This window comes from Microcaecilia unicolor, chromosome 11 (genome assembly GCF_901765095.1).
Source record: "Microcaecilia unicolor chromosome 11, aMicUni1.1, whole genome shotgun sequence".
Classification (NCBI taxonomy): Eukaryota; Metazoa; Chordata; class Amphibia; order Gymnophiona; family Siphonopidae; genus Microcaecilia; species Microcaecilia unicolor.
In genome coordinates, this window is record NC_044041.1 from 37689015 (window position 1) to 37977372 (window position 288358).

Sequence of the window (288358 nt, forward strand, 5' to 3'; positions counted from 1 at the left end):
AGCACGGATTTAGTGAAGGGAAGTCTTGCCTCACCAATCTAATGCATTTTTTTGAGGGGGTAAGCAAACATGTGGACAATGGGGAGCCGGTTGATATTGTATATCTGGATTTTCAGAAGGCGTTTGACAAAGTGCCGCACGAAAGACTCCTGAAGAAATTGCAGAGTCATGGAATCGGAGGTAGGGTATTATTATGGATTAAGAACTGGTTGAAAGATAGGAAGCAGAGAGTAGGATTGCGTGGCCAGTATTCTCAGTGGAGGAGGGTAGTTAGTGGGGTCCCGCAGGGGTCTGTGCTGGGTCCGTTGCTTTTTAATGTATTTATAAATGACCTAGAGATGGGAATAACTAGTGAGGTAATTAAATTCGCCGATGACACAAAATTATTCAGGGTCGTCAAGTCGCAGGAGGAATGTGAACGATTACAGGAGGACCTTGCGAGACTGGGAGAATGGGCGTGCAAGTGGCAGATGAAGTTCAATGTTGACAAGTGCAAAGTGATGCATGTGGGTAAGAGGAACCCGAATTATAGCTACGTCTTGCAAGGTTCCGCGTTAGGAGTTACGGATCAAGAAAGGGATCTGGGTGTCGTCGTCGATGATACGCTGAAACCTTCTGCTCAGTGTGCTGCTGCGGCTAGGAAAGCGAATAGAATGTTGGGTGTTATTAGGAAGGGTATGGAGTCCAGGTGTGCGGATGTTATAATGCCGTTGTATCGCTCCATGGTGCGACCGCACCTGGAGTATTGTGTTCAGTACTGGTCTCCGTATCTCAAAAAAGATATAGTAGAATTGGAAAAGGTACAGCGAAGGGCGACGAAAATGATAGTGGGGATGGGACGACTTTCCTATGAAGAGAGGCTGAGAAGGCTAGGGCTTTTCAGCTTGGAGAAGAGACGGCTGAGGGGAGATATGATAGAAGTGTATAAAATAATGAGTGGAATGGAACGGGTGGATGTGAAGCGACTGTTCACGCTATCCAAAAATACTAGGACTAGAGGGCATGAGTTGAAGCTACAGTGTGGTAAATTTAAAACGAATCGGAGAAAATGTTTCTTCACCCAACGTGTAATTAGACTCTGGAATTCGTTGCCGGAGAACGTGGTACGGGCGGTTAGCTTGACGGAGTTTAAAAAGGGGTTAGATAGATTCCTAAAGGACAAGTCCATAGACCGCTATTAAATGGACTTGGAAAAATTCCGCATTTTTAGGTATAACTTGTCTGGAATGTTTTTACGTTTGGGGAGCGTGCCAGGTGCCCTTGACCTGGATTGGCCACTGTCGGTGACAGGATGCTGGGCTAGATGGACCTTTGGTCTTTCCCAGTATGGCACTACTTATGTACTTATGTACTTATGGTTCATATGCATTAAAAATGTTAATGTGCCTATAACATGGCTTAGTAAACAGGGCCCATAGTGGAATTAGAAAAGGTACAGAGAAGGGTGATGAAAATAACGGGGATAGAACAACTTCCCTATGAGGAAAGGCTAAAGCAGCTAAGGCTCTTCAGCTTTGAAAAAAAAAGAGAGCCGAGGGAAGATATGATAAGAGGTCTATAAAATAATGAGTGGAATGGAATGGGTAGACGTGAATCGCTTGTTTACTCTTTCCAAAAATACTAGAACTAGGGGGCATGCAATGAAGCTACAAAGTAGTATATTTAAAACGAATCGGAGAAAATTTATCATCACTCAACATGTAATTAAACTCTGGAATTCATTGCTGGAGAATGTAGCAAAAGAGTTTATTTTATTTATTTATTTATTTATTTGTTTATTTATTTGTGACATTTATATCGCACATTATCCCCAAAAAGTTTGAGTTCAATGTGGCTTACAATAAACAGTATAGGATACATAACAAAGAATAATGCATAAGAAAGCAATTTGTTTTAAGAATCCAATTTTACAATACAGTATCATAAACATACTGGGATAACTATGGAAGATTAACATTTAGAAAATCTATTATGAATGAGAAATTGTACATGAAGCAAAGAGAAGGTTAATGGTAAATAGAGTAATAACCAATTCAGGTTATTCAGGAGATATGGTTGTTCTTTGTGAGGGTTTGTTTGAATAGGAACGATTTGAGGATTTTTGCAAAATCCAGTGTGATATATATATATATATATATATATATATATATATAGTTAGCTTGGTAGGGAAAAGTCCATAGACTATTATTAAAATGGACTTGGGGAAAATCCACTTATTTCTATGATAAGCAGCATAAAATGTATTGTACTGTTATGGGATCTTGTCAGGTACTTCTGACTTCTGACCTGGATTGGCCACTGTTGGAAACAGGATGCTGGGCTTGATGGACTTTCAGTCTTTCCCAGTATGGCAATACTTATGTACTTAAATAAAGATGTGGGAGGGGAATAGCTAAGAGTATTAATGATGTATAGAGCTTTTTAAGTGAGCCAAATTTTTCAGCATTACTCACTGAGATTATACTCGGCCTATACTGAATTCTCCTTTGCCGTCCTGAAATATTATTCATATAAAATGTTTATTGATAATTAAGTGCTGGTCCCTTGGAACCTTTTGACATATCCTTTGTAGCAAGATAGATTCTTTTTTTTTTTGTGATTATGGACAGAGAATTGGCATTTCCACATTATCCAGCTAGCACATTAGGAATAGCACATGCCAACTGGATAATGCAGAATTAACACAGGAGCACTTACCACATCCTAATTGCTGACGCTCCCATGTTAATTTTATACAGGTGCTACACACTAATGGGAATAGTGCAACGTTAAATCTAGGCTTAGTATGACGGAAAGTCCCACATTATATTATGGCTTGAATAAACCATCTTCTTCATATAATGTCCAAAGCAAAGTCATCATTTAAGAGTGCAGCGAATAGTTCTAGGAACAGTACAAAAAATTTCAAATTTATCGAAAACTTTCTACCCCACCTACGGGGAAAAAACCTCAAGGCAGCTAACAATCTAATTTGAAAGGGGAAATTATACTAAGGACAAGACAGAATACAATAGGAAGAGAGATAGAACTACAATGTAGGTAGGAAAGAGGGGAAGGTTAACACAAAAAAAGGGATATTGCACTTTTCCTTGTATTCAGAGACATTGCAGAACCATAGGGATCCCAAAATGAGCGTATCAAAAATAAAACTATTAAGCTAAAGAAAAACCATCCTTGAAAAGGAAAGTTTTTTAAATTTATTTTGAAAATATCTAAAAAGAGTGAGATGCCTTAAGTAAACTGGTAACGAATTCCTGAGTTCTGGAGTTTGAACTGAAAAAAACGCTGTGTCTAGTATGTTCATGGTGTATTTCTCTGCAAGTGGGTACGTTGAGGCGATGTTGTGCTGATCTAAGGGAATGTGAGGGAACTTAGGGAACTAAATAACTTTCTAAATAAAGCAGTTAATTGAAAGTGCATGTTTTAAATACTAATAATAAAATAGTGTATGTATTGCAAAGTGTAATTGGTAACGAGTGGGCATTTATCAAGCACAGTGTAACGGTCAAATTTTTTAAATCTGTTAATGATCTTATAGCTCAATTTTGTACCATTTTTAATTGCTGACGATCCTTAACTTGGAGGTCCATATATAAAGAGTTACAATAATCTAACTGGCTTATGACTAAACAGTGTATGAGAATGTTCAATGTGGTGGGATAAATCAGGGACTGAACAGATCTGATTAGTTTAAGCCTGTCAAAGGAGCCTTGTACAACTTGTGAGATCTGAGAATAGAAGGAAAGGTTATAGTCCAGAAGTAGCCAAGCAGTTGAGCAGACTGTACTGAAGGGATGGTAAAATCTAACCATCAATCAGTATAGCTTGGAGCATCGCTGGAGAAATGCTTCAGCTGGCAGAGGTTGGGGACCCCTTGCTAGCCCAGTTATGTGGTGTTGAAGAGGGTGGGTGGGCGGGTGGGGGGAGCAGCAGGGAGGTGGGCCAAAATGTACCGCTTCATTTTGGGCTCTGGACCCCCCTCCCCCACTTCAAGGTCTGGCTACACCCCTGGTGCAAAGAGATGCACTTAATGAGTAAAAATCCAAGAGAGACATATGTACTAGGCAGTGAGAGGCTGACATGCAGTGATAGTATCTGAGGAAGTGAAGGCAACAAAACAGTGTGACAAGGCAGTGGCTGTAGACTGAAGAATGCTAGGCTGTATAGAGAGAGGTGTAACCATAGGCGCCCGGTATAAGAGGCTTGGAGAGGCTAAGCCTCCCCCCTGCTGCAGCAGAATGGATCAGCTGTGGAGTCCAGCTGCTCTGAGGGGATTAAATTGTTGATTTACCTCCTCACAGCAGGAGCTGCAGTGAAAGCCCTCTAGCAGTTGTAGAAATTGGTTTATGGTTTGTTTACCTTACTGCTGGGAAAGCAGGGGGGGGGGGGGTTGGCTGGAGATGTCCTGGGTTGCCAGGGAGATATTTAACGAGGATGACTTCCTGACCTGCACTGAGGACAGATAGCAGCAGAACGGATACTGGGCCAGCATGATCAGAAAAAGTCACCAGACAACAAAGGTAGAAAAGATCGTTTTATTTGCATTATAGTGTTTGGAATATGTCCACTTTGAGAATCAGGTGCTCAACATTAAAAGTTTATATTTATTTACTTATTTATGGCATTTTATCCCACATTAAACATGAATTAGGGTGTTTTGTGGCTCTACATGAGAATTGTGATGATATGATCCCTTGTTTCATATTGTTGACGGTCTGCATTTTCCGTATGGGTGGTATATTGGTGTATTAGGTTCTGCCCAGTGTAATATTTATGGTACAGTAAGGTTCTGAGTGTGTTTTTGCACAAAGTTGTGCATAGTGTTTTGCAGTTGAGCGATTGTGCTTAGAATGTGCTTTGAGCAACCACTTTATTTTTTGACATATGATACATATCTAATATCTAAATGTAATAAAAGGTATTGCGACTTTTATTTTTATTTATTTTTTCTGCGTGTTATCAGACAAGTATGGATTTAAGCTCCACCCCTGGCCCCACCCCTAACCCTGCCCTCTTTAGCCTCCCCAAACAGTTGGGCCACCGACCGCCTATGGGTGTAACCAGCAGAAGAAAGGAAGTGTTGATGCCTCTTTACAAGTCGTTGGTGAGGCCGCACCTGGAATATTGTGTTCAGTTTTGGAGGCCGTATCTTGCTAAAGGTGTAAGAAAACTTGAAGCAGTCTAGAGGAAGGCGACAAAAATGATATGGGGCTTGTGCTGAAAGACTTATGAGAAGAGACTGGAAGACCTGAATATATATACCCTAGAGGAGAAGAGGGACAGGGGAGATATGATACAGACGTTTAAATGATACAGACGTTTAAATACTTGAAAGGTATTAATATAGAAACAAATATTTTCCAGAGAAGGGAAAATGGTAAAACTAGAGGACATGAACTGAGGTTGTGGGGTGGTAGACTTAGGAGTAATGTCAGAAAATTCTTTTTCACAGAGAGGGTGGTGGATGCCTGGAATGCCCTCCCGAGGGAGGTGGTGGGGAAAAAGAACTGTGGCAGAATTCAAAAAGGCATGGGATGAACACAGAGGATCTCTAATTAGAAAATGAATGGTATAAAACGCAAAACTTAAAGGGTTGCACATGAGTTTGCATATGAAGTGGTGCTTAGATGACAATTCTGGCTGCATCAACTGGCTTGTAGGGTCTGAGTCCCGCATATAGCAATCCAGTTTAGGATGGTAATGGAATTCAAATATGCGTGGAATAAACACAAAGGAATCCTTATTAGAAGGAAGGGATCCACGGAATCTTAGATGACTGGGTGGCAACACCAGTACTTGGGAAGCAAAACCACTGCTGGGCAGACTTCTACGGTCTGTGCCCTGAGAATGACAAGGACAAATCAAACTCGGATATACATATAAAGTATCACATACCATATAAAATGAGTTTATCTTTTTGGACAGACTGGATGGACGTACAGATCTTTATCTGCTGTCATGTACTATGTTACTCTTTGGGGTTCTACATGGAATGAATGTTGCTACTAATTGGGATTCTAGAATCTTGTAACTCTTTAGGTTTCCAGAATCTTCAGAACTTTTAGTACAAGAACAGTGCTGGGCAGACTTCTATGGTCTGTGACCTGAAAATCAAATTCAGACATAGATATAAAGTATCACCGGCAGACCTAGGAGTGATGAGCGCAGGAAAATGGGTTTTTACAGCTGTGTTTAACCAGAAAAGGTTTGGGTTTCAAAGAGTCCAGATTCTCGGCCGGCCCGGATTTCTCAGTTTCAATGGGTCTGGATTCTCGGATGGTCCAGATTTCTGGCATCTGCATCTTTGGACTTGTACTGTAAAAGCTCTCTCTGCCCTGCAGAGAATCCTGTTTACTTCAGAAGCCACAAAGCCACTAGAACATTGCACTACACATTTCAATAAGTAAAAACTTTCAAATAATAAAATGCATCCAAGTGGATCATTTTTTTTCTTCATGGTCCCAGACTCTATTTTCTGCTGCTCTTTCCTCCAGCTACTCCTCTTCCCAGGCAAAAGATCACATCTTCAGAGGCCAATGCAGTAATGTGCGTCAGGCTTTGTGCACCAGTTACCTTGATTTTGGTATACAATTTTATGGGTGTGCAATGCAAAAATTAATTTTGCACACAAACTCCACACAAAACCTTGCAGCAGGCACCAGCACAGGGTATACTTAAATCCGTAGTAATGATTGCAGAGAAGGGTCCAGAAGACCAAAAGTCCGAGTTCAATGCCAAGGCTTTAAGGGAGTATTTTATTAAGGCGCACTGGTGTTTTTGGTGCACGCTAAAAATGGACGCATGCTAAACACTAGAGATGCCAACGTATTCCTATGGGTGTCTTTAGTGTTAAGCGTACACCTATTTTTATCACCCACTAAAAACATCAGCGAGCCTAAGTAAAAGACCCCTGGGGTCATCTTTGACTCCTCCCTCTCCTTCTCTGCACAGATCCAACAGACTGCTAAAACCTGTCGTTTCTTTCTCTATAATATCAGCAAAATTCGCCTTTTCCTTTCTGAGCACATTACCAGAACCCTCATCCACGCTCTTATCACCTCTCACTTAGACTATTGCAACTTGCTTCTCACAGGTCTCCCACTTAACCATCTCTCTCCTCTTCAATCTGTTCAAAATTCTGCTGCACGACTAACATTCCGCCAGGGTCGTTATGCTCATATTAGCCCTCTCCTCAAGTCACTTCACTGGCTTCCTATCCGTTTCCACATACAGTTCAAACTCCTCTTATTGACTTACAAGTGCATTCACTCTGCAGCTCCTCAGTACCTCTCCACTCTCATCTCTCTCTACAATCCTCCCCGGGAACTCTGTTCACTGGGTAAATCTCTCTTATCTGCACCCTTCTCCTCCACTGCTAACTCCAGACTCCGTTCCTTTTATCTTGCTGCACCTTATGCCTAGAATAGACTTCCTGAGCCGGAACGTCAAGCTCCATCTCTGGTCGTCTTCAAATCTAAGCTAAAAGCCCACCTTTTTGATGCTGCTTTTAACTCCTAACCCTTGTTCACCTGTTCAGAACCCTTATTTTATCATCCTCACTTTAATATTCCCTTATCTCTTGCTTGTCCTGTTTGTCTGTCCTAATTAGATTGTAAGCTCTGTGGAGCAAGGGCTGTCTCTTAATGTTCAAGTGTACAGCGCTGCGTACGTCTAGTAGCGCTTTAGAAATGATTAGTAGTAGTAGTAGTACTAAATGGAAAATCTTAGGAAGCGTAAAAAGCTACCTTATTCTTCTGCAGTCAGCATTAGCGAATATTTCATACCTGTTCCTTCTCTTTACTGCATGCATATATACACACACACACACACACATTTTTTTCTGGATTCCATAAAGAGCAGGGTTAAAAAAAAAAAAAAAAAAGCAAAGTGCTGGACTGTTGAGAATTGCATTCACACAGCAAGGGTGACTAACCTACACCAGATGACACAATGAGTATTACTAATCCAATCTAATCCAAGATTTGTACCCCACGCTAATCCCATCTTGAGGCTTAAAGCGGATCACAATATAAAGAGACTCAACATAACATGAGGAATTACATAAATTCAACAATAAAACATCCTAAAATGTATCAAAGAAAAAAGTTTGTAACTTCCTAAGTAATTGCATATAATTTACTTCTAGTCAGATACGTGAGGGAAGTGCATTCCAGATGGCAACAGCCCTGAAGGGAACGTAGCACCAAACTGTCACTTCAATCATATGTCATTAAATGTTGAGAATTTCAATAAAAGGCTATCTCACACCCGAGATGAAAAAGGAGTCTGAAAAAAGTTGAATAAGTAATTCCAAGGTACTGCCATACAAAACATGAAAAATTGTGCAGACAACTTTTAAAACAATTCACACCTTCAAGGGAAACCAATGATGTCTTCACGTACTGAGAGATGCTTTCATATTTCTTCAAGCGAAAAACTAATCGTACCGCCGTACCAATTGTAATTTATGCAAAAGTTTAGCATTCAATCCAACATAAAGGGAGTCGCAATAGTCCAAATGGAACACCAACATCTGGACCAGTAATGTAAAATGTGATTCATAAAAATAAGATCTAATCAAACGTAGATGTCGCATGCGATAAAATGTTTGTCTCCATACGTTATTAATCTGTGATTCAAAAGTAAGTGAGGAGTCTAAAATTACTCCAAAAACCCTGGATTCTCTGTCCACCTTGAAAGTTTTACCACTAACCAACAATGGTGGAAGGAACTGCCAACAAAGAATTACCAAACCAAAGTACTTTAGTTTTATTTGGATTTAATTTAAGCATCTGCAGCCCCTCCTTACCTCTCTTCCCTCATCTCCCCTTACGTTCCTACCCGTAACCTCCGCTCTCAAGACAAATCCCTCCTTTCAGTACCCTTCTCCACCACCGTCAACTCCAGGCTCCGCCCTTTCTGCCTCACCTCACCCCATGCTTGGAATAAACTCCCTGAGCCCATAGGCCAGGCCCCCTCCCTGCCCATCTTCAAATCCTTGCTCAAAGCTCACCTCTTCAATGTCGCCTTCAGCTCCTAACCACTTTACCTCTATTCCTAACCACTTTACCTCTATTCAGGAAATCTAGACTGCCCCAACTTGACATTTCGTCCTTTAGATTGTAAGCTCCTTTGAGCAGGGACTTTCCTTCGTTGTTAAACTGTACAGCGCTGTGTAACCCTAGTAGCGCTCTAGAAATGTAAAGTAGTAGTAGTAGTAAGCATGTTTTAAAAAACCCATAATTTTATCCATGCAGAAACTCGGAAGAAGGTATCTTCCAAAGTGGTGCACACTGGTACCAACATCAAAATATCATCCACACAGGAAGAAAATCCGTTAATTTTCTACACCCAAGATTCGACACAGGCCTTGTTTCGGCCACTAGGCCTGAGGCCTAGATGCACTAAACGTTTTTCATCGTTAAATGAGCCCTCAAGGAAGAATTTCCTATCCTTGCCATGCACTAAAGCCTATTTTCCGACGACAGTAGCAGCTAATGAAAACTGAATGCAGATGAGCAATTCTTCTACAAATCCCATTGAAATGACATGCACTAACCTTTTCCGATTCGTTTAACGCAGGAGAACACCGTGAAATCTAACGAGAGTCTGTACCTACGTCAGAGGAGGGCGGGCCCAGGAAGAAAGAAGGGACGTCTGAGGAGGCCTTCTGACTCGCCGATCAGCTGTTCTTGCCCGTGCAGCAGAGGTGACAGGCGCTGCACGGGCCGGTAAGGCAAAGGGGGGGGTCATTGGACGGGGGAGTGGCAGCCATGATCAAAGGGGGGCGGCGGGGGTGGGGCACGGGACCGGAGCATGGCAGGAGGCGGAGCTAGTGTGGGAGAATACAGGAAGAGAGGAGGGCCAGCCCGGGGCTGCTAAAATTGGAGATTTGTTGTGCGGGGGGGGGGGGGGGGGGGGGAGGAAGCGGGGAGCAGCGGGGGGGGGGGGGAGCAAGGCGTCCATACAGGACGCTCATGACGAGTGCCTTTGCCCCCTCCCGAAACACACGTGTTTGTGGGTTTTTTTTTTTTTTTTGGTTTGACAGCTGGGCCTTTGTGGCATGCGCAGAGCAGCCAGCATAACGCTTGGGCTGCTCTGCGCATGCTTTAGGCGCTGATTAACGACGGGTTTAACGATTCTGTGATACATCCTACTTTGCAATACCGATCCGAACATTTCTGGAGTGTTTTGGTAGTGCATGCCTCGTTTTTTAAAAATCGTTAAGCACTTTTTTAACGTTTGGTTGATGCATCTGGGCCTGAATCAGGAGTCTGAATCAGCTGTGTATTGAAACTGTTCTGTAATAAACAACAGTACACTTACTACGTTCTTCCAGCCAGAACAAGTAGGGAAACCCCTACCAATATGCTGTGACACGTTTTCATGCCACTGAGTGTACACGGAAATTTGTGTATTCCGCTAATTTTCAGCATATTGGTAGCGGTTTACCTACCTCTGGGTAGGACGGGTCCCAGAGCAGGCCCCAGGCAGCCTATAAGTGCCGCTGCTGGGTAAAGACGCTGAGAGGATTTTAAGGGAAAGGCTGGGTTTTACAGGGGGTGCATACACCACAAAGGACCTACCTTAAATACGCCACTACCTTGGATGAATTTTCATAAAGGCAATTAATAAATCCCAATAAATAAATAAAAATAATTACAGTAGGCCCTTGAACACCAGTATACTTAATACTGGGAAATTAGTAACAAGCTGTACTGTTCAGATTCCTACATAGACACTACATGCTAACAGAATCCTGACAGACCCTCACCTAAAACAAAATAGGGGGCTACAAAAAACATGCAAAAACTGAAATGGAGACCCCCTTCCCCTCCACGCTCTATAAGCAGTGTAATACTGGTAAAAGAGAAACAGAAGTGCGTTTTTGCTTGTGCTCTGCAAAACACAAAAATAGAAAAGATGCACAAGTCCCAAAGCAGACACATCCCAATCCTTAAAAATGACTAAATATTTTTCAATCTTTGTTGTCTGAGCATTTTATTTTTCTAATTGGGCTGGTCCCAGTCTCTTTTCCACTTTAATTGTGTCAATCTTCTCTTAAATTATTTTCCAGATTTGCTTTTCCATTTCTTCTCTCTCCTCTTGTCTTCTTTTCCTTTTCTGTATCTGTCTACTATTGCTTTCTTTTTATTTTATTTTTTTCACTTTTCTCTTCTCTGTGTTTATATCCACCTATTTTTTACCCTCATTCTCTCTCTCTCTCACCCTCTCCTTAGTGTCCTTTTTTCACCTCTCATCTACCACTTTCCCCATCTCCCTCTCATCCCCTCTCCAGTACTCCCCTTGCCCCTCTTCTTCCCCAGTCTCCTAACTACACCCCCATCTTTCACCCATTCTCTAGTCCCCCATTTCCATCCTCTGCCTCTCAGCCCTCACCTACCCACCATGGCCTCTCATCCCCTGACTAGCTCCATCTCTTTCCCTCCTTCCTTCCTTCCCTCTCACTCAGAACCTTCAGAGACCTATCCCCTTCCTCTCATATCCCTCTCCTTTTCAATGCCTCCCATCCTCTCTCTAGTCTTCCAGGTGATTCATACTTTCAAGTCTCAACCTTTCCCCATACCTCATTCTCTTTCTCTGATCCTCCATTTCACACCTTCACTCGTTCTCCCACCATCAACACACTCCCACTCATATGTACCAACTGCCAGCTCCCCACTATCCCTTTGGCATTCCCTCTCCATCCATAATTTCCTGCTCCACCAGGTCTGCCCCCCCCAAGTCCTATCCATCTTCTGCTCTGTTCCCCTACCCAAAGTCCCATCCATCCTGTGCTCTATCTTTTCCCTCTGCTCTCCCTCCTTCCTCTGTGGGTCCAGCTTCTCTCCCCCTCTCTTCTCTATTCTCTCATCCGATCCCTCTCTTCTTTCCACTCCTCCCCATTCCCAAGAAAAAGATCTAGGTGTTATTGTAGATAATATGCTGAAATCTGTCCAATGTATGGTGGCGGCCAAAAAAGAAAACAGGATTCTAGGAATTCTTCGGAAAGGGATGCAAAATAAACTTGAGAATGTTGTAATGCTCCATGGTTAGACCTCACCTAGAGTATTGCACTCAGTTCTGGTCACCGTATTTAAAAAAAGATATAGTGGAATTAAAAAAGGTTCAAAGAAAAGCAACCAAAATTATGAAGAGGATGGAACTCCTCTCATATGAGGAAAGACTAAAGAGATTAGGGCTTTTCAGCTTGGAAAAGAAAAGGCTGAAGGGAGATATGATTGAGGTCTACAAAATCCTGAGTAGAAGTGAATAGATTTTTTACTCTTTCAAAAAGTACAAAGACTAGGGGACACTCAATGAAGTTACATGAAAATACTTTTAAAACAAATAGCAGGAAATATATTTTCACTCAACAAAGAGTTAAGCTTTGGAACTCTTTGCTGGAAGATATAGTAACAGCAGTTAGCGTATCTGGGTTTAAAAAGGAGTTGGACAAGTTCCTGGAGGAAATGTCCACAGTCTGCTGTTGAGACAGACATGAGGAAGTCACTGCTTGCCCTGGGATTGGTAGCATGGAATGTTGCTACTCCTTGGGATTCCGGAATCTTGCTACTCTTTAGAATTCTGGAATGTTGCTACTATTTGGTTTTCTGCCAGGTATTTGTGACCTGGATTGGCCACCGTTGGAAACAGGATACTGGGCTAGATGGACCATTGGTCTGACCCAGTATGGCTATTCTTAGGTTCTTAACAGTATCATCATAGCATAGATGTCAAATGACAGAAGTGTCATTAACACAATAGTGGTGTAACCTACCATAATGCATGATTTCTAAAGCCAAATAAATCCACTAACATACTTTCAATACCTCAATGGTGCTAGTTATGAATAAGAAGCAAACTTTTTTTCAGTGGAATTAAAGTTTCAGAAGAACCAGAACATTAGGTCAAGACATAAGAATCCAATGAGCTAGACTCATTAGTAATGCTAGGAAATATTTCTTCACTGAAAGGTCAATGGAGGCCAAATAATAGGACAGTTGAAGGTGATGTAGGATGAGCAAAGAGGATCCATAGATAAGTATGTAATATCTGAGATCAGCTAGACTCTGCAGTACTGTATGAAGAATAGGCCAAAGAGATGTCTTTATCTTCCACCATATTCTATGTTGAGGAGGGAACGGTCAAAGGATGTAGAATATTATGCTTTACTAAAAACTCTTTTTGTAAATAAGAGATTCAGACCAGCAGTAGATCATGCATGCAAAAATACATTTGCCCCCCAGTAGACCAGTCCCTCTGTAAATGATAAAGACTTATTTATAGTACTTCTAAGGTAAGAGTAATTAATTATTTTTGGATCTGCATGTGCCTTGCCTACAAGTGTGGTGTTACTTTTGGTAAGGCTTAGGAGCTGCTGAGATGGACAGTACTATGAGTCATGTTCTTTGACTGCTGGAAACGGTGCCCTCAGCTGCTGTGGAAATTCCTGATGGCTGAGTGATATAAAGGGTATATCCTGGAGAAGGTGCTCATCCACATTTTTGGCCTGTGAAGGTCTGATAACAGCCACGACACACCATCTGAGACGGAGTGATTGAAAGTAGAAAGCATTAACAGAAAATGCAGTAAATTAAAAAAATATATTTACAGGATTTACTTTAACAAAAGTTATTCAAATCCTAGGTAAATGATTCATCTGAATATAAAAAGGATCAATACCACCATTTCTGTTATCCAGAAAGTTCTTATGATTCTCCAGTCATTAACTGGGATGCTTTTGAAGGACCACTAACTACAAGGTACTAGGAGTATTTATTTATTTGTTACATTTGTATCCCACATTTTCCCACCTATTTGCAGGCTCAATGTGGCTTACATAGTGCCGGAGATGCGTTTGCAGACTCCGGTGTGAACAAATACAAAGTGGTGTTGTGATAACAAAACTTCGTGTGGAGCAGTCAACGGAAGAGTTGTGTCATGTCCATCACATACTTTACTTTTGTTGTGTTGCAGAGATAAGGCTTTTAGGTTGGATCAGTAGGGTATGCCTTTTCAAACAGGTTGGTCTTTAGTGATTTCCAGAAATTTAGGTGGTTGTATGTTGTTTTCAAGGCTTTCGGTAGTGCTTTCCACAGTTGTGTAGTTATGTAGGAAAAGCTGGATGCGTACGTTGATTTGTATTTGAGGCCTTTGCAGCTTGGGTTAGTGCAGATTTAGATATGTTCGTGATGATTTAGATGTGTTTCTGGTTGGTAGGTCGATGAGGTCTGTCATGTATCCTGGGGCTTCTCCGTAGAGAATTTTGTGAACCATTCTTTGATTAGGAGCCAGTGTAGTTTTTCACGGAGGGGTTTTGTGCTTTCAAATCGTGTTTTACCAAATATCAGCCTGGCTGCCTTGTTTTGGTCTGAAGCTTCTTTAGGATTTGTTCTTTGCATCCTGCAATACCTAATTCATAGGAGCCAACTTTTTAAAATTATTGGGGGTGCTAAGCCCAATGGAAATAACCCCTCCCTGGACACATACAAGGCATTTTCTTAACATTGGGGGTGCTCAAGCACCGGCAGCACCCTCAGAGTCGGCTCCTATTTAGAGGTATTTAAAAGATTAAAAACAAACAAACAGGCTTCCACCTTTCCGTCAGCTGCAATGGAAAGAGGAAACAGATTATAAAAGGTTCCAGCTTTCCCACAAAAAAAAAAAAAGTCCTTAACAGAAAATTCCCACTGTTTCATTCTTGGGTGATTTACAAACAAATTCTGAGCTCATTCTAGCTCACAGTCCTCAGAGAGACACTTTGTTCTCACATAAGTTAGCTTGGGGTTCTCAGAACACCTCTGTTTTTTTGCACTGCCAAATGGTAAAGTATTAAATTACAGTGCAAAGTAAAAGGACCAACGTTAGTAAATGACATACGGCCAATACTGCACAGTCCACAAACCATCTCCATCCACAGGAGGGAGAATGAGAATCCCCTTTTCCTTTTACACAGAACGCATCAGCTCCTCGTGTCTACTTCCTGCAACTGTCTCCTCCCCCAAATTCTGCACGTAGAGCTTCCAAATATGGGTAGCGTGCAAAGGGCTGACGGGCGTGGGGCTCCCGGGACTTGAGCTTCCCGGCTATGCCTCGAGCTCTTACCATTTGCTTAAACCTCCTGGGTTCCCCCCATCCCCGTCTGACCTTCCCTCCAGCATTCCGGTCGTGGGCGTTGCCAGGGGTTCGTCCAATCCCCGCCAGGGAACTACCCCTCCTCCTCCTCCTTACTCCCCGCCCCCCTTAAACCTCTCTGGCAGCGACCCGCCGATTGGGCGCTCCGCGCGCGTGACGTCACAATGCTCCAGCTCTTCGGAGAACGAGGTAGAGAAGGGGCGCTGGGGCTGGCGGCGGCTATGATTATTCTGTTGGAGCCTCTGCTGCTGATCGTTGTTTCTTTCGCCGCGGAACCGGCAGGATGATGACCGCTCGAGCGGCACCGGCCTTCCGCTGTCGGGCGCCGGTGATCGTCAAGCAGGAGGCCGACGATGATTCGGACACGGACGAGCCGAACCTTCTGTTGAAGAAATCGGACAGCCCCGAACCGCAGATCATCCACAGCGGCCACTTCATGGTTTCGTCCCCGCACAGCGAGCATCCCCCGAAGAAGGGCTACGACTTCGACACGGTGAACAAACAGACGTGCCAGACGTACAGCTTCGGCAAAGCCAGCGCCTGTCACCTCTCCATAGACGCGTCCCTCACGAAACTTTTCGAATGCATGACTCTGGCTTACAGGTAAAAGCTGCAGCAATATCCGCACCCCCCCCCCCCCCGGGGTGATTCCCCTTGCCACCTCCTCCAGCAGTGGGGTCGTGGAAGTGCGGAATTGTGTGCCAGAAAGACTTTTTTGTTGCCATATTTTAGAGAATCGTGAAATAGGAAGAGAAACAAATTACATCTCTGCGAATAATTATCCGTCTTTCAGTTGTCATTTTGCAGTTTGCATCTGAACTTAAGACACTCGTGGCAGGAATCTAGCTTACGTTGTGGGGGTTGTGCCTGCCAGTTGAGCTTTTTTTGTGGTTTATTGGGTTTAGCGCCCCACCTATCTCTTCCAGGGCACTGTCACTCTGGACTGGTTTCAGTTGTTGACGCGAGTTATTCCCCCGCCGTCCCCAGCCCTTGGGTAACTCGATCAAGTTCTCCGGGGCTCTCTGACAGCTGTGTTTTGTTGATCGCATTTTGGACACTCCAAGCAGCATGCGCGCAATAACTGGCAAAGAGCAGCCCCGTGCAGGAGACTTAAAACAGCCGGGGGTGATCTGCTCTGTCCTATGTCTTGTAAGTGCGACACGTCCAGCCTGTATTGTTCAGGCACATGGTGATAGAGGGTGAGCTCGAGTGGAAGGACCGGGGGGGGAGGCTCTGTTTTACTGTCAGTTTCACGGATGTTTTGCAGAAATGCTGTTTCACGTGACCCTTTGCAGCTTGCCTGGTCTGTGCGCGTTTCTTTTGCTTTTTTTTTTTCTCTTGAGTACAGCACCAGGGTTGCAGGGCAGTACTGGAGAAACACCCCCCTTGGTTTTAGGTCGTTATCTGGTGAATAATGCCTGCACTGGACTCCTCGTCTTTTTACAGTTCTTCTAGCTGACGAGTGTTTAGGAAGTAAATGTCTAGCAATATTAAGAAAAAATGTGAAAGTTTATTTTAAAGCTACAAGAAAAATCCGTACTTGATTATGCTTAGGGTTTTTTCTGGAGCCATATGGTAACCCTAATTATGCTTAGTGAAAATAGTGGAGTTATACTTACTTTAACTTAGTGTTATACAGTTTCATGTTGTGTAGCAGCAGCTGGTGTGCACACAATGTTTCAGAGCAGGGGTTCTCAACCCAGTCCTTGCCACACCTAGCCAATCAGGTTTTCAGGATACCCACAATGAATATGCATGAGATGGATTTGCATGCCATAGAGGTAGTGCATGCAAATTGTTTCATTCATATTAATTATGGATAGGCTGAAAACCTGAGTGGCTGAGTGTCCCCCATTTGCTTCTTTAGAGTGTGAACCCATCAGGGACAGAAAGTACCTGTAAAAATAGTATATATGTAAAACGCTTTGACTGTATCTACAGAAAGGCGGTATATCAAGTGTGGAATAAACATATTCCCTCCTCCTTTTGTTTTTTCCTTTTTGCCAAAATTTCCTTTATTTCTTGTCAAGGCCTGAGCTTTCCTGGACTAGGGGCCATTTCATGTATCCAGACTCCTGACTTCCAACATTCGTGCCACAGTAAATCCTGTTAGTCTGCTCTATGTGGGGCCACTACCCTCTGTTTTTGGTAGCAGGAGGATCCCTCTCAAGTTCCTTAAGTGGGGAGGGAGAACTAAGTGGCCATTTTACTAAAGCTAAACCTTAGCACACACTTATCTTTAGTAAAAGGGCCGCTAAGTAAAAGGAATCGTCCAAAATGTTACATCTTAGGAGCCGTGGAAGAAAAGCCTTAGTCCTTGAGCCTCTAGTCAGCCTTGACAGTTAATAAGTAGAAAGAACATTACTGATATGGCTGGATCTTACTTCTTACTGAATTATTTACAAAATATCCTTATGGCCTAGAGAGCACAAGACAATAAATAGTTTTTTTTTTTACCTTAAGGGTAGATTAAAAAAAAATCCCAAACAGATGTGCATATATATAGCCTCTTCTCTGCAATTGATATAGCTGAGGTGAAGATTTAAGACCTACTGGGCAAATCTGAGAGAGGAGGGCACTCTAGTGAAACAGGGAGACTTCTTCCAGTGAAACAGTAGAAACTGAAACTAAAGATGCAGCCTGAGCTACCTAAGGAACCTGTATGCTCGCGGAGTTTTTAATAATATAACAAACCTATGAACATGACTTGGGCAAAAGTTCATCGAGCCCGGCATCCTATCTCTCACAGTGGCCTGTGCAGTTCCCAAGAAGTAGCAAACATTTCCAGACACAAGAAATGGCTCTCCCAAGTCTACCTTGCTAAAAGCCTTTTATCTACTCTACCTCCAGGAACTTGTCCAAATCTCTTGAATCCTAGCCTCGACCACACTCTCCAGCAACAGATTTCACTGCTTTATTATGTGTTACATGAAAAAAAAAAGTGCTTACTTTGATATGTTTTCACTCTGCTGGTTATTAGTTTCATGGAGTAGAGAAGCAGCCTAGTGGTTAGTGCAGCGGACTTTGATCCTGGGGAACTGGGTTTGATTCCCAATTTCAGCTCCTTTTGACTCAGGGCAACCCCCCCCCCCCCCCCCCCTGTTGCCCCAGGAACAAATAAAGTACCTGTATATACTATGTAAACTGCCTTGAATGTAGTTGCAAAAACCATAGAAAGGCAGTATATTAAGTCCCATTCTCTTTCCCTTCCTCTTGTTTTAGTGTTTGAAAGGTTACAACTGGCCCTATTTAACCATTCCTCCCAGCCATGATTTTTAAAGTTTCTATTATATCCTCTCATCTTTTCGCCAAATCCCAGCCTGTTTAGCCTTTCCTCATGAGAGGTGTTACATAGTAACATAGTAGATGACGGCAGAAAAAGACCTGCACGGTCCATCCAGTCTGCCCAACAAGATAACTCATATTTGCTGCTTTTTGTGTATACCCTACCTTGATTTGTACCTGTGTTCTTCAGGGCACAGACCGTATAAGTCTGCCCAGCACTATCCTCACCTCCCAACCACCAGCCCCGCCTCCCAACCACCGGCTCTGCCACAGACCGTATAAGTCTGCCCAGCACTATCCTCACCTCCCAACCACCAGCCCCGCCTCCCAACCACCGGCTCTGGCACAGACCGTATAAGTCTGCCCAGCACTATCCCCGCCTCCCAACCACCAGCCCCGCCTCCCACCACCGGCTCTGTCAAAACTGTCTTATAATATCTGCTTGTCATGCTATTATCTTGTTTTATCATAATCATATTGCCCAAGATTCCTCTGTAACTCTAAATGTCTATTTCCTAATGTCTTCCATTTTTCAAGATGTATTGTAAGCCACATTGAGCCTGCAAAAAGGTGGGAAAATGTGGGATACAAATTCAATAAAATAAATAAAATAATGCATGCTTATTAAGGTGTTTCGTTTGTATTATGCTCACACTGTGATGTTACATGAATATTCTTCCGTGCTGGCTACTATGATATCTTTTAGGTTCTAGGTCAGTTTCCAGCTGGACAGTTCTGTTCCTTTATCCTTTTTGTCACCTTTTTCTGAACCTTTTCTAGTTGCACTGTATCCTTTTTGAGAGGGAGAGACCAGAACTGCACACGGGTACTCAAGGGGCAGTCAGACTGGGATCCTATGTAGAACCATACGAGTAAGGTCACTGGATAATTTTTATGCTGGTCCAGTAAAAAGAAATTGCAGCCTGGAATGAAATCTTTCTCTTCCGATCCAGTCCAGATACCAGAATCTTTTGCACTTAAACTTTCAATGATAAATACTAACACAAAATAACTTGTGAAAGGGCATTGTTTTTGTGCAGTGGGCTGTTGTTTTATGCTTGAGCTTTGTTGCAATAAACACATTTAACAAAAACAAAAACCAACCCTACAGTGATGGTTGAAATTAACTTCTAAATTGATGTGAAAATAACTTTGGCTAGAATCTTAGGGGTCCTTTTACTAAGATGCGCTAATGGATTTAGTGAGCGTTAAATGCTGCGCAGGAAATCCATTAACTCACCGTAATAAAAGGACCCCTTAGTGATTCAGAGGTCACATGTTCTTGTCCATTCAAGGTTTATAGTTTATTAAAAGTGAACCTATTCCCAGCCTGCACTATAGAGTTAATGAGTCACTGAGGTCCAGATGCCCAAAGGTCCCCGTAAAGAATCGCTCTTTATTCTCACCTCGGTAGGATTTACCAATTTGGAAATACAGAGGAATTCCCAAAAAGAATAACACGCAAATGACCCACTCGCAAAAGCGGCGAGCAGTTCGATTGGGGGTGGGGTGGGGGGAGGAGCCAGTCAGTCAGCTGAGCATGCGCAGAACAGCCAATCGCTAAGTGTGGCTGCTCTGCACATGCTCAGAGAGGCGCTTGTGTATGGCTTTCATACATGCAAAGAAGTTGCGTGTATGAAAGCCTGTGTAGCCTTTTTTTTTTCTATTTTGGGGGGTGTGCTTCCAGGGCTGGAGCAGCGACTGACGGGCAGACCAGCGTTGAGGCTCCGGCGTCTTCCTTGCCTTCCCACTGCTGGGGAAAGAAACAGCTGTGTGCCGTTCTCATGTGGAAAAGTCTTTTACAATTTTGTTGAAGATGCTGCTGCTAGTCACAGAAAGGTCCGTTGGATGAAAAAAAACATGCCAGGGCTCAAATATGCAGAAGCCGTCCATGCCAACTGTGAGCATGTTCTACTAGTTCCACACAATGCGGTCAGTGATCTCCCTTGCTCTGGTGCGTCTTGTTTCTCTCCTCCTCCTACTTGCAACAGTAAAGAACAGTCAGGACCGACAGTTCCAGACTTCCCGTTAAATTTTCCACGGTAAAAGTAGGGGCAGCTGCTGTGCATTGCTTTGCATGCACATTTGTACAGTAATTAGCTCATTATAATAACTTTGCAGACAATTTTCATTAGCTGCTACTGTGACAGTAAAAGAACCCTCAAAACCCTTTTGTGCATGTCTCGCTGAACTCTGTGCTTGCTAAACCGACTAGAACCAGTGTAAAACCCAAGTTGCCAGCTTGTTAGGTTTTGTGCATCTGGCCCTGAATCTGGTTCTTCCTGTAGCTTATCCTGACCTGCTGACAGGTGTGATATTTACCATTTCTCATGTACATCCTTGGCTTTTCTTTACCCATGAAAGAATGCTGGTTGCACAGGTGATATTCAAGTGTTTGTTTCACTGGGCTTATTAGGAAAAGTTTTGGAAGCTACTACTATTACTACTACTTATCATTTCTCTAGCGCTACTAGATGTACGCAGCGCTGTACACTTGAACATGAAGAGACAGTCCCTGCTTGACAGAGCTTGCAATCTAATTAGGACAGACAAACAGGACAAACAACAGAAGGGAATATTAAAGTGAGGATGATAAAATAAGGGTTCTGAACAAGTGAACAAGGGTTAGGAGTTAAAAGTAGCATTAAAAAGGTGGGCTTTTAGCTTAGATTTGAAGACGGTCAGAGATGGAGCTTGACATACCTACTCATCTTATGTGGGAAGCTGGGAGGAATCTGCTAGTCCCTTGCTTGTTCATGCCTTCATTAGTTTGCTATTGCAAGGTATAAAGCTTATTTCCTCTCTGCTATCACAAAATTGTCATCAGGCTTTGATCAGGTCCCCAGGTGTGTGGTAGGACTGTGTCCTAATCATATTTACAAACACCGGGAACATGCATTTTTAGGATAGAAGGGAGTGTGTGTGTGGGGGGGTGGGTCCCAAACCTAGTCCTGAAGGTACTCCAGCCAGTCAGGTTTTCAGGATATGCACAATTAATATTCATGAGAGAGATTTGCATTCACTGCCTCAGAAAACAAAAGGCAGGTAAAGACCATATGGCCCGTTCAGTCTGCCCATCCATGCCATCTGCTATCCGTTCCTCTCCCCTAGAGATCCTGTGTACCTGTCCCAAGCTTCTTGAATTGAGATACAGTTTTCGTCTTCACCACGTCTACCGGGAGGCCATTCTATGAATTCACCACCCTTTCCATGAAGAAGTATTTCCTTAGGTTCCTGAATCTGTACCCTTTTACCTTAATCTTACACCCCCTCATTCCATAGCTTCCTTTAGTTGAAAGAGACTCACCTCCTGAGCAACTTATCAATTCCTGGCATGTAAAATACCTGTCTGCAGGGGATTTTATCTCCAGAAAAAAATGTATCCAGTGTTGTGTCCTGTTGGATATGGCCCGGAAGTAGTGTCTGATTAATGTGTGTCTTTGAAAACTCTTTATGTAAACATAGCAATGAATTGAATAAATACATTCATAAGCCGCATAAGATGAATGGGGGAGGAGGGTAGGAGTGTTTGTCCTCCCCAGGCGTTTACTTTCTGTGTCTGAATCAGAAAAAAATCGAAGGTGGGTGCTGGTGGATTAAAAGTCGTCCTGTGCCTCAGTTTACCCAGTTATTACTAAGCTGTAAGATAACATTTGTCTCAGCTCTGCAATTAGAGTGAATATTTATTTGTTCAGTTACATATTTACCCACTTTTCTGTAAGCACGTCACAGCAGGGGTGTCCAAGAGGCATATTTTCAAAGCACTTAGCCTTCCAAAGTTCCATAGGTTTCTATGGAACTTTGGAAGGCTAAGTGTTTTGAAAATGTGCCTCCAAACTGCAGCCTGTCCCACTGTCCCATCCACCATGGATCTGGCCTAGTAACATCATCGGCACACAGCATCAAAGGTGGATGTTTGGGGCTTTTGATGATGTCACCAGACTGGCTAAGATAATGAATCGCTCCCATGTGGCCAGTGGAGGAATTGGGACTTGTTTGGGGAAGCCTACTGTGGCAGGAGAATCTGGGTCTGTCTAGCCTGGGCTGAGGATGAGGGGGGTACTGGGGTCTAACTAGGGCAGGGGTGAGCAACCTCAGTCCTCAAGGGCCACAACCCATCTGGGCTTTCAGGATTTCCTCAATGAATATGCATGAGATCTATTTGCATACAATGGAGGCAGTGCATGCGAATAGATTTCATGCATAGTCATTGTGGAAATCCTGAAAATGCGACTCGAGTTGTGGCCCTCACTGAGTCTGAGCTAAGGGAAGTACATGGATCAGAAAAGGGGAAGGTGCAGCCGACCTCCCCCCAATTCCTCACTCCTCAGATCTTGAGCAGGTGTGCTGTAATTCCCACGCCCACCACCTCAGTCATGGTCCACCCCTGGCATGAACAATACTTGTACTTGTTCAACTAAACAGATATCCAACCACAACCGAAAAAACCCCCCAAACAAACCAAAAACCACGAGAATCATAACTAACAGGTATCAGTAGCAATCAAGTTAAAGCCTGTTCTGAAAGAGAGGTCTTAACCAGTTCCAAATACAGTGCCCCTGGAGTTTCCATTGTAAAGGAGGCATCTAAATAAAGGGGAAGGGAAATGGAACTTGATATACCGCCTTTCTGAGGTTTTTGCAACTACATTCAAAGCGGTTTACATATATTCAGGTACTTATTTTGTACCAGGGGCAATGGAGGGTTAAGTGACTTGCCCACAGTCACAAGGAGCTGCAGTGGGAATTGAACCCATTTCCCTAGGATCAAAGTCCACTGCACTAACCACTAGGCTACTCCTCCACTAGCAATATTCCATTTAGAAGCCTGCCCTTGCAGATCACCAATGTGGCCACGCAGGCTTCTGTTTCTGTGAGTCTGACGTCCTGCGCGGCCGCATTGCTAATCTGCAAGAGCAGGCTTCTACATGGAATGTTGCTAGTGGAATAGCAACATTCCATGTAGAATCTCAAATAGTAGCAACAGAATCTCCAATAGTAGCAACATACTACTACTTAACATTTCTAAAGCGCTACCAGGGTCACGTAGCGCTGTACAATCTAACAAAGAAGGACATTCCATGTAGAATCTCAAATAGGGAAAGAGGAAATGGGACTTGATATACCGCCTTTCTGTGGTTTTTGCAACTACATTCAAAGCGGTTTACATAGTATATACAGGTACTTATTTGTACCTGGGACATGGAGGGTTAAGTGACTTGCCCACAGTCACAAGGAGCTGCAGTGGGAATTGAACCCAGTTCCCCAGGATCAAAGTCCACTGCACTAACCACTAGGCTACTCCTCCAGGAGCAGGAGTCTGAATGGGCAATTGGTTCTATGCACTGAGGCCTGCACAATACAAAGCCCCCCTTCTGGCACAGGTTGAATGTACCTTGTGAAGGGCAGAAGACACCACAGGGCGATCTTCCAAATACTTAGTACTAATACCTCTCTGAAAGTTGTAAACAAGACAGACAGCTTTAAAATATACCCGAGACAGCGAGAAGCTTTTCCAACAATATCTGGAGCACCTCAGGTGGGAAGATTTATTTTTCTCTCATGTTAAGAACCCTGAGCTAAAGTAATGTTGTGTCTACTATAACGGTAAAGACCAATTTCCCCTTATAGCACCATATTAAAAATTAGCCTTGGTATATATAACATAACATAAAGGTCAGACCAAGGGCCCAGTCTAGCATCCTGTCTCCAACAGTGGCCAATTACAAACACAGGAGTCAGCTTTTGTGGGTGCTGAGCGACCTCCTTTATTTTGCGTAGGGAAACGTGATTTAGGTTGCGTTTAGCATCCCCAGTCATTTGAAAAATTGTCACCTGTGGTCACAAACACTTTTCAGGATCCTAAAAAGTCAATAGATCATATTCTGCTTGCTCTCATGGACAAGCAGTGGATGTCCCCAACCTGCTTATAATCGAACAAGAAAAACGCCCAAGTTCTGACCTAAATCGGGAGATGGACGTTTATCTCACAAAAACGAATAACACGGTATAATCGAAAGCCGAACTTGGACGTTTTCAACTGCACTCCATCGCGGAAGCGTACAAAGTTGACGGGGGCGTGTCGGAGGCGTGGTGAAGGCAGGACTGGGGCATGGTTATCACCCGAACAGAGATGGGTGCCTTTCGCCGATAATGGAAAAAAAGTATGCGTTTGTAGCTAGAATTTAAGGCACTTTTCCTGGACCCTGTTTTTTCACGAATAAGGCCCCAAAAAGTGCCCTAAATGACCAGATTACCACCAGAGGGAATCGGGGATGACCTCCCCTGACTCCCCCAGTGGTCACTAACCCCCTCCCACCACAAAAAATGATGTTTCACAACTTTGTATTTTCACCCTCAAATGTCATACCCACCTCCCTGGCAACAACAGTATGCAGGTCCCTGGAGCAGTTGTTAGGGGGTGCGGTGGACTTCAGGCAGGTGGACCCAGGCCCATCCCCCCTACCTGTTACAATTGTGCTGCTTAATGCTTAGTCGTCCAACCCCCCCCCCCCCAAACCCACTGTACCCACATGTAGGTGCCCCCCTTCACCCCTTAGGGCTATAGTAATGGTGTAGACTTGTGGGTAGTGGGTTTTGAGGGGGATTTGGGGGGCTCAACACACAAGGAAAGGGTGCTATGCACCTGGGAGCTCTTTTACCTTTTTTTGTTGTTTTTGTAAAAGTGCCCCCTAGGGTGCCCGGTTGGTGTCCTGGCATGTGAGGGGGACCAGTGCACTACGAATCCTGGCCCCTCCCACGAACAAATGCCTTGGATTTATTCGTTTTTGAGCCGGGCGCTTTCATTTTCCATTATCGCTGAAAAGCAAAAACGCCCAGCTCACAAATTGTCGAATAAAACACGGACGTCTATTTTTTTTTTCAAAAATACGGTTCGGTCTGCCCCTTCACGGACCCGTTCTCGGAGATAAACGCCCATGGAGATAGACGTTTTCGTTCGATTATACCCCTCCAAATCTACCTTAATAATGGACTTTTTCTGCAGGAATTTGTCCTTTTTTTTTTAAATCTAGCTACGCTAGCTGCTTTTATCATATCCTCCAGCAACGGATTCCAGAGCTTAATTGCAAGTTGAGTGCAAAAATATTTTCTTCTGAATGTGCTGCTGAGTAACTTTATGCTGTGTCCCCTCGGCTTTTGCAAACAACTGATTCACATTTGCCCCTTAGTACAGTGCCCAGTGATGAAGACATACTAGTCAGACTAAGATCTGTAAGCAATCAAAAAAGCTCCTTTTGTTACTTGTTTAGTTGGTCATTGTGATTGTAATTCAACTCTGCTGCCAAGAGGCTTCTTTATATGGTGTAATTTTGGAAATCACTGTCATACCCCCTTCCGCTTTCCATGATTCATATTAAATACAAATCCAGTGGTTGCTCTTTAGAGCTCATGATATTGTCATTAATATTAAAGTCTGAAGTTTTGGTTAGATATGCAGTGGGGCCTCTTCTAGGTTTTTTTTTTTTTAATGTTTAAGGAAATATTGCATAATAAACTTAATATTGTTTTTTTTTTTTTTTTTGGGGGCGTGTGGTGCACAGTGTACTCTGTTAATGGGAAGCAGCAGACAGCACAGTGCCGACTTGAGATTCTGCTTAGTAGTATTGGACTGATGTTTTTTCAGTCTGTCTTACAGTGAGATTCATGCCAGGTTTTTTTTTTTTTTTTGTTACATTTGTACCCCGCGCTTTCCCACTCATGGCAGGCTCAATGCGGCTTACATGGGGCAATGGAGGGTTAAGTGACTTGCCCAGAGTCACAAGGAGCTGCCTGTGCCTGAAGTGGGAATCAAACTCAGTTCCTCAGTTCCCCAGGACCAAAGTCCACCACCCTAACCACCACTCCTCCACTGTTGCTACTATGTGGCCGCGCAGGCTTCTACATGGAATGGTGCTAGTGGAATAGCAACATTCCATGTAGAATCTCCAATAGCAGCAACATTCCATGTAGAATCTCCAATAGTATCTATTTTATTTTTGTTACATTTGTACCCCGCGCTTTCCCACTCATGGCAGGCTCAATGCGGCTTACATGGGGCAATGGAGGGTTAGGTGAGTTGCCCAGAGTCACGAGGCGCTGCCTGTGCCTGAAGTGGGAATCGAACTCAGTTCCTCAGTTCCCCAGGACCAAAGTCCACCACCCTAACCACTAGGCCACTCCTCCACCCTGTTGGATTCATGCTTTCATAGGGAATATGGTGGCCAGGGAGTGGACAGTCCTGTAGTCCTTCTCATTTCTTTTTTGTTGAATTGAAAGAATAAACAACTGATTTGCATTTACCTGTTAATACAGTGGCCAGTAACAAGGGACAGAGATCTGGGGGTGGGGAGGAGGAGACATAGATGGAGACAGGATGGTAGAGACCGACTGTGGGACAGATAGGTGGAGATTGAGATTCTGGAGAAAGCTGGGGCAGTTAGTATCACATGTACAGTGTGGCCCTTGAGGGGATAATATAAAGGTTTTTCCCATATTTACAGCATGTTTTATACACAGAAAGGTCTCTTACAAAATTGCATGGCATTGCACAAGAAGTGAAAGAGTCTGTGTACTTTTACGTGCACTGTGCATGCATTGCCCCAGGTGTGGTTGGGGTGGGAGCTGAGGACAGACATAGGAAACATGCACACCTGTGAGATACTGCCAGGAAAAGGACAGCAGTCCACGGGTCATCCACAGTCCTGTGATGGCTTTTGGGTCACTGACTTCAGTGAGTTACATCATTCTCCAGGGTTGTTTTTCATGTGTCCCCTTCAGCACGTTGGCACCAGAGACGACCTCCTGTAACATCACTGGGTGACTTTAGCCCATGAGAGAAGCTGGCAGCGTGCTGGAGGTCTTTGGGGGTCACTTGGTTTTTGATACAGTTTGAAGTGATGCGGAGGACTGGTAGAATGTGTTTGAGTGAGTAGAGGGATTCAGGAATAAGATTTGAGTTTATGGGTGAGGGTGGGGATTGGAAGCATTGTCTTCATTCGAGTGCTTGCTCAGTGGTTAATAAGCTGCTTAATTATTCATGATGCTATTTTTGTCAGGATGCCCTGGAGACTGGAGGGTTTGCCTAGTAAAGTGTTGATGCGGGGCAGGTGTTGTTTTTTGTTAAGCAAGCGTTAGGTGCTGTTATATTAGGTTTTTTTTAACTTTTCTTTAGCAGTATATTGCCTGTTAGGATAGTATTTTCGGTGGTATATTTTTCTCCTGAGGCTGTGGTAGATAATTTGTTGGAAATGATGGCTAGCTTCTCGGTGAAAAATTAAAATCTGGTGATGGAAGATTTTAATCTTGTGGATGGCGTACTTGTGTGCAGGCCTGAGATCTATGCATTACATAAGAACATAAGAGTAGCCATACTGAGTCAGACCAGTGGTCCATCTAGCCCAAGTATCCTGTTTTCCAAACGGTGGCCAAGCCAAATCGTGGCAACGATTCCATACTACAAATCTCAGGACAAGCAGTTGCTTCCCATGTCTGTCTCAATAGCATACTATGGACTTTTCCTCCAGGAATTTGTCCAAAGCTTTTTTAAACCCAGATAACTGCTGTTACCGTATTCTCCGGCAAAGAGTTCCGGAGCTTAACTATTCATTGAGTGAAAAAATATTTCCTCCTATTTGTTTTAAAAATGTTTCCATGTAAATTCGAGTGACCCCTAGTCTTTGTACTTTTGGAATGAGCAAAAAATCGATTTGCTTCTACTCATTCTACATCACACAGGATTTTGTAGACCTCAATTGTATCTCCCCTCCTCCGTCTCTTTTCCAGGCTGAAGAGCCCTAGCCTCTTTAGCATTTCCTCATATAGGAGGAGTTCCAACCCCTTTATCATTTTGGTCACTCTTCTTTGAACCTTATCTAATTCCGCTAGATCTTTTTTGAGATATGGCGACCAGAACTGAACGCAATACTCGAGGTGCAGATGCACCATGGAACGATACAAAGGCATTATTTTCGGTCTTATTCACCATCCCTTTCCTAATAATTCCTAGCATCCTGAGCAAAAGATTTCAGCATATTATCTACAACGACACCTAGATTTTTTTCTCTAGCGTCAACCCCCAAGGTGGACCCTAACATCAGATTACTGTGATTTGGATTATTCTTTCCAAAGTGAATCACCTTGCATTTGTCCACATTAAATTTCATCTGCCATTTGGATTCCTAGCCTTCCGATTTCTTAAGGTCTTCCTGCAATATTTCACAGTCCACATGTGTTTTAACAACCTTGAATAGTTTTGTATCTGCAAATTTAATCACCTCGCTTGTCGTTCCGATTTCCATACCATTTATAAATACGTTAAATAGCACCGGTCCCAATACTGATCTCTGCGGCACTCCACTGTTCACCCTCCTCCATTGAGAGAAATGACCACTTAACCCTACCCTCTGTTTTCTGTCCAATAACCAATTCGTTATCCACACTAGAACCTTGCCTCCTATCCCATGACTCTTTAATTATTTCAGAATTCTTTCATGAGGAACTTTATCAAAAGCTTTATGAAAATCTACATACACTACATCAACTGACTCACCTTCGTTGACATGTTTATTCACGCCTTCAAAGAAATGAAGCAAATTGGTGAGGCAAGACTTCCCTTGGCTGATCCCATGCTGACTCTGTCCCATTAAACCATGTTTGTCTACGTGTTCTATAATTCTATTCTTTATACTAGTTTCCACTATTTTGCCCAGCAGTGACGTCAGGCTTACCGGCCCATAGTTTCTCAGATCACCCTTGGAACTCTTTTTAAAAATCAGTGTCACACTGGCCACCCTTTGGTAATATGGACAATTTTTTTTAAATTTTTTTTATTTATAACCATTTAAATTTTTACAAGCGATAAAACAACTTGCTGGAGATACAGAGAAAGTAATATGTAGGAATTATTTCAGGCAGGTAATTCTATTCTCTTCCTTAGACCACTAAATAGGGAGAGTGAAACAAGATAAGGAGATCAATTAAACAGTAAACAGACAAAAAAAAACCGTGGTATTAACCTGATTATCCCCAGATATTACTCGTCTAATTCATTATTCCACATTGATCATCTGGTTGGCTTCTTCAAGGCCAATACGGTGTATAGTCAAATCATTTCACTGAAAACATACTTATTGTCCAATATTAGTTTGAAATAATATATCTGATGACATTTTTTCTCTTTTAAAAACCAGAAGTTATTTAACAATACATATACTTAAGTCTCTAATTCAAATCCCACTGATTAAAATAATCCCTGTTTTCACAGGCTTCACTCCTTTTAAAGTAATATTTTGAGAAATATTTCTGAGGAAAACTTTAGGAGTCATACCTGGAACTCTGGGAAAAACAATAATCTCGATATTAATCATCTATAATATTATTCATTTTATTATTCAAAATTTCTGGTCTATTATCATTTTCAAAATCATAACCACTTCTTGTTCATGTAGAATCATTTGTTATATCAATTTTTTACTCTCAAAGGGTTCAGTTGAATTGTCCATGTAACTCTGTAATAAAATTATATCTGAAACAAAATTATTTACCTCCGCCGTTAGGTCCCGAAGCGCCTTCCAGATGGTAGTCAATGTTACCTCCATGGGAGCCAAAAACTCCAAGTTGATTTCTCTTAGGTGTTTAGGAGTGGTTCCGCCGATTCGGGTTCTGCTGTAAACGTCCTCCGTTTCAGCATATACCTCTAACTCACTCCTCCACTCCTTTGGACATGGTGGTTGAATAATTTGGGAGCGATGGAGTTGTTTTTTCCCAGGTCCAAGAGCATCGACGCTCCTTCGCCGGTGCTAATCAAAGGACTCGCCAACCCTTTCATCTGTGGGCAGTTCGTAGCGCAGCGGTCCCGCACTTGCTGCTCAGGGGATAAAACGCTGGCCATCGGCGGCTGACCACCGGTTGTCCCCTTCCTCTCAGTTAAGGTAATTGCAATTGCAGAGAGGAAATTTACATAAAGAAGACGAAACTTCAGAGGGCAGATGGGCCGTTGGGCATACGAACTTCAGGTCACCATCTTACCACTCTCCCAGTTTGGGACACTCTTTGTCTGGTTTCTCCTCAGAGGCCTGTCTGATATTTTTATTTTTATTTTTGTTACATTTGTACCCTGCGCTTTCCCACTCATGGCAGGCTCAATGCGGCTTACATATTATATACAGGTACTTATTTGTACCTGGGGCAATGGAGGGTTAAGTGACTTGCCCAGAGTCACAAGGAGCTGCCTGTGCCTGCAGTGGGAATTGAACCCAGTTCCCCAGGACCAAAGTCCACCACACTAACCACTAGGCCACTCCTCCACTCCACTGTTGTGGTTATGACTCAAAATGGCTTTTTGAGATGAATACAAATAAAGGATTTCAAGACACTGCTGCTTTCGTAGTATTCAGGCTGTAATAAGCCTGTTACACACATAAATGGTTTCTTTTTAAACAAGGTCAGTCCTAAAAGTACATGTGGTGCAAGCCAGCTTGTATTTGTACAGTAGGTATTATGCTCAGGGGCTGAATTTAGCCAGACCAATGGGCAGCTGCGATTTATATGAGTATCTTATAAAATACAAACACATTCATAAACACCAGCTCTTGAACAGATGTAACGCCCCTGTCTTCAGTCTAGGTACTATTTCTATTGGATTTGTGCTGGTATTTATGAAGACACATAGGGGCCAATGAGCCTTTTTAAAATAGGCATCTTCCTGTCTTTTAACCTAAGCGCCCTGTTCTAAAGTACCCTCTGAAGGCTGTAATGCATGCCCAGGTTTTATCATATTTAGATGAGTTGATCCAGAATGTAGCTGTTGAATGCCCCAAAGTTACAGCTGTTAGATAGCAGGGATAGGAGGCAATATTCTGTTGTGGATTAGGTATTGGTTATTGGACAGAAAACGAGGGTAGGGTTAAATGGCCATTTTTCTCAATGGAGGAGGGTGAATAGTGGAGTGCCACAGGGATTTATACTGGGAGCGCTGCTGGTTAACATATTTACGAATGATCTGGAAATTGGAATAACAAGAGGTGATTAAATTTGCAGATGACACAAAACTATTCAAAGTTGTCATATTTTAGAATTCTCTCTCGAGCAAAATGGAATCTGTCAGATTTCCTGTCAGATACTTGTGACCTGATTGGATACTGTTGGAAAGAGAATGCTTGAATTAGTGGACCTTTGGTTTGACCCAGTATGGCAGTTCTTATGATTTTATGAATTGAACCATATCCTATTATTCTTACACTAGTAAAAGAGGCCCATTTCTGAGCAAATGAAACGGGCGCTAGCAAGGTTTTCGTCGCCAACACCCCCCCTCTCTGCCCAACCCCTTTGTTGTTCTGCCATTGCCCCGCCCTCAACGTCATGACATTTGACGCGAGGGCGGGGCCCGGAGCAATTTCGCAACCCCCCCACCTCCCTCCCTGTGAACCCCTTCGTTGTTCTGCCATCAAGGTTTTCGTCGGCAACACCCCTCCCTCTCCCTGCCTGCCTGCCAACCCCTTCGTTGTTCTGGCATTGCTCCGCCCTCAATGTCATGACGTTTGATGCAAGGGCGGGGCCCGGAGCGATTTCCCCCCCCCCCCCCAGCCTCCCTGCCTCCCTCCCTGCCAACCCCTTCGTTGTTCTGCCATTGCTCCGCCCTCGAGGGCGGGGCCCGGAGCGATTTTGGTGGCTTCACCACCACGAACCTTCGAACCTTTTTGAAGGAAGTCGGGACTTGGCTTCACTGACGTCACTGTCTTCAGAACGTTAAGGGTGAGTTTTATATATATAGATGTTATCATTCACAATTGCAATCAGTTTGTTATAGGCGGCAATGACAAAATTATACAGTTCTTTAAAAAGATCTATGCTTCATATACGCCATCGCCCCACGAGCCCGCAGCACTGTTCTGAACCAGCTGGGGAGGGGGGGGGAACCTCTTACATAAGTAAATGAGTAATAGTTACTAAAGTAGAGTGAGACTAATTCCTTCCTGTAGAAGTTTTGAGCCTTATGGTGGGAGGTAATAAAAGAGGGGGGAGGGAAGGGGTGAGTAAAGGTTAAGGGAGGTAAGAGAGGGGGGGGAGGGGGTTATAAACACAGAGCGTGTTAAGGACACATACATGTTGTAAAACATACATGACCAGACAAAAGAATCCTCGCATGTTTATGACCGGCACCTAGAGTAAGATTTGCGAGGTTGGTATCCACTAATGACTGTTATCGTTATAAATGTTGGATTTAGATATTTGTAGGAGGAGTGGAGGTGACATAGGAGTTGATGTCAATACTGAGAGGTCTGTCTGGTTAATAGGGCCTAAGATCTGAACATTTAAGTTGATGTTTTATCATACATTATTGTTGCAAAATACCATAGAGAGGTGGGGAGAGCACTAATGTAAAACGTATGGTGACGAAAGGAACATTAAGACCTAATGAAAGTTGCTTGCACCTGAGTTTTGTACATTCAAGGCGAGATATGTGTACATTGTGAACAGTCATCAATAAAAATTGTTGAACCTAAAAAGATCTATGCTTGTAATTATACTAAGACACTGGAAAATTATAGCATGGCTTTATTTTTCTCTGTTTCTGCTTGATTATAACTGTACAGCAATCCCCATCAGAGCCGGTTTAGAGTTCCCATGAATTAGTAATCAGTTAAAAACCATTAAAACTAAAACTCTCTTAATCTCACTGGCAAAGCAAGAAAGCACACAAGACTCATTAAATCTAAGCCCCTCTTGTTTTGAGTTCATGTCGCACGCTGTCTCTCTCTGTGATGGAAGCAAGTCATCTCTGTGGCCTCGTGTCCTGATGCAGGTCTGACGGCTGAAACACGACATTGTGTTGAGTCTTCGAAACCCTTAATAAACTTTCATTTTAAAAACATCCTCCAGTTTCTGATATCCTTGGTCGCTCTCCCACTTTCTGTTCTCTCGTGTCAGTGTAGCATCCTGGTGTCCTCTGCAGGACTTCATGCTGCCAGTTTTCCAGTTTTTACATTCTGGGCTAATATAAAGCTACAGAACTTTGCTTGTGGTTTGCATTTGGCTGTCTGCAATGTAAAAATGATGGAAGATGTTGGCATCTTTGGTAGGTGGTAATGAGAATATGAAAATGTGCAAACAATTTGGTGTTCCTTAGGATTCATGCAAGTGTGCTTTGGCTCTAGGAACTGTTTTACAACAGAACTGAGTCTGATGGTGGAAGAGTATGTCTTTCTGGATCCTTGTCTTAAATTTTTGGCCTGGCTGTTTCTTCAATTGAAGCTTGTGGGTTGAGGTTCCATCAGCCTTTGTGCACAGCTATTGCTTTTGTGTTCCAATCGTATAAAACGACCAGATTCTCACGTTACTCCTGATACTCTTTTTTAACAATTTTAACAAACACAGTGTCAAAATATAAACATGATCATGACATTTTATGATGCTTTTGCTTTATGTTTAAATCTCTTTATTAACACACAATGTACAGTCATAACACTTCAGCCAATGAAACCAGTTATTGCTAATTTTCAAAATTGTTCGCAATTCTTTTCTCTTTTCTCAAATTATATCCCCTTCTCTCCCCCCCCCCCTCCCCCCCCAAACAACCCTCTTTCTTTACAGTTCCCATTGGTTTGAAAGTGAACATTGATATGAGATAAGCATCCTACTGTTTAAGTGATAGTAATAAACACATATAACAACTTAACATTTGTCCACTGCTAATTATCCCATCATCAAGTCACCTATTCCTTCCCGTTGCCCTCCCACCACCCTCCCCCCTTCCCTATATTCTTTCCTTTCCCTCCCCCAACTTCTCCCGTAAACCCTTCCCTCAATGTCCTTGTAGATTATCAGTTCGGGTAATTTTATAGGTTCAATAAGTGACTTCTGGCTGCGGGAGTCATAGTGTTCCAAAAAGGTGACCACACCAATTGCAGTTCTTCTCCTGCACTCGAGTCCATGTCTTTTATTCCAATGCGTTCCAAGCGTAACATCCTCATCATTTGTATCCGCCACTGCGACAATGTGGGGTATTTATATGTCAACCATTCCTGCAATATAACTTGTCATGCCACAATTATTGCTTTATTGATGAACATTTTATATCCTTTTGGGATTGGGTGTCCCAATTTTGGCTGTCCAAAGAGTAATGCCGGTTCACATTTCCATCTGTTCTTCCATAATTTGGAAATACATTGCACCAAATTTTTCCAAAACTTGAATATGCCTTCGCACGACCAAAACATGTGACCTAAAGTTGCCCCACCACCTCCACATTTCAGGCATGCTCCCCAAGGGGAGAGTCCCATATGAAAGGCCCGTCTTGGTGGAATATATAGCCGAAGTGCAAATTTATACTGCTGCTCCCAGTGTACTGGCCAAGCCGATCTACTTCTGATGGACAAAATGTATGATTTAATGGTATCCGTTGATATGGTTACTGTCAAGTCTTGTTGCCAGGAATTTACTAGTTTACCATAGTCCAGTTCTGGCATTGTGTCCCTTATGTGTCTGTGATGAAACGAAAGGGGTACTTTGTCCTGAGCCCCCAATGAAAAAGCTGTTGACAGTTCCTTCTGAACATCTTCTGCCAGATCTTCCCATGGCAAGGATGATACATAATGGTGTAGTTGTCCATAATAAAATGCATCTCTGTCTGGCAGGGCAAATTCTGCCTGCAAGTCTGAGAATGGTTTCATTCTGCCCTCCTCTGTAACTACCTGTAATATATATTTTATACCTTTCTCATCCCATCTGCGAAAGACTGAGTACATTTGCCCTGGAGGAAATGGTACGTTACCACAAATCGGTAAGTATGGGGTGGTTTTTATAGAGAATTTGTGCATTTTACATATCCACCTCCACGCTGCCCTGGCTACCTGTATTATCTGAGTTGGTTTCAATAACTTAGGTATTCTTGTCCCCGTAACATGCAAGTAGTTACTAAAGTGAACCCCTGGTGTCAATTCCTGTTCTAGCTCTGTGTTAGAGTATTCCTGTGTTTGCCTAAACCAATCGTTTACGTGTCTCATGCCACAGGCCACATTTAGACATCTAAGATTAAGAAGCCCCAGCCCCCCATATTCTACTGGGATCTGAAGTGTTTCTATGGGAAGCCTTGCTCTTTTCCCCCTCCATAGAAAACGCTGGAGCATAGCATTTAATTGTCTTTCGTCTGTCCTTTTCAAATACAATGGTAATGTTTGCAATACATATAACCATTGGGGTATTACCATCGTGTTATACAATGCAATTCTTCCCCCCAATGAGAGAGGCAAGGGGGCCCAAGCCCGCAATCTCCCCTCCGTTCCTTTAAGTAGCCGACGGATATTAGATTCATACAAATTTGTAAGATCCGAGGGAATATACACTCCTAAATATTTGAGTTCTCTATGTGCCAATTGTAATGGTAGTCTGTGTTCCATAAGAGTTCTAGTTTTCGGCCCTAAGGCGAGGACGTTCGATTTGCCCTTATTTAGTTTAAAACCTGACAGCTGGCCATATTGGCCTATGTTGTCTAATAATTTATCCAAGGAGTGATCTGGATTAGTCAGAGTTAATAATAAGTCATCAGCATATGCCAAGGCTTTTATTTCCTGGCCTGCTATTTTAACTCCTTCTATTTCTGTAGCATATTTTAGCGTCCGGAGCAATGGTTCCAGTGCAATGACAAATAAAAGGGGGGACAGGGGACATCCCTGTCTCGTCCCTCTCCCAATGGCAAACGCCGCCTCGCTTATCCCATTCACTATCACCTTCGCTTCTGGGCCACAATACAGGGTTTCTACTGCTTTCACGAACCATCCTTGAATTCCCATATGACCCAGTGTTTGGAACAGCCAATCCCAGCGCACCTGGTCAAAAGCTTTTTCAGCATCCAAGCTGATCACCATGGCCGAGTCTCTAGCCTCCAAACACGATGCCATTGCTACTAGAAGCTTTCTTACATTGTGGGTTGCTTGTCTACGTCTGACGAACCCGACCTGTTCAGGCCCTATAAGGACGGGAAGCCACTGGGCCAGTCTTTCTGCCAGCACTTTTGCGAGTATTTTCACATCTAAATTAAGTAGGGAAATGGGCCTATATGAGCTCACCTCCTCAGGTGGTTTTCCCGGCTTTGGTAGTAATGTAATATGTGCAGTATTCATAAATTTAGGGAAGGTTCCCTCCTGTATCACTTCCTCATAAAACTCCAACAAGGGTATCAACGCACCTGGGGGCAGCATTTTATAGTATTCCCCCGTGAAACCATCTGGCCCTGGGGCGGAATGTTGTTTTAGGGATTTCACAACTGCTTGGATTTCTATCAATGTGAGAGGGCTGTTCAATGCTTCTAAGCCTGCTGGGGGTATTTTATCCAACCCTGCCTTGTCTAAGTATTCTGAAAGTTGAGTACCCTGCGGCCCATGCTCGACAGAATAAAGATTTGAAAAATAATCGGTAAATAGCTTCCCTATCTCTTTCCTGCATGTTGTTATGTTACCGTTATTATCTTTTAAAGCTGCCACCGTTCTAGGACCTCCCCAGTTTTTTATTACCCGCGTCAGTAAGCGCCCTGAGCGATTACCAAATCTCTGTAATCTATATTTATAATAAAGCAAAGATTTGCTTTCTTGGTCATGCAGTAGCGTATTGAGCGCTATCTGAGCAGCCCTCAGTGTGTCTAGTGAATCTTGACTGGGGCGTTGTATGTGTGCGCGTTTGGCCTTCTTCATCTTCTCTTCGAGTAATAAAATACCTTGTGCTCTTTTCTTCCTTTTCAGGCTAATGTATGCAATTATCTCCCCCCGTAGCACTGCTTTGGAGGCGGACCAAAATAGCGTTGGTTGTATGTGTGCATGTATATCATTATTCAAAGCGTACTCTTCCCATTTAGCCTTTATGTGAGCTTTAAATTTGGGGTCTGTGTATAAATATGTTGGGAACCTCCAACTTCTGCCCCCCATGTCATCTACTGGTATAACCAAGTCCACCCAAACCAGAGCGTGATCCGATATCTCCTCCGGACCTATAATTGCAGCTCTTACCAGGTGGAACATTCCTTGGTCTATCAAGACATAATCTAGTCGCGATAAGGTACCATGTGCTCTAGACCTATGAGTATAATCTCTTTCCCCTGGGTGTAGTGTTCTCCAGGCATCGATTAGTCCCAAGGTTTGGGAGAGTTTATCAAATTCCTGCTTTCGCTGACCTGTATAGTGGCAAGATGAGGGATTAGTACTATCTTGTTCTGGGTCTGCGACCATGTTAAGGTCCCCCATTACCACGATCTGCTTTGGCTGGTACCCAAGACATTGGCCTATTATTGTGTTATAAAATTTTGGATCACAGAGGTTAGGCCCATAAATTCCCACCAAAATAAATTCAATGCCCTGTAACCATATTTGTATTATAATATAGTTCCCTTGTTCCCCTTTTGCCAACAATTTAGCCCTGTACTGTAAACCCTTGCGAAATAGGACTGCTACGCCCCCTCTCCGCCCCTGTGGGGAAGCCGCGTAACACTCTCCCACCCAGAGCCTTTGCAATTTGGCATGTTCTAGGTCTGTAAGCCTTGTTTCCTGTAGGCATGCTATGTCGGCTTTATGCCTCTTTAAAGCCGTCAATATTTTCGCCCTTTTTATGGGGGAGCTGATGCCTCCCACGTTCCATGTGATTAATCTGGCAGGCATAACATATTTTGTTTATGATTTCCTAACAAACATGTCCCATTTTTCTGTATTGACCTTCCACCCCTGTCTTCACCGAATATATTCATTGTGTAATTGTGTGAACCCTGCCTTGGTGTATTTTTAATCTGCTCCAACAGCCTCAGTCTTTCGCACCTAAGTTGCCTCCCTATTACTTCCTGTAATCTTCTTCTTGGATCCCTCTGATCTTCCCTAGCTTGAATCCCCGACATATCTTCTATCCCTCCCCCCCCTATCCCTTTCCCTTTCCCCCCTCTGTGCTCCCTTTGCTCCGTAGGCTTACCCACGGATTAAGACTCCCTTAGTCGGCGAGGGGCCCCCCGCTCCCTGTTATCTCAGATTAATACTTTACAGGCATAACGTTACATACATCACCAAATATTCTTGCCCTCCGGACAGTCCTTCTAGGTCCCGCTGCTTAGTTTATTTTCTGACATAAAAGCCCGAGACTCCACAACCGATTGGAAGTGATGCCACTTTTCCTGATGCATTATCTTCAAGTGCGCCGGGTACATGAGTGCAAATTTTATTTTGTTTTTGGCCAGTTCAGAGCAAACCGGATGGAATGCTCGTCTTTGCTCTTGAACCTTTTGTGAGTAATCTTGAAATATCATTATTTGTTGGCCTTCAAAACGCAAATTGTCTCTCTTTAAACGGAATCCTCTAAGGATCTCTACTTTATGTCGGAAATTTAAAATTTTTGCCACAACTATTCTCGGGCGCTGTGAGTTCTCCATTTTTCTTCCCACTCTATGTGCCCGTTCGATAGTCATGGTGCCCATGGAATCGGTCAGCGCCAGTTCTTTCGATAGCCATGTCTCTAACCAGTCAGTCAGGTTCCTCTCTGGCACTCTCTCTGGGATCCCTACGATCCTGATGTTATTGCGCCGAGAGCGGTTTTCTAGATCTTCTAGCTTTTCAGCTTGCTCTGCGAGTTGTTTTTGTAGTTGCGCAATGTCCGGGCCCCATGCGCGGGAATCGTCTTCCAGCGCGGAGACTCTCACCTCCAAGTCGCCAGTTCTCGTCTCTAAGCCGTCCAGCCCAACTTGTATGGATTCTAAGTTCTTAGACAAAGCGTCCCAACGGGGATTCAAGGCGCGGATTACCGCCGCCGTTATTTGTTCTAACTGCTGATCTGTAAATATTGAGGCCGGCTGCGGCGCCCCATCCGCCATTTTGTTTTCTCCGCTCGCTACTTTGCCCCGTGTCTTCGCGCTGGATTTCTGCGCCATCTCGGTAGGTGATTTACCTAAATATTTTTCCATGCGGTCTGGTATTCGAGTGGAGGGCCGTCCGGAGGGGTTCGTTCGCCGTTTTAGACAATTTTATATCGTTTTGGAGCGGGTAGACCCGGAGCCTCAAGCCGCTGCTGCTGCCTCGCTCACCGCATGACCGGAAGTCGATGCTTTTGCTTTATTAATGTGCTTTGATTGTGGCTGGACAGATTCAGCTAGAGAATCAAGGGCAGTGCTGGGGAAACTTTTATGGTCCATGTCCTGAAAATGACAAGGACAAATCAAGAGGAGAAAAGGAGTAGTGTAACCAACAGGACACTTCCACAAAAAATAATGGGACGAAGGCGTGTGTCCAGACAAAAGGTCTATATTTCAAAAAAGTCCTTTTCTCCTGCTGTTACAGTTGTAGTGTCTCATGTTCCTCCACCCCTGTGGACTCTTTCACAAGGACAAATCAAGACCAGGTATACATATTGTAACCAGGTACCTCTCTTGCGCAGCCAAGGATAGAACAATCTCCTCCAGCCACAGGCTCCCGGTACAATGAAGAAATAGATGTCCACCAGTAACTTCAATCTTAAGAACTTTTATTCCATGCAGGTTTCTAGTACACAGTTCCAACAGCAGGCATAGCACATACCAGGATTCAATACAGGCTTACAGGCTCCAGTCTGGGCTCTTTATCCAAGGCACAATAAACAGTAATTCAATTCCAAACAGCAGCAGTCCATTCAATTCATCATCATAGTTAACTCACAAAGCAGCAGTTATACTTCTATTCTCTTCACCCTCATCATGAGCTCCATATTTTAGAGACTTCTCACACCCAAGGGATTCCCCCTGCAACAGCTTCACTAGTAAGGTCAATACTTTAGGGACTTCTTCTTACCCAAGGATTTTCAGCCTGCAAATACTTCTAAGACTTCAGTACTTTAGGGACCTCCCTGCCCAAGGGTTTTCAGCCTGCAAATACTTCTCAGACTCCAGTACTTTAGGGACCTCCCTGCCCAAGGGTTTTCAGCCTGCAAATACTTCTCGCCTTCCTTGCTGCTCTCCCTGAACTGACCTCCTGAGACTCCTTCCCACCTGCCTAATCAATCCCTGGCTTCTGTCTTCACCACCAATCATTCTCCACTCATTAGCTTCCTCCACACCCATACCAGCTGAGTTGAGCATGAGCCTAATGAGGAGCTCCTGCACACAGGGTTTCCTAGCTCTCTTTCCCCCTAGGGGCAGCCAATCTACACATCCTGTCAGCTTATTCCCTTGTCTTCCCTTACTGCAGCTAGGAATCCAGTCCGGGTTTTCCATCTCACCCCCTGGCTCCTTGCCTGCAATGCCTTCTGGGACTTGTAGTTCAGTCTGAAGCTGCCTTAACCCAACTATCCTGGATGTGACTTTATCACAATATGAAGTATCACGTACTAGGAATTTGTCATATCTTACACATTCCCAGAAGAGTTAATTAAAAAAAAAAAATTCCACTTGGTAAACACTGAAGAAATAGAAAAACAATGCTTGCCTTTACTTAATGAATGCTGCATTCAACCAGTGCATTGTTTTTCTACTTCTTCAGTGTTTACCAAGTGGAGTTTTTTTTTTTTTTTTTAGTAACTTTTCTGGGAATGTGTAAGATATGACAAATTCCTAGACCCCTGATGCAGGCCAGTAGGGTCGAAACACGAGTCGGGTCTCCTTTATTGGTCTTGAAGTTTACTGGAATAAAGAAAGGTTTTTTGGACACCATCTGGGAGGAGTTTCTGATGGAATCTGTGCATCCAGGATCTTGCCACACAGCATCAGGGTGCCCTCGTTATGCCCAGGGAGACACTCTTTGGCTTGGGGCTCAGGGTGAAGGGATAACGAATCTTTGGGAGACGGGACAAATAAATACGCTCAAATAACAGATATGCTGAGGAGACCAGGGAAGAGGCGCAGGTGTAAAGATGAAAACTTCAGGATTCTGGTGGACGCAATTCCTTGTTTTGTGAATTTTGAGAACTGCAAACGTGGAGTGTTGGAGGTTCTCACTATGGGCAGTTTTCAGTTAGTGGCGGTAATGTAGCTAATGGCTCTTGTGCTTTTTCCCCTTCTTTGTGTACTGCTTGTCACCCAGCGAGGACTGCCAGATTGCACTGGGATGAGTTAATTCCAAATTCTGGGCTTAGATGAGTTCTAATTTGCTTCTGGTTTTGCTGGTTGGTGCTTGGGGTCCAAATGATGCTGCTGCAGGGGCGTAGCCAGACCTCGCTGGGAGGGGGGGCAGAGCCCGAGGTGGGGCACTGTTTAGCCACCCCCCAGCCGTCGCAGCCTCTGCCAAACCTCCCCCGCCGCCGTCGCCGCCCGCCCTGCCGCCGCATCAGATACCTTGTTTGCTGCAGCCGATGAGAGTCTTCTTTAGTTCAGCGCCGAAGTAGCGCCTTCGTTCAAGGAAGTTCCTGCTGTGATCAGCTGTTTCTGACGCCTTACGTCCTGCATGTAAGGCGTCAGAAACAGCTGATCACAGCAGGAACTTCCTTGAACGAAGGCGCTACTCCGGCGCTGAACTAAAGAAGACTCTCTTCGGCTGCAGCAAATGGAGTATCTGATGCGGGAGCGGGCGGCGGCGGGGGAGAGTTGGTGGCTTGAGGGGGGTTCAAGGGGATCGTCGCCAGGGGCCAGGGCCAAATCTACGGGGGCCCAGGCCCCCTCAGGCCCCACGTGACTACGCCACTGTGCTGCTGTGTTCTTTTTCACCATGTTTCTTGTAGTTTGTTCTGTTCTGGGGTACAGAAGGTCATTTGCTGCTACAGGTAACTTCAGTGGCTTTCCTTAGTTGGCTGCCACCTGGGGCAGATCTTTTTACTTGCTAGGGTGCTGGGAGCAGCCGCATGGCTGTTGGCTCCGCTGGTTCCTTGCTCCCTCTGCCCTGGAACAGGAAGCAACGGCAGAGGGAGCAGGGAACCAGCGGAGCCAACAGCCACGCGGCTGCTCCCTGCACCCCTCCTGCAGTGTGCACCCAGGGCGGACTGCCCCCACTGCCCCGCCCTCGGTATGCCACTGGGTAACTGCTACTTTTTTCATCTTGTACTAGATCAGAGCTTCCCAGACTCGCATTTGGGGTCACGACCTGGATGGGCCTTCCATAGATGCATCACTATTCTGCATGTCCGGGGGTCACACGTTTTTATTTGGCTGTGATCATGGGATCAAACCACAAAGATTGACTAGCAGTGTCTCTTTGGGACTAGCACTCCCCTTTCTGAAGGCCTGGTCAGATATAGTATTGAAACCCAGACTATTTGTTTTCTGGCTGTTCCTTGATTAGGTTTGTCCTTGCAGGCAGGGGGTGGATTATCAGTGTCTAATAACAAGATTCCCTGTCCGGTCACTCGGTCAAAGAGTCTGTAACTTCTGTTTAAACTGCTGTAAACTAATTCCTGCTCCACAGCACCTCATGTACTCTACATTGGTCCGATGTGGTCCACTAGCTGCTATTCAGCTCTGTCTGAGAGCAGCAACTCCTCCTGCAGACGTGCACAGATTCTGTCTGCATACGGAGACAGTTTTATCAATGTTGGCGGCTTTACCACTTTTTATGAGCACAGAAATGTAGCACTTCTCTTGTGCATGGCTCCCAAGAAGCCAGCACAGGGCTTCACCACACATCATAATAAACATTCCCTTCCCCTCCGGCACTTTTTAGAATTACAAAATAGGGGTGGTCAAAATTAGGCGGTGGATTTAGTAATTACTAAATTTAGTATTAATCCGCAAACGAACCTTTTCCGTAGATGGGAAGGCGGTAGAACTAGAGGACGTGAAATGAGATTGAAGGGGGGCAGACTCAAGAAAAATGTCAGGAAGTATTTTTTCACGGAGAGAGTGGTGGATACTTGGAATGCCCTCCCGCGAGAGGTGGCGGAGATGAAAACTGTAACGGAATTCAAAAATGCGTGGGATAAACATAAAGGAATCCTGTTCAGAAGGAATGGATCCTCAGAAGCTTAGCGGAGTTTGGGTGGCAGAGCCAGTGGTGGGAGGCGGGGCTAGTGCTGGGCAGACTTCTATGGTCTGTGCCCTGAAATGGCAGATACAAATCAAGGTGAGGTATACACTTAAGGTAGCACATATGAGTTTATCTTGTTGGGCAGACTGGATGGTTCATGCAGGTCTTTCTCTGCTGTCATCTACTATGTTACTGTGTAGTAATTAAGCAGTGGATTTAGTAGTTCTGAACAGCTGTCTTGTTCATGTGCCAAGAGAGCAGATGATAAAGGTAGTATTTCTGTGCTGGAAATATAACACTGCCTGTATTTTTGTAAATGGGGGAATTTCACTACTGTTTGTTTTTTGCTCCTGTGGATAAAATGGTGTGTTAGTCAATTTTAAAGGTAATAAATAGAAATAAAACAAAACGGAACAAAAAAGAATGTCACTTTTTTAAAATTATCATTTTCAATATACAACGGAAAAGCAAAAGACCAAAGAAATAGCAAGAAAAATCATACTTTAACCAACTACAACAAAATAAGCATCAAAGCATCAAGCCCACATTAATGGGGAACAAACCAAAAAAAAGAGAAAAGTAAATAAACTGTTACAAATTTAGGGCTCCTTTTACGAAGTGGCGCTGAATGCAAAGAAGCCTATTCTGTTCCTAGGGGCTTTTTCTAATTCAGCGCACGCTAATCATTATCACCACTTTGTAAAAGGAGCCCTGTAGCTGGCTGAAGTAAAAATGAATATTTAGAACTCAATTTACTTAAGTTGCTTAAACTATTAGTGGACTAGATACTTTTAATGGATGACAGACCCACAGGTTTCCATTCCCAACTTGCTGAAGGTGGGTGACTTTGGTGTAGTGTCTGATGTCAAAGTTAATATAGCAAAAACAGAAGCTTAGCTTTCAGTATTCCCCCAGAGGAACTGCGAGACTTTCCGTTTTCCATAGCCTCTAAAGGTTTTTGATATTTATGTGTTTATATCTCAAATCCTCAGTTGAATTATGAAAAGCTCACTAGTTCTGTCCAGTGAGATTAGGACAATTGGAATTCATTGTTCCTGTCCCTGGTGGGGCAGGATTGCCGTCATTCAGATGATCATTCACAAATTTCTTTTCTTTTTTGCTCATCTGCCAATCTGGATTCCTGTGGACCAATCTGAATGATGGGAGCGCATGCTGCAACACTGTATGTGGCAAGAGAAATGGGAGCCTTAGCAGATTATCTCAAATCGGGGAGGATGGGAGTTTGGGCTTCCCTGACTTACCTTTACATTATCAAGCAGCCATACTCAAAGCTCTAAAAGATCACTACGCTTGACCCAAGTCCGTTCACCAGGTGCGGAGTGCGACTGGAGAGGGCTGAAAGAGTCCCAACAGGGAGAAAATTTGTGGTTGGGAGGAAGGGAAGAATTGCCTCTGGTACGGGTGTGGGGTAATATAATATAAGCAACAACTGGAAGGTATCCTGTTCCGTTTCCACAAAGAAAGCTCTGTGATTATAGACCCAGGATCTTCTGGTTATTTTTACCTATTACAGGTTGCATTGAAGTGGTTGGATATGGGACACTATAGAGAGCTGTTGTACCAAGTTACACTCAATTAAAACAACGACCCGACACGAATCGTGTTTCGGCCGTATAGGCCTGCGTCAGGGGTCTATGAATAAATGAACATAAATACAAATCATTAAACAAACATTTAAATTTCATGTGTAACACACTGAAATAAAAACATATATATGTATAAACAACCATAAAAATAAGGTATGAAAATGCATACATAAAGGAACATACCTATTCGCTTCCAATCAAGAAAGAGAATATGTAGATAAAAATAATAACTGATCAACTTTCTGCAAATTGAAATACTCTATAATAAAGAGAATACAAAAGAGTATATTACATATGACGTTTGTCAGATAAATATAAAAATAAAACACAAAATGATATATCCCATTTATATTATTCTAACATTTAAACAGAGGAGGGATAAGTAATAAATGTTGATAATACAAGCACATGCTAATGTATATGCATCTCTACAATTTTTAGCAACATACAAAACAATTTAAAAAAATAATAATAATAACAATAATAGAGACCTAAAAAATCATAACATATAGATATGAATTGCCAATAAATGAATTAATAAATCATAATATAATGGGTATAAGGAAGACCAGCCGTATGAAAATGTTTTGAGGAAGACAAACCACAGATCCATATGCGGAACCAGAAAAACAATAAAATATGTAAAAATGTTTTGGTATCTGTATACATGATAAATGAGAATATATGGATTAAAAATATGTGAACGGAAACACATGAGATATGTGAAAATTATATAAAAAAATATATATTAAAGATTGTATATTTAGAAAAAGACACACAAGGGGAAACCGGGCATGTGACTTCAAAGACATTTCCAATAATGCAAGCCGCACAAATATAGAAGGAAAAAACATGGCGCATGATGATACCATAAAAATCTCAAGACTATAAGAATACAATAAAGAATGGCGCATTAGTGGACTTTGACGGAAAGTCCTACAACTAAAAATTAAAATAAATATGCTGATTTTAAAACGTGCCAAAGCGTCACTGTAATGTTAAAACAAATAAACGCTTCCATGGTTCATACAGACGAATACACGCTTACATGGTTCATATAGACGTCATTATATGTATACTCAAGTATAAACCTTCGCCCCTCTAACCGCAAAATAATATCTCTGAGGGTGCTCGTAGGGGCACTGTTAAAAAGGTCGCACCCATCCGATCTAACCGAAAAACAAGGTCTGATAAAACGCCACTTAAAACTAGGTCTCACCTATGGGGAAGACGCTATGTGCTTTTACAAAGGCTCAATCGCAAACTAAATATTACCACATACCGAATCCAGGATGCTGCTGCATAGACTTCCCTATCGAGCCAGTAATTCACAAATGGAAAACGAAAGCGGAAATGCGGGACTCAAAGAAGATTTAAAATAAAATAAAACAGCGGAAGTTGCGTCACGCCAATCCCGTGAGGATCTAAAAAAGATCATATCTAAATGAATGCTGATTGTGCGCTGCTAAAAAAGAAAAACGTATTATGAGCTAAAACCTGAGCAGTAGGCAAATGAAAAAGGTCCAACGAAAAAATAAACAAAAAAAGAAGAGAACAGCGAGAAAAAGTCATAACAGGAAATGACGTCAAGCCGGTTCCATCACGAATGAATATTTTGAAATACCCTATCCAGAGATATATGTGTTAAAAATTAAAAAATAAAAATGAAAACCTTGATATAAAAAAAGGGGGGGTATACAAAACTATTTACCCAAATACATAGGTAAAGCTCATGTGCAAAAAATTGAGAGCGCTGTTTTAAAACGCACAAGACGCTACATGGGAATGCTTATCTGCATAAGTGTGAAGGATGAAAAGATGTAAAAACGTAAAAACCAATTTGAAAAAAGATATCAAGTACCCTCTTGTGCACTTGTTGATATACTTTCTAAACAAGGATAGCATTAATTCGGCTGGTACTTAAAAAAGGGGGGGGGGGGCACCAATAACTCCATATTAGACTCTAAAAGGGTCAAGCAAAAAAAAAAAAAAAATATATATATAAATTAATTAATGGTAAAGGAATGGCTATATAATAGTTAAATCAAAAAAGTATGATTGAGTACTAGTCAAACTGTTAAAAAGTTGTTATATCAACATAAAACAGAATACCAAAAAAAATGTCTAAAAAACAGATGCACGTATATGGATCTGTGTTGTCATCTTAAAACCTATCTTACAAAAAAGAACTCAAATCCGTATCAGTGTTGAGACCATTTGGTATAACTGTGTTTAGAGTATATATTGTTCTTTGTTCTTCCCTTAACAACTTAACGTCAATATTGCCTCCCCGCCATGACATATATATCTTTTTATATACAAAAAACCTAAGATCTTCTATGGTATGATTCTTCTCAGCCCAGTGTGGCACCAAAGGGGCACTTTGCACCTGTCTTGTCAAACAACTCCTATGTTCTATTATTCTTGTTTTCACTGCCCTTTTAGTTTTCCCCACATATAATAGACCACAAGGACATTTGATGATATAAATTACACCTACAGTATTACAATCTGAAAATTGTTTAAGAAAATAGTTTTTTTGATTATTCTGACAGTAAAATGATGTTAAAGTCAAAGAATGTTTGCACACTGAACACCTACCACAAGGGATATGACCATTAACCACATCTATAGTCGAACTAGAACCTGGGAGGGTGGATGGTACCAGAAATTCTTTCAAGTTACGGTTGCGTGAATATGCTATCACTGGTACTAAATCAGTAAAGCACTCTTCTGTTTCTAAAATGTGCCAGTGTTTTTTGATAATTTTCTTAATACCTCCAGAGAATTGTGAAAATTTCAATGTACAAACTAAATCAGGGCTGCATTTGTCTGTCTTCTCATATAAAAGGTCTTGTCTATCCTTCCCAATGGCCTTTCTAAAACTCTTCCTTACACATTCTTGAGGATAGCCTCTATTGTTGAACCTATGAGCCATACTTTTAGATTTGTCCTGAAAGTCGGAAAAATCTGTACAAAGTCTCCGTAGTCTCAAAAATTGTGAATATGGTAGATTTTCTTTTAATGACCGGTTATGAAAGCTAGTAAAATGTAAGTAATTATTCTTATCTGTTGGCTTCCTGTAAACCGTTGTTGTTAGGGAATAAGGAGTTTTTTTAATCATAATGTCTAAAAAAGAGATCTCATGATGATGATAATGCATCTGGAAGTGTAAGTTTGGATCCCTAGTGTTCAGCCAATCAAAAAAGGTAAATAACCTTTCTATATCACCCTTCCATAAGATGAAAATATCATCTATGTACCGTTTGTACAATCTTATTTCCTTTTTATATTGATGTTCTTTCAGAAATTTCTGTTCAAACTCCGCAACATACAGGTTGGCAATATCGGGAGCCATGGCTGACCCCATGGCTGTCCCTTTTATTTGTTGGAAAAAACTCCCCTCAAACCCAAAATAATTCTTTGTTAGTGCAAGAGTGGCCAAAGTAATTATAAAGTGATTGGGGACGCGTCTATCTTTAGTTCTTCTCCCAAGAGTGTTTTCGATGACCAGTAGGGCCTCTAACTGTGGTATGTTGGTATAGAGAGCCTCTATATCTAAAGTGACCAAAATCAAGTCATCAAGTGCACCATCGAAATTCTCCAAGGTAGTGATCATATGTGAAGAATCTCTAACATAGGATTCTATTAGTGGAACAAATGGTCTTAAAAAGTGGTCAACAAATTTAGAGAGAGGTTCTAAAACAGATCCATTGCCAGATACGATTGGACGGCCTGGAGGGTTATCCAATCTTTTATGGATCTTAGGTAGCATGTAAATAGTTGGAACTGTAGGATATTTAATAGTAAGGAATTTTTTCTCTTTCGATGTTATATACCCTGCATCATAGGCAAAATTTACCAATCCTAGTATCTCTTCCTGGAGAACAGGAGTTGGATCCTCTTCTAATTCAACATAATATTGTCTGTCTAGAATCTGTCTTCTAACCTCCTTCACATAATCATCTCTATTTTGTATGACTATTGCTCCTCCCTTGTCAGCTGGTTTCAAAACAATCTCATGGTTTCGTGATAATGTTAGCATGGCTGTGTGCTCATCTTTTGTGAGATTATAATGTGCCTTATATTTGTTTTTCTCTAATCGATCAATGTCTGCTAGGACACATTTATAAAATGTAGACACAACCGGATCAGGAGGGCCAGGTGGCATCCATTTTGATTTGTCCTTTACTACTGAAATATCGTTACCTATTGCTGCATTTCCAGAAAAGAACTTCTTTATTAGTAATTTCCTATAAAACCGATACATATCTACCCTCGTTTGAAATGAATCATACCTAGCTGTAGGTACAAAAGAAAAGCCTTTCTTAAGGACTTGAATCTGATTTACTGTAAGGTTGACATCAGAGAGATTCACAATAGGGGTATCTTCATTAATATCTGTTTTATCTAGTATTGTTGATTGTAATGATTCTGATAGTTGAAGCTCTTGCCTCTGGGCCGGCCTCTTCCTCTTCCCCGATGATAATAATGGCCTCTCATGTAATGGCCCCTGTACGGGAACTGTGCATGGGCCCCTATTGGCTGTCTTTCTTCTAAATTCCTCATTGGTAATATTTTGTCTAAAAAAGATGAAGAATTCGATGGGCCTGCTACCGGGGCATGAGTGGGGCTGTTTGTCCCGTCTCCCAAAGATTCGTTATCCCTTCACCCTGAGCCCCAAGCCAAAGAGTGTCTCCCTGGGCATAACGAGGGCACCCTGATGCTGTGTGGCAAGATCCTGGATGCACAGATTCCATCAGAAACTCCTCCCAGATGGTGTCCAAAAAACCTTTCTTTATTCCAGTAAACTTCAAGACCAATAAAGGAGACCCGACTCGTGTTTCGACCCTACTGGCCTGCATCAGGGGTCTAGGAATTTGTCATATCTTACACATTCCCAGAAAAGTTACTAAAAAAAAAAAAAAAAACTCCACTTGGTAAACACTGAAGAAGTAGAAAAACAATGCACTGGTTGAATGCAGCATTCATTAAGTAAAGGCAAGCATTGTTTTTCTATTTCTTCAGTGTTTACCAAGTGGAATTTTTTTTTTTTAATTAACTCTTCTGGGAATGTGTAAGATATGACAAATTCCTAGTACGTGATACTTCATATTGTGATAAAGTCACATCCAGGATAGTTGGGTTAAGGCAGCTTCAGACTGAACTACAAGTCCCAGAAGGCATTGCAGGCAAGGAGCCAGGGGGTGAGATGGAAAACCCGGACTGGATTCCTAGCTGCAGTAAGGGAAGACAAGGGAATAAGCTGACAGGATGTGTAGATTGGCTGCCCCTAGGGGGAAAGAGAGCTAGGAAACCCTGTGTGCAGGAGCTCCTCATTAGGCTCATGCTCAACTCAGCTGGTATGGGTGTGGAGGAAGCTAATGAGTGGAGAATGATTGGTGGTGAAGACAGAAGCCAGGGATTGATTAGGCAGGTGGGAAGGAGTCTCAGGAGGTCAGTTCAGGGAGAGCAGCAAGGAAGGCGAGAAGTATTTGCAGGCTGAAAACCCTTGGGCAGGGAGGTCCCTAAAGTACTGGAGTCTTAGAAGTATTTGCAGGCTGAAAATCCTTGGGTAAGAAGAAGTCCCTAAAGTATTGACCTTACTAGTGAAGCTGTTGCAGGGGGAATCCCTTGGGTGTGAGAAGTCTCTAAAATATGGAGCTCATGATGAGGGTGAAGAGAATAGAAGTATAACTGCTGCTTTGTGAGTTAACTATGATGATGAATTGAATGGACTGCTGCTGTTTGGAATTGAATTACTGTTTATTGTGCCTTGGATAAAGAGCCCAGACTGGAGCCTGTAAGCCTGTATTGAATCCTGGTATGTGCTATGCCTGCTGTTGGAACTGTGTACTAGAAACCTGCATGGAATAAAAGTTCTTAAGATTGAAGTTACTGGTGGACATCTATTTCTTCATTGTACCGGGAGCCTGTGGCTGGAGGAGATTGTTCTATCCTTGGCTGCGCAAGAGAGGTACCTGGTTACAATATGTATACCTGGTCTTGATTTGTCCTTGTGAAAGAGTCCACAGGGGTGGAGGAACATGAGACACTACAACTGTAACAGCAGGAGAAAAGGACTTTTTTGAAATATAGACCTTTTGTCTGGACACACGCCTTCGTCCCATTATTTTTTGTGGAAGTGTCCTGTTGGTTACACTACTCCTTTTCTCCTCTTGATTTGTCCTTGTCATTTTCAGGACATGGACCATAAAAGTTTCCCCAGCACTGCCCTTGATTCTCTAGCTGAATCTGTCCAGCCACAATCAAAGCACATTAATAAAGCAAAAGCATCGACTTCCGGTCATGCGGTGAGCGAGGCAGCAGCAGCGGCTTGAGGCTCCGGGTCTACCCGCTCCAAAACGATATAAAAATTGTCTAAAACGGCGAACGAACCCCTCCGGACGGCCCTCCACTCGAATACCAGACCGCATGGAAAAATATTTAGGTAAATCACCTACCGAGATGGCGCAGAAATCCAGCGCGAAGACACGGGGCAAAGTAGCGAGCGGAGAAAACAAAATGGCGGATGGGGCGCCGCAGCCGGCCTCAATATTTACAGATCAGCAGTTAGAACAAATAACGGCGGCGGTAATCCGCGCCTTGAATCCCCGTTGGGACGCTTTGTCTAAGAACTTAGAATCCATACAAGTTGGGCTGGACGGCTTAGAGACGAGAACTGGCGACTTGGAGGTGAGAGTCTCCGCGCTGGAAGACGATTCCCGCGCATGGGGCCCGGACATTGCGCAACTACAAAAACAACTCGCAGAGCAAGCTGAAAAGCTAGAAGATCTAGAAAACCGCTCTCGGCGCAATAACATCAGGATCGTAGGGATCCCAGAGAGAGTGCCAGAGAGGAACCTGACTGACTGGTTAGAGACATGGCTATCGAAAGAACTGGCGCTGACCGATTCCATGGGCACCATGACTATCGAACGGGCACATAGAGTGGGAAGAAAAATGGAGAACTCACAGCGCCCGAGAATAGTTGTGGCAAAAATTTTAAATTTCCGACATAAAGTAGAGATCCTTAGAGGATTCCGTTTAAAGAGAGACAATTTGCGTTTTGAAGGCCAACAAATAATGATATTTCAAGATTACTCACAAAAGGTTCAAGAGCAAAGACGAGCATTCCATCCGGTTTGCTCTGAACTGGCCAAAAACAAAATAAAATTTGCACTCATGTACCCGGCGCACTTGAAGATAATGCATCAGGAAAAGTGGCATCACTTCCAATCGGTTGTGGAGTCTCGGGCTTTTATGTCAGAAAATAAACTAAGCAGCGGGACCTAGAAGGACTGTCCGGAGGGCAAGAATATTTGGTGATGTATGTAACGTTATGCCTGTAAAGTATTAATCTGAGATAACAGGGAGCGGGGGGCCCCTCGCCGACTAAGGGAGTCTTAATCCGTGGGTAAGCCTACGGAGCAAAGGGAGCACAGAGGGGGGAAAGGGAAAGGGATAGGGGGGGGAGGGATAGAAGATATGTCGGGGATTCAAGCTAGGGAAGATCAGAGGGATCCAAGAAGAAGATTACAGGAAGTAATAGGGAGGCAACTTAGGTGCGAAAGACTGAGGCTGTTGGAGCAGATTAAAATACACCAAGGCAGGGTTCACACAATTACACAATGAATATATTCGGTGAAGACAGGGGTGGAAGGTCAATACAGAAAAATGGGACATGTTTGTTAGGAAATCATAAACAAAATATGTTATGCCTGCCAGATTAATCACATGGAACGTGGGAGGCATCAGCTCCCCCATAAAAAGGGCGAAAATATTGACGGCTTTAAAGAGGCATAAAGCCGACATAGCATGCCTACAGGAAACAAGGCTTACAGACCTAGAACATGCCAAATTGCAAAGGCTCTGGGTGGGAGAGTGTTACGCGGCTTCCCCACAGGGGCGGAGAGGGGGCGTAGCAGTCCTATTTCGCAAGGGTTTACAGTACAGGGCTAAATTGTTGGCAAAAGGGAAACAAGGGAACTATATTATAATACAAATATGGTTACAGGGCATTGAATTTATTTTGGTGGGAATTTATGGGCCTAACCTCTGTGATCCAAAATTTTATAACACAATAATAGGCCAATGTCTTGGGTACCAGCCAAAGCAGATCGTGGTAATGGGGGACCTTAACATGGTCGCAGACCCAGAACAAGATAGTTTTCAAGTTTATTTCAAGGTTTGATATCCTGTTTTTGGGACATTCATCAGAGTGGCTTACAATAACGTAAGATAATAAAGGTTAAGTAGCTCAAAAAGAATTCCATTGGGACAGTAAAGTAGAAGGCAGTGTAGAATAGAGGAGCAGCATTAGGATAGGGAAATGACCCTGTTTAAATGCAACATTGTAAGATGTTGGCACTGCTATATAGAAAACTGAGGGGTCCTTTTACAAAGGTGCGCTGAAAAATGGGTTGCGGTAGTGTAGGTGCGGGTTTTGGGTGCACGCCGATCCATTTTTTAGTGCGCCTGTAAAAAAAGGCTTCTATAAAATTTTTGCCGAAAGTGGACGTGTGGCAAAATTAAAATTGCCGTGTGTCCGTTTTGGGCCTGAGACCTTCCCGCCAGCCATTGACCTAGTGGTAAAGACTCACGCGGTATCCGGGCAGTAATGACCTATGCGCGCCAAATGCCAGTAGGTGCGCGCCAAAAAATAAAAAATATTTTTCAGATGCGTGTATTGGATACGCACCCAAAATGAAATTTACTGCAAGAGCCACGTGGTAGTCGGGCAGCAACTCCATTTTGGTGCACGTTGGGCGCACGTAAACGCTTACGCGGCTTAGTAAAAGGGCCCCAGAGAGCTTTAGATGTTGTATCATGTTTATTCTGTTTCTATTTCTTTATTTATAGATTTAAATCAAAATTCAAGAGTATACACACTTGATCAGGAAAAGTGTTATAAAAATCAAATTAATAAAGGATGATAATATTTTTAAAGCATATATAGTAACACTGAAGTCCCCTTTATATTGGAATCCAAGATCGCTAAATTCGGAGGAATTTAAAGGAAAACAATTCAAAGATAAAGTATCACCTAGTAAAGAACAGAGAACTTAACAATTGAACTCCCTCAACTCTCTTAGAGGCCAAGAAAAATGTTAAATGGGAAGGTTCCATAAACACATATTTTACCATATTGTATTGTACTATACATTTGCAAGGAAATCGAAGATAGAATGTGCCTCGTAGCTGCAAAACGGCAGGTTTCAATAATAAAAATTGCCTACGCCTTTCTCTGTGTATCTCTCGAGACATCTGGGAACAAAAGTATTTTAAAGGCCAAGAATAATTTGTCTTTGTTCTGAAAAAGCATTTGAAAGAGCCATTCATTGCTTGTCGGGCAGTACACTGTCCAGCTTATTTTCGAAAGAGAAAAACGCCTATAGTGCGACCTAAATCGGGAGATAGACGTTTGTCTCGCAAAGGCGCCCAAATCGGTATAATCGAAAGCCGATTTTGGGCGTTTCCAACTGCACTCCATCGTGGAAACGAATAAAGTTGACAGGGGCGTGTCAGAGGCGTGGTGGAGGCGGAACTGGAGCGTGGTTATCAGCCGAGGAGAGATGGGCGTCTTTAGCTGATAATCGGGAAAAAAAAAAAGGCGTTTTTACCGCGATTTTGGGTCACTTTTTTTGGACCCTTTTTTTTCACGAACAAGTCCCAAAAAAGTGCTCCAACTGCCCAGATGCCCACTGGAGGGAATCGGGAATGACCTCCCCGGACTCCCCCAGTGGTCACTAACCCCCTCCCACCAAAAAAAAACCCACTTTAAAAACTTTTTTTCCAGCCTCTATGCCAGCCCCAAATGCCGTACCCACCTCCATGACAGCAGAATGTGTTCGATCCTCTCACAGCCTTTCCCTGGGTCAGATGTGGCTCTCGGGTGCAGTACAGGGTCACATCAGCATTGCATTGTGGTGGGTGTAGGGTATTGGGCTCCGTGATTTCATTAGCTTGTGTTACAGTCTCACGATGGTGGTAGTTGGTAGGCTCTTCTCCCATGGTGCTTTTCCCCCTGCCTACTGGGTCAGAGTGTGCCCTGTTGTGTTTCCTGTTGTAGTCCATGCGGTAGTGGCCATTTTTGTAAGCCAGTTTTAGTTCCCTTTCCTGTGTTAGCCACGTTAGAGAACTTAGTTCTTCCCTTGAATGTGGCTGAAAGAGGGCATTATACAGCATTCTGCCAGCTCTGACCTACTGCTCATCTCAGTACCAGGGAGACTTGTTGCCAGTGGGGCACAACCTCTGATCTGCAGTTAACTGTGAGTAAAGGTGGTTATTCCAATAAAGGACGTTTTCGGAGAGATTAGTCTTCAGGTGTCAACTGGTGTGCCAATGTTATATAGCAGCAACCAGTCCTAGAGGGCTGCATGTATGCAGGTCCCTGGAGCACTTTTAGTGGGTACCGCAGTGCACTTCAGCCAGATGGCCCCAGGCCCATCCCCCCCCCCCCCACCTGTAACACTTGTGCTGGTAAATGGGAGGCCTCCAAAACCCACTGTACCCACATGTAGGTGCCCCCTTCACCCCTAAGAGCTATGGTAGTGTTGTACATTTGTGGGTAGTGGGTTTTGGGGGAGGGTGGTTGGGAGCTCAGCACCCGTGGTAAGGGAGCTATGCATGTGGGAGCTTTTTCTGAAGTCCACCACACTGACCTAGGGTGCCCAGTTGGTGTCCTGGCATATCAGGGGGGCGAGTGTACTACGAATCGTGGCCCCTCCCATGACCAAATGGCTCGGATTAGGACGTTTTTGAGCTGAACGTTTTTAGTTTCCATTATTGCTAAAAAAAAACAAACACCCAGCTCAAAAACGTCCATTTTTTCGAAAATACGGTTCGGCCCGCCCCTTCACGGACCCGTTCTCGGAGATAAACGCCCATGGAGATAGGCGTTTCCATTCGATTATGCCCCTCTGTGGCTACCAAAGTTGCTGCCGTGGCCAATCAGTTTCAGATGTCTCCAGGAAAGCTGTAACATCTAGGGAATTCTGTTGCTGTTGTTGTCCCTGTTCTCTTTGAGGTATATAATACACCTGAGTGAAAGGAGGTAAACTTGTTTCCGAAATTTGTAATATTTCTTGAAGATATCTTTTTAACATATCCACTAGCTTCACCATTTTTAGTTTTGGGAAGTTTATAAATCTAAGATTACAATTTTGTATATGATTCTCATACGTTTCCGTTTTACTTCTCAGGTTTGAGATATCTTTTAACATTGCTGTTTGTAAATTTCCCATATTTGAGATTTTTTTTCCACAGTCTCAAATCGTTCATAGGAAGACTTTATATCACTTTTTCATTTTTTATCACTCTTTGTTCGATCTCAGCAACATTTGGAACACTAAACTAGTCTGCTGTGAGAAAGTTTGTGCCAATTGAGAAATTAAGTCCCACAGGGAATCCAAAGTTACCTCTGCCGGTTTTTTCCAATATCCCAGGAGGCAAATTCTTCAACGGTTCTGGGATCTTCCCATGTTCAGTTCCTCGATGACCTGCACCTGTTGTAACTGGGCTGCTCTCCTCGGGGGATTCCAACTCTCCACCCATTTCCCTCACAAGATGGTTCTCCTGAGCTTCACTCGATTCAGGGCCTATTCCTCTCAAAGGAGGGAGGGCGAGCTAGTTTGCTGTGGTTGCAGGGGCGGAGTTCTCAGGTCGGGGCTCAGTGTAACGTCATGCCCTGGAGACGCCGATATTTCCTCCAATTCACCGGCGTTTCCTAAGGGACCACTCCCGATCTCACTGCCCTGTTCTGGAATCCTCACAAAACGGTCCATAGGTCCAACAGGTAATGTGGTAGGCAGCAGGGAAGCCTGGGCTGCTGCCTTACCTCTTCTTTTTGGCATTTTTTGGATATCATAGGAAACGAGGTATGCAGCCATCTTGGATCCCTCTCTGTTTCTATTTATGTACTACCAAGTCTCCCAAAGGATCCAAAGCAGTTAACAAACAGAATAAGCCTTCACAAAAAAGGGAATTACATTTCATTAGCTATAAGTTACATCAAACAAGTACAATTATGTTATAACTCAAAAATGTTTTTAAGGCCTTTCTAAAAGGAAAAAATGATGGAATGCATCTAATGTGTTGAGGGAGATCATTCCAAATCTTGACTGCCTGGAAAGAAAACTAATTCTCATGAACCCTTTTTAAACCTATGTTTTTAGATGTGGGATAGCCCATTTGTAAAGTGTGAAAGAAACAGTGACTCCGCCCAACGGCTGGTAAAACCAAAAGATCTATGACACCTTCAGAATTCAAGCTACAAATTGCTTTAAAAACCAACCAAGCAAGCTAGCTTTAATCCATTGTTTAATAGGCAACCAGTGAAGATCTTTTATAAACCTAGACACAGAATCAAAGTGACCTCGACTAAATATCAGACTAACTGCTGTGTAGTTGTAACCGATGTAGCAATTTAACTGAGATGCCCCTTATAAGGAATTGCTTGGGAAACTTGGTTGGAGAGGTCTTTGGAAGATAAACACTGGCAGCAAATTCATACATACAATACATCGTTGCTTGCCCATTACCAATTCTAAGCAACTACAGTTTAACATCCCTTATAGGTTGTATTGGACATCAGAGAAGGGAGAAAAAGCAGAGACGGGGGTGGAGGTGGGTGGGAGGGTTGGGGCGTTGTTGCATTGGCGGAACTGTGGGCATAGGGGTACTTATGGACATTTACTGTGGGAATGTCTTCTCATTAAAGTTTTTTGGTCCTGAATTTGAATCCTGACCTGTAAGTGGTGAAGAGATGTCCCAAGGGAACTTTTTAAAAAATGTACTTAAAGGATGCCTTTTTTGATTGGACTAACTTAATACATTTTTTTTTACTAGCTTTCAAAGGCAATACCTTCTTCAGGTCCTTGGGAGAGATTAGCTTTTAATGACCGATTCCCTCCCTGTTTTATTCTTGTTCCTTTGGGAAATAAGTGTCTGCAGTTAAGGACTATTTGACCCTTCCAATCTGCCCACTTCTCCCTGTCCACACTGCTGTCAGGTCTTCTCATATCATCACTTCCTTACTGAGGTCTCCCAGCTTGATACCTTTTTTGCTCTTATGTGGGGAATATGGCCAAGCAGTCCCGCCAGAGCTAGCGATGCACCATTTCCCTGAAGCTCTACCTACAAGCACTTCTGCCATTTCTAGTTGACATTACCATCTTTTTCCTGAGCACACTGATGCAGCCCTAGCACCGTTTGGTTTTCATTTATTTTTGGGATTTAGTTCACATCTTTTCCCAGGAGTAGCTCAAGGTGAGTTTCATCCAGATACTCTTGGTCAGTGTTTCTCAACCCAGTTGGGATTTCAGGATATCCACAATGAATATGTATGACAGAGATTTGCATGCACTGCATCCTGGGTATGCCTTGGATTGGTTTGAGAATCACTACAGTAGGTATTTCTCTGTCTCCAGGGAGCTTACAATCTAAGTTTGTACATGAGGCAATGGAGGGTTAAATGAAGTGCCTGTTAAATATTAGATACCGGACTTTAAAAAAACAGATTACCAAGCTTTTCCTCTGGCTACATCCCAAGGTATGGTTAAGGTGCAAAGGCGACCAAGTAATTCTACTCCAATTCGATATGTCAGCAGCGTTCGATGCGGTTGACCACACATTGCTACTTGAACACCCGGATCGGATAGGAATAATGGGGACTGTGCTCAAATGGTTCAGTGAATTCCTTTCAAATCGAAGCTATTCTGTCAAGCAAAACAATCAACTTTCCAACTACTGGTCTACTACTACTCACTAATCCTGTTCCATCTCTTTATGTCATCCCTTGCCTCAATACACCTGGGACTTAATGAACTACTATTATCCTACGCGGATGACATCCTGCTTCTCTTACCAGTAACGGCATCAAACAAAGATCCAACTCAGTCTGTAACGAATGGTATGACTGCTGTTAGCACCTGGTCCCTGACCAATAAGCTGAAACTGCGCAAAAAGCCAAGGTCCTGTGGTTCCAAAATCAGGGCGTTGACGTCCCATCATCATTATCTTTGTCCAATGGTCAAAAATTTACAGTCAAATCTGAAACCAGAGTATTAGGGGTCTTGCTTAATTCTTCACTCACCTTCTCTTCCCATATTAATCAGCTATGGAAGAAAACACTATTCAGAACGAGACAGTCTAGTCAGACCATCCTTCGACCAAAAAGCCTTCGAACAACTAGTCCAAATGTTAATCCTACCTCATTTGGATTACTGTAACGTTCTATTTCTTGGCATTAAATGTCAATATCAGAAAAAACTGCAAATACAGCTGCAAAACTAACATACATATTGAACAGATATATATATATATTTGTGTTTCAACTCATCAAAACAAACTGCACTGGCTTCCCATAGCAGAAAGACTCAGGTTCAAAGCTGCTTGTTTAGTTTTTCAAATCTTACAGGGCTTCACCTCTGAACTGCTGCTGACTAAGACTTTTTTGCTATGTCTGGTCCAGTCTAACAGACTGAAACAACAACTAACGCTAGTACCACCATTTCAAAAGACTATTTGAAATCAAAAGATTTTCAGTTCTCTGTTCCCCGTACTTGGAGTTAAAATAGGAACAGAGAACAGCTACCTCAGCTTCAGGAAGAGGCTAAAAACCTTTCTCTACTGCTTCATAGTAATCCATCATGACTTCTACTTCCTAATATCATCCATTATCCTTTTAATGTTTTTAGTCTCATGCGTTACACCAATAGCATCTAATGTTTCTCAAACCTCACACTAACACTATCTGCTTTTGTCTCACCTAGAATGTAAACCGCACTGAACCCTAGAAAGGGGATATTAGCGGTATTCAAGAACTGAATGAATTGAATTAAACCCTGGCTTCCCTGGTTGTCAGCCCAGTGCTCTAACCACTAGGCTATTCCTCCACTCTTGTGTGTGCATGTACACATTTGTTTTTGTATTTTAATTCCAGCATATTTCTGAGAGGGTGGCTCTTCTGATGGGGGCATTTGGATTGGAAGGGGGGTGATTTCTTTTTTTTTTTGTGGGGAGGAGGGTGGCACCTTGTGATTTGGGGAGGTGTGAACTTCAGGGGTGTAAAACCAGTAAGGTGCAAAATGCCAGCAAGGGCACCTTTTACCGCACCTCGCTGGCATTTTGTTCATGGGAATGAGTAGATGCAAATCTTGACATTTACCTGTTGGGACTGTCACATGCATTCCCTAAATGAATGTTGTATGCCGTTTTTAGCCCTATTTTGGGTAGTGTGTCTTGTTGGTTGCTGTGAACAGCCTCTTCTGTCTTACTTGTTGAAAATAAACAGAACTGTGTGATAAAGCTGGGACACGATAAAGGTTAAGAGTACCAGCAGATTGTTTGGGAACAGCCTGTTAGCTTTGAAATAATCCAAATTCCCTTCCTACTCTTGGTCAGCTGGGTCTCACTTCACTTGTCTCAGGCCTGAACCTGTGTGAAGCAGGGGCGTAGCCAGACACCCAATTGTGGGTCGGCCCGAGAATCCTTCCCCCTTCAGGTGATCTGGGATCTCTTAACTCCACTTCCCCAACCCCCCAGTACCATTTTTAAGTCCTTCAGTTCTTTGCTGACAACGAGCAGTAAGTTGTACCTGTTGCTGGCACCGGCCTGAGTCTACCCTCTGATGCAACTTCCTGGTCCCGCGGACAGGAAGTTGAATCCGAGGGAAGACTCGGTGCCTGCACACGCAGAGGGTATGAGTCACTGCTCGCTGCCAGCGAAGAACTGAAAGACTTGGCACTGGGGAGGGGGGGGGGGGATGGAGTGAAAGAGACTCCTGATTGCCATGGTGGAGGGAGAGAGATGCTGGGAGTCTTCAGCTGGTGGTACTTGGGGATCCCTGCCAGCCACATCATAGCTGTGCTGCTGCTGGATGGGCCTGTGCCCACTCGGGCCCACTCATGACTACACCATGGGTGCAAAGGAGCAGAGAGTTCTGAATGAATAATTCTGTGATGAATCTGGAGTCTGAATAATGCTGACTGGAACCAGGGGCGTAGCTACGGGAGGGCCTGGGCCCAGGCCCACCCATATTTGGCTCAGGACCGCCCAGTCTCATTGATCACCAATCAGCAGCCAGCAATCCTGCACAGCTACAGGCAGTAAATGTGCAGAAAGCAGTGAAGAACCTCCTACTGCCTTGCTTTGTTTCCTGCTATTCAGGAGTCAAGCATCGGATTGGGGGGGGGGGGGAGAGGTTCGGCACCGCACCGTTCGCCACGTCCGCAGCTTGGGTACAGGGGAGACGAAGCCGCCATCCTAAGGTACAGACCCCCTCTTGCAGGACGGGCGAACCTGATCGAGGTGACAGAGGGAAGGAGCAAGGGAGAGTGTTACTTTCTGGCCCCAAACTCCATTCTACTGCAAGGAAGCCTGAAGCTGCAAGGGACACGCTGCCGATGCGCAGGTGAGTGAGCGAGCGAAGGAGGGAGATATTCGTCCTCAAAGAGAAGCCTTTTGTGTTTTTCTGTAGTTATCGGGTCAATACCCTTCCGCTCGCCTAAAAGCTTTCCTACCAGTTCTCTCGGTTTACAGATGCGAAGGTAACACGCTACAGTTATGTGTTGCGGTTTAACCACATTATAAAGGGGCGATCTTGAAACGTACAAAAATAAAAACCCTTCTATGTATCCATTAAAAAAAAATGAAAGTACGTTTGTGATCTGTGTTCTGCTGTGGTTTCTAAAGGTATTTATCAGCCATTAAATACATGGGAGCATTTGAAGTCTTATTTTTTTCCTGTGTCTGGGTCAAGTGAAGGGGATGGTTTGTGGGAACTTGCTCCTTTTGTTTTGTGGGGTGCGGTGATATATTATAAAGGTGCACTTAATATTGTTTATTGCTGCTATTTAAGAGAGAAATATTGGGTGATGGGGCAGAGCTACCATCCTACAGAAGTCAAGGATCAGTCCGAGTGTGTGCCAACATTTTCCAGTTCTGTAAAGTCTGTTTGGTTGTGAAAGGCATATATATATTTTTTTTTCGGGGGGGGGGGGGGGGGGGTTAATCTTTGTCTCCCAGCTCTGTGTTTGTATATAGATGAGTCCCAGGAATAATGATGGCTAAGGGAAAGCAGCAGTGAAACAGTTGGAGTTGAATGACACTTATGTTTTCCAAATGATGATAGCTTGATGGGATGTCCTTGTTGTAAGACCAGAGTAAATAATTTCTTAGCTTCTTGCCTAAAATTAACCAAGGAGGAACAACTCTATTATTCTGTCTCACTGCATTTCCAGTTTTAGCACAGTATAAGTCATCACAAGGACAAAATATAAGAAAACCAATGGACTGCATTAGGGGCTTATAGCCCATGTAGTTATGTTAAAACAAATGAGAGATCTGCGTGAAAGAAAATGTTTTTATTATTTTGACTTATGAAAACCACTTGTCCCTGAAACATGTTCAAAATGGAATAATCCATTTGTACAAAAGAGAAGAAGTGACGATGTGATTCCATATGCCCCAATGAAAGGAGAGTTTCATTTTAATTCAATTTAATTTCAGTATATTCCTTTATTTAAAGTTTTCTGTGTTCCATAAAATATGTATCTGGTTTATGTTGATGCAGGACATCTGTTGGGCAGATAATTTTGTCATCAAGTGCACGCTAAGGCATTATTTAGACTATCCCATGAAACACGACTTGTACCTATATACATAGTACCCATCCAAAATGTCAGGTCTGGCTACGCCACTGACTGGAACCCTGTCAGGAAAACAAAAATAATCTGCACAGATAATTTACCTGAGCTTTTGAGAGCATACAGATTGCCCATGGTCCCATTTTGGAGATGGAACCCAGGTAATCCAAAACACTCCTGCTTGCAAAACGTTTTGGTAAAACTTTATTGTACATTTTAAGTAATTTGAGGGATGTGTGGTGTTAATAAGTAACAAAATCTGGCCAAAGGAAAAATTACTTATTTTTCCATACACAGAGACACACACACTCTCTTTGTTTCTAGACTTCAAATAAAAAGAGATCTGCGTACTATAATTTCTAAATCAAGTACCAGCATGTTAATGGTGCATCTGCCTTCTGTTTTTGCACTCTGCATATTGAAACAGATGTACAAATTGTCTTGCCAATAAAGTTTCCTAGATCTGAATCCACTGGGTCATTTAAGGACAGTCTGGGAATCTCTCAACATATTAATAGTCTGGACAATTGTTGGTCTAATTAAAATTAGCAGAGTCTGCAAAGGATCCAGCATGGATATGCAGGGTCTATGTATGTGCTCTCCACGTTTCAAGTTTATTATCAGCTTACTTAAGCGGTGGGCAATAATCATAAAATACAATAAAACAAAGAGTAATAAAAAGATAGCATAAAATAAAGGGAGAGGAGGACATACAAAATATAACTAGGACAGTTAAGAGGAAAAGGACTAGAAGGTTGGTGCCATCCCTTTTTCCGTAAGGTTCCAAACACAGTGGCAGTGGCACCTTTTCAGAGAGACCAAAAGAATTAGTGTGGCTCAAAATTAAAAAAAAAAAAAAAAAAGTTTTCAGCAACTTTTGAGTGTAAAGGAGACAATTTTCAAAACATGTTAAAGAAAACTGAAATCTAAAACACGACTGCTAATGTACGATGCTTCAGTTTATTCGATTATCTGATTCTTCATGTAATTTGTGTTAAGTGTTACAAAAAAAGCCACCATATCAATTCAAAATGTAGGAGCCGATAGTCAGTAGAGTGGTTGCTGCAAAAAGATTCACGGATGATTTCTCTCTCCACTTATCCTTATGCCCAGTGTTCAGCCAGATATGTAGATATTTTTGTCCTACAGAATGGTAGGTTAAATATATCTAGGCAGCTTAACTGAACATCTTAGGCTTGTGCTGTCCAGTTAACAGCCAGAGCTGGCTGAAGGGACTGTGGCACCCCAAGCCAGCTTTTGCATAGACACCCACCCACAATCTCGTATCTCTCTCTATCAAGTCCCCCCCCCCCCCCTAAAAAAAAAAACTGTTGATAAAGGGTGCCAAAATCCTGCTGGGCATCTCTTTCCTCCACCCCTATCCTGTGGATACTGAACTGCAGGCCGAAGGGGAGCAGGGGAGGGAAGAGAGGGAGAGGTACAGGACCCAGATTCGGGCACCCTGAGCCAGTGCCTCACCTGGTCCATACTATGTTGAGCCAGTCCTGGTAACAACTGAATGTTGCTATCTGGATAATTTTTGGCAAGGCCCAGACCTTCCCTTGCTCCTGCTATGCTTATGTAGATAAGCTTTGGCTGGACACTCTGTTGTCCAGTGCAAAATTTAAAAAAAAGACTTGATTAGCACCTGGTGCTTGACAACATGTGTCCTTTTGAATCTTGAGCCCATACAGTGGGTGGCCTCTCTGGTTGGAATTGATCGTTGGCCATCAAGTTAAAGGCACTGAACACATGAAGCTGAGAAATGGATGCATTCAGGGCCGTGCCAACATGGTAAGCGCGGTAAGCGCCGCAGGGGACACCTGCCTTCAAGGGCGCTGCGCCGTAGTTGTATTAAAAAAAAAAAAAACCTTACTCCTCCGCTCCATCCCCGATTCCCCGGCGCTTTAAATTTACCTCACTCCGCCTCCGACGTCTGCGCAGCGTCAATGAAAGCGCTGCCTGCCTGACATCTCTCCACCAGCCTTCTCTTCGCTCGTTCGTTCCCTCTGTGTCCCGCCCTCAAGGAAATGACGTCAGAAGAAGGCGGAGCGCCAACTAATGGGCAGGGGGCGCCAGAGACCCAAGGCACGACCCTGTGGCCTGAATACATTTCTAAGGCGTGCCAAAAAATGGCCGGCACTAGTGTAGGCATGTGTTTTGGATGCGCCTAGGCCCATTTTTCAGCACGTCTTCAAAAAAGGCCTTTTTTTTGGGGGGGGGGGGGTGAAAATGGATGTGCGGCAAAATTAAAACCAGTGCACATCCATTTTCAGCCCGAGACCTTACCGACATCCATTGAGTTAGTGTTAAGGTCTCATGCGTTAACCGGGCGGTAATCGTCAGCACACCTACCGCCGGGTAAGCACCACACGGTTGAAATTTTCTACCGCATAATTTGGATGCGCATCAAAAATGGAATTACCACTCAGTGCACTCGGTAGCCGGGCAGTAGTTCCAATTTGATGCACGTAAAAGGGCCCCTTAAGATAATAGTCTACCTATCGATCTTGCTTAGAATTGTATCTAACGCTGTACCTTCTGGAGCAGGTTCATACCGACAAGGTTTGTATTCTCAGAATCTCTATTCTGTGACTTTTAGCAGTCCGTAGAATTTAAAACTGATTAAACGTTACCCAGACTAGCCTCTGCTTTAGGGTACAGGATGATGTATGAAGCAATCCAGATCACAGTAGACAAGAAATACCCTGACACTGGGCTTTTCTTGGTAATTGGATCCTCTGGGATGTTTTTTATCGGGAGGTTTATTTTTGTGAAAATAAAAAACTTATGCTGGGGAAAGTGGTTTACTAATGTTTGGTGTAAAATATATGTATAATAACAAGCAAATTTAGTTTCTGCTCTTTAGACTCCGAGTTCTTTTGGTGTGTTTGTACTGGAGTTTCCTGACTTTTGATCTTGAGAGTTTTATGTAATTATCTTGTTTGCCTTTCTAGTTAGTTTTCAATTTGTTTGATCTGTTAATAAATCATGCTTGGCTCATGCCATCTCAGGGTTTGGATTGAGGAGCTTATGCAGACCTTCCTTGCTTTTTTTTTTTTTATCGCTTTGTGTGTTGTTGATTCAAGGTAGGTTTTTCTTTTGTCTTCAAGCAGAATCATGCCCAGCTATTTGCTCACTCTGCTCTTTTAGTGGTTTTCAGCTGCTGTCTGGGGAAATGAGAAAACCGGACCTCGCCAATGAAATGTTTAGAATTTTAAGCTATACACTTGTGTTGGGGGGCAAATAGGACACACTCCCTTTTCAGAAGGGGGGAGGGACCAGCCCAGTGGCAATACTGCATACTGCCATGTGGAAGGTCTCTGGTTCGATCCCTGATTCTGGTCTGTTTCTTGGGTCAACTGAGACTGACTTTACCACACAAGTAGTGTTCATAATGCTGCAAGAAAACAGAGCAGTTGTTCCAGAAGTGATGAATGTTATGATACAGATGTTCAAATATTTGAAAGGTATTAATCCGCAAACGAACCTTTTCCGGAGATACGAAGACGGTAGAACGAGAGGATATGAAATGAGATTGAAGGGGGGCAGACTCAAGAAAAATGTCAGGAAGTATTTTTTCACAGAGCGAGTGGTGGATGCTTGGAATGCCCTCCTGCGGGAGGTGGTGGAGATGAAAACGGTAACGGAATTCAAACGTGTGGGATAAACATAAAGGAATCCTGCTCAGAAGAAATGGATCCTCAGGAGCTTAGCCGAGATTGGATAACAGAGCCGGTAGTGGGAGGCGGGGCTGGTGGTTGGGAGGCGGGGATAGTGCTGGGCAGACTTATACGGTCTGTGCCAGAGCCGATGGTGGGAGGCGGGGATAGTGCTGGGCAGACTTATACGGTCTGTGCCCTGAAAAAGACAGGTACAAATCAAGGTAAGGTATACACAAAAAAGTGGCACATTTCTTGGGCAGACTGGATGGACCGTGCAGGTCTTTCCTGCCGTCATCTACTATGTTACTATGTTATGTAGCAAGCCTCTGAAGGGGAATTAAGGGAGATAACAGACAACATGGAGGGGTCTGGGGACAGGATAAGAACGTGAGAACCTAAGAAAAGCTATGCCAAGTCAGACTGAGGTCCATTTGAGCCCAGCATCCTCTCTCCATCTGAGTTCAGTCTGGGTCACAAGTACCTGTCAGATCCCAAAAAGTATGTCTGTTTCCAGGGATGAACAATGGCTTTTCCAAGTCTTCTTGGCTAATATATATATATTTTTTATAGATTTTGTTCTCGCAACCCAGCCCTCTTTTGAATCCCGTTATGTTAGTCATCTTAACCACGTCCTCTGGCAACAGCTTCCATACCTTAACTACGCACTCGTTAAAAAAAATTGTATGATAGTTGTTCAGTCTGCTGTGTTTGTTCTTCACCTTAAAGATGATGGTAGTTTTGCCACGTGTGAGCGTGTCCCCTCAGTTTTCTTTTCTCCGCGTTGAGGTACTGTAGTTTTTTTCCTGCACTCCTCTCAGGCCCAGGAAAGAGTCTTCGAGTTTTTTCTCCTAATTTTTTCTTTATTTTACTATTGTTATTAAAAAAAAAAAAAAAGGGTACCTGTAGTGTATTTTAGTTTTATCCCCTTTCAAGTTTCCTTTGTTTTTTCGTTGCGGCCGGGTTATTCCCTTATTTTTTGTGCCCTTTTTCTTTTATCAGGCACAATCGCGTCTTTTGATTTCGCCGAAGCCGTTTTCCTTTCCATGTCATCGAAGACACCCAGCGGCTTCAAACGTTGTACCCAGTGCAACCGGACCATCTCAGGTACCGATACCCATGCCTGGTGTATCCAGTGCCTTGGGCCCGACCATAGCCCAGCCGCTTGTAATCTGTGTCTTTGTATGAAGAAACGGACCCAAGTGTCTCGAGAGGCCCAACGAGAAAAACTTTTTGGGGCTCGGTCCGGTCCTTCGACGTCAGCATCGACATCGGTACCGAGGTCGTCGACATCGAAAGGAGCATGGACATCGGGAGGAGAGGTAATGGCTGCTGAGAGACCAACTTGCGCTGGGAGCAGTGAGGCGTCAAGTGGGTCTCCACCTGTCTCGAGGCCTCCTGTTATGCAGGCCCCCCGGGACAGACCTTCGTCGGACCTGGCTCCTAGGAGACATGAGGATTCCACGTCCTCCTCATCGGTACCGAGGAGTCTCGATGGTGGGCGTCGAGCGAAGGCAAAGAAGCACAGTCATCGTTCTCCTTCGATACACGGTGCCGGGAGCTCCGGGGCGTTGAGAGAGTCAGCACCTGAGAAGCGTCAGCGCCGAGAGGATTGCTTTCCTTCAATATAGGAGGTGCCGATGCGTCAGTCTCCTAGCAGCCCGGTACCTGCTCCTGAGCCTCCACAGATTCTGACACCGCCTGTTCCACCGACCTGACAGCCTTCTCCGATGGCGGCTGTTGACGAGTGCATCCGGGCCTTGTTTCCAGAACTTCTGGAGGCACTGGTACGTCAGTCAGCTTCGGTGTCGGGGGTACCTTTGCCTTCTGTACTGTCTGCTGCAGCGGTGTCTGGCCCTTCTCCTGCGGTGAGGTCCCCGACCGCGATGCCGCCTATGGCATTGGCGTCGGCTGCCACCCAGGTCAACTCCCCTTTGATGTCGGTGGAGGGAGCTTTGCCGCAGTCCGAGCAGGCATTGGCCTCTCGACATCGCCATCGAGGACATCGTTCCTCAGCGTCAAGACAGGTCCAGTGTCGAAGTACCTTAGCAGAGGTCTTATCCGATACTGAGCAGGAGCGTTCATGGGAGTCAGAGGAAGATCCCAGGTACTTTTCTTCTGATGAGTCCTATGGGATTCCCTCTGAACCTTCCCCTCCACCAGAGAGGAGACTATCTCCACCGGAGAGTCTATCCTTTTCCTACTGCAATTCCCTGTGGAGATTGAGGATGAGCCCAGGACTGAGATGCTCGAGGTCCTGGACTATTCTTCTCCACCTAAAGAGGCTGTGACAGTCCCTCTGCATAAGGTACTGAAGAAAGTCCTTATGCAAAAACTGGTCAGCCTCTCTGTCTGGCCCTGTGGTCCTGAATAAAGCTGAATCCCAGTATCGGATCCACGGTGAACCTGGATTGATGAGGTCGGCGTAAACAACAGTCTGGCCAACAGGTTGAGCAGGATAATGCAACCTCACAAGTGGTCACTGGACATGGGTATCGCCCACAAGATCTTCCGAGCGTGGGGCACCCCCTCGGTGGATCTTTTTGCCACTCAGATCAATCACAAGGTCCCTCAGTTCTGTTCCAGTTCTTCAGGCCCACGACAGACTAGCGTCAGATGCCTTTCTCCTGCATTAGGCAACAGGCATCCTGTATGCGTATCCTCCCATACCTCTAGTAGGGAAGACTTTGCTGAAACAAGCAAGACTGTAGAACCATGATTCTGATTGCTCCCTTCTGGCTGTATCAGATTTGGTTCCCTCTTCTTCTGGAGTTGTCTTCCGAGGAACTGTGGAGATTGGAGTGTTTTCCAACCCTTATCACCCAGAATGAGGGGTCGCTTCTGCATCCCAACCTCCAGTCTCTGGCTCTCACGGCCTGGATGTTGAGAGCTTAGAATTTGCCTCCTTGGGTCTTTCAAAGGGTGTCTCCCGAGTCTTGCTTCCAGGAAAGATTCCACGAAGAGGTGTTACTTTTTCAAATGGAGGAGGTTTGCCGTCTGGTGTGACAGCAAGGCCATAGATCCTCTATCTTGTCCTACACAGAACCTGCTTGAATATCTTCTACACTTATCAGAGTCTGGTCTCAAGACCAACTCCGTAAGAGTTCACCGTAGTGCGATTAGTGCTTATCAGCGCCGTGTAGAGGGTAAGCCTGTCTCTTGGTAGCCTTTAGTTGTTCGCGTCATGAGAGGTTTGCTTTTGTCAAAGCCCCCGGTCAAACCTCCTCCAGTGTCATGGGATCTCAACGTCATTCTCACCCAGCTGATGAAAGCTCCTTTTCAGCCACTGAATTCCTGCCCTCTGAAGTACTTGACCTGGAAGGTCGTTTTCTTGGTGGCTGTTACTTCAACTCGTAGGGTCAGTGAGCTTCAGGCCTTGGTAGTGCATGTACCTTATATCAAGTTTCATCACAACAGAGTAGTCCTCCGCACGCACCCTAAGTTCCTGCCGATGGTGGTGTCGGAGTTCCATCTGAACCAGTCAATTGTCTTGCCAACATTCTTTCCCCGTCCTCATACCCACCCTGGCGAAAGCAGTTTGCATACCCTGGACTGCAAGAGAGCATTGGCCTTTTACGTGGAGCGAACAAAGCCCTTCAGACACTGAAGTCTGCCCAGTTGTTTGTTTCTTTCGATCCCAACAGGAGGGGAGTCTCCATCGGAAAACGCACAATCTCCAGTTGGCTTGCAGATTGCATTTCCTTCACTTATGCCCAAGCTGGGCTGACTCTGGAGGGCCATGTCGTGGCTCGTAATGTTAGAGCCATAGCTGCGTCAGTGGCTCACTTAAAGTCAGCCTCCATTGAAGAGATTTGCAAGGCTGCAATGTGGTCACCAGTCCACACATTCACATCTCACTACTGCCTTCAGCAGGATACCCGATGCGACAGTCGGTTTGGGCAGTCTGTGCTGCAGAATCTGTTCGGGGTTTAGAATCCAACTCCACCCCCCTAGACCCATTTTTGTTCTGTTCCAGGCTGCACTCTGTTAGTTCTTTATGGTTTCAGATCAATCTATGTTATGTCCTCGCCATTGCGAGGCCCAATTGACCAATGTTCATTATTTTGAGTGAGCCTGGTTGCTAGGGATACCCCACATGTGAGAACAAGCAGCCTGCTTGTCCTCGGAGAAAGCAAAGATACTTACCTGTAGCAGGTATTCTCCGAGGACAGCAGGGCTAATTGTTCTCACAAACCCGCCCACCTCCCCTTTGGAGTTGTTGTTAGTTTATTTATTTGCTTTTAGATTTAACTGAGGGGATACGCTTGCGCAACAGGCGGGAAGTTGTCCGTGCATGCGTGGTGGCAAAACTTTTATTTTTGCTTTGAAAAATTTGCCGTTTCCTGGGCCGATGCAGACATCGACCACATTTGAGAACAATTAGACTGCTGTCCTTGGAGAATACCTGCTACAGGTAAATATCTTCGCGTTATCAACAATGCATATGCATGAGAGAGATTGCATACAGCAGACCTGCCAAGTCTCCCGCTTTCCCGCAGGAGGTTTTGGTCTCTGTAAGCTAACTGAAAAAGGTATTAGGCTAGTAAAGTAAAACACTGAGCATATGCGGGAGGGCCAGCATTGGTGTCTGAAGCACGCTGCGGAGTGCTGCACTGCTCAAACAACACAGTAGGAGGCTTATATAGTGAACCTCTTCAACTAGTGGGGCTTGGGCATCACTGCCAGCGATTCAACCAGTGCCACAATTTTGGAGTGGGCTTAAGCTCAAAGTGGGGGAGCCAAGGCCCCCTCACGGTTATGTTCCTGGGGGGAACAGATGCTGGATAGGGGTTTAATAGAGTGAACAGAAACACTCCCTCTTACCCATCCCTGCTGTCACTAGTGTAAATAAATATTTTCTGGAATGGCAGTGGGATTCAGGTATGCCAGGGGGGCAGAGCCATGAGGTAGAGGGGGTGGAGCCAAGCCAGAGAGGGGCGAGGCTGGGGCATGTACTGAAATCTCCCTCTCAAAAATCGGGACCCCTTGGCAGCTCTGATACAGTGAAGGTAGGGCATTCATATTCTGAAAACTTGACTGACTGGGTGTGTCCTGAGGGCTGGGTTAAGGACCATTGAGTTCAAATGCTCTGCTGGGGCCCTGGAAAAACGGAACACTGATGCTCAGAAAATGGAAACTGTCAAACCTTGAACTGACCTAGGAAAGTTTCTTTCTGTTTCACGTTAGCAAGCTCTTTCCCAGTGAAGCCTTTGTATTTAACTTTTTTCATGGGAGACTGAAATTGCCTGGGCAGCCCATAACCACAGTATCACATGATTTCTTTTTGATTATCATGTGAGCAGGTGCTATCAGGAGCTGTGAGTTTGCTGTTTCTTTTGGAGCAGGCTCTGTTTTACATTCAGTGCACTGAGGAAACAAGTCTGCATGGAATAGAGAAAACAAACCACCAAGTTTTTGCTGACTGAGATTTCTGGTTATGTTAAGAAAACACTGATGGCTGTTTTAGCTAAAGTTCCAAACTACAGGCCACCCTGATTTTAGTCCTTGCTGCCCAACTTTTATTCCTCTTTAAAAAATAAAAAAAAAAGTCTTAAATCTGCTGAAGTTTTACAAAGTTTTGATAAAGTACATGAGAAGCAGTGATCTCGTTGATGGTTCATTGGCCAACCTTGTGATCACAGTACCCTGAGGTCTTTGTTTTCCCCAGGAGCACATTCCATTCTGTTGAGTTGCCTTTTGCACACCTGAGACCTTGCCAGAGTAAGGTCTGTATTTTGTCACACTTGGATAACCAACTGCTGTTGGGAGACTGGATAACATGTGAGTTCCGCACTCATGGTTTCTAGTATTGTAGAAGCTAGAGAGAAGACGGTTCTTGCACAAGCTGCATCTCGCGGCATGATTGCACTTAATTTTGCCTTCACATGTCCTTTCTTAATTTTAGCACAGCTATTAACAGTTGTCAGCAGCAAAGTCTTAAACAAAATCACACTGAACCCCACAGTATTCTTTAGCGAGATGGAGAAATAAAGCCTCAAATTAAAGTGACAGTTACACCCTGTAGGTCCCCAGTAACATCTACTGTCATAAATACTATCATTGGCGTAAAAAAACTTCTAACTCCTAGAAAACAAAATCATGTAGGAATCACAGTGAAAAATTTCCAAGACTTGACATGTACCTCAGAAGCACAGTACTTATCTGCAGTCACTCTTCAAGGGTACACTTTTTCTCAGTGTTATTCTTCTCAACAATCTTTCATCAAACTGGGAAACAGGTTCCCAAACTGCAGAAGAACTCCCGACAAAGATCCTTGTTTCGCCAGACCTACTCGGTGCTTCAGGGGAAATCACTCAATCTTCAACAAGTGCATATTTTACTAAGATGGCACCCGAGTTAAAAAAAGATTCCAATCCCACAAACCGGAAGTACGTACTATGTCATTTTGAAATGAGTCAAGGCTCAGCTGTAACTCTATATTTGATGTTCAAGGTCCTCAGACAAAATGGGCCAGAGTACTTAATAAGTTAGTCCTTTTTACACATCTTTGAGACCTCTAAGGTCTTCTCAAGGAGCATCACTGTCTGTACCCTCATTAAAAGAAATTGTACGATGTGATATCCGCCAGTGAGCATTCTCAGGAGCAGCCCCCATGCTCTGGAATGTACTCCTAGAGGGCTACGTATAACTCGAGACTTCCCCTACTTCAGGAAGCAGGTGAAAGCCTGGCTCTTCTCCCACGCCTTTAGTACGTAGGGTGACTGACTATACTCTCACTCTGCACCTGGACTAGCTTTCTACACACACTAACTTAGACCAGTTCCTTATATCTACTTGTAATAATATTGTATACTTCTCATTCTGGAAATGGCGATCGCCATTACGGTACAATGTAAGCCACATTGAGCCTGCAAAGAGGTGGGAAAATGTGGGATATAAATGCAGAAAATAAATAAATATCTTGTTTAACTGTACAAAAAACTTGCCTTGCATTTAGACACCCATCTGTTTATCCCAACGGACTGTATGGTGGATGCTTGGAATGCCCTCCCGCGGGAGGTGGTGGAGAGGAAAACGGTAACGGAATTCAAACATGTGTGGGATAAACATAAAGGAATCCTGTTCAGAAGGAAAGGATCCTCAGGAGCTTAACCGAGATTGGATAGCAGAGCCGGTAGTGGGAGGCGGGGCTGGAGGTTGGGAGGCGGGGATAGTGTGGGGCAGACTTATACGGTCTGTGCCAGAGCCAGTGGTGGGAGGCGGGACTGGAGGTTGGGAGGCAGGGATAGCGCTGGGCAGACTTATACGGTCTGTGCCAGAGCCGGTGGTTGGGAGGTGGGGCTAGTGCTGGGCAGACTTATACGGTCTGTGCCCTGAAGAGCACAGGTACAAATCAAAGTAGGGTATACACAAAAGTAGCACACATGAGTTGTCTTGTTGGGCAGACTGGATGGACCGTGCAGGTCTTTTTTCTGCCGTCATCTACTATGTTGCTATGTTACATCTATATATCGGCACGTGACCCTTGGCTATATGGTAAGCTGTATTGTAGAAATGCATTATCATCATATCAGTGTTATTTGCACTGCACCAGTACTAAACTACTCCAGGGACCTGCATGCTATTCTAATGGTCTAATGGACCCGAGTATAACATCTGAGGTTGGCATAAAGGCTGGCAAGTAATGTTTTTCATCACATTTTTTGGGGGTGGGAGGGGGTTAGTGACTACTAGGGGAATAAGGGGAGATCACCCCTGATTCCCTCCAGTTGTCATCTGGTTATTTAGGGCACCTTCTCGTTATAAAAACAGATCTAGCTCAAAACGTTGTAGTTTTAGTCCTGGACATTTTTTGTTTTGTTCCATTATGGCTGAAAAACGTCTAAATCTTAGGAACGCCCAAGTCCCACCCTCAACAGGCCCCTGACATGCCCGCTTGAGATTTGGATGCACTTCTGACTGACTTCATAGAAAAACGTCTAAAAATAGGTTTTGAAAATTCTGATGTAGACGTTTTTGTGAGAAAAACGTCCAAATGCTGCTTTATGCCACTTTTTAGACGTTTTTCTGTTTTGAAAATGAGCCTGAATGTAACATAGTTTATGATGGCAGGTAAAGACCTGTACGGTCCATCCAGTCTGCCCAACAAGATAAACTCATTTTACATGGTATGTGATACTTTATACCAGAGTTTGATTTGTCCTTGCCATTTTCAGGGCAAAGACCGTACAAGTCTGCCCAGCAGTGGCGTTCCAAGGGGGGGGCGGTGGGTGTGGTCCGCCCTGGGTGCATGCCGCTGGGGGGGTGCCACACGCCTGTCAGCGCCGCTTGTTGCGTGCTCCTTCTGCCCCGGAACAGGTTACTTCCTGTTCCGGGGCAGAGGGAGCATGGAACGAGCGAAGCCGACAGGCGCGTGGCACCCCCCCAGCAGGTAAAAATGCACCCGGGGGGGTGTCGTTTCGCCGGGGGGGGGGGGAAGGTGTTGCTTCACTGGGGGGGGGGGGGGGCGCATCGGCGATCCGCCCCGGGTGTCAGCCGCCCTAGGAACGCCACTGCTGCCCAGCACTATTCTTGTACTAAAATTTCTGAAGTTAACGTTGAAGCCTCTTAAAATTTACACTCCAGCCCATCCATATCTATTCAGTCACGATGACAAACTTTATTCAGACATTCAGAAAGAGGCTAAAATTGTAATGAGGGTTTGATAAGGTGGTGTGAAGCAGACAGTATGGCAGATTTCACATCTTCTATAGTATAATAATTTGGGACCTTTGACAAACCCAAGGGGAAAAGTAATTACCATTTTTAAAGGCAGGTAATTGTAAGGGTTTTTTTGTTTGTTTGTTTGTTTGTTTGTTTATTAGATTCTTGATATACTGATTTTCTGTAGTAGAGCTTTCTCTGTCCCTAGAGGGCTTACAGTCTTAACTTTTTGTACCTGGGGCATTGAAGGGTTAAGTGATGTGTCCAGGGTCACAAGGTGCTGCAGCAGGAATCAAACCTAGTTCCCCTGGTTCTTGGCCCACTGCACTTACTATTAGGCTACTCTTCTAGTCTAGTCTCTGGACCTCTGCAAGCCTTACTTTACTTCATACTTTTGGAAAGTGTATACATTTCACCGTTTGAGCTGTCTTTTCAGTTTTGTTTATCTTGAGATAATTGGAGGTTTAACTGCCTGGCAGAGACCGATAGGGAAGGTGAAGTGGAAACTCCTCTCTTATTTGAAAGGTTTATGGTTAGGTTTCAGGCCTAGAGTACTAAGGAGCCAAGCACCCTGTGTGCCAGTCGGCTGTGTGGCAAGCGCCTCATGTCTCCCATTTCAGGTTCATGAATCACCCCAGTGTGAGGTGCCAGTTGGCTCCATGTCATAAAGAACAAGCTAGTCCAGTCCTATTTTTACCCTGTGGCATGCATTATTAGCTTGTCATTCTGGTTTTATTCTTGATTTCCCCCGTTTGTTTCTGCGTTATCAGGAATGTTCTCCCATGTTGTCATTACTTTGGTTTTTCACTTTTGTGTCTGTCTTGAAAATTGCTGCACGAAAAACAGATCTTTTTATTTCCCATCAGAGACACCTACAATGCCCCTTTTCAGATTTTTTTTACTTGGAGGTTGATAAGATTTAGATTATTCTATTATTTTTGGACTTTCCTTTCCTAAATAAGGGGAGACTTACCTTATTTAGGCCAATCTGAGTTCACCAAAAGTGAGCTGGTCTGTACTATTAGCTGAAGTGCTGTGGGCTTGTGTTTCATATGCTTGAAGTTATTACAGCCTCATATTCGTGACTTACTAAGCTTTGCCACTCTTCTGATCCCTTCTGAAGTTAACAAGTCACACATATAAGACGTTTTCACATAACATTCTTCCTGTAGTGTTTGATGTGTGTTAAGAGTTTGTATTTTACCTACCTGAAATTTTCTCCCCATCTCTAAATTTACATAGCGTGCATATTTTTTGTTAAGCACATTTTTCCCTCGATGGCTGTGTTCATTAGTTCACATATTTGCCCTGGGATTTTCTGTCTGGTAGATGGAGCTTGTGTATGTGTGAAAGCAGCATGGAATCATGTTTTACCTTTTCAAGCAGTTATGCTACATAAAGTGGGTGGGAATTATCGCCGAAAGATCTGAATCTGGCTGAGTGATTCACTGAACTGAACCGGGCTGGTTTCTCGTGCTCAGTTAAGATGTGCTCTGTAAGCACAGAGAAATACTCCATCTTAGACCATAGACTGTAGACCAGTGATTCCCAAATCTGTCCTGGGGGAACTTCATCCAGTCATATTTTCAGGATATCCACAATGAATATTCATGAGATCTGCATACACTGCCTCCTCCTTGATAATACAAATGTATTTTATGCATATTCGTTGTGGGTATCCTGAAAACCTGCCTGGCTGGGGTTCCTCTGCTGCAGAGTAACATCTACAGAAAGGCTCTGATTTAGAATATATTTGAAATATATGAGAGGGAGCACCATTCCTTCCTCACATCACCCTCCATGGGCTCAGAATTAGGAAAAGTCCATTTTGAACATTGGTGTTTCCCAGTCCTTCCTGCCCGTTTCTAATTGTTGAGGGTTCAGTGATTGTGGTCACCAAAGTGGTACCTGTGACCTTTTCTTAGTAGAATCCGAGGTCCTAGCCAGGCCTGACCCTTGTTCAGCTTGCAAGATCTAACGAGTCTGGGCTCACCCAGGCCAGTGTGCGAATAAAGGTCTCAGTTTATTTTTAGTGTGATTTGCTGTCGGTTGAGTTGGCCAAGTTTCCCAGAGCACAGCCATGTGCCCACGTGGACCTTTGGTGCTGACATTTCACTCTACTGGGATCAAGCGGTATTTGATAAAGTTAATTGCTGTGAAGTACTGACAAGGCCAGGCTGCCTCTGAAACAGCTCATTCTGCACCTTTTGTATTCCCTAGACTTTTTTTTAGGCCCTTTTACTAAGCGGTGGCAATCACTGACGCATGCTTACCACACGCTAAAAGGCACGACCATGAGATGCACTCGGGTAGTTCCGGAATCGGTGCGCACCAGTTCTGCACTAAAAACATATGAAATATTTTTAAGCACGTGGGCATATTTAGGGGTGGAGAGTAGGTCTGCCCTACACTAATCAGCAAATTATGATGCGCTGCCATTTAGCGCGGGATCCCTTACTGCCTAGTAAATAAGTGACGGTAAGGGCTCCTGCGCTAGTGGCCATGCGCTAATTGAGAAATTAACGCATGGCCATTAAGGTGACAATTGAAATTGTGCCCACTTTACTGCTATGCTAAAAGTGACCTTAGTACGGGGGAAACCCAGGTGCTAAAAATAGCGCAGGCCCCTTTCTGTATAAAAGTGGCCTGTAATTCCTAAGTGGAAAACAGGTGGTGAAAGGAGCCAGTGAGCTCCTTGCTATGCATCAGCGACTCCATTCCCCATCCAATCATTTTGCTTTTTATGCTTCACCAGTAGAAATCAAACAAAATAAAACATGGAAAAGAAAATAAGATGATACCTTTTTCATTGGACATAACTTAATACATTTCTTGATTAGCTTTCGAAGGTCGCTCTTCTTCGTCAGATCGGAAATAAGCAAATGTGCTAGCTGACAGTGTATATAAGTGAAAACATTCAAGCATTACTATGACAGTAAAATAGATACCATTGGAGATTCTACATGGAATGTTGCTACTATTGGAGATTCTACATGGAATGTTGCTATTCCACTAGCAACATTCCATGTAGAAGGCTGCGCAGGCTTCTGTTTCTGTGAGTCAGACTCACAGAAGCAGAAGCCTGCGCGGCCACATTGGTGATCTGCAAGGGCTGACTTCTACATGGAATGTTGCTAGTGGAATAGCAACATTCCATGTAGAGTCTATAGAAATCAAACAAAATAAAACATGGAAAAGAAAATAAGATGATACCTTTTTTATTGGACATAACTTAATACATTTCTTGATTAGCTTTCGAAGGTCGCTCTTCTTCGTCAGATCGGAAATAAGCAAATGTGCTAGCTGACAGTGTATATAAGTGAAAACATTCAAGCATTACTATGACAGTCTGACAGGGTGGGAGGAGGGGGGTGGGTAGGAAGTATGCATGGGGACATCAAAGCATACCATTGATATTCTAACAGGATGGGTGTGGATAGGTGAGGGGTGGGGTGATCAACAGAGACATACAGCTTTATGGTTTATAATGGGCTAGGAACCCCAGATCCTTGTTAAGTCCTTTCTGTTGGGTGTTAAAATATTCAATCACCTATCCACACCCATCCTGTTAGAATATCAATGATATGCTTTGATGTCCCCATGCATACCTCCTACCCACCCCCATCCTCCCACCCTGTCAGACTGTCTTAGTAATGCTTGAATGTTTTCACTTATATACACTGTCAGCTAGCACATTTGCTTATTTCCGATCTGACGAAGAAGGGCAACCTTCGAAAGCTAATCAAGAAATGTATTAAGTTATGTCCAATAAAAAAGGTATCATCTTATTTTCTTTTCCATGTTTTATTTTGTTTGATTTCTATTGAAAACCTTAAGAGTGGACTAACACGGCTACCACACTCCTCTACTTATGCTTCACCAGAAATAATTAACCAGTGTCGCACGATTCTCCCTCAACCGCCGCTGTCCCATTCTTTACTGTGCTCCCAGGTCCAAGTCTGAACTGCCTCTGGCTCCCAGTACCCTTGCACCGGTCCTACCTTGCCAACCCTGGCTTGCTTGCTGCTCCCCGTTCCTCCTCCTCCTCAAGGCTGGCTCCACAAGCGTGTTCAAAATGTGTGGCAGCTGGTCCAGATGCACTTGGTGCTGATCTTGCAGTGCGTGGACTCATAGTGCTATCCTGGAGGTGGAGGAGTGGTGGGGAGTTGCCGTACAGGCTTCCACTGTGTCTCTCGGCCAACTCAATTCTCTCAGGCTGGCAGGGTGTGGGGATCCTCGCCAACCATACTGTGTTCACCTGGATGGCTCTAGTTGTTTTGCCACCTCAAATTCTGACACCTCTAGGTGACTGCCTGTTTCACCTAGTCAGGCCCTGTGTGCCTCCGTGCGTCTATTCCCCTCTACTACTACTACTACTTATCGTTTCTATAGCTCTACTAGACGTACGCAGCGGAGTACACTCGACAGAGCTTACAATCTAATTAGGACAGACAAACAGGACATATAAGAGATAAGGGAATTACTGAAGCTCTTAGGCTAAGGGCAGTATATCAAATGTGATTAAAGTAAACCAAATCTCTTTTGTCTTCTATGAAGATTTAATCTTCCTTGATTAAAACAGATTGAAAGTCTTGTATATGTGAAGCTGTACAATGTTTGAGTATTTCTCCTTGTCAGGAAGTATTTTTTCACAGAGAGTAGTGGATGCTTGGAATGCCCTCCCGCGGGAGGTGGTGGAGATGAAAAACGGCAACGGAATTCAAACATGCGTGGGATAAACATAAAGGAATCCTGCTCAGAAGGAATGGATCCTCAGGAGCTTAGCCGAGATTGGGTGGCAGAGCTGGTAGTGGGAGGCGGGGATAGTGCTGGGCAGACTTATACTGTCTGTGCCAAAGCCAGTGGTGGGAGGCGGGGCTGGTGGTTGGGGGGCGGGGATAGTGCTGGGCAAACTTATACAGTCTGTGCCCTGAAAAAGACAGGTACAAATCAAGGTAAGGTATATACAGTATGAGTTATCTTGTTGGGCAGACTGGATGGATCGTGCAGGTCTTTTTCTGCCGTCATCTACTATGTTACTATGTTACTAAGGTGGGAATGATAAAACATGGGTACTGAACAAGTGAGTAAGGGTTAGGAGTTAAAAGCAGCATCAAAAAGGTGGGCTTTTAGCCTAGATTTGAAGACGGTGCTCAGGAAGTCTATTCCAGGCATATGGTGCAGCATGTACAGCACAGCACATTTCTACATATCTGATGATTGAACGATGAAGTGTGACGTCAGCTAAGCGATAAGAAATTCATAGATTTTGTTGACTAAGATATGCTGCCCATTATTCAAAGCAATTTAAACAGCCCGGAGAGGTTCTTGACCATTTATATTGCGTGTTCATGGCTAACCATGAATAGATTGTGATACTTAACTGATTAGTGTCACTGAATATTCTTAGCACTGGAGCTGAAACTGGCTAACTTGTGGGCTTTTCAGGGATGGAGTGGGCACTTAGGCAATTAAGGGCTGAATATTGCACTTAACCGCATAAGGTTTAGCGGCCAACATGGATATCCAGTACAGGTGCTCAGACACAGCCCGGCATTGAATATCTGAGACTAAAACCAGTGAGGGACATAAACATGCTGGGTTTCTTTGTTTGTCTTTTTGTAATATTGAATCAGGGAAGCCCTGGGAATTCTAATATGAGAACTGGCTTGCACACCATAAGGTAGCAGAAAGCCAGGGTTATGCTCTGTAACCACTTTTAAATTCTCTCTCTTTTTCTCCCTTTCAAATTGTAAATAGAGTCTGCTGTCTCCATCCTTCCTCAGAGGGTGCAGACGACGCTTGTTGGTCCCAGGCTGGAAGGCGGCCTCAGGGTCAGATGCAGAAAGCACTCAGGGTTATTGTGGGGTGAACCGGGTTGTACGTGCCGAGCAATACAGAGAGGACTTGTTTCGCGAGTGTTAACTCACGCAGAAGACACAGCCCCAAGTTGTATTAAAATCTATGCTGATGAGCTAATTTGGGTATTCCATGCCATGCAGAGAGTGTGCGGCTCGCTTTAGACGCTGACACAGTGTGAGAACTTTTTCGCTAGGGTCCGGGATGGCACAGAAGGTTTTGTGGAGAGGATTTCTTGCCAGTCTTTCACATTTGTGCTATTTTTTCCTCTTGTTATGAAGCGGAAGGCAGCCCCTGCAAGTTTTAAAGGCAGATGGAAAGTAAGAAATGGTGCGTGTATCAGAACAGAAACAAAAGCGAGAGCACACGTCAGCACTTGTTCATCTGTGCCTAAATATGAGCATCACAAGAAATGTTAGGTATAAGCAATTTTTGCAAGGATCATATTTAGATGCAGAAGAACAAGCAAAGATGTGTGCTGACATTATGTTTTTTGTTTACACATGCACACAAGAAGCTGCACTCACCATGAAACCTTGTGCACAAGGACTTTGAGAAGAAATTAGCGTTGGAAGCAAAAATACATAGTAAAAATTTTTTTAGATACATTAAAAGCAGGAAACCGGCCAAAGAGTCGGTTGGGCCGCTGGACGAAAATGGTGTTAAAGGGGCGATCAAGGAGGACAAAGCCGTAGCGGAGAAATTAAATGAATTCTTTGCTTCGGTCTTCACCGAGGAGGATTTGGGGGGGACACCGGTGCCGGAAAGAATATTTGAAGCGGGGGAGTCGGAGAAACTAAACAAATTCTCTGTAACCTTGGAGGATGTAATGGGTCAGTTCAGCAAGCTGAAGAGTAGTAAATCACCGGGACCTGATGGTATTCATCCCAGAGTATTAATAGAACTAAAAAATGAACTTGCGGAGCTACTGTTAGAAATATGCAATCTGTCCCTAAAATCGAGTGTAGTACCGGAAGACTGGAGGGTAGCCAATGTTACTCCGATTTTTAAGAAGGGTTCCAGAGGAGATCCGGGAAATTATAGACCGGTGAGTCTGACGTCGGTGCCGGGCAAGATGGTGGAGGCTATTATTAAGAATAAAATTGCAGAGCATATACAAAAACATGGACTGATGAGACAAAGTCAGCACGGATTTAGTGAAGGGAAGTCTTGCCTCACCAATCTAATGCATTTTTTTGAGGGGGTAAGCAAACATGTGGACAATGGGGAGCCGGTTGATATTGTATATCTGGATTTTCAGAAGGCGTTTGACAAAGTGCCGCACGAAAGACTCCTGAAGAAATTGCAGAGTCATGGAATCAGAGGTAGGGTATTATTATGGATTAAGAACTGGTTGAAAGATAGGAAGCAGAGAGTAGGATTGCGTGGCCAGTATTCTCAGTGGAGGAGGGTAGTTAGTGGGGTCCCGCAGGGGTCTGTGCTGGGTCCGTTGCTTTTTAATGTATTTATAAATGACCTAGAGATGGGAATAACTAGTGAGGTAATTAAATTCGCCGATGACACAAAATTATTCAGGGTCGTCAAGTCGCAGGAGGAATGTGAACGATTACAGGAGGACCTTGCGAGACTGGGAGAATGGGCGTGCAAGTGGCAGATGAAGTTCAATGTTGACAAGTGCAAAGTGATGCATGTGGGTAAGAGGAACCCGAATTATAGCTACGTCTTGCAAGGTTCCGCGTTAGGAGTTACGGATCAAGAAAGGGATCTGGGTGTCGTCGTCGATGATACGCTGAAACCTTCTGCTCAGTGTGCTGCTGCGGCTAGGAAAGCGAATAGAATGTTGGGTGTTATTAGGAAGGGTATGGAGTCCAGGTGTGCGGATGTTATAATGCCGTTGTATCGCTCCATGGTGCGACCGCACCTGGAGTATTGTGTTCAGTACTGGTCTCCGTATCTCAAAAAAGATATAGTAGAATTGGAAAAGGTACAGCGAAGGGCGACGAAAATGATAGTGGGGATGGGACGACTTTCCTATGAAGAGAGGCTGAGAAGGCTAGGGCTTTTCAGCTTGGAGAAGAGACGGCTGAGGGGAGATATGATAGAAGTGTATAAAATAATGAGTGGAATGGATCGGGTGGATGTGAAGCGACTGTTCACGCTATCCAAAAATACTAGGACTAGAGGGCATGAGTTGAAGCTACAGTGTGGTAAATTTAAAACGAATCGGAGAAAATTTTTCTTCACCCAACGTGTAATTAGACTCTGGAATTCGTTGCCGGAGAACGTGGTACGGGCGGTTAGCTTGACGGAGTTTAAAAAGGGGTTAGATAGATTCCTAAAGGACAAGTCCATAGACCGCTATTAAATGGACTTGGAAAAATTCCGCATTTTTAGGTATAACTTGTCTGGAATGTTTTTACGTTTGGGGAGCATGCCAGGTGCCCTTGACCTGGATTGGCCACTGTCGGTGACAGGATGCTGGGCTAGATGGACCTTTGGTCTTTCCCAGTATGGCACTACTTATGTACTTATGTACTTATGAGAAGGGTAGATAGTGGGGTTCCCCAGGGGTCTGTGCTGGGACCACTGCTTTTCTACATATTTATAAATGATGTAGAGCTGGGAGTAACTAGTGAGGTAATTCAATTTGCTGACGACACAAAGTTATTCAAAGTTGTTAAATCGCATGAGGAATGTGAAAAATTAAGAGGACCTTATGAGACGGAGCATCCAAGTGGCAGATAATGTTTAATGTGAGCAAATGCAAAGTGATGCATTTGGGAACAGGAGCCCGAACTGTAGTTACGTGATGCAAGGTTGCACTGTAGGAGTTACCGACCAGGAAAGGGATCTAGGTGTCATCTTTGATGATACATTGAAAACCTCTGCTCAGTGTGCGGCGGTGGCTAAGAAAGCAAATAGAATGTTAGGTATTATTAGGAAAGGAATGGAAAACAAAAATTAGGGCGTTGCAATGCCTTTGTATCGCATCTTTAATACTGTGTGCAGTTCCGGTCACCACATCTCAAAAAAGATAACGTGGAATTAAAAGGTACAGAGAAGGGCGCCAAAAATGATAAAGGGGTTGGGACAGCTCTCTATGAGGAAAGTCTAAAGTGGCTAGGGCTCTTCAGCTTGGAGATGAGACGGCTGATGGGAGATATGATAGAAGTCTATAAAATAATGAGTGGAGTGGAACAGGTAGATGTGAATCACTTGTTTACTCTTTTCCAAAAATACTAGGACTAGGGGACACGCAATGAAGCTACAAAGTAGTATATTTGAAACAAATCGGAGAAAATGTTTCTTCTCTCAACGTGTAATTAAACTCAGGAATTCGTTACCAGAGAATGTGGTAAAAGCAGTTAGCTTAGCAGGGTTTAAAAAAAGTTTGGATAGCTTCCTAAAGGAAAAGTCCATAAGGCATTATTAAGATGGACTTGAGGAAAATCCACTGCTTATTTCTATAATAAGCAGCATAAAATGTATTGTACTGTTCTGAGATATTGCCAGGTACTCGTACTCTGGATTAGCCAATGTTGGGAAACAGAATGCTGGGCTTGATGGACCTTCAGTCTGTCCCAGTATGGCAACACTTATGTACTCCCCCCCCCCCCCCCCCCACACACACACACATTTGATGCAGGTTTTCCACACATAAACTTAGCTTTTTACATGCCGCGGTATTACGCTTGCAGATGAAGCCACGCGCCCAGACATCTGTGTGCGGCTCTACAGCGAGTCTTTCTACATCAAGGCCTCAGTGCTGCTAGCTGGCACCACTATAGCAACTATCTTCCCTCTCTCTTGGTCCCCCACACTACAACACAGAATGCTATGGTCTGATTCAGGGGGTCAAGTCAAATTATTTTTAAATAAAATATGTGGAGTTATGCAGTGCCAACAGAAAATGTGTTTTCTCATCATCTTGCATTCAAGCACATCAGAGTAGAACACATAAAAGAAAAGGTAAGCAACCCCATCACTCAAACTCTTCACCTTGCACGTTTCATAATTAAGTAGATATACTGCCTTAATCAATACCGGCCATGCCTATGTCTTAAGTTTTGTACATCATGTAGGATTCGTCAAGGGATGGAATTGACAGAAATGTGTTTAGACAATGTGAACTGCGATAGGGAAGCAGTATCACTGCAATTATGCAGTTTTTTTGGCATATGGTTGAAAATGTTAACCTTACTTTGAAATAATGTTTCAGGGTTTGGCCTTGAACATTCTGTCGCATGCTCCAAACTAGGCAGAAGATTAGTTGGGAATGTTGTCAGATGTGAGGACTGTTGACATTTGAATTTCAAACTTTACTTACTGTGGCCTTGGGTTTTTATTTTCAATTTTGGGGAGTATTCTGAAACTTTTTTTTTTTTCTTTTTCTTTTTTTTTTTTTTAATTTGTGGAAGAGCTTTATTAAAACATCCAGAAAAAAAACCCCCAAAGGTATAGCAAAACACCATAGCAAAAACAGATATTTGATAGCTCAGCAATATGGATAAATCATCTCCTGCTGTTTACAAGGTTTTATACTCCTCCCCCACCCACTCCTTATCAGTCCCCCCAGCCAGAACTAAACCACCATCCCTCACCCTATTTCTACCCCTTTGCTGTCAGAAACTGTTTTAAAGATCTTTGAGGCAGATGCATCAAGCAAACGTTAAAAAATCTAAATCGTTAAAGTCCCTAACGATTAAAAAAAAACGAAGAATGCACCAAAACAACAAGTCACACATGCTCGGATCGGTATTGAAAAGTACAATGTATCAAAGAATCACAATACACGTTGGTAATCGGCCCCTAAAGCATGCGCAGAGCAGCCAATCGTTATGTTAGCTGCTCTGCGCATGCCACAAACAGCCAAAACACAAGCACATGGCTCCCAAATCAAAACAAAAATAAAAAAAGGGGGGGGGGGCAAAGGCGCTCGTGAGGAGCGTCCTGTATGGCCGTCCTTGCCCCCCCCCGCCCGAGGTCGCTGTTCCCCCCCCCCCCCCGCACGAAAAAACACAAATTTTAGCAGCCCTGGGCCGGCCCTCCTCCCTTCCTGTGTCTTCTCCCACACTAGCTCCGCCTCCCGCCATGCTCCGGTCCCGTGCCCCGCCCCCGCCCGCCCCCCCCTTTGGTCGTGGCTGCCGCTCCCCCCCTCCAACGACACCCCCCCCCTTTGCCTTACCGGCCCGTGCAGCGCCTCTCACCTCTGCTGCACGGGCAAGAACAGCTGATCGGCGAGTCAGAAGGCCTCCTCAGACGTCCCTTCTTTCTTCCTGGGCCCGCCCTCCTCTGACGTAGGTAAACTACGTAGTTATTTTTTTAAATACATTTCACTTTTAAACTTGTAGCTGACAGCCCTAACGAGAGGTCCAGACCTCTCGTTAGATTTCCTGCCTTTTTCCTGCGTAAAGGCAATCGGAAAAGGTTAGTGCATCTCGTTTCAATGGGGTTTTTACACTAATTGCTCATCTCCATTCCGTTTTCGTTAGCTGCTACCTTCCTCGGTAAAAGCCCTTTGATGCATGCAACGGATCAAAATTTCCTCGTTGGAGGGTCATTAAAGGCTCATTAAGCTTTAGTGCATCTGCCTCTTTGTTTCCTTATGTTCTGTTTGTGTTTTTAATTTGATTACCTTTTGCTTTTCTGTTAAATTTCCATTCCCTCTTCTTTGCCATTTACATCTTTTTGTTTTCTCTTGCTTGCCCCATCTTCAGCACATTTATTTCCAGGTCTCCTGGAGCTTCCCACCTTTTCAGCCCTAGACAGTTTTGTCAAATGGGCCAATAAAATCAGCAAAGCTCCAACAAAGCATCCTTCTTTACCTTGTGTGCGGTAAACTGGAGCATTCAGGACTGCTCTGAACAAACCCAACCTCCAGGGAACATAGGCTGATGGACTTGTGATCTTGTTAGTTGTTCAGGTTGACTTGTAAGAAGAGGCAGGGAGCACCTTTTCCAAAGAGACAGTGGTTTACTCTGACATGCTCTGCAGATGGGTTTGATTATATTTTAGGAGAGTTTTTTGTTTGTTTTTGTTTTAACTGTACGATTATCTTTGTATTCTTATCTGTTCTTGGATCCTTTGCAGATTGCAGCATCTCTATTCAAGCAGTATCTATGCTACACAGGCATAGCTTTTGCAGTGTCCAAAAACACAAGATTAATGCTTCCACCAAAACATGTCCTATCCAAATAACTCTTCAAAATATCCAAAAGCTTATAACACAGAAATAAGAGGGTTAAAAATACATTCATCAATGGAATAATTTGTGAAAAAAAATATAGAGATAGATAGATAGATATAGATAGATAGATAGATAGATATATAGATAGATAGTGGATGAGTGGCCTAGTGGTTAGGGTGGTAGACTTTGGTCCTGAGGAACTGAGTTCGATTCCCTGCACAGGCAGCTACTTGTGACTCTGGGCAAGTCACTTAACCCTCCATTGCCTGCCGCATTGAGCCTGCCATGAGTGCAAAAGCGCGGGGTACAAATGTAACAAAAATAAAATATAGATATAGATATATATAGTGAGCACTCTGGAGTGCTGGTGCGGGAAAAGGGGGATAGTGGTTCTGTTAGCCGTCAGCATCCCCGGTCTTTCAGCCCAGCTAGGAGAGCAGTGCGCCCTCTAGAGGCCAAACTGCTGGAGAAAGCTTTACTTAAGGAGGAAAACTACTCTCCCCAGAAGCCAGTGCAGGGTCAGCTGGACTCCCAGGAGAGGGAGGGGGCAATAACTGATTGGGAGATGAGGTCTGTTCCTGGAAATGAGGAACAGCTGGGGGAGGAGGAGGATATGGTTTGTGATAAAGAGGAGGTGGGACAAGAAGGGGAGGAGGAGTGTATGGAGGTGGCTGGTTTTGCTCTAACCCGGGCAGACAAGGTGAAAGCTTTTGTGGCCTCAGCATTGCCCCAGCTGTGGAGTTGGGGAAAGCAGTGTAGAAGAGACTGGAGAGCACAACTTACAGTACTGCCTGCTCACAAAAGGTAGTGCTGGTGAAAGTTAGATTTGTTTCTGAGCAGGATTGTGCACTGGAAAACTCAGACTGTATTGTGTAAGAGATGATGTGGCATCACCTAATCACCAAAACTGTCTGCTGATAAGATAGTGCTGCTGAAGGTTTGGTGGGATTTGAAGCAGAAAACTGCGATTGTCAAGGGGAAAATGAGTCTGCAATATGTAAAGATGGGAGGACAACCGAGATAAAGTCTACTGATTGAAGGAGGTGTTTAAGCCAGATTAATCTGGTGTTAAGAGAGCTGGAACAATAAAGAACTTTGATTAAACCTTGGAGCAGGGGCCCGTTCTACCAGGCATGTCCCCACTTCCCCCCTGTACTCTTTCAGTCAATAACTCTTTTGCACACAATTGTGGGATAACCATAGGCCGCAGCTTGATTTATTAACATTTAAACTTCCAATTAACATCCGTATAGGATAACCCCACCCCGAGCTACAGTTGTCATAACAAAAACACCAACAGTTGCCCCCTCCGCCATGAAAGCAAAGCAGCAACTTCCACTTCCGGCTGTCACCGCAACTCTTCACCTTTCCGACTCCACCTTCACAGCAAGAGCCCTGGCCTGTGTGGACCTCCACACATTCTTCCGGGTCACCCGACCCATCTTAATGAGCTGGCTCAGCCCCCCCATGAGCCATTGCTCCTGTAGCTCGGGTTTTTTGCCGCTGCGACAAACTCCAACGCCATTCCTGAAAAACAACATCTACAACACCACACAGATAAGCCTCCTCACATCCAGTACATGTGAGGGTGGGAGGGAGGGAAAACTGCCTCCGAGGATCAGACAACGCCCTGAGCCTCCGAGGAAGCAGAGCCCTTATTCCCTTTCCACTGCCCCTGCCCCCCAGCAACCTATTCTCCAATCAGCTGCCTGTATCGTGTCTGGGCTGTCAGCTTCTATTGAGCTGACCAATCCCAGCTGCCCTCGTGCTCTCCATCCAAACACAACCCCCCACCCCCATAACTACACGCTCTTCTCCCCCCCCCCCCCCCCCCCCCCCGCCCTCAGAGCCTTCCCGAACGGGCCTAGCCCTCGTTTAACTGGGCCCGTCGAGACAAGCTCTCGGGCCTTTCATGTTTTCTAACAGCTGTGAGTGTGCAAGAGTTTCTTAAAATCTACAAGAAGGAGAGAGAGGAAAAGTGAGGTCTGGCTAGCAAAGCTCACGGAAGGCGGTGGAAGCTAAGCAGGGACGACCTTGGCCCCATCTGGAAGGGTGACCTGGTTACTATACAGTGGTGGAAATAAGTATTTGATCCCTTGCTGATTTTGTAAGTTTGCCCACTGACAAAGACATGAGCAGCCCATAATTGAAGGGTAGGTTATTGGTAACAGTGAGAGATAGCACATCACAAATTAAATCCGGAAAATCACATTGTGGAAAGTATATGAATTTATTTGCATTCTGCAGAGGGAAATAAGTATTTAATCCCTCTGGCAAACAAGACCTAATACTTGGTGGCAAAACCCTTGTTGGCAAGCACAGCGGTCAGACGTCTTCTGTAGTTGATGATGAGGTTTGCACACATGTCAGGAGGAATTTTGGTCCACTCCTCTTTGCAGATCATCTCTAAATCATTAAGAGTTCTGGGCTGTCGCTTGGCAACTCGCAGCTTCAGCTCCCTCCATAAGTTTTCAATGGGATTAAGGTCTGGTGACTGGCTAGGCCACTCCATGACCCTAATGTGCTTCTTCCTGAGCCACTCCTTTGTTGCCTTGGCTGTATGTTTTGGGTCATTGTCGTGCTGGAAGACCCAGCCACGACCCATTTTTAAGGCCCTGGCGGAGGGAAGGAGGTTGTCACTCAGAATTGTACGGTACATGGCCCCATCCATTCTCCCATTGATGCGGTGAAGTAGTCCTGTGCCCTTAGCAGAGAAACACCCCCAAAACATAACATTTCCACCTTCATGCTTGACAATGGGGACGGTGTTCTTTGGGTCATAGGCAGCATTTCTCTTCCTCCAAACACGGCGAGTTGAGTTCATGCCAAAGAGCTCAATTTTTGTCTCATCTGACCACAGCACCTTCTCCCAATCACTCTCGGCATCATCCAGGTGTTCACTGGCAAACTTCAGACGGGCCGTCACATGTGCCTTCCGGAGCAGGGGGACCTTGCGGGCACTGCAGGATTGCAATCCGTTATGTCGTAATGTGTTACCAATGGTTTTCGTGGTGACAGTGGTCCCAGCTGCCTTGAGATCATTGACAAGTTCCCCCCTTGTAGTTGTAGGCTGATTTCTAACCTTACTCATGATCAAGGATACCCCACGAGGTGAGATTTTGCGTGGAGCCCCAGATCTTTGTCGATTGACAGTCATTTTGTACTTCTTCCATTTTCTTACTATGGCACCAACAGTTGTCTCCTTCTCGCCCAGCGTCTTACTGATGGTTTTGTAGCCCATTCCAGCCTTGTGCAGGTGTATGATCTTGTCCCTGACATCCTTAGACAGCTCCTTGCTCTTGGCCATTTTGTAGAGGTTAGAGTCTGACTGATTCACTGAGTCTGTGGACAGGTGTCTTTCATACAGGTGACCATTGCCGACAGCTGTCTGTCATGCAGGTAACGAGTTGATTTGGAGCATCTACCTGGTCTGTAGGGGCCAGATCTCTTACTGGTTGGTGGGGGATCAAATACTTATTTCCCTCTGCAGAATGCAAATAAATTCATATACTTTCCACAATGTGATTTTCCGGATTTAATTTGTGATGTGCTATCTCTCACTGTTACCAATAACCTACCCTTCAATTATGGGCTGCTCATGTCTTTGTCAGTGGGCAAACTTACAAAATCAGCAAGGGATCAAATACTTATTTCCACCACTGTATATATATATATATATTTATTAACCACCTTTATAGCTTCCTGGGCCAACGCCTTCAAGATGAAATTGAACAAAGAAAAAACTCCGTGCCTAATCCTTTCATCACAACATTCTACTCTGCTCCCAACCACCCTGAACACCCCAGACGTTACAATCCCAATATCTGACAATCTAAAAATCCTAGGAGTAACAGTAGACAAACACCTCCTAACTTTAGAAACTCATGCAAAAGCCACGACAAAGAAGATGTTCAACATGATGTGGATTCTGGAAAGAGTTAAACCATTCCTCCCACAGAAAACTTTCCGCAATCTAGTACAATCCACAGTACTTACCCATGCCGACTACTGCAATAGCATCTTCATCGGTTGCAAAGCCCAAATCATGAAAAAACTCCAAACCGCCCAAAACACAGCAGCCAGACTCATTTTCGGCAAATCACGATTCGAAAGCGCAACACCGCTTCGTGAAAAACTTCACTGGCTCCCTATCAAGGAAAGAATAAACTTCAAAACCCACACAATGATCCTCAAGATCCTCAATGGTGAATCTCCAAGCTACATGTCCAATTTGATTGATCTTCCAGCCAGGAACTGGTCCAAATCTTCTCGAACGTATCTCAATCTTCATCTTCCCAACTGCAAAGGCCTCATATACAAAACCTACTACGCATCCAACTTCTCTGTTATAGGCAGCCAACTCTGGAATGCCTTACCTAGACATATCTGAAAAACCAATGAACACCTACCCTTCCGTAAGCTGCTGAAGACTTACCTCTTCAAACAAGCCTATCCAAACGACCCAACTTAATCCTCGAACCTAGACCACACTACCAGTACTACCCACACTCCAATCCTTTCGCCACATCTTTTACTATTGTTCCACTCAATATAACTATGTTTCTCTGTGATACATTGTACTATACTTTGTATTACCTCTGTTATACATTGTAACATACTTTGCACTGTCTGTGTGATACTTTGTAACATACTTTGTATTGTATCTGATACTTTGCACCATACTCTGTAAGCAGCACTGAACCTGCTATTGAGTAGGAAAGATTGGGGTATAAATGCTACAAATAAATAAATAAATGAAGAGATTCTCCCAAGGCAGTGTACAGTTTAACATGAAACCTACAATTTTGTTAAACCTACAATTTTGTTAAAGCATAACAGTAAAATAAACAAGTATAAACAGTGAAAGAGGAAAATATGTCAAATAGGATATACTGGAAAGCAGAGGATGGGTGGGGCTAGGGAAGGAACAGAAGATGGATGTAGCTAAAGGATGTGGGTGGAGGGGAAGGGAATAGAGCAGAAGGTTGATGGAGCTAGAGGGTGTGGGGGTGGGAGGAGGAGGAGCAGAAGGTTGATGGAGATAAGGGTGGGGGTCTGGGAAAGAGAAGGAGTAAAAGACGGATGGGGCTAGGGGATGTGGGTGTAAGGTGGGTGGGGAAAGAGGAGAACAGAGCAGAAGATAGGGCTAGGAGGTGGGAAGGGGAACAGAGCAGAAACTGGATGGGACTAGGAGTGAGGGGAAGGAGAAGGGGAATAGAGCAGATGATGACTAAGGAGAGGGGGATAGATCAGAAGATGGATATGACTGTGGGGTGGGGGAAAGGGGAATAGAGCAGAAGATGACAGGGACTTAGTGATTGAATGGGAGAGTGTTGAGGAGGAGAGCAGGGAATTATGGATAGGAGAAATGGAATGGGCATTTGAAGGGATAGTAAATACAGTGCACTCCATTTAAGTGCACGTCGGATAAGCGCATGCTCTGTTTAACTGCATGCCGTACTTCGGTCCCGTTTTTGGCGCCATCAATTTCTATGGGGACAAACTTCGGTTTAGCGCACCACTGATAAGTGCAAGATTCACTAATATGCATAGTTTAAGACCGCTCCTCTGCAGGAAAGATTCCGCATAAGCGCACGCATGGAATTTGGAAGCTGATTGGCACGTGACAAACGGGCGGTAAATTTGAAATCTCGTTGGTTAACTGCCACAGGCAAAATATGCGAAAGGATGTTGTTAGAGTGTACACTGGAGTCGTCGTCATCGTAGTCGCGCAACTGTAAGACTTTAAAACTGGCTGAATGAATAGAAGTTCTTAAAAAATTAGAAAACAAACAAAGAGGCTTATTTTTGAAAGAGAAAAACGCCCAAATTCCGACCTAAATCGGGAGATGGACGTCTTTCTCTTGTGGGTGCCCAAATCGGTATAATCGAAAGCCGATTTTGGGCGTTTCCAACTGCACTCCGTCGCGGGAACGCATAAAGTTGACGGGGGCGTGTCGGAGGCGTGGTGAAGGCGGGACTGAGGCGTGGTTATCGGCTGAGCAGAGATGTGCGTGCTCAGCCGATAATGGAAAAAAGAAAGGCGTTTTCAGAGAGAATTTAGGTCACTTTTGTTGGACCCGTTTTTTTTCACGAACAGGTCCCAAAAAAGTGCCCTAAATGACCAGATGACCACCGGAGGGAACCGGGGATGACCTCCCCTGACTCCCCCAGTGGTCACTAACCCCCTCCCACCAAAAAAAACGAATGTTAAACACTTTTTTTCCAACTTGTAAGCCAGCCTCAAATGTCATCCCCAGCTCCATGACAGCAGTATGCAGGTCCCCGAAGTAATTTTAGTTTAGTTAGTGCTGTGCGGGACCCATGCAGAGAGGAAAAATCGGAAGAAACAAAAAAAAAACAAGCAAGTGCAGTCAGGTACGTCTAAATTACCAGGATAGTAAAAGGGGGAATCGAACCAGCAACCTTCTGATTACAAGCTCAGTGCTCTAGCCAGTGAGCCACATTATTCAGGTTCATAGATATCCTTCCCTTTCCATTAAGTCCCTCCAAGTTTCTGTCAGCCAATCTCCGCTGTTTAGCTGACACAGATGTCAGCTAAATGAGCTGTGATTGGCTGACAGAAACTTGGAGAGACTTAATGGAAAGGGATGGACGTCTATTCAGTGGTGCACTGGCTAGAGCACTGCGCTTGTAATCAAAAGGTTACTGGTTCAATTCCCAATTTTACTATCTTTTAATTTGGACGTCTCTGACTGCACTTGCTTGCTTGTTTTTTTTTTTCTTCCAATTTTTCCTCTCTGCATGGGTCCCGCGCAGCACCAACTAAAGTAAAATTGCTCTGGGGACCTGCATACTACTGTCATGGAGCTAGGTATGATATTTGAGGCTGGCATAGAGGCATCTCAGGGGGACCAGTGCACTACGAATGCTGGCCCCTCCCATGACCAAATGCCTTGGATTTGGTCGTTTTTGAGCTGGGACGCTTCGGTTTCGATTATCGCTAAAAAACAAAAACGCCCAGCTCAAAAAACGCCCTAATCCAATGTATTTTCGAAAAAAAAGATGGACGTCCATTTTTTTCGAAAATACAGTTCGGCCCGCCCCTTCACGGACCCGTTCTCGGAGATGGACGTTTTTACAAATGGGCGTTCGCGTTCGATTATGCCCCTCAAAGTCAAGCATCTATTACTAAAGAATATGGTGTCAATCCGGGGGGCGTAGCCACGGGCAGGCCAGCAATTTGGGGTCAGGCCCACCGAGCAGCAGACAGCAGTGTTCCTGACAGCGATTCCGGTCGCAGGCTCGGCTCGCAGTCGCAGCCATTCCCACACGCTGCCTGCCGGCTGCCGCTCAAGTTCAGCAATCTCCTTGCAGCTACTAAAGCGCTAACCCGGAAGAGGAGAGACTTCCAGGTTAGCGCTTAGTAGCTGCAAGGAGATTGTTGAACTTGAGCGGCAGCCGGCAGGCAGCGTGTGGGAATCGCTGCGACTGTGAGCCTGCGACCAGAATCGCTGTCAGGAACACAGAGAAGAAGAAAGAATAAAACTGAGCCTCAGGAGGACTCAGGCCTCCAGGACAGATTCTTTCCACCTCTAAAGGGAAGAGAATGCAGAAAATGCTAAGTCAGCAAGGATTTTGGGAAACTGCCTGCTATACCCTGAAAGAAATGCAAGGCAAGTAATGATGTTGTAAACACTACAGTGCATCCGCTGAAGAAATCCTAACTACATCAAGGGTTCCTTTTGCTACCTTTCGCTTTGATCAATGTCTGTTCCTGTCTGACCCTGTTGGGTCACCAATAAATTGGAGTTCAGGTCTTGGGGAAAACCATTGCTTATCCCCAGGGTCAGTAGCATGGAATCTTGGTACTTTGTGGAATCCTGCCAGGTATTTGTGACCTGGATTTGGCACTGTTGAAAATAGGATACTGGGCTAGATGGACCTTTAGTCTAATGCAGTATGACAATTTTTATGTTCTTAAGTTCCCTGCCAGTGTATGGAATGCGCTGTTTTATACTAATATCCTTCGGTGGGAAATGTAGTAATCAAATACCAGGACATTTGTAAAGAGTGAAAGCCTTGAAGAAAATTCTTCCTTTCACCCCACAGGATCCGCCAACTTTTCTTGTTTGTGTGGCCTCAGAAACAGCTCTCGAGCAGATGCTCCTCCCAGGGGTTCTACATGTACATGAATACATTTAAAACTGCACTTAAGACATACTTGTTCACAGGGTTAGTGTTAGGGGGGAGCAGACAGCTGCCGTGGGCCCCATAGCTTCAGGGGGGCCCCGCAATCCAGACATCTTTTCCCCTTCTCCACACCACAGTCCGGCTCCTCCTCCTTTCCCGATCTTCTTTAAAAAAAAAAAGTATTTCCTTTCTCAGAGGGGCCCCAGCGTGGCAGCCATTTTCACAAGCTGCCACCGGCAGCCCCGAAGCTTTCCCTCACTGCCACAATCCACTCCCCTGTGACTCAATTTCCTGTTTCTGCCTTGGGGGGGGGGATCACAGCAGAGAGGGAAAGCGGGACAGTGGGAGGCAACTTGTGAGGATGGCTGCCGCACCGGGGCCCCTCTGAGAAGGGAAATACAAATTTTAAGAAGACAACATGGTCTGAGGAAGGGAGGGAGACAGACTGTAGTAGGCAGAAGGGGAAGAGATGCGGTAGGGAAGGGCAGAGAAAATATTGTGCCCACCCACTTTGGGCTCAGGCCCATCCAAAATTGGCTGTCCCAGTGAAATTTCACGTATCTTGAAGCAGAAAAATCAGCTTCTGGAAGACTGGCAAAACAATACAAATCCACACAGGAAATGAAAACGGGCGGGAAAAGCTGAGGATGTAGAAGATGCCCTTCTTCGGTGGTTTTCTCAAGTCAGGAGCAGACAGTTTCCTGTCAGTGGTCCACTGCTTATGGAGAAAGCTAATCAGCTAGCTGAAAGTCTTGGACTAACTGAATTCAAAGCCACTGTTGAATGGTTGGAAAGATGGAAGGAGAGGAACAACAAAATTCAAGAAACAGCATGGTGAAAAACAAGACGCTGATGACTTTGGTGCTGAAAATTGGGTTGTTTCAGTTCTTTCTACCATCTTGAACAAGTTTGCCTCGTGACATTTTCAATGCTGATGAAAACAGTCTCTACTGGCGAGCGATCCCTGATGGAACACTTGCATTCAAACAAGCCGAAACTACAAGAAGTAAAACGTTGAAGGACCGACTGACGATCCTCCTTTGCTACAATATGGATGGGAGTGAGAAGTTGGAACCACTCGTCATTGGAAAAAGTAAACAGCCCCATTGCTTCAAGAATGTTAAGCGACTTCCTGTGTCATACAAGGCTAACGCAAATTCATGGATGACTAAAGAAGTTAGACACTAGAATGCGGGCACAAAAGCGTCAGATTTTGTTGCTTTGTGATAATTGTGCTGCACATAGTGATGATGTCAGGCTCTCTAACGTCAATGTGGTCTTCCTGCCACCAAACACTACCTCTCTGATCCAACCTATGGATCAGGGCATAATAGCCAATTTCAAACAACATTATCGGGCTCTTGTGCTATGTCGTCTGATGAGCATTATGAATGATCAGAATGGCAAGGATAAATGTGCTGTTGAACTGGCTCGTAATCTGTCACTGTTGGATTTCTTACATATGCAGAAAGAAGCCTGGAATCATGTTACACAGGCAACCATTGTGAACTGCTACAAGCGGGTAAGCTTTGTTAAGGATGTGGAGAGGGATGAAACAGATGCAACTGTTGCAAACATGTCAGATGAACAGGCTGTTGACATCCCAGCCGGTGTTACGGAAGAGGAGTTTCATCACTACGTAGCTGTTGATTACAATCTACAAACAGCTGACGACAGCACTGATGTCAAGATATGCGCCTACACGCGGGCAACAGCTGATGATGAAACAGATGATGAAATGAGCAGCAAGGCACATGCTGACGAAATTCAACAACCTCCTGTCACTTTTGCAAGAGCGTTGGAGAGTCTCAACACCATGTGGGCCTATCTGGAGGCCACTGGATGTCAGTGCTATGACAGTTTTTACCGTCTGGCAGACATAGTCTATGGAACTCAGAGACACAAGAGTGTACAGAGGACTATGACTGATTACTTCAAGTAAGTCTAACGTCAGTTAATGGAGACTGTATACTGTACGTATAATAAACAGTACTGTACATATGTTTATCAGATATCGAGCTTCTTTGGGTCACAGTGGTTAAGTGCATGCTCCGGTTAACTGCATGTATTTCTGTGGTCCCAGACCCTTGCACTTAAGCGGATTGCACTGTACTTGGCAGTTTTAGGTGTGAGTGGGGGGTATATTGATGGGTTGGGAGAACAAGTGAGGGTGTAAAATGAGGGATAAGAGGGGCAAGAAAAAGGGATGATGTGGGGATAGATTGAGACCTAATGTGAATGACCTGGAAGATTGGAGAGATAATGAGAGATATTGAAAAGGGAAGTACTAGGGAGAGGTATAGGAAGAAAGGGATGAGTCTCTGAAGGGGTTGAGTGAGGGTTGAAAGGTAGGCGATCCTTTCTGTGCATCATTAGGAAAACGGCTACGCATCTCTCAGAATGTGCATTTGAATAGTAATTAGCTCATTAAAATAACTTTGCATACAATTTTCATTAGCTGCTCCCGTGACAGGAATAGAGCCTGGAAAACCCTTTTGTGCATGTCTCGCTAAACTCCGTGATCGCTAAACTGGCTAGAACCAGTATAGAAAGCATGTTACTGGCTTGTTAAGTTTTGTGCATTTGGGTCTAAGTGCCCACATCCTATTTCTCCTAGTATATGGACCATTTTAGACTCTCTTGCCCTTTCCCCCTTTTCTTCTTCCCTTGTTCCTTTTATCCTATCTCTTTTGATTGTAACTGTATAACAACTGATCTGGCAACCGCCTTATCATTACATTGTAAGCCACTTTGAGCCTGCACACCTGTGGGAAAAAGTGGGATATAAATGTACTAAATAAATAAATATAAATATATACAGTATATATAGCGGGAACTGTCCTTTGTGAGGTGTTCTTTCTCTCTCTTTGTTTTAAAATTTGAAAGGGAGACTGGTGGGTCTTTTTGTGGCTAAATGTGGCCTTTCTGTGACCATACTGTCTGTTCTCTGAATGTCAACGTGCTGTGCAGTATTTTTGTTAATGTAAGTGTGCCTTGGGCTTGAAAAGACTGGGAAGTGCCGTTCTAGAGCGCCTGTACTCCTCCGTCTTTAATTGCCTTGTTGGCCCAGTATAAAGGTCACAGCTTATGAGTAATTCAGTTTGCTCCAGGATCAATATTGCCACTTGAAAGTCCCACTACAGTTTTTATCTATATAAATTTATATGTTAGACCTAGAGTGGCTTGTTCTTTTCATCTACAATGCTTGTAAATCGTAAAGTACTGTATATAAGCAACTGGAAGCCTGTGATCGATCAAAATGGCTGTGTTCTTTAAACTTTTTAATAGTACTATTATAATTATTAAACAAAAATCCAACAATTTACTTTCTATTTTGGAACTATGAGGACAGGACAAGGGAAGTATAAAGCCCAAAGCCACTTGAAGCTGCTGGTTGCTTTAGTGTTTGGGTCTATTTATAATCACAACACGTTCTGTACTGAGCGCTATTTTATGCTCTCTGACAGGCAACCTGGTTTCAGGTTTCTATGTCTTTTTAAGGATGATAAACAGTTCCTGGCCATGGAACTGTTTCAGTGTACTTCAGCTCCTTTGTCTTGGAAGTAGACCAGGTGATGGGTGAAGTCAACATTTTTGTTCATTTATCTGGATGAGCTTGAGCTAAAATTGCAGAGGATGGCAACACAGCAGTGTTTGCCAGCTACTGAACTTGGGTAGATAATCTTTGATCTATTTATTCTGTCTGATATTCTGTGAGAAATGACTTAAATGGAACAGCTTGTGTCTGCTGTGTGTAACAGGATGGTATATTAACAATGTTAATAAGCAACTTTCGCTAGATTAGATGCCTGCAGATGAGGAGCCATCTTGCTTTAAAGATGGCTGCCAAGAGCCATCCATTTTGTTTTAACCATGGCAGCAGATTAGCTGGTGCCAACTTGTCCATGACTTCCCACAGTGAGGCCTTGACAGTTGGTGCTGTTCCCATCCGACTCTGCTGCTGTATCAGAAGGAGAGAAGAGAGCCTCTTTCCGCTGTGATTTAGCTTCAAATGCACTCAAGAGCACACACCATCTTGGTTGAGTGCTGATCAGGAGAAAGAAGGCACTTTTTTTTTCCCTTTTTGGCCCTGCAGTTCTGCTCCTCTATGATCTGGTACCACAAGCCTTTATATGTAAATACCAAGGTTTTTGTCCCTTATTTTATATTCCCATCTAGCTCACCCTGCCCTGTCACTACAGCAAAAATTATTGGCCAGGACCACAGATCAACGCTCCTCATCCCTGCAACCAGCGGTCCTAAAGCTGTCCACTAGGTGTCGCCATTGCATGATGATTATAATTCCACCCTCCAGAGGTCATTAACATTGTTTTGGCAGCATCCTTACCCTTAGCTGAGCTGAGAATTGAACCTGGGTTCTTCCACCAGTCCGGCCCTTTAAAACTGAGCTTTTAAAATTTCATGATAGAATTGGGGGGTGGGTGGGTGGGAGTGGGGTTCTATTTTGTCAGACTGTGAAACAAGGGCCTGATTCTTTGTGAGTGTGCAGTAAAATACTGAGTCCGGTAAAACCCTTCCTGGACCTGTGCTCTTGGTGGGCGGGAATTGTGTCTTTTGATTTCGAGTTCAGTGGTTGCCCTTGACATTCTTTTCCCACCACAGAACTAAATTATCAAAATATGGCCTTCTACTCTGTATCTCTGAGGAGAAAAACCATTGAGTTATAATATACAATTATAGAGTTATATTTGCTAATGAAGTTTTACTGTGCAAGACAGAGACTTCCTCATTTTTAAAAATATTTATTGTAGGAGGTAACAGTATACAGAAGTTAAGTGAAAGGTTTGTTCTTATAGAGATGTTACAGTGTTTTTAAATTTGGGACAAAGGCACATGTTTGGGTGACATTATACAGAAGAGCTTATCCATTTTCCAAGAAAGCATCTATTTAATAAACGCAATATTGCTGCTTATGTGCCTTTTTATCAAATAGTACTTAAGTACATAAGTATTGCCATACTGGGACAGACCAAAGGTCCATCAAGCCCAGTATCCTGTTTCCAACAGTGGCCAATCCAGGTCACAAATACCTGGCAAGATCCCCACATTGAGCCTGCAAATAGGTGGGAAAATGTGGGATACAAATGCAATAAATAAATAGATTTAGATATGTGCGTGTTAATTTGAATACGTTTCTGGTTGGTAGGTGTAAATTCTAATTATTGCCAACTAGTGCTTATTGCTTGTTAAGTGCTGTTAAAAACACTGATTGGCTTGTTAAGCCAATTAAGTTACACACATTGTTATGGAATACACTTAGATTTCAGCACGGAATGCTAGGTGCGCTATATAGAATTCGGCAGATAGTGTTCAAGGGGTGTGCATGGTTTGTAAGAATGCATGTGTTATAGGCATGAAAATATGGTACTCTGTGCACATATTTATTTATTTGGATTTTGCTCACACCTTTTTCAGTAGTAGCTCAAGGTGAGTTACATTCAGGTACACTGGATATTTCTCTGTCACAATCTAAATTTGTACCTGAGGCAATGGAGGGTTAAGTGACTTGCCCAAGATCACAAGGAGCAGCAGCGGGATTTGAACCAGCCACCTCTGGATTGCAAGACCCGGTGCTCTAACCACTAGGCCACTCCTCCACATAGTAATGCTACTCCCCGGAAACACGTGTAAAGTAAGAACTAAGGTTTATGAGCTACCTCCATGCATAAATGGTTAGAATGCATACACGTGTACATGCCAAAAGTGCACCAAGCACTTGTAACCCTCTTCCGTAACAGGTGTACACATGAACAGCGTTTGATCAGGGCACACTGTAGAATTCTGTTTCCTCAAACAAGGTGTGAGCATTTACACTAGCTGGTGTGAGTGCTCACGCCTAAGCAGGGGCATAGCTAGGTGGGGGCCACGGGAGCCTGGGCCCCTGCAAATTTAATCCGGGCCCCTGGGGGTCCCCAACCCTCACCAGCCGAAGCCGCCTTCAGTGCCGGTCTCCAGCGCGCCGCGTTCCCTGTCTTGTGCTCTGTCTTCCTCCTGACGTCCTGCACGTTCCTTTAAGTGAAACTGAGCATGCATATGGACTGCTGCTTTGCATTATTGGTGCCTTTTTTTTTTTGCCTTATGATCTGTTTGATGTGGTTATGAGAATTGCTATTCAGTCTTTTCTGAGTGGAAATGTAATTCTGAGTTTTCTTCCACAGCCTGTGTTGGGCTTTTCTGTTTGTCTTCTATCTTCTATCTACTATAATAAAACTCACCCTCAACGTTCTGAGGACACTGATGTCAGTGAAGCCAAGACCTGACTTCCTTCAAAAAGGTTCGAAGGTTCGTGGTGGTGAAGCCACCAAAATTGCTCCGGGCCCCGCCCTCGAGGGCGGAGCAATGGCAGAACAATGAAGGGGTTGGCAGGGAGGGAGGCAGGGAGGCGTGGGGGGTGGGAAATTGCTCCGGGCCCCGCCCTTGAGGGCGGAGCAATGGCAGAACAACGAAGGGGTTGGCAGGGAGGGAGGCGGGGTGGGGGAAATCGCTCCGGGCCCCGCCCTCGCGTCAAACGTCATGACGTTGGGGGCAGAGCAATGGAAGAATAATGAAGGGGTTGGCCAGGGAGGGAGGGAGGGAGGGAGGGGTGTTGGCGACGAACACCAGTGTTGCCAGGTGGGCGGTTTTACCGCCCAATTGGGCGGTTTTCCGCGACCCGCCGCGGGAAATTTTTGCCCGCGGCGGGTTGCGGTTTTTTGGGCTGCTTTTTGGGCTTCAGGGCGGTTTTTTGGGCGGCTTTTTCGGCCGCGGGGGCGGGGTTAGTGACGTATTTGGGCGGGGTTAGTGACGTTTTGGGCGGGGTTAGTGACGTAGGAGGCGGGGCCGATGACGGGGGAGGCGGGGCCGGTGACGGCGGGGCGGGGATGATGACGCGGGGGTGGGGGTGTCAGGGGCGGGGTTTGAGTTTGGGCGGGTTTTGGGCGGTTTTTGTGCTGGATTGGGTGGGAAAAAAATTTTCCACCTGGCAACACTGACGAACACCTTGCTAGCGCCCGTTTCATTTGCTCTGAAACGGGCCTCTTGTACTAGTAGTGAATAAACCTTGGGATAAAGATTTCCTGTCTGATCTGCTGTTTTCTACCAGCACATTGTATCTTGTGGATGGTCTGCCCTGTTTCTTTGGACCTCTATTGTGGATCTGCTTCAAATTCTGTTGCTGTTTATGGTTCTGTCACCGGGGGGGGGGGGGGGGTCACCAACTGTCAATAAATATGCTGACAGTTTAAAAAGTCTTTTTTTTTTCATGCTAGCAAAAATAAATAAATGTAATGAGGAGTTGGGGCCTATCTCTGTGTGGTAGATGAATCTCTGTATCAGAAATGTTTGTGCAAGAGGTTATCTAGATGTAAGCCATAGAAATTGCTTTAGTAGAAGTGGTAAACTCCCAGAGTAAGCACACCTAGTTTTGCAAGGAAAGCTTTTCGTGCCAGCTCAGAACAGAAAGGTGTGTGTGTATGTGTAGGTAGGTTCAGATCACAGATCTGTTAAGGTAAAGGCCGGTGTTAAACTTGCTGGGGTCCAGGAGCAGAAGCTTGTAAGGGGGCCACCAAATCCTGCCTTCAGTTTGGGGCAGGCTTGGGGCCCCTTCTGGTATGGGACCCAGGGTGACTGTACGACAGAATTTTGAAGAACACTGTAGTTGTTCTCGCAAGCCTTTAATTGAAGAAGTAACCAACTAGCAGCAAGTCACATGTACAAGGACATAAGTACATAACCATTGCCGTACTGAGACAAATCAAAGGTCCATCAGTCCCAGCATCCTGTTTCCAACAGTGGCCAATCCAGGTCACAAGTACCTGGCAAGATCCCAAAAAAGTACAATAGATTTTATGCTGCTTATCCCAGAAATAAGCAGTGGATTTTCCCCAAGTCCATTTTAATGATGGTCCCTCATAGGGAAGTCGTCCCGTCCCCTTTATTATTTCCGTTGCCCTTCTCTGTACCTTTTCTAATACCACTATATCTTTTTTTTTAGATGTGGTGACCAGAATTGAACACAGTATTTGAGGTGTGGCCGCACCATGGAGCGATACAAAGGACTTGCTTATCCACTCCTTTTCTACCTGAGATCAGTTTCAGACTTCTCTTCTGACTCCAAGTGCAATTTTTCCTCAAATTAGTCACCCATATCTATCTAAACTGCAGTTACTCTGTCTTATCTGGGTTTTTTTGTTTATTATTTGGATTTTGCCCACACTTCTTCCGTAGTAGCTGATAATGAGTTACATTCAGGTACACTAGGTATTATTTCCCTGTCCCCAGAGGGCTCACAATCTAATTTCGTACCTGAGGCAGTGGAGGGTTAAGCCCGGAACTACTGCCGACCCGACGCAGGTGCCTGCGGTAGTTCCACCCCCAATGTGCACCAATTCTGGTGCTAGTGGAAATATTTTAAAAAAATATTGCTACAGGGGTTTCCTTACTGCTGGGTTAGTGTGAGAGTCTTTTTTAAGTACTCCCCCCCCCCCCCCAAGTGTGAACTTGCTTCACAGCTATTTCATTTTTGGTTATTTTCACCCACTGCGGTAAAAGGGGCCCTGCTGTACATCAAAAACGACCACCACTGCTAGCACAATTTAGTGAAAAGGGCCCCTAAGTGAATTGCTCAAGATCACAAGGAGCAGCAGTGGGATTTGAACTGGGATCTACTAGATGTCAAGCCTGGAGCTCTAACCCCTAGGCTACTCCTCCACCTCTGCTTGCCCCTCGTGCCATTTATTAAGATGTTTTAATATGTATTGTGTTAACTGGTACACATGAGGGGCATAATTGAACGAAAACGCCTATCTCCATGGGCGTTTATCTCCGAGAACGGGTCCGTGAAGGGGCGGACCGAACCGTATTTTGGGAAAAAATAGACGCCCATGTTTTATTCAACAATGTGTGAGCTGGGCGTTTTTGTTTTTCAGCGATAATGGAAAATGAAAGCACCCAGCTCAAAAATGAATAAATCCAAGGCATTTGTTCGTGGGAGGGGCCGGGATTCGTAGTGCACTGGTCCCCCTCACATGCCAGGACATCAACCGGGCACCCTAGGGGGCACTTTTACAAAACCAAAAAAACAGGTAAAAGAGCTCCCAGGTGCATAGCACCCTTCCCTTGTGTGTTGAGCCCCCCAAATCCCCCTCAAAACCCACTGCCCACAAGTCTACACCATTACTATAGCCCTAAGGGGTGAAGGGGGGCACCTACATGTGGGTACAGTGGGTTTGGGGGGGTTGGACGACTAATAAGCATTAAGCAGCACAATTGTAACAGGTAGGGGGGATGGGCCTGGGTCCACCTGCCTGAAGTCCACTGCACCCCCTAACAACTCCTCCAGTGACCTGCATACTGCTGCCAGGGAGCTGGGTATGACATTTGAGGGTGAAAATAAAAAGTTGTGAAACATCATTTTTTTGTGGTGGGAGGGGGTTAGTGACCACTGGGGGAGTCAGGGGAGGTCATCCCCGATTCCCTCCAGTGGTCATCTGGTCATTTAGGGCACTTTTTGGGGCCTTATTCGTGAAAAAACAGGGTCCAGGAAAAGTGTCCTAAATTCTAGCTAAAAACGCATACTTTTTTCCCATTATCGGTGAAATGCGCCCATCTTTGTTCGGCAGATAACCACGCCCCAGTTCCGCCTTCGCCACACCTCTGACACGCCCCCATCAACTTTGTCCGCATCCGCGACGGAGTGCAGTTGAAAACGTCCAAAAATCGGCTTTCGATTATACCGCTTTATTCGTTTTTGTGAGATAAACGTCCATCTCCCGATTTAGGTCTGAACTTGGGCCTTTTTCTCGTTCGATTATAAGCAGGTATGTTTATAATGTGTATTGTTACTGGAATATTTTATAATTATTTATTGCATACAACTGGGCTATATTTGTTGGTTGTGCTGTCACAAAACCTTTGTTGCTATCGTTGTGCACTGTGCTTGCCAAGCCGGCTGTATCTGGCCCCACACGAAGCCCCGGGGGGGGGGGGGGGAGTGGCACCACGGCACGTGGAGCATTCTGATTTACAGGCAGCTCGTGCACAGCCAGCAGACATGCCACAGCTGTCCTGATATTCAAGCGGTAAGGACAAGGTCCTACGTCTTGCTCTTAATTCAGATGCTGGGCATGTCAACATTGAATTTTTGACTTCTAATGACCCCTGACGCAAGCGCTGTGTGCTGAAACATGGTCTGTATCGGGTCATTGATTTACAAGATTTGAGTTTTTGACACACAAGGTCAGTCTACGTTGTGGAATAAAATGACTTGTCCCGTTTTTGAAGGCTCTTGGTTGGTACTTCTTGTGTTTTGGGTTGTGGTTTGTGCTTTGGACCCTCTCTGTTCTGTTTCTTATATTTGTTGTTCACCACTTTGGGTGAATTTCTTTTAAAAAAAGGCAGTAAATAAATCCAAACAAATACATCCAGCTGAGAGAGTTGTCCACCTATTCATCTGATCAGCCACAAAGTTTGCTATGGTCAGCAGCAAGGAATATTGATTAGCTTTAAAAATACTTTTCTAGCAGGGCCAGTGAAGTAGGATTGACTTCTGTTCTTGACAAAGTTCTGGCTCAGGGCTTGAGCACTACCAGGTATCAACCTATTGATAGCTAGAGCAGTGCTGCTCAACCAGTCCTCAGGACACACACAGCCACTTGGGTTTTCAGGATATCCACAATGATTATGCATGACATAGATTTGCATGCACTTCCTCCATGGCTTGCAAATGTGTCTCAGGCATATTATTTATTTGTTACATTTGTATCCCACATTTTCCCACCTTTTTGCAGGCTCAGTGTGGCTTACACATTAGTTGTGGATATCCCGAAAACCTGACTGACTAGGTGTGCCCTGAGAACTGGGTTGAAGTACTGCACTAGAGAATAGGTATGCTCAGTGGTGTAGTTAGATGGGGCCTGGGCCCCCGTAGATTTGGCCCCGGACCCCCCCCCCCTGCCGACGACCCTCTCCGCCCCCTCTCCCGCCAAGAACCCTCCTCTGCCGCCACCGCCATCGTCTACCTTTGCTGGCAGGGGACCCCAACCCCTGCCAGCCGAGGTCCTCTTTTTCCGGCGCAAGGCTTCGTTCTGTTTCTGAGTCTGACATCCTGCACGCCCTGCAGCTGATCTGCAAGGCTTCGCTCTGTTTCTGTGAGTCTGACGTCCTGCACGTTCAATGTGCAGGACATCAGACTCGGAAACAGAACGAAGCCTTGCGCCGGAGTAGGAGGACCTCGGCTGGCGGGGGTTGGGGTCCCCCACCAGCAAAGGTAGGCGGCAGCGGGGGGGAGGGTTGGCAGCGGGAGGGGGGTCGAGAGGGTCATCGGCAGGGGTTGTCAAAGTTGATGGTGGTGGTGGCGGTGGGGGGGGGGGGGTGGCGGCAATGGCCGGGGAGGGGGGTCGGCGGCGCCAGGGGGGCTAAAATGTGCCCCCTCACCTCGGTCTCTGGGTCTGGGTACTCCCCTGGGTATGCTTGGCATGAAATAGGCTTTATTGAGCTCCTTGTTAAAAAAAAAAAAAAAAAGCAACATTGTTATGGCTTATATTATGTTATTTAGCATTTGCTGTACATTTTTCTTATGAATTATTGGACTATTTTTGTGACCATCAATCTGGCCCAGTGTGCCTATTCTTATGTTGTTATAAGGCGAAGTTGCCTCTAGCGCAGACCTGGTATGCCCTCCCATGTAAATGTACTTTTTCTGGCATTTAGCCTGTTCATCAGAACATAAGAATAGCCATACTGGGTTAGCCCAATGGACCATCTAGCCCAGTATCCTGCTTCCAAAAGTAGCCAATCCAGGTCACAAGTACCTAGCAGAAACCCAGTTAGTATCAACATTCCATGCTACCAATCCCAGGGCAAGCAGTGGCTCCCCCATGTCGATCTCAATAACAGACTATGGAATTTTCCTCCAGGAAATTGTCCAAACCTTTTTTAACCCAGATATGCTAACCGCTGTTACCATGCTGTTTGCTTACTGCATTGGGGAAGAACATTTTTATAGAATTTGTGTGTTAGGAAACCACACGCTGAGCTTTAGTGCACAGCTTTACCACAAGGTTGCTGCATTTTCCCTTGAGTTTGAGAATGAATTGAACGTTTGAAGTCTTAGGGGAACGAACCCCAAGAAGGTTTATGATCTTTGCACATTTGACTGCAGACAAAATTCCCAAGGGAGCACTTTTTACTTCTTGGTCATTTTAAGGAGAAGTTTTGTATGTTTATTGAATTAACCATGATTTCTGTTTGTGAAATCTTTTTTTTTTAATTGAAAGAATAATAAAACACAGTGCAGAACAGTGTCTTCATATAATAAACTAATGTACTAAACATTGAAGTAAAAACATCTCCCCTTCCCCAAAACATTCTACCAAGGAATAGTACAAAAATACAAACTTCTATAAGCAGTAGAAACAGTGGTGAGAGGTCGGGACTCTTATGACTCCCAGTCACTAGATAACCCCTTCATGGGTAGACGTGAATCACTTGTTTACCCTTTCCAAAAATACGAGGACTAGAGGGCCAGCAATGAAGCTACTAAGTAGTAAATTTAAAACAAACCAGAGAAAATATTTCTTCACTCGATGTGTAATAATTAAACTCTGGAATTGGTTGCCAGAGAATGTGGTAAAAGCTGTTAGCTTAGCAGGGTTTAAAAAAGGTTTGGATAATTTCTTAAAAGAAAAGTCCATAAGCCCTTATTAAGATGGACAGGAAAATCCACTCCTTATTTCTATGATAAGCTACATAAAATCTGTTTTACTGTTCTGAGATCTTGTAAGATACTTGTGACCTGAATTGGCGACTGTTGGAAACAGAATACTGGACTTGATGGACCATTGGTCTGTCCCAGTATGGCAATGCTTATGTTCTAACTCAGCACTATGTACCATTCCAGGTAACGCTTTAATTAGACCCTGAAACGAAATGATCCTCAAAGCCTTCCTGTGTCTTTAGCACACGATTTCTGTTTAATGAGTATAACAGTAATTCATTTAGGAGGACGTTACCACATATTGTAGAACGTTTTTTATTTAGTGATGAGAAAAAAGTGCAGTTAAGAAATGATCTACCAGATTTCCTGAAATGTTGCAAATCTATGATACGTTTTGACAACTTTCATACTTGTACATCAGACATTCGTTAGAGTCCCAAGTGTCTGTTTCTAGGAACAGACTGTGCTTCCCTTTATTAATGAAGAATTTTTAAGGCCAAGGATGCCCAAATATCATCTATCATTTTCTTTTTACAAGCAGAAATATCTTTTTTAATTACAACTGATTTACAAATAATATTGGAAATAGAAAGCTTACCTTGGATAGGTGGTATGGTGACAAATTCCCAATGTGGAAATTGCATCTTTGGAAGAAGTCTGCGTACTTGTGTACTGTGTTTCTCAGTGATGATAACCCTATGGCAGTTTTTGAAACGGACCTGTTTTTTTTTGGGGGGGGGGGATCTTTCCATTTCAAAATCAATTTCCAGGACTGCAAGCTTAGCATGGAGGCTGGAAATATTCTCTCTACTCTTGATCCTTTCTCATGTCCCTGTCCAAATGTTCTTCCATTGTTCCAGAAGCACGCTGAGAGAGCTCTTGTCTCCATATGCAGAACCAGCCTTTATTTATCTTCCTGAGATGTTTAGTACTGGTGTGCAGACTGCTCCGTGAGCAAGAAAATAGTGTCTGAGTGATGGGTGCAGATACTGAAATCTGCCATGACTTCCGTAACAACAACAACAAAAAAGCCAGCTGCACAGGTTCTGAAAAACCTCTGGCTCCCTCTCCCACATTTTCTGTGTCTTGTGATGACCCCCAGTAAGTGCATTCTGTGAGTGTGGGCAGGGCTATTTTCAGAAACCATTTACCCAAGTTGAAAGGACTTTTTGAAAATTGTCCACTCTCTGTGTGGCTAAAAGTACACATGTTCCACAGTGCACATATTTTAGCTGCATTGTGCCCAGGTATTCCCAGAGGCAGGAACGTACACTCTGATAGTGAGCCACTGCGGGCAAAAGCGCCTGGATATTCAGCGGCAGTATCAGGATAGTGGCCGCTGCTGAATATCCGGATAGAGTGGTCGGGTGCCGGCATATCTGTCCAGAGAGCAGCTATATTCAGCTCTCCAGATAGGTTTCGAACAGCCGTTTTGCTGTTCTGAATTATTCAGGCGGTTATCTGGGTAGTGGGGTGCTGAAAATTGCTGCCACCCTCTTAAGTTAATCTCATAAATCCTTTGCAATATAGACCCTCAAATCTTTGCACAATGTTTTGCAACTGTGTTTGCAAGCTCCCCGCATCTGGGAATTGACTGACGTTATGTGCGCTGTGGAAACCTGTGCGGTAGCCAGGCAGAGGAGGGAGATTTTCAGACAGGTCAGTTTACTCAGGTAGGTCACTATTTACTTAGGTAAATGGCTTTGAAAATTGAAGAGCACTTTTCCAAAACTCACTCAGTCCATTTTTTTCGGTCACTTTTGAGTTGTGCAATTAATTTTGCTCATCAAGGCAACATGCATTTACTGTAGCTTATTCCTGTGCCAAAAATCACTCGGTCCATGGTAGTTTAATGACTGAGTCGCATACTCGATGCAAAACTCACTCGGACTAAAAGCCGCTATTTTTCGCAAAACTGCTGCTGATGGACTGAGTGAGTTTTGAAAAAGTGCTCTTCAGTTGCTCTTAATTTTCAGTGGTGTCCAGTTTCTGAAAATGATATATAGGTTAGTACCAGATTAATACTGGATTTTTCCTTTGCAATTTATATAGTGACCAACCCTAGAAAATAGCACAGACGAAGGAGTGGCTCTCTTCCACCTTTGTGTGCCCCTCCCTCCCTCCCTGCTTTCTTGTGATATGTAATACATTTGTGTCAACATTATTTTTTTGTAAGTCAAAGGAGGAGATTTACATTTTCAGATTTATACCTCTGGCTGCCAGCCAAGATGGCATGGAGGGGCATAATTGAACGAAAACGCCTATCTCCATGGGCGTTTATCTCCAAGAACGGGTCCGTGAAGGGGCGGACCGATCCGTATTTTGGGAAAAAATAGACGCCCATGTTTTATTCAACAATGTGTGAGCTGGGCGTTTTTGTTTTTCAGCGATAATAGAAAATGAAAGCGCCCAGCTCAAAAACGAATAAATCCAAGACATTTATTCGTGGGAGGGGCCAGGATTCGTAGTGCACTGGTCCCCCTCACATGCTAGGACATCAACCGGGCACCCTAGGGGGCACTTTTACAAAACCAAACAAAAAGGTAAAAGAGCTCCCAGGTGCATAGCACCCTTCCCTTGTGTGTTGAGCCCCCCAAATCCCCCTCAAAACCCACTGCCCACAAGTCTACACCATTACTATAGCCCTAAGGGGTGAAGGGGGGCACCTACATGTGGGTACAGTGGGTTTGGGGGGGGGGTTGGACGACTAATAAGCATTAAGCAGCACAATTGTAACAGGTAGGGGGGGATGGGCCTGGGTCCACCTGCCTGAAGTCCACTGCACCCCCTAACAACTCCTCCAGTGACCTGCATACTGCTGTCAGGGAGCTGGGTATGACATTTGAGGGTGAAAATAAAAAGTTGAGAAACTTCATTTTTTGTGGTGGGAGGGGGTTAGTGACCACTGGGGGAGTCAGGGGAGGTCATCCCCGATTCCCTCCAGTGGTCATCTGGTCATTTAGGGCACTTTTTGGGGCCTTATTCGTGAAAAAACAGGGTCCAGGAAAAGTGTCCTAAATTCTAGCTAAAAACGCATACTTTTTTCCCATTATCGGTGAAATGCGCCCATCTCTGTTCGGCAGATAACCACGCCCCAGTTCCGCCTTCGCCACACCTCTGACACGCCCCCATCAACTTTGTCCGCATCCGCGACGGATTGCAGTTGAAAACGTCCAAAAATCGGCTTTCGATTATACCGCTTTATTCGTTTATGTGAGATAAACGTCCATCTCCCGATTTAGGTCGGAACTTGGGCGTTTTTCTCATTCGATTATAAGCAGGATGGTGTCACAGCTGATGTAAATCTCTAGCCTCTGCTCCCTATCAGAAAATCTCTCTATGAAGATTCTAATCTGTTCACCGTTTTTCTTCCAGTGGGAAGCTGGTCTCACCGAAATGGAAGAACTTTAAAGGCTTGAAACTTCAGTGGAGAGACAAAATTCGCCTGAATAATGCCATCTGGCGAGCGTGGTATATGCAATGTAAGTATCTTTGTTTTAATTTGGGTTTTCAGTCTGGTCAGAAACCAGTCAGTAATGGTTCTGTACCACTTCTCCGTCCCCCAGTAGCTGGTAAAATCCGTTCATGAATCTCTAGGCCTACTTGTTGAATTTTAGATTTGATTCCAGTAGACATTGGTTGGCTGTCCAGTGGATGCTTTCTGTCCTCCCAGTCCCGGGTCACTGTTTTTGTTTGGTTTCAGTAGGGAAGGAGGAGGAGGTTAGACACTGGAGGGCTCAGCCAGGAGCCAAGGGAAGGTTTAGGGCAGGAGTTCAAGGCCGTCCTCTGCCAGCGAGTCTGTGTGACCCTGGGCACCTCACTTTATCTCTGTGTATGTTTGGTTTTCCCTATTAACAAATGAAAAGATGAAGTTTGAACACTGTAGGAGGCATGTGAGAGTTGGTATTTTTGGCTAATGTTATCAAGCACGAGCAAGGAGGGTTTTTTTTTTCTTTCTTATAGTTTCACATGAGAGGGATATCAGAGGAGCAAAACACCTTTTTGTTTGGCAGGGCCAAACAAACCAATCTGTGGCCCAGGAGCATCCCGAGCTGGAATCACACCTTGTGCAACACGCCCCTTAGCACCCCTGTCCTGCCCACTGCACTGCGTCCACTGCAGGGGAGACAATTTTGTACCCCCATCTCCCTTACACCTCTGTGGCCACACAGCTCTTAGAATGGCCCTGCTACAGCTCCAAGCTCTCTAGTGGCTGATGCCGTTTTGGACAAAATATTGGTCAGGCCATGGCCCAACCCATTCCACTGCCTATGGGGATGACATTTTGGAATCCCAAAGGGGCACCTTTTTTAACTTTCAGAGTTTCAGAAACAAAATTTGCTAGAGGGGAGACCTAATAGAGGTGTCCTTGGTAGAAAGATCTGTTCAGAATAAGGCTAAACATGTACTAAGTGAAAGGTTCTTGTTAGGGGGTGGGGGACCCTCTAGTGAATGTAAATTTGTTGTAAGAAAGCAATATTTACAGTTGTTCCAATGGTGGCACCCTTCAATGTGACAGTCAGGGTTGTTGGACAAAGTGAATAGCACCCTGGGCATGGGCAGGGGTTCCCCCCCCCCCCCCTCCAATGACATAGCTGGCCTGGTGGCTTCCCCCTCTGATGTGGTCAGCCCAGCTGCTCACACACAATTCTACTTCCTGCACTCTTTCTTTCCTAAGTCTTTGCCCCTCCCACACACATTCTGTATTGTGTCCCCCATCTCATCACCCTCTTCTCCACATGTTCTCTCTGCTGCTTCTCTCTCCTGCACACTCTTCCCTAACCCCACCCCAGACAGCCTCCGTTCCTATCTGCCATTCCCACCAGTCAGCCTTTACCATCCTGTCTCTACCCCCAACCCCTTCATGCTGGCCCTCCTTTCACAAAGTTTTACTCCCTATAGTTTCTGCAGTGGCTTGTTGGCCTTTGGAACAGCTGTTCCAGAATCACATGGAAATGGAACAACTTTTTTGGATGTAACGCTAGGTGTACATCTCGGGACAAGAGCCTCAAGGTTGAGATGAGTAGAAGCTTTCCTTGTAAGAGTATTTTGGAGAAGGATTGGTCTGAGATTTTTCAGAGGGGCAGCAGAAGGCTTTGGCCTACAGATCCTTCAGGGAAGGAAAGGAACTTGTCGTTGAATCTATAAGGGTGTCCAGAAGATCGCTGGGATCCGGTAGTGATCTGAATGAAGAGGAGTAAAACTGTTTTGTCTCATCAGTATAACCAGATGACTGTGTGCAAAGTTGTCAGTGTGGGAGGACAAGCAGGGCTCCTGCCCGGGGTGCCAAGCTGTGTTAGCTGGAGGAAGGCAATGAGAGGGGTGAGCCACACATCACTTGGCCTCCTTCCCGCATGTCCTTCAGCCTGAGGGAAGCCTGGGGAGCCACACAGCTGGCTGGGTGAAGAAGGAGATTCCTTAGGTGGAGAGGAGGCTGCTGACTGTACTATTGTCCAAGGATGGTTCTGTCAGCATGATGCTATGCAGTGAAAGAGGACTGCACTGGTAAGGTGCTAAATAGAGGAGGAGCCCTCACGACCAGGAGGCAGTATGAGAGCTGTGAAGAAACAGGATTTCCAGGGATTGTACCAGAGTATCTGAAGGAGGGAATCCTTTAATGAGAGTTAGTCAGGGAATCATCCACTGAGGGCTTTAGGACATATTACTAATGAGTACTGCAGGGCTGGAAAGGTCATCACCTCAGAAATGTACTGGGTACTGCTTTTTTACTCCTTTAACCCAGTGTGACCCTGACCTGTCTCAGTTTTTGTCTGGTTTGGTGGAGGGAGAGAGGGGGTTTTCTTGGGGGGGGGGGGGGGGAGTGATTAAAATGGGCATCTGGGGGGGGGGGAGGTACATGTTTGTAATTCTGTGTTGAAGTCAGCTTGTATCGTGTGGTTTTGGCCATCTCCCTTGACCTGTTTCGCTTCTTTCGACTTCTACATTCCCTTCTACTTTCCTGTTTATCTTCTCTGGGTCTGACGGGGTCAGTTCTCTCTTGGTTTGCCTCCTTTCTGTCAAATCATACGTATACTATTGTCACTGCTGTTGACGAGTCCTATCCCGGTTCTTTGTCTTCTGGGGTCCCCCAGGTTCTGTGCTATCTCTGCTCCTTTTCAACCTGTTTCTCAGTCCCCTTGCAACCCTGATTCAAACCACAGGTATTTCTTTTCATTTTTATGCAGACGATATTTTATTACTTTTTCCAGCTTAGCCCTATCAATCCCTACATTAAGCCACTCCAAGATTGCCTGGCGCTCATTTCAGAGTGGCTTTCCAAACATAGATCGGTAATGAATAAAGAAAAAACACTTGTGTGTTCGTTTACTGGTGTGCTGTCTACCCCACCCATCCCCTTAAGTCTTGTTTGGCTCTCCTGTAACCCCTGAAGAATCATGTTGTTATCTTGGCGTGATTTTTGTTTCACAGCTTACTTTTGTCCCTCAAATTTCCAAAGTCTGTAAATCCGGTTTCTTTATCTTTCGACAGCTTCGTGCAATCTGTCATTACTTTAGCCCTGAAAAGTTTCATTCCTTAATCTTTGCATTACTGACTGCTAGACTTGATTATTTCAATATTTACTTGTGCTCTACTCAGTCTAACATTAAGAAATTGCAGTCTGTCCAGAATATTGCTGTTCGTTTGCTATGTCAAGCTCAACATCGTGATCATGTTTCTTCACTATTGCGGAAATTCCACTGGTTACCCATTAAGCAATGAGCTCTCTTCAAATTTCTCACTCTTATTTTTTATTTATTTTAGTTACATTTGTACCCCGCGCTTTCCCACTCATGGCAGGCTCAATGCGGCTTACATGGGGCAATGGAGGGTTAAGTGACTTGCCCAGAGTCACAAGGAGCTGCCTGTGCCTGAAGTGGGAATCGAACTCAGTTCCTCAGTTCCCCAGGACCAAAGTCCACCACCCTAACCACTAGGCCACTCCTCCACTCTTACATTCAAAGCCTTCAGACTTGGCTTCCCACAATATCTGTCCTCGCTCACCATCCCATACGCTCCGGCTGGTCGTCTTCATTCTCTCAACAGTTGTCGTTTGGTTCTGCATGTTCCCAAATTTGCCCACTTAGAGTTCACCAGGCATCAACCATTAATTATATCCCCTCCCCCCCAAAAAAAAACAATCAAAGGAAGAGAGTACAGAAAACTTTTCTGGGAAGAGGCAATGGGGGTGTTATTCAAAGAAGGCACTTAGGCAGCTTATGTAAGTGCTTTGGTTTAAATTTCAGGCCAAGCTGAACATATACAATTTGGCTATATGAGTTGATATAAGGCCAGAATTTATTGATATTTCATGAGGAAGGGACAAGGGCATTCCAGGATTGGGGTCTGAAGTTAGACGGCTAAGCTGAATATAATTCTGTCTGTATAAGTCATGTAATAAAAATAGCAGGCCAAAGTTTATACAGGTAACTAATTCGTATGAAGTTAGGAATGCAAATTCAGCAGTCTAAGTTATACAGATATGCCTGAATATCTGCGTAAGGATATATGTCTAACTTATCCAGTATAGAACAGTATAATCAAGTCTGCTGCAATATCTTTATGCAGTCGTTGACCCACTGAATACTGCTTCTAGTGTGGTGTGGTAAGGGGTGTCTTCCCAAAACCCTGAAGCTTTCAATGGTGTCTTTTCTCAGTTCTTTGGATTTTGCTGATTAAAAGGTACTTGCTGTTTTATTATAGACTTAGAAAGGCGGAAGAACCCTGTGTGTCATTTTGTGACGCCCCTGGATGGATCTGTCGATATAGATGACAATCGGCGGCCTGAGGTATGTCATGTCCTATGTCAGTGGCTCCCATGCCCTGTACTGCTCTGTGTGTGTGTGTGTGTGTGACCTGGGTTTACTCTCCAGACCATCTAGTGCTGTGGATATTGTAGTTCACAATCCTCAAAAGACAAGATACCAATTACTGCATGTGAAGGTTGTCGTGTGCCCCCGTTGCTTGTGCACTGCAGAGTCTGGTTGAAGAGCAACCTAGTGGAGACCTGAGCCTTCAGTTCTCTGACCAAAGACTGGAAATGAAAAATAATGTGATGAGATTTGTTGCAAAACACCCAGAAGAGCAAAATTCATTGTAGCCAACATCTTGCTTGGAAAATGTGAGTCGCTGCCATAAAGACAGATACTACATTTTTGCATTCAGATTTTTGGATAGCTGACACAGCTGTCTTGTGACATTGTTTTGCTGCTGAATCATATCCTATAAGATGTCCCTTTAGCTGTGTGAACCTGACGTTCAGCAGGAATGAAACTGCTAAGAGGCAAGAGCCTGATATCACATGCAGCAGGTACCTGGAAGGAGAAGGGAGAGGAGATGGGGAGAATAAGGTCCTCGAAAGACAGTACTGGGGGTGAAACAAGGTCCTGTCATCTCATGCAGAGATTATCTTGGGGTAGAGGTCTTCCATCCTCTGCAGGCAGTGCCTGGGAAGGAGGGGCAAGGTCCACTTAAGCTTCCGTTGCACCAGGTACAAAATAAGTACTTGTATATAATATGTAAACCGCTTTGATTGTAACCACAGAAAGGCGGTATATCAAGTCCCATCCCCTTGCCCCTACTATCCCCTGTAGGCTGTGCCTTGGAAGGAGAGGCAAAGGCCTACCATCCCCTGCAAGCAGTACTTGGGGGGTGGGGGTGGGGGTGGAATGCTGCCTAATAGCTATTTTCTGCTATATCTGTTGATCACGTCTCCTCGTGGTTACTGAAGCTACCCCTCTGACGTTCGCTCTGCCATCTGCTGGTTGAGGTGAGAAGCCCAGAAGGGCTCTTGTGCCTGTTATTGTTGGCTTGATTATAACAGGCAGAGTGTTGGTACCTTTGTGTGCTACTTCCCTAAAGCACTGAAACAATGTTAGCTTTTAAGTCTGCCTTGAACAGACTGTACTTAAAAAAAAAAAAAAAAAAAAAATCTTTGTGCTTTCTTCAGCCTAAGAGCAAAAGTATTGTTCTTGCTGAAGTAGGAGAGGGGTGGAGTTGGTGAACTGGGGTGTTTTTTTTTTCCTTTTTTGTTTTTTTTTCAGGTGGATCAGAGGGTGGAGAGAAAAGGGGATGGGGGAAGGGGGTGGGAGGGGAAATGGGAAAAGAAAAGTTATAAAAATTGAAGTAACTTGTGTACTTATATAGTCTTTGGGGATATGTCAGCAAGGTTGTTATGTACGATATGTCTGAGTTCAGCTTTACTGATTTTGCGAGTTTTAATATGCAAGATGTTTTTGTACGTTTTGTAAGTTGTTTTCTCTCCAAAGTTTGGATAAAGACTTCTTTCAATTAAAAAATAAAAGAATAAAGAAAGCTGATAGAATTAAAAATTTGCAGTAGATGCTGCGACCTTAAACCATGCAAGTGACATGTATGAAGTGGCCTGATATTGTTCCTCAAACCCCCCCCCCCCCCAAAATATGCATATTACTCCCACCTTTTGGATTGGAATCCCGAATACCCTCTCCCCTTGGGCGTATCTGAGAAGGTGGGATATCAGTTGAAAATAAACCCTGCTGATGGTGAGTTAACCCATGTTCCCTAGAGCAGGGGTGGGCAACCTGTGGCCCGTGGGCCAAATGCAACCCACCATTGAATTTTATGCTCCCCAATAAGTTACATCATTCTGGGCTCCATGCAAAGAAACATTACTGACACTGAGTCTTAAATAATGACCTTTTATATCAGAGGCGTAGATATGAGAGGGCTGAATTGTGGCACTCTTGTTAAAATTCGCCCATTCCTCTCTGAACAGACCACCCGAACCCTCGTCCACTCGCTCGTTACCTCTCGCCTTGACTATTGCAACCTTCTCCTCACTGGCCTCCCGCTTAGCCACCTATCCCCCCTTCAATCTGTCCAAAATTCCGCCGCACGTCTTATCTACCGCGTGAACCGATACTCTCATATCCCCCCTCTCCTCAAGTCGCTTCACTGGCTCCCGATCTGCTACCGTATACAGTTCAAGCTTCTCCTATTAACCTTCAAATGCACTCAATCTGCAGCCCCCCACTACCTCTCTACCCTCCTCTCCCCGTATGTTCCCACCCGTAACCTCCGCTCTCAGGACAAATCACTCCTATCTGTACCCTTCTCCACCACCGCTAACTCCAGACTCCGCCCCTTCTGCCTCGCATCACCATATGCCTGGAACAGACTTCCCGAGCCCATTTTCAAGTCCTTACTCAAAGCCCATCTCTTCTCCCTTGCTTTTGGCGCCTAACCACCTTCCCCATTCATGATACCTACACTGACTACATAGTTTGTTACCTTTAGATTGTAAGCTCTCTTGAGCAGGGACTGTCCTTCCCCATGTTTAAACTTGTACAGCGCTGCGTAACCCTGGCAGTGCTATAGAAATGCTAAGTAGTAGTAGTAGTAGTTAAGGCTGCGGGGATTCCCAAGTCCCATCAGCTAAAAGGATCCTGCTCTAGTGACCCAGAACGCTCCCATACTCACTGCAGCAGACGGCACTTTCTGTCAGCTGCTTTGCTCATCCCCTCACGTTTTGTGCGTGCACGGCAGGGAGGGAGGCTGGTTTTGTAGCGGTCCATAAAGAATGTCACCTGATGCAGCGAGTGCGGGAGCATTCTGGACCGCCAGTGCAGGACCTTTCTAGTGGTGGGGCTTGGGGAACCCCACCAGCTGTGATACTTAATGAATTTGGGGTCAAAGGGGGAGAGGGTGAGGTGGGGGAAATAGTGTGCCCACCCACTTTGGTCTCAGGCCCTCCCTAATTGGCAGATCTGGCTATGCCCTTGTTTTACACAGGGTCATAGCCACGGGGAGATCTTGGGGGCCCATGCCCCCCATTCTTGACTCAGTCTCCCCCAGTGGCAGAGTGTATACTGTCTGGCATCCCCCTCTCCTCCCACTGCTGCTGCTGTTCTCCGACCTTCCGGCATCAGCTCTCAAGGTAGCCCCGCCTCCGGCATCCCCACACTCACTCACTCACTGCTGTTGCTGCTGAAGTTCTTCGACCTTCCAGCATCAGCTGTCAAGGCAGCCTTGCATCTTGCTGGTCCTGGAAGCTTTCTCTCTGCAGGGTCCCGCTTACATGGGAACAGGAAGTTGTGCAGAGAGAAAGCTTCTGAGGCCGGTAAGGGGCAAGGCTGCCTTGAGAGCTGATGCTGCCAGAAGGTCGGAGAAGTGCAGCAGAAGGAGAGGGGCAGGGAGAAAAATGAAAGACAAGGTCCAGGGAAGGGAGAGAGAAACCAGACTGTAGGAAGTGGGAAAGGGAAAAAAAAAAATGCAAGAATGTGTGTGGGGGAGGGGGAGAGTAACATAGTAAATGACGGCAGATAAAGACCTGAACGGTCCATCCAGTCTGCCCAACAAGACAAATTCATTTGACATGGTATGTAATACTTTATATGTATATCTGAGTTTGATTTGTCCCTGCCTTTCTCAGGGCACAGACTGTAGAAGTCCGCCCTGCACCAGTGTTATTCTCCAAATACCAGCGTTGCCACCCAATGTCCGCTAAGATTCCATAGATCCATTTCTTCTAAACAGGATTCCTTTGTGTTTATCCCACGCATGTTTGAATTCCATTACTGTTTTCATCTCCACCACCTCCCGCGGGAGGGCATTCCACGTATCCACCACCCTCTCCGTGAAAAAATACTTCCTGACATTACTCCTGAGTCTGCCCCCCTTCAACCTCAATTCATGTCCTCTAGTTCTACTGCTTTCCTGTCTCCGAAAAAGGTTCATTTGTGGATTAATACCTTTCAAATATTTGAACGTCTGTATCATGTCACCCCTGTTTCTCCTTTCCTCCAAAGTGTACATGTTCAGGTCGGCAGGTCTCTCCTCGTACAGTTTACAACGCAAATCCCATACCATTTTTGTAGCTTTTCTTTGCACCGCTTCCAGTCTTTTTACGTCTTTAGCCAGATACGGCCTCGAAAACTGAACACAGTACTCCAAGTGGGGCCTCACCAATGACTTGTAGAGGGGCATCAACACCTCCTTTCTTCTGCTGGTTATACCCCTCTCTATGCAGCCTAGCATCCTTCTGGCCACGGCCGTTGACTTGTCACATTGTTTCTTGACCTTCAAGATCCTCAGACACCAACACCCCAAGGAGAGGAGAAGGAATGCATTGCCCTCCACAGTCTATCCCTCTCCCCCCCCCCCCCCCCCCCCCCCCCCCCCCCCCCCCCCCCCCCCCGATTAGAGTGCCGGCTACGCCACTGGGGTTTTACATGTTATATGTAATTTTTGGTCTTTAGTCAGGGATGAGATCAAAACATTATTGCCAATTTTCTCCTCCCTTACGAGTAATGTTAATTTTTGGTCTCTTGCTCTCCCCGATACTTTAGACATGTGGCAGAGATGCTTATTTGATACTTTGATCGCATTGACTCTAACGTTTTGGTGAATGACCATTCTCATGGTATATTCATAATTATGAACCAACAGATAAATTGCTATTGATGAAATATGGTCTCCTATCCTTTCTTCTATAGATCATCATTGACGTTCCAAGAGTGTTTTCTCTGATTCTTATGTTTCATTTAAATATGTATCCTTAGAGCATCATCTGCTAATTTTTTTTTTAATTTTTATTTATTAAATTTCAAAATAATACATTCACAATAATAAATGTATAGAAATCAGGAAATACATCCAAAAGATTAAAGAACCATCCATTACATTTCCATGGATTTTCAAAAGAATATCTTTCTTACTTAGTCCACTATAAACGATCAAGATACAAGGTATTGATCATAGGAAACAAAAAGAGTAAAGAAACTCTTACAATAAACATAAGGAGGACAGAATCACAAGTTTGCCTGCGGTTTCAGCTCCCTACTGGTGCCTCAGAGGCTTGAAGATCCCTGCTTTCTTTACTTATTAATAGGAGCTTCAATTTTTCTGGATCAAAAAAAACATAATGAACATTACCAAAAGAAACAAGACATCTGCATGCAAATTTCAACTTAAATGATCCTCCCAGGGAGAGAGTTCGAGGCCTAAGCCCCAAAAATTCTCGCCTTTTCTTTTGTGTAGGTTTGCTGACGTCTGGAAAGATCTGTATCTTTGAGCCAAAAAATTGAGCTTCCCTAAATTTGAAGTAAAGGCGAAATATATTATTACGATCAGTCTCGAATGCAAAGGATACCAGGAGAGTAGTGCGTTCAGTTATAGACTCTAGTGATGTTTCAAGAAATTGAGTAAGATTTAAATCTGGAGCAATCTCCAGATTTGTTTTAATTCCAGTAATATAATAAGCTTTAACAATCGGAGGAAAAGCTTCTTTTGGAATCCTTAAGATTTCTAGGAAATATTTCTGTAACATCTCTAATGGAGGTAATAGAGGGCTTTTAGGAAAGTTTAAGAATCTCAAGTTATTTCGTCTAAGTTGATTGTTCAAAAATTCTACTTTCCTTTGGTCCCTTTCTTTCTCCATAAGAACATTGTCAACTAGAGTTTGTAATTTTTTTATTGCAATGGAGTTTAACTCACTTTTCTCCTCTTGCTTCGCCGTTCTCGACTCCATTAGTTGTTGAGAATTTTTAACATCCTTCACTTCAGCAGTCAATTCAAATTAAATCTTTTGCAGGGAAACATTCATTGTCTGGATGGCATCCCATAGGGTATCCAATGTAACAGTTGCTGGTCTAATTAGTTCGCTGAGTCTCGCTGGTGAAGGCGTCTGAATGGAAGTGGGTACACTCTCCACTCTTCCTGCCTTGCGCTCAGACGTCGCTGCGTCTGGCGTCGAAAATCCCACAGGGCCGCTGCCGACTTCAAAACTATCCAGATGAAGTTCTCCTGAAGGGTCCGTCTCTCCACCCGGTCTCGGCGGCGCAACTCTAATAGGCGGGCTCAGCGATATCGCCTCCGCGCTAAGATCTCCGGTAAGCTGTTGTTTCGGAGATCCAACCAGGGCAGAAACTTGTGGTCCCAACGTTTGTAGCCCAAAGACTTCTAAGGTAGGCTGCTTTAGCGATGCGGTATCCCCGGTGCTAGGAACGGCTTTAGCACCGATCTTTCCTTTCCTCTTAACCATAATTGAGGTAGGGAAAGGAAAAACGCCAAACAAGCCTTCTCGTGTCTCAGAGCCTCAAAACGCAGCTCCTCCCATGGACGCCGTCTTGATGTACAGCGCTCCATCATCTGCTAATTTAATGTATATCTTATTTAAAATAATATTCCTTCAAGGATTGCTTTTTGTGTCTCATCCCCTTTGATAATATTTGTATTGGTTCAGTTGTTTTGTTTTTATTATTTACTTTTATTAAATTTCATTAAAAGGTGAAGTTAGAATTAGAATTGTATGTGGCCTGCGAGACCACCCTTCTATTCTCTACCTTTTATACCATTCCCCCCCCCCCCCCAATCTCCTTCCCTTTACCTTTCCTATCCTTTCCTTGTCTACCTCCCCTACTCCAATTCATTATTCTTGGGCACTGTTGCCATTATATTTACCACATTTTATAACATTCTTCTTACATGTAATTTGTAATGCTTTTCTTTACTATGTAAGCTGCATTGAACCTGCTGTATGTGGGAAAGCGCGGGGTACAAATGTAATAAATAAATAAATATACTGGAAAAAGTCATTAACCCGAGTTTTAGCTATTTTAAATACTGTATGTTGCAAATAGTTTCAGAATAGCCACTCTATCAGTTGGTTTCCATCATTTTTAGTTAAATCAGTTAATAAGTAAAAATGTATCACAGAAGGTTTATGGAGTGCATTTCCAGTTCTGACATTACATAATGTTGCAGCCCGCTAGGACAGTACTGGACATTCATGCGGCCCTCTATGTATAAAGTGTACCCACCCCTGCCCTAGACTCTGAGAGACCCCAGTGGATGTACAGTAATATATCGTACACAGGGCTGAGACCTTCCAGGAGGGGGGGCATTATGCTCCCATGCATAAATACCTTTTGCAAGGATGTAGGGAGAAGACACTCATCCTTCTCATACGTTTTCTGTGTGCACGAGTTCCAGTAACCACCTCAGTTTACAAGGCCTGCCTTTTATCCTGGATTAATGTTCATTTGCTCAATTTTATGACATGGGATTGGGATACTTGAGAAGGCTGGAGATGGGTGAATCGGGGTCTAGGGGAGAGTTAAGACATGTTCCCAGTTAAACTGTTTAATTTATACTTTCTAGGCTATTGCCACAGAAGGGAAGTACTGGAAAAGAAGAATTGAGATCGTGATCCGGGAATACCATAAGTGGAGAACGTACTTCAAAAAAAGGGTATTTGGTTTTCCTGCTTTATAAAACCTCTCAGTACGGCTTCCTTTACCTTAGTTCTGCAGAATTTTGGAAACATAATACTTTTCACTCCTCTGAGAGGAGGAAGTAAAGGGCATGTATTTGATATACTGCCTTTCTGTGATTCAACCAAAGTGGTTTATATTACATACAGGTACTTTCTCTGTCCGTAGTGGGCTTATAATCTAAGTTTTTGTACCTGGGGCAATGGAGGGTTAAGTGACTTGCCCAGGATCACAAGGAACTGAAGTGGGAATTGAACCCAGTTCCCCAGGTTCTCAGCCACTGCACTGACCATTAGGCTGCTCCTTCACTAAGGGGGTCCTTTTACTAAGGTGCACTGAAAAATAGCTTGCGGCAGTGTAGGTGTGGGTTTTGGGCTTGCGCCGATCCATTTTTTTGGCGCACCTATAAAAAAAAGGGCCTTTATTCTTGCCGAAAATGGACGTGCGGCAAAATCAAAATTGCCACGTGTCCATTTTGGGTCTGAGTCCTTACCGCCAGCCATTGACCTAGCGGTAAAGACTCACATGGTAACCAGGCGGTAATAACCTACATGCGCCAAATACCACGGCGCGTGTCCATTACACACACCCGAAAATAAAAAAATATTTTTAGACGCGTATCGGATGCACGCCAAAAATGAAATTGCCGCAAGAGCCAGGCGGTAACTCCATTTTGGCGCGCGTTGAGCGCGTGTTGACACTTACGCAGCTTAGTAAAAGGGCCCCTGTTTTGTTTTTTGCTACAACTTTCAATACTTGCTTCCAGTGAGGTACCCAGTTACCTGACTCTGGCCTCGATACTCAAAAGTAAATACTGGCGCTAGAGGCATTAGCGTCATACTAACACCTGCATTTACCAACGCAGAATGTTCAAAAGGGTCTAGCGTGGGAAACAACAACCATGCCAGGCATTAGCACAGATAGTATATAAATATGTCGTCAAGCTCATGTAAATGAGGTCATTTTGTATTCCTCCCCAATGCTCGGAAAAGAGCGCTCGAAACAAATCTGCCTTACTGTTGTCAAAAATAGCACCAGGTCAGAGCAGGACATAGGGTGCTGGAAGAGAGGATTCCTGTGATTCTCATGCTTCTCAGAAATGTAATGTTGTTTTAAGTCTTTATTTATTGAACAATTATATTATGAATGTTAGATAAGAGTTATTGGGGGGCTCATTTTCAAAACAAAAAATGTCATGAGGTGAAAGATTTTCTCTGAAAAACATCCAAGTTGTGATTTTCGACACCCCGATTTTTAAACATTTTGCTTCAGTTCATTTCAAGGGGGCATGTTGGGGGTGTGTTTTGTGTGGGACATGAGTGGCACCAACAGATAGACATTTTTCTGCAATAATGGAACAAAATGAAAATGTCTAGGGCCAAAATTAAGACATTTTTGGCTAGACCTGTTTCAATCATGCCTAGCAGAGGCTCATTTTCGAAAGAGAAGGATGCCCATCTTTCGACACAAGTCGGAAGATGGGCATCCTTCTCACAGAGTCACCTAAATCGGTATAATCGAAAGCCCATTTTGGGTGTCCTCAACTGCTTTCCGTCGCAGGGACGATCAGAGTTCACGGAGGCGTGTCGGAGGTGTAGCGAAGGCGGGACTTGGGTGTACCTAACACATGGACGTCCTTGACCCATAACGGAAAAAAAAGGGCAAGCATTTGGATGACTTTACCTGGTCCTGTTTTTCTTGCGACTAAGGCACAAAAGGTGCCCGAAATGACTGGATGACCACCAGAGAGAATCAGGGATGACCTCTCCTTACTCCCCCAGTGGTCACTAACCCCCTCCCACCCTCAAAAAACATCTTTAAAAATATTTTGTGCCAGCCTCTATGCCAGACTCAAATATCATACTCAGATCCATCACAGCAGTATGCAGGTCACTGGAGCAGTTTTAGTGGGTTCAGTGCACTTCAGGCAGGCAGACCCAGGCCCATCCCCCCCCTACCTGTTACACTTGTGATGGTAAATGTGAGCCCTCCAAAACCCACCACAAACCCACTGTACCCACATGTAGGTGCTCCCCTTTACCCATAAGGGCTATGGTAGTGGTGTACAGTTGTGGGTAGTGGGTTTGGGGGTGGGTTGGGGGTCTGAGCACACAAGGTAAGGGAGCTATGTACCTGGGAGCAATTTCTGAAGTCCACTGCAGTGCCCCCCTAGGGTGCCTGGTTGGTGTCCTGGCATGTGAGGGGGACCAGTGCACTATAAATGCTGGCTCCTCCCACGACCAAAGGGCTTGCATTTGGTCATTTCTGAGATGGGTGTCCTTGGTTTCCATTATTGCCGAAAATCAGAAACGACCAAGTCTAGGGACGACTATCTCTTAAGGATGACCTAAATGTCAAGATTTGGGTGTCCCCGACCGTATTATCAAAACGAAAGATGGACGTCCATCTTGTTTCGATAATACGGGTTTCCCCGCCCTTCCACCAGGATGTTTTGCGAGGACGTCCTCAGCAAAACGTGGGCGTCCCTTTCGATTATGCCTGTCCATGTGACCAAAAGGTGCCCTAAATGACCACTGGAGGGATTAAGACATAACCCCCGCTTACTCTCTGTGTTCACTTACCCCCCCCCCCCCTTTACTCCCTCAGTATTCACTTACCCCCTCCCATCCCCCAAAGATGTGAAAGAAACAGTACATAACAGTCTGTGTGACCACTTCAGATGTTATGGGCATTCCTATTAGAGTAGCAAACAGGGCTCTGGAGTAGCCAGTAGCCTAGTGGTCGGCAGTGTTGTATAGTAACTATGTAAATGTAACTAGTTACTGTACTTTAGTAAAAGGGTTTTTCTTTTTGTTACTTTTACTTGTAAAGAAGTACAGGATAACATTTGTTACTTTTACTGAAGTAATAATTTTGCCAATTTTTACTACTTTTACTCAGTTACATCTGATGCTTGCAGTAAAAGTGGAAGGGAGATGTAAATGATGATTCCTCAGTAAACTAATTGAAATGGCAAAACTAGGAACAGGATTTTGCTGTTATAAACCTTGTCATGCAAATAGTGGATCATCTCATCTTAAATTTTGCTGTTCAGTGAATATAACCAATAAGAACAGTGGAGTTGCCTGTGTTTGTTGAACTGATTACTGGCCTCCAGCCAAACTGAACAGTGATGAAGTTGGGTCACTTTAAAGTGGAGATGAAGCTGGTAGCATTTCTTAGTGAACAGTTCGTCATCCCATGGGAAATTTTAACACTGGGGAAACTGTCCACTGGATTGATAAGAGTCTTTAGGGAGGACGTCTGCTTGTCTGGCCTTAATACTGAAGGGTTTCCACACATTTATAAGTGAGAGTGGGATGTTTGACCACGGAAATTCAAATCCTGGAGACAAGAATCTTAAAAAGCTTGTTTATTGATGAAAAGACTCGACACAACTGTTGTGTTTCGGCCGTCAGGCCTGCATCAGGAGTCTATAAAAAACATACATATGCAAATAAAGAAAAATTAAGTAAAAACATAAACCATATATGATAAAAAAAAAAACCACAGTAAAGCAATAACATATGCTAAAAAACAAAATCAAAAGATAAAATATGGGAATAACTTCATTTGCTAAACGTCAAAAAATGTGTTCGCATATACAATGTTCTCATAAAGTGCTAAATATTGCAAGAACAATGCGTACAATAAAATACATATAAATAATGAATAGAATAGGGACTAGACTTACAAAGCATATGAATGAAATATTATATTGGAAGGATATGCTATGATGTGTATAGTTACGGGCGGTAAGCTTATAATGAAAACTGAAAGTTTTTTCCATAATTACATATTCACATGTACAATATTCCCATGGAATGCTAAGGTTGCATAAAACATCTGTGCAATAAAATCTATATAAACACATGAATAAATGAAAAAGGGACTAGGCATACAGGACATGTGAATAAAATTGTGTATTAAGAGGATATCCTATAATATATATAGTGTACTGACATTTTTTGAAGACATAAATATATTTACATAAATATATATTCTCATATGTGATGTTCTCAAAGAATGCTAATGTTGCATGAAACATATGTACAATAAAATCCATATAAACGCATGAATAAATAAATAAATGGGAACTAGGCATACAGGACATATGAATGAAATTGTGTATTAAAAGAATATCCTATGGTATGTAGTGTACTACATACCATAGGATATTCTTTTAATACAATTTAATACAGTTTCCGTGGTCAAACATCCCACTCTCACTTATACTTGTGTTTTCCCGTGGGGAAACAGCTTGGCTGCGGATTCTTCTTTCCACACATTTGACATTCTTACATCAATTCTTGAAGATATTCAAACAGAATTTGCCATTAGATGAAAAATTGTAAGGACAACAGACAATGATTCCAACTCTATGAAAGCCTTCTTTGTAATTGGACGATGATAACGAAGATGAAAATGCAAGTGACAAATTAGACAGCACCGCTTCTCATGCAGGTGATGGTGACAATAATGATGATAAACTGTTTTTTGCTATATGGAAATCATAAACTGATTACCTGTCTAACATCAATTCAAGAATGAGCTAAGCACAACAAACGTTGCCTGAACCCAAGTAAAACTGAGCTTCTTAGGGTTCCTAACACAAGTGGACATGTACCTGACATCAAACTCTCTTTTGGGAAGTACGAACTCCTCCCCAAATCACAAGTGGGGAAGCTTGGAATACAGTTAGATTCAAATCCAAGCAACCTTCAAGTTGGGGGAGTTAGGAGGGGGTCAGTGACCACTATGGGAGTAAAGCGGGGTCATACCTTTATTCCTCCAGTGGTCATCTGGTCATTTAGGGCACTTTTGTGGGCTTAGTCGTTAATAAACAGGTTTAGCGTAAAACGTCATAGTTTTAGTCCTGGATGTTTTTGTTTTGTTTCATTATGACTAAAAACGTCGTGCAGCCAAAATCCTGCCCTTTAACACGCTCCCTTGTGATTTGGACACACTGCAGATGAACTGCATAGAAAAAGGTCTGGAAATGGGTTTTGAAAATACCGATTTGAACACTTTGTGAGAAAAAAGTCCACATGCTGTTTTATGCCACTTTTTTGTAGACATTTTTCTCTTTCGAAAATGAGCCCCATAGTAAACCAAACAGAAGCCCAATACTTCAAATAATAGATGTGCAATAGAGCCAAGCTCCTTTTTACAAGACCAGCAAGTCTTAGAGTTGGAAGGATTAATATAATGGGACCTGAAGGGCTCCAACATCCTATATACCTTGATCCTGCCATGTGGGCCATGACTCTCTTTCTTTTCAATCAGTATTTTGGAGTTGTGCCAGAGAGAATAAGATGTAATAGACCTAGGGACTTCTAGATTTTTATCCAGTGTTTTTTGAGAATTTTATAATAGGTTCAAAGGATGGGATTAGTGGAACACGAGTTAGGAAGAGACATACCAGGGAATCTAGAAAGTAGGATGGGCCTGAGAAGAGCCATTTCAAATTGTAACCGATATGGAGGAGAAAGTGTTTCTGGTCACAGTATGAAAGCTTTATGAAATAGCAACAGGTCCAGAACGTTAACTCCTCAGCGCCACCCCCCCCCCCCCCCCCTCCCAAACACCTTCTTCTTTAGGAGATTTCAGTTTCACAAGAGAAATTCTGGGAGGTTTACCAACCCATAGGAGTTTTGACAATAAAAATTCCAGTGAAGTATAAAAAGATGCGGGAAATAAGACTTTAAAATAAACTGGACAGACAAGATTCACTCATTGTACTGTGTGGAGGAAAAAACCTCAGATGTTGCATAAGGCCCTATTCCATAATCCAAAATATAGCAGGTTGGAGGATTATTCACTAGTGATGATTCAGTCACTGGTCAAAAACCTCTGTGTGCAATAACTGGTGTACTAATGATCTTTAAATAAATTTCTCAAAGTGAATGACTTAAATAATGAACAGTAAAGGGTCATGGTATGTGGCTCAAAACCATTTTATAAAGTCATTCACACACAGGGCCGGCCCAAGGCAAGATGCCTCCTGAGGCGGGGCTTACATGCTGCCCCCCCCTGACGTTCCAAACCTGGTAGCGGCAACGATTCCCATACACTGCCCTGCTGCCGCTGGCACGCGCTTCTTCCCTTTACTGCGGCTGCCTGAGCGAAACAGGAAGTTACTTCAGGCAGCCGCAGGAAAAGAAAGAGGTGGGTGCCAGCGGCGGAAGGGCAGCGTATGGGAATCGCTGCTGGGTTTGGAACGTCACCGTGATGAGGTAAAATGTCGTGATGCCGCTTCTGAAGAGTTCTGCCTGAGGCCCCCGCCTCAGGTGGCCTAATGGTCAGGCTGCCCCTGTTCACATAGGAATTGTAAACGAGGTGGAGTGACACTTAACCGACCAAGTGCCAACTCCACCCCTGGATCACCACCCAAATAGCCGGCTTTCATTTATGCACTAACCGCTAATTTTCAGCAGTGATAACCGGTTAAATGCCACCGAAAATTAACGGATAGCCCTGAACTAGCAATTTAACCAGTCAGTAGCCGTTTCTGACCAGTTAAGTCATTTTGAATATCTACCAGAACCAGTAGCGTACTAAGGGGGGGGGGGCGGTGGGGGCAGTTCGCCCCGGGTGCACGCCGCTGGGAGGGGTGCCGCGCACCTGTCGGCTCTTCATTTTCATGCTCCCTCTGCCCCGGAACAGGTTACTTCCTGTTCCGGGGCAGAGGGAGCATGGAAACGAAGAGCCGACAGGCGCGCGGCACCCCCCCCCCCAGCGGCGTGCACCCGGGGGGGGGGGTCATGCTATTCGGGGGGGGGGGGTGCTGCACCTGGGGGACGGGGCGCATCGGCGATCCACCCCGGGTGTCAGCGCCCCTAGGAACACCACTGACCAGAACATGGCTGGAGTATTTTCTAAACCTGGGGTCTTTTTTTTTCCCCCACCTAACTTACTGTTTCTTTTCTGCAGTTACAGAAACATAAGGATGAGGATCTTTCAATTTTGGTCAAAGTAAGTAACACCCTGTAGCGTGCTGTCGCCTTATCTGGTTGCTGCTGCTCTAACAAAAGTGTTGACTGACTGCAAAAACCCAGCACCTTTTATACATTATCCAAAAGGTGCCTCTTTAATGCAGGACCTCAACAGTGACTTGCTTAATTCATCATTGGTCCAACAATATCATTAACTTATTTACCATGTTCCTTTCTTAAATTTTGAAATGCTTGATGGAAATTGTCTGCTTAACTTCCTATATTTTTTTCCAATGGCTGACCAAAGAATCACGACATTAAGGGGGTGTTTTACTATGCGCTCACGTTTTTAGCACGTGCTAAAATTGGACGCTCACTAAACGTTAGAGGCACCCATAGGAATGCATTGGCGTCTCTAACGTTTAGCGCTTGCCTAATTTTAGCGCGCACTAAAAACGTGAGCACGCCTTAGTAAAAGACCCCCAGTTAAGAATTGAATCTGAGCTGTTAGTATGATAATGTTTGGTGTTGGGCTAATTCAGCTCTGTTTCTTGTTACATTTCTGGCTGATTCAGTGAGATGCTTCAGATAATTGGTTTACCGAGGATTAGGGAGAATGAGCAAGCTTTGGGTGGTCCAAGAGTTTCCTTACCACGTGGCTAAGATATGAATATAAGTGTTGCTGTTCTGGGACGGACCGACTAAAGGTCCATCTAGCCCAGTATTCTGTTTCCAGCAGTGGCCAATCCAGGTCACAAGCACCTGACAAAAATTCCCCAAAAGTAGCAAGATTCTACCAACCCCCAAGGATAAGCAGTGGCTTTCCCAAGTCTTTCTTAAAGGTTTATGGGCTTTACCTCCAGGAAGTTGTCCAAAACTATTTTATACCGAGTTACCACTTGCTCCAGCAATGAGTTCCAGAGCTTAACTATGAGTTGAGTAGAATCAAATGTGGAGTTTATAGTTATGATTCAAGGACAGTTCCTTCTGGAAGAAACTGAACACTGTTGAACGTTGGGGGAGGGGGGGGGGGGGTCACTGGATACACAAAGATGTGACCACCATTGCCAAAGGAGAGGATTAAACCGTACTCTGTGGTCCTGTCTTTTTTTTTTTTTTTTTTCTGCTCTCTCCAGGATGATGACTTGGTTTTCTGGCAAAAAAGTAGCGAGGGGAGGGAGACACCAGTTCCCATGGAAGAGGAGCAGCTCCTGGATATGGACATGCTTATGGCGGAGTTCAGCGACACGCTGTTCTCAACACTTTCTTCCCATCAGCCCCTCCCATGGCCCAATCCAAGAGAAATCGGTGTGTATTTTGATCTTTTTTTTTCCCCCGTCTGTTTTTACAGTGGAAGGTTTTTGTTTTGGAAGGTTGTGGTTTTGTGTTTCTTCTGCTGACATCATCCGTCCTTACTTATAAGGCCATTTTTCAATATGAACCGGCCAAAGTCAACTGGTAAAGGGGAAAGAAAAATACATTCACTCCTGTTTACATGCTCGTGCACACATGCACACTGTGATGATCCTGGTCACCCTTTTCATGGGTAGAAACTACCTCAACCTCAGGCACCGCCCTCTTTTAGGTCAGGACAAACACTCAAACTTCCTGGAGTTCAATCCGTGGCCAGAAACTGGTCTACTCCGGGTTTTCTGTTTCATTCACTTCAAAGAAACATTCAAAAGAACTATTAGAAAGTTCAGAATGGTTTATTATCTCCAAATGAAAACAAAAGCTCTACCATAAATGAGCCCTTTCAGCCTAATGCATAAGTCCATATAATCACAGTTCCTTGCAGTAAGAGATTCTAGTTCGGTTTCTTTCATTTGATATAACACAGCAACGTGTGTCTGCATGAGCTCCTTATCAAACAGAGGATTTGTACACTGAGTTGCCCATACACGCTGTCAGATTGTAGTGAGTTTTCCATACATCTCTCTTCCATGCTGTCAGGTTGTAGAGTCTAGTGTGGGAAGCAGTGGTGTAGCTACAGGGGGTCACGGGGGCTGGGGTCCCCCCCAAATTTCCTGTGGGCCCCTGGTTTTGCTGGCGGTGGTCCCCAACCCCTGCCAGCTGAAGTGTTGTCCAGCGCTGGTCTCCGGCGCTGCCACATTGCCTGCCCTGAACTGTCTTCCCCTCACGTCTAGCACGCTCCTTTTAGTGAAACTGAGCATGCTCAATTTTATTAAAAGGAGTGTGCAGGACGTGAGGGAAAGACAGAGCAGGGCAGGCAATGCGGCGGCACTGGAGACTGGTGCTGGACAACGCTTCAGCTGGTGGGGATTGGGGACCCCAGCCAGCCAAGGTATTTGTTGCGGCAGTGGATGGGGAGCAGCAGGGCGGCAGGCCAAAATGTGCCACTCCACCTCGGGCTCTGGCCCCCTCCCACCGCAAGGTCTGGCTACGCCCCTGGTAGGAATCTCACTCTTGAACCCTTTGTGCTAGAGCTTCTCCCTTTCCCTCTGTGAAGCTCCAGGGGTACTGGCGGTGTCCCAGTGGAACAGTTTGACTTCTCCTCCTCTCTCCAGGTGCTTGCCTTCAGCCTACCTGGAATCCTCCTCCCCCAAAAGTTACTGAGCCTAGCTTCCCAGGGCTTTTTATCTTTATTTTTAACATTTCTAGCCCGCATTACAATCCTGAGTGTGTAATAAAATATATCCATAATTTTAACAAAGACCATAAACATACAACAGACATATTTTCAGAACCACTAAAATCATCCTACTGTAGATAGCAGTCCAGTCCTGTGTTCACCCCTAAGAAGTAGGGAGAGCTCTCTGAAATAGTACAGTTTTCAAAACTTTCTTAAAATCAGACAAACTTTTCAGAGCCCTTATCTCTGAAGGCAAGGAATTCCCAAATGCCCTTCTCCTGTGAGAGAAATGTATTCCTCTTTCCTTCTTCAGCCTTCCCCTCTGCTTCCTGGGTAGGAGGTCACCTGACCTCAGAATTGAAAGTCCCTTTTTCCATACTCTGATTAGAGCTGCTTTCCACCTCCTAGGTGGAGCTAGGGAGCCCAACTTGCTAGAACCTCAACTATGATCCCCTCTCTGTGTTTAAAGGAAAGTACACATCTTCTTTCCACTAATTGTTTTTAGGGGCTATCTCCCTTGTTGCCCCTCTCTGCAACCCATATATACTGCAGGCAAAGGAAAATGGGCTTCTTCTTTGTCTTTGGGTCTGTTGAGACACTAAAATCCCTTCCAGTTGGTGGGCTTTTATTCTGGGCTTTCTTCCCCTCCTGAGCTCTAACCCCCTTAGCTAATCCAGTGGGAAGAGGGCATTGGAGACGCTGGGATTGCACCTTAATCACCACACCACACCACAAAGACACACACACACATTCATTCTCTCTCTTGCATGGGCACACACATGCGCACACTCTTTTGTGGAGGAAGAGAATGTCAAGAAGTCTTATTGCATGCAGGTTCTGCTCTCGAACACCTGCTCCATGGTAGATGTAGAGAAACAATCTTCCACACAAAGATGCCAGCACAAACCAAAAAAGGGTGAAAATCACCAATCCACAAATCTAAAGACAACAAGTTCTGTGGACTCTCAATGTCAGTGTTCCAAACTATTTATTCATTAATAGTACATACAGGAATAATCCAAAATGAGCTGTGTTTCGGCTCAATAGCCTTCTTCATGGGTCCTGTATGGAATCAATGAAGCCTCATACAAGAACAGACAACTCTGTGGTAAATAGATGATGAAGTATGTTATCCTGAGATGGTTCAAATTCAGTAGTCACCTAGCGGGCAGTATTCCACACCAAGTATTTGAAAATGTTCTAGCTGTTAACCAGCATTTGCCTGTAGCACAAATCTTCAAGACCATTAATTACCTAATAAATGGTCTTTTTCAAGACCTCCTTTAGCAATTCAGTCTCTGAAGACACTCATTTATGACTGTTATTTTTATAATACAATACTTTTAAGAAACTCCTGAGGCAGGCACGTTGGTACCGAGTCATCATTAAGAGTCATCAATAAAAGTTTTAATCTCATATCGGATGTTCCTTGGTCTGTGTTTGAAGTGCCTGGATGTGTTTGCCACTACTGTTTTCCTGCTGCTTGCTTCCCTGTGGGATTCTGGTGTTCTTTCCACATCTATGGTTTGTCTGTGTTTTCAAATCCAAACAAGCAGTGTGGTGTTGTCTATATCAAAACAAGGACATCAAAGCAGTCCAACTTAATCCAGAAAAAAGAAAAAGAGGGGGAAAAGTCTCAACAAGTGCTGCAATATTGAATTTTATTCATTAATTGCATGCACAACAAGTCATCATAGACTGAACCCCCCCCCCCCCCAAAAAAAAAGTCTATTTTTATTTTCTTATATTTATAAATGCTTATATTCATACATAGTTCCAGCTCTAAAAAGTCAAAACCACAAAATAACTTATCTTTTGACAAATCTGTCCTGCATATAGACTCCGACGGTCCCGTTTCGTATTTCTTCCTCAGGGAACCCAGACGCGGACTTGTGAAAAAAAATGAGTGACTAAAAAAACGCTGGACTGGACCAGTCAATTTTTTCACAAGTCCGTGTCTGGGTTCCCTGAGGAAGAAATACGAAACGGGACCGTCGGAGTCTATACGCAGGACAGATTTGTCAAAAGATAAGTTATTTTGTGGTTTTGTTTGACTTTTTAGAGCTGGAACTATATGTGAATATAAGCATTTATAAATATAAGAAAATAAAAATAGACTTATTTTTGGGGGGTTTTTCAGTCTATGATGACTTGTTGTGCATGCAATTAATGAATAAAATTCAATATTGCAGCACTTGTTGAGACTTTTCCCCCTCTTTTTCTTTTTTTCTGGATTAAGTTGGACTGCTTTGATGTCCTTGTTTTGATATAGACAACACCACGCTGCTTGTTTGGATTTGATTTTCATTTTGAATGGCAGATTTGTGAGATCTGAGTGTGATTTTGTTGTCTGTGTTTTCAAACACTTGGTATGGTATACTGCCTGCGAGGTGACTACTGTGTTTGGAGCACCTCAAGATATCATATTTCAGCATCTGTTTACCACAGAGTTGTCTGTTCTTATGAGTTATAGCTTTATCGATTCCATACAGGACCTCTGATGAAGGCTATTGAGCTGAAACACGGCCCGTGTTGGGTTATTCCTGTATGTACTATTGATGAATAAATAGTTTGTAACATTGAAACTGAATGTCCCCAGAACTTGTTGTCTTTGGACTTGTGGATTGTGTTTTTAGGCTGCTTGTATCCCTTCCCAAATTAACATATACCAGCCATTCTCAACTGGGAGGGGTAAAAGAAACCAAAGCTACATGCATATGAGAAAGTCAGTTTTATTTGCTTACCAAATACAAATATAATAGTTTCTCATGAGAGATCAATACAGTTACATTAAAAGATGTTCACTGACTGCATCTCTGAAATACTGTTCTGAAACTGCTGCTTATATTGTTTGTTTCAGACAATGATTTACAAGACTTTTTCTCTGCAAATCATCGTTCTCACAGACTATTATCTGGTTCCCAACATCTGCTTTCCTAAACCTGTTTAGACCTTTTTGTTTACACTAGTTTCTTTCCCAAGGCCTGCCTTGCCCGTAAGGGTATCATAATCTATATATATAAAAGGCAAGACCAACGTTCTGAAGCCTCCAGCCGGAAGTGTGAAGCGCCAGAGATATCCGGTTTCCCCATGAGTGAAGGAAAACAGCACAGCACGAAATCTCACACAGTGAAGGACTCAGAGGGGGGAGGGGAGAGAGATGCCCTCACTCTCTGTAACAAAAACACAGAACAGCAGGAAACTTAACACCGAAGGACTGGACTGGGAGGGGGGAGGGGGAGGGAGAGAGGGCAGGGACACACACTCCCACATGCACACTCTGAAGAAAACTTTGCTAGCCCCCGTTTCATTTGCATCAGAAACGGGGCTTTTTTACTAGTAGATCATAAATTCCAGAGTCATGCAGGCTCGTCAATCTCTGATAAATTCCAGAGTCATATAGACTTATCTATCTCTGGCCTTTTAACACATTCCATAGCGCATGACTGTGCTCATAATTCTACAATTGGTGACGTCAAAGATAGATGCAGCAGGGTAACTGGGGCCCCCTCCCTCTGACACAGGAGCCAAAAATGGAGATGCATGTGATGTAGTGATTAGGGGATGCAGCTGTTCATCTGCAGTCCAGTGGTGAGACTGAGCACCCTTAATCACCTGACCTCTCTCTGTTCAAGCTTAGATTGTAGGCTCTTTGGGAACTAATTTTCAAGGCCATTTACTTGGGTAAAATAACTTAGATGATAATTGAACCCCCCCTGTGCATTTTCAACTGTATTGTGAGGAGGTGAGTACTGCATGTGCAGAATTTTTATAGGTGTGCGCACTGTTTCTCCACTCTGTCGCCAGCACTAAAGAGGAGATACAAAGTGCTTGGCTGGGTTTTTAGCACGTACATGTTGAGCTGTTTTCAAAGGAAGCTCTCGCGTTCTTTCTGTTTGGAAATTCACATCAAGCGTACACTCCGATGGTGCCCACATGCTTTACAAGTGTTTGGAATTTTGAAAACTGCCCCCTTTATCTTGTGCAGGAATGTGTATAAAATTGTGATTATATAAAATGTTTTCCTTCTGCTTGAAAACAGGGACAACAAATATTTGTTACTGTTAGTACGAGGACTGTTCTGCTCCTGTACTCACTTTGGCGTGAGCATTGCTAAAGCAAATCCTTGTATTTTATGACAGCACATGCCTGGAATGCCGACATGATCCAGCCAGGACTCATTCCGCTGCAGCCAAATTTAGATCTGATGGACACATTGGAACCTTTTCCAGGTAGGACTAGGAGAACAAGATGAATGTTTTCATTCTCAGTGCCCAAAGTCAGTGTTCGGCACCACCCATAGGATACAGAGCAAGGGCAGAGGCTGTCCTAGGACACCTTAATTCAGAATGCAGCACAACACTTGGGTGCCTGGTGGGGCCCTGGTTTTACATCCTTGCATTCACAAACTTGGAGCCCTTTTGCCTTTTTTCATAAGGAAACCAGTACTATGGGTGTTTGCATGCTAGCAGGGAAGGTAAGTGGACCTGGACTAGGCCCAGCTGCCAGTGGTTGGGTTCACAGATGGCATCTTTTCTGTGACTCTGAGAGGAATCTGATCACTCTTGTGAAAACGATGAACCTAAGGAGATAATCAGTCTGGGGGGGGGAACATTTTTCAGCTTACTAAGCAAAATAACTTTGTGGTTTCTTTAAAAAAAAAAAGGGGGGGGAGGGTGCTTGGTTTTGCATTTAAAAACAACTTAGAGTTTAATATCTACAGGACCGCCAAGAGACTGAGCTGGGCCAGGGGGCAGGGCCACTGCTGCTGCTGCCCCCTCCCTCAGGGCCACCGCTGCCACCGCCCCCTCCCCAGGATCACCGCTGCCGCCCCCCCCCCCCCCCCCCCCCATCACAACTCCAAATACCTTAGCTGGTGAGGATCCCTCAGGCTCCGCCAGCAGAAGCCTTTCTCCAGTGCTGTTCTTCACTCTGCCGCATTGCCTGCTTTCCGTTGCGACTGCTTTTCCCCTCACGTTATGCATGCTGAGTTTCATCAAAACAGAGCGTGCACGATATGAGGGGAAAAACAGCTGCAGGGCAGGCAATGCGATAAGTAAAGAACAGTGCTGGAGGAAAGCTTCTTCTGCTGGCGGGACCTAGGGCCCCCCCCCCCCTCCCAGCCAGACCAGAGGCCCCGAAGCTCTGTGTCTGTTCCTCCCCAGCCTCTAAGGGGGGGGTCCGGCACCAGAGTTTTCTCTCTCCTTCTCCTGTCAGGGGTGCAATCACCCGGGTCCCATCAGGAGCAGGAGAGAGAGACCCCAGTGCTGGGCCTCCCTTAGAGGCTGGGCCCGGGGGAATCTTGCCCCCCTTCCCCCCCTCCCCTCTCGGTGGTCCTGAATATCTATACCCAAATCATAGGATGATGTACACTGCATTTTCTGGACAAATTTGTATGTCTTTGTGGAGGCAAATAGTTGCTTTTTGTGGCATCTTGTTGATAGAAGAAGATGGAGGAGGGGGGAACTGAAGACCATGTTACAACTGCTTTATCTCCTAAAGGTGGGATTTTAGGTCTTTCTGAAACCTGAATTTTTTTTCTTTTAGATTTGTTCTCCTTCAGTCGCTTCCAGTCAGGCATTTCATTAACCCCTGCGCCTGCCCCAGCCTCTGCTGCTGCTCCTACCACGACACCAGCCAGTCCCCTCTGCACTAATAGCCAGTCCTCACAGGTGGGTGTCTCATGGGAGAAGCGTGGCTGCTTGGGGACATAGCCCATTTGCCAAACTACATTTTTAAATAACCAAATAACGTGCTTTTGAAGAAAGCAGTGTAAATTGGTGTGTTGGTGTTGAGAGTGACCTGCCTGTACCTGAGAGGAAAAAGTCAGTCATATTTTCATTGTAAACCAGAAATGCTACTTAGGATGAGACAGCTGCCAAACTACCCTTCTTTTATAGCAGAACCAGAGCTATGGAATGAACTTTCATTACAAATTAAGACAAACATCTTTGCTTTCATTTAGAAAATCATTGAAGACTTGCCTGTTTTCACAAGAATTTGAACAAATTTAAGTTTGTTCTTAAGAATGTATTGTGGACCAGATTAATATTAATTGAATTGTGGATACAATTATTATGTTTTTTTTCGTATGTTGTTTTTTTTTAATTTGTACCCCGCACTTTCCCACTCATGGCAGGCTCAATGCGGCTTAGGTACTTATTTGTACCTGGGGTAATGGAGGGGTTAAGTGACTTGCCCAGAGTCACAAGGAGCTGCCTGTGCCTGAAGTGGGAATCGAACCCAGTTCCCCAGGACCAAAGTTCACCACTCTAACCACTAGGCCACTCCTCTATTTTGTTTTAATTCTTTATACGTTTATCTCTATTTTGTTTTAATTCTATGAACGTTTATCTGTAACCCATTTAGCACGCCCCAGTCCCTCTTTCGCTATGCTTCCGACACGTCCCCATGAACTTTGGTCATCCCTGCCATGGAAAGCAGTTGAGGACGCCCAAAATCGGCTTTCGATTATGCCGATTTGGCCGACCCTGGGAGAAAGACGCCCATCTTCCGATTTGTATCGAAAGATGGGTGCCCTTCTCTTTCGAAAATAAGCCTTCTAGTGTACCTGAATGTAACTCACCTTGAGCTATGACTGAAAAAGGTGTGAGCAAAATCCAAATAAATAAATTAAAGTAGGTTCTTGAGAAACATCTATAGATATGTTGAGAGATGGAACAAGTGTACTTGTGTTTTAGTTGCATTCTGTTCTGTTCTCACTGGATTTTAACTGTGGAGATGCTGCTCACTCCTTGTCTCAAGCTGTAACAAGATGAAAAGCCTTATGTACTAACAGTTTTGTTTCAGATTCTTGATGCATTCTTTTTTCTTGAGTTTGTTAGAACAAACTCACTGTATAACAAGATATCTCTTACGTGACGTCTACTCATTGTACCTTGACTATATCTGTTTCTTGTTCCCTTTTAGCCTGCTGTCTTGCCAGACACGCTCAGCCCAGTGAATCTAGATGTGGCATTGCTTGCATCCCCTGGGCCAGCTCCTGTTGCTTCTAGAGCCCCCGACATCAAACGAGAGAGGAGTGCTAGTTTGGGTAGTATTGGATCGGCAGGCTTCAACTTGGCATCATCCTTAAGCAACCAGCGGGCATTTATATCTATGTTTTCCCCTCCGGTGCTTCCTGTCCAGCCTGCGCTTCCACCAAGCCCGACCCTGAGCTCCCAGACTTTGTATGCTCCCCCAGACCCAGCTAAGTTCGCTTTGTGTAACTCCTCTGTTATCACACATACAGACTCTACTACCCTTACCCAGAATGCAGCTGCTACCACATTTAATCCTAGCCCGGGCCTGCTCTTGGCTGCTCAGCAGCAGGTGCCACATAGCATCGCCTTACAGACTGTAGCTGTCCAACAGCAGCCTCGGCCTTCACCACAAGCCCAGCTGAAGTTCAGTACAGCGAAAGCCATCCCGGTGGCGAAATCCAGAGCCCGAGCGAAGCAGCCACAGAAGATTGTGCCAGTTCCACAGCCCGAGACCGTGTCCTTAGTATTAAAGAATGCCTTCATAGCCCCTGGTTAGTCTCAGAAATAGGCTGTTTGATTGTGTGAGACGGGGCAAAGGAAGGGGGAAGTGCTAGAGGTGGTGTTGGAGGGGAAGGAGCAGGAGAATGGGGGAAATGATGGAGAGGTAAGTGGGCAAGGAGTGAAGAACCATAGGAATGGAGAAGTAATGTGAGAGGAGATGGGGAGTGCTGGAAGTGAGGAGAGAAGCCGGCATATTGAATGGTAAGTGAAGTTAGGAGCAAAGGCAAGCAAATTGGGGGGCAGGAGAATGGGAGGAACATGCTGGGAGGGGCAGGAAAAAGAGGGGAATAGAAGAGAATGATGGGGTGTACTGAGGCAGGTGAGACTGAAGGAGTGGGGGAATATTGAGGGTGATAAGAAGGAAAAGAAGTGGGGCGTTCTGAGTGAGGTGAGGGGCAGAGCGGTAGAATAGGTAAGGCCGTTTGGAATCATAGTAGGCCATTTACACTATCAAATTCAGAAGAGTGGCTGAATGACTCAGTTTATGGCGGGAGACTGTAGACTTGTTTCTATTTTCTCACATCTAATACATTCTGGCATGTTGATCTCCAGTTTCAAAGAAAAGAGGCAGGACTACACATACCAGAATGCATTGTTTGGAAGCTGCAAGCCCAGAACTGGCCCAGTTGTCTTCCTTCTGGAATGTAGTCACTCAGCTTTCAATACATTTTTTTTGTAAATGGAGTTTAAATTCATGCTGTCCGTGGTGCCATAAGAATCTCAGCTTGACCAAACTACTCAAGAAGAGGACAGAAACCGAGCTGTGGACAGCTTTTATCTATGGTCTCGCTCGTGTGGGTATGAAAGATGCACAGCAGGTTGTTGTTATGCTTTGTGGGTAAGGATACACTCGGTAGAGACTTCCTGCCTTAGCCAGATGATAATAGCTTGCCTTTTTCTCCACAGCCGCCTTTCAGGGACAACCCAGGGCTGTGATAGTCTCCCCAGGACCACTGAAACCAGAAAGGATTCTGAGTCCGCACCTGTCTCAGCCCAACATGTTAATCACACCTGCTGGAATCACTAGGGTAAGGAAAGCTCACTTCTCTGGACTGGGCTCTGCCATTTTAGAACACTTTAGAGAGAGAAGCGTTGATTTGATTGGTTGGCCTGTCTCTTCCCTCTGCTCGACCTATGAATGGGGCTTTGGAAACAGCCTCCTTGCTTGCTTTAATACAGTTTCCACAGTACCACGAAAATGAACATGGACCATATATCATAGGAATCCACACGGGGAGAATCCTTTTCAAAGCCATTTTCAAGATTAAACAAGGTTGTAGGGTTCTTTTGGAATATTGGGGGCACTTTGGGGTTGTATGTATTGTATTGTTTATATTCATATATTAAAGAAATTGAAGATTTATATAATGCAGTATTGATTGAACAACAGTGAGTACGATAGGGATTAGTTAAGTGATTGTACTTTGTTTTACAGTTTCCCTTTATTGATTAATATAAACAATGCTGTAACCATAGAAATGTGTTTTTATAAACTTACCCACCTTATAAACAGGTAAAGATATATGTGCACACAGCCTGTTTGCAAATAACTTTGCCCACTGTTTGAAGTGGCATTCCAGGGGGCAGGATTGGGCAAGATGTACACTTAGGGGAAGACTCTATAAGGAGGGAACCAATATTTAGGCCCCAAGAATGCGCATAAATGACCAGACTACCAACATATACATATAAATGTCAATATTCCAGTTCCATGCTATTCTGTAAAAAGGCGCCTGATTGTGATGGTGCATACTTTAAAGGTGGGCAGAGCCTTGGTGAAGCATGGGTGGGGCACACAGTTACACGAATCAATTATAGAACACTAATTTACATGCATTATTTAGCAATCTAGGTGCGAACATTTACACTAGCTGTATGAGTGGTGTAAGTGCTCACACTTAAGTTATACACGTGTATTTTGCTCTGTTACACTAGTATGGAAAGTAGACGTGCACCTTCCTTTATAGAACAGGCTTAAAATAGGGTCTCCTTCATAGAATTTCCCTCTTAATGTGCTACTGAAAATTCAAGTGTGCACATTTTATAACCCAGAAAAGTGTACATCCCCAAAGAGCAGGTGTAAATGAGTTTGCATTACATCAAAATGAAGTGAACTGTGAATACGTGTAGTGGATGCACTGTGAGATTGCACCTACTTATGTGACTTGGACACAGATATTCTCAGGGGTGTCGCTGGGCTTATTCATAAAATGCACATGCTTACCTACACATTGACCCCCTCATACGAAACGGGTGTTAATTTGTGTGTGAGAACTTCTGTGCTGCTGAAGGTCATTGTCCAATGTCAAAAGCTTTAACTTGGAGAAGATTTCTTTTGGGCTGTGGTCCTGAGCTCTGCAACAAGTACCAAGTACCTTAAGAGAAAGAAACGGTTATTATACTTTCAGATGCTCTTTGAAAACATATCTCTTTTGACTATTACTTATTGAGGGATACCGTTTTTATTGGACTAAATACATTTTTTGATTAGCTTTCGAAGGTAATCCTTCTTCAGATCAGAAATAAGCAAATGTTGACAAATATCAGTATATGTAACTGAAATACAAAAGCACTAAGGGTAGAAATTCTTGTTCAGGATGTTTTTACATTTAAAATGTACTTCTAGGATGTTGGCCCATTTTAAGCTTTGTGATCTGCCTTGAGCCATAGAATTTGGTTTAGTGGAATATAAATTACTAGATTAGATTGAATAAGCCAATTTCATAAAGCCAGTTAGTTGTTTTTCTAGGTTTCACATCGATGCCCTCTTATGAAATTATCCACCATGGGGATAATTGTATAACGGGATGCCTTGGCTGTAAAAGCACATAGAAGCATAGACTACCTTTTTCTATAAAGACAACATCTGCAACTATGTGCCTTATTAAAATAGTGTCTTCTCCCTCACCCCAGAAAGCAGAGACATTAACACTTGCTTTGAGGCAGGCACAAACGATCCACCTGAGTTTGTGTAAATGTACATAAGTACATAAGTAATGCCACACTGGGAAAAGACCAAGGGTCCATCCAGCCCAGCATCCTGTCCACGACAGCGGCCAATCCAAGCCAAGGGCACCTGGCAAGCTTCCCAAACGTACAAACATTCTATACATGTTATTCCTGGAATTGTGGATTTTTCCAAGTCCGTTTAGTAGTGGTTTATGGACGTCCTTTAGGAAACCGTCTAACCCCTTTTTAAACTCTGCCAAGCTAACCACCTTCACCACTTTCTCCGGCAACGAATTCCAGAGTTTAATTACGTGTTGGGTGAAGAAAAATGTTCTCCGATTTGTTTTAAATTTACTACACTGTAGTTTCATCGCATGCCCCCTAGTCCTAGTATTTTTGGAAAGCGTGAACAGACGCTTCACATCCACCTGTTCCACATCACTCATTATTTTATATACCTCTATCATGTCTCCCCTCAGCCGTCTCTTCTCCAAGCTGAAAAGCCCTAGCCTCCTTGTCTATCTTTCAGCTCTACTCATCTCCTACCCACCACTGCTCTCAGAAATGCTTGTATTCATTCTCTGAAAAGGTTTGTGCCACATTGGTAATGTGGACATCTATGCACATGTACCCCAAGAATGATTATTAGTATTGTTTTATCCACAGTAAAGCTTTATAACGGGTCCTGAAATCCAGTCCTCGAGGTCTACAACCCAGCCTGGTTTTCAATATTTCCACTATGATGATGTATGAGATCTTTTTGCATTCACAGCTTCCATTGCATGCAAATAGATATCATTCATATTCATTGTGGAAATCCTGAAAACCAGGCTGGGTTGTGGACCTTGAGAACTGGATTTCAGGACCCCTGCTTTATAACATTACTCCTGAGGGGGTCATTTTTGTAGCAGCCCATATATATTTGCAGGCTGTTTTCCAAAGTTAAATTTATCAATGTTAAGTTTGCTTTTGAAAGTCATCTTAGCAAGATGTCCTGAACTAAATTACAAACTGGTGACACGCTATATAATCAACAAGACCTTTTATTTGTCAACATTCAAAACTCTCAGCATCCAAGACTGAACACGAGCCGTGTTTCGGCCATTAGGCCTGCATCAGGAGTCTGAAAAGGATGTATATGTGTTTTGCACTGCCCTCTAAGATTTAAATATTAATCCAAATCGTCGACCAAGAAAATTCCACAGACATGCTGAGGTCAGCTACTAAGCTGTTGATTTATTGAATTGCTGATCCTGTGACAGGTTTACTCTGTTCGTGGAGTTTTCTTGACCGACGATTTGGATTAATACTTAAGTCTTAGAAAGAGATGTGAAACAGTTACACATATACATCCTTTTCAGTCTCCTGATGCAGGCCTAGCAACCGAAACACAGCGTGTGTTGAGTCTTGAATGTTGAGAATCTTGGATGTTGACAATAAAGATCTTGATTATAGAGTCACCAGTTTGTGGTTCTGTCACCTTCGCTGTGTTGTTGATACTAGAGGCTTTTTCTTCTGTGTTTTCATCTGAAGTAAATTACACCAGCTGTGTTGTGCTGGGAGTCTTGCTGAAAAATGCCTACTTTTCAAAATCAAAGTTCACACCTTTAAGTCTTAACCCCATGCAGACCCAGGCCCCTGGCATTGCTTTGCACATACAGAATGTACACTTCTAATTTTATGCACATATTGGGCAGGGAAGGTTCTCAATCCCTTTGAAAGAGACACCCTCCCTATGAAGTGATGGAAAGCTTGGAGTCTGTTGTTGTAATAGCAAGTAAATTTGGGAAAGGGGGGGGGGCAGTAACTTAATGGTAGACATGCCAAGTGGAGGGACCGGAACTCTGCTGTTTTGTTCCCAGGCTCAGCTGTGCAGTGGATGGGTTGGGGGGGGGCAGGGGGGCAGTCAGTGTGAAATGAGGCATTTGCAAATGAAGGCGCACAACACCACAACTCAATCTTGGTTTCAGTTAAGCTGGAAGGATACTGCTGGCTCAAAAATACTTTAGGTCATAGGAGCCAGCTCTGTGGGTGCTTGAGCACCCCCAACATTGAGAAACGTTCTTGTATGTGTCCAGGGAGGGATTGTTTCCATTGGGCTTAGTACCCCCAATAATTTTGAAAAGTTGGCTCTTATGCTTTGGGTAGTAAATTGGTTCTTGTCTGCTGTTATGTTCTCTGGGCTTGATATTAAAAAAAAAAAAAAAAACACGGAGTCCTAAATTTCAGCTCCTAAGGTAGGTGCCTAAATTTGCTCCCTTCAGTCAAACTTAGGAGCCAAATTTTGCCTAATTTATGACCCAAATGCTGATGATCAGTGCTAAGATCCTCTCTTTCCTGCTTTTAAAACCATTCCTGTTGCCACCTACTTTTTAGGCTTCTTCTAAATCTAGGTGCTTAGTGAAATTTTGAATATAAATTTAGGAACTTGGCCCTAGAATGGAATGCTCAAAGGTAGGAGCATAAACCCTTTGGGGTCATTTTCAGTAGGAGCTGGTGCAAGCAGCTTCTCTCTGGTTAGCTCCCGCTGACCAGCTTCTGGCTAGATATTCAGTGGCTCTATCCCTGCCTTGGCACTATCCAGGTAGCTTGTAAGCTATCTCGGTTGGAGTTGGGCTCCATTACAGTTCAGTTCTCCTGAGGACGCCTATCTATGGCAAAGCATGGACCATGTTGGGAACACAGGAAATGAGAATTTGGGAATAGAAGAGATGAGAACAAACATATGAGAACTATTTAGTCATAAAGATATGAGTCACAATGGAATGTGGGAATTTTAAGCATTGAAAAGCATTACACTATATTCATCATTGATCGGAAACAATCTGCCACCGTACCAGGAACATCACACCATTTAAAGTTAAGTGAAACTGTTTATAAAATTTGACTGCCTAATACTGAAGCAAAAATTGGTTTGTGAATGAAGAGAAAGATATATGAGAGAGAATGAATACAGGTAGTTAGGAATGGACAGTGTTGCTATGATGGTGGATGGGTGGTATTACAAATGAGATGACTCCGGTCAGTGTAATGCAACCAAAAACTGAGCACTCATCACAATATTTATTATAATACATATTTAGTTTTAAGTAAAATAAAAAATTATTAAGGTTTCTGAATTTTGGTTGTATATCAGATAATAGAAACCGAACAAGATCATAACCTAGTATATCTTACTGAGTATCCAGGTAGTGCCAAGGTGGAGCAAAGGCAGACCTAAAAGTTATTTGGCACCTGTGTCAGGATAGGTATCTGGGCAAGAGAGGCCAGAGAAAAAGCTGAATCGGTGGTACCAGGAAAATTTCCAGCGGGCACTGAAGAACCGGATATTACGTGCTGGTATTCAGTGCTGCTGGCCCGTACCTGGATATCTGGGCCTAGAAACATCCACCGTGGCTAGCAGTGAAAGTAATGTTGACCACTTCATCTAAATATTAGGTGGTTTGAATGATTTATTCTATTCTACCACAGTAAGATGACAGCAGGTAAAGACTGAAGTGACCAATGCAGTCTGCCTAGCCCAGTGGTTAGGGTTATAACTGCCATTCCATGTAGTTTATTCCCCCTCCCCTCATGCCTTTGTTTAGGCGTGTAACTTTATTTATTTATTGAGAACATTTATATCCCACATATTCCCACTAAGGCAGGCTCTATGTGGCTTACAGTGTTTTAATAAAAGAACATCATAACAATTCTAGTACAACACAAAGTATAAGGTACATAAAGGAGGGAAGGAACTGCCACTCCTTGCAGTTTACTCTCTCTCCCTGCATGCCTTAGCATAGGGTTATATCTGTCACTCCATGCAGTTTACTCCTCCCTCCCACCACCATGTCTGAAGGTTACCTCTCCTCCTCCTATGCCTTTGTTTAGGGATATAGCTGCCACTTCATGCAGTTTACATGGGGAAGACACTGCTTGCCCTGGGATTGGTAGCATGGAATCTTGCTACTATTTGGGGTTCCAGAATGTCATTACTCTTTAGGATTCTGGAATCTTGCTATTCTTTGAGATTCTACATGGAATGTTGCTACTAATTGGGTTTCTGCCAGGTACTTGTGACCTGGATTGGCCACTGTTGGAAGCAGAATACTGGGCTAGATGGACCATTGGTCTGACCCGGTGTGGCTATTCGTTTGCTTCTGTTCAGGGGTGTAACTTACAAGCTGATTTTTGTGTTGCTTTCTAGGCTCCTGGACAGACAGAATTTCATAGCAGTGTTCTTGTTGGGTCAGCCCAGCCAGCACCTGGTGGTTCACAGGCTCCATCTGTGGTGTCTAATCTCTTTTCTTCCACTAAGATGCAAGATGATAGTCTGGGGAAAGGGCAGCAAATATCGGCCATTCAAACATCAAGTAAGCATACTGGGGGATGATTTCGTAACAAGCTGTTCATGTGGAATGTCCAAAAACCGCTTGTTTTGTGCCTAGTTTATAAAGGCATCATTTCCCTAATACAGCACAATTTACACCTGCTTTGAAGACGATAAAAATGTGTGCGTATCCTCTGCCTTTATATGCATCTTTTATGAAATGCACACATACATCGCAACTCTACATCCAGTCCATGCAAACTACACCCCTGAGAACACCTACTTGCAGATCTCGTAAATGTAGGCACTGTCTTATGGTATGCCTGCTTCTTGTGCGTTTTACCCCACGCACAAATTTATAACAGCCATTTTCTGCAGGAAAAATGTGCTTTACATAAGGAAAATGCTTTCCAGAATTACCTCAAACAAGATAGGCTTTGCATGGCTTTCTGGTTGGGGTGGCTGTTCCTTTGATGGTGCCACTGATATAGATGCATCGCATGCCAGTGGTGGAAGTCCTTACGCAGGGCCAGTCCAACCACCAGGCGTCCTAGGTGTCTGTCTAGGTTGGCACAATTTGGAGGGTGGCATTAATGTAGCAAGTCTGCGTGCCTATGGAAGACCGCAGCTGGTACAGGACCTTGTTCATGTGTGGGTGCTCAAGGCCATGATATCTTCTATAGGCATACTGACTGTTGTGTTGGAGCCATCCCAGAGGGGTAAGGGTCGGGAAGTTGCTGACATCTTGGAGTGAGGAGGAGGGAAGGGTAGATAAATTGGACAATATTAGGGGGGGGGGGAGGGAAGAGACATTGAACACAACAGAGGGGAGGGGAGAGATGCTGGTCAGTACGGGGAGGGGAGAGGAGTGGGAGTAGGGCAGGAGAGAGACGCTGGACAATAGTGGGAGGATAGAGAGGCTAGACCACCACAGAGAGGAGTGGAGTAGCAGAGGGAAAGAGACACTGGACACCATGGGGGGCAGGATTAAGAGAGGGTAAAGATGCTGGACAACACGGGGGTAGGAGTAGGGGAGGGAAGATATGCTGGACAACGTGGGGGGGGCAGGAGTAGGAGAGGGAAGAGATGGAGAATATGGATGAGGAGGGAGGAAGAAGGAGGAGAGAAACCCTAGACACTATAGAGGAAAGCAGGAATGGGGAGGGGAGAAACCCTAGACACCATGGGGGAAAGCAGGAGTGGGGAGGGGAGAGGCGCTGGACACCATGGGGAGGAGCAGGAGTAGTAGTAGGGGAGAAGAGAGATGCTGAGCAATAGGAGGTGGGAGTAGAGGAGGGGAGAGAGGCTATACACCATGGGGGGAGAGATGCTAGATACCATGGGGAGAGCAGGGGCTGGGGAGAGATGCTGGACACCACGGGAGAGTAGGGAAGGAGAGAGGTGCTGGACAACACAGGGGAAGAGAGTTGGAGTAGGCAAGGGGAGATGCTGGATACTACAGAAGATGGGGGGGGGGGGGGGAGCGGGAGTAACAGTGATGAATACCAGGAGATTAAGTAGCTTGTTTGGAGCCACATAAGGTTGATGCAGTAAGATTATTAAGCGTATGTTAAAGCTGTGTGCTGATGCTTAGTTCAAGGCTTCCTAACGCAAGCATAACACCAAACATTTACTTGTTGATGCTGTAACCAAATTGTATGCAAATAGGCCTTGTGTAAAACTTGTGCGCTAACATAGGAAATCACACTGGACTCATGCACACAGAGATCTGCGCTAGTGGCATCTAGAGCTTACGCACAGACCTGAGCACAAAATATTGCATCGGCACATGGAGTTAGATGTGCTGGAATGTTATTCTATGCACAAATCTTTTTCAGTACTGATATTTATGCACAGAACAGCAACCAGCACATGTTCATTTAGAGAGCTAGAAGATTCTGCGGCAAAAACAGTTTGATATATTAAAATGGTATCCGGCAAGTTCCCACCCACCAATTTCCCCCCTGGACAATTCCCACCTAGGACTGTTCTCCTCTGACCAGTTCCCACCCAAGGGGGACAATTCCCCCCTGGGACTATTCCCTCCTGGCTACTTCCCACCCTACAAAGTTTTTTTTTTTTTCTTAAAAGGATCTAGTTATTTTTTCGTCGGTCTTTTAGAATAGGGTCTCTCTCTTTTTTTTTGTTTTTTGTTTTGTTTTGTTTCTTCTGAATTCCCATAAGCAGCATTGCGTTGTTTGACATGGTATTGCGTGGCATCAAGAGGAATGGAAGTGAAGCTCTTTCAGTCGCTGCCGGGAAGGTCGAGCAGTGGACCTGGTGACACTTGGAATCGTGCAGCAAGGTTGTGTTACAAAAGCTTGTTTTGTAGGTTTGATTTGTGGTGGGACTTGGTGTGTGTTAGGGAGTGGAAAAATTTAGTGCATTTTTAAAAATTTAGTTAAGTTGGTTTCTGATTGGAATTTTTTTATGAATTTGGTTTTGTTTTTCAAATGTTTCTTTGTGTATTGTTTTGGTAACTGCAAATCTCACTGAGACAGTGTTGGGGAGTGGTACAAGTTATTTTAATTTTTTTTTGGTGTGGCGTAGTATATGAAAGGTAACGTTTGGGGGTGTGTGGGGGGTATTGCCTCTCCCCCAATGATCTGGAAGGGGAAAGGGAAGGAGATTAATTGTCCTAGTGTGTTTTGCATTTTTGGGGTTATGGGTGGGAATTGTCCAGATGGGAACTGTCGGGTGAGAACAGACCTAGAACCTTTAAAATATCTGGGTTATGTGTCTCTACGTATAAGACCCACTCATGATAAAGATAATCAGATTGATCTTTTTGCAGTTAGACTGGATTCTGTGGATGATTTTATTGTTAATGATGATTGGACCTGGGAGCTCACTATTTGGTCCGATCATTTTAAATTGCAATTTACACTTTATATTTCAACAATTTTATTGATGGAACATTTCACAGTACATAGTCAGTATCCATAATATGCAGGACAATAAATGCGATATCTTACATACATTTATACAGTTACTACGTGCCATCAAGCTTTTTTATAATTCCCCCCCCCCCCCCCCCCCAAGGCCCCTTTCCCCAAACAAGGGACAATGTTACCTGTGGTCACCTAAGGGAGAGACATGGTTAAAATAGTATCATGGAATGTGGGAGGGGTAACTTCTGCAATTTACACTTTACTGTACAGAGAAAACTGTAGAGTTTTTAAGGTGTCCCAAGAGGAGGAGGGGATGGGGGCAAATAAAAGGGCCCCTTATTTTCTTATCAAGAAATTCTAACTTTGATTCTAGAGAGTCCTTATTGCTTCTTTATCCTTACCCCAAAAACGTTAAATATAAGAAAAGTTTTGCCAGTACTTTTGCATACCAAACTGCTTCTCATTGGAACGGCCTTCCACACAATATTAGAAGTCAGGCTGGCTATGGCACTTTTCCGAAAATTGCTGAAAACTTTTTTTATTTAGGAAATGTCTGACTTAATTGATTGATGTGGCCTGTGGTTCTTAGGTTTGTGCCTTGGAGCCAGTGCTCAGAATTTTTATTTCAATTTTTTTCTTTTCTGATTTCTGTAAACTTACCCTCTTGTTTACGAAGCCATACTAGCGGCTGCCGTGCGCTAATGTCAACAGCCCATTCACTTTGGGCTTTGTCGGCATTGCCGCGCAGCTTAGTAAATGGGGGGGGGGGGGGTTAATTTGTTTGATGTAATATTTCCTGGGAATGCCCATCATCTTTGAATATGTAACCCACACTGGATAGGTATGTGTGGGATAAAAATGACCTGTAATGTAATGCACAACTCCAGTTGCCAATATAGTAGTGCTTAGACCTGTACCTGGGCATCTACACAGCTTTCGACAGTCCATTAGTTCTGTCTTGTTTTTCTTTCTTTTCTATTTTTTTTACCCATGCTCGTTGTGGAGCCAAGAAAAGTGGTGGGTCTTATACGCTAGTAGTAAAGAGAAGGAACAGGCGCAAAATCCTCACTAGTGTATCTGCAGAAGAATGAGCTAACCTTTTAAGCCTCCTGACTTAGCGATAAGCCCCGAGGTTAAGCTCAGCCTTTCGGTCTTCTGCGCACTTCTCTTTATTTGGGCAGAATAGCTAATACCCTCATTATCATGGATTTAAACATGCTGGGTGCTGGTGACTATGCAAGTCTTTCTGCAGGGTTAACTTGTGCGGAAATCTTTACTCGACATGTTCCCCTCACAGAATTGTACGATAAAGCCATGTTAGCCTTGCACAGAGTCTAATGCACTTTATTCACCGGCCCCGGGATCAGCAGTGGAAAGAGGACTGCAACCAATATTTCCAGACGCATAGCTGAAGTGGGCAAGCTCTATGTTGAAAGGCATGAGAGTGGTTTTCTCTAGCTCCATTGTCGGTGCTTCATTCAAGTTGTACGAGACTTGTGAAATTTTGCTTTGACGAGTTTGTGCTTATCCTTTGGAGGGTGAGAGAGGCCTTTTAACCTTGTGTTTGCTGGTATGATTGAACAGAATTTATTTTTTTCTTCTGAAGGTCGAGAGTGTCAGAATTCAGGACAAGGTTCTCCGTGTGCCTCTGAGCAAAGTCTGAGTCCTCAATCCCCGCAGAGCAGCTGTACAGGGAAATCCACAGCTGACTCGCAGACCGTAGCGTTCAAGGTAAGCAGATGTCTCTCCGCTGCCTACCTCCACTGGTTTCCCTGATTGTACATGCACTGAGAACCAGTCACGTGGTCAGTGGGTTCTGTAGCCAGGTGCACAGATGTAATCCCCCCCTCTCCCCCACACACACATCCCTCCTTTGATGGTCACAACTGCAACAAGAATGGACCCTCCACTAGCACCAGTCACAGTTTCTTAGAATACTTTACTAACCAAGAAAGATGTATAACAGAGTGCAGCCAGCTCCAGGGTACAAACAAGGCAGCAATTATGCATCAACAAACATCATGTTGGGGAGTAAATACAATACCAAAAAAGCTACATTAATTTTTTTCAAGGTCACACAAAATGAGTAGGGGCACCAGATCCTAAATCCTGTAAACTGCAGACTTGGAGAATAAATGAAGCACAATACACATGAAGAGGGTAACAGCAACTCTGTATTTTCTTGGATCTTGAAGTAGAGAATGTATTTATACTGATTATTTCCATTCAAAGATGACCTAATCCCCAATCAGTCACTTTTGTTTTAAATCATTCAGATCATTGCTGATTCCTGATGCAGGAGCTCAGCACTGAAACACAGAACCGTGTCGAGTCCGAGTCTTATCTTCTGAATTTCCTCCATCTTTTGGGAATTTGTTTTATGTATACCTATGATCTTTTCTTATCATAATAATGTACAGGAAGGTCCCACGACTGCTGTATTTTGGTTTGTTGCTGCTGCTGATTCAGGAAAGCAGCAGCAGTGAAACAAGAGGGCCCCTTGAGGTTTTTTTTGGAATCCTTGGTGACTGGGACGTTAGTAACTTTGAGGTCCTTTTACTAAGGTGCGCTGAAAAATGGCTTGCGGTAGTGTAGGCGTGGGTTTTGAGCGTGCGCTGATCCATTTTTTAGCACGCCTGTAAAAAAGGCCTTTGCCAAAAATGGACGTGCAGCAAAATCAAAATTGCCACGTGTCCATTTTGGGTCTGAGACCTTACATAGTAACATACATAGTAGATGACGGCAGAAAAAGACCTGCACGGTCCATCCAGTCTGCCCAACAAGATAACTCATATGTGCTAATTTTTGTGTATACCCTACTTTGATTTCTACATGTGTTCTTCAGGGCACAGACCGTATAAGTCTGCCCAGCACTATCCCCGCCTCCCAACCACCAGCTCTGGCACAGACCGTATAAGTCTGCCCAGCACTATCCCCGCCTCCCAACCACCAGCCCCGCCTCCCACCACTGGCTCTGGCACAGACCGCATAAGTCTGCCCAGCACTATCCCCGCCTCCCAACCACCAGCCCCGCCTCCCGATCTTGACTAAGCTCCTGAGGCTCCAATCCTTCTGCACAGGATTCCTTTATGCTTATCCCACGCATGTTTTAATTCCGTTACCATTTTCATTTCCACCACCTCCCGCGGGAGAGCATTCCAAGCATCCACTACTCTCTCCGTGAAAAAATACTTCCTAACATTTTTCTTGATTCTGCCCCCCTTCAATCTCATTTCATGTCCTCTCGTTCTACCACCTTCCCATCTCCAGAAAAGGTTTGTTTGCGGATTAATGCCTTTCAAATATTTGAACGTCTGTATCATATCACCCCTGCTTCTCCTTTCCTCCAGAGTATACATGTTTAGTTCAGAAAGTCTCTCCTCATAGGTTTTGTAACGCAAATCCCATACCATTCTCGTAGCTTTTCTTTGCACCGCTTCAATTCTTTTTACATCCTTAACAAGATACGGCCTCCAAAACTGAACACAATACTCCAGGTGGGGCCTCACCAACGATTTATACAGGGGCATCAACAGCCCCTTTCTTCTGCTGGTCACACCTCTCTCTATACAGCCTAACAACCTTCTAGCTATGGCCAATGACTTGTCACACTGTTTCGTCACCTTGAAATTCTCAGATACTATCACCCCAAGAGCCATTGATCTAGCGGTAAAGAATCTGGGCGGTAATGACCCACGCATGCCAAATGCCACTTGGCATGCGTCCGTTACGCGTGATCGAAAATATAAAATATTTTTCAGACGCGTTTATCAGACGGGCGCCAAAAATGAAATTACCGCAAGAGCCATGTAGTAGTCAGGCGGTAACTCCATTTTGGCGCACGTTGGGGCGCGTGTAGATGATTATGCGGCTTAGTAAAAGGGCCTCTTTAATAGCTGGCTCAAATACGGACTTTTACATGCAGCTCTTTATTGGAAGAACAAGATAAGTACTGTTTTATGTTTCAAGGCCCGGTCAGGCTTTTGTATTCATGGAATTATTTTGGGGGGGGAATTATATATTTCAGACTGTAGGGGAACCGTAAGTAGATTTCTGGGAGTTTTAGGTGTATGTTATTCCTGGCTGTTTTTTTCAGCGGTGGTTTTTTCTCCCTAGGCCTGATAGAATGTTTACTGGGAGTTGCTTTCCACCACTTACTGGGAGTTGCTTTCCACCACTGTTTTTACAGAAGGACTGAGGCCAGTGAAAGAAACCCCATTGAGGTTATTGTAAAAGTCTGACTTTTCTCATGGTAGCTGAGGCTTCTGTATATTTCAAAGTATCAACCCCCACCATAAGAATAGCCATACTGGGTTAGACCAGTGGTCCATCTAGCCCAGTATCCTGTTTCCAACAGTGGCCAATCTAGGTCACAAGTACCTGGCAGAAACCCAAAGAGCATGGGTTTCTGTTAGCACTGACTGCAGGATCATTCTGTACTAATCTGGCTTGTTTAGTGTTCTAGTTGATGTATTGATGTATTGATGTTCTTATGTCCACTGTAGTAGCCTAGTGGTTAGTGCAGCGGACTTTGATCCTGAGGAACTGAGTTTGATTCCCACTGCAACTCCTTGTGACTCTGGGCAAGTCACTTAACCCTCCATGGTCCCAGGTACAAATAAGTACCTGTATATACTATGTAAAGCGCTTTGAATGTAGTTGCAAAAACTGCGGAAAGGCGTATGGTATATCAAGTCCCATTCCCTTTCCCAGGTAGATCCTTGTTGTGAATTGTGGAAATTACTGCTATTATGGTATGTTGGAATTGGTCTATAGGTCCTGAACGATGTTTGTACTGTTTGTATTTCTTCACTTTATGCTTGGTATTGGACTTTGGATTTGAATTTTATAGCATTTCTGGGATGGGCGGGACAAATTGTTTGTTCTTTTGGCCACTGTCGGAGACAGTGTGCTGGGCTTGATGGACCCTTGGTCTGTCCCAGCATGGCGATGCTTATGTACTTATGTAGTAATAGCTCAAGGCAAGTTACAATTAGGTGCAGTAGGTATTTTCCTGTCCCCGGAGGGCTTACAATTTAAGTTTTGCATCTGAGGCAATGGAGAGTTAAGTGACTTGACCAAGATCTCAAGGAGCATCAGTGGGATTTGAACCCTGGCTTCCCTGGTTCTCAGCCTGCTGCTCTAACCATTAGGTACAGCTAATGTTTGGCAACTCAACAGCAATCTAATACAGGTTAGCAGAGCTAAAGCCTGCTGGCCATTTGGCAACTTACTCAAAACATTGATAGGTCAATTATTTTATGGTTGCCAGTGACCTCAATATTTCTGTTACTGTACTACTGAATATTACTATTCACGTGGCCAACTGGAAGATGCTGGACTGGGGAACTAGGGCTGACTAAGAGCCAAGTGTTAAAGTATCTGTAAATACTATTCTGTTCAATATGTTGTATCATTTTGCTATGCATTATTTTGGGTTTTTTTTGGTACATAATTCCCCGGCGTGTATACAGTGTGTATAAAACAATCCTAACAGAGGTACTGGGGGAGGCAGCTGGTAGACAGTGAAGGAGTTCTTCTCTGCTGTGTTAAAAAGTGCCCCTGCTTGGTTTTTTTTTTGAGTGGGTGCTTATACAGGAGGAGCAGTGTTCCCTTTTAAGCAGTATCTGAGTAAAATTCAGAATAGTTATATAGGCAAAGAAGTAGGGAAGGCATGCAGAGTATGGCTCATTTCCAACCTCCCTGTGAGTGTTGAAAATGTATATGTGTGTTTAAATGTCTGTATATTACTCCTGCAAGAATTCTGTACCCCCCCCCCCCCCCAAAAAAAAAAAATCAAAATTCTGGGAAATAAAATTCAAAATTCTGCGCACAAACCCCTCCTGTTTACAAAGCCACGCAGCAGTGCCGACACAGCCCATTCAAAGTGTGGCATTAGCGCACCACAGTCGCTAGCGCAGCTTTGTAAACAGGGGGGTAAATTCTGAAAGTTTGTCATAATTAACCGGTATTACAGCCCCTCTCTCTATACACAGATACCCATATTTTTCCCAGCTCCCCTCCTGGCACTCATAGCATCCATCTTTTTTCTAGCCCTCCTCCCTGCGCCCACACAACATCCATATTTATTCCAGCCTCCCTCCCTGTACCCACACATAGCATACACCTTTTTTACAGCTCCCTTCCCCTCCCCCCACACATAGCATTCACCTTTACAGCCCATCCTCCCTCCACTCACACACCCCCAGCATCCACCTTTTTTACAGCCCCTTCCCTCCACAGCATCCACTGTTTTTATAGCCCCCACCTACCTTTACAGCATCCACCTTTCCATCTTTTTTTAAAGCTCTCTCTCTCCCTCCACTGCATCCACCTTTTTTTTTTTTACAGCCCCCTCCACAGTAGCCACGTGAGGTAGGAGGAGCTGCATCAGGAGTATCTCATTGGTGTAGGAAAGAACCCCACTTTTTCCTGCCTGCTGCTGCTGCTCTGGGCTGGTGCTGCTGCTTTTTCCAAATGGTCACGAGACTTCCTGTGGCAGTCTCACGAGATTACCGCTTGGAGTCTCAGTGGCCATTTTGAAGAAGTGGTGGCCCTAGTCAGAAAGCGGTGGCAGCGGGCAGGAAACAGGGGGTTTCTTTCTTGCCCTTGAAGAGACCACTAGATCACCAGGGCGTGCTGAGGTAGGCCCGGAAGGGGGACAGCAGGGGAACCAGCCAGCCAGCACTCCGGGCTCAGGAGGCGGCGGGGGGGACTGACCGACCAGCCAGTCAGCTTGCTCTTCTCTGAGCAGATTCTGCACAAAAATGTTGAGTCCTGCGCAAATTCTGCACTCCGCAGTCACGCAGAAGTCCAGCAGGAGTAGTATTTTGTATATAAGAAGTGCTCACTAGGTAATGTAATGGAAAATTTTCACTTTTGTCAACTCAGAGGGAACATTGCTGAGAAGAGGTCCAGTCGGATGAATGAGCGCAGCACTGCCACTGAACTCTCTGACCAGCCTGAGAACTTAATATGTAGCTGTAGAACATTTTTAACAGTCTGCTGTGAGCAGTGAATCATTTTGCTGGCAGCCGGCATGAGCTTCTGAAACCTTAATAGTGAGTGTGCCTATGTGTATATATAACAGTTAGCAGCTGGGCACACCGTGAACAGACAGTGCTGCATCTGATGTGTCTCATCATGGGGCAGACGTTATTAGATTTATAACATAGGATTTGGCTTGGATGAGGGCTGGCCGTGTATCAAGAATACCCTTCCCTTTGTAATGAAACTAAGAGCACCCATTTTAATATCTGATCCTATCTCCTGCCTCTCGGTGGCACCTTTTAATCATGTCAGCACCACCTTAGATATTCAGTAAATCCCAAAGAGGCTTAGACCAGAGGTTCCCAACTGATGTGCCATGGCAGAACCTCAGGTGTGCCTTCATGCCGGAACTAGGTGTTACAGTGGCCAGGCACCACCACCCAAAATGCAGTCATGCAGCCCCACAACCCAGATGTCAGTCCCCTGAAGAAAATATGGTGCCTGGGGCAATGCACTGGTTGCCCTGCCTTAGTTCTGGCTCTGTTTGCTACAGCCTAATGCCCACCCTAACCACTGTCCTCTATTGCTGATAAGTCTCTCGCCCTCCATTCCAAACAGTCGGGTTTTCAGATCTCATTTCAGTACTGAAACAGTTCTCACTGCACTAGCAAATGGATTCACTCCTACTGGGATAAACACATGGTAGTTCTTCGCTGCGTTTGATCTTGTAGAACAGTCACTTCTGTTAGACTGCCTCTCCTCTCTTGGGATCTCCGGCACGGTTCTGTCATGGTTCCACGTCTTTTCTCCCTGCACAGTCCTATACCGTTGTCACAGCTTCTTCTAGGGCATCTCCTCATTGTCTACTTTATGGTGTTCCCCAGGGCTCTGTCGTGTCTCCACTTCTCTTCAATTTAATTCCTCAGCCCTTTAGCGACGCATATTCAATCACTGGCTGTTACAATCCACTTTTACCCGGATGACATCCTTCTACTATATCCCATAAACCCTAGAAATTCGTCTCTAGGGCAACTTCAGGGTTGCCTAAACTCCATTTCTGATTGGCTATCCTCAGAAGCTTAGCCAAAATTGGGTGGCGGAGCAGGTGGCGGAAGAGAGGTTGGTGGTTGGGAGGCGAGGATAGTGGAGGGCAGACTTATACGGTCTGTGCCAGAGCCGGTGATGGGAGGCGGGACTTGTGGTTGGGAGGCAGGAAATACTGCTGGGCAGACTTGTGCGGTCTGTGCCCTGAAAAAGGCAGGTACAAATCAAGGTAAGGTATACACATATGAGTTTATCTTGTTGGGCAGACTGGATGGACCATGCAGGTCTTTTTCTGCCGTCATCTACTATGTTACTATGTTACTATGTATGTTACTATGTCACAAATTAGTGTTAAGTAAGGACAAAACTGTCAGCTGTTGGTTCACAGGAGTCCTTTCAGTCCCTCCTGTATCACTTGAACTATTCGGATCTACCTTTCAACCAGTGGACTCATTTAGATATCTTGGAGTAATACAGGACTCCCAATTATCATTCACTCTTCAAATCTCTTAAATGTATGTAAAATAGGATTTTTTTTGTCCTTTGCCAATTATGCACTATCGCCGTTACTTCAGCTCTGAAATTTTTCACTCTCTACTTCTGGCAGGCTGGATTATTGTAATATAATCTACCTAGGATGTAATAAAGCATCTATTAAAAAATTACAATCTGTGCAAAACACAGCCATTTGTCTCCTATGTCATGCGCGTTTTGATCACGTTACACCACTACTACAAAAATATTATTGGCTTCCGATTCCTCAACGTATACTGTTCAAGCTATTGGTTCTTACCGCATTGGTCTACCGCTTTATCTTTCCCCTTTTATTGTCTAGACCGCCTGCTCCGTTCTATAAATGATCACCGCTTAGTGTTACCAGGTCCTAAACTTGTACATGTAGACTCCACCTATCGCTCTGCCTTCTTTTTTGCCGCCCCATTTAACTGGAATTCTCTTCCACTTGATCTCCGTGCTGAATGCTCATTAAAAAAAACTTCAAATCAAAACTAAAGACTTGGTTATTCACAAATGCTTTCTCCTTGAGCTGAATTTTTGCTGTCTTTAGCTACTTTCCTTCATTGGTTCCCCTTCCACTTCCTTCCCTCCCTGTTTGGTTTGACTTTATCTTCTTTTATTTCCCTGTGTGATCTGCTTTCCTGTCATTTTTTGTGTTTCTTTTGCTTTTCTAAACTGTGTTATATTGTGTTGTAAACTGCTGTATACTGCTAGTTAGTCTTAGCAGTAAAGCAAATCCTGATAAACTATAAAGCAGGAACTCCTTTCCATAACTTGGCTAAATGTCCTTATAACGTGGAGCTCCCGTGTCTATTAAGCCAGATCAAACGGCCTGTTTGCCTAGTGAAATTGCTTTTGAAAATGACTTTGAAAATTGCCCTCCCTTCCCCCACCATTCCAAGATTAGCACCTGTTAAACTTTTCTGTGCCCTGATCAGTGATGTGTTAGGACAAACGCCGTTCTTGGAGGTGCCCTGGAGTTGGGCACAGGAAGGGCACTGAGCAGCGCCCCAAGCTGAAGAGAATCGACAGAGTCCTTAGATCCAATCACAAAGTCCTTTTGTTTAGAAGTATTTATTCTTTCTTTACAGAGTCAAAGAATGAAACACATTTCAGCAGAACAGAAGAGAAGATTCAATATCCGAATTGGTTTCAGCACCCTGCACAGTTTGCTATCCACCAGCACAAAACCAGTAAGTTTTCCACACACTTGGCAGCAACACAGACTCCTATAGAGCTGATGTATTTCTAGGAAGCTCTTTGGGTAGTAACTCAGTATCCAAACCCTGTTCCTATCACCAGCTTCAGTTCCTTATGTATTTTCTTTGACCAGGAAATTAAGAGGATGATCATTATAAAAAAAATAGAAATAAATAAATATAATTAAAAAAAATTTTAAATATACATATATATATAACCTGGGCTTTTACAGTATTGCATTGCCTTCCTGTGTGTGGCTACACTTACAGGCGCAGCTGGTCTGGTTTTCAGGATGTCCACAATAAATATTCATGAGAGAGATTTGCATGCACCACCTACACTGAGAGCAAATCTCTCTCATGAATATTTATTGTGGATATCCTGTAAACCTGACTAGGTTTTGGAACCCCCTGCTTCAGGGGTAATTTTACAGCAAGGTGCCTATGTGAAAAGCCCAGAAAGGTGTCTACTGTAAGCCTGTTTTATAAAGTCCAAAGACTTAATCCCCATCAATTTCAGAGAAGATATTTTATAAAGGTAACATAGGCATGTACATTGAAACTCTGCACAGAATACACCCCAGGGAATGCCTGTGTGCAGATCATGTAACAGTAGCCACACTCCACGCATATGCAGTCTCACGGTTTTGTAAGAACCTTCTTGTGCATGTAAAACAGATTTTACATGTGGGAAAGACTTCATGAAATTGTGCCCTTTGCATCTAGAACTAGATTCAGTCAATGGCTCCAATATTTGGGCAATGAAAAAACTGAGTGCGGTTCTATAAATGAGGCTCCGAGTTAAGCGCCCTTTATAGACTAGCAGCGTCCAATTTTGGGTGCAAAGATTTTATACCAGCTGAACCCTGGTGTAAATCCTCTTGCCTAAATTAGATGCAGATCTTCCATATTCTGTAATACTGTGCACATCTCTAGTAAATGCCCTGACCCAGCCACGCCCCTCCCATGGCCACGCCCTTTTCAGTTGTGTACTGAAAAATTTAAGCGAGCTTCTTTATAGAATAGCAGCTAGCAAGATGCATGTAAATTCAAATTGTTGCCAATTAGCGCCAGTAATTGTTAGCGCCCAATTATTAGTGCTAATTACTACTACTACTATAAATCATTTCTATAGCACTACCAGTTGTACGCAGCACTTCACAATTAAACATGAAGAAAAGACAGTCCCTTCTCAGAAGAGCTTACAATCTAAGGACAGACAGACAGGACAAATAAGGGATTAAGGGTAGGACAGACCGATAGGACACATAGGGAAGGGACTATTGAAGAAAGGAAGACAAGATAAAGGTTATGAGCAAGTGACAAGTTAGGAGTCAAAAGCAGCATCAAACAGGTAGGCCTTTAGCCCGGATTTGAAGGCGGCCAGGGATGGAGCTTGACGTAACGGCTCAGGAAGCCTATTCCAGGCATAAGGTGCGGCGAGATAAAAGGGACGGAGTCTGGAGTTGGCATTGGAGGAGAAGGGTGCAATTAGGAGAGATTTGCCTAGTGAACGGAGTTCCTGGGAAGGAGTGTAGGGAGAGATGAGGGTGGAGAGGTAGTGAGGGGCTGCAGAGTGAATGCATTTATAGGTCAGTAAGAGGAGCTTGACTTTTATATGGAAACGGATAGGGAGCCAGTGAAGTGACTTCAGGAGAGTGCTGATATAGGCCGTGCAGCAGAATTTTGAACAGATTGAAGAGGAGAGAGATGGCTGAGTGGAAGACCTGGGAGAAGCAAGTTGCAGTAGTCTAAGCGAGAGGTGATGAGAGTGTGGATGAGGGTTCTGGTAGCATGCTCAGAAAGGAAAGGGAGAATTTTGGCAATATTATAAAGGAAGAAACGACAGGTTTTAGCAATCTGTTGAATATGTGCAGAGAAGGAGAGGGAGGAGTCGAAGATGACCCCAAGGTTACGAGCAGATGAGACAGGAAGAATGAGCGTGTTGTCGACAGAAATAGAGAATGGGGGAAGGGGAGAGGTTGGTTTAGGTGGGAAGATAAGGAGCTCAGTTTTGGACATATGAATTGGTTTGTTACTCAAATTAGGCACGCACCCAAATTTTGCACATACAGTTTTTAGCATCATCTATAGACTTCATCTGCACAGGGGCAATTCTAAATCTTGGTGCTTCATTTTAGGCACCCCAGTGCCACGCACTGCCAATTCTATAACAGCATCTGGACACCAAAATGCCAATATAAAACACAAGTGTAAGTCAACATTGGCGTGCTTAAAAGTAGGTGCCATCCGAAAAAGAAGCATAAAGGAAATGGTGCACACTCCAGCCAGAACTACCAATGGCGGCTGTGTTTGGGCTGGCAGTAGGTGGATTAGTGAGCAGTAAGCCTGCGTTGGGCTTACCGCCGCTTTGCAAAAGACCCCCTAAGTGCACCAAGTGACGCTTGTAACTTACAATATTCTGTATGTTACGTGCATAATTGGGACACCCAGCTATGCTCAGCCCATGTGCACACCCACCTTGCATTTACATGCTAACCAATTTGCATGTGTCAGTTATAGAATCGAGCTTAGCAGTTATGTGTGTAAATGTGTATTATATGTGCACAAGTGCTGGTATTCTATAACTTATGCGCAGTTGGTGGTGCCAGGTGGATAAGCTTACCAGGAAGGTATTCCTAGGAGCAGAGCAGGTGAGGGATTGGAGGAGTGGCCAGAGCACCAGTCTTGTAATCCAGAGGTGGCCAGTTCAAATCCCGCTGCTGTTCCTTGTGATCTTGGGCAAGTCACTTAACCCTCCATTGCCTCAGGTACAAACTTAGATTGTGAGCCCTCCTGGGCCAGAGAAATATCCAGAGTACCTGAATGTAACTCACCTTGAGATACTACTGAAAAAGGTGTGAGCAAAATCTAAATAAATAAATAAATTTGCACAAATGCACAGACTTGTATTTTCTAAAATATGTGTAAAATTTGCAGGGAAGATTATGCATGCACGTTAGCAGGTGTAAATGTTTTCCTGGCGCTATTTTCACCATAAAACTGTGCACGCACTTTGGAAACTAGTGTGAAGTCCCGCCTTCTCATTCTCCACATTTGTGCAATTCAGCATTTGAAACATTTATGAAACACTCATCACCCTGGCAGCCAACCTTAGTGTCAGTCAGTAAAACCTCTCACTAGGATGAAATTGCAAACACGCAGTTGCTAAGGTTACAGATGTCACATACGTTAACACCATTAATGCACATTAGTAGTTAATAAGTCCTGTTGCTTAAAATGGGATCTGTGGTAAACAGCATTACCATATGCTAATTTGGTAGCGCACTTTAGTAATTCCAGCCATAATGCTCATAGCGTCAGCCAGGCAAATTGTAAAAAGAGAGGGGTTGATTGCATGAGTGATGAGGAAAGCAATGTGTATGTTTTATTTAAGGTGATGCTCCAGGGCAGGACCAGTGTTAAATATGCTTGAAGCCCAGGGCAGAAATGTAGTAGAGGGCTCAAACCTCACCATAGCAGCTTTAGGTAGGTTTGGGGCCTCCTGTAGCATGGAAGCCCAGGGTAATTGTCCTGTTTGCACTACCCTAATGCCAGACTGTTTCTGGGCCGATTAGAATCAGCAATTGAATTTGTCCAGGGAGGACAGAGTGATAGAACCCTGGTGATTAAACATATTTTTAAATATCTGAGCTTGAATATAGAAATTCCAGTGGGGGGGGGGGGGGGGGGGTGATGAATCTCAGCTTGTAGCTGAACTTTAAGTATGAAGCATATTCTGGTTGTGTGTTTGTAACACCTTTTAAGTATTCTGGTGTTGGGAAGGGTTAGAAGCTGAAAAACGGTGATGGGGAAGACACCTTGTTTCTGTCCTAGCTTTGGCACTTCTTTTGAGTGTGTGTTGGTTTTTGCTGTCTCTGCACAGATCAGTCACGCCATTACCCTACAGAAGACTGTGGAGTATATTGGCAAGCTTCAGCAGGAGAGGGTGCAGTTGCAGGAGGAAACCAAGCACCTGCGTGAAGAAGTGGAGAAGCTGAACACTGCCATCAAGTCAGTACACTAAATGAGTGTCAGGGCTCAGGTAGTAAAGGAACAGGAAGAGAGGGTTAGCAGGGGGCAGCTCAACAACCACGATAGAGCAAGTAATGGGGAGAAAAAGGGAAACGCTGAGATGATGTCCCGTGTAATGACTCTGTTATTCTTAATGAAGTTCTTGTCTCTCCGTGTTGTTCAGTTCTTGTCAACAGCAGCTTCCGGAAACTGGTGTGCCCATCTCGCGGCAGAGGTTCGACCACATGCAGGATATGTACGAGCAGTACGTGAAGAACAGAACTCTTCAAAACTGGAAGTTCTGGATTGTATCTTTCTCTTCTCAGAGTGTCAGATAGGTACATGAACAGCTGAGCCCTGAGTGGCCGCACTTTAGATCCAGATTTGATAGAAGTGTGAATCAGAGGAGATTATCCAGGGAATTTTTATCTACCAGCATAGAAGAAGAGGATGTCCACAGAGCAGAGGGTATTCATTAGGGGGGAAATTTTTAGACCATTCTTACAAAAATTGTCCAGGGGTACAAAGAACCCCTAGCACCTGGACATGGGGTGCTTGCATACCAGGGTGTGTGGCCCCTGTTCAAAACCCATCATTGTAAGGAATGTGTCACTGAGGGAGGACAGAAGGCATAATCCCATAAAACTAATTTCCTTATTCTGTAATGAAACATTATAATACAGAGTAGCCCTTTTTTTTTTTTTTACATTATTGATGGCTGGAAGAGGAACGCTCAGCTTTCTCAGTGCAATGTTCCTGCTTCAATATAATTCCCAGTCCAATTTTTCTTGTGCTACAGAAAAGATATTTGCAGAGGGGAGGGGGACAGGGAGAGAAGATATTCACAGCCCCTGAATTTTGCCATTTCACATGTTTTATTTATTATATTGGGATTAATTTATTGATTTTGTCATGTCTTAGCCATGTCGAGCAAGTTCATGTGCTGAAGGGACCTTTGTTTCCAGCGAGGAAAATGACCTGTGTGGCTAATAAAACATGCAGCCCAATTATGCCATTTAGGGTCAGATTTAGATGATATGTTTACATCTCCTATAAGGCCAGCCCAACCACTAAGCAAGACTAGGCAGTCGCCCTGGGCAGCAGCTGCTGTCAAAGCAAAATGATAGATCCTGATAGCCACATAAACTCAAAGAAACAGGAGGTACTTCTACTGGCAGGTAGGGTAGACGTTTTAGGGGGGGGGGGTGGATTTAAACTTTGGTTATCACTTTCAAAATTTTCAATAAAAAATTTTATCGCATCAAGAGGGATACACACATCACACTTCGAAATAACAATACAGTACCAACCCCCTGATACTAAGATAAAGTACCCGTATCCGGTACCTATCGCCCAACTCCAGTTTTATAGTCCCCCCATATCCCCCCAGAAACCACCCACCCTCCAAAACCCTCTATACAAACCATAGAACCCCCCTCCCATACTAATCCATTAGAGTTCACCCAATAATCGGTCCAAATGTGACCATTCATCCGCAGTGGGGTCATATCACCCTAACCTGCGATCAGTTAACTTCTCTAATTCTGCCACCAGTTTTATTTTCACCAAACAATTGTGTATCGTAAGACCACTGCTCTGTTTCCAGTGAGAAGCAAGGATTGTCTTTGCAGCAGCCAGACAGAGCCGCTTGATATGACACTGCCATTTTAATCCTCTTCGATTGCCCCAACCTAGAAGACACCACTTAGGGGCGCAAGGAAATGAAGTGTCCAAAATGTTAGATAAATGTCCAACCACAGCTTGCCAAAAGCTCGGCAATGGTTGACAAGTCCACCAAATATGAAAAAAGGTGCCTGTGTCAGAACCACACCTCCAACATTGATCGGTAGAACCAGGGTAGACGTTTTTTTAGATAACTCAGTCACCTCAACACCATTCCTCCCAGATTAATCTGGGTAAATATGATTGATTGAGGGAGAAGGGAGCAAGAAGCCTAAATAACTCATTTACCCAGATTAATCTAATCTGAGAGGAATAGTGTTGAAGTGACTTGATTGATTGAGGGAGAGGAGAGCAAGAAGCCTAAAACTTCATTGGGAGGGACGTAGGACTGAAGATCTCCCTTGGTTGCCTAATATCTCACACCGGCCCTGGTATCCTAAGGCAGATTTTGTAACTTGTACACCCTCTTACAAAGCCTTTTCCTTAACTGTGTCTGATGTGCAGTTCAGTATTATCATTAAACCCCTGTTTGAATCCTTCAACGGCATGGTGTCCACCACCAGCTTTAATGACCTGTATCAAACGACGTTGTCCTGGCTGGAGCAACACTGCTCCCTTCCTGTTCTTAGACCAAGTGAGTAGATCCACATGCAGTTCAGATGTAATTAATCAGGAGTCAAGGCAATGAAAGAAAAAGGTGGTTGTCCAAATGTACTGGCATGTATTTAGGAGATGGGGCGTTTTGTTCATAGTTTGGAAAACCATGCTAGAAAGGTGCTTTAGATTAGCAGAGACACTGACCAGCTGGGACACTAGGATTATCAAATGGCATTTGAGAACTGTTTTATTTATTTACTAGTAAAAAAGGCCCGTTTCTGACACAAATGAAACGGGCGCTAGCAAGGTTTTCCTTGGAGTGTGTATGTTTGAGAGAGTGTAAGTGAGAGTGACTGTGTGTGAGAGAGAGAGTGAATGTGCGAGTGTGTGTGTGTGTGTGTGTGTGAGAGAGAGAGTGAGTGAGTCTGGGTGTGAGTGTGTCTGTGAGAGAGAAGAGTGTGTATGTGAAAATGAGATTGTGTGCAAGTGCGTATGTGTGAAACAGTGTGAGAGAGAGAGTGTGTTTCACACAGATACAGTGTGTGTGTGAGACACAGACTCTCTGTGAGACTGAGTGTATGAGACCAAGAGAGTGTGTGAGTGACTGTGTGACACATAGAGAATGAATGTGATAACAGTGTGAGACATAGAGTGTGTGAGAGACAGTGTGTGAAAGTGAGAGAGAGAAAGACATTGTCTGTGGGAGAGAGAGTGTGTGAGAGAGTGTGTGTGTGACAGAGATACCCCCCCCCCCCCCCCCCTCTGGTGTCAGGTCCCCCCTCTCTCTCTCTGGTGTCTGAGCGTTACTGTGCAGGACGCTGAGCTCTGGCTGTGCTTCAAGGGACTGACCAATCCTGTTTAATAGAATGCACCTCCAACATTCTGAAGTCGAGAAACCTCGTGTGGTTGGTCACTTCTGCTTGTGACGAACCCGGAAGTACGTGATGTCAATTCAGGAGATGGATACAGACAGCAGGAATGCCTCAGCCATGCAGTCAGCTTCAGAATGTTGGAGGTGCGTTTTATTATATAGGAGGATGCCTGCAGGGATGCCAAGTTATCCAGTTCCTGACTGGAGACATTTTGAATAGTCCTGGTTTTGAATTTACATCCCAAAGCGGTGTGTGATTTCTATTGCTTGATCCTGCCCATTGAAATCAATGATGCACGTCTCATAATGCACCAGGATAGGGTGGTCAGAAATCCAGAACTGTCCCAAAATCTCTAGCCTGAAACTGGGTAACTTGGCATTTCTGTGCCTGTAATTAAAAAAAAAAACCCCAAAAACCTGAACAGTTCTCTAATGCTATTTCTTAAGAGCACCGCTGCTCAGCCTGGTATCTGCAATAATAAAACAAATCAGGGTGACTTATATATTATAATGTCCCAAAACAATGTTTTTATAAAGAGTGTGATGTGTGCCCATAAATGTGATAAAATCACTAAGAGCTCTGTTCCAGTCACTGCACACAAAGGTCACACGGCAGTTCAAAGATCTTTGTAGTCATTTCCTTGCCAGCAAAACACAGCAAAAAATCACTTATCTGACAGTTCTTCAGCAGTGAAAAAAAACAGAAATCTTCACCCCGCAGTGCTCAAAAAAAACCAAACAACACTCGACTGTGATCCCGGAGATACTACAAATGAGCAAACATGTTAAAAACATAACTTCTGTACTTAACTAAATATTAAGAAAAAAACTAGAAAACTAATCAATAGAAGTTCCTGTTCTGTGGAAGCTCACAGGCTACAGAGAGGTCCCAGGACGCCAGCAAGGAAATGCTAACTGTTCAGCCATTCTGAGACCTGATTAGTTTTCTAGTTCTTTTTGTTAGTATTTAAATACAGAAGTTATGTTTTTAACATGCTTGCTCATTTGTAGTTCCTGCTGAAGAAGGAAACTGGATTGCAGTCGATTGGTTTTTCGCAGTGGCGTTCCTAGGGGGGGGCGGTGGGGGCGGTCCGCCCTGGGTGCACACCACTGGGGGGGTGCTGAACGCGCCTGTCCGTCGTTCGTTCCATGCTCCCTCTGCCCTGGAACAGGTTTGTTCCGGGGCAGAGGGAGCATGGAACGAATGACGGACAGGTACGCGCGGCACCCCCCCCCCCCCCCAGCGGCGTGCACCTGGGCGGGGGGTCCTTTCACTGGGGGGGGGTCGCGCTGCATCCGGGGGGGGGGGCGCTGCACCCGGGGGGCGGGGCGTATCGGCGATCTGCCCCGGGTGTCAGCCCCCCTAGGAACGCCACTGGTTTTTTGCTGTACTGAGAGGTGAAGACTGTTCATTTATGGGCTTCTGTTCCAGTTTTTTCACTGCTGAATGACTGTCAGGTAAGTGATAATGTTTTGCTGGCAAGGCAAGGTCTGTAAAGATCTGTGAACTGCCCTGTGACTTTCGTGTGCAGTGATTGGAACAGACCTCTTTAGTGATTTTATCACATTTATGGGCACACATCACACTTTTTATTAAAAAAAAAGATTGTTTTGGGACATTATAGTTTGTTATAAGTCGCCCTGATTTGTTTAATTATGTGAAAATTTGTTTGGGTGCGTATATAAATACAGTACAGTCTTGATTATGTATCCTTCCAACCATCCAGCATATCTGACAGACCCACCCCAGTGACATCATTTTCAGTTATCCGACAATGAGTCGGTCCCATTTAGGTTAGATAATCGAGACTTTACTGTATATATACAGCTTGATCATATGAGAAAGTACTGTCTGCAGTGATGTTTGTATAGTAAGGGAAAAGGAATGGGACTTGATATACCGCCTTTCTGTGGTTTTTGCAACTACATTCAAAGCGGTTTACGTATTATATACAGGTACTTATATGTACCTGGGGTAATGGAGGGTTAAGTGACTTGTGAGTGGAGGAGTGGCCTAGTGGTTAGAGTGGTGGACTTTGGTCCTGGGGAACTGGGTTCGATTCCCACTTCAGGCACAGGCAGCTCCTTGTGACTCTGGGCAAGTCACTTAACCCTCCATTGCCCCATGTAAGTCGCATTGAGCCTGCCGTGAGTGGGAAAGCACGGGGTACAAATGTAACAAAAATAAAATAGATACTATTGGAGATTCTACATGGAATGTTGCTACTATTGGAGATTCTACATGGAATGTTGCTACTGTTGGAGATTCTACATGGAATGTTGCTAGCAACATTCCATGTAGAAGCCTGCGCGGCCACATTGGTGATCCATGTAGAATCTCAAATAGTAGCAACAGTGGAGGAGTGGCCTAGTGGTTAGAGTGGTGGACTTTGGTCCTGGGGAACTGGGTTCGATTCCCACTTCAGGCACAGGCAGCTCCTTGTGACTCTGGGCAAGTCACTTAACCCTCCATTGCCCCAGGTACAAATAAGTGCCTGTATATAATATGTAAGCCACATTGAGCCTGCCATGAGTGGGAAAGTGCAGGGTACAAATGTAATATTAAAAAAAAAAGATACATCACAAAGTAGATTGTGTTTGTTTATATTCTATGTATAATTTCTAATGTGATTTTTTTAATGTTTGCAAACCTGTAATCTGCCTAGAACAGTGGATAGTGCGGAATAACATTTTTTTAAATAAAATAAAATAAATAATAATATGTACTGTATATGGATGTATTTTGAAGAGTGTTCCCCTACTGAATATATTTTGTCAAGGAATATTTGTGAGACGTGTATATATTGAAGCATGTTTAGGACAGAGTGAAAAGCTTACCTGTTGGAGGGCAGTGTTTTTGAGGATGACATTTGAGAATCACCGAAACCTGCACATGGTAGAGTCTGTCTTGTAGCCAAAGGGCAGGAGTCTTGTGCAGTTACTTTACTTTCTGCCTTGGTTTCCAGCAGACACAGCACCGCAGTCTGCGGAGTTTTGGCTTAAATGATCTCTGCAGGAAACGATTCATTTACTCAGAAAAGAAAGAGAAAGAGGTTTTATGAAATGACATTCTCTTTATGCAAAGGACTGAAAATATATGGAAAGAACACTCCGTCAGTGTACATATTTAAATTTTCAGGCTCTTTAAAGAGGAAGTTGTGCCATGATTTATTTCTGATTTAGATATCTGAATAGATTGACCACAACACAATCTTGTATTTGTTATCAACCGAAACAGCAAATGCCTTTACAGTCCTTGTAAGCCACATTGAGCCTGCAAATAGGTGGGAAAATGTGGGGTATAAATGTAATAAATAAATAAAATAGTAGACAGTAGATAAAGACCACAGAGACCACCATCCAGCCTGCCTAGCATGGTGGTTAGGGTTGTAACTACTTGTCCCTTGCAGGTAATCTCTACCTTCCCAATACCTTTGTTTAGGTTTGTAACTGCAATTCCATGCAAATTAACTCCCTCCCTATTTTCTTTGATGTGCAGGTAGCTGAAAACAGAAGTGATAACTTTTTGCTTGTGTAAAAAGATATTGGGGGAGGGTAATTTGCACGGAGCTCGGTAGTTCTGACCCTGAACGAAGGCATGGATTGGGGAAAGCCTGCATGGAGCAGCTGTTATGAATTAACCGTGGATGGACCATTTTGGTCTTTATCTACCATGCTCCTATGTGATTATGATCTTGAAACTTCAAATATATACACTGAAGGAGTTTTATCACACACACACACAGATACATATTTCTATATATACATGATACCAATATGTATGAGTATGTGAGAGTCTTACATAGAAATGTAGTATTTGAAAAGGGCTCTTTTTACAAAGTGGCGGTAGAACTTCCTCGTGCCAAATTGACACCCGATGGTAATTTTGAAGTTTGCATGCGCTGTTTCCCGCAGTAGAAAATATTTTTCTATTTTGTACCATGGGGGCGTTCCTGGCAGTAATCGGCAGCACGGCCACATTGGCGCACGCTGCATGAGTACCACGCATGTAGTGTGGGAGTCCTTACCCCGCCAGGTCAGTGGGTGGCGGTAGGGGCTCTGGCAGTAAATAACCGCGTGCTACTTTTAATTTTAGCACACGGCCTTCTACCGTCCCATTAAAAAAAAAAAAAAAAAAAATCTTTTTTCCAGCTTCAGTAAAAAATGGCCTAGCGTGTGACAAAAATACATGCCCACACTACCGCAGGCCATTTTTTACTGCGGCCTAGTAAAAGGTGATTTAACTGGGCAGAAACGGCAGCACTTAATCGGTTAGTGTCACTGAATATATTCAGAGCCTGCAAATAGGTGGGAAAATGTGGGATACAAATGCAACACATAAATAAAATATCACCAGGGACTGCTAAACTCAAAGCTAGCTATTTTGTGGGCAGTCTGGGAGCAGAGTCTGCTGATAATCACCACTTAAGTCCCTACACAGTGGTTAAATCAGACTGCATAAAAGTCAGTCCTATCCTTATGCAGTAGTGGTCATGCAGTTAATTGCTCATGTTTGATTTATTCTTACTGTACACCGCCTTGAAGTGATTTCCTTCAAAAAGGCGGTAAATAAATCCTAATAAATAAATAAGTGCACTTAACCACATAAGAGAGAGCCAGCTGCATAAACCTGGATTTTCAGTGTCATTGCCCAGATATGGTCCAGCATTGAATGTCCGGAAATACCGCTGGTGATGGCTGACTATTGACCCCTTTATTTCTGTGCTTAGCAGTTCGTCATCCTGTCTGTTGCTGTAGAACCAGCTGGATCATGTATAATAGAACTGCCTGGCCTGGCCATCAGGGGTGTATCTGGACTCTGGCGGTAGGGGGGGCCAGAGCCAGAGGGAGGGGGCACATTTTAGCGCCCCCCCCCCCCGGCGCCACCGATCTCCCCACCCCCCCGCCATTGCCAGACCCCCCCTCGCCACCAATGACACTCTCCACCCCCTCCCGCCGCCGCCAACCCTCTCCCGCTTCTGTCACTTACCTTTGCTGGCGGGGGACCACAACCCCCCCACCAGCCGAGGTCCTCTCTTCCATGCAGGCTGCAAGTTGCAATGCTTCCTGTTCTTCTGAGTCTGACGTCCTGCACGTACAACGCGCAGGACGTCAGACTGAGTTTCCAAATTCTGAGTCTGACGTCCTGCACGTTGTACGTGCAGGACGTCAGACTCAGAAGAACAGGAAGCGTTGCAACTTGCATCCTGCACGGAAGAGAGGACCTCGGCTGGCGGGGGCTTGGGGTCCCCCGCCAGCAAAGATAGGCGACGGGTTGGTGGCGGGCGTGCGGGAGGGAGGGAGGGGGAGGTGGAGAGGGTCGATGGTAGGGGGGTCCAGGGCGAAATCTGCGGGGGCCCAGGCCCCTGTGGCCCCACACAGACACGCCCCTGCTGGCCATATTCATAAGGCCTCCAACCATTTGATTTCTCTCCCTCCATTTTGTCAGTGGCTCTGCTACAGTTTCTAGCACAGATTCATAGCAAAGGCTTTCATTGCACATGAGCAGAGTTGCAGACCAGTTTATTTATTTATTTGTAGCATTTGTATCCCGCATTTTCCGACCAATTTGCAGGCATGTAGCTTACATTATGCCGTAATGGCGATCGCCATTTCCGGGTAGAGAATTACAAATGATTTTACATAAGTTACATACATAGTGAAGTATAGTACAGTATGATATTGCATAGAGGTTCCTGAGTGATAGAGTATATTATAGCATAAGTTAGTTAGTCAACTTTAGCAAGTTCATTTCTGACATGAGAAATAAAGTGGTAGTGCGTATTGCGTGATTTTCATTAGTAGTCATTAGGTTATCAGTCAGGTGTAGGGTATGGTTTGTCTAGTTTATGTCTGTGGTTAGGATGACGCGTTGTGGTATGCCTTCTTGGTTTCCCTGTCCATCTTTCACATAACCTCTGTTGCTGAAATTACCAGGCTAAGCCCTTTGAATAGGAATATCAAAGCATGTGATTTATGCTGGCCTGGGGGGGGGGGCCTAGTGTAGACGTATATAAATAAATACTAAGTAACAGATAACAGAAGTAATTTTCCACTGGTATTTCTAGTCTAACACCTGATTACCAAGTTTTGCAAATCCAGCAGGACTTAAATGTGGTCACCTTGCTTTCTTTCTGCCCCTGCTAATGCCCTTCTTTCTTGGTTTCCCAGTGGTGCTCAACACTCTTCGGCACCTGAGCACAACGACCTCCATTCTCTCTGACCCATCAGGAATGGCACAAGAAGCCACTCAAGCAGTGATCAAGTCTAACAAGAACACTGGCGCCACCTAGCGGCAGGAGCAGGCTTAGATTCACGAGGATGCCCATGTGTTATGGTTCCTATGCACTGCACCATCCGTCTGTGTGTTTTCCATAGCAGCGTCTGCAGTGGTTTGGGCACAAAGCAGTGCGCTGGGAGAGAGGCGAGTGTGGCAAGGCCTCTCCACGTCAGGAGTCACAATGCAGCAATCTACAGGATGTTCAGCTCTCCAGTGCTTCCCTAGGAGGAGAGCTAAGCTCAGGTACCTATCCAGAGTCTCAGGAAGCTGTAACTAGATAGATTCTAAAGAGTTTTTAGTATATCAGACTGCCTCCGGGGTCCAGCTCACTGTGAGGCCGCTCCCTCTATGGTCCAGCTTGTTATGAGGTCACCAGTTCAGGACCATAAGGAAAACTTTGCTAAAGGGAATGCAATTTTGATTTCTTATAGTGTCAATCATCAAATATATTTTTATAAGCATTTTTTTTGTCGTTCCTCATAACCTTGATCAGGAGATTGAGATTAAAAAGGTGGTTGCACTCCGCAAATCTGGCTTTGCTGAAGCTCCCTGTTACTGTACATGAAAGCCACTTGGAAGGGGGCAGGAGAGTAACGTAATTCTTTTCTGGAATGACAGCTCATTTTTAATTTCTTTTCTAATTTTGTTATTGAAGGATAAGTAATGGAAGTGCTCAAATGAATCTTGAGAGCTCAAAGAGTGAATTTCAGGCAGGTGGATAATGCAATATTACTATCCCCAGCCTCAAAATACCAACTTGGCTCATTGCGTCCTGTTGTGGTCTTATACTGAGTTCTCCTATTTTTTTCTCCTTTTCATGCATTTATCATTCTAGCATTTTACACCTTGTTTGAAATATAAGGTCTCCACCTTGCACTGCCTCTGTGTTTCAAGCTTCAAGCTTTTAAAGTCTTTTCCCAAGCCTGCCACTCACTTGAGAGTCCATGCAGATTCATAATGGTGAATATGAGCTTTTCATAGGCAAGACTTACAAACATTATTTGATGACTCCACTGCAGAAATAAAGTAACAAATTCAAGCAGGGACTGCACAGAATTTTGTGCCAACATTTATTTTAAGTGTATTTGCTAGTATTGCTACTTAAAATACAGACCCCTCTCCAAGCATTTTAAAGTTTTGTTTTGTTTTTTTAAGCAATCCCACATGCTCACTAAATATATCTGTAGGAGACCCACTTTCTGTCTCTTGGGCCAGACTCTTGCTCAGACTGGCATGACTGGGGGTGATCTAGAAGCAACATTTTCGTCTCCTTCAGTGGAGCAACTCTCAATGTTTGCACAACAGTGACACCTAGTGGCTATACTCCAGCATACTCCAACGTGCTTTCAAACAAGGCTACAGAGAAAACTGCCATCTATGACCCCCTTTGCCAAAGACCATCACTCTGGAGGAGGAGAGAACATATAATCCCATAGGAGACATTTCTTTATTCTCTCTTCAAAAATTGGAATAAAATAATAGCTTTTTTTTCCTGCTGCCTGCTGGTAGGTTGATGATATAAGATGACAAGTCACTACTTCGGCAGTTCAGGAGCACAGGTGAAGAAAATCTGGAACTGGCTGGTCCCCTCTTTATTTCTATACATGTCTTTGAAAGGAAGCGTTTGCCTAGTACCCTGAAACTTTGTTTTTTCATCTTGTCAGTTGTGTTCTCATGGTAGTTAAATGTTCTGTCATCTGCACATGCCATTGTGAAGGATGCTGTAAATCCAATTACATTTGAACAGACAATGTTAGCCAGAGGGTTCATGGAGGTTGTGTTGACTGAGGAACCTAAGAATCTCTTTCCAGGGCAGTCTACAGAGAGATGCACCCCATCAGACCAGCAAAAGGTGATGAAGGCAGCATGCTAGTACAAGCTTTGTCACAATATTTTGGGGTTGATTCAGAGCTTCTGCCTCTGATGCTTGTGGACTAATTCCTGAGGATACTGCTGCATTCAGCTGTTGGGCAGCAGTGACTGCAAGTTCATTAACTGTTGGAGGATTAAGTGTATGTTAGCCAATCTTCTTGTGGCCATGACCCCAATCAGTGGCGGCCCTTCCATTAGGCCAACTGAGGTGGGGGCCTTGTGGTACTCTTCAGGGAGCGGCCTTCTCCCCGCTTCCCCAAGCCTACCTTTTGTTTACTAAAAGGTGGTAGAGATTCCCCTAGGCTGCCCTGCTGCCGGCACTGGCCTCTTCTCTCTAATATGACCTGCCTCTCTGATTTAACTTCCTGTTTCCTCAGAGACTGGACATGGTAGAGAGAAGAGGGCAGCCATCACCTTTTGGAAAACAAAGGTAGGCTTGGGAAAAGGGGTTGAAGAAGGAAGGGGGAAGATGCCAGACCGTGGCCGGGGGGGGGGGGGGGTGCAGGGGGCCCTCGACTTGGGCGGCAGATTGCATTGGCAGCTCCTGACCCCCATGATAGTGAGCAACTAAAATTGTGTGACCTCCCCTTACGTGCAGAATAATAATGCATCTTTGAAGAGCTCACCCAGGTGGTGACCCCAAATGTAGGTTTTGTGACCTCATAGTTTGGGTAGCTCTGTAGGGCGTTCTAGGAAGCGCTGAAAGGGAGGAATTTCAGGTAGGGATCAATCTGTCTGTAGAGAAAAAAAATCTGTATGTAATGTGGTTGAAAATGAACAGAGAAGCACAATGAGAACCTTAGTTGGATGGAGGGAACCTTCTAGAATAAAGTTTGAAAATCATTTTAAATACATCAGGAAGGTGAGTGTATAAATACACACACATGAATCTAGTCCTCAAGTCAGAGCCTTCTGTTGTGTTCAGGGCACAGAATCACTCCAGATGTGGGGGTTAGGGTAACACTCTGGATGTGGCTGAGGCCCCTTTTGAAACTGAGGTGTGGATATGAGAGATGAGGATGTTGAGTAACACCAGTCCGAACTGAGACTAAACACAGCCAAGACGTGTTTGTACTACAGGCCACAGAGCCGGTGGTGGGAGGCGGGGCTGGTTGGGAGGTGGGAATAGTGCTGGGCAGACTTATACGGTCTGTGCCAGAGCCGGTGGTTGGGAGGCAGGGATAGTGCTGGGCAGACTTATACGGTCTGTGCCCTGAAAATGAGAGATACAAATCAAGGTAAGATACACATAAAGTAGCACATATGAGTTTATCTTGTTGGGCAGACTGGATGGACCGTGCAGGTCTTTTTCTGCCGTCATCTACTATTTATATCAGGATAGGCACAATTGTAGTGTTAGGAGTTCAGCCCTGACTAGCTGCTTAAGATTTTCACAGAGTTCATTTTTTAGATAATGGCTATAGTGTTTAGTGGGGAGGGGAAAATAAATTATAGCACAAGATCAAAATCTATTCACACAGTGTTTAGAAAAAGTTCACATTTATTGAAGCCCTAGTTCATGTTGCACCCTTTGAACACAGTTGGAAGCAGATGCTGAGGGCTTTTCAGACTCAAGGCGCAGAATAAAAACAGTGACTATCGTTGCAGCATGGAGGGGAAAGGTGCCATTGTCTGAGTTGCAGGCAGTCCAAAAGCTGTGACCCGCAGTGCTGTGTGAAGTAGAGTCAGACCGCACTAAAGAATTAATACTTTGTCTTCCGTGGTTTAATAAAATCTATGCTCTGTGGAATTGGCTCAGTGAGGGTGAGTCTTGCACAGCAATTTATTCTTAATATGCCCTCTGTGATCTGGAGTCTTCATCTAACAAAATCAGTAGAGGCAAGACACATGGCTTGATGCCTGGCTGTTCTGCGTTTTTCTACATGTCAAGCTTGTTTTGCAATGTTTTACATGGGGGAAGAACTGCAGTTCTTAAAAGCCGAGTAGGTAGACTGAAAAATTCCAAGCTGTACACGGGTAAAAGTATTGTGCCTTGTTGTCTTTGTATATATCATTTTTTTTGTTATATGTATTTGTGTTCATTTATATCGTTTTGTTCTATTTTTTGAACCTTCCCTGAACTCCTTGAGGGGTGAGATGATAAATTGAAGCTGTAAATAAATAAAAGAATGCATATATTTTTAGCACTATGTGAAGGAAGCAAAATCCATGTGGAGGTTTTGCATTTTGAAAACTACCCCTGTGGTGTTATTTTTGTTTTGTTTTTTTAATGGAAAAAACGGGTTCTGATTTGTGTGGGTAATTTTTTATTTCTTTAGGCAGCTTCAAAGGGAACATGTGCACATAATTTCCCTTTGAGAGCTGGTGCAATGTCCTTGGGGAGAAAAAAACCCTGCAAAGTTTGCATTTGTGTGCACAGTTTGGGGCTTTTGATGTGTTAACCTGCATTTTTGAAATCTAAGTGCAAGGCAAGTTACATATTCAGGTCCATGAGTTACTTCCCTGCCCAGAGTTAAAAATCATCCCAAGAATTCTTTACTGGGAAGCTTTGCAACAGGAGCTGGACTGTCATTGCACTCCCTCACAACAGCCAACATTGTATTTAACCCACAAAGTCAACTAAAGAACATTAATACATCTTTTATTAGGACTTCTGTTTCAACATAAGGAAGTACATTTTGTGGACTTTGGAGTTTTGACACATTGGTGTGGGACTTCCGTGGCAATCTGAACATTTTTTTTATATCACCTCATGGAACTTCTGTGTTCCTTTAAGTAATTTTTTGTAGCTTTCATATGTAAGCTTATCTGTTCATGTTTGGGTTTGCAAAAGAAGTTTGACATAGTTTGGACGTGGATTTTCAGGGCTATCATTATATGTGACTTTGGTGTGAAATGATACATGCTAGAATGTTGCAGATATAAGACCTGATAAATCAGCTTTAATCCATGACCCATAGTGCCACTGGGTTGATCCACACTGTTTTGTATAATGTAATAATCCACCACATTCACTGTGCATGGCTGTCCCCCAAGGGAGTTGGTATTTCTGTCTATGCAGTTGTATCTGAAGCATCCTTGTAGTCCATTCCTGACAGCTACTCAGTAGAATATGTAATTCTTCTGGACAAGCAGGATCAGTCAGCTACATGGCGGTGGCATCATTTGACAGAAGCACTCTCCGGGAACTCAGCAAGACCTTTTGAAAAGGCCTCTCTGAGTGTAGGTCTCTTCCCAAAGCTCATCCACTTCCTCTCTCAGCCTTTAGTTGCCGCCCTGCCAGAGAAAAATGTCAAAAACTTTAGCCCACAATAAATTGGGAGGGGCCACAGGAAAATAAAAAGATACAAAAGCAGTGTATTTTTCAAAAATGACTTAACAGGAACAACAAAAGAGACTATGGGTCAATGCAGCCAGTACGTGCTAACTATGCCCCCCTTTTATCAAGCCACAACTAGCAGCTGCCAGTGCGGTAATGCCAACAAAGCCCATTCACTTTGAATGGGCTCCTTCTGCATTGCTGCGTAACAGCCGCTAGCTAGCATGGCTTGATAAAAGGGGGCCCTTGAGAAGTTACTGAAACGCCCCCTAATTCTCTACCCACCAAAAAATTCAGCTATTGCTTAGGATCAAAGAAAAACTCATTTTTACAAAAAAAAAAATAAAAAAAATTACAATACATCTAGGAGGAACTTTCAAAAAGAAGGTGGCACCCAGCATCAAGGCTCTTGGCCTGTGTCCCTTGAGATCTTTGAGAATATCTTTGCTTTTTTTCTGTAGGAGCAATGTAATCAGATTGTACTTACGATGCAGCTTTTTTCATGAAGCTGTCGCGTGTGTTGTTCAAGGAGACCTTAAAAAATGATGTCCTTGTGGGCCTGCAATAGCAGAGATGCCTTCATTCCCTCCAGAAAAAAATCTGTCCGCCATCTCATTTGTTAGAGGTGGTGGCTATGTTTGCTTGTGTTTCTGTAAAAGAATTTTTACACAGTCAGGCTTCATTGTCACCATTCTAAAATCCGTGAAAGTTTTTGCAGAAGTACTTTAGAGGTGACCAAGTTTGACATTAATGGCCCGGTGGCATTCAATTCTTAATTTGATGAGCTGCAAACCCTTACTAAGTATTGAACCGATGAATGGATTTCTTTTTTTGAATTTTATTAAGCACAATTTAAGGGAATAAACTATATTACAAAGAAAAGGTATGAAGGGAAGAGTTTCATGTCTGCTTTTTCCATAGGTGTGTGTTCTTTGTTCAAAAAAGCTCTGAGTAAAATTAGTGGATGCAAGAAGCATTTGTATGTCATGCGTAAGAGCCCAGAAGGTGTGCAGTGGTCATGTCATCCATACCTGTGTCGTAGACACCATTGTACACTTAAAAATGTGGGCCGTGTTTAGGCGCACATTGTTTCCTTAAGGTCCCATCTGTGTGGCACCTAATACTACTACTAGTAAACATTTCTATAGCGCTACTAGACTTACGCAGCGCTGTACAAATTAACATGAAAAGACAGTCCCTGCTCAACAGAGCTTACAATCACTGTGTTTCTGTGAACGGCGTAAGATTAACATTCTGGTTGGCCCTGGGCAATCAAGGTTGTTGGGCCTTCCATTCTAATATGAAAATATTTTAAAACTTCCTCAAATGAGTCTCGCATAGTTTTTTTTAGCTACAGAGGAAGAGACAGTAGGTATAAAGCACAGTTTGCTGGCGCCTCCTGCTGACCGGAGGATAATGCACAGGAGGTGGTGAGAATAGCCAGATGCCTAGGAGCAGGGGTGGCGCTTACCCACCTCCACTCTTTTTCCTGGCACCAGCTGACTTGCCAGGGCAAAGTTTGCCCTGGGAGCCACAGAATTGGCACATCTGAGAGGGGCTCCCTTAAACATTTGGGCCCTAGGCACATGTCTAGTTTGCTTGTGCTTAAGCCTGCTCAGCCTGAAAATATGTGTCTCCTTTATGGGACTTGTTTTAACCCAGCAGTTTCCTATTATCCTTTTGTGCTTCCAGCTCAATTGGAATGAGCATGTTTTGGGGAGTGAAGGAGTGGTTAGAGCACTAGTCTTGACATCCAGAGGTGGCTGGTTCAAATCCCACTACTGCTCCTTGTGATTTTGGGCAAGTCACTTAATCCACTGCCTCAAGTAATTAAAATTGTGAGCCCCCCAGGGACAGAGAATTACCCAGTATACCTGAATGTAACCCACCTTGAGCTACTATTGAACAAGGTGTGAGCAAAATCTAACTACCTGGGGATTTTCTTCTCTGTTCTACATCCCCTTCTAACTTACACCTTAGTTGTTGCAGTGATAGCACTCAGCCACGATGAGGTGCACCAAGATTCCTCCCAGAACCCTGCACTCGTTGGCCATAAATCCAGCTAGTGGGGTGTTCATGGCTCCTTCCCAAAGGAATGGAAGGAGAGAGAGGGTCATAACCCCTTTTGTCCTAGAGAAAAAAAATCATCCTTAATGAACAATGAATGGTATTGTATAAAATGCTTAAGCCATTTCTTGGTGTTTCTTTTTAACTTTTACAAATGGGGTTTGTATTGTTCAGAGCAGGGAGCTGCACAGCTGTGGTAACTTGTAGGTATTCTGTTCCATGGATTGAAGTGATTGTTTTACTCTTAAGTGCAACATAAATGCAATACATTTTTTTATATGTGTATTTACAGGCAAAACAATAAATCTTATTTTTTGGAAGTAAAGCTTTTCTTAAGTTTTCACTTTCTGTAAATTGTTTGCATACAGAGAGAGGAGGTTGTAAAAACACTATTCAAAAGTTTCAAATTTGGAACCACTATGAATACAACATATAATGCAATCAGGAGTTAAAGTGCTTTGAACATTACAAGTGAGAAAATAAAGTTTGTACTTTGGCATAAAGGAAGTGTCTGTGTACTAATACTTCTAGGGAAGATTTCTAGGGAAGACTAGAAGCAGAAGTGTGTCTTGTGGCTGTGTTACAGCAGTATTAAGAGTTTTTTTGTGCTTTTAAAAATATAGCCATTATTGACCAGGAAATGCATCTTACAGTACTGGACAGTTAAAGATCCTCCAGCATACTGGCACTGGAGAAACCAGTTGCACCAGCTGGTATCTTGGGAGGCTGGAGAATCCCGGTTCTCAAAGAACAAGAGAGTCACATTTTTGGCTGTCTGGGGTCCTTATCTGCGAAGTCTAAGCCATAGAGGTCGTAGTTTACTCTTAAATGCAGGGTGAACTCCACAGGCTGTTACTGAATAGGTCTCCAGGTCTGGGTGGGGGGGGGGGGTAGAGGAGGGGTATGGGGGAGGGTGGGGGGAGGATAAGTACATCCTGTTGGGAGTAATAAAAATGCTGTAATATAAATTTCAAAAATGCTGCATGTTAGTTAGCAAATGGTTGGGTTTGATGAATGTTATATGCAGTGTCCTGCATGACAATGCTTATATTCCTGCAATATCAATAAAAACCGTTTAAACATAAAAATATAGCCATAGGAGATGTCGGCAGCAAACAGCAGACTTCATAATGAAACGATTCCCTAAATGGTGTTCCTTCAGCGCAAGGACTGTGAGCCAATGGTGGCCCCTGTCGACCACTTCCATTCCCTGGACACTCCTCTGGCCACCCCCCCAATCTGTCACCTTCGAAATGCAGGAATGGTGTCCAATTGCTTCTGCTCCTTTTGCCACCAACTTTTAAAATGGCAGCTCCTGACCCCTAGGTACTAGAGTCAGGAGCAATTGCCCATCACTTTTACCTTTATAAGTAGGTCTGAGTCAGAGGGGGGGGGGGAGAGATAATGAGAGAGTGAACTTGGGGGCTGTGTCTGGTGCTGGGAGGAAGGGAAAAGAAAAGGAGATGAGGGGGAGGGAGAAGAAAGATGTCAGACCTAGTGGAAGGGAGGGGAAGAGAAGGAGAGATACCAGAGCTAGTGGAGGGAGGAAAAGGAAAGATACAGGACTTGACCTGGGTTGTGGGGGGTAGGGGGAGAGAGTCTGGAAGCATAAACCTTGGTAAAGGGGGTATTGCAGAGAGGGACAGATTGATGGGGATGGGTGTCACTAGCACACATTAGTTGGCTTGTGGCCCCATATGGGAAGATACGTTGACCTTCAGCCCTTTTGGACCCAAAGTGGCCCTGACCTAAAAATTAGAGGAGACCACTGCCCTAGAGAAACTACAGCAGCCACGGAATTCTGAGAGCCCTGGGATATGTGGTTTCTCCTGGGAACCTACTCGGAGACCCATTGCAGGCAATTCTGTAAATGTGCCCCCAAATCTAAGCACCCATGTGGCGCCTCTACTGTAATGAAACGTAGGCACCTACTTTCCTTTGCAGAATACCAACATAACTAGGCATATAGGTACGTATGCATTTAGAGCTGTTGTAGAGAACCTAAACGCCAAAGCTACTACTTATATATTATTCTATAAGTAATACAAGTTTGAGACCCTGTACTCTGAGCCTTATGTACATCTACCTATAAAATACATGTTGTGTAAGATACATCTGTTATTACAGAATAGCACTTACATGGGATTTTGACATTTAGCACACATTTGTGCAAGCATGCATGCTATTCTAGTTGGTAAGTAAATGTCAGCACCTATTATACAGAATTACCCCCTCATGGCAGGGGAGATGAATTTGTCGGTTGAAAAGGCAGTGGAGTTTTGGTGTGTTGAGCCCCACACAGAAAATAGTGCCTGAACTCGAGAGACGAATGTCAACAGGCCAGTTTGTAAGGGGTTCTCGACGCAATCCTCAGGATGTACCCAGCCAGTCGGGGATTACAGGATACCCACAATGAATACGCGTGAGAGGTTTCTATACAATGGGGGGTAGTGTATTCTGTTCCATGGACTGAAGTGATTGTTTTAAGTGCAACACTGCAACAACTGGTTTTGAAATGCAATACATTTTTTATATGTGTATTTACAGGCAAAACCATAAATCTTATTTTTTGGAAGTAAAGCTTTTCTTAAGTTTTCACTTTCTGTAAATTGTTTGCATACAGAGAGAGGAGGTTGTAAAAACACTATTCAAAAGTTTCAAATTTGGAACCACTATGAATACAACATATAATGCAATCAGGAGTTAAAGTGCTTTGAACGTTACAAGTGAGAAAATAAAGTTTGTACTCTAAGGAAGTGTCTGTGTACTAATAATTCTAGGGATGACTAGAAGCTGAAGTGTGTGTCTTGTGGCTGTGTTACAGCAGTATTAGATTTTTTTGTGCTTTTAAAAATATAGCCATAGGAGATGTTGGCAGCAAACAGCAGACTTCATAATGAAATGATTCCCTAAATGGTGTTCTTCATCGCAAGGACTATGAGCCAATGGTGGCTCACAGTCCTTGACCTGAGGCAGCATGGCTTCACTAGTGGCAGGTCATGTCAGACAAATCTGACTGGGTGACCAAACAATTGGAAATGGGTGGGACGCTTGATGTGTTGTATCGCTCCATGGTGCGACCGCACCTGGAGTATTGTGTTCAGTACTGGTCTCCGTATCTCAAAAAAGATATAGTAGAATTGGAAAAGGTACAGCGAAGGGCGACGAAAATGATAGTGGGGATGGGACGACTTTCCTACGAAGAGAGGCTGAGAAGGCTAGGGCTTTTCAGCTTGGAGAAGAGACGGCTGAGGGGAGATATGATAGAAGTGTATAAAATAATGAGTGGAATGGATCGGGTGGATGTGAAGCGACTGTTCACGCTATCCAAAAATACTAGGACTAGAGGGCATGAGTTGAAGCTACAGTGTGGTAAATTTAAAACGAATCGGAGAAAATTTTTCTTCACCCAACGTATAATTAGACTCTGGAATTCGTTGCCGGAGAACGTGGTACGGGCGGTTAGCTTGACGGAGTTTAAAAAGGGGTTAGATAGATTCCTAAAGGACAAGTCCATAGACCGCTATTAAATGGACTTGGAAAAATTCCGCATTTTTAGGTATAACTTGTCTGGAATGTTTTTACGTTTGGGGAGCGTGCCAGGTGCCCTTGACCTGGATTGGCCACTGTCGGTGACAGGATGCTGGGCTAGATGGACCTTTGGTCTTTCCCAGTATGGCACTACTTATGTACTTACTTATGTGGTATATTTGGATTTCAGCAAAGCCTTTGACACAATTCCACACAGGTGACTGATAAATAAATTGAGTGCCCTCTGTATGGGACCTAGAGTAACTGATTGGGTTAAAATGGATTGAATGGAAGGAGACGGAGGGTAGTGGTAAATGAAGCTTGCTCTGAAGAAAAGGAGTACCGCAGGGATTGGTCCTTGGACCGGCTCTTTTTAACGCCTGTGTGAGCGATATTGTGGAAGGGCTGTCTGGTAAGGGTTGTCTCTTTACAGATGATACCAAACTCTGTAACAGGGTGGACACCCTGGAGGGTGTGAATGACATAAGAAAGGACCTAGCGAAGCTGGAGGGATGGACCAATATTTGGCAACTAAGATTTAATCCCCAAAAAGGCAGGGTCATGCATTTGGATCACAAGAATCCGAGGGAACAGTATAGTATAGGGGGTGAAGTGCTTCAGTGTATGAAGGAAGAGCGGGACTTGAGGGGTGATTGTGTCCGATTACCTTAAAGCTTCGAAACAGGTAGAAAAAGCAACGGTCAAAGCCAGAAGGATGCTTGGGTGCATAAAAAGAGGGATGATCAGCAGGAAAAAGGAGGTGATAGTGCCATTGTATAAATCCCCATTTAGCATACTGGGTGCAGTTCTGGAGACCGCACCTACGAAAAAATATAAACAGGATGGAGTCAGTCCAGAGGGCGGCTACAAAATTAGTAAGCGGTCTTGAACATAAAATTAAAGGGACAGGCCTATGAACCTCAACATGTACAGTATATGCTGAAAGAGAGGAGGGAGAGAGGAGACATGATAGAAACGTTTAAATATCTCAAGGGCATTTATGTACAGGAAGTGAGCCTTTTTCAACTGAAGGAGAGCTCTGGAACGAGGGGGCATACAATGAAGTTAAGAGGGAATAGGCTTAGGAGTTATCTAAGAAAGTATTATTTCACAGAAAGGGTGGTGGAAGCATGGAATGGCCTCCTGGTGGAGGTTGTGGAGTCGAGGACTGTGTCAGAATTTTAAAAGGCATGGCATAAGCTTAGGAAAAGGAAGAGTTACTACTACTACTTAACATTTCTAAAGCGCTACTAGGGTTACGCAGCGCTGTACAATTTAACATGGAAAGACAGTCCCTGCTCGAAGAGCTTACAATCTAAAAGACAAATGTACAGTTAATCTGAAAGGTCAGACAGATTGGGGCAACCTATATGTTCGAAAGGTTAGGTTCCGAAAGCAGCATTGAAGAGGTGAGCTTTAAGCAAGGATTTGAAGATGGGTAGGGAGGGGGCTTGGCGTAGGGATTCAGGAAGACTGTTCCAGGCATAGGGTGAGGCAAGGCAAAATGAGCGGAGCCTGGAGTTGGCAGTGGTGGAGAAGGGTACTGAGAGGAGCGATTTGTCGTGTGAGCGGAGGTTATGGGCAGGAATGTAGGGGGAGATGAGGGTAGAGAGGTAGTGAAGAGCAGCAGACTGGGTGCATTTGTAAGTAAGGAGGAGAAGCTTGAATTGGATGCGGTATCTGATCAGAAGCCAGTGAAGTGACTTGAGGAGAGGGGTGATATGAGTATATCGGTTCTGGCGGAATATAAGACGTGCGGCAGAGTTGGGGGGGGGGGTGGTTACAGAGGATGGGCAGACTGGATGGGCCACATGGCCGGCATGTTTCTATGTTTCTATTTCATGCATATTCATTGTGGAGATCCTGAAAACCTGACTGGCTAGGTGTTTACCGAGGACTGAGTTGAGAACCCCTGGTTCATAAGGCTTGTATAGGGAAAGGGATTTGATGAAATCTAGTGTAAGCTTTAGAAAAAAACATTTCTAAATTCTACCTGGGAGACTGAACAAAAAAGTATGTCTCAGAGGGGTAGAGTTTCAGACCAAAAAAAAAAATCAGCCAACATGGAGCCTTGAAGGAATAAAAGTGGTCAAGATGCTTGCAAATTTAACAAGTGTTGTTCAAAATAGCAGTGAACTAACTTGCACTTCTGATAAGATGTGAGGGCTGCCTGCACAAGTGGCAGTTAAATCCTCACCACCTAACTGAGCAAACTGTAATTGGCTGGTCATTTCAGTCTTTATCTGCTGTTTCAGGAAAGCAGAAAGATATAGTTTCAGAAAGAACTTTTTTTTTTTTTGTGGGTGTCCCAAGGGTAATTAATTTGAGGCTGTCTGAGTGCCAGGAAGACAGGTTTTGGATACTGCTTGGAGCAAACCAATTTGCTTAAAGAACTGGGAACTCCATCTGAACCAGTATTGTGTATATGAAAATAAAATTTAAGTACAGGGCAAAGAGCACATAGGCAAAGAGAGAGAATGCAGTAAAATAATCAGACTTCTATGCCTAAATTTTTGCACGGATTATAGAATAGGCCGAGTGCCCATCCTTGCACCTACATTTAGCGATGGGCAGTTATGCCAAATAAAACTTGCAGTAACTGCTGATGCCTAATTTAGGAGCAGGGACTGTCCCTCTATGTAAATTGTACAGCGCTGCGTAACCCTAGTAGTGCTTTAGAAATGTTAAGTAGTAGTAGTAGTAGTATAACCACGCATAGATTTTAGAAATGCCCATGACCCGCCCCTTCCACATCCATGGCCATGCCCCCTTTTCAACTATGCGACTTAGAATTTACACTCATCACATTACAGAATATGTGTAGATAGCTGTGTGCGTAAATTCTAATTAATGTCAGTGTCAATAATTTTTCATTAAGTGGCAATTATCACCACTGATTGGCTTGTTAAGTCATTAAATTGAACGCGAGAGTCCAGAATTTGACCATATTTGCATGTGTAATTTAAGTCACACTATATTGAATCCAGGGGTTAGTGCACAGCAGGTTCTAGGTCAGTTCCTAACTGGACAGTTCCCACCCACCCACCAATTCCCAGCTGGACAAGTCCCACTACACTAGGGAGGACAATTCCCACCCATAACTAAAAGAAAAAAAAACCCACAAAACACACTAGGACCATTAATCTCCCCAATCCCCTTTTACATATCCCTTTTCCCTTCCAGATATGCAGTTCATTTGGAAGGGGCAGTGCCCCCCACGCCCCCCTAACTGCATCCTGCCTACAAGTAAACTTTAAAAAAAAAAAGATTTTAAATGCTCCTAAATAAGTAAATAAATATATAGGAATTCTGAATGCTGCCTACAACATGTGCGGTTGCGTTAGGGGAGTCACAGGGCAGTTACTGAGCCTGGAAAGGGAAGAGCTATGGGAGATGCTGCTGCTTGCTCTCTTTGCTCAGCTTGCTCATGGCGGTGGGGAGACAGCGAGGAGAGGCGCGCAAGAGGGAGGGAGACAGCGAGATACAAGGGAAAGCAAATCACCCCCCAGTACCAGAAGAACTGCTGGAGACGCTGTTTGCTTGCTTTGCTCAGCTTGCTCATGGCGGTGGGGAGACAGCGAGGAGAGGCACGCAAGAGGGAGGGAGACAGCGAGATACAAGGGAAAGCAAATCACCCCCCAGTACCAGAAGAACTGTTGGAGACGCTGTTTGCTTGCTTTGCTCAGCTTGCTCGTGGTGGTGGGGAGACAGCGGTGACAAGCATGCAAGAGGGAGGAAGAGAGCAAGACACTTACCCAGCACACACCATGAAGATGCATAGGATGCAGCATCAAGACACACCGCCAGACCATCAGAGCGTCCACAACACTGGGACTTCAATGAAGGAAAAATTTAACAGGGAAAAATTCAATGGTAAAAAAAAGAGGAGAGGTTACCGGTGGATGGGAACTGCCGGGGGGGGGGGGGGGGGGGGAGGGAAGTACTGGTTGGGAATTGTCCCCCTCAAGTGGGAGACGTCCAGGGGGGAATCGGCCTAGATGGGAACTGTCCGGGGGGAGGGGGAATTGGTGGGTGGAAACTGTCTAGATGGGAACTTGCCGGATACCGAACAGTAAGTATAATGTGCTAGCTGGCTAATGCTTCTGTAATGGTATCAGTTTAAATTATCAGGATTATTGATTATGCTGAATCAGATATACCAATATAAAAATGCAGCTTTTAAAAGATGTATTGAAACTGCATTTCAATACCTTCTTTCCCCTTTTCCCTGGGAATTTCTGGTAGCAGGGCTAGTCAATTACAAACACTTAACAAAGAGAAAAGAGAGATATATAGCTTCCTTCTCCTCCCACTTGAAGGACTGTTTAACAAAAGCATGACTAAGGTGGGTACCTGAAGGCTCAGCAAGACATCTCCAAAAACCAAAGACCCAAGAGACAGAAAGTCTGGAGAACCAATTGACAACAAAGAACTCAGAGGAAAACCATAAACAAAACATTTGCCTGTCATCAGAGGTATACCTGCCCCCTCCCATCAGCTATCAGCCAGGACATGTGCAGTAAGGAAAGACTTGTAATGTGATCAGTGTTGCCAGGTGGGCGGTTTTACCGCCCAATTGGGCGGTTTTCCGCGACCCGCCACGGGAAATTTTTGCCCGCGGCGGGTTGCGGTTTTTTGGGCTGGTTTTTGTGCTTCGGGCGGTTTTTTTAGGTGGCTTTTTCGGCCGCGGTGGGCGGGGTTAGTGACATTTTTGGGCGGGGTTAGTGACGTGGGAGGCGGGGTTAGTGACGTGGGAGGCGGGGTTAGTGACGTGGGAGGCGGGGTTAGAGACGTGGGAGGCGGGGTTAGTGACGGGGAAGGCGGGGCCGATGACGGCGGGGGCGGGGTTGATGACGGCGGGGGCGGGGTGATGACGCGGGGGCGGGGGTGTCAGGGGCGGGGTTTGAGTTTGGGCGGGTTTTGGGCTGGATTTTGGGCTCCTTTAGGCTGGAAAAATATTTTCCACCTGGCAACCCTGAATGTGATCATATGAACAGACTGAAACATGTGCAAAAGCCCTCAAGCTATAGAAAGCCATTTGCCAGCAGATATCAAGGAAACATATGACCATGCTTCCCTGCAAACTACAATACCCAGGACTCAGGGAACATTATAAAAAGCCTGGAAACAGCCCAGCTCTCTCTCTTGGGACCTGCCTCCTCTTGGGACCTGCTGCTCTCTTTGGGGTCTGCTGATGCCTTGCTCCTGACCATGTGCTCATCCATCAGCTGGACCACAGCATGCTTGTAACAAGGACTATAAGTTAACCTATAACCTTAAGATTTGGACCTGTTAGTTTGTTCTATTTTATGCACAAATTCTCTGTTCTAAGATCCTTTTAAAAGCTATCTCTCATTTGCAATATTATTTGTACATAAGTACATAAGTACATAAGTAGTGCCATACTGGGAAAGACCAAAGGTCCATCTAGCCCAGCATCCTGTCACCGACAGTGGCCAATCCAGGTCAAGGGCACCTGGCACGCTCCCCAAACGTAAAAACATTCCAGACAAGTTATACCTAAAAATGCGGAATTTTTCCAAGTCCATTTAATAGCGGTCTATGGACTTGTCCTTTAGGAATCTATCTAACCCCTTTTTAAACTCCGTCAAGCTAACCGCCCGTACCACGTTCTCCGGCAACGAATTCCAGAGTCTAATTACACGTTGGGTGAAGAAAAATTTTCTCCGATTCGTTTTAAATTTACCACACTGTAGCTTCAACTCATGCCCTCTAGTCCTAGTATTTTTGGATAGCGTGAACAGTCGCTTCACATCCACCCGATCCATTCCACTCATTATTTTATACACTTCTATCATATCTCCCCTCAGCCGTCTCTTCTCCAAGCTGAAAAGCCCTAGCCTTCTCAGCCTCTCTTCATAGGAAAGTCGTCCCATCCCCACTATCATTTTCGTCGCCCTTCGCTGTACCTTTTCCAATTCTACTATATCTTTTTTGAGATACGGAGACCAGTACTGAACACAATACTCCAGGTGCGGTCGCACCATGGAGCGATACAACGGCATTATAACATCCGCACACCTGGACTCCATACCCTTCCTAATAACACCCAACATTCTATTCGCTTTCCTAGCCGCAGCAGCACACTGAGCAGAAGGTTTCAGCGTATCATCGACAACGACACCCAGATCCCTTTCTTGATCCGTAACTCCTAACGCGGAACCTTGCAAGACGTAGCTATAATTCGGGTTCCTCTTACCCACATGCATCACTTTGCACTTGTCAACATTGAACTTCATCTGCCACTTGCACGCCCATTCTCCCAGTCTCGCAAGGTCCTCCTGTAATCGTTCACATTCCTCCTGCGACTTGACGACCCTGAATAATTTTGTGTCATCGGCGAATTTAATTACCTCACTAGTTATTCCCATCTCTAGGTCATTTATAAATACATTAAAAAGCAACGGACCCAGCACAGACCCCTGCGGGACCCCACTAACTACCCTCCTCCACTGAGAATACTGGCCACGCAATCCTACTCTCTGCTTCCTATCTTTCAACCAGTTCTTAATCCATAATAATACCCTACCTCCGATTCCATGACTCTGCAATTTCTTCAGGAGTCTTTCGTGCGGCACTTTGTCAAACGCCTTCTGAAAATCCAGATATACAATATCAACCGGCTCCCCATTGTCCACATGTTTGCTTACCCCCTCAAAAAAATGCATTAGATTGGTGAGGCAAGACTTCCCTTCACTAAATCCGTGCTGACTTTGTCTCATCAGTCCATGTTTTTGTATATGCTCTGCAATTTTATTCTTAATAATAGCCTCCACCATCTTGCCCGGCACCGACGTCAGACTCACCGGTCTATAATTTCCCGGATCTCCTCTGGAACCCTTCTTAAAAATCGGAGTAACATTGGCTACCCTCCAGTCTTCCGGTACTACACTCGATTTTAGGGACAGATTGCATATTTCTAACAGTAGCTCCGCAAGTTCATTTTTTAGTTCTATTAATACTCTGGGATGAATACCATCAGGTCCCGGTGATTTACTACTCTTCAGCTTGCTGAACTGACCCATTACATCCTCCAAGGTTACAGAGAATTTGTTTAGTTTCTCCGACTCCCCCGCTTCAAATATTCTTTCCGGCACCGGTGTCCCCCCCAAATCCTCCTCGGTGAAGACCGAAGCAAAGAATTCATTTAATTTCTCCGCTACGGCTTTGTCCTCCTTGATCGCCCCTTTAACACCATTTTCGTCCAGCGGCCCAACCGACTCTTTGGCCGGTTTCCTGCTTTTAATGTATCTAAAAAAATTTTTACTATGTATTTTTGCTTCCAACGCTAATTTCTTCTCAAAGTCCTTTTTTGCCCTCCTTATCTCCGCTTTGCATTTGGCTTGGCATTCCTTATGATCTATCCTGTTACTTTCAGTTGGTTCTCTTCTCCACTTTCTGAAGGATTGTTTTTTGGCTCTAATGATTTCCTTTATCTTACTGTTTAGCCACGCCGGCTGACGTTTAGTCTTTTTTCCCTTTTTTCTAATACATGGAATATATTTGTCCTGAACCTCCAGGATGGTGTTTTTAAACAGCATCCACGCCTGATGCAAGTTTTTTACTCTGCGAGCTGCTCCTTTCAGTCTTTTTTTTACCATTTTTCTCATTTTGTCGTAATCACCTTTTCTATAGTTAAACGCTAGCGTACTTGATTTCCTAATTTCACTTCCTTCAATGCCAATATCAAAACCGATCATATTATGATCACTGTTATCAAGCGGCCCTCGTATCGTTACCCCCTGCACTAGATCATGAGCACCACTAAGGACTAAGTCTAGTATTTTTCCTTCTCTTGTCGGCTCCTGAACTAGCTGTTCCATGAAGCTGTCCTTGATTTCATCAAGAAATCCTATGTCCCTTGCGTGTACAGATGTTACATTAACCCAGTCTATATGCGGGTAATTGAAATCCCCCATTATTATTGTGTTGCCCAGTTTGTTTGCGTCCCTGATTTCCTTTAACATTTCCGCATCCGTCTGTTCGTCCTGGCCAGGTGGACGGTAGTACACTCCTATCACTATCCTTTTCCCCTTTGCACATGGAATTTCAATCCACAGTGATTCCAAGGAGTGTTTTGTTTCCTGCAGAATTTTCAATCTATTTGATTCAAGGCTCTCGTTAATATACAATGCTACCCCTCCACCAATCCGATTCACCCTATCACTACGATATAATTTGTACCCCGGTATGACAGTGTCCCACTGGTTATCCTCCTTCCACCAGGTCTCAGAGATGCCTATTATATCTAATTTTTCATTTAGTGCAATATATTCCAACTCCCCCATCTTATTTCTTAGGCTCCTGGCATTCGCATATAGACATTTCAAACTATGTTTGTTGTTCCTAAGTACATCATGCTTAGTACTTGACAGTATTAATTGGCAATCTTTTGTCTGATTTTTATTGTTATTTAAAGATACCCGATCTACTACAATCTCTTTGCAACCTCACTATCAGGATACTCTATCTTCCCTGTTATGGTGATATCTTTGAAAGATACCTTATCCCGAACCATGCTCTTTTGAGCGACTGTCGGCCTTCCCCCCATTTCTAGTTTAAAAGCTGCTCTATCTCCTTCTTAAACGCCGATGCCAGCAGCCTGGTCCCACTCTGGTTAAGATGGAGCCCATCTTTTCGGAATAGGCTCCCCCTTCCCCAGAATGTTGCCCAGTTCCTAACAAATCTAAAGCCCTCCTCCCTGCACCATCGTCTCATCCACGCATTGAGACTCTGGAGCTCTGCCTGTCTCTTGGGCCCTGCGCGTGGCACAGGTAGCATTTCAGAAAATGCTACCCTGGAGGATCTGGATTTCAGCTTTCTACCTAAGAGCCTAAATTTTGCTTCCAGAACCTCTCTCCCACATTTTCCTATGTCATTAGTACCCACATGTACCAAGACAGCCGTCTCCTCCCCAGCACTATCTAAAATCCTATCTAGGTGACGCGTGAGGTCCGCCACCTTCGCACCAGGCAGGCAAGTCACCAGGCGATCCTCACGTCCACCAGCCACCCAGCTATCTATATGCCTAATGATCGAATCACCCAGTACAACAGCTGTCCTAACCTTTCCCTCCCGGGCAACATTTGGAGATATATCCTCGGTGCGAAAGGATAATACATCCCCTGGTGGGCAGGTCCTGGCTACAGGAGTACTTCCTACTTCACCAGGGTGATGCTCTCCTTCTAGGAGACCTCCCTCCTCCAAGGTAGCACAGGGGCTACCTGACTGGAGGTGGGACTTCTCTACAACATCCCTGTAGGTCTCCTCTATGTACCTCTCTGTCTCCCTCAGCTCCATCAAGTCTGCTACTCTAGCCTCAAGAGAACGGACACGTTCTCTGAGAGCTAGGAGCTCTTTGCATCGGGCACACACATATGACACCTCACTAATAAACCCTTTTGAAGCTAAAAATATAGTCTCTTTGTTTTCTGAGTATATGATACCTTTTAAAGTTATACTGATAGCGCATGGTCACTTTTAAAATTTAGTGCCATACTCTGAGTACATACTTTTAAATCTTGCAGTATCTGCTAGTGAAATTACAAGCATATAGCATTTAATTCCTTGTATTCTTGCAATTGTAAATCATTCTTAACTTGTAGGTAAGTGGTGGAGAAATTTTAGCGAGTGCTCTTAAAATATTCCCCTGCTCTTTGTTCTTAAATATCATATTAAGACTGTGACAATTTTGTAACATTTTTAATGGATATTAAGAACATTTAAATTATTTCCGGTAACACTTCTATGCCCATTCTTTGCTCATTCTACACCCTCCTGAGGGGGACAAAACATCTGAGAAATGCAGTAATGCACAGTTTAGCACATGAAAACTGGAACACTACCATAAAACCCCTGTTTCTGCACATTAAGTGCTTAATGCCCATTAGTAAAAAGGCCTCTTACTGCAGTAAGATATTATCAACAGGAACAGACATGAAATTTATTTGAATGAGAAAGTTGCTTGGTTTCCTATTGAGTATCCTGACTGAGCAGCACTTTTTCCAGATTGAAGAAGATTAACCAGTGAAAGGGTGACAGGTTTTTCTCTTTGAGTTCTGTCAGCATAGGAAGTAGATGTCCAATTGGAAAAAGCCTGAAGGATATGATCAAAGAGGGGCTAACAGATCCTACAACATGGGCCAAAATCCATCTCCTCAGCACCAGCCCAGGAGAGACTGTCACACCACCAGCTCAAGAGCCCTAACTTACAACAATATTGTTAAAAAAAATAATAAATGCTTGTTATACCACAATTTCTGCAACCAGGTCAATGTGGTTTACATAACTAAAATTCCAAAAGTGGTGAAAGAATGTAATTAAAACTCATGGGAAGAGAAAAGAAAGAAGAGCAAATGCTTAATTTACAAGCCACCTAGACACCATTCAGTAATCAGTAACCTCATAGTAATAGGTTTTAAGATGGGACTTAAATTTCAAAACTGATGGTTCTGAACGAATATAGGGTGGGAGAGCATTCTGTAATTTTGGAGCCAAAAAAGAAAAACGTAGTTTCACGTGGATTCATAAATTGATTTTCTAGGTGCTGATAGAGTCGATGGATGCAAGAGTGTTTGGAATGATCATGGTTGAAAGGTATTGGGGGTGTTCAAATGATAAGTCTTAAAGACAAGGTACAAAATCTTAAATTCAATATGATAATGGACAGGTAACCAATGTCAGGTACGTAGAAGCGGAGTAACATGATCAAATTTTTGAGCGTGGCTAAGATTATAAGCGGCAGTATTCTGAAGCATTTAGAGACGACGTAATTGAGTGAGACTGGCATAGACCATATAAGAAGAGCATGAGCAAGAGTATGAAGAGATGGTTTGGAAAGAAAATTGTGACTCAATCGTATTTTGCGTAAAGTGAGAAAGCCAAGTTGTAATAGATGAGAAATTTGGTCCCAAAAGGTGAGATCAGAGTCTCTAATTAATCTCAGGTAGCAGGAAGAATTTGGGTGTGGGATTAAGATATCAAATAATGTTGAAACCAAATTAGTTTTAGGATGGCAGCCAGACATCCAACAAGTTATGCTTTTCTTGGGATTCGAACAAGTTTATGAGAACTCAGCCAACCAGAGGCAGCTGACAAACAGGCTTACAATGGCTTTAAATCAGGACAATTGAGTGAAGTGGGGGAAAAAATTAGTCAACATAATAAAATGCCTTGATGTTAAAATCCTGAACCAATGTTGCCAAGGGGCTGAGAGAAATGTTAAATGGTAGTGAGGAAAGGATAGAACCTTGGGGGACTCCACAAACTAAAAGTTTGGGGTGCGAAATTTGAGAGGAAGTATGAATACTAAAATATTGGTTAGCCAAATATGAAGAGAACCATTAAAGAATTGTGCCACCCAGAACATTTTCCATCTTTATTTATTTAATTTATATCCCACATTATCCCAGGTTCAGGTTCAATGTGGCTAACAGCTTATTGTAACAGTACAAAAAAGTGATGCGGGATAATATAGTGTGCTCTAACCATGTAGATGCTTCTACACAGTTAGCACATGCTAAGTTTTAGCGCGCAGTAAAAACGCTAGCGTGCCTTTGTAAACAGGGCCTTAATTTATAAAATTATCACTGCTTCTCAGGGTAGGTCAAGACATCAGTCCTGCTTTGACCCATTGCATGAATGGACTTGTTCCCATTACTGAAAGACAAACTGGACTGCAGCTTCAGAGACTGAAATGGGGCAAAACCAGAACTGGCTCAGCTGACATAGAGCCTCTGAGGAAGAAAGTCACAGAAGAATTGCCTGGTCAGGAACTGTTTCTTCACTTCTCTGGGCATCCAACAGGGATAGGACATGAAGAATTTAGAAGAAATTATTGAGCACTGGATTTTTTAAAATTAATTTGAAAGAAAGATGTTATTGATCCTCACAACTTCTCTTCTCTGTGAATGTACTTGTGTTAAATAAAACACATAACTCCAGTAAGTTTCTGCTGTGAGCCTTTCAATGTTTACATGACAGTTGTATTTTAACAATAAAGCTGTGTAAAAAAAAAAAAAAAAGCTTTATCCTTCATGCTATTATGAACTAGAAACTAGAATCTGTTTCCTAGCAACACACATTGACACAATACAACCTTTTGCCAATGAGAAATACACTCAGGCACTCTGCTGTGGTTGCAGAAAATCAATGCCCTCACACCTCTAAAGGCCTTATACAGCCATTGCATGAGAAGAGGGCACCACATTACTTCTCCCTGTATTAGGGGCGACGGGCCAGCATGATAGAAGTCACAGCATTTGCAGCCTTCACAGACCAACTGAAAGCCTTGTGTTTGAAAGAATTCCCTTGCGGCGTTGGAAGCTGGGTAATTGGATTGTTAATATTCCTTGTAACTCAACTGACAATATGAGAAAGTGTGGTGCCATGGGAATCAGTGAGTGTGAATGATTGGGACTGCTGATATCATTGAAGTCTATACAAGTCCATGATGGGAGGGGGGATGGGAAGCAGATGACACTGAAGTCCATGAAGACATTGAAACCACCAGATTCTTTGAGGTGTGCATTGTGTGATTAGGAAAGTGGCTGTCATCCACTGAGGGAGTTAATTGAAAGGAATGGAATCAAGCATTGACCCCCTGCTTACCTGTATTGTGCTTTGACCATGTAATTTAATATACAAACTTATACTTTGCTTCCTTCAATTTTAGATAACTGCACTGAACAGGTAACACACACATCATATTACATTCACCCCAAGTCATCCTACCCCCATTAACAATCCACACACAACCCCTCATCCCGTATTTAAAATGTTCTTGAAAAAGCCAAATTTTTAGCTGCTTTCCAAAGCTTATATACTACGCCTCCAACCCTTAATCCCCAGCCACCCAGCCCACTAGCATAATAAAGGTGGATAGTATATTTGGTAAGTTTTCTTGTTTCATAGTTAGAAAGGGTTACTACCAATAACACTTTAGATCAGTGGCATAGCCACAGGGGCGTAGCCAGACACCCACATTTGGGTGGGCCTGGGCCCAAGATGTGTGGGCAGAACTCCGCCCTGTCCCACAAGTGATTTGGTCTCTCACTCTCTTTGCCTGCATGCCATATATAGTCTCTCAAACATCCCCCCTACCCTGCATACCTTTTAAATAGCAGATTTTCACCAGCAGCAAGCAGCAACTAATACACACTGCTCATGTTGGCCCCACAGTCTTCCCTCTGATGCAACTTCTTGTTTCCACGTAGGCGGGAATACATCAGAAGGAAGGCTGTTATGCAGGAGGGACAGTTGTGGGAGTTTTCAGCTGGTGGGGCTTGGGGATCCCTGCCAGCCACATCATAGGTGTGCTGCTACTGGGTGGGGTGCCCAAAATGGGTGGACCTGGGCCCATCCAGGCCCACCCTTAGCTACACCACTGATAGCCAGACCTAGTATTTTGGATGGGCCCAGAGCTAACTTAGATGGGCCCTTCCATGGAACACATGACACGGCACTCCACAGCCCCCCGCCCCCCAAATGATATTTTTTTTAATTATAGATTTTTTTCACCTACATCAACATCTCTCCTCCTCCACGGCGTCCCGGCATCTGCCCACACATCACTGATCCCCGTCCCTCCCTGGTGCGCCTTACAGTGGACATGATAAGTAGAGGAGTGTGGTAGCCGTGTTAGTCCACTCTTAAGGTTATCAATAGAAATCAAACAAAATAAAACATGGAAAAGAAAATTAGATGATACCTTTTTTATTGGACATAACTTAATACATTTCTTGATTAGCTTTCGAAGGTTGCCCTTCTTCGTCAGATCGGAAATAAGCAAATGTGCTAGCTGACAGTGTATATAAGTGAAAACATTCAAGCATTACTATGACAGTCTGACAGGGTGGGAGGATGGGGGTGGGTCGGAGGTATGCATGGGGACATCAAAGCATATCATTGATATTCTAACAGGGTGGGTGTGGATAGGTGAGGGGAGGGTGATCAACAGAGACATACAGCTTTATGGTTTATAATGGGCTAGGAACCCCAGATCCTTGTTAAGTCCTTTCTGTTGGGTGTTAAAATATTCAATCATTCTGACTTCAAAGGTCTTACGTTCTTGATGAAAGCGAGGGCGGGACCCAGCTGATGGAAGCCTATGGAGCCGGCACAGGCAGCAATAATTAAATCAGTGCAAGTGCCAGGGATGCCTGTAAGGTACACCAGGGAGGGACGGGGTTGAGCGACGGGCGGGCAGATGCCGGGACGCTGCGGAGGATGAGAGATGTTGATGTGGGTTGCCACCGCTGGGTGGGCCTGAGCCAAGAATGGGTGGGCCTGTGCCTACCTGTAGCTACGCCACTGCTCTTGAGGAGGTAGCAGCTGACTTCTGTGAAAAAGCCCTTTTACTAAACTGTATAACACGGGGAGGGGGGGGGGGGAGAAGACTTACTTTGCAGTAAATTGCCTATCAGTGTGCACTAATTGCACATTAGTTTGTTATTTTTAATTTTCAGGAGGGGACGTGTCATGGGCATTTATCCAGCTAGTGTTAAACTCATATCATTACATTTGTACATTAGCGCATGCTAACTGGTTAACACAGAGTTAATAAGGTGCACTTATCATTACCTAAATAGGAGGCAGTAAGAGTGCCCGCATTATCTTTTTACCAATACTAGGCACTAATGAGAACATTAGCGCATGACTGGAAAAAAATATATATTCAAAAAGCTGGCAATTATGCCACACTTAATCTGTCCTTAGCACACAGGTAAGTCCCATGTCAAAATGTGCTCCTGCAGGGCCACAACCAGAACCAGTTTGGTGACACTTTTCAGACAAACTTAAGAGCTTTTTAGATGAAAATTGATCTTAATTTAGGAGTTTAAAAGTGATACTTATTAATTTAGGACTGCCATTCATTTACCTAGATATATGAGCCTAGAGCAGAAGATCAGTGCTAATCTCTTAAGTGTTTTTCCCTCCTCTAACTCCACCCCTGTTGCCACTCACTTTATGCTCCTAAATTTAAGAGTTTAGTGAAATTTTGACTATAAATGTAGGCACTCAGGCCTAGTAAATTTCAAAGAGGCCAATTTTTAATTAAGAGCATAACTCATTAACATGGGAGCCAACTTTTCAATAATGTCATAGAGGAGAAAAAATGTGCCTTAAAACTGCAGTACAGGTCAACATACTGCACATTATGGGTCCTCATTAATTTTCACTGTATAAGAATATAAGCGTAGCCATACTGGGTCAATGGTCCATCTAGCCCAGTGTTCTGCTTCCAATAGTGATCAATCCAGGCCACAAGTACCTGGCATAAACCCAAATCGTGGCAACATTCCATGCTACAAATCCCAGGGCAAGCAGCTGCATCCCCAGGTCTGTCTCATTAGCAGACTATAGACTTTTCCTCCAGTAACTTGTCCAAACCTTTTTAAAACCCAGATATGCTAACCACTGTTACCACATCCTCCGGCAAAGAGTTCTAGGGCTTAATTATTCGTTGAGTAAAAAATATTTCCTCCTGTTTTAAAAGTATTTCCATGTAACTTCCTTGAATGTCCCCTAGGCTTTGTACTTTTGGAATGAGTAAAAAAAAAATCTACTCATTCTACACCACTCAGGATTTTGTAGACCTCAATCATATCTCCCCTCATCCATCTCTTTTCCAAGCTGAAGAGCCCTAACCTCTTTAGCCTTTCCTCATATGAGAGGAGTTCCATCCCCTTTATCATTTTGGTCACTCTTCTTTGAATCTTTTCTAATTCTGCCATATCTTATTGGAGATACGGCAACCAGAACTGAACGCAATACTCAAGATGTGGTCGCACCATGGTGTGATACAGAGGCATTATAGTATTTTCGGTCTTTTTTTACTATCCCTTTCCTAATAATTCCTAGCATCCTGTTTGCTTTTTTGGCCGCTGCCGCACACTGAGCAGAAGATTTCAACGTATTATCTACACCACCACCCAGATCTTTTTCTTGAGTGCTGACCCCCAAGGTGGACCCTAGCATCAGGTAACTATGATTTGGATTATTCTTTCCAATGTGCATTTGGATATCCAGTCTTCCAATTTCCTAAGGTCTTCCTGCAATATTTCACAGTCCGCATGTGTTTTAATAACCTTGAACATTTTTGTGTCATCTGCAAATCTGATCACCTCATTCGTTGTTCCGATTTCCATATCATTTATAAATATGTTAAATAGTACCGGTCCCAGTACAGATCCCTGCAGCAATCCACTGTTCACCCTCCTCCATTGAGAGAAATGATCATTTAACCCTGCCCTCTGTTTCTGTCCAATAACCAATTCCTAATCCACACCAGAACCTTGCCTCCTATCCTATGACTCTTTCATTTTCTCAGGAGTCTCTCATGAGGAACTTTATTAAAAGCTTTCTGAAAATCACCAACACACAACACCAACCAGCTCACCTTTATCCACATGTTTATTCACACCTTCAAAGAAATGAAGCAAATTGGTGAGGCAAGACTTCCCTCGGCTGAACTCATGCTGACTCTGTCCCATTAAACTATGTTTGTCTATCAGGGGCATAATCGAAAGAAAAGGATGCCCATCTTCCGACACAAATCGGGAGATGGGCATCCTTCTCTCAGGGTTGCCCAAATCGGCATAATCGAAAGCCGATTTTGGGCGTCCTCAACTGCTTTCCGTCGCGGGGACGACCAAAGTTCACGGGAGCGTCTCGGCACTGTACCGAAGGCGGGACCGGGGCATGCTTAAGAGATGGCGTCCTCAGCCGATAATGGAAAAAAGAAGAGTGTCTCTGACAAGCATTTGGCCGACTTTACTTGGTCCAGTTTTTTTCACGACCAAGCCTCAAAAAGGTGCCCGAACTGACCAGATGACCACTTGAGGGAATCGGGGATGACCTCCCCTTACTCCCCCAGTGGTCACCAACCCCCTCCCACCCACAAAAAATGTAAAAATATTTCTTTCCAGCCTCTATGCCAGCCTCAAATGTCATACCCAGCTCCATCACAGCAGTATGCAGGTCTCTGGAGCAGTTTTTAGTGGGTGCAGTGCACTTCAGGCAGGCAGACCCAGACCCATCCCCCCCCCCCCCACCTGTTACACTTGTGGTGGTAAATGTGAGCCCTTCAAAACCCACCCGAAACCCACTATACCCACATGTAGGTGCCCCCCTTCACCCCTTAGGGCTATGGTAGTGTTGTACAGGTGTGGGGAGTGGGGTTTGCACCTAGGAGCAATTTGTGAAGTCTACTGCAGTGCCCCCTAGGGTGCCCGGTTGGTGTCCTGGCATGTGAGGGCGACCAGTGCACTATGAATGCTGGCTCCTCCCACGACCAAAGAGCTTGGATTTGGTCATTTTTGAGATGGGCGTCCTCGGTTTTCATTATCGGCGAAAACAGAGGCCGCCCATCTCTAAGGTCAACCATCTCAACATTTAGGTCGACCATCTCTTAGGTCAACCTAAATGTTGAGATTTGGGCATACCTGACCGTATTATCAAAACGAAAGATGGACGCCCATCTTTTTTCGATAATACGGGATGCCCCACCCCTTCGCGGGGACGTCCTCAGATATGGGCACCCTTACAGATGGGCGTCCCCATTCGAAAATGCCCCTCCACGTGTTCTATAATTGTATTCTTTATAATAGTTTCCACTATTTTGCCCAGCACCGACATCAGGCTTACCGGGCTATAATTTCCTGGATCACCCCTAGAACCCTTTTTAAAAACTGGCATCACATTGGCCACCCTCCAATATGCAGGTACTATGGACAATTTTAACAACAGGTTACATATTACTAACAGCATATCAGCAATTTCATGCTTGAGTTCTTTGAGTACCCTTGGATGTATGCCATCCGGTTCAGGTGATTTACTACTCTTTGTCAATTTAGCTCAGTACTTCTTCCAGGTTCACCGAGATTTCTTTCTCCGCATCATCACCCTTGAAAAACACTTCCGGTATAGGCAGATCTTTTACATCTTCTTTCGTAAAGACTGAAGCAAAGAATTCATTCAGTTTCTCCGCTATGGGTGCCCATTTTGCTCCTTTGTGATCTAAAGGTCCCACAGATTTTCTCGCAGGCTTTCTGCTTCTGATGTACCTGAAAAAGTTGTTACTGTGTTTTAGCCTCTGCGGCAAGTTTCTCTTCATATTTTTTTTTAGCTTTCTTTATTAATGCTTTGCATCTGACTTGCCAGTGCTTATGTTGCTTCTTATTTTCTTGATTTGTGTCCTTTTTCCATTCTTTGAAAGACAATCTTTTGGCTGTAATAGCCTCTTTTTTACTTCACCTTTTAACCATGCTGCTGTCATTCTCAGCTCCTGCCTCTCAGCCAGTAATGTACATCAGTTCTGATAAAGGCACCAGTCAACCTTCATATGAAAAGATATTTGTTGTCCAAAAAATGAAAATATGAGAATACTTGGGACCTTATTCTTTTTTGGGCTTCTTAAAAAACAAAGGACATGTCCAACTTGAGTACAACATGACCTGTTGGGGCTGATCCTCATCAGAAGTCCACTGGAAAAAAAAAACAGGACATGAAGTTGAAGGAAGGAGAGGAACCTATAATAAGCATAATTAATGATGAGATGAGACACTCATGAACTCACCTAATTTTAGAAAAAACAAGTTAATACATTTCTATACTGAACCCAATAGCATAGTCGCTGTTAGTCCACTTGGTTTTGCATTGATCTGTTGAGAGGAGCATAATTTTGAATAGTTGCTCACAAATGTATTAAATTAGTCAATAAAAAGGTATCACCTGCAACTTGACTTTTATGTTGAATTCAAAAGAACTCTTCAAAATAAGTTACTCTAAGCAATCACCTTGGAGCAAGTCTCTTGTTATTTCATATCGTGAGCGTGCTGCAATTGACTTGTCCACAGAACAAATCACGTTTTGAATGGCGAAAGGGTCACCTTCTCAGCATCAAAGGCTCAGAGGAAAAGGACAAGGATGCAGGAGAGGAAAGCTCAGTATCTTTAAGAGAACTTCTAAGGAGCAGCTTCTCCCCCTGGGTTCTAGAGGACAACTGGAGTGCTGAGGCCCAGCAGCTGAGGGAACTGGCCGTGACATCCCCCCAGCTCACCCGGAGAAGTTTCATCTTTCTATACTTCAGATCCCTGCGGTTGGTGGATAAAGGGGTGAGTGGGCACTTAGTTATTACACTAAATTGAAAATAAGTCCTGGGTTTTTCAGTTGGTGGAGGGTGCGTGTGACTTCATCCTGAGAATAGTGGAAGGGAAAGAAGGCACAGCTTTGTTTCACACCCTCCACAAAGTGGTTTCCATTTCCAGTCTTCCTGTTTCAAGATTACAGGAAGCCCAGTCTACCTTTACAGTTTGTTGACATGGTTAAATGAAGGGGGCGATGCCCACATTTGGTGGATCCCAGCAACATGGCGACTGGACAAAAGGGCACCCAGAACAAGTGCTGTTTTTGCACCCCATTCCCTTTGGGCCTGTGTGCTCACACAGGACATTTCCCCACACCACCCTCATGGTTTGGCACTCAGAGGGCTTGTTCTGTTTGCCTAACCTTTGGATCCAGGTATTCTCACAGCTTTGCATGGGTCTGGGTGCTACTTTTTACAGTGCTTCACTTCTGTGACACCACACGAGTGATTGCATGAGTGAAGTGTAAGGACTTCACTGCTGCTGAGCGCTATACTATTTGTTTTTACACAAATTGTTGGCACTTGGAAGACTCATCTGAGGTCAATATTCAGCTACTGTGGAATCAGTTTTTTTTTTTAAGCCAGACAGAGTTAACCCCCCCCCCCCCCCCCCACAACACACACACACACATATATTGAATACCGCTATCCAGGTAATCAGTGGTTTATATACATGTGAACTGTTTCAGGCAGCAGCTATACATATAGGGATCAATATTCAGCCAGCGGCGGTGAGCGTTTTGCTGACCTCTGATGGCATTAATCCTAGATATTCAATGCCAGGCCATGTCTGGGCTTCAACATTGAATATCCGGTTTTTGCAATGCAGGCTAACAATCAACCAGTTAAGTTGATATTTAGAACTTGACCAGCCATGGGTTGCTGCATAAAGATAGAACTGTGTTTTATGTGGTTCCATTTATGCGGTTACTCTGGCCGTTTAAGTGCTGAATATTGGCACTCTACCAGCAAAGTGCTGACTTTGCTCCCTGGAACCCCCCCCCCCCCCAAATAGCCGGTTTTCACTTAGGTGCTAACCACTAATCTTCAGCGGAGAAAACCGGTGAGGTGTTGCTTAAAAAAAAAAGTGCCGCTAAAAATTAGTGAATAGTCCTGAAGAAGCGATTTAACTGGTCAGTAAATCATTTTGAATATTGACTAGATAGAGAGCAATTCTGTAAGCAGGTACCTCCATTTAGGCAGCCTGAGGGCATGTGAAAGGGCCTGGGTTCCGTTATAGAACACTAGAGTAACCCAGTTTTGATGTGCCTTCCATCTAGGCACCTACACTTGCCACCCATAGAGCTGGTGTAAGCATCTAAATGCAGCAGTGACACGTAATTACAGGATTCTGTAAATCATGCATGTACTTGGGAGCCCCACCCATGTCCCGCCCAAGCTCCACAGCTCACTTTTTTTTTCTGGTGACTTTAGTCACCTTTTCCCAGAGATGGTCACATCCTATATAATAATTCTCACCATCAACGTTCTAAAGTAGCTGCCTATGTCCGTGGCTCCTGAGCTAGGCTGACGTCACTCACAGCTGATTCCTAGGCAGGGGGAGGAGTAGGGAAACACCCGTACTCGCTAAGATCCATTCCATTCCATCCCCACAATGAATCTCCTCCATCCCCACCCTTACCCGCAGGAGTCAATGCTATTGTTTATTTGCTCACAGCCGTCTGTTCCCTCACAACCCCAACAGTTTCCTGTGTTTTTTTGGATGGTATTCACTGTTCAACCAATGAGTGTTCCAAGCCTCAATCTGGTGTTCTGGCTGTTTCTCTGGGCATTCCAAGCCTCATTCTGGCACTCCAACTGCTTCTTTCTATATGTTCCAAGTCTTATTCTGGTGCTCCAATTGCCTCTTTCACTGCATTCCAAGCCTCATTCTGGAGTCACCATAGAATTTGACTACACTCCCACAGGAATCCCACGGCAACTTCTTCCATCCCCGTGGGAATCCCGTGGAACGTCTTCCATACCCGTGGAAAAACCCACGGGTTACATGGAATTCCCACAATCCCCGTTCCTGTGCAGCTCTCTAATCTGCACCTATGCATTTTATAAAGTCAAGAAGGCATGTATAAAATAGATATGGAAAAATGAATGATACCTAAGCATGACTTTGTAAAATGACCCTCTTAAGTAGTGACTTCTAAACATACAAATCCCTTTGAACACTGGGCCAATATGTCTTTTTCTACCCTTTCTAATGAAAGAAGAAGCACACTTGCAAGGCTGATGATTCATTTCCAATCTCTCTTTTCAGGTGAATGAAGTTGACAATAACTTACTACGGTTTAAAAACCTGGAACAGCTCATATTAAGTGCAAATAAAATCAGCAACGTCAATTCTGCCAACCTTCCACGGACCCTAAAGGTGAATTCACTTATGTGCAATTTAAATTTTCAAAACCAGTCAGTGTTATTTAAACCAGCTTTCTTGTAGCTCAGTTAACGATCCAACCAGCAATAGACAGAGGAACCCCCTCCATAGGAGCACTAATGGGCTAATTCCATAAGGAGCCACATAGATTCAGGCAGCAATTACCTATGCAAATATCAGTTTCTAGTCATGTGCACACATTTGGCTATAAATCCGGTTATGCACATATGTTTATTTAGATGCGTAATATACCACCTTAGCTAAAAGAAGGTCAAAGTGGTTTACAATAAAAATAAATAGAAAAGAACTCCATTTGAGATAGGAAAGAGACAAACATACAATCTACAATAACACACAAGCCAACATGGGAAAAAAAGGGGGTTAGAAGGGAGCAGAAGAGTAGGCCATGTCTCAGACTTGCAGTTCTATATCTAGCTGAAACCTAATCTGAAAGCTATTGACAAGAAATAGGCCTTAAGTTTTGCCTTAAATTTTGGTAAGGAAGGTTCAGCTCTCAAATCAGCAGGCCAGTCTTCAATAGTGCATGCTCTGCATGTCCCCCATCTAGGCGTGAGCAGTTATACCAGTTCTATAGCTGGCATTTGGTGAATAGAAAATTTGACTTTTTTCTCCTAAGGTTTGACAGAATTTGGATTTGATTGTACTATGACATATGTTTCTTCAATGTATTGATATGGTTTGTCTGGTTTATTTTAATCATGTTTTATTATGAATCTTTTTGCAAACCACCTGGATTGAGCGGTCTAGAAATATTGTAAATAAATAAAATGCCTAAACATATATACCTGGTTACATTAGTATTCTAGAAAGGAAAGTAGTGCCTATGTTCCTTTCTAGAAGATGTTTCAGCAGGGATGCAAAGGCACCTGCAGTTAATGCAGAATACAGCGGCAAGATTGATCTTTGGCCTGAATAAATTTGAGAGTGTTTCCCCTATTTTGAGAGATCTTAATTGGTTGACCATTCAGAAACGAATTCAGTTTCAAATTATTAGTATGATTTATAAGTCCATGAATGGATTAAATTCCGAGGGAATAGGAGATCTGCTGGTGATATCATCTCAGGGCCGTAAACTTTGTTTTTTTAGGACTTTATGTTTAGGTTTTCCTTCAATTAGAAATGTGCGTTACAAGTCTATTCGTGAAAGTTTATTTTTGGTGCAATTCTCTGGAATTCATTACCTTTAGGTATTAAATTAGAATTCTTATATTTTCATTTTTGGAAATTTTTAAACACTTATGAGTACTGAGAGATTTTTAGGATGCTGGATTTAATGATTTTTAAGTGATGTAAGATTTGTACTTGTTACACTATCTGTATGGTCTCTATTTATATCAATTCATCTTTGTATGAAGAATGTTTCTTGAATGTAAACCGCCGTGAAGACCTTTGTGGATAATTGTGCGGTGTACATGACATAGATAGTTTAGTATAATATAGTATAGAAGAGGTTCCAAGTAAGAGTTTCAAGTTTCAGGTTTATATTTCATTTGATATACTGCTTTCTGGACGCGTCATCAAAGCAGGTTGCGTTGATAAAAATATAATAAAGTTATAAGGTAGATATATAAAAGGAAAAGTTACATTCCTTAGTGAAGAGAAGAAAAAAAAAGGATAAGAGAAATAGTGAAGCATTCTGCTATGCCTCTGACACACTCAGCACAATAGATATCATTCAGTTTCAAAGACTTTACAGATGAGGTAAATTTTGAGGGATGTTTTAAATGGATGCTTTCTAGGCACTGACATATAGGTGCGTCTTTGTAGAATTGCTCTCTAATGGGCAGATAATCAGAAGCCCCGCGCTATTCCAAAAAGAAGCCCTGGTGACGCAAGTGAGCTGCCGCTCCAACCCCCATGCTCCCTGGTGGTCTAGCAGAGCCCTCCTCCTCATAACTCGTCGATGGAGGAGGGCGTGGCACATGCCCTCCTTGTCCTGCTCCGCCTTCAGAATGGCGGTGCTCTGCCCAGTGCATCCTGAGATGCGCTGGGTAAGGCTTTGCCATTTTGAAGGCAGCACTGGATGAGAAGGGAGTGTGCCACTCCCTCCTCTGTCAAAGAGGTGCAAGGGAGGGAGGGGGAGGGATCTGCTAGACCACAATGGAGTATGGGGGTTGGAGCAGCAGCCCACTTGGGTCACCAGGGCTTCTTTTTTGGATGTTGGTGAGGTTGGAGATTCACCAGATCTCCAGCCCATCATGCCCTCGTGTCGGGGTGGGGTGTCATGGGGTCAGAGGTCTGCTGAACCTCTAGCCTCCTGTGTCATTGTCTGGGGGGGGTCTGGGGGGTCCAATGGACCCCAGGACACAGTGACAGCCCAGGCTGACTAACTCTGCTGATGGGAGGGGGTGTGGAGGCAGGAACACAGCCTTAGCCCTAACGCTGTGCTCTGATCATAGGGCCGGAATACCGCAGAACTCATTTAAATATAATTTAAATGAGCTCTGTGGTGTTCCTGCGCTCTCGATCTGTACGCCTTTTCATCATGGACGCTTTGTAAATGTGTGCGCTAGTCCAGCTCTAGTGCCCGCGTTTACTTTTGATCATCTGGATATAAGAGCACAAAAGCAAGGGTAAGGGGTTCCAGGTCCTAATTTAGTTGGAAGTGGGAGCGCCCAGGTATTGTCCAATTATAGCAGTGGTGGAGCTTGGCCGGAACCAGTAATTAACCCATTAGCAGCGATATTCAGTCTGCTAACTGGTTAAGAGAGCAGATAAAGTTAGGACAGCCTTTTCACTATCCTGACTTTATCCACCAAGGTAACTGCGCCCTCGTCTGAATATTGGCCGGTATACAGTTAGGTTCTAGGTGACTGATGTACCCAGATCTTCAATGCCGGTGCCAGACATACATGGGGGAGCGGCAAGGGGTGGCTTATCCTCTTATCCAGAGCAAGGGCAGTGTGAGGGAAATGCGCTGTGCGTGTCCTCTGGATTACCACAGGATTTTTATGTGCCAGAGTTCTCATTCCTACAAGTTTCATGACCCCATTTAAAAGGTAAAAAAATAAAAGTAAAATTAAAAAAAAAAAATGATATTGAAATCCATAGAATGTACTATGTACAACTGCATGTTAAGGAAAAAAAACCTAAGTGCTTTCTTGTAAGCCACTAACATGCCACATATATATTTGATCTAGTAAGTATAAATCTATAAATCTGAGCATTCAACATGAAATTAGGTCTTTTATGGGCAAGTTTCTGCATAATAATATTTAGACAGAGCCTAAGTATGGAGTTAGCATGCAGAAAGTCTGACAGTGCAGTCTGCCGTTATTACTCTATTCTTATTCTAGGTGCTGGAGCTGTGTGGGAATGAAATCACCACTCTGAAGGAGCTGTGTGCCAATCCTCTGCCAAACTTACAGCACTTAGGCCTGGCTTATAACAGGCTGCATTATGCCTCAGAAACTCAGTACTTTGCCCCACACTTCTGGTAAATATTGTTCCAACGCTGATAACACTAATCACATAGCTTCAGCTTCAACACTATAACTAGGCGCAGAGTGTAGATTTTGGACTGCATAGAGTGGTTCAGCAGTACAGCTGTGATGAAGGTCTTGCAGTGGTGGTACAACAGTTAAGTTAGGGGATTGGGGGATATTTGGGTAGTGGTACAACAGCTGGGGGATCTTGGTGGGGGGAGTGATACAAGAGTAGAATTGTGCATGGAGACCTTTGGGGAGTGATACAGTTGTTAGGCTGGGGGCGCTTGGGGGATGATACAAGAATAGAGCTGAGCATGGAGATCTTTGGGGAGTGGTACAACAGTTAGGGGATCTCTGAGGGCAATACAAGAGTAGAACTGTGCATGGAGACTTTTGGGGAGTGATACAGTTGTTAGGCTGGGGGAGCTTGGGGGATGATATAAGAGTAGAGCTGAGCATGGGGATCTTTGGGGAGTGGTACAACAGTTAAGCTAGGGGATCCTGGCAGAATGATTGAAGAGTAGAACTGTACATGGAGATCATTGGGGAGTGGCTGAAGGATTTGGGGGGGGTGATATAAGAGTAGAACAGGAGATCTTTAAGGAGTGATACAACAGTTAGGCTGGGGGAACTTGGGGGTGATACTGAAGTAGAGCTGTGCATGGAGATCATTGGTGAATGGTACAAAAGTTAAGCTGGGGGATCTTTGAAGGGGTGATACAAGAGTAGAGCTGTGGGATAGAGATCTTGGAGGAGTGGTACATTAGCTAAGCTGGGATCTTTGGGGGGTGGTACAGTACAAGAGTAGAGCTCTGGATGGGGATCTTTGGGGAATGGTACATCAATTAATCTGGGGGATCTTTGGGGAGTGGTACAAGAGTGATGCTGTGGGTGGGGATCTTTGGGGAGTAGTATGACATTTAAGCTGAGGGATCTTTGGGGTGGAGGTATACAAGATTAAAGCTGTGAATGGGGATATTTTGAGGAGTGATATAAAAGTAAAGCTCTTGACGTGGGACTTGGTGGAGTGTCAGAAGTTTCAGGACCATTGCAAGGGTATTTGGAGTCCTAGGCAAATCCTTAGCCTTACATCTCCTCCCACCCAATTAACTTTCAGGACTCTAGGTCACACCCATGATGTTTTGATATTAAAATCACTAATATAAAAAATACTTTGCCAAATATTGATTGTACACTGCCACCACAGACTGATGATAAAAATAATTAAACAACAACAAGCCTCAAATCTCCCAGGCCGTCCTACTTTCGACTGATGCCTGCAATAGAGTCCACTCCTATCATAGGATCCCTGAGCATTAACCAGGAGGAAACCCAGCCAGTGACAAAAAAACCTCACAAAAATTTTTCAAGGATAAACTTGCTGACTCAAAAAAACTTCCTGATGCTCAAACAATATCAAACTTTCATATATTAGCAATGCACAATCAAAAATCAAGGGTTTAATTGGTGCAAATTGGCAGTAACTATCAGTTTTGTACTTAACAGCCCTGAAGAATCTCTGAAACAATTTCACTCTTCCTTCAATACATACCATCCTACAATCAGATTTAAAATTGACTACTCCCCAGAAAAAGTCAATTTTTTGGACACCATGGTCTCAATCAGTGATGGCTATATACAAACATCTGTATACAAGAAGCCCACAGACAGATGCAGCTACCTCCACAACTCCAGCTTCCATCCTGCACATACAAAAAGATCCATCATTTACAGCCAATCCACAAGATACCACGGTATCTGCTCTGACCCAGGGGACGGGGACAGAGACAGACACCTTAAAAGCCTGACTGCATCCTTCAAACAGAAAGGCTACAACCCCAAAATAATCTCCAAAAATATTGCCTCCTCCCTCAAAACACCCAGGGAAAATCTGCTACAGTACAAAGAGAAAAAAAACACAGACAGGATCCCCCTGGTAGTGACATACAATCCAGAGCTGGAAAAACTGAGGAAAATCATAAGAGATCTACAACCTTTGCTCCAGGAGGATGAATTACTGAAGGAAATATTCCCACCCCCACCAGTACTGGCCTTCCGACAGCCACCCAACTTAAAACACAAGCTTATCAGAAGTAAACTGCCAACACAGACTGAAAGTGAACAGAAAGGCGCACGTCCTTGTAATATATCTAGCTGCAAACTATGCCAAAACATTTCACAGGACCCCACAGTCATGCACAAAGGAAAGATATTCAACATAAAGGAATCTTTCACATGCTCATCTTCCAATGTGGTATATATCATTCAGTGTAAAAAAATGCAACAAAGGTTGTTATATTGGAGAAACAGGCCAGATGCTTAAGACAAGATTCAATTTACATAGACATCACATGAACAGTACAGCCAGTAGGGCCCCCACCCCGGTGGGACAGCACTTCACAGAACCAGGACACTGTACCAGTGATTTCACAGTGAGAATACTGAAAGGTAACTTTAAAGCAATTCAGGAACGTAAAACCTTTGAAATCAGAATGATTGAATATTTTGACACCCAACGGACAGGACTTAACAAGGATCTGGGTTTTCTAGCCCATTATAAACCATAAATTGTATTTCACTACTTATCACCCTCTCCTCCCCTTCCCTCCCCACAAACATCCTGCTAGACTATGGAATGCTTTGAAGTCCCCATACACATCTCCTACCCACCCTGCTAGACCATTTATGAGGGACTGATATATACACTGTCAGCTAACACATTTGCTTATTTCCGATCTGACGAAGAAGGGCAACCTTCGAAAGCTAATCAAGAAATGTATTAAGTTATGTCCAATGAAAAAGGTATCATCTTATTTTCTTTTCCATGTTTTAATTTTGTTTGATTTCTATTGATTACCTAGTAGCACTATAGAAATAATAAGTAGTAGCAGTAGTAGTAAGTGAGCAATTTAAAAATTGCCCAGTTACCCAATAAAAATTAATCGCTGATGGTTCTCTGAGCTAGTGTAGTGTCAGGACCTCATGTTTTGCCTTTGACTGCAGTGGCTTCTGTTACCCCACAGAAGCTGCTGCTACTGCTCAAGGCAACAGCCTAAGCTGCATAATGGTTACGCTAGCCCCGATAAGCTTCAGAAAATTCCACCCGAAAGATAAGTTATTCATTAAACTTAATAATTGAGAATCTTATCGTCTTTTTTTTTTTTTGTAAAAACTGCTTATCATTGACATTGTTTTAGCTACAAACTTTCCATTTTGGTTCAATGAAATGACATACTTTTTCATAACCATTATACAATAAATTCTGCAAATATCTAGTTTGTCAAACATTTTTTCTACATAAATTGCCTTTAAAATTTAACATCTATTTACCTATTTTACAACCTTCTTTTCACAGGCCGAGTCTTATCTCTCTCGATATGAGCTTTAATAATTTAGTGGATCTGGTTGGATTAGTTTCCAAGCTTTTTGAACTCCCGCAACTCAGGGCACTGGTACTGCTGGGAAATCCTCTGGCTTTATTCGCCGGTTATCGTGGCTTTATCATAGATTCTCTGCCTCAACTCTGTTCACTGGATGATATCATAATATTACCTGACGAGAAGTATCAATACAAGGGGATTGCAAAAATGAAAGGTGAATATGATACATTTGTTTCACCTAATAGGCACCCATTAGAATATACAAATAACATTAAAACCCTTTAGTGGGAGGCGGGGCTGGTGGTTGGGAGGCGGGGATAGTGCTGGGCAGACTTATACGGTCTGTGCCAGAGCCGGTGGTGGGAGGCGGGGATAGTGCTGGGCAGACTTGTACGGTCTGGGCCCTGAAAAAGACAGGTACAAATCAAGGTAAGGTATACACAAAAAAGTGGCACATTTCTTGGGCAGACTCGATGGACCGTGCAGGTCTTTTTCTGCTGCCATCTACTATGTTACTATGTTTTACATCACTCTTTTTCCTGGTTCTTGATATCTACATGAGCTGTGTGATTTACCTGCCCTGTCATTTGTACCTCCTTTGCTTTAGCCTGTCTCCCTGTTACAACTTTGACTTTTGGAATCAATACACTGTAACAATTCATCCTGTCTCATCACCCAACCTGGAAACATGCTTCACTCTACCCTGCTGCCCAGCATCCTCTGGGTCATCACACCAAGTCCTGCTCCCTAGCCCTGGCACTTATACTGACTTTTTCTTTGCTTGGGAAGAGGCCCAGCAGTTTCCTTCTCAATCTGCAGGGCTTCCAGTTCAGTCACAATCAGGGCTGAGATCCTGCACCATAATCCTTCATTTGCACTTATCTGGGGATTGTTCCCCCCCTTCTTTCTGCAGTCCTCAGTAAGGGGCCATGTGCCAGGACTCCTCCCAGAATTCTCCAATCATGAGCCCTAAATCTACCAGCAAAGTATTGCCATTGCATGACGTCTGTGATGCCTTGCCCCCAAAAGGCTGTAAAGGCTGCTTCCCCAGTATCCAATTCCTGCTGACTCCCCAGTATCCAATCCCCACTACTTCCTGCCCCCGGAAGGCTATAAACGCTGCCTCCCCAGTATTCATGCTGCTTCCCCAGTATGCAATCCCCGTGCTGCCTCCCCAGTATCCAGGCCGCACTACTTCCTGCCCCCGAAGTCTATAAATGCTGCTTCCCCAGTTCCTCCACGGACTCCCCAGTATCAAGTATCCATGCTGCTTTCCCAGTATCCAATTCCCACACTATTTCTCCAATATCCTATTCCTGTGTGTGTTAGAGGCGTGTTAAGGGCAGGATCTGGGCGTTCCTAACACTTGGGACGTTTTTCTGCCATAATGGAACAAAACAAAAACATCCAGGGCTATAAGTTGGAAGCTTTGGTCTAGACCTGTTTTATTAACAAATAAGTCACAAAAAAAGTGCCCTAAATGACCAGATGACCACTGCAGGAATAAAGGAATGACACCCCCTTACTCCTTCAGTGGTCACTGACCCCCTCCTACCCTGCAAAGATGTAAATGAAACAGTACATACCAACCTCTATGACAGCTTCAGATATTATAACCAGTCCTATTAGAGCAGCAAGCAGGTTCCTGGAATAGCCTAGTGGTCAGTGCAGTGCACTGTAGAGAAAGTGACCCAGGCCTATAATCCACTCTATTATACTTGTGATGGAAAATGTCAATCCCCTCCCCCCCCCAAAAAAAAACCCACTGTACCCATATATAGGTGACATCTGCAGCCATAAGGGCTATTGTTGTGGTGTATAGTTGGGTACAGTAGTTTTTTTTTGTGGGTTTTGAAGGGCTCACTATATAAAGGGGTTAATGGTGAGATGTGTACCTAGGACGTTTTATGTGAAGTTCACTGCAGTACCCCCTAGGGTGCCCCACAGCTCTGCTGGGATGCCTGTGTGGCCAGTTGACTAGGAAAGCTGGCTCCTCCTACGTCCGATTGGCTTAATTTTGTGCATTTTTCACTTGGATTTTTTTTTTTTAATGGTCCAAAAAGATAGATGTACTAAGCACAACATCATCTAGGAAATGGTCATTTTCAAAGAAAAAAGTAGACGTTTCTGGTTTGAAAATGGTCAATTTTCACTACTTGCCTTTTGGACGTTTTCAGCAAAAAGTCCAGAATCGGATTTAGACGACATATTGAAAATGCCCGTCTATCTAACATAAGAAAAAGAATGTCTCTTTTCCTGCCCACAGTAAAAATCCCAGCCTGCTCTCTGGGATAAGCCTGTGAAGTTCAGATACCAGGAGGCTACGGTTTGGCATCCCTGCGCCTTGTGGGAGGTGGTGCTCAGTGACCCCCAAAATTCTGGGTGACTCAGAACGTACACCCAACTACACAAGCGTAGCCTTTGTAAATGATTTCTGTCAGTGGCCAATTTCTTTGCACTGCTCAGTAATTTGTTGTGGGATGTTTTTGAGTGTTTCAGACATCGCTGTGAATAAAGCCAGTGTCATTGTGAACATCAGGAAAATCTGTGGGCTCCAAAATGCCAGCCACTTCCAGGAGACTGAAAATGCCACAGAGTTCCCCATCATCACTCTTGAGTATTATCTCGCCTACGAATTTATCACCAATGAACCAAATGAGGAGGTGGACACTGTGCAGGTACCTTTTTTGGTATATTTTTAGATGCCTGGTCAGTGGCAGTTCCTTTGAAATTGCAACTGGTTGATGATGCCACCTTAATGATCTCTTGATTAAATTACCTTTAAATCTCTCACTGTAGCTATGTACTGTTCTGTTATCATCCTAAAATCCAACAAAATCCCAAGACTCCGATTCCATACAGCTTAATCTCGTCACCATACATTTCTTTTGGTCCCTGATCTTTTTTTAGCTTTCTCTCCAGAACCTCTATCATCTCCTTGCATCTATCCTGACCATGCTTAACTACCTTAAGACCAGAATTACCCTTTTAAGATTGATATCACAGTGCTTTTTGGCTTCACCAGGTTTAACATTCACTGGCTGATCATAAACCTATTGATTTAAAAGGTATTGCATGTATTTTTAAACACATCTGCTTTAGAATCTCTGAAGTTTTGGGTTGGATCTAATAAAGACTGTTCATGTTTTCACAGATTATCTGTAAAAATATGCAGCTTTGTGAATATCACACCAGAGATTTTAATATAAGAGTTTTTGTAAATAAATAAAATCATAAATGTTGCCACAGTTACTGAATGAAAAGGAGTAGAAACTTTCAAAAACCAGACAGAACAGCAGAAAGATATTTGTTCCTTTCAAAAATTGTACTATTTTAAGGTAGGGTGACAATCTTTTTTTTTTTTTTTTTTTAAGACTTTGATACTTCTTGTAATTTTTTTTGTCTTTGGGGTGGGGCATTTTGATCCAACAGTTCTCTCCTGCTCCCTTTCTTGTAGTTCATTTGGAGCCTGGCTGGGATTTGGTCCCACAAACCTTCATTTCCACTGCCTCAGGATTTTTTTCCCTACATTATAACCAAACACCACTCCCATTCACCAAAAATGAAACAAAAAAAAAATCACACTCGGTTGGGTCATTGCATTGCCATCTTGACTATGTTTGTAACCTTAGAACCTTGGGCCCTGTCTTCAACCGTCTCTACTTTGGGATGACCACAGACCTCCTGCCTCTTTTGCCTTCATCACATCCTCAGCTTTGGATGATCTGGGAAACCAACCATGGACTTTCTGCTGAGTAATGTGCAGCACTTACCAACTAAGCCACCAAGCCAGCCCTTCCTGCAATTTTGTTTGTATTTCATAAATGTGAAATGATTAGATGTCTGCTGTTTTCACATGCTTCTGTTCTGATCCTCTTTTAAGGCCCTTGATTGTAAATGACACTTAGGGGCCTATGACGAGTAATTGACATAAGGGCAAGGAACACTCCCTCACTGGTGCAATTCAGCCCCATGTCGGCAGGTGGCGCTAGTCTGCCGAGGTTGAGGCTAAAACAGTTCAGCCATCTTGCAGCAGGTAGAGAGTAGTTACTTACCTGTAACAGGTGTTCTCCGAAGACAGCAGGCTGCATATTCTCACAAGTGGGTGACGCCACGTCGGCCCCGGAGGATTTTAAAGCAAAATCTAAAAATCTCTTCTACGGCGTTCCGTCGCACGAGCGATCGCACTGCGCATGTGCGCACACCTCTTCCCGCTCGCCGTGCGGACACGCCCCTCAGTTAAATCCAAAAGATGGAGGAGACAACTCCAAAAGGGGAAGGTGGGAGGGTTTGTGAGAATATGCAGCCTGCTGTCTTCGGAGAACACCTGTTACAGGTAAGTAACTACTCTTTCTCCAAAGACAAGCAGGCTGATATTCTCACAAGTGGGGTATCCCTAGCTTCCAGGCTTACACAACACAACAAACAGTGGTCAATTGAGTCTCGCAACGGCGAGGCCAGAATAAAATTGACCTGAAAAGAAGAAACATCTAAATGAATGTAGCCTGGAACAGAACAAAAATGGGCTTAGGAGGGTTGGAGTTGGATTCTAAACCCTAAAGAAGTTCTGCAGCCCCGACTGCCCAAACCGACTGACGAGTCGGCTATTGCTGAAGGCAGTAGTAAGATGTGAATGTGTGGACTGATGACCACGCCGCAGCTTTGCAGATCTCTTCAATAGTGACTGATCTTAGATGAGCCACCGACTCAGCCATGGCTCTAATTTTGTGAGCCGTGACATGGCCCTCTAGAGTCAGTCCAGCTTGGACAAAAATGAAGGAGATGCAATCTGCTAGCCAAGAAGAAATTATGCGGTTTCCGACAGCAACTGGCATTAAAAGAAATAAACAACTGGGCGGACCGTCCGAGGGAGCTCGTCTGCTCCACGCAAAAAGTGCGGAGCTTGCTTTCGCCAGGGCTTGTAAGATGAGGGAGAAAGAATGTTGGCAAGACAACTGACTGGATCAGCTGGTACTCTGATACCAGCGCCAGTAAGAACTTTGTCTGCATGCAGAGAACTACTCTGTTAAGATGAGAAGTAAGGTAAGGCGCTTGAGCTACTAGAGACCGAAGCTCACCGACCTTACGAGTTGAAGGAACAGCCACTAAGGAAAACGACCTTCCAGGTCCAATACTTCAGATGGCAGGAATCCAGTGGCCCGAATTGAGCTGGCAGCAGCTGGATGAAAACGACATTGGGACCCCAAGATACTGGATAAGGAGTGATAGGAACTCTGACCGAAGCATAAGAGCCAACTGTCAAAATTATTGTGGGTGCTAAGCCCAACAGAAATAATCTCCCCTAGACACATACAAGGAATTCTCTCAATATTGGGGGAGAAATAAACCTCTCGTGAAGTGGACAGCTAAAGGCTGACCTTTCACACGTTGATGATAAGCTCTATTGCACGAAGATGAATACTGACAGAGTTGGTCTTGAGACCAGACTCAGACAGGTGTAGAAAGAACTCAAGCAAGGTCTGTATAAGACAAGATGCAGGATCTAGGGCCTTGCTGTCACACCAGACGGCAAACCTCTTCCATGAAAAAGAATAACACCTCTTTGTGAAATCTTTTCTGAAAGCAAGCAAGAGTCGGGAGACACTCTGGAAAACTCAACGAAACCCCACTCTCAACATCCAGACCGTGTGAGCCAGAGATTGGAGGTTGGGATGTAGAAGTGCCCCCTCGTTCTGCGTAATGAGAGCTGGAAAACATTCCAACTCCAGAAGAAGAGGGAATCCTATCTGACGCAGCTAGAAAAGAGCAATCAGAATCATGGCTCCACAATCTTGCTTGAGAAACAGCAAAGTCTTTTCCACCAGATGTATGGGAGGATACGCATACAGAAAACCTGTCTCCCAAAGAAGGAGAAAGGCATCCGATGGTAGCCTGCCGTGAACCTGCAGCCTGGAACAGAACTGAGGGACTTTGCAATTGGACTAAGTAGCAAAAAGATCCACTGAGGGGTCTTTCGAACTATAGGCATGCTCAACTGTAGCATTATCCTGCTCAGCCTGTCGGCCAGACTGCTGTTTACGCCAATTAGATAAGTGGCTTGGAGAAAACATGCCGCGTTGCGGGCCCACCGCTACATCTGCATGGCATCCTGACTCAGAGGGCAAGATCCAGTACTCCTTTGTTATCGAGTACATCACAACCCGATTGTTTGTTGAATTAAAATAATTTGGTTGGATAGCCAGGAGGGATGCAACCTTCGTCAGCAGCTTTTGACTGAGTAAGGCGCCTCAGAATCAAAATAGAGAGAATTAACCACCTCTGAGGGGAATTCCGAAGACTGGCGAACAGTTGGGTTACATCCTCTAGATACCCTAAACTTGATACCACTGGGAAGCTAGGATGCACTGAGCGGATGTCATGTGCAAAAGTGCCATGGGAGTTACATGAACTGTGGAAGCCATGTGTCTAGAAGTCTCAATATGTACTGTGCTGTAATCTGTTGAGACGGGCAATCATCGTGTTAAGGGAACACATGCACTCCCAGTCCATGAAGATACGCTGCAACAACAGCCAGGCACTAGGAAAAAAACATACTCTGGATGCAAAGAGAGTATAAGTATCCTGTAAATCCAGAGAGCATAACCAATCGTTTTCCTGAAGTATGGGAAGAAGGATGCCCAGGGAAAGCATCCTGAACCAAATCTGTTTAGGCCCCTTATGTCTATGATGGGACGCAACCCACAAGGAAAGAGCTGGAATAGAATCTCAACCCTTCTTGCCCTGGTGGAACGGGCTCGACTGCATTGGCGCTGAGAAAAGCAGAGAATTCCTCTGCAAGTACTCACTTTTGATGGAAGCTAAAGGATTAAGCTTCCAATGAACAATGTGGAGGGTTTGATTCCAGATTGAGAATGTATCCTAACCGGACTAGTTGAAAAAACCCACCGGTTGGAGGATAAAAGAAGTCACCTTTGGTGGAGAAAATTTAAACTTCCCCCCCGACAGGCAGATTGGCCGGTACGGACATTTTTTTTTTTTAGTGGCTATACTGAATTGGAGCCAGTCAAAAACCCCTCTGGTTCCTGGGGAATAGCTGCAGGGGCCTGATTAGGTGCACGCCGCTGACTAGAACGAGCATGCTGAGGCATAGCCCGAACCGGCTGTCGAGAAGTAGGAGTATAGGTACGACCCCTTAATCTAAAGAACTTCCAAGATGAGGAAGTGTATGCACAGCATAGCTACAGTTTCCTGCTGAGTCTCCTCCTCCAGGAGAGAGGCACACAGTCATGAGAGTCTGCGCATCACTGTACCTAGAGCAGAAATCTAGGTGTTACATTACAAGTGTCGAAAATGCCCTTGGACAGGAACCTGCGACACACCGTGTGCTACCTGACCACTTGGTGAAAAGGTTTAGCTTACTCCGGTGGGAATGCTCGTAAAGATCTGACAAGACTTGATTTTGGATGCGATCATGCCAGCCTGGTACGCCATTCTCCAAAAGAGGCTAAGGATGTATGCTCTGGCCCCGGGGGCGCCGAAGTAAGTTCTTAGAACTCCTATCTGTTCTGAGTGCAGAAGACTCAGGTGAAGATAGTAGTCCAGGACCTCTAGCAACTGGGCATTGGGATTCACAACCACTGTAATGTCAGATGACCATCATTGAACTGAACTAACTACTCAAACAGAGCAGCTCAGATCCAAACGCGTCCGATATGGATGCTACTACGGGTCGAGAAGTTGCCCCAGAAGGGTGCGAACACCCATACCAGAGGCAGCATCGGTGAAGGAGACCAGGTGAAAAGCTAGATGCCGCAGGAGGCGGTAGCACCCATGGCATCCAATGGTACCCATGGTCCCGAAGCCAAGGACAAAGTCTGGAAATGCAAGGGAATCGAAACCCGACTGCTAGACCATGGCACCGACGGTACCGATGATACACATGGTACCGATGGCCCCCGGTACCAATGGTACCCATGGTACTTGGTACCGATGGTAGCCATGACATGTGGTACCAATGGTACCCATGATATCCGGCACCAACAGCACCGACGGTACCGATGGTACACATGGCACCGACGGTGCTCATGACACCTGGTACCAATGGCACCCATGGCACTGATGGTACCTGGTCATGATATCTGGTATCGATGGTACTCATGTGCCGACGGCATCCATGATACCTGATACCCATGTATCCACGGTACCGACGATACCTGATACTATGGTACCGATGGCACTCATGATACTCGGTACCGATGGGCGATGATACCTGGTACCGATAGTCGATGGTGCCCATGATACCTGGTGCCGATGGTGCCCATGATACCCGGTACCGACAGCACCCATGGCACCGATGACACTCGGCATCGACGGCACCCATGGTACCGATGATACCCAGTGCTGACGGGACCCATGGTACCGATGATACCCGGTACCGACGGGACCCATGACACCGACCATGGTACCAATGTTCCTGGTATCGATACTCCTCGGTACCGACGCACCGATGATATTCGGTACCGACAGTACCCATGGCACCGATGATACTCGGTACCGACGGCACCCATGGCACCGATGATACCCGGTACCGACAGCACCCATGGCACCGATGACACTCGGCATCGACGGCACCCATGGTACCGATGATACCCGGTGCCGACGGGAACCATGGTACCGATGATACCCGGTACCGACGGTACCCATGACACCCGGCACCGATGGTATCCACGGCACCAATGATACCTGGTACCGATGTACCGGTGCATCGACGTCCAATGCCAGGATACCTCCATAACAGAGGGAGCAACGCTCTCGGCACCGACTGATGTCTGAAGCCCGGATACCTCCATAACCGAGGGAGCAAAGCTCTGGGCATCTCCTTTGGGCATCCCTGGCAGAGTAGAATACGTCTCGTCTTTGAGACACTACTTGCGCTTCACAGGGAGATGATCCGGCCCAAGACACATCCGCCGATGCGCCCGAATGACCTGCCAAGCAGGAGGCGCCGAGGCAGGTGGAGACCTATTCGATGCATAACTATACCCAGCGTGCATCGGTCTCTGTCGGACTCCAGAATGATCTCCTTTGGGCATCCCTGGCAGAGTAGAATACGTCTCGTCTTTGAGACACTACTTGCGCTTCACAGGGAGATGATCCGGCCCAAGACACATCCTCCGATGCGCCCGAATGACCTGCATAGCAGGAGGCGCCGAGGCGGGTGGAGACTCACTTCAAAGGTTACACCACTGATATTGTGTCACCAGGTTGCCCATTCAGTGGCTGACCAGGGATGCACCTGCTTAGGTTCCTGGTTTTTCCTGTGACATACACCTTCACCACTTGTGGGGCTTAAAGACAGTGGTGTGCTGGAGCAGGCTCTCACAGCTCTGGAGAGCCATTTGTAAAGTTTTAATAAATGGATCCTAAAAATGTGGGCTTGTTTAGTTTGCTGGCGAGAGAGAGCCCACAGATAACAATATGCCAGCACTTTTATAAGAAAAAAGAAAAAGAGAAGCTTATATGCTTTGTTTTCCTTTCAGGCACAGCCCCTTGTGACTCTGGCAACTACTTAACTTTTCCTTGCCCCAGGTACAAAAAAGTACCTGTATATATAAGCCACAATGAGCCTGCCATGAAAGGATCAAATGAAAAAATAAAGAACACCCAAAAAGGGTAAAATAAAAAAAGAGATTTTACTCCGAGGACCTGAAGAAAACACGAAGCACTAACGAACTCCGTGTCTCCTCAGACGCGGAAAAAGAAAAACTGAGGGGCGTGTCCGCACGGCGAGCGGGAAGAGGTGTGCGCACATGCGCAGTGCGATCGCTCGCGCGACGGAACGCCGTAGAAGAGATTTTTAGATTTTGCTTTAAAATCCTCCGGGGCCGACGTGGCGTCACCCACTTGTGAGAATATCAGCCTGCTTGTCTTTGGAGAATGCTAGTCTACGGAGGCAGAGGCTGAGGGGCGGGGCACAGGCCAGGAGGGCATTAATAACCCTAAGGCTGAACAGATCAGGGAGGTCCTGATACAGAGGTTTCAAGTAGAAAGAGTGAGCAGGATGCCCATATACAGAGGTTTCCAAGCAAGCGGGAATCTGAGTGCGGAGGATTCCCAGAATTGTGCAGTTATCAGCAGGAGAAGTCAAGAAGGTAGAAGAGTCCTTGAACTTCAGAGTTAAGAAGTGACTGTATACTGAAGTGTGGAACCTGTCAGGGGCAAGGTTCAAGGACTGTGCTTGACAGCCTTTACTAAAAGTGAGAAAAGCCTATGAGGAAACAGGCACGTTTATCTTTCCTGCAGTACAGAATAAAGCCTTTCCTTTTAACCATTGCACTGCCCTCCATGTGTTTTATGAGGACTCCATGCCTTGCCAGGGCACACATTATCACAGGGCCCCTTTACTAAGCTGTGTCAGAAAATAGGCTTAGGGCACTTTAATGTGGGACTTTCCCCGTGCACTAGGCATTTTTCAGGGTTTTTTTTCAGGTTGTGCACAAATGTGGAGCACAAGTTATCTGAAAAATGTTGATGCGGAAGCACATACAACCTCCTATTTAGGAGGCACTGAGTGCACCGTGTTAACTCTGCATTAACCAGTTAGCACATGCTAATGTGATCACACTAGCTGGTTATTGCTTCCATGCCCATTCTCCACCCATGACATGCTTCCAGAAAAAAATACTTAAAAAAAGATAGATTCGGTGATTGGGGATAACCACTTAGATTACGATACAAGGGGGAATAACTGTTAACAAGTCGATGACGGTATGTTATACTCAGTATTTGTGCAGGACAGACGGCATACCTAACTGTCCAAGTATAACATATGGTATATCATTCAGATGTCGTCAATAAAAGTGTTGACATAAGAAGGGGAGGGAGAGTTCAAAGTACTAAGAAGGTAAAATTATGTATAATCATACCTGATAATTTTCTTTCCATTAATCATAGCTGATCAATCCATAGACTGGTGGGTTGTGTCCATCTACCAGCAGGTGGAGATAGAGAGCAAACTTTTGCCTCCCTATATGTGGTCATGTGCTGCCGGAAACTCCTCAGTATGTCGATATCAAAGCTCCATCCGCAGGACTCAGCACTTAGAGAATTACACCCACGAAGGGACACTCTGCCCAGCTCACCACCGCCGAAACGGGGGAGGGGAATTAACCCAGCTCATCCCCACACAAGTGGGGGAGGGGAATCCGTCCAGCTCATCCCCGCGGAGCGGGGGAGGGACACCACACCCGCCGATGCGGGGGGATCTGGCTTATCCTGCAACCGCAACCGCGGGAGGAGCTGACTGACCCTAACACCGCCGAAGCGGGAGGGGTACAAAACTGCCCTACAGCCGCACGAAGCGGGAGGGAGTGCCGGCAGAATTTTAAGTCTCAATCCAGCCCCGTATAACGGAGGGGAGAGGAATGCAGCAGCTCACTGTAACACAAACTCGTCTTAACTCTTGAAGAATCCAAGTGAAAAAACTTGAACACGAAGTCTTTCTGAAGTAACTGAAGACTAAACTTGAACCTGAAATGCAACCAGAATAAAAACAGTACAGATATCTGGGAGGGGCTATGGATTGATCAGCTATGATTAATGGAAAGAAAATTATCAGGTATGATTATACATAATTTTACCTTCCATATCATCAAGCTGATCAATCCATAGACTGGTGGGATGTACCGAAGCAGTACTCACCCAGGGCGGGACATTGAAATCCCTGACCTCAACACTGAAGCTCCAAACCGGGCCTCCGCCCGTGCCGCCACAGTCAAGCGGTAATGCTTGGAGAATGTATGGGCCGATGCCCAAGTTGCCGCCTTGCATATCTCTTCCAAGGAGACGGACCCGGCCTCTGCCATCGAGGCCGCCTGAGATCTAGTGGAGTGAGCCTTCAGCTGGATAGGCGGCACCTACCCTGCGGCCACATAAGCCGCTGCAATGGCTTCCTTGACCCATCTTGCCACTGTAGGCTTAGCAGCCTGCAGACCCTTACGAGGACCTGCAAACAGGACAAACAGATGATCCGATTTCCGGAAATCATTGGCCACTTCCAAGTATCTGATGATGACTCGTCTCACATCCAGATATTTAAAAGCAGAGTACTCCTCTGGGTAGTTCTCCCTACGAAAGGAAGGGAGACAGAGCTGCTGATTCACATGGAAGCGAGAACCAATCTTGGGCAGGAAGGAAGGCACTGTGCGAATAGTCACTCCTGCCTCAGTGAACTGCAGAAAAGGCTCTCGACATGAGAGCGCCTGGAGCTCGGAAACTCTTCTGGCTGAAGTGATAGCCACCAAAAAGACTGCTTTCAACGTCAGGTCTTTCAGAGATGCCCTCGACAAGGGTTCCAAAGGCGGCTTCTGCAATGCTCTTAGCACCAGGTTGAGATTCCACGCAGGCACCACTGAGTGCAGAGGAGGGCGCAGGTGATTAACTCCCTTGAGAAAGTGCACCACATCTGGCTGCGAAGCCAGGGAAACACCCTTCAGGCGGCCCCTGAAGCAAGCCAGAGCCGCTACCTGGACTTTAAGGGAACTGAGCGACAGGCCTTTCTCCAGACCTTCTTGCAGGAACGCCAACACTGAAGAAATTGGAGCAGTGAAGGGAGAAAGTGAGCCTGCTTCACACCATGCTGCAAAGATACGCCAAACCCTGGCGTAAGCAGTAGAAGTAGAGCGCTTCCTCGCTCTCAGCATAGTGGCGATGACCTTGTCTGAGAAGCCCTTCTTCTTCAGACGCTGCCGCTCAATAGCCAGGCCGTAAGACCAAAGGGAGAGGGATCCTCCATCACCACGGGACCCTGATGTAACAGGCCCTGCTCCACTGACAGCCGCAGAGGATCGTCGACTGAGAGCCTGAACAAGTCCGCATACCAGGGACGTCTGGGCCAATCCGGACCCACCAGGATTACCCTGCCGGGATGCTTTGCCACCCGGTCTAGCACCCTGCCCAACATGGGCCAGGGCGGGAACACATAGAGGAGCTCTTGTGTCGGCCACTGTTGGAGAAGAGCATCTACTCCCAGGGATTGAGGGTCCCGTCCTCTGCTGAAAAAGCGCGGCACTTGACAATTGGCCGATGACGCCATCAGATCTAGGCTCGGCTGGCCCCAGCGCTTCGTGATGTCCAAGAACGCCTGAGCAGATAGTTGCCACTCTCCGGGCTCCAAGGTATGGCGACTGAGAAAGTCCGCCTTGACATTCATGACTCCGGCAATGTGGGCCGCTGAAAGCTGCTCCAGGTTCGCTTCCGCCCACTGGCAAAGACTCATAGCCTCTTTGGCTAGAGGGGCGCTCTTGGTACCTCCCTGGCGGTTGATATAGGCCACAGCCGTGGCATTGTCCGACAGGACCCGTACAGGCTTCAACACCAGTACCGGGATGAACTCCAATAACACCAACCGAATGGCTCTGAGTTCCAGGAGGTTGATAGACCACTTGCCTCTGCAGGAGACTAGAGCCCCTGCGCTGTCCTTCCCAAGCAGTGGGCTCCCCAGCCCATCAAAGAGGTGTCTGTCGTGACGACAATCCACTCCGGGGTCACCAGAGGCAATCCTGCAGACAACTTGTCTGTCTGCGTCCACCAGCTCAGCGCCTTGCGCACTGCTGGGTCCACGGGAAGGCGCACAGCATAATCCTCCGACATCGGAGTCCAGCGCAGCAGCAGAGATAGCTGTAGTGGTCTCATATGAGCCCTGGCCCAGGGCACTACTTCCATCGTGGCCGTCATAGAGCCCAACAGCTGCACGTAGTCCCAAGCCCGAATAGGAGAGGCTACTAGGAACTAGTCCACCTGAGCCTGAAGCTTGACAATCCGATTGTCTGGCAGGAACACTCTGCCCACTTGGGTGTCGAATCGAACTTCCAGATACACCAGGGACTGAGTCGGGCGCAGCTGGCTCTTCTTCCAGTTGATGATCCATCCCAGGGAGCTCAAAAGAGCAATTACCCGGTCCATAGCTTTGCCGCACTCTGCATAAGAGGGGGCTCGGATCAACCAGTTGTCCAGATAAGGATGGACTTGTACTCCTTCCTTTAGCAGGAAGGCCGCTATGACCCCCATTACTTTGGAAAAGGTCCGCGGAGCAGTAGCCAACCCGAAAGGGAGGGCTCTGAACTGGAAGTGTCGTCTCAGGACTGTAAAACGCAGAAAGCGTTGGAGAGGAGGCCAGATGGGAATATGCAGGTACGCTTCCTTGATGTCCAAGGAAGCCAAGAACTCTCCTGCCTTCACTGCCGCTATAACAGAGCGGAGAGTCTCCATGCGAAAGTGCCTCACTTTCCAGGCCCGATTGACCCCCTTTGAGGTCGAGGATAGGCCGGACAGAACCTCCTTTCTTTGGAACCACAAAGTAAATGGAGTAACGTCCCTTGCCAATCTGATTTTTTGGCACCGGAACGACCGCACCCCGGCGGATCAGGTTGTCCAAGGTCTGCTGCACTACCACAGCTTGACCGGAGACTTGCAGGGAGAGAGTACAAACCCGTCTCTTAAGGGTTGGCAGAACTCTAGCTTGTAGCCGTCTCTGATGACTTCCAGCACCCACGCGTCTGAAGTTATAGTGGTCCACTCGCCCAGAAACGAGGACAGCCGTCCTCCAATCTGCACTGGGGCGTGGACCAAGGCCCCGTCATTGGGTACGAGACCCTGGGGGAGGACCGGAGGGAGCACCTCCGGGACGGCGGTCTCTGCGAAAGGAATGCTGCTTGGGGGAGAAATTCCTCTTAAAGGAAGAGGGGGCAGAGGAACCCGACCTGCCCGGGCGGTACCGACGGGTTTCCTGAAACCGTCCTCTGGAGGTACCGGGACGAGTACTAGCCCGAGCCCTGACCTCTGGTAACTTCTTGCCCTTAGACGTGCCGAGATCGGTCACGATTTTGTCCAGCTCGACCCCAAAGAGCAGCTTGCCTTTAAAAGGCAATCTAGCCAGGCGGGATTTAGAGGCGTGGTCAGCAGACCAATGTTTCAGCCAAAGCCACCGCCGCGCAGAGACTGTCTGAGCCATTCCTTAGCTGAGGCTCTCCAGACATCATACAGCAAGCCGGCAAAAAAGGCTAAGCCCGATTCCAGGGCCGGCCAATCAGCCCTCAAGGAATGATCCGAGGGGGAAGCCCGCTGCACCATAGTCCGGCACGCCCTGGCCACATAGGAGCCGCAAACTGAGGCCTGCAAACTTAAAGCAGCTGCCTCAAAGGACGACCTTAAGGCCGCCTCCAATCTTCTGTCTTGGGCGTCCTTTAGGGCCGTGCCACCTTCCACCGGCAACGCCGTTTTCTTAGTCACCGCAGTGATTAAAGAATCCACGGTAGGCCACAGATAGGCCTCACGTTCACTCACAGCCAAAGGATAGAGGCGGGACATAGCCCTAGCCACTTTAAGGCTCGTTTCCGGGACATCCCATTGAGCCGCAATTAAGGTGTGCATGGCATCATGCACGTGGAAGGTTCTAGGCGGGCGCTTCGTCCCCAGCATAATGGCAGAGCCAACAGGGGCTGAGGGAGAGACGTCCTCCGGAGAGGAAATCTTCAAAGTGTCCATGGCCTGTAACAACAGGTTGGGCAAATCCTCTGGGCTAAAAAGCCGCGCTGCAGAGGGGTCATCCGCTCCAGCCGAGCGGGGATCTATCTCCTCCAAGGAATCCGCAAAGGATCGTTGGGAGACCTCAGACACGCTGCCCTCATCTACATCGGAGGAGACAAAAGTCCTCCAAGGCCTGGAAATCAACCCGAGGGCGTTTACCTCTGGGAACCTCAACCTCTTTATCAGAAGAGGGAGCAGGGGCAGCGTTTTGCATGAGGAAAGCCTGATGCAGCAGCAAAACAAACTCGGGGGAGAAACCCCCCAGACTGTGCACTTCCGCAGCCTGGGCAACAGCCCTAGACGCACTCTCAACCGGCGCTCGCAATAGCGGGGGAGAGACATGCTGCGCATCCAAAATGGCGTCCGGCGCGAAACTCCGTGAAGGAGCCGCGCGGGAAGAACGGCGCTTAACTTTAGCCGCTTTTGTGCCGTCGCCCAAATTAAGGGCGTTCATGGCATTAATGTCTCCAACCTCAAGGGCGGCCCCGAAGAAGCCGTCCGAGCCGCGTGGCCGGCCAAGATGGCGGAGGCGAGGAGCGGGGGATGGGCGTTTATGGCGGGAAAAAACCGCCACGCCGGAGGAACGACCGGGACTTCATCGGTCACTAAACTATCACCCATCAAGGGCGAGTCAGGTTGTAAAACCCCCGCATCCCCTCTAGAAGCGCTCCAGCGATCCGGGGAGCGACCCTTTGCGCCCTCGCCCTCCGACGCCATTGCCACGAGGAGAAGAATCGGGGAACCCCCTGCCCGCTATAAAAAGGTAAAATTACCTGCTTGCCGCTCCGAGCTGTAACGAACTGGTGTCCCAGTGAGTAGCTGCAATGAACGTTTAAAGAAACGTCGAATTAAACGCCTTTAAAGACGTTTAAAAATATATATTTTTTTTTTTTTTTTTTTTTTTTTAAACGGAGCCAGCGGGAGGGGGGAGAAAAGGAGGGACCTGGCACCACCAGGTTTGCACTTGCTCAAAAGAGCCCTCAACCCCAGGCCTCAACAAAACCTAAGGATTAGGCTTGGAGGCCTAGCCAGAGCTGCTGCTGTGTGTGACCACCACCTGCTGAGATAGAGAACATACTGAGGAGTTTCCGGCAGCACATGACCACATATAGGGAGGCAAAAGTTTGCTCTCTATCTCCACCTGCTGGTAGATGGACACAACCCACCAGTCTATGGATTGATCAGCTTGATGATATGGAATGCGGTTATTACTCTGACCTGGTGGAGGCAGGCTTGTTTGTAACCCCACATATTGAGTCCATTGATTACTCAGCTGTATTAATAATATAGGGTTGGGGGGGTGGGGTAGGAGGGGGAAGTCGAGGGAGGGGGGGAATAAAAAATTAAAAGTTTGTTTCGAATTGTATTGGCTTATATAGCATAACTTGCTGGTGACTTAGTTCAGTGGAATGTACTGTGTGATTAATATGCTAAACGCTAATAAAAATTGTTTAAACATAAAAAAGATAGGTTATGCTCGTTAGTGCCCACTGACAGGCATACTACTGGAAAATACCTTTATGCATTTTACAGTAAGCCTTTTATCCTGCATTAAGCACGAGTTATGTAAAAGGGCCCCTTAATTATTGAGAGTTTCAGCACCCTTCCTGCACTGAAAGGTATAAATGAGTCTTCTATCGGTCAGACTCACACTCCAGATCCACAGATTCCAAGGCATGCCCACTGAAATACAGGAGACTGGGATTCCTGTGACTCTGGACCATGCTCAGGCTTCAGCTCATCTCATTCAACAACGTTCCCAGTTCCACATTTTTTCTGCAGTAAAACATATGTTTTTGAATCATTTTGTAAATAAGGAACAAAAAGGAGTATGTAAAACAGTTGGCTGTTACCACGTGTTACCACGCTCCCTGTTCAATCCTTATACTCACCGTAGCACAGTCCTGTAAACTTCCAGTGCTTAATATGACTTTAAAAAAACTCAGGAAAAATGCATGCGAGTTATGCATGCGAGTTCAGTAGTCTTTTAAACATCAAATAATTTTTTATTGGTAAGACAACAGGCAAACATGATGCTGTACATACAAATTGAACAGAGATAGTAGCCGGAAAAATATCACCGATCAGCACTGAGAACAATAAACTTCAACCGGCATATGTCAGTTCACGGCTTCTGAAGGATTTGTTTTCATGAAGTGCCATCTGTCAAATTGCGAGTTCAACAGATAGATACTCAAGTGGAGACTATATGATCATACAGATATTTATTAGCCCCTGATGCAGCCCAGTGGGGCGAAACACGGCCTGTGTCGGGCTTGCTAATTTTATTGACTTGTATCCAATAGGGTTTCTAAACAATCTGCTCATCTGCATTCCGTTTTCGTTAGCTGCTGTCATCTTCGGAAAAAGGCCTTTAATGCATGTCACGGTTTAAAACTTGTTCGTTAAAGGGTTGTAAAAGGGTCGTTAAAGTTTAGTGCATCTGGCCCTCAGAGTTTTGTTCTTTGGAGATGTGTTGATGGGCTTAGGTATCCACCCAGCTAGTTTTTGTTATCAGTAGTTTCCATGGGGGAAGGGGGAGATGAAAGCCAGACCAGTTTATCTGATTCTGGCCCAGATGCATTAAAGACATCGGTAATTCCCGTTCCCTACCAATTCCATAGCGAATCGGTAGGGAACGGGAATGTATCAACGATAGGGAATGCAAATGAGCTACTCGTTGTAGCTCACTTGCATTCTCTATTCCTTCGGTACCTGAGTCGGAGAATCGAGACGTCCCTTTTGATTAGGCTCCTCTTCCTGGTCTCTTCAGCCAATCAAAGCGGGCTTAGCTGGCTGTTGTCAGCGAAATGCGCTCTGATTGGCTGAAGAGACCAGGAAGAGGAGCCTAATCTAAAGGGACGTCCCGATTCTCCGGCAACCAGGAAAATATAAAAGTTTTGCTGTGGAGGGGCGGCGAAGACAAAATAGAAGGGGGGAAAAAACACCAGCGCCGGCAGAGCTAAAAAAAAATGCGAAAAAAAAGACGTCTCTCAGAAGCGCAGGGAGAGTACGTTCTTAAAGGACGCCCCTCACATGCGCTCCCTGCTTTTTTTTTTCTTTTTTACCTTTTTAGGGGGCTGGAACCAGTTTAAAACGCAAGTTGTGGGCTCGTTAGGTTTTGTGCATCTGGGCCTCTGTCCCAATAAGTCTTTGCAGCTGTATTTATTTTATATATACATTTGTATCTGATCCGGCAAAATCAATAACTCTGACAATTATAAACTCATATCATACTACACTGACAATAGGGCACAAATTTAGCTCTTTTTTTTAAATATTGGGCTTGGAATTACCATCTATTTTATTGTTCATTGATCTTTATTCCATCACATGACTCTCTTAAGCAAATCCTTAAATAGAATGTTATAACCGGCATTTGATCTCTTGGGAAGTATTCTTGGAACTGTACAAATTATGTTTACTATTAATTTGCAATGTGACTTTCAGCTATTGTCCCTCTGTGTCTGAGTTTTGTGATACCTCCCCTGGTGGGGGGGTTTATACAAAGGGGTACTGATGTACGAGAAAACCATCAAGAATATAGATAAATAATATTTACAGATAAATCTGACCATCACAAGCTTTTTCAGGTATCCTCAGGCAAAATGTGTGTGACCTTGTGCCACACAGGAACTTTCAGTCAGTACGTGGTTATATATAGCTCTTGTGGACTTTTTAACCCCTTGCTTCAAACTTGAGTAAGTAACACTGAATCTAAATATTGCAGGCTGATGAGATCGTCCTAAGTGATAGCATCAAAGATGAAAGTCCCGTGCAGTACCTTTCAAGACCATCTGAGGGTAGCAGTGAACAAAGAACGTATTCTGTCCCCCTGGACCCTTTGCTGCAACAAACCCGCTTTAACACTGGTACCAAGAAAATTAAGGAAACTGTGCATGACAATGAATTTAAATTACTTGATAGATTGGTTTATATTTTTTAAATTCTTTGTTTCTGAGTAAACTAGCCGTTGAGCCTGTCAAAACGGGCTAGTATGGGGTTTTTCCAAGGCCCTTCCCCCTCCCGAGGTCATCACTACTGGTCGTCGTCCCCTGGAGTCGTCGCCGCCGCCGCCACCCCTCCACCCGGCCCGGGCCCTCTCTTCGCTATTGAACTTACATCGCCGAAAACGCAGCAGGGCAGATCAGCTGAGCTGCCGTCGGCCTTCCTTCTCTGCCTGTGTCCTGCCCTCGTGTGACGTAACGTCAGCGAGGGCGGGACACAGGCCGACGGGATCTCAGCTGATCTGCCTGCTGCGTGTCGGCGATGTAAGTTCAATACCGAAGAAGAGAGTGCTCGGGCCGGGTGGAGGGGGGGGTGGCAGCGGCGACTCCGGGTGGGGGGAGTGGTAGCGGTGACCTCGGGGGGGGGGAGCGGTAGCGATGTCGGCGGTTCCCTCTCTCCCCTTCGCGCAGTTTCCCTCTCTGTCCCGCCCCCGTCATCACGTATTGACGCGGGGGTGGGACAGAGAGGGAAGTCTCTACTGCGCATTTGCGGGTGAGTACGGTCACTCGACATTTATATGTTTGATTTTCTGTACCATTCATGAACATCAGAGACTTTGCCAAGTCCAGCACAAGCTAAGCAGAGAGCTTGAGTGCAGGTCACATGGCAGAGGCGAGTCAGTCCTGGTTCTTAAAGTTTTATATTGACAAATCTCAGAGGATCTAGAATAACAATCAGGAGTGACTCACTAGTTCCTTTCAGCCCCCTTTTGCTCAATCTATGCCTTCATTCCAGTATTACTTTCCACTCCAGTCCTTGTTTTTTCTGGAATGACATCACTTAAAAAACTAGTTCTCAGCCTGGTCCAGACAACAAAATCGTCAACTAGCCAAGATGAATATGCAAGAGAAATATTTGCATTCAGGATGGGTGAGATCAAAGCTGAACTTTGGACCAAAGTGTGAGCGAAGCATAGATTCACTGCTGTAAATTCTTTTTCAGCAAAGGAAAAATTATGTTCTTACCTGATAATTTTCTTTCCTTTAATCATACCAGACCAGTCCAGACTAATGGGTTGTGTCCATCTACCAGCGGAAGAAGACAGAGAAAATAGTTCCAAGTAAACCGCCCCTTAAGGGTATCATGCAGCCTGGAATGTTCAGTATTTCAAATAGCCAAGCAATGGTGCTCTGAAGTCTAAAAGAAAACACAGTTAATACCAAACAGGCAAACCCTTGGAGCTAATATGCAGAACCTCACTGTTCCTGCTTGGCCAAAAGCAACTGCAACCTCTCCTCACAGTAAAGTAAGCAGGAGGGAATGATCCATACTGAGCTTGCCCAAGCACATAGAGATCTACCCCAGAATCCGGGGAAAGAATTTTGTGATCCCAAGTAACAGGAGTCATACAGAGCTGGCACAACAACAAGTGGCAGGAGATTGAATAGAGAAAATGAAGTAGGCAGTGCTGTAGGACATCCCACCGTATTGAAGCGTCGTGGAACAGCCAGAGATACCTAAAGGAAACAACACGCTGACAGACTTTAGCCAGAGAGGGCATCTGGACTGGTCTGGTATGATTAAAGGAAAGAAAATTATCAGATAAGAACATAATTTTTCCTTCCTTGTCATCTATACCAGACCAGTCCAGACTAATGGGATGTAGTAAAGCAGTTTCCCAAAGGGGGAGGGGGAAGAAAAGAAGAATGCAGAAGGTTGAAAAATCAACAAAGCTATACACACAGCAAGTAACTGATCAGCAGAAAAGGATTTGAATATCCGAACCACCAGGCTACCAAAATGGAACAGAGTTAGACACTAGAAAAAGAACTGAAGCCGTAGGACGTAAAACAAACGTCCTGAGCAAAAGAAAAATTACATACCCCTGTCCCAAGAGTAGCAAAAGAAACAGCAAAAGATACTCATGCCAAAGGACCCCCCTTGGAAGGAAAGCAACAGTCGTATCTGAGCAACAAGAAGAACTGTCTCTCCTAGACCAGGATCCACTTCTCCGAACCCTGGCAGGACAAAGACTAACTCCCAAACCTGCTGGTCTGCCTTGAGTCCAAGATAGTCGAATGAAGCTACCCTAACAAGTACTAGGAGTACGCAGCCCCAAACAGTGCACCATACTTCATATAAGAAAGGAAGCAAGGCCCAGGAACCACCCAGACCCATGCCTAGTGAGAGAATCAAACTCCACAGAACAAGAAGAGACTCCAGAGTCGCGAGAACCAACTAACTGGAGCGCTAGTCTCTTCAGTAGTAGAACCATGAAGAAAAGGGCAGCAGCATACCAGGGTACAACCATAGAAAGAGTACTCCTCAAACAGCTCACTCTGGACTTAAGGATGAAAGAACAGAGCCAAGAGAACAAAAGGAGACAAAAAGAAAGAGTCGAGTGCCACACTGTGTAGAAAAGACCCCCAAGGTGCCAAGTAGCCACAAAAGGAGCAGAGACAAATTTGAACTCCAGCAATGGAGAAGCTTCTCACCAGCCACCAAGAGGCTACAGCAAGAAAAGGTAAAACAGGAATGGTAGCAAATAGGAGACAAGACAGCCTTATCTAGCAATCTAAATTATGGTATGCCACAGCTGCCAAGAAGTTACTGTATCCAACCCGCAGAAAAGATCTGGGGTTGACCGACAAGGTGATACAGTGCCCAACAGGCAAAGGTGAAAATACACTTCACAGTCAGAGACTGAACTGTGCTCAAGGGACAGAAATGAAGCTGTACTCATCAGGCAGAGTAGGATCCGTGCTCAATGAGAACAAATGGATTTGCACTCAAAGCACACAAACTGAGCCATGCACCATGGGCAGAGAAAGAGTTGCACACCTCTGGCAAAGATAGAAATGCACTGAACAAGCAGAGAAGAGGCTGAGAATAACAGACAGAGGATGAGCAGTGCTCCACTGAAAGAGCCAGATGTTAGAGGTACTTGCAGAACTGAAGCTGCAGTAGTGATGGAACTGTATATAAAACGCAGCAAGGAGCTGCATTCCACATGCAAACAAGGAGCAGTGCTCCAGACGCCGGCAAGGAGCAGTGCTCCAGATGCAGTGCTCCACATGCCGGCAAGGAGCTATGCTTCCTACGCAGACATGAAGCTGTGTAGCACCTGCAGTCACAAAGCTGTGCTCCACATACCACCCTGGAACTTCACCAAATTTGCAGAGAAGAATTGCGCTCTGCACACAGACAGGGAGCTGCTTTCCATATGCAGAGAAAGCTGCATGCCACACACAGACAAGGAGCTGCATTCCACAGGCAAACACAGAGCGATGTTCTACACGCAGACACTGGACTGTGCCCCACACTGAGACCTGCAGAGAAAGAACTATACCCAGCTGTGACAATGGAGCTGGGTTCAACATGCAGAGATGAAAGGTTGCAGAATAAGCAGTGAAGGAACTTCACTCAATATGCCATGATAGAGCTGTCCTCAACATACAGCGATGGAGCTAAAGCCAACCTGGAACTGTGCCCAACATGCAGTGATGGAGCTATGCCCAACATGTAATGGTGGAACTGCATGGAATAATGATGCTGTGCTCCACATGCAGTGATGGAGCCATGCTCAACTAGCAAAATGCATAGATGGAGCCCCGGGGAACAGCCAGAGAAGGTGCTGCCAGGAGGCCAACAGGAAAGGAGCACAACTTGTGGAAATGCAGACCTGGCGCTGCACTCCCCTGGCCCAGAGGGACTAAAACTACAAGAAGAGAAAGCCCTGTGCCCCAAGAGACACTCTCGGCCCCCAAGTGGTCTCTGAGCCACAATGACCGCCCTCCTAGGCAACTGATATGGAGCAGCAGTCAACGTAGAGAAAGAACTCCCGCCAAGAGGGAGGTAAGCATCACGGAGCTGGACTCCTCAGACCATAGGGAGCAAAATGCAGCTGTAAGGCAGTGAGGAAGAAACAACTCTCGCCAGGCCAGGAACAAAGAGGAAGCTGGCCATTAACACCAAACTGAGGAAAAACCAGCTAAGGGACCTAGACCTAGAACAGAGCCACTTCCCTGCAGAAAAGTAGAGAAAAGCGCAGGGCTAAGAGGCGATAATCCAGATGCACAGCAATAGATCTGCTCAGCAGGAAAGAACTGCGCCCCTTACAGAAAAAGGAAGGAGTGCCAAATGTGCCAGGAGAGAGGCACCTGAAACTAGAAAAAGCAAAATCCGCCTGTGCCAGGCTAAAACTCCCGCCCAAAAGCAAAGGAAGCAAGGAAGAGCTGTGGCAAACTAGTCCTAAAAAGGCATATTCCCATAAAGAGACATTTAACTGAGTCCAAGCAAAAGACTGGCAAGAATGGCACTCCCTAGGGTACTCAGATTTGAGCTAGCAGTTGCACACCAAGGGCAACTTGGACCCCCGCCAGAAAGAAAGTACCCTGCAGACAAACCAGAGCAGACAGGAGGGATCCATGAGGACGAGAGAACCAGAATCTCCCTAAGGAAGGGAGGAAAAACTGCTGCCAAAACAAGAATCAAATAGCAGGGGCGTCTCAAGCAAGATACCTGAAGCAGCAGAGACCAGACGGTCTGAAAAAGAACTGACCAACAGCGTAAGGCTGACAGGAATGAAAAAATAGCCATGGACTAAAAAGACCGAGCCTATAGCCAAACGGAGCCAGCGAGAGACTTCCCCCTCTTTGGAAATGGCAGACTAAGACCTCCGAACCGCAAAGGTACAAATTCCAGCAACGGGGCTGCCCTCTGAACCAGCCGCTGTCTAGGACTGTGAAGAGGAGAAAAACAACTGAGTTTCGTGATCCAGACACGAGCCGTGCCCCACAAAAAAAATCAAAGCAACTGGTACCAGGTCGGAAGGGTCCAAGATCAGAATCAGACGCCAGCCAGCGAAATTCAAAGAAACTTCACAAGTGGCCCCCTAGAATACATTGCCAAAGGCAGGAAAATAAATCAGATAACAGGCAAGAGAAAGAAGGAAAAACAAAGTTTCTTCTTTTTTTTTTAAAACAATCTTCTTCACTAGTGAAAGGAATTAATAAAGGTTTACCTCAGAGGCAGAAAAGGAGGGGAAAACAAAGTTTCCTTTTTTTTTTAAACAACCTTCTTCACTAGTGACAGGAATAAATAAAGGCTTACCTCAGAGGCAGAAATTCAGATATACCTACCACCACAGAAGAGAAGAACCCCACAGGGGAGACAAGGTACTCCATGCCACAATCAACCATCACCCTGCTAGAAAGACAGCCAGGGGAGGTAGAGGAGGGGAGGGAACCATGGACACTGGATATCACCCTAGCTGGCAGATGAGGAACTCAGGACCAGTGAATATCATCTAAAACTAGCCCCAACATGGCTACCAGCACACCCCTGGCTCCACTGTCACCAGAAGAATCTAGGACAGGAGCTACCAGCCAGCAATCCACAGCAGCTGCACGATCCGTCCGCTAGGAGACAGAGAAAATACTGAACATTCCAGGCTGCACGATACCCTTAAGGGGCGGTTTACTTGGAACTATTTTCTCTGTCTCCTTCCGCTGGTAGATGGACACAACCCATTAGTCTGGACTGGTCTGGTATAGATGACAAGGAAGAATGTATTTTTAGATCTGTTTTCTAACATTGCTACATGTGTATCTAGGTTATTCACATTAGACCAGTTATCTGGACTACTCAGATTAATTATTAAAGTCAGATTGATCCAGCAAGTAATTCAATTGTTTGCAGCCACTAACTAAGCATGCACAGCCAATCATAATCTGGATCTTGAACTGATTGTCTTACATCTACAGTAGAATCATATGCAGTCAAAAATAGATATTGACAGTGCAGTATAGAACAGGTTATTGGTATACTGTATGAAATTAGTACAGCAGGTGGCATCCTAGCTATATGTACTAGGAGGGGACCAGTGGTGTGTCGAGGTTGGCTGCCAACTGGGCTGAGTTGCCACTATGCCTCCCCCTCTTGGCACATCACCCGCCTCCCCCTCCTCCAAAGCGCATCATCCTCACCACCTGAGGGTGCACAGAGCAGTCGTGCAGCTGTCGGCTCTGCTGGTCCTCTGCCCCAGAACAGGAAGCAACGTCAGAGGGGGCAGGGAACCGGCGGAGCCGATAGCCACGCAACTGCTCCTTGTACCCCGTTGCTGCCTGTACCTGGGGCGCACCACCCCCACCACCCCGCCCTTGGTACGCTAACTGGAGGGGACAGCTCTCTGAGTGACTCAGAGAGATACATCCATTGTGCAGCCCTTATTTGAACTATTCACTCTTTCTCTCTTCCCATGCAGCTTCACCTAGGGCAGTGCTTCTCAACCCTCTCCCTGGAGGCACACCTAGCCAATCTATTTTTCAGGATTATTGCGATGAATATGCATGAGATACATACACCCCTTGTAGGCAAATCTATCTCATGCATATTCATTGTGGTCAGAGCCGTAGCGAGGGGAGCTGACACCTGGGGCGGGTCGCAGCTGCACACCCCCCCAGGTGCAGCACGGCGCACCCTCCTCCCGCTGGAGCGCACCCCCTCCCCCCCCAGAGCGCATACCTGCGGCGAGGGACGGGCGGGAGGGCCGATCCGCCCGACTGCACGTTGCTGGGGTGTCGGCTCCACGCTGGTTCACTGCTCTCTCTGTCCCGGAACAGGAAGTAACCTGTTCCAGGGCAGAGAGGGCAGTGCACCAGCGCGGAGCCGACACCCCCCAGCGGCGTGCACCCGGGGTGGACCACCACCCCCTTCCCACGCCACTGATTGTGGTAATCCTGAATACCTGACTGGCTTGGTGCACCTCCAGCAGATGGCATCACTTTACAGAGGAGCTTTCATAGCTACTTAAATGTTTCAGTGCTTGGTGCTTTGCACTGTTAGGATGAATCCTGGGGTGGGGTTCTGCCTCAGCTTCTCCTCCAGCCAGCTGGTAGCTCTAAAAATGGTTAAACTGGCACAACTTGTCCTTTGTGAACCAGTTACTGCTCTTGCAGAGAGGCGTGACTGGTAACCACGGTACGGCACTATATGTTGTGCAAGTTACAGCCTCTGTCACAGACAACACTACAGCAGTGTTTCCCAAGTCGGTCCTGGAGTACCCCCTTGCCTCCATTGCATGCATATCTCTTTCATGCATATTCATTGCAGATATCCTGAAAACCTGACTGGAACTATAGGACTAAATCCACTCTGACAGCAATTTCCAAACCCGTCCAGGGGAAACTCCAGCCAGTTAGGTTTTCAGGAACTCCTCAATGAACATGCATGATTTGACAAGAAATGTGATTGCTGGGCAGACTGGATGGACCATGTAGGTCTTTATCAGTCATCATTTACTATATTATTGTGTTATGTTACTATGAGATCGATTTACATACGAAGGAGGCAGTGCATGCAAATTCATCTCATGAATATTCATTATGGATATCCTGAAAACCTGAGTTGCTGGGGTTCCCCCAGGACAGGTTTGGGAATCACTATACTATGGCTTATGAATAAGATATGTAGGAGCAAGCCAAAAGCTGGGAATTCCAACCAGAACTGGCAGGGAGGAGGGTATTCATTGCTGAGAAGCTAATAAGTCTTCAGAGGAAGGTTTTAAAAATCTATACTGAATTAGTGAAATGCCTTTCTTTTTGTCTGGTTGGCAGCCCTTTACAAGACCCCTGGCAAACCGCAGGAGGAAGTTAGTCAAATAGATTACCAGATGGAACACGAGCTGGGAGATTTGCTGGCATTAAAATCTTTTTTTTATAGAGGAACTACAGTGACTTTCATACAGAAAATGGTAATGACTCTGGGCAGAGCCTCCCGTCTGTGTCTCATCAGGATGACATCAGTAATTCTCCTATACTTTCCCTCATTCTCTCCTTCTATGGAAAGGTCAAGAACTAGAGCAACATTGAATAGGAAGTCAGTCAATGTATCTCCCCAGAGACATTTCTTTAACTACCTACCATCACTCCAGCTACTATTGCAGTGGGAGCAACATTTGTCTGAAGTTTGCTGTAGAGAGTGGCAAGTGCTACTTCCACAGAATCCAGTCCTGGCTAGCCGAGGACTAGAAACATTTTAACAATCAGGTCCCTGCCAAGCACTTGGAGGGTAATTTTATTAAGATACGCCTTTAGGTAGAGCAGAGGAGTAGCCTAATGGTTAGAGAGATGGGCTGGGAACCAGGAGGCCCAGGTTCAGATCTCACAGTTGTGACCTTGGACAAATCACTCAACCCTCCATTACCTTGGGCCCGATCCTGGACAAGTTCTGGCAGCAATGCCAGTACAGGTTCCCCCCTCCCACTATGTTGGGCAGCAGCAACATAGTGGTGCCTCAAATTGACTAGGCGAAGGCAACGGCACACTACTCTGTATCATGCCAAAGAAAACCACATGGTGGGGGGGGCCCTTATTGTGTGGTCATCAAGCAAAGAAATTACAAAACACAAACAACTCTGTGCTACAAAAGCAAATCAATGAGAAAGCACAAAGGTAAAAAAGATCTCAAAACAAGAGCCTTACCTTTCTGAGGCACAACCAGGCCCACAGGGCTATACCTGATCACTGGAGTTCTTTAGGACCAATGATAAGCTATAGCTCTGTTGGATGAACCATGCCTTAGAGCAGTGCTTCTCACCCCAGTCCTTGAAGTACATTCAGCCAGTCAGGTTTATAGCACATCCACAATGACTATACATGAAAGAGATTTCTATATGGAGGAGACAGTGCAGTGTGTGGGAAAGCGCAGGGTACAAATGTAATAAATAAATAACGAAATTTAGAAGCCAAATATGCCAAGGACAAAACGTATTACTACTACAATTCGACATGTCAATTGCGTTTGACATAGTACACCACACCACGGTGGTTGGGAGGCGGGGATAGTGCTGGGCAGACTTATATGGTCTGTGCCCTGAAGAGGACAGGTACAAATCAAGGTATATACAAAAAGTAGCACATATGAGTTTATCTTGTTGGGCAGACTGGATGGACCGTGCAGGTCTTTTTCTACCGTCATCTACTATGTTACTATGTTACCACACTAAAGACACTGCTCGACAACATAGGATTCAGCGGTGCAGTGGCAACATGGTTCAATGGCTTCCTAAAGACCAGATCCTACATTGTAAAGATGTCCAACCAAACATCAGCCTCATGGACCTCTTGAGTGCGGGGTTCCATAGGGATTGCCAATATCACCAATACTGTTCAATGTAAATGGCGCCACTCGGAAATAAACTGGAATTAATGGGTTTCAATCCATTTATATAAGCAGATATCACCATCTTCATACCTTTCCAAAACAATATCACAAACATACAGGACAAAATAGAAAAAAAAAAGAGTTGGACCTCAAGGAAGAATGGGCAACAACTTTCAAACTCAAACTGAACCGAGACAAAACCAAATTCCTAGTACTTTCCAGCCCACACAACCCCACATCCTACCAAAAATTCACAATCAATCAACAAACAAACATACCACATCGAAACACAACTTAAAATACTAGGAATCATTTCTCAACAGTCCAAACACAGCAGCAAGACTGGTTTTCAAGAAATCGAAATACGAAAGAATGACCCCACTACTTGAAACACTACATTGGCTACCAGTCAAGGCAAGAATATTTTTCTAAGTGAGCACCATAATCTTCAACATACTATTTGAAATGGCACCCGAATATATGCTTAACATGAATGAACTATCCTCAAGAAGTGCCAGCCCAGTAAACAGAAACCACCTACTCCTACATCTACCCAACTGCAAAAACACCATCTACAAAACTATCTACACAGCAGGATTTACCTACCAGGGTTCCAAATGGTGGAACTCGATACCAAAAACCGTAAGAAGCATCACAAATCCCCTCCAATTCAGAAAATAAATGAAATCCTACCTCTTCAAAAAATTCTACAGTTAATCACAAAGATATTGTCGCCTTCCTTTCAAATTTACCTCTTCAAAAACTATATGAATAAACATCACCAAAACTCTACAACTGAACACAAAAGCTACCACTACCTTGTCCTCTTGAAATCTCTCTCTTCAAAAACTCTTATGAATAATCACATGCACTATAGATGACCTCTCCACATTGAACACTATTGTAACTCCACCAAAATGTAAATTGTAAGCCATTTTGAACCGAAATTTGTTTTTGGATTATAGTGGGATACAAGAATGCATAAATAATATAAATAAAATGCAAATATATCTTATACATATTCATTGTGAATATCCTGAAAGTCTTACTAGCTGGGTATGCCCGAGGACTGAGAAGCAATGCCTGAGAGGGTAAAACTTTTGTTTTGAGGTCCTTGTTTCCTCTGTTCTTGTTCTCATTGTTCTGCTTTTGTAGCAAAGATTTGTTTGGGTAATTTTATAAACCAGGTAAATGGGTTCTTATAAAATGAGGTAAATGGGCTCTTATAAAATGAGGTCACACCTAAAAGTGCACATAGTAGGGGGTAAATTCAAAAAAGGTCACTAAAACTTAGGCATTATGCTAATATTTTATAGTAGCAGAGTTGTGCACCAAATCTGTTACAGAATACTAGTGTAAGTCCTCAGTTTGTGTGTCAAACTTTAAGCGCAACCGCGTATGCCATGTCTATGGCGGATGTAAAATGGTGGCACCTAAATATGGTAGTTGGGTGCAGAAATCGAATGCCATGACACACCCATGCCACTGTTCCCTCTGAACAGAGCAGCAGTCCTCCAACTGCATTGCTGCCAGCATGGGGTAGTGTTTCAATATTGTGTTTTTCAATCTCTAGGGAGAGGCAGGTTCCCTGGAGTATGCAGAACTTGCCTGTCACTCACTACTGAAAACGTGACAGTGAAACAGCACCCCCCCCTCCAAGCAAGGCTGTAGATGGAGGACTGCTCAGCTTAGAGGGAACAGTGGTTCGATTCCCACTGCAGCTCCTTGTGACTGTGGGCAAGTCACTTAACCCTCCATTGCCCCTGGTACAAAATAAGTACCTGAATATATGTAAACCGCTTTGAATGTAGTTGCAAAAACCTCAGAAAGGCGGTATATCAAGTCCCATTTCCCTTCCCCCTCCAACATTAATGCCTTCTTTGCATTTGTGCATGAGAGAAGTTAAGAGCATTGTTTATAAAACAGAGATGTAAGATTGTTATGTGCAATAGCAAATTAGGCCCAATTTGTGCTTAACACCTATTACTCTTCACAAAAAAAAACACCAAAAAAAAGATGTGGGGACTATAGAATCATATACATATCATGTCCCAAACATCAATATGGAGCATAGATCATGAATAAATAGTATTTTGATTTTAATTATGATATCAGGAGACCATCAGATCTAAGTGCCTCACACAACCATCAGAACATATATTTGTTCTATCGCAATAAGCGAAATGGTGTGGTGCAAATCCTCATCGGCTCCTCCCATTAGTCAATAGCATTCTTATATTTCTTATATTTCTTGTATTTATTTTTTTATAATCCAAATATGACTCATGACTACTGAAACAACTAATGTTTTTAAAGACACTTATCTTAAATGGCAGCAGCTTAAGTTTCGCGTAAAGCTTTTTCAAGGAAGAGGCTCACTGAAATATAAAACAGCCAGAATCAGCCAAAGAATTAAACTGTAACGATCTCCAGTATCAAAAGTTTTTATAGATCATTTTTCATCAACTTTATATTAACATACCTTTCCATCCTATAATTGCTCCTGCATACAAGCGACCTCACTATTTAAATGAACCACAGCTGATCGTAACAATGCTATGCCAATTGGATACTCAAAAAAATCCAACAGCCAATGAAACTACAGCAAAGACCACCAATCTATTTCTGCATTTAAACCACCCGGAGGTAATGTATTCAATTGGAATATCCATCTTTGTTCTCTTGAATTTAATAGATGAGAAATATTACCACCCTCCCATCCCACATCCACTTGATCTATAATTCTCCATCTAAGGTCTGTTAACAAATGACCACAATCGGACCAGTGTTGAACCATAGGTGCAGACAATATTAAATTTTTGATACGTGATTTATGTTCATTCAAACGTATTTTAATAGGTCTGCTAGATCTTCCTACGTACATTTTATGGCAAGGACAAATGATCACATATACTACATTTTTAGAGAGGCAGTTAGTATTTGACTTAGCATAAATGGGTCGTGCTGTATCTGAATATCTCCAAATATGACCTTCAATCGTGGATTCACACCACTGGCACGATCCACATTTAAAATGTCCCAAAACAGCAGAAGTCAGACTCTCGGTGTCAAATCTTTTATAAGATAACAGTTCACCCAATGTTTTACTACGTTTATAGGCTCCAATCGGGTGCTGTTCAAAACATTCATAAATCTGTAAAGTATGCCAATGTCGATGAATACTTGACATAATTTTTGAACTCAGAGGTCGCCCTTTCTTCAGGGGACGTCGGGGACGTCAAACACGATTTCAAATGCAAGGAAGCCATGGAGATCCCCCGGGTTCGGGGAGATATTATCAAACCCGAGCGTGGACCAATCAAAATCAGTAGTAATTAATATTTCATCTTTTGAACTTTCTGCTATGCAAGATCAATTACTAAATTTGGGATTAGGCTTTGTTCCATCAACTAAATATGACCCTTTTACTACACGGGTCTCTTTATTTAGATTTTTTCGAAAACTGCATTTAAAAAAATTCTTTTTGGCTAATCCCCCATTTCCAGATAACTCCCTTGTTCATCCAAAATCATCCTGGATGCCTTTTGAAAATTTGGATCCATCTGTAATAGCATTTCAGAAATGCATTTTATATGATCTAGAACAAATTGAGAATCAATGTCAATGGACTTTTCACATTCAAAATCTTTCTAAATTAAAATATGAGGCATTAACTCAATTGCAAAATCAACGTGAAGTTCTTATACTTCGAGCTGATAAAGGTGGAGCGGTAGCCCTATGGGATAATAATAAATATATACAAGAAGCATTGCGACATTTAGATGATGCATCTACTTATAGGAAATTGATGAGTGACCCTGTTTTAGAACTTCAAGGTGAAATTAAAACGATTGTTGAAGAAGGCCTAACTACTGCTATGCTAACTTCACGAGAAGCTCGTTTTTTAGAACATCCAAAAACTCCTAGGATTTATTTCCTCCCAAAGGTGCATAAGAACATTTTAAATCCACCTGGCCGCCCTATTGTGGCATTATGTAACACAATATTAGAACCTTTATCTATTTTATTAGATGTGTTTTTGAAACCTATGGCCCAGCATGTAAAATCGTACTTGAAAGATACTATGCATTCAAGAAGTCCCTCAAGACTTATCTCTGTGGTCAATCGTTCACTTCTGTTATCTAACTTCCTACTGGCCCTCATTTGTGTCTCCTGCTGGTTGCTCCCCTCCCTTGATGCTCCTTACTCTCTGCCCCAACCTTGAATTTGAAGATGTTCTTCTCATAACTGCTGTTTGCCACATAGAGCCCGCCACGGTGGGAATCTGTGGGATATAAATGTTCTAAATAAATAAATAATCCACTTCCTCCGATGTACCCTGAAGAAACTTATGATGAAATGTGAGGAGTACATGCAATTGGGATCTCAATGTAAAAGCTTCTGTCAAAGTTTCCTGTACATCTTCTGTAAGTCTGTCCATGGTAAAGAACTCACATAATGTCTTAGCTGAAGATATGCAAAATAATCTCTGCAAGGTAAGGAGTATTCCCACTGCAAGTCCACAAATGATTTCATCTTACCCTCCCCTCCATGAGCACCTGTAGTAGGTAGCAGTGGCCTAGCCAGACCTGAGATTTTGGGTGGGCCTAGAGCTAATATGGGTGGGCACACACTGTGTATATAAGTATGAGAGGTGTCTCTTGGGATCCTACAAAATAATGCCTTAGAATGCACTTGATGATGGATTTCTAAGTAGTCTGTCCAACAGCTGCCCTGCATCAATATAACCACATATAACTGCCAGACAAGATTTCTACTTGTTTTTAGCAACTTTAGCTGTTTCTATAATCGTAGCTACTGAGGTGTGGGAGCAAGCTCCGCCCAGTTTAAGTTGTCATCAGATATTGAGGGATTATCCGGTGGAACCTAGCAGCACTAGTAGAACATACAATTGCGCAGCATCTTTACCTAGTTTGTTTGTTGATTAAGGCATTGTCTTATTGTATAGTTTATTGTTTTTATTTTAGTAGGGCATTTTACCTTTATGATGGCATAGGTTCACTGGGTTCAAATATATCTCATTCTAGTTAGAAGCCTATTGATGATAAATGGCCACATTTTAAGCTTATTTGAACAGCCGTTCATTCATCAATTGACTAGACTTATCCAAGTAGACTCTGAGCTGTTGATTGAGTATAAGGATTTGCAGAACCAATTACAATTTTTTATTGAGCCACTTCAACCTTCTCTTAAACACAGTAAATCTCAACACCATAAAAAAATGGGAACTAGAACCACAACACATAAGTTTAATCTTAGATATATTAATCATGAAAATTTTGCAACTAATTACTCTTACTCATCACTTCCTTACTATCACATAAATATTCATTCAGTAGGCAATAAAATCTGCTTACTTAAAGATTGGCTCAATGATCATCAACCTGAATGTCTATTTTTAACTGAGACCTGTTTTTTTTCAGAGGAAGACTCTCGTATCAAAGAAATTTGTCCAGTGGGTTACAAAGTATTATCTTTATCAAGAAGGGGGAAGAAGGGAGGTAGAATAGTAATGATATATAAAACCACATTAGAAGTGACCATAGTTGATACATTTACTTCTGTCTTGTATGGAGTTCTTGTGAGCCCTTGGGTCCCGCTGGAGGGATGCAGTGACGGTAGACACCAGCCCTCCAAAGGACAGCCGAACAACCCCAAGTCTTCACCTGCGGCGACCGCCGTTCCCCAAGGGTTGAGCCCCCAGGTGCGGGCAGCCAACAGGACCTCCGGAACTACAGGGGTTGGCGGACTGGCTACAACGAGAGAAAGTTCAGGAGGCCGGGCTGGGCCACAGGCAGGGAGATGTCAGGAACCAGCAGAGGACAGGGCAGGCAGCGAGCAGAGAGTTGTCAGGAACCAGCAGAAGTCAGGGCAGGCAGAGAGTTGTCAGGAACCAGCAGAAGTCAGGGCAGGCAGTGAGCAGAGAGTTGTCAGGAACCAGTAGAAGTCAGGGCAAGTCAGGTCGGGTACGAGCGAAGTCAAGATATCACACACAGAAGCACAAGTCCTCAGTGAGTAGAAGCCGAAGCAACGCAAGGCACTCATTGGGTTCCTTAAATAGCTCTTCAATCTAGCCCATGCAGATCATCTGGCAGGGAGCAGGAGACGCTGGCACTCAGCGATCGCATCACTGGTTGGAGTCCACCTGATAGGTTGGGCAAGAGGCGGGGGTGGAGCCAAGCCGAACCCGGCGAATCAGGAGGAGGCAAGGCGTGCCCAGAGTTCCCGGGCTCCGCGCCCGGAAGAAGACGATCCTCGCCGGCGCTGCCATCATGGCCGGTGCTCCGGGCCATGCCCGAGTGAACCGAGCGAGGCGCAGGCCCGGGCACGAGGGCCCCACATGGACTATCATCATTCCCCATCACAGGGGGGGGGGGACCCAGAGAGCGGACGCGTGGCACGGAGCGCGCCGTAAGTAAGGGACGTGACAACTTCCTCTTATCTTTAAATCTTTTCTTGTCAGATGAAAGATTCTACGTTAACTAATACTTTAGGCCGTATTCTATGTTTCTGCCCGCCTGGTAATTGGCCCAAAGCTTGTTCTTTCTTTTGTGATTTTGTAGCTAAGAATTCTATTATTAATTTCTAGAATCTACTATTAGGTTATCTTAATCTACATTTAGAACAAGCTTTAAGATAAACAAATAACCAACTTCTACTCATTTTTGTCTTCTTTAAATTATTCTAAACCCACTGCTTTAGCAACACATGAGAAGGGTCATCAACTGGACATTATTTCTTTTTCTGACACTACTTCAAATTCATCAAAACATATTAAACTAATGGATATAGATTGGAAATAATTGTTATGGTCAGATCATTACCTTTGCTCATTTAAAATCTTGGGAAAAATGTAAAGGTTTTTCGAAACCACAATTAGTTTCTACTATTAGGAGTAAAATTGAACCTTGTAATTTCTGGAATCAATTGTCAACATCTTGCTCTCAGAATATTCATAACTATATTAATGATTGGACCCAGGTTACCACTAATATTTTAGACAATATAGCTCCCCTTCGTACGAATGCAAGGTTAGTAAGACAAAGTGAGAAATGGTATACACCAGAATTAAGGAAACTAAAATGTGTTTGTAGAAAATGGGAACGTAAGTGGCATAAGTTAAAAACTGGCCAATCAAAGGAGAACTGGAGGGAAAGTATTCATCATTATAAATCAGCTTTAAAAATGGCTAGGAAAAAAGTTTACTCTAATCTGATTGGTAAAGATCATACTAATACAAGGCAATTATTTCAGATAATTACTTCTCTTATTAAAGCACCTTTTCAAAATGATGATTTATTACCATCTCCAAACCAATTAGCTGATTATTTTCAAAATAAGATAAAAAAATCTACATATAGGATTTTCCAGCCATAAATCTGAATTAAAGGATGATCCCTTATTGTCTATTTCTGAAGTGATTCCACGAGAAAGAATTTGAAATGATGTGCTACCCATAAATTGGAATGATTTTATTAGTCTGTTTCATAAATATAATGCTTCCTATTGTTCTTTGGATAGTTATCCTTATTTAATAAAATCACCACCTTTCATTCAATTAGCACTATTCAATTGGATTCAATAACAAATCATCCCTACGCATTTTCCCCAAAACATTATGTCAAATAATCATTACTCCACTATTGAAAGATTCAAAATTGCCTGCTAACATGAGCTCAAATTACAGACCTGTAGCCTCAATTCCTTTGTTTGCTAAACTGATGGAGGGTCTTGTTGCTCGGCAACTAACACACTATCTGGAAAAAAAATTCAATTTTAGGTTCCTCTCAGTTGGAATTTCAATCTTTTCATAGTACAGAAACAGTAGTGGATTCAGTGATTGGTAAAGTCAGAGGTCTACTGAGTGAAGGAAAGTGCACAGTATTGTTGCAATTCAATTTTTCGGCAGCATTTGACCTGGTGGACCATGAAATTCTGCTGCAGTTGCTTGAAAGTATTGGAATTGTTGGAAAAGTGCAGAATTGGTTTAAGACTTTTTTGATTCGCTCTTATACAGTTAAAGGATGGCCTGTCTTCTTCTTGGAGTAATAACTGTGGAGGTCCCTCAAGGCTCTCCACTGTCCCCGCTGCGTTTCAATATTTTATTTACAATCTTTAGGTTTTTTGTTACATAACAAGAAATTTGTTCACTATATTTGTGTAGATGATATTTCAGTTTTGATACCTTTTGATTCTATTTTTGTAATAGATTCTAATTCAACAATGCATGTCATTAATAAATAATTGGATGTTTGATCATAAGTTAAAATTGAACACTGAGAAAGCAAAATTTATTTGCTTCGACATGCATCCAGAAAATATTCCAAAATCCATCACTATTAACCAAGCTACCTTTGAATTTTCTATAGTCATTAAACTGTTAGGACTGTTTATTGATAGTACTTTAACCATGGAAAAACAGGTCTCTTCATTAACAAATAAATGTTTTTTCTTGATGAAAACATTGAGATGCGTGTGAAACTATTTCAAACAAGATCATGTTAGAATACTGGTTTGGTCTCTCTTAGTTTCTCAATTGGATTATTGTAATTTGGTTTACTTAGGATGTAATAAAACTTTGGTGAGAAGACTACAAACGATACAGAATACAGCAGTTTGAATGATTTTTGGATTGTCTAAATTCGATAGGATCACTTCCAGCCTATTGAGGCTAGAATCTATTTCAAATTGGCGTGTTTTCTCTTTAAGCTTCTACATGGCTCAACACCAGACTATCTATATCCACATTTTATATTCATTTATGCTTAAAGAACAAGACGTACTGGTACTGTAGGTTATTCTTTTCCATCAAAAGGTAAAAAGAGATTACATTTCTTTGAATTAGGGTTGGCATTTCAAGTAAGATTATGGACTATGATTTCACCTATATTTAAATCTTCTCAGTCCTATATTCTTTTTAGGAAAAATTTGAAAAACACTTCTGTTTCAGAAATATGTATCCCATGCTAACTACTTATTCTTAATCACTAAATTTATGATGCCCCTTCTTCCCAATTAAATGAAACTGGCTTCTTAAATAGTTGTAACCCGCTTAGAACTGCGAGGTAATACATAGTAACATAGTAGATGACGGCAGAAAAAGACCTGCACGGTCCATCCAGTCTGCCCAACAAGGATAAACTCATATGTGTATACCTTACCTTGATTTGTACCTGCCTTTTTCAGGGCACAGACCGTACAAGTCTGCCCTCCACTATCCTTGCCTCCCAACCACCAACCTCTCTTCCCCCACCTGCTCCGCCACCCAATTTTGGCTAAGCTTCTGAGGATAGAAATCCAATTTACCATTACCATCTTTCTTCTTCACCTTCCCCCCCTCCCATCTGTGATCTAGTATCTCTTCTCTCTCAATTCTCGCCCTCCTGCTGAACCAGCTGAGGCACTGGCTCCAGGGCCGGTCTTTGGCAGAGGCGACCAAGGCGGCCGCATAGGGCCCCGCACTTAGGGGGGCCCCGCTTAGCGCGCCTCAACTCTGCCTCACTCCGACTGACCCCTGCTTGGATGACCGCATCATGATCCCGCTTGACCGCCCCCGCTCCGCTCCCGCCACGTTGCAGCACAGTGCCCACCCCCCGCTGAGCCCGCCGTCAGCAGCCTCCCCGGACCCCGACAGTTGCACCAACGGCCCCGACAGTTGCAGCGCCAGCAGGACGGCCCCGGCTCCTGACAGAGAGTTGCAGCGACAGCTCACCCCAGCATTTCACTTCCCGCTCAATGTCTTGCCTTCTGATGAGGTATTTCCTGTTTGGCGGGCGGGAGACACTGAGCGGGAAAGCTGCCTGGAGCCTGGTCGGAGGTGAGCCGGTGTGCGAGTGAGTGTGACTTAAAAATAAATAAAGACAGTCAAGTGGAGCTCGAGCTGGAGCAAGTTTGTGCCACTGCCATTCAAAGGCAAGCCAGGTATGATGATAACTTTTCTTATAAGGAAGAAGGAAGTTTCAAACCCCTTTTGTGCCATTTTAAAGGTAAATACTATTGCAGTAGTCTATTATTCTCCCATCAGTGATTAAGTCAAAATTAAGTGTTTTATGAAGGGCAGTGGCAGGAAAAGATCAAGAGGTTAGTTAAAGTGGTGCGTGAATGTGAGGGGTGGGGACAGGGGCAAGTGGAGAGGGCTAGTAGTGTCAGACTTTACTGTTAATTTGCCCAAAGTTATTGAAATCCTAAAGAATCCCAAGTGGGCAGACTAAAAATTGTCCATCTACAGGTACTTATCTTGCTAAGCTGGCCAGATCATGTGTATTTAGGAGAATTTGAGTTTCCAAAGCAAATAGCATTGTAGCCTCAAGAAAGAGGGGCATTTCTCTAAGCATGTTCAGCTTAGGAGAGGAAAAGAGCACATATAAAATCCATTTCCAAGGAACCTTTTTAAATTAAAAAATAGGGGAATTTGAAAGTACTGGATCTTTTCTTAGTATTTTTCCTTTATTCTCCTTTGTTATGAGAATTGGAACTACTAATTGTAGTGGACTTGAACTGAATTTCTGGGGAGGGGGGGTTCATGATAGCATTTGGGCTTATTATTTCAATCAGTTTTTTTGTACAAGTTGTACAAGTTTAGCTTCATTTGTCTTTATTTGAAATTGCATAAATAAAAAAATTTCTAAAAATGGAATAATCTTATCAATGGGGTGGAGCTATGGTAGGGCGGGGCTAGGATGGGGCCCCACCAAATTGGTCTGCACAGGGCCCTGCACTTGCTAACACCAGCCCTGACTGGCTCAGTGCACTGATGATAAAGGATGCCAAAATCCCAGTCCAGCATCTATCCCTTTAGAAGTCTGAAGGAAGACTGTACTGGAATTTTGGCACTCTATCACTGGCACCCTGGATCAGTGTCTCACATGGTTCATAGGTTTAGCCAGCCTTGTAGGCACCTATGTGTCTTTATAAAATAGTGCCAAAACAGGCTTATGTGACTTAAGGCCCTGCTATACAATTAACCCCAACAGAACAGTGATGTCAGAGTCCCTTGTCTCACTGAGCCAGAAAGCAGAAAAGTATAAATCAGCCCAAATTCCACTGGCCCAATTCACTAAGGCTCTTTTCCTACTTCTGCAAACTACTGAAAACTCATCTCTTTGAGAAAATTTATTGTAAGGATTAATACACATGAAGTCCACACTCACTATTTCAGAAATACACTTTCTTCTGAACTCCCATCCCCTGTAATTTTATCACATTTATACCTTAACTTACGGAAAATGTTATACCGAATGTTCTTTTGCTAATGTTCTATTACCCAATCAATTTCCCGTTGTCTCTTTCCACTGTCCCATTGTTCTTTTCCTTGTCCTATTCCCTAACGATACTTTGACTTTGTCTTCGCTTAACTTCTCACAATGTAATCCATAACTGATCTGTAACAAATTGTATTTCCATTAATTACAATGTATTGTAAGCCACACTGAGCCCGCAAATAGGTGGGAAAATGTGGGATACAAATGCAAGAAATAAATAAAATAAATATTACTCAGGCCCATTTATCTTCCAGAATGGGAATCCACAATAATGCCATGAATGATTAAGGGGGTCCATTGCCCCGATACAAAATAAGTACCTGAATATATGTAAACCACTTTGAATGTAGTTGCCAAAAAAAACCTCAGAAAGGCGGTATATCAAGTTCCCTTTCCCTTTTACAAAGCCGTGCTAGCGCTTTTAGCTCGCAGTAAAAATCAGCTGGCAGTAAATGCATCATGGACATCTCAGCATTTACCACCAGCTGATTTTTACTGCGAGCTAAAAATGCTAGCTTGGCTTTGTAAAAGGCCTCCTTGGTTACAAATGTGGAAAAGTAGTAGTATTAAATTGTTCTCAGATTTTAAAAGCCCCAGTTGAAAGCTTTGTAAGACACACACTGTCAGAAGTAGCACTGTTTGTTTTTGGACATTTGGTGAATCATCTTCGTAAGGACCATAACATGTCTGTGTTGTGCTTTATTAGACGCTTTCATGGCCAGTTGAGGCTGCTGAAGAAGCAGAAGCAAGGTCTCAGACTCCCAAAAAGGGGAAAAAAGAGAACGAGAAAGGGAAAGGAAAAGAGAAAGGGAAAGATGTAAAAAAGGTAAGAGAAGACAATGGAATAATTGTAGAAAGTGAATTTCACATCCAGGTGTCTTATATATATCTTGACATGCCATAGTGTGTTTCCTTTCAACAAGTAATTTTTTATTCAAAAAATCTTCAGTATGAGTTAAGGAAAAGATTACTTGGTGAATAGATTCACATTTCCCCATTGTGGTTTTCTTCCTCTATTGCATTGTATCTGAGAGGAAGCCGTTTTCTCCTTTTTCTGGTGGTATGTTGTGTTTCGTACCATGACCATTCTGTAAAGTCACAAACACACAAAGCAGCACAGAGCGACTGACAGATTTGCCACATTTATTCCTTATACATCACACAGCCACCTCTAAGGCTGCTCAACATCCAATAAAAACATTCTTGTCCCATAAAGATTTTTATAATGATTTTCCATGCTACTTATATGATCTCTTGATTCCCTATGTTCCTCAAAGATGCTTATATTCCCCAAAGCAGAAATATTGTCTATTGCTAGGAGACCACTAGGCATGTGACATTTTTGTACCTTGAACCTGCCCTCTGGAATTCACTCCCTCAGTACCTTGAGGATTCAAAAACATTTAAGAAGGGGCCACAAATTAAATTTTCTCCATAGCATTTCCTCTTACCTATCTATATGTTCCATCTTTGCTTATACTCTATGCTGTCTATTAAAATGTTTTATTACATATTGTGTTGACATTGTAAATAGTATACTATGCCATATTTTGTTTTGTTATTTTGAATAATTTACTGCTGTAATTGTCCATTACTTATGTTTGATTTATTCCTACTGTATACCCACCACCTTGAGTGAATTCCTTCAAAAAGGTAGTAAATCCTAATAAATAAAATAAAGAGGGGATCACGTGATGGTTTGAGGAAGGAAGTCGCATCTTCCGTTCCTCTAGGGTTCCCCCTCACCTTTCGTAGGAAAATTGAGCGATAAAACGCGCGAATTGTGCCCTCACCCGCGCCTCTCAATGGAGACAGTGTATGGATTCCTTTGTGACCCGCGAAATGCGCTCAACACCCAGCAGAACGACGAAAAAAACAGCAGAGAAGCAGCGTGGCTCGGAGGAGCCCAAGATGGCGCCCGCCCCGCTTCCAGAACCGCCGCCTCAGTTCCACCGGGCCCAACTACAGCAACTGGTGGAAGCTGTTAAAACGGTGCTCGACCCCCAGTTTACCAAACTCCAGGAACAGCTAGCGGGGGTCGACTCCCGGCTCGGAGAGACAACGCGAAGGACAGGAGAACTGGAGGTTCGGATGTCAGCACTGGAGGGCTCCACAGAGGAAAAGGACAAAACAATAAAAAATCTGCAGCAAGCCTTGAGAGCGCAAGCAAAGCACTTAGACGACATGGAAAACAGGTCTAGAAGATCCAACCTAAGATTGATTGGCATACCTGAATCGATCCCTGACCGCTCGTTTCCCACGCAGCTGGAACGCTGGTTAAAGACGGAATTTGCATTGTCAGATAGTATTGGCCCACTGTGTTTAGAACGAGCGCATTGGCTTGGCAGGAAGGCCACAGCAGGGAACAGGCCTAGAACTGTGATCATCAAAGTTCATAACTTTCTTCACAAAGAAGAAATCTTGCGGGGAGCAAGAACCAAATGGGACACCCTGACTTTTGATGGGGCCAGTGTAAGGATTTTCCAGGACTATTCAGTGGCCTTGCAAGAGCGAAGGAAGGCTTTTGGACCACTATGCAGGCACTTAGCCGGAAAAAACCAACGGTTTATGCTCTTGTACCCCACCCAGCTGAAAGTGTTAACATCGGAGGGATGGAAAACCTTCAGGTCACCAGAGGAGGCATCCGAGTTGCTGCAGGCCATGCCCCTGGTGGAGCGGAACAAAACAGACGAGAAAGACTCAGACCTTGAAGCGGAGACTGGAGGACTAAAGTGAAGGTGGCCAACAGGACTCTTAGAGGTGAACTTATGTGGCATTGGGTACTGGAACACATGATTTGAATGCTAGAAGTTATGAATGTGTATAGGAGATGGGGCTTAATATTTAATTGGAAGCAGAAGGGGGGCTGGTGGGTAGGGACATGAGGCCTATGGAAAGGACGGAACCAGATTAACACAAAAGGAGAGCACCTCGAGTTGCTATCTCGGTGCCTATAAGGTGATATCCGTGGGCAGGGGAGAGAGACGTGGGAGGCAGGATTGGGGGCATAGGTGGAGGTACAAAGTTGTAGAGAATAAGGACCAGGATCGGGAGGGGGGGGAGCCCATACTCACGTGGCCTTTATTCCACCGCTACTGTAGTGGGATGTTAGAGGGAACACAGATGGAGTATGAGAGGGGACAGGGAGTGGGGAGGAGAGCGTGGGGGAGGGAGGGGAGGGGAGGAGAAGGGGGGGAAGAGTAAGCGGAAGAAGGGTGGGGGTAGGGAAATGCAGCAAACACATACTCATAGACTCACTACACTTCAGAACCACGAGCAGATGAACAGAACTTTGGAGGTAGCGAACCCCCTGGTGAATAGAGCGCTAAGGGACCAGGCGAAGGTGCAGGTGAGGCTGGGTGCCTGTGCCTTTATAAACAGACATATACACATGCGGAATAGCACCCCATTTAGTAAGCAGGGATGACAAAAGCAACTAGGATTGTATCCTGGAATGTGGGGGGCATTGTAACACCGGTCAAAAGAGCAAAAATATTACAGGCCCTGAAGAGGCATAAAGCTGATGTGGCTTGTCTCCAGGAGACAAGGCTTATGGAAGAGGAACACAAGAAGCTGCAGAGAGCTTGGGTGGGACAGGTGTTCTCCGCCTCAGGGGAGGGAAGGAAGCGGGGAGTGGCAATTCTAATTAAAAAAGGATTACCGGCGAAAGCTGAGTTACTAGTGGCAGACCCACAGGGGCGCTACGTGATGATTCACCTATGGCTCCAAAATAGGGAGTTTTTCGTGGTCTCCTTGTATGGGCCAAATGACTACTCAGCCACTTTCTTCCAAACAATTATAAAGCACTGCTCCACCCGAGCATCGCTGAAGCTGTTGATTTGTGGAGACTTTAATTTGATAGCGGACCCGGAAAGAGATACCACAAACCCTAGGGAAGCACCACAGGGGGGTAGCAAGCAGAGAGCACTCCGAACATTCATGCGCACCCTGAACCTAGTGGACACATGGAAGGCCCTGCACCCAGAAACCAGAGACTACACACACTTATCTAGGGCATATGGCACAAGTTCGAGAATAGACTATATGCTGATGGATAGCCTCGCTTTTCCCTGGGTGTGTGGGTCAGGAATTGGCCCCACAGAGATATCGGATCATGCGCTGGTGTGGACGGAGCTGGAAATACCAGAGCATTATTGGGGGGCTGGGGGATGGAGATATCCGGGTTATTTATATGGGGACAAAGAGTTCACGCAATTCCTAGCAGGTAAATGGAGGGAGTAGGAACGATTTAATCGACAGCACAAGGACCGCCCCGACCTTTATTGGATGGCCTCCAAGGCGGTCCTCTGGGGTGAAATAATAGCATATGTGCAGGCACGGAAGAAAAAACAGGCCAGGGCGATTTTACATTTGGAGACCCAGCTTTGGAAGGCCAAGCGGAACTATATAAAACCCCCGATATCTGTAAATAAAGAACGGTACCTAGCGACTCAAATGACGCTTAATGCGTTAATCCATAGCCAAACTAAAAGGTCTCTTTTATACTATAAGTGCAACCTGCAGCGGTTTGGAAACAAAACAGGCGCGCTTCTAGCGCGGGGGGTGAAAACGGTAGGCCCTGGAAGAGTGATAACGGCAATGAAAGACCCCCCAGGGAGTAATTAAAAATAATAGCGAAGAAATAGGGAAGATTTTTCATGCATACTTTAGCATGCTTTATAATGAGCAGACACCAGTGAGCCCGGCCAATTTGTCAGATTATTTGGGGCGGGTAGGGCTCCCGAAACTCCAGCAGCAACACATAGACCTGTTAAATCAACCCATTAGCGGCAAAGAGTTACAAGACACTATTAAATCCTTAGCTCTGAGCTCGGCCCCAGGACCAGATGGTTTCATGGGAGAATACTTTAAATCACTACCTAAGGACGGGTTGGAAGCGCTAGGGGGCTACCTGGAACAGATAGTCGAGGACAAGAAACTCCCCCCATACGCGAACGAAGCGCTGATCACACTGATCCCTAAGCCAGGAAAGGATTGGGCATACCTGGGTTCTTACCGACCCATCTCTTTGATTAATGTAGATGTGAAAATCTTGGCGCGGATATTGGCTGCACGCCTGGGGCACCTATTACCGGAGCTTATTGGTGAGGAGCAAGTGGGCTTCGTACGGAACAGACAGGCGGGCAGTAACGTCTGACGCCTCTTACTGGCAATGGCACAATGCCACCATCAGCAAAGCGCTGCAGTGATCCTCAGCCTGGATGCTGAAAAGGCGTTCGATAGGGTGAACTGGGGGTACTTGTTTGGGCTCTTGAACTATATGGGAGTACATAGCTGGTTTGGAGACGTGATAACAGCTTTGTATAGTGACACTAAAGCAGCAGTATTAGTGAATGGGGTAAGAGGAGAACTCTTCCAGATACATCGGGGGACAAGACAGGGGTGCCCGCTCTCCCCCTTCTCTTCATTCTAGCGATGGAGCCATTACTCCGTGTCCTGAGAGGAGATGAGGGGGTGTGGGGGGTGCCCTTGAAGGGAGGAATCGTTAAAGCCCTGGCTTTTGCAGACGATCTGCTGGTAGTGACTCGGGAGCCTGAACGTTCAATACCTCGGATACTGGAGGTGATTAAGGAATATGGGGAGCACTCGGGTTACACACTCAACATTCAAAAGTCCAAGGCGTTAGAGATCTTGTCAGGGAATAGCATGCAACATAAGATACAATTACCTATAGAGTGGGAACAAGAGACAATCAAGTATCTAGGAGTCCACATACCACGAGACCTCTCCCTAGTGTATACCTTGAATGTGAGGAAGTTGTTGAATGATACGAAAATGAGCTTGCAAATGTGGCAGGGCCTCCCTATATCATTATTGGGTAGAATAGCCCTATATAACATGGTGGTAGTCCCCAAGTGGCTATATGTGTTCCAGACCTTGCCACTATATCTGACCACAGCTGATGAGAAAAGATTAAACAAGATCTTACAGACCTTTTTGTGGAACAAGAAAAAACCCAGAACAGCCTTGTCTAATCTGCATCTCCCGGTGGAGTTTGGAGGCATGGGGTTGCTGAATCTGCGCCATATGACAATATCCAGCGGCCTGAGACACTTAAATGACTGGCTAAGGGGCACACAGTACTTTACTCCATCCCGATTGGAACTACCAGAAACTGAGCAGACACACATAAGTTACTTGCTACACAGACGCAGCAAGGAAGAAACTAGCTTGTTGGGCAAGGCGCAGCTTCTGCCGACAGCGCAGGCAGTCTGGTATTGGCTCTGTCGGCACCACCGATTCTCACCGCGTATCATTCCATACCTCCCAATCTGTGGCAACCCGGAATTCCAGCAGTGTCAGATCTACACAGTGTTTGCTCGATGGAAAGAGAAAGGCCTGGAATACGTACTGCAGGCCATAGATACAGAAGGATGGCCTAAACCGTGGGCAGCACTCCAGGCTCAATTTTCCTTAAGCTCAGCGGATTGGTTTCATTACCATCAACTAAAGCACTATATAGACAGCCTCCCGATAGAAGCGCTAGCAGAAGATGTGTAAGAAGAACTAAGTTTGGCGCTCTCTTTGGGGGCACAGCACAAAGTGCCACTAACATTCTATCACAGACATCTTAAGGACATGGCAAAAGAACCGGATTTTGGAAAACTATCCAAGCTGTGGAGCGAGGAATTGGGGGCAGAAATCACCATTGCATTACTGCGGGAACACCTGGTTGGATACCGCAGAAACACGGACCAAGCGAATTATTGGTAAATACAATTTAAGTTCACACTGAGAGCATATGTGCCTCCCAGGCGGGCATTTCACATGGGAGTATCACCAGATGGGGCATGCCCTAAATGTGCAGCGGAAGGTACAACGGTGGGTCATATGTTTTGGACCTGTCCGCGGATTCGGAAGTTCTGGAAGGACCTGACCAAGCAGGTGGCCGTTATTTGGAATGTAAGCTGGCAGATAGATGCTCGGCTGCTTTTCGGCTACCTGCGAATTTCCAGCGCCACTCCGAGGAGATGCCGAGCCTTTACCATCCGAGCAGTGATGGTGGCGAAGAAAACAATATTGTTGGCATGGCTGGCCGCGGAGGGCCCAACGATATCCCAGTGGAGAGGACAGATGATCTACCTGTTGCGCATGGAAAGATCTAGCTTGTGAACCTGGAGACTATTGGGCATCAAGTCTTTTTGGAATTGCTGGACGCCGTTTTGGCTTACGTTGACACCCTATGCTAGGGGGCACCTAATGAATATGTAACAAAAATGTGTAACAACTGCTACCAAACTAGCTGAAGTGTGAAGTCTGGGACTAAAGACTGCAAGAGGGCGGGGGGAGGGGGGTTGTTTGATAGGGAGGGAGAAGAGGGGGGCAAAGTATAGGGGGAGAAAATGTAAAAAGTTACTGGAGAGAAGTTTAGGCAGACTAGGCAGCTGCAAGCTTATTGTTGACGTATGAAAAGTAATGAGCTGTGTTGTTAACAGCATTAAGATTACTGAGTTAGATAACTAAGTAGAAACACATGTATGCTAATGATGTTTTATGATTTCTCCAATAAAAATTATTGAACCATAAATAAAATAAAGATTAGCTGGAGCTGAGGTGATAGGAGAGGGCAGTGACTGCTTCAGTAATAAGGACAGCTGGATCTTTTCTTGCTTCTTTGTTTTTGTTTTTTATTTTCCTTTCAGTTATTATTGAAGCCATTGTAAATCACTTTGATTTGTTTCTGAGTAGAGTGGTACAGCAAGCTTTTAAATAAACAAACATACACTACTACTACGTATCATTTCTATAGCGCTACTAGATGTGCGCAGCGCTGTACACTTGAACATGAAGAGACAGTCCCTGCTCGACAGAGCTTACAATCTAATTAGGACAGACAAACAGGACAAATAAGAGGATAAGGAAATTACTAAGGTGGGGATGATAAAATAAGGGTAGTGAACAAGTGAGTAAGGGTTAGGAGTTAAAAGCAGCATCAAAAAGGTGGGCTTTTAGCTTAGATTTGAAGATGGCCAGAGATGGAGCTTGACGGACTGGCTCAGGAAGTTTATTCGAGGCATATAGTGCAGCAAGATAAAAGGAATGGAGTCTGGAGTTAGCGTTGGAGGAGAAGGGTGCAGATAAGAGAGATTTAACATAGTGGTAGAGAAGAGATTTGAAACACTGGAGGACAGAGTAGAAGGGTCAATAGCCTGAAGATTTCTAAATGTATTGGCTAAGATTGGACGGGACTGGGGAAGAGGGGTTTAAGTGTTACACATGTATAACCAACTCCAATATACTAATATTAGGAGACATCAACCTTCATTTAGAAGACACAAACTCTATTAACGCACAGGAGTGTAAGGAATTCCTCCATTTATGGGATCTTAACTGGCCACAAACGCAAGCAACCCACATTAAAAGGCACACACTCGATCTCATCTCACACAAACTTTCAACAGACCAGACCTTAACAATAACAGATATTAAATGGACAGAAACACCCTGGTCCGATCACTACAAACTAAACCTATCCCTACACTGGCAGAAAAAAGGTCCACAAAGACTACAAGAACACACATCCTACAGCACAAGAGGTCAAGCAGTTACTAATACATTTTGGCAACTGATGTACAATAACGATTTGACAACACAATTGGACTCCATATACTACCATGCAGAATGGGATAAAAGATGCAAAAGTATACTTGATGAAATAGCACCCTTACGAACAAGAACCTCACATAAACATAACTCGATACCACGATTCAACAGGGAACTGAAAAAACTAAAAACACAATCCAGGAAACTCGAATGAGCATGGAGAAAAACAAAAGAGGAACATACATACAACGCATGGAAATATATACAAAGAAAATACAAATAAGCAATAAGACAGACCAAAAGATCATACTATAAAACTAAAATAGGAACTGTTTACAAAGACACGAAGAAACTATACCAACTTGTGAACAAACTCCTAGATACCAACTTGGTCACTACAACGAATACAGACATCCCACCTGCAGATAAACTTGCCAAGTATTTCAATGAAAAAATTGTAAACCTACGCAACACGCTACCTCAGGACAACATCGACATCGAAAACTTACTTAATGAGCTGGACCCAACCTCTGGAGCATACCTGGCTGACCAAACCTGGTCAAACTTTGCCCTCCTGACCGTCGAATCAGTTATCCAGGCAATCAGCAGGTTCTCCAACTCTCACTGTAAACTAGATACCTGTCCCAGCTACCTAATGAAATCCGCTCCTGATCGCTTCATAGCAGACCTCACATCCCACCTAAATTACATGCTCCAATGAGATCTTTTCCCTAAGGAACACGGCAATATCCTACTCACCCCGATACCAAAAGATACCATGAAAAAAATAAATGAAATCACTATCGTCCAGTAGCGTCCATCCCACTGGTAGTCAAACTGATGGAAAGCATGGTAACCAAACAACTTACAGATTATATAAGCAAATTCTCAATATTATACGAATCACAGTCAGGATTTCGCCCCCTCCATAGCACCGAAACAGTACTGCTCACTCTCCTAGCCAAATTCAAGCAAGAAATAGCAATAGGCAAAAACATCCTCCTCCTCCAATTCGATATGTCGAGTGCATTCGACATGGTAAACCAGAATATATTATTAAGACTACTAGATAAGTTCGGGATTGGTGGAAACATACTCAGCTGGATCAAGGGCTTCCTAACCACAAGAGCATATCAAGTAAAATCAAACTCAAATATATCATCACCGTGGAAAGCAGACTGTGGTGTACCACAAGGATCACTGCTATCACCGACCCTCTTCAACCTAATGATGACCCCACTAGCCAAGTCCTTATCCAACCAAGGCCTTAACCCTTTCATCTATGCAGACAATGTCATAATATACATTCCTTACAAAACTAAACTGACGGAAATCACCAACGAAATCAAGCTCAGCTTGAACATCATGGACTCATGGGCAAATGCATTTCATCTAAAAAACACATTGTCTCATCCTTTCATCCCAACACAACGTGGACAACCCCACAAGCATCGACATCCCAGATTACACCCTTCCTATCTCAGACAGCCTGAAAATCCTCGGCGTCATATTAGACCGCAACTTAACACTGGAGAGCCAAGTGAAATCCACAACAAAGAAAATGTTCCACTTAATGTGGAAACTCAAACGCGTGAAACAATTCTTCCTGAGGGAAACATTTTGCAACCTGATACAATCAATGGTAATAAGCCATGTAGACTACTGCAATGGAATCTATGCAGGATGCAAAGAACAAACCTTAAGGAAACTTCAGACCGCACAAAACATGGCAGCTAGGCTTATATTTGGAAAAACGCGATTTGATAGCGCAAAACCCCTCTGCGAAAAATTACACTGGCTCCCAATCAAAGAACGCATTGCCTTCAAAATTTGCACCATGGTTCACAAAATTATCTATGGTGAAGCCCCTGGATACATGACAGACCTAATCGACCTACCAACCAGAAACACATTCGAATCAACACAAACACATCTAAATCTACATTACCAAAGCTGTAAAGGACTTAAATACAAATCTACCTACGCATCCAGCTTTTCCTACATAAGCACACAACTGTAGAACGCATTACCAAAAGCCTTGAAAACGACATATGACCACTTAAATTTCCGGAAAATAATTAAAGCAAACCTGTTTAAAAAGACATACCCTACTGATCCAACGTCCTACTGATCCAACATAAATGCCTGACATTGGCCACACAACAAAACTAAAGCATGTAATGGACATAACACAACTCTTCCGCTTTACGATTCCTAATGTGGCTGTACCACATGAACTTTATCGTACCACAACATCACATTGTATTTGTTCACACCGGAGTCGGCAAATGCCTCTCCGGTACTATGTAAGCCACACTGAGCCTAGAAATAGGTGGGAAAATGTGGGATACTTAGCCTTCCAAAGTTCCATAGGTTTCTATGGAACTTTGGAAGGCTAAGTGCTTTGAAAATATGCCTCCAGGCACCAATCTGCCACGCACCCTAAAGCTTCACTGAACTGAGAGACCCAGAACAGGAGCTGCCAATAGATGAGCCCAGGAGTTTGTGAGAGACCATCCATCCGCATGCTGGAGATAGAGAATACTGACTGACTAAGGAGCATTCCATCCTATAAGACACTGCAGTTCAGTGATCTCTATCTCCACCTGCTGGTAGATGGTCACAACCCACTAGTCTCTGTATTCATCTGCTGCTGACACGGAATTGCTTATTGCAGGATGCGCTCAGGCATCCTGCGGTTAAGTTCCAAATCAGTACACGCTAACTGCAAGCTAAAAAAAAAAAAAAAAAAAACTACTGTCATTTTTGTTGGAAGGGTTAAAGAATGGGTGGTCCTGCGCTACTCAGCGCAGCTACATTACCACACACTATCTGGTTAGTGCAGGATTAGCGTGAGCCCTCACCACCTACAAAATAGGTGTCAACAAGTGCACATGCGTTCATTTTTTTATTATTTTTTAATGCCAACATTTGCACGTGGCCATTAACACAAAAATTGGAAAAACTGGCCATTTCACTGCTACAGTAAAAAATGGTCTTACTGCACAGGAAAACCCCACACAAGGGCGCACTAAGGCCACTTTTTACCTCAACTTAGTAAAAGGACCCCTAGGGTTTTTTTTTGTTTTGTGTTTTCATGATCTGTTCCTTTGAAGTATTAAGAAGATATAAGTTCTCATTTAAGAAAACTGATACCGACTGCCGAGAAAGGGAAGGGATTTTAGCCTATGATTGTATCGATTAGGTACTTGAACAAAACTATACTGCTGATCTCAGAGGCATTTTTTCCTTCCTTTCTTTGCTAACCAACAATATTTAAGTGAAGAGTGATTGTTTGGTTATCAGTTTTAACTTCACATCCCTCTTATGCACGACATAAATGTATGTATGGGATAGGATGCACAATATGAAGGATGTATTTGGGTTCTAGGACACTAAGGCTGATGCTAAGCAGAAAAAGAAAAAGCTTCTGGGTGAACTTCGGCATGACCCACCGGTCCTGAAAAGCCTGGGATCCGTCCATGTGCCACTGGAGTCACTGGTGTCAGATCCACACCTGGAGACGGTGTGTAACTTTGGGGTTCTGCTTATATCGCCACCACAAAGACTATCAACCCCAAAGGCAAAGGTGAGATGCAATCCCGTTTCTTTCATCTGATAGCATGAAACACCCCACAGACTTGACCCTGGCAAAAACCAGACCATAGCCCATTCTTGAATTGATGTAAGACAGGTAATCAGTTTATTCAGGTAGGTAAGCCAGCTGCACATCATCTGTGTAGATGTAGGACTGAGTGTCCATTGACCGAATCAGCTCGGCTAGTGGCAAACCAGTTTAGGATCGGCTGGGGAAAAAAAAAGACTCCAATGGCAACTTCAGGAGCTGGAACTGAGGACAGTGAGAGGCAGATTTTTACGGTATGGAGCCCGCAAATTACAAGACATATTAGGATAGGCTGGAGTGAGTTTAATGGCAACTCCAATAGGTGTAACATAAGGACAGAGCTGGGTAGACTTCTATGGTCCATGTCCCAGAAGCACCAAAGAGACTCGTGATCAAGCATATAATATCACACTCGTTGATTTTAATCATGAACTGATAATGAGTGTGACTGTTGGGCAGACTGGATGGACCGTTCAGGTCTTTAGCTGCCACCACTTACTGTGTTACTATGTAAGATTTGAAACTTTCAGGCCAGTTTCCAAATGGTGTTATACATTCATCAATCAAAGCACAACTCTGCTGTCAGTGTATTTTCAGCCACTATAAAGATAGATGTATATGCAGGCTACTAGTAACTGCTCTACCACTATCTGTGCAGCGGAGGGGTGAAGGGAAGCTGGCACCAAAATATTATCCATTTACCCCCTCATTCTATAATCTTGTGTGTACATTTTCACCCTTACCCCAAGATTCTATACATGACACTCAAAATTGCACACAGCGCCCAATTTCTGTGCACAATTTAATTGTATAGCAAACCAATTAATGCTGATAATTGGGTGCTAATAATCAATTATTGGTGCTAATTGGCAATTAGAATTTACACATGCATCTTGCTAGGCATAAGTACATAAGTATTGCCATACTGGGGCAGACCGAAGGTCCATCAAGCCCAGCATCCTGTTTTCAACAATAGCCAATCCAGGTCACAAGTACCTGGATCCTTGAGGGCAAACTCAGAGTCAGGGGCATATCTGTAATGGGGCCACGGGGGCCAGGGCCCCCGTAGATTTGGCCCTGGACCCCCCTACCAACGTTCCTCACAACCCCCCCTCCCACCGCCAACCTGCCGTCGCCTACCTGTGCTGGCGGTGGACCCCAACCCCCACCAGCCGAAGCTGTCGTCCTTCGTTTGTTTTGTTCTTTCTGAGTCTGACTTGTCTCTGACGTCCTGCACACGTCCTGCACGTTGTGTATGTGCAGGACGTCAGAGACGAGTCAGACTCAGAACAAAGGACAACGGCTTCTGCTGGCGGGGGTTGGGGTCCCCCGCCAGCACAGGTAAACGACAGCGGGCGGGGGTCGAGAGGGTCATCGGGTGGGCGACAGTTGGAGGTGGTTCTGGCGGCGGGCAGGGTGGCGGCAATGGCGTCGGAGGTCGCCGGAGGGGGGGCTAAAATGTGCCCCCTCACCCCTACCAGCGGTCCAGATATGCCCCTGCTCAGAGGGTATGTTTCTAAACATTTAAACGAGGGTGGGGGTGACAAGGGAATTCAGAAAGTTACCCCCAAAATAAACATGATGGCAGAGGGAAAAGTCATCTAAACATAGAAAAACACCTAAACTCACTAAGCATATGGAAAGCAATGAGCACAAATGCTTGCAGTCTAAGTAAAAAGGTTCAAAGCTTGCAAACCCTGATGTTTGAAGAAAACTTGGATATTGTTGCTATTACAGAAACGTGGTTCCATGATTCACAAGAATGGGATATGACCATACCAGGCTATAATCTTTTTTAGGAAGGATAGAGGGGGCCGAGGAGGTGGAGGAGTGGCACTGTATATGAGAGACAATATCAGAGCAGCTGAAATGCGGGAACCTGGGGAAAGGAAGAAGCTTTATGGATCATCCTGGAAAGAGAAGATGGAACCTGTATCCACATGGAGGTTATCTACAAACTTCCGGCACAGAGAAGCTAGACAAGGATCTGATAGAAGATATTAAAAAGATTGGTATGAAAGGGCAGGTGCTACTGTTGGGAGATTTCAACTTGTCTGATGTGGATTGGAACGTCCTGTCTGCAGATTTGGAAAGAAGTAGGGAGACTGGACGCCTGTCAAAGTGCCTTGCTCAAATGGTGACAGAACCCATGAGGGAAGGGTTGACGCTGGTTCTAGTGCTCACGAATGGAGGAAGCATTTCCAATATCTAGATGGGTGCCCATCTATGTAATAGTGATCATCACACAATATGGTTTGATATAAGGGCAAAGGCAGAATGCGGACACACAAATCTCAAAGTACTGGATTTCAGACATACTGATTTTGATAAAATGGGGAAATATCTGAAGAAGGAGCTGTTGGCATGGGAAGGCGTAGGATAAGTGGAAAATCAATGGTCAAAGCTAAAGGCTGCTATAAATATGGCAACTGATCTTTACCCAAGGAAAGTAAACAAAAACAAGAGAAACAAGAAGCCTAAATAGTTCTCCAAACGAGTAGCTGAAAAAAATAAGAGCAAAAGAGGCTTACTTTACACAACCTGTACAGAATTACCCCCTTAGTGAAAACATTCAGATACTACATAGATAGTTGATAGATTTAGTGTAGGACAGACAGACAGTGATGGCCATGCTGACTACATTAGACATATGTGCCAGCGTTTAGTAACTTAGTAGATGATGGCAGATAAAGACCTGAACAGTCCATCCAGTCTGCCAAAGTCACACTCATTATCAATTCATGATTAAACCAACAATGAATGTGGTATAAAATACTTGATCCTGGTCTTTGCTTGCTATTTCTGGGACACAGACCACAGAAGCTTTCTCCAGCCCAACCTAAATTGTCTTGCCATATACAGGACACAGACTGTAGAAGTCTGTCCGTCACTGTCCTCACATTCCAACTACTGGATTTGCCATCAAAGTCCACTCCAGCCTTTCCCAATCTGCTTTATCATGTACAGGACACAGACCATATCAGTCTGCCCAACCCTGGCCTTAATTCTTCACAGCTGGAGTCTCAACACATCAACACACATGCAGTCATTTAAGTTTTGTTTTTTTTATACCATCCATTTTCTAATTAGGGATCTTGTGTGTTCATCCCACACCTTTTTGAATTCAGTCACTGTTTTTTTCTCCACCACCTCCACCACTACTGAAAATTGGCCCAGTTATTTATTTTGATAACGTTTCTAGTATTAGGTGCCCAGAATAGTGAAGAGGATAGACATTTGGAGGGGCATTTTCGATACGATGTCCAAATCCAAATTGAGACATTTTGTTGAAAATGTCTCAATCCAACGTCTAGCACACAGCCATAATCAAACTAGAAAAATGTCTAAAGTTCTGGTTCAATTATGGCTTTGAGCTAAACGTTTTCAGACTGAACATGTTGATCTGTAAGCATTACTACTGAACTAGCCAAACAGACATCCCAGTAGTGCAAAGGAACAGCCTAGTGGTCAGTGCAATGGACTTATTTATTTATTGCATTTGTATCCCACATTTTCCCACCTCTTTGCAGGCTCAATGTGGCTTACAATATAACAAGAATGGTGGAAATAGATTAGAAAATTGGCATTAGTGTAACATAAGGATATTGGGTAATATGATAATAGTATAACTCGGTAGTACTATAACAAGCAGATATTGTAAGACAGTTCTGAATCTATGTTGCGTAGTTGTGTAAATTCACATTTGTTGATCTTTGTGGTATGCTTTATTAAAGAGATACAGTGGGGGAAATAAGTATTTGATCCCTTGCTGATTTTGTAAGTTTGCCCACTGACAAAGACATGAGCAGCCCATAATTGAAGGGTAGGTTACTGGTAACAGTGAGAGATAGCACATCACAAATTAAATCCGGAAAATCACATTGTGGAAAGTATATGAATTTATTTGCATTCTGCAGAGGGAAATAAGTATTTGATCCCTCTGGCAAACAAGACCTAATACTTGGTGGCAAAACCCTTGTTGGCAAGCACAGCGGTCAGACGTCTTCTGTAGTTGATGATGAGGTTTGCACACATGTCAGGAGGAATTTTGGTCTACTCCTCTTTGCAGATCATCTCTAAATCATTAAGAGTTCTGGGCTGTCGCTTGGCAACTCGCAGCTTCAGCTCCCTCCATAAGTTTTCAATGGGATTAAGGTCTGGTGACTGGCTAGGCCACTCCATGACCCTAATGTGCTTCTTCCTGAGCCACTCCTTTGTTGCCTTGGCTGTATGTTTTGGGTCATTGTCGTGCTGGAAAACCCAGCCACGACCCATTTTTAAGGCCCTGGCGGAGGGAAGGAGGTTGTCACTCAGAATTGTACGGTACATGGCCCCATCCATTCTCCCATTGATGCGGTGAAGTAGTCCTGTGCCCTTAGCAGAGAAACACCCCCAAAACATAACATTTCCACCTCCATGCTTGACAGTGGGGACGGTGTTCTTTGGGTCATAGGCAGCATTTCTCTTCCTCCAAACACGGCGAGTTGAGTTCATGCCAAAGAGCTCAATTTTTGTCTCATCTGACCACAGCACCTTCTCCCAATCACTCTCGGCATCATCCAGGTGTTCACTGGCAAACTTCAGACGGGCCGTCACATGTGCCTTCCGGAGCAGGGGGACCTTGCGGGCACTGCAGGATTGCAATCCGTTATGTCGTAATGTGTTACCAATGGTTTTCGTGGTGACAGTGGTCCCAGCTGCCTTGAGATCATTGACAAGTTCCCCCCTTGTAGTTGTAGGCTGATTTCTAACCTTCCTCATGATCAAGGATACCCCACGAGGTGAGATTTTGCGTGGAGCCCCAGATCTTTGTCGATTGACAGTCATTTTGTACTTCTTCCATTTTCTTACTATGGCACCAACAGTTGTCTCCTTCTCGCCCAGCGTCTTACTGATGGTTTTGTAGCCCATTCCAGCCTTGTGCAGGTGTATGATCTTGTCCCTGACATCCTTAGACAGCTCCTTGCTCTTGGCCATTTTGTAGAGGTTAGAGTCTGACTGATTCACTGAGTCTGTGGACAGGTGTCTTTCATACAGGTGACCATTGCCGACAGCTGTCTGTCATGCAGGTAACGAGTTGATTTGGAGCATCTACCTGGTCTGTAGGGGCCAGATCTCTTACTGGTTGGTGGGGGATCAAATACTTATTTCCCTCTGCAGAATGCAAATAAATTCATATACTTTCCACAATGTGATTTTCCGGATTTAATTTGTGATGTGCTATCTCTCACTGTTACCAATAACCTACCCTTCAATTATGGGCTGCTCATGTCTTTGTCAGTGGGCAAACTTACAAAATCAGCAAGGGATCAAATACTTATTTCCCCCACTGTAGGTCTTCAGTAGTTTGCGGAAGTTAAGTTCACATAAAGGGACCCAGGTACAAATCCCTCCTAAATCACTTCATATTATATGGCGAGTCCTCCAAGAACAGACTGCCAGGTTACCTGAGATTATGTATTAGCAGGGTTCAATTTGTTAAATTATTGAAAACTTACCTATTTGAACATGCATGGAATTGATATTATTTGCTGATCAGCTGGAATACTGTATTATTTTGTTTATATGTGTATTTGTTTTATTTTAATTGTGTATGTTGATTTTGTTACCTACCTAATTGTAGGCGGGATAGAAATTTTTAAATAAATAAACAGAGAAAACCTACTGTACGTAAAAGCTCCACCACTACAATATTCCCCCAGGGTTGTAGGTACAGGAGGTATTTCTACATTCCAGGAGGGATCACATATTTAAACTGAATTTACAAACTAGGAATTGAACCTGGGTCCTGGTTCACCATTCACTGCACTGATCACTAGGATACTCCATTCACTTGTTTGCTGCTTTCTTAGGAATGACCATAATATCTGGAGCTGTCATAGAGCCTGGTATCTACTGTCACATATTTGGGGGTGGGAGGGGGTCAGTGACCAGCTGGTCAGTTAGAGCACCTTTTCTAACTTAATTGTGGCTGAAACAGGTCTAGATAAGAACCTATTTCTTTTCTTCCCTGGACCTTTTATTCTGTTCACTTATCACAGAAAAATGTCCAGATTGCAAGCCTGCCCAAGTCTCGCCCAAAACAGGACTCCAATGCACCAGCAGACGAACTCAGTGAAAAATGTGCCAATTCTGCCTTTTCAAAAATCATAATTTAAACATTTTGGCGAGAAAAACATCCATTTGGCGCTTTGTGACACTTTCTTTTGAAAATGAGTGCCGTAGAACAAACGGATAATGAGAATGACTACAAGGCCCTTCCAGTTTGCTCATTTTCTCCTCCTGCAGCAGTTCTGTAGACCAATGTTTCCCAAGTCCAGACCTGGAGTACCCCTTGCCAGACAGGTTTTCAGGATATCCACAATGAATATGCATGAACTTGATTTGCACGCATTTTCTCCATTATATGCAAATCTCTTTCATGCATATGTATTGTGCATATTCTGAAAACCTGACTGGCAAGGGGTATTCCAGGACCGAACTTGGGAACCACTGCTGTAGACCCCACTTGATCTCCTTTTCTGTCCTCTCCAGGGCTGTAATTAGGGGTGAGCAAGGAAAGTGACCACCTAGCCCCTTGAGGGTAGAAAGTGACTGAACAGCAAACATGGAGAAGCAGAAGATAAAAAGCCAGGTAGATTCCTACCCATTAGGCTGGGGGAGAGAAGGGAAGAGGGCTGGGAATCAGAGTGGAGGAAGTGAAGGGAGAGAGAACTGGGGTGAGGGAAGACAAAAATATGTCTGCCTGGTTAATTACAGTTTTAGTCCTCCCTTCCCCACTAATCCTTTTTACCCCAGGCAGTCTTGAATTCCAGTGCAGCCCATGCCCTATTGCCTCCATTGGGAGACTGTTCCTTACAGTTACCTCCATTTTTATAAAGAGATATTTTTACATGTTACCCCTGAGTCTCTCACATTTTTTCAGCATAATGTCATGACCCCTTGTACTGGGATTTCTTTTCCACTGTAACCTGCTTCAGAAAAATGATCCAGCCGTATAGGTGGTAAGAGACACAAATGGGCGGAGGCCCGGATCAGCCAAGAGGGGTGGACTGAGGAGAGATTAGGGGGGTGGGGTTGGATAAGGGAATGATGCAGACAGGTAGAAGCAGTTATATCAGGGATAGCAGGGGGAAGGAAGGTAGTAAAGACATGGAGTACAGTCAGGTGACCGAAGGGGAAGCCCTAGGGACGGAGAAAAGGTGATGGCATTTGAAGCATTAGTGCCCCGATGAGCAGAAGTAAGCGCAGGTGCTAGAGGCCAATAGTGCAGTACTGGTGCCCGTGTTTGCTCCCGCCTGATGATCAGAGCTGGCATGTGTAAGTAACAAAGCGCTCGCCACCTCTGAATGCAATGAGCATGCAAATGCATGCTAAAGGAGAAATTAGTTCTCACCTGCTAACTTGCTTTCCTTTAGTCCCTCCGGCCCAGCCCAGAATGTGACTGATGGGTTGTGCACACCTTCCAGCACGTGGGGACTGAGAATTCTGACTCTAGAGGGAGAGCCAGTAAGAGCCCTTGCCAGCCAGAGAAACATCCAGTATTATTGTAACAAAGCAGAAGAAGAAAATAAGAACACATTCTGTGCATTTGTGAACCTGAGCAGCCACCAGCACCATGCTGACAAAGAGTATGTTGTGCCTCATGCCTTATGTGTCTCTTGAAGCGTATGTACTGCACATTGAATTAGAATTATTATTATTATAATCATGGATTGAAAACAACATTTTTAACAGGAAACATACAAAACAGCTCTCCATGTAAAAATAAACTTTCAGATAATGAACAAACTGACAGGAAAATCCATGGGAGGGGTCTGGGCTAGTCCGGAGGGACTAAAGGAAAGCAAATTAGCAGGTAAGAACTGATTTCTCCTTCCTTAGCGTCCCTCCAGACCGGCCCAGAATATAACATGGGAAGTAAAGCAGTATCTTTAAGGGAGGGACCCTAATAAACCGGCTGTAAGAACATGTGCACCAAAACAGCATCTTGACGATTCTGCACATCCAATCTGTAATGCAAGGAAGACCAAGTCGCTGCTTTGCAGATCTCCAATGGTGGGACTAGGAAACGCTCCGCCCAATAAGTCACTTGTTCTCTGGTAGAGTGCGCCTTCACTCCATCGGGAATTGGTCTGCCGGCAATGAGGAAAGAGGAAGTTATCATCTCTTTAAGCCACCTAGAAATAGTGGGCTTGGAAGCCGCTAACCCCTTACAAGAACCCTCAATCAGGATAAACAGATGATCCGTATGCCGAAATTCTTCCGTAGCTTTTAAATAATACTTCCATATCATCAAGCTGATCAATCCATAGACTGGTGGGTTGTGTCCATCTACCAGCAGGTGGAGATAGAGAGCAATCCTTTTGCCTCCCTATATGTGGTCATGTGCTGCCGGAAACTCCCCAGTATGTTCTCTATCTCAGCAGGTGGTGGTCACACACAGCAGCAGCTCTGGCTAGGCCTCCAAGCCTAATTTTTAGGTTTTGTTGAGTGCCTGGGGTTGAGGGCTCTTCTTGAGCAAGTGCAAACCTGGTGGCGCCAGGTCCCTCCTTTTCTCCCCCTCCCGCTGGCTCCGTTTAAAAAAAAAAAAAAAAAAATTTTGAACGTCCTTAAAGGCGTTTATTTCAACGTTTATTTAAACGTTTATTGCAGCAATACTCACTGGGACACCAGGTCGTTACAGCTCGGAGCGGAAAGCAGGTAATTTTTACCTTTTTATAGCGGGCAGGGGGTTCCCCGATTGATCTCCACGTGGCATATGGCGTCGGAGGGCGAGGGCGCAAAGGGTCGCTCCCCGGATCGCTTCGGCGCTTCTAGAGGGGATGCGGGGATATTAAAATCTGATTCGCCCTTGTTGGGTGACAGTTTCGTGACCGATGAGTGTCCCGGTCCTTCCTCCGGCGTGGCGGTTTTTCCCGCCATAAACGCCCATCCCCCGCTGCTCGCCTCCGCCATCTTGGCCGGCCACGCGGCTCGGACGGCTTCTTCGTGGGCCGCCCTTGAGGGAGACATTAATGCCATGGACGCCCTTAATTTGGGCGACGGCACCAAAGCAGCTAAAGTTAAGCGCCGTTTTTCCCGCGCGGCTCCTTCGCGGAGTGTCGCGCCGGACGCCATTTTGGATGCGCAGCATGGTTCTCCCCCGCTCTTGCGAGCGCCGGTTGAGGGTGCGTCTAGGGCTGTAGCCCAGGCTGCGGAAGTGCACAGTCTGGGGGGTTTCTCCCCCGAGTTTGTCTTGCTGCTGCATCAGGCCTTCCTTATGCAAAACGCTGCCCCTGCTCCCTCGTTTGGTAAAGAGGTTGAGGTCCCCGGAGGTAAACGCCCTCGGGTTGATTCCCAGGCCTTGGAGGACTTTGTCTCCTCCGATGTAGATGAGGGCAGCGTATCTGAGTTCTCCCAACGGTCCTTTGCGGATTCCTTGGAGGAGACGGATCCCCGCTCGGTTGGAGCGGATGACCCCTCTGCAGCGCGGCTTTTTAGCTCAGAGGATTTGCCCAACCTGTTAGTGCAGGCCATGGGCATTTTGAAGATTTCCTCTCCGGAGGACGTCTCTCCCTCAGCCCCTGTTGGCTCTGCCATTATGCTGGGGACGAAACGCCCGCCTAGAACCTTCCACGTGCATGATGCTATGCACACCTTAATTTCGGCTCAATGGGATGTCCCGGAAGCGAGCCTCAAAGTGGCTAGGGCTATGTCCCGCCTCTATCCTTTGCCTGAAAGTGAACGGGAGGCCTATCTGTGGCCTACAGTGGATTCGTTAATCACTGCGGTGACTAAGAAAACGGCTTTGCCGGTGGAAGGTGGCACGGCCCTAAAGGACGCCCAAGAAGAGCCAGCTGCGCCCGACTCAGTCCCTGGAGTATCTGGGAGTTCGATTCGACACCCAAGTGGGCAGAGTGTTCCTGCCAGACAATCGGATTGTCAAACTTCAGGCTCAGGTGGACCAGTTCCTAGTAGCCTCTCCTCTTCGGGCTTGGGACTATGTGCAGCTGTTGGGCTCTATGACGGCCACGATGGAAGTAGTGCCCTGGGCCAGGGCTCATATGAGACCACTACAACACTCTCTGCTGCAGCGCTGGACTCCGATGTCGGAGGATTATGCTGTGCGCCTTCCCTTGGACCCAGCAGTGCGCAAGGCGCTGAGCTGGTGGATGCAGACAGACAAGTTGTCTGCGGGAATGCCTCTGGTGACCCCAGAGTGGATTGTCGTCACGACGGACGCCTCTTTGTCGGGCTGGGGAGCCCACTGCTTGGGAAGGACAGCGCAGGGGCTCTGGTCTCCTGCAGAGGCAAAGTGGTCTATCAACCTCCTGGAACTCAGAGCCATTCGGTTGGCGCTTTTGGAGTTCATCCCGGTACTGGCCTTGAAGCCAGTACGGGTCCTGTCGGACAATGCCACGGCTGTGGCCTATGTCAACCGCCAGGGAGGTACCAAGAGCGCCCCTCTAGCCAAGGAGGCCATGAATCTATGCCAGTGGGCGGAAGCGAACCTGGAACAGCTGTCAGCGGCCCACATTGCTGGAGTCATGAATGTCAAGGCGGACTTTCTCAGTCGCCATACCTTGGAGCCCGGAGAGTGGCAACTATCGGCTCAGGCGTTCTTGGACATCACGAAGCGCTGGGGCCAGCCGAGCCTAGATCTGATGGCGTCATCGGCCAATTGCCAAGTGCCGCGCTTTTTCAGCAGAGGACGGGACCCTCGATCCCTGGGAGTAGATGCTCTTCTCCAACAGTGGCCGACACAAGAGCTTCTCTATGTGTTCCCGCCCTGGCCCATGTTGGGCAGGGTGCTAGACCGGGTGGCCAAGCATCCGGGCCGGATAATCCTGGTGGGTCCGGATTGGCCCAGGCGTCCCTGGTATGCGGACTTGATCAGGCTCTCAGTGGACGATCCTCTGCGGCTGCCAGTGGAGCGGGGCCTGTTGCATCAGGGTCCCGTGGTGATGGAGGATCCCTCCCCCTTTGGTCTTACGGCCTGGCTATTGAGCGGCAGCGTCTGAGAAAGAAGGGCTTCTCAGACAAGGTCATCGCCACTATGCTGAGAGCGAGGAAACGCTCTACTTCTACTGCTTACGCCAGGGTTTGGCGTACCTTTGCAGCGTGGTGTGAAGCAGGCTCACTTTCTCCCTTCACTGCTCCAATTTCTTCAGTGTTGGCGTTCCTGCAAGAAGGTCTGGAGAAAGGCCTGTCGCTCAGTTCCCTTAAAGTCCAGGTAGCGGCTCTGACTTGCTTCAGGGGCCGCCTGAAGGGTGTTTCCCTGGCTTCTCAGCCAGATGTGGTGCGCTTTCTCAAAGGAGTTAATCACCTGCGCCCTCCTCTGCACTCTGTGGTGCCTGCGTGGAATCTCAACCTGGTGCTAAGAGCATTGCAGAAGCCGCCTTTTGAACCCTTGTCGAGGGCATCTCTGAAAGACCTGACGTTGAAAGCAGTCTTTTTGGTGGCTATCACTTCAGCCAGAAGAGTTTCCGAGCTCCAGGCACTCTCATGTCGAGAGCCTTTTCTGCAGTTCACTGAGGCAGGAGTGTCTATTCGCACAGTGCCTTCCTTCCTGCCCAAGATTGTTTCTCGCTTCCATGTGAATCAGCAGCTCTGTCTCCCTTCCTTTCGTAGGGAGGACTACCCAGAGGAGTACTCTGCTCTCAAATATCTGGATGTGAGACGAGTCATCATCAGATACTTGGAAGTGACCAATGATTTCTGGAAATCGGATCATCTGTTTGTCCTGTTTGCAGGTCCTCGTAAGGGTCTGCAGGCTGCTAAGCCTACAGTGGCAAGATGGGTCAAGGAAGCCATTGCAGCGGCTTATGTGGCCGCGGGGAAGATGCCGCCTATCCAGCTGAAGGCTCACTCCACAAGGGCTTAGGCGGCCTCGATGGCAGAGGCTGGGTCCGTCTCCTTGGCAGAGATATGCAAGGCGGCAACTTGGGCATCGGCCCATACATTCTCCAAGCATTACCGCTTGACTGTGGCTGCTCGGGCGGAGGCCCGGTTTGGAGCCGCAGTGTTGCGGTCAGGGATTTCAATGTCCCGCTCTGGGTGAGTACTGCTTCGGTACATCCCACCAGTCTATGGATTGATCAGCTTGATGATATGGAAGGTAAAATTATGTATCATACCTGATAATTTTCTTTCCATTAATCATAGCTGATCAATCCATAGCCCCTCCCAGATATCTGTACTGTTTATGTTCTGGTTGAATTTTAGGTTCAAGTTTAGTCTTCAGTTACTTCAGGAGGACTTCGTGTTCAAGTTTTTTCACTTGGATCCTACAAGAGTTGAGACGAGTTTGTGTAACAGTGAGCTGCTGCATTCCTCTCCCCTCCGTTTTACGGGGCTGGATTGAGACATAAATGCTGCCGGCACTCCCTCCCGCTTCGTGCGGCTGTAGGGCAGCTTTGTACCCCTCCCGCTTCGGCGGTGTTAGGGTCAGTCAGCTCCTCCCGCGGTTGCGGTTGCAGGATAAGCCAGATCCCCCCGCATCGGCGGGTGTGGTGTCCCTCCCCCGCTCCACGGGGATGAGCTGGACGGATTCCCCTCCCCCACTTGTGTGGGGATGAGCTGGGTTAATTCCCCTCCCCCGTTTCGGCGGTGGTGAGCTGGGCAGAGTGTCCCTTTGTGGGTGTAATTCTCTAAGTGCTGAGTCCTGCGGATGGAGCTTTGATATCGACATACTGAGGAGTTTCCGGCAGCACATGACCACATATAGGGAGGCAAAAGGATTGCTCTCTATCTCCACCTGCTGGTAGATGGACACAACCCACCAGTCTATGGATTGATCAGCTATGATTAATGGAAAGAAAATTATCAGGTATGATACATAATTTTACCTTCAGGACCTTCTTGACATCGAGACAGTTCAGGCAATGCTGATCCTCTGACCTAGACAATGAACTGAATACGGGCATACCACTGACTGGGACACATGAAAATGTGACAGAACCTTAGGGAGAAAAGAAGGTACTGGTCGCAACACCACCCAATCTCTGGCAAATTCCAAAAACAGAGAATGACAAGAAAGAGCCTGCAACTCCAACATTATCTTAGCCGAAGCAATGGCCACCAAAAATACCACCTTGAGTGTCTAATCCTTCAAAGTACAGGAAGGGCGGTTTCGATAGAACCAGCTTAAGATTCCATAAAGGAAAATTTATCCGAGAGGAAGGACGCAAAAGCTCTGCTCAAAAACTGAACATCTGGATGAAAAGCTACAGATTTCCCCTGAACGCATCCCCGAAAACAGGACAAGGCCACAATTTGAACGTTAAGAGAAGACAGCACCAAGCCCTTATCAAAGCCTTGTAAGAGCTCTAGATCTATGCCACCGAAGCGCGAAAAGGAGAGATACTTAAATCACACCACACTTCAAACACTGTCCAAGTCCTGATATAGTTAAGAGAAGTGGAGCAACACCAGGATCGAAGCATCGTGGACACTACACTTGCTAAGTAACCTCTCTTTGTCAATCGTGCCCGGTCAAGAGCCAAGCCGTAAGACACATTGACCCAGGTCTGTGAGGCCAGTCCGGCATCACCAAGATCATGCAACCCCTGTGCATCTCTATCTTCTGAATTAGATCACCTATCAACGGCCACGGGGTAAAGGCATAAAGAAGACCTACTGGCCAGGGTTGAAGGAGAGCATCTATCTTAGATCTTTAGATCTTTTTGGCGACTGAAGTATAGCGGCACCTTCGCATTGTTTGCAGAGGTGAAGAGATCCATGCCTAGGAGCCCCCAGCGCTCTACGACTGCCTGAAATTCTATGTCGCTGAGGGCCAACTCCCCAGGATACAGAGTATTGCGACTGAAAAAGTCTGCCTGAATATTCTCCGTTCCTGCCACGTGGGCTGCTGAAAGAGCAATCAGGTGTGATTCCGCCCAACTCATAAGTTGAGCCGTTTCCTGCTCCAACTGACGACTTCTTGTCCCTCCTTGCAAAGTCACACAGGCCACTGCCGTGGCGTTGTCTGACATGATGCAAACTGATTCATCTTTTAATAGGGGACAGAACGCTTGTAGTTGAATCACCCTGGTTTCCAAGAGATTGATCAAACAGGAGGTCTCCCCCTGCGACCAAAGACCTTGTGAATACTGTCCCCGAAGGTGCGCTCCCCAGCCCTTTAGACTGGCATCTGTCGTGACTACTATCCATTGCAGAGCATCCAGAGGCATCCTCTTGGAAAGGTTAGACGTCCAAAGCCACCAATGAAGACTGCTGTCCTGCACCAACAGTGGTAAATTTCCTTTGTAAGGAGTCCTTCTGCGGTGACCACCTGGAGAGCAGGGGCTTCTGCAGAGATCTCATGTGCGCTCTGGCCCACGGTACCTCCTCTGTCATTGCTGCCATGGAACCCAACACTTGAAGGTAATCCCTTGCACACGGTACCAATCTCTGCAGAAACTGTTCTGTGGGTTGACCACCCAACCCAGAGACTGCAGAAAACGAACCACATGATCCGTGGCTTGCACACTCTTCTGGTACGACTTCGTTCTGATAAGCCAATCATCCAGGTAAGGATGAACTAGAACTCCCTCCTTCCTGAGGGCCGCAACCACTACCACCATGACTTTCGTAAAGGTGCGAGGGGCTGTCACAAGATCGAAGGGCAATGCCCAAAAACTGAAAATGCTTGCTGAGCACAGCAAAGCGCAGAAAATGCTGATGCAGGGGTCAATTGGAATGTGCAGATAAGCCTCGGTTAGGTCTAGTACCGTCAAAACTTCTCCGGTCTGAACCACTACTATGACCAAGCAGTCTCCATACTGGAAACTGAGAGCCCGATTGACCGCTTTAAGGTCCAGAATCGGTCAGAAAGAACCCTCTCTCTTTGGAACAATGAAGTAAATGAAATACCGACCCTGCCTGAGCTCCGAAGAAGGAACTGGACAAAATTGTCTGAGGTTGAGAAGCCTTGCCAGAGTATCCCTGATGACGGCCACCTTGAGGCGAGACTGACAAGGAGACTCTAGGAAAGTATCTGAAAGAGGACACACAAATTCTAAGGCTTACCCTTTTTCGAATAACCTCCAGTACCCACTGATCGGAGGTAATCTGGGCCCACCTCCAGTAAAACTGCGCCAGGCGCGCTTCCACTGGAACTAGAGGCTGGGCCTGGAAACTTTCATTGTGTCGGACGAGCAGGAGATTGTAAAGATGATCCCGTGTCCCTGCCTCCTCTGCGAGCTCCTTGAAAGGACTGATTTCTCTGAAAAAAACCTGGACCTCTGAGCCAGAGCCGCTCTACCAGGTCTAAAGTGACGAAAATAGCGACCCCGACTCAAAAACAAACCGAGCTCAGATGCCCTAGGCCAATCCTCAGGCAGCTGCGGACCTTAGTATCTCCCAAACTGCGGACTAACTTGTCCAAGTCCTCAACAAACAACATACAGCCCCTAAAGGGAAACCTACTAAGTTTAGCCTTAGAAGCCGCATCCGCTTACCATCCTCCTAGCCAGAGAGACCTTCTAGCAGCTACCCCCCCCAAAGCCAAAGACTTTGCTAAAGCTCTCAGCAAATCATACAAGGCATCTGCCAAAAAGGCAGATCCCATCTCTATCATTGCTACTTCGGCGTCTATAGAAACAAATTATCCGAAGATCTATCAAGCACCTTCTCAGACCAATGAAAACAAGCTCTAGCTACTAAGGAACCACAAATGGCTGCTTCCACCGCTAAGGCAGAGACAAAGTCACTTTTCCACAATGCCTTCATATGGCGATTCTGAACATCTTTAAGCGCAGTGCTGCCACATCCATGGGTACTGTATTCCTTTTAGTCACTGCTGAGACTACTGCATCCACAACCGGGGGCTTCAGAAGAGATTTATCCGCATCAAGAACTAGATAGAGACAAACCATAGTTAGAGGGTCTAAAAGCAGAATCCGGCACATCCGGGTGCATAGGAAAGGTCTTACCTGGCTTGTAAATGCCCTTCAATAAGAGATCTACCTTGTGTCCCTCTACAGAGAGAATCTCCTCTTCCTTAAAATGTAAAGTAGTGGAAACCAAATAAATTAGCTCCTGCAAGTTCTCTTTGTGGAAAATTTTTATTTTATTTATTGCACTTGTATCCCACATTTTCCCACCTATTTGCAGGCTCAATGTGGATTACAAAGACCTGTTATGACATCACCATTTCAGGGTACAAAAGATACAATTGGTGTTACAAAGATATCAAGGATAGCAAGGCGATATAGTCAAGCAGTTATAACAGAAGACAGTCAGAATAAGGGAGGAGTGGTGGAGTGTTGTAGCTAATTATGGATTGTCATGGTAGGCTTTGTTGAAGAGAGAGGTTTTCAAAGATTTGCGAAAATTATTTCATTGATTGTTTTCAAATGCCTTGGTAGTGCATTCCATAGCTGCGTGCTCATGTAGGAGAAGCTGGACGCATGTGTTAATTTGTAATTTAATCCTTTGCAGCTGGGGAAGTGCAGATTAAGAAAAGTGTGGGCAGATCTTTTAGCGTTTCTGGGTGGAAGGTCCACAAGATCTAGCATGTATGACGGGGTGTCTCCGTAAATGATTTTATGAACAATTGTGCAAATCTTGAACGCGATACGTTCTTTAATTTCTGTCTGAGGGGTTTTGCACTTTCGTATTTTGTTTTTCCAAATATAAGTCTGGCTGCGGTATTTTGGTCAGTCTGAAGTTTCTTGATGATTTGTTCTTTACAGCCAGCGTAAAGTGCATTGCAGTAGTCCAGGTGACTCAGTACCATTGATTGTACCAGGTTTCGAAAAATGGCCCTTGGGAAGAAAGGCTTTACTCTCTTGAGTTTCCACATGGAGTGGAACATTTTCTTAGTTGTATTCTTCGCGTGGTCTTCAAGTGTAAGATTTAAATCAATGGTAACGCCAAGAATTTTCAAAATGTTTGAGATGGGAAGGGAAAAATTTGGGGTGGTTATGTTGGAGAATTTACTTGTGTTATGTTGTGAGGTGAGTATAAGACATTGTGTTTTTTCTGCGTTGAGTTTTAGCTGAAATGCGTCCGCCCAGGAGTGCAGGATTTGGAAGCTTTGGTTGATCTCGTTGGTGATTTCTTTTAGATCGCGTTTGAACGGGATGTAGATCGTGACATCATCTGCATATATGTATGGATTGAGGTTTTGATTGTCAAGTAGCTTGGCTAGGGGTATCATCATTAGGTTAAAGAGGGCGGATCCTTGAGGAACTCCACACTCAGGTATCCATGGGGCTGATGTCACCGCTTTAGTTGTTACTTGGTATGATCTTGTTGTCAGGAATCCTCTAAACCAGTTGAGAACATTACCTCCAACTCCAAAGTATTCCATGATGTGTAGTAATATTCCATGGTTGACCATGTCGAAGGCACTGGACATGTCAAATTGCAAAAGAAGTATGTTGTTGCCAGTTGCAATTGTTTGTTTAAATTTGTTCATTAGATTTACTAACACTGTTTCGATGCTGTAGTTCAATCGAAATCCTGATTGAGATTCATGCAGAACTGAGTGTTTATTTAGGTGGTTAGTGAGCTGTTTCGTCACTGCGCCTTCCATTAGTTTGGTTATCAGCGGGATTGATGCTACTGGTCGGTAGTTGGTAAGGTCATTTGTAGCTTTCTTTGTGTCTTTAGGTAAAGGAGTGAGTAGGATATTTCCTTTATCTTTTGGGAAGAGACCATTTTGTAGCATGTAGTTCAGGTGCCTCGTGAGGTCTGTTTTGAATTGTTGAGGGGCAGACCTTATAAGATTACTGGGGCAGATGTCTAATTTGCATTGCGATTTGGCGTATTTTTTAAGCAATTGGGAGATGCTATTGAACGGTAGTGTGTCAAAATTGGTCCAGGATCGGTCTGCTGGATATTCCCCAGGTATTGGGTCTAAACATTCGAGGAGGTTTACATAACCAGTTGTGTTGATGGGTATCATGAGCCATAGCTTTATGATTTTCTCTTTAAAGTAGTTCGCAAGGCTGTTTGCTGATGGAGTGTCTGTATTGCTAGAGGTAACCGGAGTGGTATTTAGTAGTTTGTTTACGAGTTGGAAGAGTTTGTGTGTGTCCTTGTAGCTCGGTCCGATTTTGGTTTTATAGTAGGATCTTTTAGTTTGTCTGATGGTATATTTGTATTTTCTTTGTAATTGCTTCCATTCGTTGAATGCAGAGTCGCCTTTTTTCTTAGTCCAGGCTCATTCTAATCTTCTGACTTGCGTTTTTAATTCTTTAAGTTCTTCATTAAACCATGGTATTGAGTTTTTTCTATGTGAGGTTGTGGTTTGCAGTGGTGCTATGTGGTCTAGTATGATTCTGCATCTGTTGTCTTATTCATGAAGAAATTGGGTTGAGTCTGTTGGTGTTGTCCATTCGTTGTTATAGAATTGTTGCCAAAATGTTGGTGGGTCTATTTTGCCTCTCGTGGTGTAGGTTAATCGTTCTTGTTTAAGTTGTGAAGTTTTTGTTCGCCAGTGAAGGTAGAGGTTAGCTTTGTAGTAGTCGGACCATGGTATGGTCTAACCACAGACGGATCCTCCCCCGGGAGAAGGGGCTCAGTACCTGAATCTACTTGACTAGAGTCCTCCACGAGAAAAATCCCGTTCCTCGAGAGAAGGCATCTCTTGGTCTGGATCAGAACCTAGGTCCATGTCCAGATACCAGGACTCCCTGGGTCTCTTAGCTGACACCAACTGCCCGTCTCCCAGAAGAAGAGGGGGAAGGATTTGTAAGAGAAAAGCCTTGTACATTTGAAGAACAAATTCTGGAGGAAAACCCCCTTCTGAACTTGCAGGGACAAGAGGAAGAGTCTGTCTGTGGCTGAGCTGATGGAACCGACAGAGAAACAGACCGCTCTGATAATGCAGAGGGAGAAGGCAAAATGGTGGCATTTCCCACCAAAGCTGGGGCTGTTAGCTTATCCTTCACCACAGACGAATCTTTGCCCCCCCCCCCCCCCCCGAGGCTATAGACTTCAAAACGAAAGGACAGAGACCTGCCTCCGAAGAGTTTTCCACAGCGGTGCAAAATTTACAACAGCCGCTAGCATCCAGCCCCCACCACTGACACACGGCACAGCATCGGACTTTCTCTGCCATACCAGCAAGAAACAGCGATGCAGCTTCTTTTTTTTTTAACTCCTCAGCGGTGGACCCGGGACAGAAGGAAAAACTGAGGCCAGCCGGAATGAAAGAAGCAAAGAAAGCTGCCTTGCCTACCTGCACTACAGCAGTGAGATTTTGTTTTGTTTTGGGTTTTTTTAAACATGGCTTCCTCTCCCTGACTTACAGCTCTTTCCTTGAAGAGACCGAGGGAAAATTCATCCAGAAGCAGCGTACTTCGCTGCAATAGGGAGGACTTGGGGGGAGGGACCCAGCCACCCAGGTGTGACACCTCTGAGGCTGACACTGATCCCCGTGGACCTCAGCCTGTAGAAACAGTTCTGAATACCCCAGATGCACAGAATAAGAAGAAACCTGCACTACCTATTTTTTTAACTAGCTGACAAGTGACAATACAGAGAAAGATATAGTAAAAAGTAGAGAGACTGGAGGGCTCACCACCTTCTACCTGCTGGAGACTGAGAATACTGGATCTTTCTCTGGCTGACAAGGGCTCTTATTGGTACTCCCTCTAGAGTCAGAATTCTCATTCTCCACCTGCTGGAAGGTGTGCACAACCTATCAGTCACATTCTGGGCTGGTCCAGAGGGACACTAAGGAAGCAAGAGGCTTGTCTGTGGGAAGAGTAGGTGTGTACATTACCACGCACTGTCCGATTAGCTTAGGAGTAGCACAGAAGCCCTTACCGCCACCCACAGTAATGGCCATGTGCTAATTTAGAAATTAGTGTGTGGTCATTACAAAAAAAAAAAAAAAAATATATATATATATATATGGAAAGATGGCCATTTTATCGCCATACTAAACATGGCCACAGTGCATGGAAAACCCATGTGTTGACAAGAGCGTCGGTCACTTTTTAGTACAGCTTTGTAAAAGGACCCCTTAACCTGCTATGTGTTAGCTGGCTCTGGAAACCTGGAAATTCAATGCTGATGTCCCAGTGTTGAATTTCTGGGTTTGGCACCAGTCAGCAAAACACTGATCACTGCCAGCTGAATATCAACCTCATAAAGTATGTTGTTCAAATGAGTGAAATGAACTCCTATTTTAATGCATTTTGAAATGTCTTTTTTAGACAGGAGAACGTACAAAACTCTGGATTTTTACAATGCACTATACATGAATCCCCTCCCCAGGAAAAAAATACTTTGGTTGGGATCCTCTTGAACCTTCTGACATACCCTGAAGATAAGGTGTGATTGAGACATCAAAGATAAAAGTTATTGGGGTAAAGCACGCACACTCCCCTTCTTTACACTGTATTAAAACCTTGTTCCTTTTTTCTTTAGGAAAGTAAAGTGAAAGGCAAAAAATCAAAACCTGAGAAAGGCAGTGCAAAACCTGAGAAAGGCAGTGCAAAACCTGTTAAATCACCATCATCTGCAAAAGGTAACATTTAGTTTCATGTTTCAGGATTAGATGGAGAATAAAGTGATGCCGCTCTATCAGTTTGTTCAAGTCTCTGCTTCTCCTTCCTAATAGTTAATGCCACAGGTGCCACGGCACCAGTGGTGTAGCAAGGGCGGGGCGGTGGGGGCGGTCCGCCCCGGGTGTCAATGGGTGGGGGGGTGCTACGTCCACCCCCCCCCCCCCCCGGCGCAGCGCCTCTCACTCCCCTCGACAGTCCCCACCTGCCTACCAGCTGAGCTCCAGCCGGCACCTCCAATCTGCAGCGCTGCTGACTTTAAATGAAGAAAACCATCTCGTCATTGGCCTTTCACTACTGAGTCCCGCCCTCTGATATAACTTCCTATTTCCTCGAGGGCGGGACTCAGTGAGTGAAGGGCCAACGACGAGATGGTTTTCTTCATTTAAAGTCAGCAGCGCTGCAGATTGGAGGTGCCGACCGGAGCTCAGCTGGTAGGCAGGTGGGGACTGTCGGGGGGAGTGAGAGGCGCTGCGCCGGGGGGGGGGGTTAGGGTCCACACCAGTGGGGGTGCCATTCCACGCCGGGGGGGGCGCCGTGTTGCACTGCACCCGGGGGGGGGGGGGTGCGCGCAGCAGCGATCCGCCCCGGGTGTCAGCCAAGCACGGAACGCCACTGCATGGCACCCCCAAAATGTTCCCTCCCAGTCTCCTCCATGAGGTGTTTATTTTCTTACCTTTCTGTCCTGGGGCCAGGGGCAGACTGCCAGTGATCTGGGTCCCCGGGCAGAAAGGGTCACAGGGCAATTGGGCCCCCACCTTTGTTTCCAGCACCCTGCTGCACACTATAGCCCTCCCCACAGACCTACCTTGAAGAGCCCTAGTGGCCTCTTCGGGGGGGGGGGGGGGCAGGAAAAAACCCTACTCTTTCCTGCCTGCTGCCACTGCTCTACCTGGCGCCAGCGCCGCTCCTTCTTAATGGTTTCCGAGACTTCCTGTGGCAGTCTCACAGGTCTTTTGAAGATGCAGCTGTGCCAGACAGAGTAGTGCTACCAAACACGAACCAGAGTCTATAAATATGGATACATCTCAAAAGGTATAAGCTTGATCACACAGCTGATTCAAACATCTTTTTGTATAAATATACTTTAATTAAAATTTTGGGGGGGATTCTCAGAGTATTAACTCACCCAAATTGAGACGTAGTGAATCAATTGTACAGTCTCTACAGGTAGTTGAGCATCTCAATCACTGAATCCCTCAGTGGTTTTTTATACATATGCGTAATCTTTGCTAAAACCACATAACAGTGCTCTAATCACATCTCAGTGAGTAACTCGAACAACGTGTCATAAAATATATAATCAAATGGTGTGAATCAAGCTAATACCTTAATGTTCCACTAGTCCTCAAAGGAAGACTAAAAATTGACCCGATCAGGGTCTTCTAACTCTATAATATATATGAAAGAAGGCACTTATCATTCTCTGTCATTTGCCTCTCCTTAGAGCTGTTAAAGCAGTGGCCGTTCTTATATCCAATATGTTCTCTGCTGAAAACGCCAGTCCATAACTTTGTCTTCAGTTCTGGATTTCAAGGCGTTATTTTACAATCCATGAGAACCAATCAATCGCTTCTCCCAACCGTATAATTTTAATCCATCATCAAGAGTCCGACTCTGCAGGGTTTCGTTCAATACTTCCTCAGAAACTCCAAAATGATTATTGCACTAGAAACAGAACGCCAAAAGTCTTGCCCTCTGACTTTGAATTTTGCTGTTCCGAAGAGGATTATATCCGTTCCCTGGCAGGAAATGACGTCACACATTAAGCTGAACTAAATAAAATGAATGAATTAGATCTAAACAGTCAGCAATCATATCACTGTATTCCATTCAATACACTCGTTAAGTCCATGTGGTATTAATGTATTAAGTTCAAAAATCCAATATTGTTCTTTTCGTGTAAGTATCCATGTCATGTCGCCTCCTCTCATAGAGCTGATCACCTGATCGATGACCAACCATTTTAATTGCGCAAATTGATGATTATATTCCACACAATGAGCAACTATAGGGGCTGTAAGAATTTGGTTATATACTCTACTCTTATGCTCTGTAAGTCGAGTCTTGAATTTTCTCATAGTACATCCCACATACCTTAATTGACAAGGACAAATTATGGCATAAATAACAAACTTGGAGTCACATGTAGTATGAGTTCTCTGATGATATTTCTTATTTGGTCTTGTTGGATGTTGCCATTCAGCACACTGTATAGTTTGATTGCAAAATTGACAGTGGCCAGATATTGAATGTCCTTTGTCTGCCGGGATGGAATTAGGGGGAGTTAACATCGTATGAACTAATGCATCCCTCAAATTTCTCCCTCTGCGGTACGCTATACAAGGACATTGATGACAGAGTAATGCAGCAGGCGGGAAAGAGTGGTGTTCTTTTGTTCCCCTGAAGAGGCCACTAGAACACCAGGGCCCCTCAAAGTAGGCCTGGGGAGGGGGAAAGAGGCGCACTGGGTGCCCTAGACTCTCTAGGACCTCAAGTGTGCTATAATCAGCAGTAGAGGTATTGTGACCAGACACTGCATGGCACTGAGCATCAGGGCACGATAAAGACTTGCAGGATTTCACTCCTTCCGTGCATGGCTCTGAGCATCAGGGCATGCTAAAGACTTGCAGGATTTCATTCCTTTTAAGCAGGAAATTTGGAAGAGGTGGAAACTGAGACCAGCCACAATGGCTCTTCTGTTATGTGGACTGTAGTGTCACTGTCCCAGGCTGAGGGAAGTAAGAAAATAAACACCTCCTGGGGAGAGACAAGTAGAATGAAAGAGCGAGATCCTGAAGACTATGTGGGGGGGTAGGGAGGAAGGAGAGAGATGCTGAAGGGGGAAAGCAAACATACTGCAGAGAGGAAGGGATGGAGAAGAGAGTTGCTGAAGAGGTGGGAAGGAGGGAAAGAGAGGTATGCTGGACAATGGGGTGGGGGGTTGAAAGTTTGGAAAGATAGAAATGCTGGTCCCCACTGGAGTTTGAGAGGTTGGGAAGGAGAGATGTTCTTGATGTCATGAAGGAGGGATATTGGATAATAGGGAAGGAAAGAGAAGGGGAGTTGGGATGGGTCAGATCTGAGTGGAGTTGGAGGCAGGGCTCACACACACACACACACAAGTCACTTAACCCTCCATTGCCCCAGGT

At 44.6% G+C, this 288358-nt stretch overlaps 2 protein-coding genes across 2 annotated transcripts in view; both read left to right on the top strand.

Moving 5' to 3' along the window:
• The first annotated feature begins 15319 nt into the window (after window positions 1–15319).
• MLXIP (MLX interacting protein) lies at window positions 15320–175765 on the top strand. The gene is made up of 17 exons (XM_030219870.1): window positions 15320–15741; window positions 111139–111245; window positions 115465–115550; window positions 122902–122991; window positions 129948–129989; window positions 131086–131257; window positions 136685–136774; window positions 138090–138214; window positions 139473–140076; window positions 140993–141114; window positions 147225–147390; window positions 151845–151969; window positions 159880–159981; window positions 163874–164001; window positions 164186–164309; window positions 166189–166318; window positions 173324–175765. The coding sequence occupies exons 1-17, from the start codon at window positions 15422–15424 to the stop codon at window positions 173443–173445; spliced, it is 2655 nt and encodes an 884-aa protein (XP_030075730.1). The 5' UTR covers window positions 15320–15421; the 3' UTR covers window positions 173446–175765.
• A 20679-nt stretch (window positions 175766–196444) lies between these two features.
• LRRC43 (leucine rich repeat containing 43) overlaps window positions 196445–288358 on the top strand; it is a 95543-nt gene continuing 3629 nt past the window's right edge. The window contains 14 exon segments of the mRNA XM_030218335.1: window positions 196445–196531; window positions 203061–203318; window positions 205623–205733; window positions 209057–209196; window positions 212544–212782; window positions 215068–215246; window positions 231845–231986; window positions 232639–232660; window positions 232662–232696; window positions 239679–239815; window positions 253216–253335; window positions 254325–254981; window positions 264466–264663; window positions 285070–285169. Coding sequence (XP_030074195.1) covers window positions 196445–196531; window positions 203061–203318; window positions 205623–205733; window positions 209057–209196; window positions 212544–212782; window positions 215068–215246; window positions 231845–231986; window positions 232639–232660; window positions 232662–232696; window positions 239679–239815; window positions 253216–253335; window positions 254325–254981; window positions 264466–264663; window positions 285070–285169 — 2425 coding nt within the window.

Excerpts from the sequence above, each read along its gene's own strand:
- MLXIP (XM_030219870.1), top strand. The coding sequence starts at position 15,422 with ATGATGACCGCTCGAGCGGCACCGGCCTTCCGCTGTCGGGCGCCGGTG. Across the intron at positions 131,258-136,684 it reads GCCCAATCCAAGAGAAATCG|CACATGCCTGGAATGCCGAC; the intron begins GTGTGTATTTTG and ends ATTTTATGACAG. Across the intron at positions 136,775-138,089 it reads CACATTGGAACCTTTTCCAG|ATTTGTTCTCCTTCAGTCGC; the intron begins GTAGGACTAGGA and ends TTTTTCTTTTAG.